At 40.2% G+C, this 288358-nt stretch overlaps 4 protein-coding genes and 1 non-coding gene across 18 annotated transcripts; 2 read left to right on the top strand and 3 right to left on the bottom strand.

The window, feature by feature from the left end:
• Window positions 1–42263: 42263 nt before the first annotated feature.
• Window positions 42264–55507, bottom strand: RGCC (regulator of cell cycle). Its single transcript, XM_067713971.1, has 5 exons — window positions 55267–55507; window positions 54536–54721; window positions 45772–45879; window positions 43937–43999; window positions 42264–42649 (listed from the first exon to the last, which is right to left on the bottom strand). The coding sequence occupies exons 1-5, from the start codon at window positions 55313–55315 to the stop codon at window positions 42642–42644; spliced, it is 414 nt and encodes a 137-aa protein (XP_067570072.1). The 5' UTR covers window positions 55316–55507; the 3' UTR covers window positions 42264–42641.
• Window positions 55508–73851: 18344 nt separating this feature from the next.
• Window positions 73852–151780, bottom strand: NAA16 (N-alpha-acetyltransferase 16, NatA auxiliary subunit). Of its 10 annotated transcripts, none has more exons than XM_067713160.1 (20): window positions 151463–151602; window positions 147617–147701; window positions 145911–146015; window positions 144312–144469; window positions 141382–141516; window positions 135598–135751; window positions 132797–132916; window positions 129960–130055; window positions 125088–125194; window positions 110417–110489; window positions 107883–108052; window positions 107387–107539; window positions 100384–100512; window positions 94251–94464; window positions 93228–93421; window positions 91927–92035; window positions 91414–91512; window positions 90928–91071; window positions 88721–88818; window positions 73852–76156 (listed from the first exon to the last, which is right to left on the bottom strand). In XM_067713160.1, exons 1-20 carry the CDS (start codon window positions 151514–151516, stop codon window positions 76118–76120), a joined length of 2436 nt encoding a protein of 811 aa, XP_067569261.1. In that variant the 5' UTR covers window positions 151517–151602; the 3' UTR covers window positions 73852–76117. The 10 variants fall into 10 exon arrangements, 7 of the variants coding, with proteins under 7 accessions (XP_067569261.1, XP_067569258.1, XP_067569260.1 ...); XM_067713157.1 differs by lacking the exon at window positions 73852–76156 and adding an exon at window positions 86230–87855; XM_067713159.1 differs by lacking the exons at window positions 73852–76156; window positions 147617–147701 and adding an exon at window positions 86230–87855 and having other exon boundaries at window positions 151463–151780.
• On the top strand, window positions 151475–220702 carry MTRF1 (mitochondrial translation release factor 1). 5 transcript variants are annotated; one of them, XM_067713165.1, is made up of 12 exons: window positions 151475–151610; window positions 170585–170742; window positions 172547–172636; window positions 173462–173887; window positions 178647–178738; window positions 180524–180605; window positions 181726–181833; window positions 191273–191445; window positions 207062–207179; window positions 212592–212728; window positions 215742–215840; window positions 220307–220702. In XM_067713165.1, the coding sequence occupies exons 4-12, from the start codon at window positions 173470–173472 to the stop codon at window positions 220445–220447; spliced, it is 1368 nt and encodes a 455-aa protein (XP_067569266.1). In that variant the 5' UTR covers window positions 151475–151610; window positions 170585–170742; window positions 172547–172636; window positions 173462–173469; the 3' UTR covers window positions 220448–220702. The 5 variants fall into 5 exon arrangements, with proteins under 5 accessions (XP_067569266.1, XP_067569268.1, XP_067569267.1 ...); XM_067713166.1 differs by lacking the exon at window positions 151475–151610 and adding an exon at window positions 169980–170510; XM_067713167.1 differs by lacking the exon at window positions 151475–151610 and having other exon boundaries at window positions 169978–170742; window positions 220307–220465.
• Window positions 185001–185107, bottom strand: LOC137211500 (U6 spliceosomal RNA). The gene has a single exon (XR_010937107.1). It is a non-coding gene; the product is annotated as a U6 spliceosomal RNA (small nuclear RNA).
• Window positions 220703–225439: 4737 nt separating the features above from the next.
• On the top strand, window positions 225440–232711 carry LOC137211028 (kelch repeat and BTB domain-containing protein 7). The gene has a single exon (XM_067713164.1). The coding sequence runs from the start codon at window positions 229066–229068 to the stop codon at window positions 231109–231111; it is 2046 nt and encodes a 681-aa protein (XP_067569265.1). The 5' UTR covers window positions 225440–229065; the 3' UTR covers window positions 231112–232711.
• The last annotated feature ends 55647 nt before the right edge of the window (window positions 232712–288358 follow it).

The following is a 288358-nucleotide window of genomic DNA, read 5'->3' as shown; positions in this document are numbered from 1 at the left end:
AACAAATAATGACAAAAGCGTTGGGTAAGTGGTAGCAGCCACAATGATAACCACTAATTATTAAGAACCCGTGGTGTGCTGGGCATATATAAGCTCACTTAATCCTCCCGATTCCTAATTTTACAGAGAGGACTAAGGAACTTGGCCAAGACCACTCAGGGGGTAAGTGGTAGAGCTGAGGTGACAGCATCAGAGATGCCCAAAGCCTGCTCCCCCAGAGGCAGCCCTCAGCTTACAGAGGCCCCGGGTGGCCCATCAGGAGCCTGTGGTAGAGACCCAGGAGCCCCTCTGGGGATCGGGCTGTTTGCAGAGCCCCGGCCTGATCTGCACGATCAGAGGCCGATCCTTTCAGGAGTTTAAGCCATGCCTTCGGGAGAGGCAAACACTGCTGACTCGGTTTCCGCCCTCCCGCTGCCCCAGACACGCTGGGGTTGTCTAAGCCCATCCTGCCGGGCTGGGTCCCGAGGGTCCAGAAAGTCACGTTGCCAGAAAGACCAGTCCTGACTAGATGCTTCCAAAATCGACTTAAGCAGGACTGTAACATGTATATAGCCAGTGCCCCAGGCCCTGGCCTTAGAGGAATGGAGGAAAGAGCTTGGACAGGGAGTCGAACAACCCAACCCTAGACCCCTCTCACCAGCTGCGTGAAGTTGATTAAGACACTTGCTGGGGCTTCCCTGGTGACGCAGTGGTTAAGAATCCGCCGGCCGGGGCTTCCCTGGTGGCGCAGTGGTTGAGAGTCCGCCTGCCGATGCAGGGGACACGGGTTCGTGCCCCGGTCCGGGAGAATCCCACAAGCCGCGGAGCGGCTGGGCCCGTGAGCCATGGCCGCTGGGCCTGTGCGTCCGGAGCCTGTGCTCCGCAACGGGAGAGGCCACAGCAGTGAGAGACCCGCGTACCGCAAAAAAACAAACAAACAAAAAAAGACACTTGCTGTCACTGGTCAAATGTTAGGGCTTGGGGGGACCCAAGGTCAGCTCCAAGGTTTCCAGCCTGGAGCACGTGCACTGTGAGCGCGACCAGGGACCCGGGGCGGGAGACTGAGTCAGAGGAAGTGCTAGTTGGATGCAGGTGGAGCTCTCCCAGCGAGAGCGTCTGCCCAGCCTGTGAGATGAGTGTGACTTGGGTGTACACGGGTGGAGTGAATGTTGAACAGAAGCTCCATCTGAACCCAAAAGGAGAAGGTCATCATTTGGTTTTGCTTATTAGACCAGTGAGATTAGGAGACAGTGACCCAACATCTCAAAAGAGCAACAATCCAGGGGTGAAACCAGAAAACAAAGTGCAACATATTAACCCAGGTCAGCAGCTGTAATGGGTCAGGAAAAGGGCAGGGGCGCTACCACTGTCAACAATCCCCGGACCCTGCGCCCCTCCCCAGGGAGAGCCAGGTAGCACCCGAGAACCTGTGGCTTGTGGTGCCGCCCCTCCTCCACTTCAAGATGGGGCTCAGAGGGGGGCCTTGGTTCATCGGAGACACTGGTGAGAACTTTTTTAAATTTCTCATCGTCTCCCGCTTTGCTTGACAGAAAAAACCAAACTGTAAACCATGACTTTCTGGCTCGTGAAGCCCCACGTGAGTCATCCCCGCAAACCACCTGAGAACCCAATCGCTGGGAGGATAGTCCCGTGGGCAGGAAGAGCTTCTCAATAATGAGAAAATCCAGAGGAAAAATATCCCCAGCATCTGGGCTCCATTGAGCAACCAGCCACTCTGGAGAGGCCAGCTGAGCACGATGCTCCCGGACCTGGGCTGGAGACAAGTGTCCAGGTCCCCCTCCACCACCTGCAGGGCCTGGAGCTCCAGCCGCTAGTGCTCTTCGGCCGACTCCCCAGTTCTGTCCTCCCACCTCTCCCTTTGTTCCCTAGAGCAGCCACCCTCGGTCACCCCCTAGATCCTGGGGACGCACCATAATGAGGATCCCTCCCAGGAGACTGACCCAGGAAAACCAGAGCTCAGGAGGGAGGCCAAGGCACGTCCTGGAAGCAGGCCAGCTGGGCAGGGTATCTCAGGGCCCCAGTCCCCGGAATGCAGCCTAGGAGGGCGGGCTCGCTTTCCAAGGAGCAAGGCTCCTTAGCCCTCCAGTTTTTCCTCCTGTGGGTCAGAGTGCAGCTGGAGGAGAGTCAGAGAAGCTTTCTCTAAAGCGGAACCCACGCAGGGTGGCCCGACTCTAATGGAAAAGCCACATGTGTGGAAAGTGTGTGTGTATCCACTTCTTTCCCTCCCTCTCCCTCCCTCCCTCCCTTCCTCTCTCTCTCTCTCTCCCTCCCCCCCCCACATACACACACACACACACACACACACACAGAGAAAAACCAGTTAAGAAACAAACAAGTCCTCATTCAACAGGCCTTTACTTAGGCAAAAACTACGCTGCGGCAGGAGGGGTTTTCTGTCCTTTCAAGGTTTTCTTCTGAAGACTCACCTCTGGTGGGAAAGGGGACATTTTAAAATTATGTTACATCAAAGTTGGGCCAAGAAAGAGTCACGTTCGCGAGAGAGAATGCGTTGGCCTGCCCGATCTCCGCTATGATGATGTAACCACCATCACCTTCCAGGCTGGGGGGCGGGGAACAGGTGGTCCAGGGTAGGACACTAGGCAGGAGTGGGTCACCCAGCACCTTGGGGGGTGGAGGGAGAGACAGAAAGGGACACCTCAGGAGAACAGGTATGGACCCAAGGCCAACAATGAAAAAATGTTCTTCAACCTCTTTGTTCTGTGTTATTTGGGTGACAGTCAGTCAGGTTCAGTCACAAGAGGAGACATGGGGAGGTCCAGTGGTTAAGACTCCACGCTTCCAATGCAGGGGACGCCGGATCGATCCCTGGTCGGGGAACTAAGATCCCGCATGCCACACAGCGTGGCAAAGAAAACAATAACAACAGCAACAGGAGACACGGAAGAGACTCGAGAAAACTATGTGCCCCAGAGCGGGGGTCATGGGGAAGCAGCAGTACCAGTCAGGAGGCAGCCAGGAGACAACAGGGCGAAGGGAGAGCTTAGGTTGTGGCCTTTACTGGGGTTTCTACAGGGAAGGCAAAGCAGGGCAGAATGAACAGCTGAGGACTGGCTAGTTGGAATCATGTCAGCAGGCTTGCATATAAACAATACAATCCCCTTGACTCTGAGTGTCTTTGTGATTAGCTCCAATAAAGAGTGGGCTCTTTCTGGAAGTGGGCGGCCCCCGAGGGGTAATGAGCTTGGCAGGGATAATGACCTTGGGCTGACCCACCTGAAATCACTGGTGGAACTCAAAACTGAACCAACACTGAACCAAGGCACCTGACCCAATGTCCTCCCTCCCACCTGTGCCTCATGTCTGGTGTTGGAGCCTTTATGAGGCTGGCTCAGTTACTCCAGACTGCGTCAAAATGTTATTTCAGGATCGTTGCTCTCCTCAGAGAGTGTGGCCAAGACATCGGTACCACCCCGCCCAAGGCTGGCCACATCTCACATTTCTGCGAGATTAGGAGAAGCTGGAGGAAGCCCTGACAGCGTGGAGAAGCCACCAATGCATCTGGTCTCCAGACCGTGGGAGGGGACCCAGTCCAACAGCAGTAATAAGGCAACAAGCCTGGAACTAAAAGCAAACAAGTGGGGGCCAGCAGGGCAGCACCCAGAGTGAACTCATTGATTCAATGCGTTCTCACCACAACCAGATAGGCACGGTCAAAGCTAGTCTGAGCCATCGCCCAGGATGACCTTCAGAGGAACTGAGCTGCGTTGGATGGAAAGCTGCCTGGTGACAAACCAGCCTCTCTTGCTGGTTGTCTCTGGGCCATCTTCACAACCACACCTGCCACCTGCCCGCTCACCTTAAGAGTGAGGAGGCCCCAAGGTGAAAGCCGAGGAATGTGCCCGCAGTGACAAACTTGCTCTACTGGACTCCGGAGCAGATCGTTTTTAACATCCCTCCATACGATGAAATTATTTGTGTTATAATAATGAAATGAATAAAAATGCCCAGAGAAAAAACAGCAGACAGTATTGAACTTTGCATATGTCATTTTGCCATTCTTAAATGAAAGGCGACTCACTGAATAGGAGAAAATATTTGCAAATCATATGTCTGATAAGGAGGTAATATCTGAAATATGTAAAGAACTCATACAACTCAATAGCAAAAAAAAAAAAAAAAACAATTCCATTTGGGGCAGAGGATCCGAATAGACATTTTTTCCAGAGAGAAGACATACAGATGGCCAACAGGTAATGAAAAACTGGTCGACATCACCAATCATCAGGGAAATGCAAATCAAAACCACAATGAGATATCACCTCACGCCTGTTAGAATGTCAGTCATCAAAAGGACAAGAGATAAATGTTGGTGAATATGTAGAGAAAAGGGAACTCTTGTGCACTGTTGGTGGGAATGTAAATTGGTACAGGCATTATGGGAAACAGTATGGAGTTTCTTCAAAAAAATTAAAAATAGAGCTACCATATGATCCAGCAATTCCACTTCTGGATATTTATCCAAAGGAAACAAAAACACTAACTCAAAAAGCTATATGCACCCCTATGTTCACTGCAGCGTAATTTACAATAGCTAAGACATGGAAACAACCTCAGTGTCCACCAACAGATGAATGGATAAAGAAAATGTGCTGTATATACATATATATATATATATCTACAGTGGAATATTGTTCATCCATTAAAAAGAATGAAATCTTTCCATTTGTGACAACATGGTTGGACCTCGAGGAGGACATTATGCTAAGTGAAATAAGTCAGACAGAGAAAGACAAAACCCATATGATCTCACTTTTATGTGGAATCTAAAAACAAAAACAAAAACACCCACCAAACACAAAGGTTCAAAGAACAGATTGGTGGTTACCAGAGGTGGAGCCTGGGGTGTGAGCAAAATGAGTGAAGGTGGTCAAAAAGTACAAATTTCTGGTTAGAAAATAAGTCATGGGGAGGAATGGTTGACTATGGTTATAATACTGTATTGCATATTTGAAAGTTGCTAAGGGTAAATCTTAAAGGTTCTCAACAAAGAGAAAAAAAATGTTTTAACCATGTGTGGTGACGGATGTTAACTAAACTTATTGTGGTGATCGTTTCCCAATATATACAAATATTGAATCATTACCTTGTACACCTGAAACATATAATGTTACATGTCAATTATACATCAATAACAATAAATTAATAAGTAAATTTTTAAACAATTTTCAATAAAAAGTAAAGCAAGTATTATAGTACAAAAATTTAAAGTCCTGGATTAACACTTTTAATTACACTAATGTATTTTTTAAGGTAGGGGCATGCATGAAGAAACACTTCTAAAAGAGTTCAGAAAATGACTCAAATCTGGACAGACAGAATTGAAGCAAATCAAGTTCACGTGCTATTGTTGTTTATTTCCAACCTCCTGTTTCAGCGCAAGAAGATGTAGTACCACAGGTGTTGAAATGGAATGCACCGAAAGCAAACTCCAACAATTCTGAATTGTCACGCTTACAAACTGACTTGAAACAAATCATGTGACTGACTCTGCAGGTATCCAGGGTGCCTGTGTCACTGGAAGGTTTCCAAATTAACTTCCGTGTAGAATGCAATGTCTATTAAATTTAAGAAATAAAAATGTGCACACTTAAAGCTTAGTTATGCATCATTCAAAGGTACCACTAACAGCCACAGTCGTTTAGAACTTAGACCAATAAACAATTTGTAGGAGAAAGAGTGCTTTATCATGGACATTGTTTAGAATTCTGGTGTATAATGATTTAAAAAAAGAGGTTAACCCAGTAGACAAACAGATCAATGGAACAGAATAGAAAACCTGTAAATAGACCCATGAATAGAGTCAGTGGATCTTTGACAAAGGAGCAAAGGAAATTCAATGGAGCAAAGGTAGTCTTTTCAACAAATGGTGCTGGAACAACTGGACATCCGCATGTTAAAAAAAAAAAAAAAGAATCTAGATGCAAACATTATACTCTTTACAAAAATTAAATCAAAATGGATCATAGACCTAAATGTAAAATGCAAAACTATAAAACTCTTAGAAGATAACATACAAGAAGACCTAGATGACCTTAGGTGTGGCAATGACTTTTTAGATATATTACCAAAGTACAATCCATGAAAGAAAGAATTGATAAGCTAGACTTCTTTAAAATGAAAAACTTCTGCTCTTTGAAAGACAAGGTCAAGAGAATAAGAAGACAAGCCACAGGCTGGGAGACAATATTGCATAAGACACATATGATAAATGACCGTTATTCCAAATATACAAAGAACACTTAAAACTCAACAATAGGAAAACAAACAACCTAATTGAAAAACAGGCCAAAGACTTTAACAGAAACCTCATTAACTATTACAAATGGCAAATATGCATGTGAAAAGATGCTCTGCATCATATGTCATCAGGGAAATTCAAATTAAAACGAGATACCACTACATACCAATTAGAATGGCCAAAATCCAGAATACTGACAATGCCAAATGCTGGTGAGGATGTGGAACAAACAAGAACTCTCATTCATTGTGGGTGGGAATTAAAAATGGTACAGCCATTCTGGAAGACAGTTTTGCTATTTCTTACAAAACTAAACACTCTTACCATACAATCCAGCAATTGTGGTCCCTGGTATTTCAAAGGAGTTGAAAACTGTGTCCACAAAAATGCCTGCACAAAGGTGTTTATAGCAACATTATTGGTAATCGCCAAGATTTGGAAGCAACCAGGATGTCCTTCAGTAGGTAAATGGATACACTGTAGTACAACCAGATATCCAGACAATGGAATATTATTCAGCACTAAAAAAAAAAAAAGAAAGCGCTATTAAGACAAAAAAGACATGGAGGAAACTTAAAAGCATATTACTAAGTGAAAAAATGCCCATCTGAAAAGGCAACATAGTGTATGATTCCAACTATAACTATATGACATTTTGGAAAAGGCAAAACTATGGGGACAGTAAAAACTCAGTTGTTGCCAGGGGCTGGGGGATAAATAAGTGGAACACAGAGGATTTTCAGGGCAGTGAAAATACTTTGTATGATGACATGATGGTGGATACAAGTCATTATACGTTTGTCCAAATCCATAGAATGTACAACACCAAGAGTGAACCCTAATGCAAACTATGGACTTTGGGTGATTATGATGTGTCAGTGTAGGTTCATCAGTCATGACGAATATACCACTCTGGTGGGAGATGATGCGGGAGGCTGTGTAGGTTGGGGATGTGGGGTAAATGGAAAATCCATACCTTCCTCTCAATTTGGCTGTGAACTTAAAACTATTCTAAAAATAAGAAAGTCAAGGAAGGAAGGGAGGGAGGGAGAGAGGGAGGAAAAAGGAAGGGAAGGGAAGAGAAGGGAAGGGATGGGAAGGGATGGGAGAGGAGGGCTCTTACTTATAGCAGAGTGTCAAGAGTTGACCAGTCAATATGTAGGGGGCACTGGAGTTGGAAAAGCATCATTTTCCAACCATCCTAGTAAACGTTGGATCAGGCAAGAGTCGTCAATATATACCAAAGTAAATTTTGATGAGGAACAAGATATTTGCGTGGGCTTAGTGCGTCTCCCCACAAACCCTGTGTTAGTTACAAGGAAAAGAAAAAAGAGGAAACAGTAACTCGATAGTGGAGAAATCAGACAGCACTTTAACAAAGGGATCAAAATTAACATCACCAGTGAGGGACACTGTGTGCTTCCGGATGTGATACTCTGAGGATGGTACCTAACCGAGGTTGTAGTCCAGTAGAGTATAAATAACCTGGATCTAATCATGAGAAAGCAGCAAATAAACCCCAAATGAAAAATGTGCTATTTTTTTAAAAAAAGGAGGAGGGGACAGTATTCTTCAAAAATATCAATGTCATAAAACACAAAGGAAGGCTACAGAAATATTTTAGATTAAAGGAGGCCAAAGAGACCTGACAATCAAATGTAATGTGACCCTAGACTAGATCTTGTACTGAAGGTAAAAAAAAAAAAAAAAAAAAAATGCCGTAAAGAACATTTTTCAAGTGACAAAATTGAAATGTGAATGGTGGTATTGTAGCAATGTTAAACTTACTGAGATTGATAACTGTGCTGTGGTTTTGTAAGAGAATACACTTCACCCCTTAAAAACATCGAAGGGGCCATGACGTACTAACTTTCCATCAAATGATTCAGAAAAAAAAATGTGTGTGTTTATGTGACACACACACATGCAGGTACATACATACAAATGATGTAACATGTTCACATTAGTGAATCTGGGTAAAGGAAATACAAGTGTTTTGATGCTATTTTTATTTTTGCAACCTTCCTATAAATTTGAAATTATCTCCAAATAAAAAGGTTTTTTTTTTTTAAATTGCAATTGAGTATACAAGTCTGGAGTTCCAAGGAGAGAATGGGACTAGAGACAAATACAGGAGCCATCAGGACATAGGTGGTGTTTAAAGGCATGAAAACAGATGAGAGCTACTGGAGGAGAACATCAAAGAGGAAGAGAAGGGCCAGGACCGTGACCAGGAAACACTGGTGTTCAGGAATCAGACAGAGAAAAAAGCAGAGGAAGAAGTGGGTGAAAGGAAACCAGAGGGGTGAGGTGTCATGGAAACCAAGAAAAGACAGTATTTCAAGAGGAAAGAGTGACTAACTGTGACAATTGTTGCTAAGGTTGTCTAAGATGTAAACAGAGATATGACCACTGGATTCAGCAAGATGGAGGTCACGGGAGACATTAATAAGAACAGTTTCAATGAAATCACGGTGAATGAGACCAGATTATAATGTTTCCAGGGTCAGTGCAAGGTAAAGAAATAGAGCAGCGTCAGAAGCTGTTGTAGTCAGTTCCTATCACTTCATGCCTTATAGGGGACAATTGTCATCTGTCTGGTCACTAAGGATCTGTATCTTCTATGCTTGTGCCCTGCACCCACCTTGTGAGGCAGAGTCCACTTCTCACTATAGAAACCCGAAGTACCAGAGGCTGGCTACTCCAGGTCCCTGCCAGGTAGACCAGGTAAGCGACCTGGGCTCTGTCACTTACAAGAAGAAGCTTGGAGAGCTCAGAATGTATCCTGGCAAAGGGCAATGGTGATCAAGCTGGTAAGACCTCCCGTTCCTACAGGCAACAGGGGCTCTGTTTCCAGTCAGCACCCAGAGGCCAGTATTGAGGTGGCAGTGAGCCCTACAGCAGAGCGAATGTGTCTACACCATTCGGGTCCTATGGAAGGAGTTGGGGTGTTCTACCTGGCCGTGAAGCTTCCAAACCAGGTGCCCCAATGCTGTTGGAATGCTACAAGCTGCCCCATGTCTTAATAAACTCTCTCTCTCTCTGCGTAATCAGTCAGGGCCAGTTTCTTTTGCTTGCCACTATGAACCACTGAAAGAGGATGTTGCATTTTCTTGGCGAAGGAGGGGATTCCGTTACGCTGTCTTGCCCAAATTCTGCCTCTCGAGGATATCTCAAGTATCCAGTGTCCTTGGCCAACAGTCACTGTGGACAGAATGGCCTCCCAGTGGTCCCCCTCTGAAGATATTCCTCAGCCCTGATACCTAAGACCTCCAGCGTCTCAAGACCTCATTACCACTGGAGTGAAATGCCCCAATGTGGATGTGTGTGCCTACCCCCCACTTTATCTTGGCTTTCTAAACACTCAGCTCTCGCCACCACCATCTCTTCTCCAGGGACTCCTCGGAGCCTGTGGTTTTCTAGCTCCTTCCCTGTTGAGTGTGGGAAAGGAGATAAGGGAAGAACACAAGGTTGAAATGCTTCCAGAGGCATCTCGTAGGTTTGTCTCTTATTAAGACTGGCTTGCTATTCTCTGCCTGAAATCAGACCATGCCTGTCATCACCCTGGGCTGACGCAGGATGAATCAGACCCTGTAGATCTAGGGAATCCTCAGTGGTCTCCCCAGCCACACATGGCACAGAACCCAAAGCAACTGAACAGAGCAGCCAGGATGGATTTCTAACCACGACACTGACAAATGCCAAAACCATGCACTGGCGCCACCTCCTCGGTCCACTGATTCTCCATATGGTGGGTCTTTTCCTTCACATATGACTGTGTCTGAGAAGCTCGACACCTTCCCAGAAGCCTCCCCACACTAATTGCACGTGTGGTCTCTGAGGGGGCCTCATGCTGCCTTTGGAGCTTGGGGGCAGTCAGCACCAGATGGCAGAAGCCTCTGCGCTTGCCCTGCTCCTGTGGGCATAGGATTCCCGGGGCAACATTCTCATCTTTTCCAAAGAACTCTTTTGTCACGTGCCTTATCCCATTGATATACTGCAACTTCCCTTGAGGTGGAGAGGGTATCGATTTTGTTATCCAGCTGGGAAAGGTGGGGCATAGAGAGAGCGGGAGGGATTTTCAGTGTGGCAGAACCATGCCCGATGCCAGTTCTGGTCTGTCCACATCCACTCTTGATGGCATCATCCACTGTGCCTAGCCTTTGGTGGATGAAGCCTCCCATTTCCTCCCTTTCTTATTCCTCTTGCAGCCATTAAATGAAGCATTCTTTGGAAGCACATCATTCCCTAGGGATTCACCAAAGCTAAGTTATGATTCCTAAAATCTGGACCAACAAAAAGATGGTGTAGCTTTGCCCCCAAGGAAAAGGGGCTTATTCTCTTTTTTTTCAACCCCAAACTCCCAGTCCATCCCTCCCTCACACACCCTCCCCCTTGGCAACCACTAGTCTGTTCTCTATGTCTGTGAGTCTGTTTCTGTTTCGTAGATAAGTTACATTCCACATATAAGTGATATCATATGGTATTTGTCGTTCTCTTTCTGACTTACTTCTCTTAATATGATCATCTCTAGTTGCATCCAAAAGTGACTTATTCTTCAAACCGGATTTGTGTTGCTCGGTTCATCATCTCCTGGGCCACTGATCTGTTTCCCCTGGTGGGACTGGTCTACTCCAAAGCTGGGACATCTTCCCACCCATGGGGCTGCCCTAAAGGAGGCTAGACAGAGGGTAGGGCTTGGGGAGTAGAGGTACGCTGGAGTCACCCATGAGGACAGAAAAACACTACCCAGGTGGAGCTGTGGGAGATGGTCACCCCAGACTCCCTCCACCTCCTCTCCTGGGGTTGGAGGTAAAGATGGGAGGTTCTGGAATGCTCTGGCCTCATTGTTTCTGACTCCACAAACGTCTCTTCCATGTCCCTTTCCCAATCACAAGCCATGGCATGTCAAAGCTGTAGGGCTCTGAGACTGTCCCCAATGCCTCATTTGGCAGTCAAGGTGACCTTGCTTCAGACATGTTGCAAAGACAGAGGCAGAAGGTCAAGCAGAGGCGTGTTCTGGGGTGTGACATGGAGAACATGCTTGGGACTCATACATGGGGCTCTTTGGCCCAGCCTGAAGCCCAGCATGTAGCATAAAGGAGAAAAATGGCTGGAAAACTCCCGAAAGCTGACTCTGCAATTCTTCTGTATTCTGCCCACCACAAACATAGCCGAGTGTCCGGAATGGATGAGAAACAGAGCAGCGGCCTCTTGGTTTTGGAGTCCAGCCGGGCACCTCAGTCTAAGAAATGGGTCTGCGTCCCGCTGCCTGCTGCCTGCTGAGAACCCAGGTCCTCGGTGATGCAATCACCTTGTTTAAATCAGAGCCCAGTCATGTGAGGAAAGACAGAGCCATGCTTTTGCAGATGAGGAAACTGAGGCCCAGAGAGATGGAATCGTTTGCTCAGGCTCACCTGCGGCTACTGATGAGCCTGTGCCTTACTCGCCTGTCCGATTTCCTCCAATACCAACCAGCTCCCGGAGGACGCTCGTGCTGGGGCCTTCGTACCTTCATCGCCTGGTTCACCCTCCCCATCCTGCAGTCCCCTGCTCTGTCCAGGGCCAGTACTCGCTGTAACTTTGTGGCTTTGCTGACGGCCAACTGCCCCCTACCTTGTCCTTCCTGTTTCGACAGCCGTGGCTGGATTTGCTGCCCACGGTCGGGCCCCCCTGGCTGCAGTTCACCTGCCGTCTCCCAAACCCCAGCCCAGATGAGAAGGAGGGGAAGGCGGGAGGAGTGGGATGGGGGGGGGGGGAAGAAGCAGAAGGAAGGGTCGCTTCCATGTCAGACGTCTGTGATGGGTCTAGCAGAGAGTGAAAGGACGTTGAGGACCCAGTGCGGGTCCTGGCGTCCCCAGCCCCAGTGACCTGCCTACCCTTGTCACTGGGAACTGTCACAGGCATGGGGTGTTCACTATACCTGGCCACTGAACCTTCCTTACTTGCTGCTCCCATTCAAGTGACCCAGCTGCTAACTAGGGGTCCTGGCAGAACCCTGTCCTGCAGATTTCAAAGCTCAGGGAGCTCGTGAGCACAGACCCAGGGTGACACTCTACAATCTGTGAGCCAGTGGCATTGGTCTCAAAGAAATGAGACCAATTGGTCTCTGAAATGCTTTTCCGCTCCACGGGTTTACTTTGCAAAGGAAGGTCCCAGGCAAAGACACTGACCTTTCTCTGCCACTTACTTTGAATTGCATTAAAATTGGGATATTTTCCCATTTTATTCACAGCCCATCTCAGAATGATAAACACCTCAAGAAAAACCAGTAGCTTTGGGAGCTTAACAGCAGGAACATTATAATTCAAAACATATGATTCTTTGTTCCCAAGGGAATCTGTTTTCAAGGATAAGTAGTAACTGATTTAATGTTAAAATAAATGCAAAATGAGTAACCGCACTGAAAGTCTGACATCACTGAACAAATGGGGAAAAGATTTTGTAAAATGTATTTATTTATTAAACATTAAACTCTAAGACTGCTACAACTTTGGGGTGGCAGCCCAGGTGTCTAAGGAATAAAAACTTGGATGAAATGACTCCCAAGGTAATTCACCTCACAGCATCTAGTGAGTCAAGGCAGAGCCCTCAGGCCACAGACTTGCTGAATGGCAGGTGCTGAGTGCTTGCCTTAATTGATTACGGACAGCCACTCCCCTAGAGCTCATTCATCCGCCATCCATTCAGAGATCACTTACTGAACTCTCCTCTGTCACATTCCCGTTTTAATTTTTTTCATAGCACTTGTCACTCTTTGAAATTATTTTTTGTCTATTTGTTCCTTTTTTTTTTTTTTTGGTCTGTCTCCCCCCTCGAATGTGAGCCCCACGAGAGCAGGGACTCTGTGGGCTCTTGTTAGCTGCAGACCCTCCAGAACCTGGAACGACGCCCGGCGTGAGTGGGAACAAAATACATGTGTTGTAGGTTAATGCCATCGTCATTAGCTTCCATCCTCACTGAAAGGCGGGTTGTGCTGGAGAGCTTGAGTTCAAACTCCAGCTCTGCTGCTAACTAGCTGCCTGGTAGGCAAGTGATTTAACCCTCCTGTGCCTCAGTTTCCCCATGTAACCACCAGAGTCTGATAATGGACCCTCTCTCCTCCCATCCATTGAGTTAACATATGTGAAGTACTCAGGATAGATTCTAGCATATAAATTGCTCAAGAAGCAGTAGTTATAATTATTGAGTCAGGGCCAAGCCCAGGCAAAACTGTTTGTCTCCAAATCGCATCCTCACCCTCACTGTTGCTGGTCTGGTCTCTTCTCATTTTCAGCCCCATCTGATGGAGGTGCCTGGCATTCTTAAATCCCCCCAGCTTCTGAGCGCCTCCCACTGCACACGAGCCCGGAGCACCTTCCAGGGCCATGCACCATGCTCTAGAATGAGCCTCCAGCTCCAACACTTCATTTCTCGACCTAACACTCTCCAACCCATTGCCTGGGAACCAAAAGATCTGGGCAACCAAGCTGCATCAAAGTGTGCTTACAAACCTGCTATCTCCCCTGACAAATAGTTCCTGGACAGATGGTAACTAGAATTACCGCGATGATCATTTTGTAACGTATAAACATATTGAATCATTGGACTTCCCTGGTGGCACAGTGGTTAAGAATCCGCCTGTCTATGCAGGGGACGCAGGTTCGAGCCCTGGTCTGGGAAGATCCCGCATGCCGCAGAGCAACTAAGCCTGTGCGCCACAACTACTGAGCCCACGTGGTGCAACTACTGAAGCCTGCACACCTAGAGCCTGTGCTCCACAAGAGAAGCCACCACAATGAGAAGCCTCTGCACCACAACGAAGAGTAGCCCCCGCTAGGCGCAACTAGAGAAAGCCCGTGCTCAGCAATGAAGACCCAATGCAGCCAAAAATAAATTAAAAAAAAAAAATTGAATCACTATGTGGTACACGTGAAACCAATATAATACTAAGTTAATTATACTTCAATTAAAAATGAAAAAACCAAGCTCACAGTTAGAGTGGTGGCCAGAGGCAGGGGGTGGGCAGTGAGAGAAATGGGTGAAGGGGGTCAAATGTACCAACTTCCAGTTATAAAATACATAAGTCCTGGGGAAGTCACGTACAGCATGATGACATATAGTTAATAATATTGTATTGCATATTTGAAAGTTGCTAAGAGAGTAGATCTTAAAAGTTTTCATCTCACGAAAAAGAATTTTCTGGTAACCGTGTAGTGACGGATGTTAACTAAACTTATTGTGATGATCATTTCAAAATGTGTACAACCATCAAATCACGTTGTACACCTGAAATGAATATAATGTTATATGTCAATTATATCTTAATTAAAATAGAGAGAAAGATAGATAATTTTTAAGAAAAAACATAGTCCCTGGACCCTCCCAAGTGGGCAGTGGAGTGAAAAGCTCAGCATAAGTAGGGTCAGCTGAAGGCCCAGCCCCGTGTCCTCAAGAGCTCCTTCCCCTGGGGACCTCTCCATAATGACCTCTGTCATCACACATGGCCTCAGAGGGGCTGGCTCAAGTGCAGGCACAGGACTGTCCCTGTTTCCCTACAAGACAGCGGAGGAAGGTTAGAACATCTATTGACTTTCCTAAGCCTGCAGGATGATTAGAGGACTTCCCTGGCGGTCCAGTGGTTAAGACTCTGCGCTTCCAGTGCTGTGGGCTTGGGTTTGATCCCTGGTCGGGGAACTAAGAACCCACATATCACATGCTGCATAACGCGACCAAAAAAAAGAAGAAGCTACCTCATACAGTGGTTGTGAGGATTAATTAAAAAAAAAAAAAAAAAAGACAATTAGTGTCTCCTTTCCTTCGTGCCACTTTAATGCTGCATCCTCAGCTGGGTAGGGGGATAAAGACCTTCCCTCCACCCTCTTACGTTCTGTACCTGGGCCTCAGAATTAAACTGACATAAGACAGATTGACAGGAGAAAAGCATACACATTTGATTTAATATTTTCACATGTACCTGGGAGTCTTCAAAAGGAAAGTAAAGACCTGAAGAAGACGTTCATCCCAAAAGCTTATATACCTTTTTACACAAAGAATGATAAATTGTGGGGTTGTGACGACATAGGAGCTTGGGTTTGGGGCAGTAAATTGTGGGGCAGTGACTAGGAAATATAAGGGGGAAAACTAATGAAAGATGAGTTGTTTTAGTGGGCTGGTTCGTACAGATCCATTTAGGCATTACCTCCTGGTCTCCAGTGGTAAGAATGTTCTCTGGTAAGGGGAGGGCACCTTTCTCAGGGGAAATTTTATGACCTGCTTTTAGGTGAAAGAGGGCCGTCAGGGAACCCTTCCTGCACCTGCTATTTCTCAAGTGTCCTCAGCTCAAAATAATCAAGATGCCAAAGCAGTATATTTGTGGTGACATGTTCTGACTCCCTTCAGCTGGAACACTCCTCCCTCTCTCCTTCTCCTGCCTACGTTCACTCACAGTCTGTGTCTTCAAATCTGTATAGATCCACTTCCTCCAGGAAGCCCTCCCTGACAGGACAAGTCTGGGCAGGATCCCCTTCTTATGCCTCCTGCCCAGGCTCCTACTCACGCAGCATCCTAGTCACCTGGTTCCCTGTCTGAACCCCCGAGAGCGGGGCCACAGCATCTTACCCATGTAAGATGCTCTCTCCATCACCAAGCACAGGGCCCAGCAGGGATCGAGTGTTGAGCTGTTAACCTAAAATGTATTTAAATACTCAGATGATGTGTTTCTTTGCTTCTGGTTGGAAATTCAGCCGCTAAATATTGCTTTAAAAATTGATTTCCGTGAAACATGAGAAAGTGAAGAACGTAAGGGGAAAACAGGAGGAATTTCCCCTCTGTCATGCTACCTGCAGCTCCCAGGCTCTGCCCACAGACTCTCCTCCACAGCCAGCTGCCGCCTGAGAGACTTCTAGGCGGTGGAAATAATCCACAGTGGGTTGGGCTGAACTGTTCCGGCTGGGGCAGGCGGCAACCACGTCCTCACACACTTGTCAGGCTGCGGTTTGGTGGGATGGTTCCTAGCCTTAAATTAAATATCTTCTTGGACAATGTGGGGATGAAGGACGGGTCCTCTCAGAGGAATTCCCCGCATCTCACTTGGCCACACGCGGTGCACCGGGATGCCAACCATTGGTAAACAGCTCGAGAAGGCCTTGCACTGTGTGGATACATGACAGATCCTGCCTCGTGCAGGGGTTGTCCTCACTTACTCTACTGGGGAGAAGCCAGCAACGTTCCCTGAAGAGAAAAGGAGAGAGAGAAGAGCTCCTTGAACTGTAGCCGTGAGAAGCCAGCATGCCTGAGTTAAATGTAGTCTGTCTGAGACCAGACAGAAAAAAAGTTAAATATATATGTATTTTTTAACATCTTTATTGGGGTGTAATTGCTTTACAATGGTGTGTCAGTTTCTGCTTTATAACAAAGTGAATCAGTTATACATATACATATGTTCCCATATCTCTTCCCTCTTGCGTCTCCCTCCCTCCCACCCTCCCTATCTCACCCCTCCAGGCTGTCACAAAGCACGGAGCTGATAAAGTATCTTTTTAATATATATTTTTAAAGGTGATCCATGCACATTGTGGAAAAAAAAAATCAAGTAGTACAAAATTTAGTGAGAAGAAATCTCTTTCCACATGGGATCTTCCAAGACTCTAGCCCCCTCTCGTTCCAGACTCTTTCAAATATGTCATCTCGTTTCATCTTCATTTTATATATTTTTAAATTTTTAAATGGACTTAAAAATTTTTTTTTCCTTTCAGTATTACTGAGATACAATTGGCATACAGCGCTGTATAGGTTTAAGGTGTACAGCATCATGACTTGACTTAACATACATGGTGAAATGATTATCACAGTAAGTTTAATGAACGTCCATCACCTCATATAGATATAAAATGAAAGAACTAGAAAAAAACCTCTTTTTTTCTTGGGATGAGAACTCTTAGGATTTACTCTCTTAACTTTCATGTATAATATACAGCAGTGTTAATTACGTTTCTCATTTGGACCTTACATCCCTCATACTTATTTATCTTATAATTGGAGGTTTGTACCTTTTGATTGTCTTCATCCAATTCCCCTTCCCCCCACCCCTCACCTTTGGTAACCACAAATCTGATCTATTTTTGTATGGGCTTGTTTGTTTTTGAAGTATTATTGACCATGTAAGTTCCTGTTACACAACTTAGTTTCAAATGAAATAGTTTCATCATTTCAAAAAATAGTTTCATCATTTCAAAATGATCACCACGAGTCTAGTTACAACATGTCACCATACAAAGATATTACATAGTTATTGACTGGACTATTTTTACTAAATGCTAATTTTATTTTATTTACATATTTAAAAATGAGTTAATTAAACAAATGATAAATAATAACAATGTTCATTCTCCTTGAAAAATATTAAAACATGATAAAGGTTTTAAAAATAAGACTGACAAAAGATTGAAATAAAATAGAAAACTAGCAAAACGCTAACAGTCAATGATGGGGCTCTAGGTGATTTTTTTTTTAAATTTCATACCTTTCTATTTTTACTAAAAATTCTACCATAAATAATATTGTTATATCATTTTAAAAATCACTTAAAAAAAAGACTTGGGGTATTTTTGACATACAATAAACTGCACACATTTTTGTGTACAATTTGATACATGTTGGCATGTATATACACCCGTGAAACCATCACCATAATCAAGATAAACAATATATCTTCTCTACCTCACACCATACACAAAAATTTACTCAAAATGTATCAAAGGCCTAAATGTAAAGCTAAAATTATATAAACACTTAGAAGAAAGAATAGATGTAAATCCTCATGACCTTGGATTAGGCAATTGTTTCCTAGATACGACGCCAAAAACACAAGCAACAAAAGAAAATAATAAATAAATTTCACCAAACTTTAAAGGTTTTGCACTTCAAAGAACACCATAAGAAAGTGAAAAGACCCACACAATGAGAGAAAATATTTGCAAATCATACATCTTAAGAGGAAATTGTATCCAGAATATACCAAGACCTTTCATATTTAAACAATAAAACAACCACCCAAATTTAAAATGAGCAAATTTGAAAAGACATTTCTCCAAAGAAGATACATAGATGGCCAATAAGCACATAAAAGTATGTTTTATATTATTAGTGAATAGGGAAATAAGATATCACTTTAGACCCACTAGTATGGCTATAAGAAAAAAAGACAATAACACCTGTTGGCAAGGATGTGGAGAAAATGGATAGTAAGTTGTAGCCACTTTTTTACCATCAAACAAAGCTGGTATGAACGTTTGTATACAAATCTCTCCTAGCAGTGTCTTTCAAAGAGTAAAACGTTTTTAATTTTGAAGGGGTCTGATTTATCCATTTTTTTTTTTTCTTTTAAGGATCTTGCTTTCAGTACTTTTTCTAAAAAATCTTTGATTTATCATGGAAATCTAAGAAATCAAAGATTAAAAAACCCTATGTTGGGACTTCCCTGGTGGTGCAGTGGTTAAGAATCCACCTGCAAAAAAAAAGAATCCACCTGCCGATGCAGGGGACACAGGTTCAATCCCTGGTCCGGGAAGATCCCACATGCCGCGGAGCAACTAAGCCCGTGCGCCACAACTACTGAATCTGCACTCCAGAGCCCGCAAGCCACAACCACTGAGCCCATGTGCCACAACTACTGAAGCCTGTGCACCCAGAGCCCGTGCTCCACAACAAAAGAAGCCACTGCAATGAGAAGCCCGCGCACCGCAACGAAGAGTAGCACTGGTTCACTAGCAGCTCTGGCTCAACTAGAGAAAGCCCACATGCAGCAACGAAGACCCAACGCAGCCAAACATAAATCAATAAATAAATTTATTTTTTAAAAAACAAAAAACCCTATGTTTTCTTCTAGGAGTTTTATAGTTTTACATTCAGGTCTTACTTTGTACACGTGGATATCCAATTGTTCCCACACCATTTGTTGGAAGGACTGTCTCTCTAATACTTTCAGCTGGCTCTTTTCCCACCCTCAGCTAGTTTCCTCACATACATGCTTCTGTATTCAATACTTCAGTACTCAGTGAAAGAACTAGAATTCTTTTTCTTTTCTTGCAACTAGACTTCTTTTTCCTTTTTTTTTTTTAACTTTTTGTTTTATATTGGAGGATAGTTGATTAACAATGTTGTGTTAGTTTCAGGTATACAGCAGAGTGATTCAGTTATACATATGCATGTATCTATTGTTTTTCAAAAGGTTGTTACAGAATGTTGAGCAAAGTTCCCAGTGCTATACAGTAGGTTCTTGCTGGTTATTCATTTTAAATAGAATTCTTCTTCTGTGCATTCTTCTCTCCTCTTGGTCTCCCCAAACTCTCAGATCCAACTCGTCAACTCAGGGAGACCAGCAGGCTCTGTCTCAATTCCCCTCCCTATGCTGCAGCCTGGAAACTCTCTTGAGACAGTAAACTGGAGCAATCGTAGGGCTCACCTTGTTTATTTGCCACATCTCAGGGATCACCCGTACTTCCTTGCCTGACCTGATTGCCAATATCTTAAACACCATTGTTTCATGTAATTTGTCTGTTTTCTGTTATTTCAGGCTCAAAAGAGAGTAATTCCTGTTGCTGTTACGGCATTTTGGCTAGAAGTGGCAGTTCAAGTGAGTTTTTTAAATTGACTGCTAGATTTTGAGAGTAAGTATAAGGAGGCCAATCTCCTCTGGAAGATCAATTTTCTAGTTAAGTTCCAAGTCTAGAAAGTTGGAGGGAAAGAGTCACTATAAGCATTGAAATTCACGTCACTCTCGCTTTCCAGGAACGTGGTACCATTTTGCAGAGAGAAGTTGTCCACGCTGGTGTATCTAAAGAATGTGGTAAAATTGCCTTCTCTGGAGGTTCTAAAACCTTCTAATGGTTCCTTTCCTTTCCCTTATCAAAACTCTATTCAAATTCCAAGAGAGAGTCATAGCTGTTAAGAGGACTAGCCGCTATAACCAAACCTCAGCCTAGCACCTGCAGTGTTTCCCTACGGGAATATAAATCTAAACGAAATAAATAACCAAATAATATACACACATAGAATAAATATGGATAAAATATACATTTTAAATAGTGCATCTGAGGCAATATCAGTGCCTGTTGCAATTCCATATCAGATATATTTTGCATTTGGTTTTTCAGTTCTTATTCTGTTTCCTCAGGCTCCCTTCTGCTCCTCGCTGGTCTCCTCTGCTTTCTTCCTGGTTCTTTCTTCTCTCCTGCTTAATCCTCAGAGAACCCTGGGTGCACTCACAGGAACGGACACACTCAACCTCAGCTCAGAGTTGCCAGACAGCTTTGGACTCCACCTTACCAGCCAAAACAAAACCCAAAGAAAATTAAAACTCACCTTTAATTAGATTGCTGGTGTTTTTACTTTTAATATACTAGCACATTCGCTGCTTATTTTAGCTCAGGTTGAAAAATCAACCTCTAGCAGAGAGAAGAAAGATTAATAGCCATTGTGGATGGCATATTGTGTGCCTGGTGTTACATAGAATGAGCAAGCGTCATGGTACGAAATCATAAACCGACCTCCCTTCATAACCATCCTATTGGGCTAGTTTTTCTCCTGTCCTGGCTGAAAACTCAGGCAGGTCTCAGGATTCTTCTGGCCGTCCAGTGAGAAATTAGAATGCCCAGTACCTTATAATAGTCAAAGCCCAACTTTTTCTAAAAGCCCAATGACTAGCCTTCCCCCACAGCTCAGCCTTACCGTAGGCAGAAAGCCTATAGCACAGAAGGGAGATATAATTACCTTTTCTCTTTTCCTCACCTTTTTTCCAATTTTACTCCACTTACTCATCCTTACCATTTTGCTAACCATCATTTCTGAGCCCTCCTGGGTCAGTGGGTGGGGAGACAGGGAGGAGGGAGAAGTGGGGCTTTAGAAGAAGGAAAGTTCCTCCTTGTCGGGTCCTGTCATGAGCTGACTTTGCTCCCTCTGGAAGGAGAAGGTGTTGAAAGCTGTCTTTGTCTCATGGGGTAGGCGTGGGTTCTTAGTACATGCCCCCTATCAGCGGGACTCTCTTGCAGTCCCCTTGACAAGAACATGTACATCCATCGTCTAGTTGATCTAGATGAAGAAAACACCCCAGATGGAGGGAACGGTGAGCACAAAGGTCCTGAAATGGGCGCACACGGTTCACGTCCAAGGAACAGAAGAGGCCCATTTGACTGAAGCACAGGGAGTAGGGGCATAAGCGGGAGGAGATGAGGGCAGAGGATAGCGGGGACTGGAGCGCGTGGGGCCTCCTAGACCAGGACCCTGACGGTGCTCTGGGTGGGGTGAAGGGGAAGTCACGAGTGTTGACGGGAGGAGTGACATGATCTACCTCTGGCTTTGAAAGGATCACTCAGCCCCTGTGTGGAGGATAGTTTTGGGAGAAAGGGAAAGTGGGAAAGACTGAACATTTGGAGATTAACTGGGAGGATTTGCAATAATCCAAGTGAGAACAGATGATGACCTGGACCAGAGTGGAAGTGCTGGAGGTAGTGGGAGGTGAATGGGGCATATTTTGAAGACTGAGTCAATATCATCCATGAAGATTGGATCAGGAATGTGAAAGAAAGAATAGAATCAAAGCTGACTCCAAAGTTTGGGCGTTAACAAGTGCAAGGAGGGGTTTGCCTGAGGAAGATGGCATATTTGAGATAAAGATGGAATCAGGAGTTTGTTTGGACAGATTAATTTGGAGATAATGTTAGATAGCCAATTGGCAAAGTCAAGCAGGCAGCTAGGGGCATGACTCTGGGATCTGCCTAGAGACATAAATCTTGGAATCATCAGCATATTAGATGTCATTTAAAGTCATGCAACTGAGTTGATCAAATGGGAATGAAAGTGAATAAAGAGAAGTCCAAGGGCTAAGCCGCAGGGCCTCCAACCTTCAGATACAGAGATACAGAGAAACAGCAAAGAGACTGAGAACAGCCATTAGGAGGAGAACCAGCAGTGTCCCAGAAGCCAGGATGAAGTAAGCCTTCAGGAATGGCCAATTGTTTCAAATGCTACCGAGATCAAGAAGTTGTGTTGACCACTGGCAACATGGGGGTCATTTGTGACCTTGGCAATGACAATTTTGGCAAAACAGTGAAGACTGATTTAAGTGTGGCCAAGAGAGAATGGGAGGAGAGGAAGCAGAGACAGTGAGTGAGACAAATCTTTTGAGGACCTTTGCTTTAAAGGAGAAAAGAGAGGTGGTAGCTGGAGGAAAACGTGGAGTGAATGGAGGTTTGGAGTTTGGTTGTGTTTGTTTTTCAGGTAGGAGACATTAGAACGTGTTTGTGCATGCTAATCGGAATACTGCAGGACAGAGTGGAGAGAATTGCCAGCATGAAGTGCTTAGGTGGTCAAGAAAGGAGTAGATCTAGTGAACCTCAAAGGGGCTGGTCCCATGATGGTCTAATTACAAGAAGGAGGGCAGAGTAAGCGGGCACCTATACAAGCAGGATGGTGGAGGGAGCATGTGGAAGTTCTATTCATTTTCCCAATGAAATACAGAGTGAGGTCACCAGCGGAGAGGGAGGAGGGAGGAAGAAAGAAGAGAAGGTGTGAAATAGCAGTTTAGGAGAAAGGAAAATAGAGTCAGATTGCGGGGCAAACCAAGGGCCCACTTGAGTTACTGCGTTAAGTGAAACCAGGCAGCAAGGGTGTGCGCGCTTCTCCAGTCTCTTCGGCGACCCCAGGGCAGACATGGAGTAGAGACATTGACTTCAAAGAAACGCAAATTAAGATAAAATGCCATTTTTTTCCTTTTTTGGCCATGCTGCACGCGCGCGGCGTGGCATGTGGGATCTTAGTTCCCCCACCAGGGATCGAACCCACGCCCCCTGTATTGGAAGCGCAGAGTCTTAACCACTGGACTGCCAGGGAAATCCCAAGACAAAATGCCATTTTTTAAAAATTCACTTTAACAGCCAAGATGTTTAAAGTATCCTCAAAGCATACTAGGGAAGAGTGAAATAAAAACTCTCACACATATCTGGCAAGAGTATAAATTGGTACAATTAACTTCAGAAATTATTCCCTGGCTCTTAAAAATACTCATTTTGCACTTCTAGGAATCTATTTTAAGAAGACAATAAAAACTAAAAACAAATGCGCACAAGGACATTTATGTAAGTATTATTTATACTTGGGAAAAATTGGAAATAATTAAATTACTAACATTAGGGGAGGAGTAACAAAAATAACAGGATAACCATCTATGAAATAGCAACATTCATTGAAATTGATGTTTACCAAGAGTCTTTAACAACATGAAAAAATCCTTAAGATATAAAGTTATGGCACTAAAAATAGTCAAGATAAAATGCATTTTTATGATTTTTTTTTTTTTTTTTTTTTTTTTTTTTTTTTGCGGTATGCGGACCTCTCACTGTTGTGGCCTCTCCCGTTGCGGAGCACAGGCTCCGGACGCGCAGGCTCAGCAGCCATGGCTCAGGGGCCCAGCTTCTCTGCGGCATGTGGGATCTTCCCAGACCGGGGCACGAACCTGTGTTCCCTGCATTGGCAGGCGGACTCTCAACCACTGCGCCACCAGGGAAGCCCCTAAAATGCATTTTTAAAAGTCACTGGGAAAACACCAAAATGTTCATTGTAATCACCTCTGAGTAGTAGGATTATAGCTGACTTTCATTTTCTTCATTATTGCTTTCTGCATTTTCCAAAATGGGTATTTCTGTCATAATCAGAACAAAAATGCTATGTTTAAAAATATGGTCCATCCTTAAAGGATTGGATGGATTTGAAGGCATTGGGGTCCTTTCTAGTCACGTGGTGTCCTCACAGTCTCACATTTCAAACTGTGCAAATTCCAGGTACATCCAAAGATTCCCTCCCAAGCAGTGTCAGTTTACCTCATCAGAGTTGAACATTCTAAAGCTTTAACCTGAAGATAAAATGTAATAATTCATTTACAATGAACTATTTATTCAAGGTATAATAACAGATTCTTGTTCTGGAATGATTAGTGTCTCCTAACTCTTTTTTCTCTAGACTTGCCTCAACCCTTCTCAGAAGTTGGAGATGGCCTTCTGGACTCAGGAACTTTAGACTCCAGCAGATATCCTAACTAAGGTTTGTAAAATTCTTTTTTTTTTAATTGAAATATAGTTGACTTACAATATTGCTTTAGTTTCAGGTGTACAGCAAAGTGATTCAGTTATATATTTTTTCATATTATTTTCTATTATAGGTTATTCAAATATATTGAATATAGTTCCCCGTGCCATACAGTAAATCCTTTTTGCTTATCTATTTTATATATATAGTAATTAGAACACTCCCTCACACCAGATAAAAAAATAAACTCAAAATGGTTTAAAGGAGACTTCCCTTGTGGTGCAGTGGTTAAGAATCCTCCTGCCAATGCAGGGGACACAGGTTCGATCCCTGGTCCAGGAAGTTCCCACATGCCACGGAGCAGCTAAACCTGTGAGCCACAACTACTGAGCCTGCACTTTAGAGCCCGCAACCCACAACTACTGAGCCTTCATGCCACAACTACTGAAGCCCGCACGCCTAGAGCCCGTGCTCTGCAACAGGAGAAGCCACCACAATGAGAAGCCCATGCACTGCAACAAGGAGTAACCCCAAGTCAACGCAACTAGAGAAAGCCTGCACACAGCAACAAAGACCCAACATAGCCCCCCGCAAAAAAAGATATATATTAAAAAAATTAGTTTAAAGACCTAAATACAAGACATGACACCATAAAACTACAAGAAAACATAGACAAAATATTTTCTGACATAAATCCTAGCAATATTTTCTTAGGTCAATCTCCCAAGGCAAAAGAAATACAATTCTTTTACTTATGAATATAACAAAGAAGTGCCTCAAAAGGAACTTCTACTCATGTATCAGTCAGCTATCACTACATAACAAACAACCGCAGAATTTCAACGGCATACAATAATAAGCATGCATTGCACTCATGCACTTGTGTGTATTGGCTGAAGCCAATATGATACCGGCTGAGCTTACTGGGCAGCTCTAAACCACAGGTTGAGACCAAATCTGCTCCATGTGGCTCTTATCCTCCTAGGACTAGTGGGCTAGCTTGGCATGTTCTCATGACAATGGCAAATGCATGAAAAAATAAGCCCAACCATGCAAGTCCATGTCAAGTCCTTGCTTGTAAGTCTGTTAACAATCCATTGGCTAAAACAAGTCACTTGGCAAGCACAAAGACAAGAACAAATAAACTCTGCCTCTCTAGTGGAAGGAACCACAGAGCCACACAGAAAAGGGTGTGAAATCAGGGAGAAGTGAAGAATGAGCCAATAAATCAATCTACTATAACCAGGAAAGAGAAAAACAGAGAAGATGCAAACATGAAAGGTGGAAACTAATTTAAAAAGAGTAAATTCTTCAGTCAAAATCTAATCATGGACAGTTTCTAGTCCTAGTTACTTTTACAACACCTCTGTTGAAACCCAACCCCCAAAGCCCCAATATTCAGTCCTTGAGCATTTCTCATCCCCATCTCCTCCAGAGGAGAGATGGGAGCCAGAGATACAGCATCAGTGGGTCAGCGGGTTAATGGACACCATCCTAGAGAAGAAATGCAAACCTTGGCTTTTCTCTATCCCAGGAGTATCAGACACTAAACCCTCTTCCAGCCCTGTAAGCCAGCCTCAAGGCCATCCAGTCTGTCCTGCACCCCAAAGCCCCATCACAGTGATGAGGAAACAGGTCTAGAGGATCATTTCTTCAATCTTTCCTTGAGGCTAAAGGCTGAAGCCCGAGCTACGTGCTATTAGGCTCCTTCTAAATGGGAGCTTTGGGGATTCTCTCATTACAAGGGGACAACCATTTATCTAAAACAGAAAAAGAAGCATAGCTTAATGCCATTAGAATATGCTTAATGAAAATTTCTCCTTCTCCCTCTCCCCCTCTCTCTCCCCCTCCCTCCTCCTCTCTTTCTCTTTCTTCCTTTCAAGCCCACTTCCAAAGCTGACCTGAATCTCCAGCAAAGGCTCTGAACCAATCCAACCACACAGCTTGGGGCCCAGAGAGGCACCATAGTAATGATTTGCATTCCCACGTTATACTCGCATCGCTCACAACAGTCAGCAGTTCTACATGCTGCTCTGAAACATGATTGTTAAGACAATTTGACTCCAGGTTCAGACAGACCTGCACGGACACCTGTCTCCTCTTCTCACCTACCATGTGACCTTAGGCAAATTGCTTAACCCCCACAGGTTCCTCATGGGTAGAATGGGGCCAATAACAGTGGCAAACTCATAGGACTATCGTGGATATGGTGAGATAAAATATGAAAGTGCTTAGAACAGTGCCTGCCACGTGGTCCACGCTCAGTCAAGTGCAGCTGTAATAACTTGATGTGGAAACCATAACCCTCCAGTGGGAAGACACTCAACCCTGGTGAACTCCGAGGAACAGGAACCCCAAATCGTGAATCTTGTGTCTTAAAATACTGGTTCCCATTGTGGAGGTAAAAGGACAGCATTTGGACCAATTTGGAGTTAACCACTCCTGGGTACTCAAATGTTACAACGGGGATTTTTGTGGTCTGAGCAATACATGCAAAAACGCAGGTGTCTGTGGCCAGTGAACTTAAACATGAAGCAACAGTCACCCAGCAACAAGCCAGGAACACCTGTTGGTGTCTGTTAGATGCCACCGCAGGGCACAAACCAGCTCTTTCCTCCTGCATCACTGGGTGGATCGACAAACTTTTTCATGTGACTGATTAAGACACTGGTTGTCATCACAACTTCACTTTTTTTTGTTGTTTGTTTTTGTGGGTTCTTTTTTTTTTTTGGTTTGGTTTGGTTGGTTTTTTTAAATTGAAATATAGTTGATTTACAATGTTGTGTTAGTTTCTGGTGTACAGCAAAGTGATTCAGTTTTACACACACACATATATACACACACATATATATATATCCTTTTTCAGATTCTTTGCCCTTATAGGTTATTATAAAATATTGAGTATAGTTTTCTGTGCTATACAGTAGGACCTTGTTGTTTTTCTGTTTTATATATAGTAGAGTGTATATGTTAATCCCAAACTCCTAATTTATTCCTCCACAACTTTACTTTCTAAATAAACTGTGTCTCCTTTTGGTAAATTCAATGTATTTCCTAGCACCCTTGATTCAGTTTGATAAAGATGTGTGGAGTGTTTGCACTGTGGCAGAGGCTGTGGGTATCTGAAATGGAGAAAGAATGAAAGTAGGCTTTTTTCGAGTTCTTGCTATGATTAAACAACCTTGTGGGTGTTTATGAATCCCCTGCTCTACTTCGTTTAAGGAGGGTAGATTCAGAGAAAGATCATTTGTGTGACTAGGAGTAAGAAGGTAAAACGGGAAATACTAATGCTTCGTGTAAGAAAAATGAAGCCATTTCCATGACCTAAAAAAACACAGGTGGATTCCTCACTCCCAGTGCGATGTTCCTGGTCAGCCTATGGCTTCCTTCCATGCAGTGATTCAGGCACCCAGGCTCCTTCCTTCTCGTGGACCTGTCATTCCTTATGGTCTCAAAGTCCCCTGCACCCTAACTGCAGAGGGAAAAGATCATGGAGAAAATCCACCCACTTCTTTTTTTTTTTTTTTTTTTTCTGGTAGGCGGGCCTCTCACTGTTGTGGCCTCTCCCGTTGAGGAGCACAGGCTCCGGACGCGCAGGTTCAGCAGCCATGGCTCACGGGCCCACTTCTTAAACACTCCCTCCCAGAAGCGACAGATTCATCCTATTCACATTCCACCGGCAAGAATTAATCACGTGGCCACTCCTGGGTGGGGAATCCTACCACACGGAATCCTCTTTCCTGTTGGGACAGCAATGATTCCCCAAAGCATAAACTTTTGGCAAGGAGCCAGCTACCCATGTGTATGCAGGTTCATACATTGCTATATTATTTGGCCTCTTTCCCCCACTCTGACGTGAGCTCCATAAGAGCAGGGATTTGTCTTTGTTCATTGTAGAATCCCCAGCTGGTGGTGATGCCGGAACTGAAACTTGGAGGAGTTGCCCAGGTGGAGAGGTCAGAGAAAGGCCATCCAAGGAGTGGATGGCACGTGAAAAGGCAGGAAGCATGAGGGCGTGGTGTGTTAGGAGAGCTGGATCTGCCTACTCTGGCCAGAGATAAGAGTGAGGTCTGGGCCAGGGCATAGCAGGAGCCTGAGTGCAGGGCCCGGAATGGGCAGGGCCCTGGCCTCAGGCTAAGGAGTTGAAATGTATCCTTAAGTACCACACAACTCAGAAATTCCACTCCTAGGTATAGACTCCCCCAAAAAAGGAAAGAAAAAAGAAAACTATGTCCACACAGAATGTTCATAATAGCCAAAAAGTAGAGACGACCAAAATGTCCCCCAATAAATGAATGGATAAACAAGATGTGGTAAATCAAAACAATGAAATAGTACTCAGCCATAAAAAGGAATGAAGGACTGATTCGTGCTACAACTTGGATGAACCTTGAAAACATTACCTAAGTGAAAGAAGCCAGACACAAAAGACCACATATTGTATGAGTCCATTTATATGAAATATGCAGAAAAGACAAATCCAAAGAGACAGAAATAGACTAGTGGTTGCCAGGGATTCAAAGGAAAGGGGAATGGGGCGTGAGGACTAATGGGTACAGGATTCCTTTGGGGGGAGATGACAGTGTTCTGGAATTAGATAGTGGTAATGGTTGCCCAACTCTGTGAATAGACTAAAGACAACAGAATCGTACTCTTTAAAAGGGTGGCCTCTATAGTACGTGAATTATATCTTAATAAAGCTGTTATTTTAAAAATCTATCCTTAGGACAATAAGAAGCCATGAAAGTTTCAAGCAGGTGATGATCACGTGGTCAAGGTATGACACTGGTGGTTATGTCGACAATGGATTGGAGAGGATGGAGAACAGAGCATGGAGCCTGGTCCTCCCAGTGAAATGTAACAAGCAACTGAACTAAGCCCCCAGAATTAACAGCCCCCAGGTGAGTTAACACTGGGTCAAAGGACAGAAAAAATGGAGAAAGCACAGAACCAGCTTTGCGGCTCTCCCCATAAAACCACATCTTCTAAGTTGTGCCGGCAAGACATGCACAGAGGGACTTCCCTGGCAGTCCAGTGGTCAGGACTCAGCGCTTTCACTGCCGTGAGCCTGGATTTGATCCCTGGTCGAGGAACTAAGATCCCCCAAGCTGCACACTGAGCGGCCAAAACAAAAAATGCTCAGAGCCCAAGAAGTACCAGGCATGCTTCTACTCCTTACATTTGAGGAGCTACTGGATCGCTATGCCACTCATGCTGCTGGCACAGGAATTCACCCCCCAGGCTGTTTGTCTTTTCAGCACCAAAACATGGAGCAAGTTTCCAAGGCTCTCACCCCTGACAATCTGTGTTGTGCAACTCTGGCTGCTGGCTCTGTGGTTGACATTGGTCATTTCTCTTTTAAAGTATTAATAAGTAAATGCACATATCGGAAAGCCATTTGCATATCCTTGGAATAGCAGGGAGTCATGTTTTGCGAATTGGTAGGTAAGTGATGCAGGCAACAAATTCAGTACCTGCCACGTTTGATGCCCTGCCTCACACCAAACTCTACAACTCAGGTGGGTTTCACAAACACCTACTGTGTGCCAGGGACCAAGTGATACAGAGTGGATAGGAAAATGATCTGTGTTCTTAGGAAGCTCATAGGCTGGTGGGAGAGAATGACTCTGAGGCAGATGGCTGTGAGTTTATGGAAGTGCGCTGATGGAGGGATGTGCGTGCATCTAGCCCGCGGGGTGGGGAGAAGTCATGGGAGGCTTCCTAGAGGAACACTTCCAGTCTTGGAGGACTCCACAATCTGTGGGCCCTGGGGCTGGCCTTGCATCCGTCAACTCATGGGGTAACTTCCTGGGTGGGAAAACTCAATGGGCACACAGAATAAAGGCGGTGGTGGGGGAGTGGGGGCGGGTGTTTCTGGGATTGTAAAAACAGACCAAACATGAAGACTTTTCAGGTAATATTCCAAGACTAGAGAACAGGAAAATCCAATCTATAGTTGCCTTTGGGAGTTTGTTGACTATGAAGGGCCCCAAGAGAGTGTCTTAGGCTGCTGAAAACGTTCTATATTTTGATTTGGGTGATGACTGGAGGAGACAGAGAGAAAGAGAGTCTTTAAGAATACACTGGGGCTTCCCTGGTGGCACAGAGGTTGAGAGTCCACCTGCCAATGCAGGGGACACGGGTTCGTGCCCCGGTCCGGGAAGATCCCATATGCCACGGAGCAGCTGGGCCCGTGAGCCATGGCCGCTGGGCCTGCGTGTCCGGAGCCTGTGCTCCACAAGGGGAGAAGCCACAACAGTGAGAGGCCCGCGTACTGTAAAAAAAAAAAAAAAAAAAAATACACTGAAGAACAAAATGAAACCTTTGACTACTACAATAACTAGACTTATTCGTTATATTTTTTAATAGCACAAAAATTATTTACCATGTAGTTACTATTTACAAGTGTTTTTTTTAATTGAAGTATAGTTGATTTACAATGTTGTGTTAGTTTCAGGTATATAGCAATATAGCAAAGTGATTCGGTTATATATATATATATATATGTGTGTGTATAAAATATATATTCTTTTTCAGATTCTTTTCCATTATGGTTTATCATAGGATATTGAATATACTTCCCTGTGCTACACAGTAGGACCTTGTTGTTTATCTATTTTATATATAATAGTGTGTATCTCTTAATCCCAAACTCCTAATTTATCCGTCCGCCGACCTCCGTGTGTTTTCATCTCTGTGATCTCATTTATTTCTCTGAATAAGCCTCAGCTTATTCAGGACACATATTTTATGCCAGAAACTTAAACTCCAATGCATTAAATAACTTGCTCAAAATCATCCAACCAGGAAGTAGCAGAGCCAGGATTTGAATTAATTCTCCTAGCTCGTAATTCAGCTATATTCCTGTTACCCAAGCTAGTTTAAAAACTGGGAGCTGTTAATGCCATGTTCTAACCACAGGTCGTGCCAAGAAGGTCCAAGAAACATCTCTTAGCTGCTTCTGACACGAACTCCTTTCAACTCAGTCCAGCCAAGCCTTGGTCCAGCCTGTACCAGGCACAAACCAGCACCTGGGGGACCTGGAGTGGGGGGCATCACCTACACCTTCCAACAGCTCATGGGCTAGTGGAGGAGACAGGTCGTGCACACCTGGTTATGGCCGAAGCAGAGTATGAAACAGGGGCTACGCTAGACACACAAAGGACCACGGGACGGCAAATGAGGCTGCCACGGTTTTCAGTTGGCATTAATTTCATACCCAGTAAATTTGAGTGTCTTGGGAACCAAGCTGGGCAGTTGCCAAGCTGGCTCCTGGAGAAGCTGGTTCTATGTACTTCTCCAGGTAATTCCTGTCCCCTCTTTTCCACATATTCTCTGGGCCTGGCCTGGGAAGCAAGGGGAGCCTGGAACTTCACTCATCAGCCCCTCCTCTGGAAGCCGCATGTTACCATAGCAACACTGACCTCGGTTCTGACATTGTCAGGCACCAGCTGGAAGGTTGGTGCAAACACTGGGTTTCACTGACAAGAGGCAAAGTCTCTGAAATCACTGCCTGATCAAAGTCCCAAGAAGGCCAACCTCTGACCCTTGAGGGGCAGGAGGCCAACTAACCCAGATTTTTCCCGAGGGCCAGCTGGTGTGATAGGAAGAACACGAGCTTAACCCAGGTGAACCTAGAAGTGGTCCAACTCTGCCGCTCTGTGCTGCCAGGACCTAAGCCTCAGTCCCTCATCTGCAGCCGGCCTCACGGAGCTGCCCTGAGAGTGTGATGAGAGCACCTTTGTCAAATGCCTCACGCGTGGTGCTCTTATAACTGGCACTGAATTCGAGCCATGAGGAGAAATTTCAGAGCATCTCTTTAAAAGTTCTGGCCAGGATTCACGCAATATCTCATTCACATACACATCCCTCTTTGAAGATTACTTCACACTCCTTAAATGCTAGACTTATCTATTTAAATCCCAGAACAGGATGTCTTCAACTTCGGAAACGCCAGGGTGACCTCAGAGGCCACTGTGCATCCCTGGAAAGGGTGCAGTTCATGTGACAGTCACCTCACTCCGTGGCACAGATGAGATGCAGCTGAAATGGTAACTTTAGGTGGCACCTGCCCTGCAGGCTCTGTGGACAGCCCAGCCACGCAAGTGGAATTCAGTTCCCTAAAGTAGAACAGCTCAGGAGGCCCGCAGGGAGGACCAGAGACCTGGGAGGGACAGACATGGGACAGGACAGAAAAGACTTAAGAGGTCAAGGACCCACCTTCATCCTTCACAAAGGGTCTTCCCTATACCCTTCAGACAAATGATACTCTATCCTTTAAAAATGAAAAAGTGTCAACCCCCCTGCCCACTCACTATCAGATTAGTGTGTCCAACTTAGCCAGGATCCCTGTCCCTCCTGGTGATATGGAAAGAGGTGACACCTTCAATTGCCATTCAGTCTTTTAGGGAAGCAGGACAATGGAAATGAGAGCTTGTGTTTCCCGACCCCTCCACCTCCCCTCAGACCATCCCCAGGTTCCCTGTGTCTCTCCTGGATCGTGGAGCCAACGAGAGATTCAGAAAACAACCATCTCGACTCAGCAAAGAAACCTGGACCAGGTGCCCATCATCTTAAGAGAGATAAAGTAGTGATTGTCTAGTGCAGAGTCTTAATGATCAGGAGAAAAAGCTAATCCAACCTTTCGGATATGTTAGTGTATCTATCTCTTTCTCTTCCTTGCGGGGAGGGCGAGGGGGGACAGTTTTGCCTTTAAAAATGGGACTTAATACAACATGAAAATAATCCTGGATATCAGGATGTGGCAGGATTGAAAGGCAGAATTCACACAAAGGAAGAGTGACTACTGTGGTAACTCAGATCACAAATTACAAACAGTTGTGTGCAGTCTAAAAACACCATTCAGCAGCTGGTCAAGGAGAAGCAATCTTTTCCCTTTCTCAAACGAGATTAAAAATTAGAGGAATCTAAAATATGGCACAGATGAACTTTTATGAAACAGAAACAGACTCACAGACACAGAGAATAGACTTGTGGTTGCCAAGGGGGAGAGGGGATGGGAAAGGGATGGATTGGGAATTTGGGGTTAGCAGATGCAAACTATTATATACAGAATGGATAAACAACAAGATCCTACTGTAGAGCACAGAGAACTATATTCAATATTCTATGATAAACCATAATGGAAAAGAATTCATATATATATATATATATATATATGTCTAACTGAATTACTTTGCTGTATAGCATAAGTTAACACAACATTGTAAATCAACTATATTTCAATTTTAAAAAATACAGGGATTTCCCTGGTGGCTCAGTGGTTAAGAATCCACCTGCCAATGCAGGGGACATGGGTTCGATCTCAGGTCCAGGAAGATCCCACATGCCACGGAGCAACTAAGCCTGTGTGCCACAACTACTGAGCCTGCGCTCTAGAGCCTGTGAGCCACAACTACTGAGCCCGTGTGCCACAACTACTGAAGCTGGCACCCCCTAGAGCCCGTGCTCTGAAACGAGAGAAGCCACCGCAATGAGAAGCCTGTGCACCGCAAGGAAGAGTAGCCCCCACTCGTCGCAACTAGAGAAAACCCACACACAGCAACGAAGACCCAATGCAGCCTAAATAAATAAATACATAAATGAAATATAAATAGATTTTAAAAAAATACAAAAGGATCCAGATGTCATTTTGCCATGTGCCCTGGTACCCATGGGGCCGTGGCGCTAACCTGTTTCATAACTTCTCTGAGGACCAGCTCCAAGCACAATGGGCTTCCTCAGATCAAGGTGACCTCTCTCCCAAATGTTTTCCTCAGCTGCTGCTTGCTGGCTCCCTTGCCTGCTAGCGTTACGCAACTTCTCTTATCTGCACGCGAGCAATTGATAAGTGAATGTCCTTCTGGACACAGCTAATCTCCCCATCAGCCCTCAATCACTTGAGATTATAATGGTTAATTATACTTCGGGTTTGGGGAGCTCATTTTCCCCGTGGTACATTCATGTCTCTGATTTCACCTTCCTGAAACGTTTTTGTCGGAGACACAATGTTTGGTCACTTAAAGCTTCAGCCACAGCATCAGTTTCCTTGTGTCTAAAATGAGGCAGCTAGGGACTTCTCTGGCGGTCCAGTGGTTAAGATTTCCCCTTCCAATGAGGGGGTGTGGGTTCCATTCGTGGTCGGGGAGCTAAGATCCCTCTATGCCTGGCGGCCAAAAAACGGAAACATAAAAACAGAAGCAATATTGTACCAAATTCAATAAAGACTTTAAAAATGGTCCACATCAAAAAATCTTTAAAAAAAATAAAAAATAAAATGAGGCACCTGGATTGGATGAGCTTTTTGTGTTTCAGCCCAAGGAAATGCTGCCCGTCGGGGCAGAGCTGGGACAGGGAATCAGATGCAGACCCCTCTTCTGTTTGGGAGACGTGCAGCCAACCCTCCTTCCAGAATGATCCTGAACTCTGCGTCCTTTTAAGTTTCCTTTCGTTTGAGTCTACACACCTACCAAAAACCTCACTGCGTAATTTATCCTGTTTCCCAAGTTCCTCTCTGTCTACCCGAGTTCTCCCAAGGACGTACTCCATACTCCTGTTTCCCTAGACAGGTAGCCCCTCACTCAGAATCCTTCCATAAGCCCGGTGACTCTGCTGCTCTCTTCACCACGCCGTGCCCTCCAGTTACCCTTGACAAGCGAGAGGTCACACTCTGGTCCTGCCCCTCCCAGACCTGTTCTTGGCAGGGCAGGGGCTTCCTTTGACTTAGACTCCACAACCAAGCCATGACTCTTTTGGTTCCAAAACAGTCTCTGGCCCTGAGCCCAGGACAGTAGGTCACAAGCCTCCTGGGAGCACGTGGAAATGGTCCCTTCCCATGCGATGCATGAAAACTCAATTACAGAGGTAATCCTGTTTTGAAATGTTGACAAGCAAGGACAAGCTCAGCAGAAGAAGGGCCACTCCAGCCCAACAGACAGACCAGGCTGTTACCAGCTCTACACCAGACCCTCTTGTGGCTCTGCCCCCTCCTCCAGGTCTCCAAAACCAGGGCCCACATCTTTGTCTCCTTCCGTCTGATTCATAACACACACATATGCATACACAGGCACACATATACATACAAGTGCACACACACAAGCACACATGCATACATCTACTCAAACACACCCATGGTGTGCTGACACCATGTTCTGTCACCAGGGGGCTCAGAAGACTTCTCTGACTTTAGAAGCCTTGAGTTCTAGGAAAAGGTAAATATTGTGTCAGGATCAGCCTAGCATCAGACATCTCCCTGGAGTGACAAGGAAGTCCACCTCTTCCCCTTACTGCCAGTCATGGTGACTGAAGTTCCACCATTAGAGATTCATTTCTTTTGACCTCAAAGGTCTCTCAGTCTTCAGAGCTCTCTTCTCCCCCAGCAAATTATAAGTAGCTGGGGAAAGGATTATTATGGGCCCCCAGCACCAGTCTTGGCCCTGGATTCATTTTTCAGTTGCTTTGGCAGGATGGGAGCAAGGCCCTAGAGAAGGGAAAGCAAAAAGACCTGCGAGAGGATGGTAGCCCAACGAGGGAGCAGAGGGAACCAGGTGAATGAGCACCCCAGACACAGTGTCATGCCCAGCCTGCCTAGGCTGTGGAAGAAGTGAGCCGTTTCAGTCATTCCGTCAACAAATATGAACTGAGAGCTTACTATGTGCCGGGCACCATGGCCAGCACTGGGGATACATGGCAAGCCAAACTAGAGATGGTCCTTGCGTTCGTGGAGCTTATGGTCCACTTGCAAGAGAGTGGGGAGAAATTAACCCAAAAAAATCACCCAAATGAACATGTCATTGCAAACCAAGATGAGCGCACTTAAAGAAGGTGCTACAAGAATAGCACCAAGGACCAACCTAGACTGGGGACCAGGAAGGCTTTCTGAGGAAGTGATGCTTAAGCTGCTCCTAAAGAAGCAGAATTAACCAGAAAAACAGAGAAGAGCAGGCAGTCCAGGGAGAGGGAATTGTGTGTGCAAAGGCCCTGTGGTGGAAAGGAACCACCCAATCCTGCCATTGTGCGTAATCCTTTACCCTTCAGTAAACTTTGAACTTGAAGGAAAATATTCCTTTCTAAAAATGTGTTTCCCTTTCCCCTTCCCCTTCCACTTACCCCTGCCCTTCAATCAATACAGAGTGACACAGAGAAAGGTGAGCTGGGCAGGAGAAAGCCTTAAAAAAACAAAAGCTGCAGACAGCAGCTATGACAGCTATTTCCCGTTTGGTGTCTCTCACCACAAACCTCCTTAGCCAAATAAATTAGCACAGGAAAACATTTTGGAGAAGGGTGTGGAAGAAACACATACTGAAAAGCCAAACATATGCCATCTGCTTTTCTGAGAAGAGCTGCAAGTCTGAGGTAGAGGCCAGAGCCCACTCAACTGTAGGGGCCAAAGAGACTCGTGGACATTTAGTCCTAGGTCTGTGTTTAACCTGGAGGAAGCTGAGGCCCAGAGAGGGGCCGGGATTCACTCACCGGCAGGGCTGAAGCTTGAAGTCCATCTCCTGGCCCTTTGTCCTGTGTTCTCTCCCTGCCTTACTCCCTCGGGGCCCATCAGACCAAACCTGTTGGTTTTCTTCACTCAGACAAGGAATAGTGGGGTTGGAACTGCCCTCTGTGACCACCGTAGGTGATGCTTAATTTTGCCTTGGGTGCAGGAGCCCAATGTCCTTGTGTTATGAGGTGGAGGAGGAAGAGGGCTAGATGCTTTACATCTATATTCGGTTTTCACAATGACCCTGGGAGATAAGGACTCACCTCCCCATTTTATAAATGAGGAAACAGAACGTCTGTACCCAAGATCAGCCAGATACAGGGCGGCAAGGTGGGATTTTTTTTTTTTTTTGCTTTGCGGTACGCAGGCCTCTCACTGCTGTGGCCTCTCCCGTTGCGGAGCACAGGCTCCGGACACGCAGGCTCAGTGGCCATGGCTCACGGGCCCAGCCGCTCCGCGGCATGTGGGATCTTCCCGGACCGGGGCACGAACCCATGTCCCCTGCACCGGCAGGCGGACTCTCAACCACTGCACCACCAGGGAACCCCAAGGTGGGATTTTAACCTGGTCTGGTTTGAAAGCCCATACTTTCATCCCATCCCAGAGGGGTATTTCTGTGGAGAATCCTCTTCAGGGTCCCCAAGCTCAGCTGGTTGTCAGTAAAGCCCCCATCACCACCTACTGCCCCTCAGCTCAGATGTGCCTTCTCACACTTGGGGCCGAGGTGCCGATACGGCCCGCCTCGGTCATAATTCCTCAAGAAGACATGCCGTTGGTTCCTCCGGCCCAGCCCAGAGGCTGGCTGGGGTGTGGATGTGTGAGTTGGCACTTGAGCCTCTCATTTTGGGTGTGTGTCATATTTTTGTTTTGCTTTAGCTCTCCCTCCCAGGAGTTTGAACAGAAAATTCCCAACTCAACAACATACTATTCACATCCTACCAGCCCTGCATGCTCAGAATCTGGTTTTGTTCTGTTCCAGAAAAGCCCACTGGCTGACACTCTCCAAGGAACAATCAAGCAATTTGCAAAGGCCATGCTGTGGGCACTCAGGTCTTGGAGGAGGTGGAGTTCAATAGACCTCACTGGGGTGAGATTACCTACAATGGCATTTCCCAAGGTGCATTCCAAGGAAGACTAATACGCTGTGGATTACCGGTATTTTTTCCAAACAAAAGAAAAAAAAAAGGCAGGATTTTTGGCTACAGGATTTCTCAAAGCCTTCAACATTCTGTGGCAGAGATGACTAGTTATCCTCCAATACCCATCCTCTTTGTCTTTCTTTAATAAGAGAAACCTCAAATTTTATTTTTATTATTTTTTAAACTTTATTTTTTATCTATTTATTTTTTTGGCTGTGCCACGCAGCTTGTGGAATCTTAGTTCCCTGACTAGGGATTGAACCCAGGCCCTCAGCAGTGAGAGCATGGAGTCCTAACCATTGGACTGCCAGGGAGTTCCCAGAACCATCAAATTTTGGTTGAGCACTTATCTGCCCAGCAAGAGACTTTTTCTCCCAGCCTCTCTTGCAGCTGGGAATGACCATCTGACTAAGATCTGGACAAGGGAATGTGAGCAGAAGTAATTTGTGTCCCCTCTAGTCATGTTGCTGAAAGAAATAAGCCTGTGCTTGACTTGCTTTTTCTCCTTTGTGTTGGCTGGGATGAAATGTGATGACAGGAGCAGGAGCAGCTGCTTTGCACCAGAGAGTCACTCAGCCATCCCTGTACTGCTCACCTCTGGGCTGTTAGTGAAAAAGAAACTCCCATCTTGTTTAAGCCACTATATTTGGGGTTCTCTGATCCATCACCTTAGACCGAACCCTACGTAATTTATGTACTAATGTGCACAATAAATCTCTAAGTGAAGTATATGCAGCACTTTTCAAGTACCTATGACCTTAATACCTAGTCTTCAAAACAGCTTAGGAATGTGCTCTTGAAATGCATCTTGGGAAACATGGAAAACACTCTTTTCAACATTCCCAGAACCCCAAGCTCTGACTCAGCCCACAGCCTGCTTGTCCCCAGTTACTCATCCAACAGAGGTTAGAGCACAAACTACCCTCCTCCCAACACTCTTCTAAAGGAATCCACTTCTTTTCTCCAAACCACTGACCTTCTCCTCACAACAGGCCACAAAGCTCCCTACCCTGCACATCTAACTTTGGGAGTTCAGGTTCCAGGAGACCATAAAGAAAGAGCTGGCAAATGAGGTAGATCCTCAAATCCTAAAGAGGCTACTAATAAAAAGGTATAGTGTCCCAGTGGAAAAAAAGGTTTATCCAAAGCAGATAAATGTTCCCAAGCGTGAACAAAAAACAGTTCCAGGTAATGGGAAAATTATGTTTAGAAAACAAGTCAAGGGCTTATTTGATGAAAAAAGATAATATTCCCACATCGTACTTAGTGGTGAAAGACTGATAGCTTTTCCTCTAAGATCAGAAATAAGACTAGGATGTGCCCTCTCACCACTTCTTTTCAGTATTGTACTGGAAGTTCTAGCCAGGGCAATGACGCAACAAAAAGAATTTAAAAGGCATTCAGATTGGAAAGGAAGTAAAACTATTTCCATTTGCAAACGGCATGATTTTGTATATAGAATTGGCCCCCACCACACACACACGCGCAAAACCCTATTAGAACTAATAAATAAGTATAGGAAGGTTGCAGGATACAAAATCAATATACAAAAATCAAGTGTACTTCTCTGTACACTAGCAAGGAACAATCTGAAAATAAAATTAAGAAAACAATTCCTTTTACAATAGTATCAAAAAGAATGCTTAGAAATAAATTTGACAAAGGAAGTGCAAGATTTACACACTGAAAACTACAAAACATAGTTGAAAGAAATTAAGAAGATACAAATAAACTAAAGGACATTTCATGTTCATGAATTGGAAAGAAGACATAATGTTGCTAAGATGGCAATACTTCCCAAACTGATACACAGATTTGACACAATTTCTATGAAAATCCCACTGCCTTTATTGCAGAAATTGGCAAACTCATCCTAAAATTTATCTGAAAATGTACGGAATTCAGAACAGCCAATATAATTGTGCAGAAAACAAAGGTGAAAGACTCACACTTTCTGATTTCAAAACTTACTGCAAAGCTATAGTTATCAAGACTGTGTGGTACAGGAATAAGGATAGACACATAAATCCCTGCAACAGAATTAAGAGTCCAGAAATAAACCCGTACACGTAGGGTCAACTGATTTTCAACAAAGGTGTCAATACAATTCAATGGGGAAAAAAAATAGTCTTTTCAACAAATACTGATATGACAACTGGATATTAACATGCAAAAGAATGGAGTTGGACCCCTACCTCACATCATACACAAAAATTAATTCAAAGTTGACCAAATACCTAAATGTAAGATTTGTATAATCTTATAGAACTTTTAAAAGAAAATATACAAGTAACTCTTCGTGACCTTTAATTAGGCAATGGTTAGATATGACACCAAAAGCACAGGTGGCAAAAGAGAAATAGATAAATTGGACTTCATCAAAAGTTAGTGCTTCAAAGGACGCTAACAAAAAAGTGAAAAGACAACCGACAAAATAGAAGAAAAATTTTCAAATCAGATGTCTGGTAAAGAACTTGTATACAGAATACATAGAAAACTCCTGCAACTCAACAATAAAAAAGACAACTTATTTAAAAATGGGCACAGGCTGTGAATAGACATTTCTCCAAAGAAGCTACACAAATGGCCGGTAAACACATAAATAGATGTTCAACATCATTAGTCATCAGGAAAATGCAAATCAAAACTGCAATAAGATACCACGTTACACCCACTAGGATGGTTATATTCAAAAAGATGAACAACAGCAAGTGTTACCAAGGGTGTGGAGAAATTGGAGCCCTCGTACATTGCTGGTGGGAATGTAAAATGGCGCAGCTGCTACGGAAAAGTTTGACAATTCCTCAAAACAGTTAAACATAGGGTTATCGTATGGCCTAGAAATTCCACTCCTAGTTATATACCAAGAGAAATTAAAACATATATCCACACAAAAATGTATACATGAATATTCATCAGAGCAATATTTGCTGGCCAAAAAGTAGAAACAACCCAAATGTCCCTCAACCAAGGAAAGGATAAACCGAATATGGTAGAGCCACACAGTGACTATTCAGTCATAAAAAGGAATGAAGTAAAAAGGAATGAATACAACATGGATGAACCTTGAAAACAGTATGCAAAGGGGAAGGATCCAGACACAAAAGACCACATGTTGTATGATTCCATTTATAAGAAATACTCAGAATAGACAAAACCATAGAGGCAGAGAATTAGATAGTGATGGTTGCACAACTCTGTGAATATAGGTACTCAAAACTACTGAATGGGGAATTCCCTGGCAGTCCAGTGGTTAGGACTCCACACTTTCACTGCCAAGGGTGCGGGTTCAATCCTGGTTCAGGGAACCAAGATCCTGTAAGCCACGTGGCGTGGCCAAAAAAATTTTTTTAATTTATTTTAATTAAAACTGCTGAAATGTACACTTCAAAACGATGAATGTTTGGGTATGTGAATTACATCTCAATAAAGAAAATATTTGGGTTCAACCCAAAAGCTTTCCCAGAAATTTGGGGAAAAGAAAAAGGCTAAAGAAAAGGTACTTTATTGAATAGTTGCACAATGCCCTGAAAAACAGATCAAATTAGTAGTTAGCTTTCGAAAATATAAATAAAATTATAAGTACTTATGCTTTGGATTTGTGTTCTACAGGAACATAAGGATTGGAGTTTTTTAATAACTTGATTCTGATTATCAAAGTAATGCCTGGTTATTTTAGATGTTTTAAGGATAGAAAAGCATAGCTAAGAAAAGTATGGACTCTCCTGTTTTTTATGCCTCTCCCCGTCCTCCACAGAAGGCAGGTGCGGGGTGGGGGGGGGGGGGTGGGTCACTGGCCTCTACAGGCGAAGCCCACTTTATGGGAGACCTTGCATCTGGACCCTCCGGCTCCACTGAAGCCACCTGGACATTAGCATAGAGGCCAGCACATCAAATCTTCCTCAGCACACGGATTTTATGAGAGCACCATCATTTATAAGTCCTCCAGCTGCCCCAACTTGCCCTGGATTTTGAGTACACCTGGTATTTCCCCTAATTGAAGGAAAGAACCCGTGACACCTAAGAAAGGAGGAGAATGGAGATAGAAGAGAAACCCAACTTTCATTAAAACTGCAACCCTCAAATTAAAATTTCCCACCAATCGTATGCCAGTGTTTCCCTTTAGAGCCCCGAATGAACTGCAAAGTAACACTTCCTCTCGTTTACCATCCTAGTGCCTAGTGCAATGCGGCAGCGCCCAGGGTCCATGTTAGAAGTCAAGCGGCGTGTTATTTCCACTTGAATACTAGCTGGATGGACATATATTGAAAGAAATCAAGAGAAAAAAAAAAAGGAAAGCTTACAAAAGACAGACTTCCAGTTCAAACTTTATTTGCATACAAAAATATATTATAATGGGAAAAGCATAGTACTGTCTCCAACTATATATAATTAATTACAAATATTTTCATAAAAGCACTTTAAATTACAGAAAAGCTATGTTTTAAGAGGAAATACAACATTAGCATGAGTCATCTGTTCTAATACGCTGCAAGCGGGTAAACAAAGTCAATTTCTAACTTGCCCAGAGATGAGCCCAAAGGCATTTTTAGGACAAGAATGAGAATGGCCTGGTGGTAGATGAGCAGCATCTCTGGCCCCTCCAGCAGCAAATTCTGTGGCTGATTTTATCAGGTCCTCAGAGCTCTCTGAAGCTTCTCCCTTACGATGAAAGGACCCAGAGCTTCTTGCTTCACATACCTGTCAACAGGAGACAGAGAAGGTGATCCACTCACAAAAGCCAACAATTCCTATGCTTAGCCAGAGCACACCTCTCAGACAGGCATCAAAGCACCAAACTTAATGGCAGCCTTCCCACGTAGTATATGTCTGATTAACTGGTATGACTGGTAACCTGCTGCAATTTCCATGAAGTCCACAGGCAGGTCACATGGATCTAATATAAACTGTGCTGCAATTACAATCATCTCTGTCAAAACAGTCTTCTGATGGAGGATGGTACAGCACATAAGAAAATGGGCAACAAAATCTTCCAGTAAACAGAAACTGCACAAGAACTTTCCACCTAATACTTAGGTCTGTCTGAAACCATGTTTAAGAACAGAGTTCTTTTTAAATAACCGGCTTTGGATCTATTTTTTCAGATTCTACCCAGCTATTTAGCAGAGTATAGCGTAAAATATTTCTTAAGGAAAATCAACTCTTTCATTGTAAAATGAAAGGGGCTAGGATGCAATTCTCCAGGCCTGTTCTGTGACCGAACAAGGCCCCCCAAGGGTAGAGTTGCTGAAACTGTCATCCGGGAAACTCTAGCTGATCCTTCCGGCTCTTGCAATCCTGTTCTTTGGAAATAGACTGGGTGGACTGATTCTCAGGGTCCCTTCTTCTAGGCGCCCCCGTAGCAGTTATGATCCAACATCCTCAGGTCTCAAAATGTTTGGTCACGGAAAATGGGGTGCCGTTAGTGTGACTGCCAGTGGGAAACAAGGTACTGCGTACTTAATCCAGGTCTTTTAGTAACTGGCGTGGGTCTTTGGTTTCAGGATCGCCCCAAGCCAATTCTCTCTTTGGAGACCCAACCCTCTAAAAGTCAGACCTCACCAGACCCCTGACCTAACTTGTGAAAGTTTCTCTGGCCCCTGAGATGGAACCCCCTGGCCTGTCAGTGTAATGCTTGACGGTCAACAGGCTGATTTTTTTTTCTGAAAAGCCTGGCAGGCCACCATGCTCGTAAGGCTCCAATCTTGCTCTAACTACTACTTTACTCTCCATTTCTCAGACAAAATGCCATTGTTTGCTGGTGGTCAGTTCTCACTGTTTGGAAAGGCACACGGTCTACTTCAATGTAAGCTTACCCTCAGAATTTCTTTCTGAGCCACTAGGGTCCTGTTTCTGAGCCTAACGAAGCCTTATGATGTAACTTCCTGCCCCAGGCAAGCTGGTAAACATTACAGCACTTTATCAGAGGTGCTGGTTGGGTTTTCTGTTTGATTTTTTTTTTTTTTTTACTACCAGGCATGTACTCACTTGCTAAGGTTCTGTCGAGATCAGCAATAAAGTCTTCTAGCTCTTTCGTGTCTCCTAGTTTGGCTGAAAAACAAGAGTTGGGGCTCAGTTTCCATATCCAAGAGAGCTGATGACTCCGACTTTTCCAGAATTATGTGACCCCATCTCTTTGTCTTCAGAGACTTTATTAAAGAGTGTCCTGTATCAACCCTAAGTGGCTGCTCCAGGGTTTACTTAGAGTCAACTCGGAAACTTATTCTGAAGATTAGCCTAAATGTTTCTTTCTGGTTTTTGTAGTTCATCACCCACCCCCATACCCCACCCCTATCCCAGCAACCTGGAAGAAGTATCTCCCTTCACTACCTTAAAAGTTGGGAGATGCGGGGAGACAGGGACAGGGAAGGAAGATTAAAAGTTTGAACTTTTTGATTGTGTAGGATTTGAGTTAGTCAAAATATTCGGGGAGCACGGCACTGTGTGGAATGGACACCCAGATTTCCTAATTCCTGCTAAACTTCTCCCCTGACGCAATTTTGTTCATGCTATCCCTCCAGGGCAATGCTTCAGCCCTCATGGTACCTCCAGGATGGAATGAACTAAGCACTACAGTTCCGTGTCAAAATGGTACAGAGAAGGCGACAGGAAGCTCCTGGGTCTAGACAGCCTCATCCCATCCAGGTGCCAGCACAGAGTAACAAGTCCTCATTATGATTTTGTTCCCTCTATATCCTGAGACATGTACTTCTTTCTGTGTATCTTACTTTTTTCTCTAGAGTTCATCATTCATGCCCTCTCTGAATGCACTACTGGATATTTTTATTAATTAGCCCCCGCTGGCCACAAATAGCTCATTGTTCTTAGCTCTTAAAGTCAATTTGCCACTAGGGCTTTCTTCTCCTCTTTAATTCCTACCTCTTGAGGATCAGGTAACAAATCTGGGCACATTTTAAGCCACTTTCTAGACTGTTCTGTCTCTCTCAATTCAATAGATCCATTACAGATGAAGGGCTGGACAACGGCAGAGTCCCCTGTGGCTGCTAACATTGTTATGTTGAGAAGAGAATTTTAAAATGTCCTTTTGAAAAAGGGGGAAATTCTGCCTTCATGCCAGAGGGAGAAAATGATGGAATCTTCATATTTCTTTTTAACTATGTTCCACTTTTATTGCATTCTGCAACTATTTTCAGCAAGTATAATGTTTCTTAAGGGAAAAAAACTGCTTTTGTTTTCAAAAGGGCAGTTGCCCAATATAAAAGAACATTCAGCTCTCTGGCTGGAGACACGTTACTAGTTCTAAAATATAAGAAACTGCTCATGCGTCTTTAAAAACCTTCTCGGCCTATTAATATCACAGTAGAGGCAGGATGGAGCTGCCATTCTGAATTATGTTAGATCATTACTTGTTTCTTAATGATGACCCCATTTAATTGCTAAATTGGTCATCTGAAAGCATTAGTTAAAGAGTTAATGCAAGAAAAAGAACCCAACTTTCTGCAAAGCCTAACTGCTGAGTTTCACATTCTAGAACCAGCCAGTCTTGGGAGGGCACTGTCATTTGACACTGTCTTGATGACACCACAAGACAGAAAGCAAAGTCTAGAGTCTAAACGTCTTTTCTCCCTGTGAATTTGGTTTCCTGCCCCCCAGTTATTTGATTTCACTTTCACGCTGATCAAAATCCTGAGAAATAACAAAATCCATTCCATGCTGTACTATACTAAGATACTAGTCTTCTCTATTTGTTTTGCACATTTGGGAAAGATTGGTTAGGGGGAAGGGGGAAGAAAGAAGAGGCTGAGAAGCAGGAGGAGGGAGGAAGGAAGCAAAAACACTCACAATCCAACTAATGAACTTACCTTTCCGAGGAGGGACAGCGGGAGAGAGCAGAGCTGGAGTGCTGTCTGTTGGAGAATTCAGTTTTTCATCACTGAAGCTGAAGCTATTCCTATAAAGTGAATCTGCACCTTTCAGGAAAGAGAATGTAACTCATTAGAAACGATTTTCAGTCTTATGGTCTATTGCCAACCAACAGTTTATCTCCCAAAGGAGCAAAGTTATAAAGAAAATAGGCTGGTTTCCAGATTTTATATTTATGCCCCCAAATGAGTTCAGGCAGGAGAGTGTGCCTGTATATGTGTGTGTGTGTCTTCAATCAGGCACACCAAAGGCCCTTGCTTCCCTAAAAAAAAGAAGCGGGTGACAGGATCATCATGACCAAACCAGCCTCCTTTGTGACAAACCGGAGCCCACTGCCCAGTGGGTGTCTAACTGACAGCTAAGCCAATGCTTGGCCGATGAGGGCGAGGGGCTTCCCTTGGGATTGAGACATAAGGAACCATCTTTCCTGAAAAATGTCCCTTCTGCCCTCTGAACCCCCTAAAATACAAAGATAAGGTTGGATCCCATGACTTGATAATCCTCCCTGCCTGCTCATGAGAGAGTCTTTGTCATGGTTTTCCTGAGCTCCTACATTCTGGGGATAAGCTAGAGGGTCAAAGATAAAGATTTCTTCTCCCACAGGTTGTCTATTACAGTTTGGGTGATTTGCTGCCTACATTGTCATACCCTCAAAGACCAGAGCAAGAGCAAGGCAAGGTCCCAGAAGCAGGGCTGAGCTGAGTTAAGGAAACCAGCCCAGCTACTAAGTATTCAGATGCCCTTGAGAAGATAATGTCTCTGGGCCTCAGTTTACCCATCCATAAAATGGGAAGCTGGACTAAATAATCCTTAAAGTCCCTTCCAGCTCTGAAGTTCTGAGATTCTATTTCTCTAAGTTCTGCCAAGGGGGAGGAAACCAACCCACGGCCAGCCAGCTGTGTGGCTGTGACAGAGAAAGGAACTGCTGGCTGAGCTGCACTAACTCAAAGGCTCAAAGGAAGACCCAGCGGCGGAAGCAGGATGTGGCCTCTGAGGTCACAAAGGAACAGCCTTCCCAGTTAAAACAAAACACAAAGCTAGGCACGGCTGTAGCAGAGATGAGTTCTGGGAAGGCTGTTCGGGTGAGAGAGGGTGGCTGAACCATGAGGACCTGGTCAGGCTCCCTGTCCTCCTTGGGATTCGCTCAGTTTCATCCAATCACCTCCAGCTCAGGAAGATGCAAAACCACCCTTCTTTGGTCCCCTTAACTCAAAATGAACAGGACTAAGTTACAAAAGACATGCCCAGGGCTTCCCTGGTGGCGCAGTGGTTGAGAGTTCGCCTGCCAATGCAGGGGACACGGGTTCGTGCCCCGGTCCGGGAGGATCCCACATGCCGCGGAGCGGCTGGGCCCGTGAGCCATGGCCGCTGAGCCTGCGCGTCCGGAGCCTGTGCTCCGCAACGGGAGAGGCCGCAACAGTGAGAGGCCCGCGTACCGCAAAAAAAAAAAAAGACATGCCCAGAATAAAAAAGGGTTTTCAGAAGCAAAGGTTTCTGGTCCTAGGAGAATTCCTCTTCATCCCTAAAGACTGCTCCAAGTTCCTGGAGCAGTTCCTGAGGCCTCCTTCTTGGTCCTCCCACTCTCCCCTGACCAGGTGGCCCCGGAGCCATCTTGTCTTCCTGGCCGACACACCCATCGCATTCAGTTTTCCAAACATGCCCAGCCCTCACAGTCGATTCTTCCTTCTTAGGTCCAGCCCGGGTCACCTAAAAGGACAACAACCCTTTTTCAAGGCTTTGATGATGAACACCTACTGAGATCTGAAACACCAAACCTTACCCTTACATTTCCCCAGAAATTACTTCCCAGAATAGTGGTCCTTTGAGAAGAACTGTGTGATCAACGAACTCTAAGAAACACCAAGCACCCCTGGAGAGTCCTCTGATGTAACCCCACTTTAATGTGCCGGAGGCATCTTGTGATAAAGAAACAGACTCAGGGACTTCCCTGGCGGTCCAGTGGTTAAGAATCCGCCTTCCAATGCAGGGGACGCAGGTTCGATCCCTGGTCGGGGAACTAAGATCCCACATGCTATGGGACAACTAAACCTGTGCGCTCTAGAGCCCGTGAGCCACAACGAAGAGACCAGGCGCCGCAACAAAAGATCCAGCATGCCGCAACTAAGACCCAACTCAGCCAAACAAATGAATAAATAAATATTAAAAAAGAAAAGAAAGAAAAGAAACCAGCTCAGCCCTATTTCCCTTGGTTTACTTGCCCTTGGGACACTTTTTCGGTGGCACCTCTATTAATATTTCTCAAGACGCTTGTACTCAGTGGAACTGAACATGGGAAGCCCTTCTGCTCGCTTGTCAGCTGGGCCGCCCTCTGCAGCAGTCTGGATTTTCTCAAGGGGAGGCCTTTTCCCTACGCACAGGAAAGTGGTCACGCCCATCGCAGACCTACCGCGTCTCATTACTGCTTGTCGCCACGTCAGAGTCAGGAGAATCGCCCCCAAATAGAACCCGAGAGACTTGCGGGGAAAAGATGAGGTAAGACTGAGGGGGCAGGAAAACCACAGAGGGCCCTGGGGAAGCAGGCCTCGTGCCCGGACTCGAGAGCCAGGAGAAAGGAGTATGAGGCCTCTGGAACGTCATCCTTGGCTCCAAAGGACACCTGAGAGCATCACCCCCAACCCTGGCCCAGAGTGCTGAACCCAGGACTCGCTGGCAGCACCCCTGGTCTCAGTCTCACCACCACACCCTGCACCGCAGGCCCTTCTCCTGACTTGGGACTTCACCTCTGTTCTGCCCCGACTCTCCATCAATTTTACGTCCATGTATACTCATCCCTTGGGAGGGGGCAAACACACACACCCACACACCCACACACACACACAATCTCAGCACCAGTTCACTGCTACACTTTGACGTCTCTCTATTCCCATGAGTTCCAGTGCACAGTCTGGGCCCAACCTGACTCCAGGCTCCAGAGTGTTCAACCATCAAAAGGAAATGAACCCCCAGCACCCCTGAGCCAAACTTCCCCACAGTTGAGTTCCACCCTGTGTTCATAACTGCTCTACACGTCATTCCCAAAAACAATGACCAGGACAACCGCAGGAGCTCCAGAAGCTGCCACCCTAGAGATGTGTGGCACCGAGGCCGTGTGAAAGCTGTGTGACCCTGTGCAAGTCACTTCATCTCAGAGCCTTAGTTTCTTCTCTTGCGAAAGGGGAATCAGTAAGCCAGGCGCTCCATGTGATACCTATGGTTTTCATTGCTTTTATTCTGTTTTCCCAACAAAATGGAGGAGGACACACTCAGGAGAAGAAAGGTCACCACAGAGAGTAAGAAGACTCAAGATTCTGGGGCCAGGCTTCTTCCACTTCTTCCGATAAATTCCTAAGAGAAAATTTATCTTCAGAGGTGTCCTAGAACAAACCTTCCAAGAACAAACCCACAGACACGGAAGTACCCCAAGCTCTAGACCTCTCTTTACCCTTTATCCAATAAAATTTCAGTCCACGGACTTACAGTGAACAAGATTTCATGCTAGGTGTATATTAAAAGGGAAGCAAAGCCTGACTTCCTGTTCTTTTCATTCCCCTAGAACTCTATTTCTTGAGTTCTAGAAATAACAGCTCATTAGTCTGATAAAGGACAGGAATGTGTCACAGGCTGATAGCATACTAATGTATTGCTGCCCCACCCAATATTAGGTGCTGCCATTAACAGGGGTTCAAGGGACACATAACACTGATGATTTGGGGAACCGCGGCAGGTGGCAAGACCAGATATTTTAGGGCCTTACAACATCTACTGCTATCAGCTCTAAAGCCCCATCAGAAATGTCCTCGGCCAGTCAAGTTGGTGCGCTGAAGCCAGGAACCGCGAATTCAGGGACCAAGTTTTCTAAGACATCATCAAAAGCAATGTGAACATATTAAATATGCAAACATCTAACTGCAGGAGCACCAGCAGAGCTTGGGAAACTCAGCTACAAAAACAGAGGCTTGTTTAAAAGGTAGACGTGCTTTTTTCGTTTGGGGGTGGAGAGAAAGGTAATTTGGGGTTGGCACCAGCGTGTGCTACTCCAGAGGAAAGGGAAACCACAGACAGTAACCCTGGCCCAGAGCTCCTGTAAATATAGAACAATCCCACACATTTCAGGCAAGCAAACCACAGTAATTAACTGAGAAAAAGAAAGCCTTGGACCTGTTTCCCTTTTGCCACAGGGAATGGTATGCGGGTGTTGGGGGAGGTGGGTTGAATCTCCCCCTCAAAATCTAAATTCCAACAGCCTCCCTGAAAGTGGGATGAAATAAGAAAACGTTTCTCAGTTTCAGCACTATCGCCCCCGCTTCCCTTCTGAGACTGCTCAGTCCCTCTAGATACCCCTCCAGGTGTCAGCCAGTGACACCTGTCACCTGCCTGGAATTCCTAACACACACGGGGACACCCTGAGGGCTCCTAACTCCTCAGTCTCTCCCGCCTTGAACAAGTTCAAGTTCTGGTCTCAGTGGCTCTTAGGCCAGATCAGCCAATAGGCTACCTGTCATGCATGCCCCCCGCCAGGGGCCATACAGTCCCCTCTCCCAGGGCCAAGCTAGAATAGTCGAGGCAAAGAAATACAGACGTTCTAGGTCCTGCACATGCTAAAGAAGCCAGTTCCTCATTCCCTACAATGGCCCTGCAAAATCATAATAGCCCCAGCATACGGAGTAGACTTCAGACATTTTCTGTTAAGTAGCAAAACACTTCCCCGCTCAAAGGAAAAAGGAAACTCCAATCCGTCAAAGATAGAAGTTTGCATCACCTTTTAAAGTTCCAGTTAATATTAGAAACTTCTTATAAAATCAATCGGTGGAATCATAAATTAACACATTGGTTAAAATTTAGTATCTGATGAGTTAAAATGTCATTAAACACATTTCAGAAGTCATGCTGTGCGCTTACGGTTTTGAAAATACTGAAAAAACAACAGATTTTTCAAAATACGTTCAAACCAAAGATGTGCACAATGCCTGAAGCACGTCTGAGTATCGCGTTTGAACCTCGCTGCCGTCCTAACTGTGCAGCCCTTTTACGCCAAAGTTGAAACTGCTCTCATGAAAGTGCCTGGTGTTACCTGTTGGAACCGAGATCTAGAAGAAAGAAACAAAAGGAACTATTTTCATCAACCCCCATTTGAATGCCACCCCTAATGTGAAGTTGTCTTGCCACTGTTATTTTGGTCCTCTTCACGTCTTAGAAGGATTCCCAGTACGTGGAAACAGGAAAGAGTATTTCCTTATTAAATATCCGTTCTTCTCTCCTATCTAAGTAACTTGCTTCTCTGGGTGAAAGAAGGAATGTCTACTTTTTCCTCCTTTGGATGCAAGCAAGCGAAATATTTTTTAATTGAAGTGTAGTTGATTTACAATATTGTATTAGTTTCAGGTATACAGCAAAGTGATTCATATATATATATATATATATATACACATACATACATATATTCCTTTTTTATTCTTTTCCATTATAGATTATTACAAGATACTGAATATAGCTCCCTGTGTTATATAATAAATCCTTGTTGTTTATCTATTTTATATATAGTAGTATGTATCTGTTAATCCCATACTCCTAATTTATCCCTCTCCCCACTTCCCCTTTGGTAAGCATAAGTTTGTTTTCTATGTCTGTGAGTCTGTTTCTGTTTTGTAAATAAGTTCGTTTGTACTACTTTTTAGATTCCACATATAAGTGATATCATATAATATTTGTCTTTCTCATCTTTTTTTTTTTTGTTTTGAGAGAAAAGGAAGGGTTCTTCAAAAACCAGGAATGCAGTAGGTACATCTTCAGAGTGATGGAGCTGTAAAAGGTAGAGTGAAAACCAAGGTCCCAAGGGTTTAGAGCTTCATACATAACATTTTCACACAAGACGCTGGCTCAAATGTCTCTGACCTATGTGACATAGCGTGACATGTGCATTTTATTATTTTCTTAAAAGCATCAAACAGAACAAATATTTTCTTCCTCATCATGAGCTTATGGATGTTTCTAACATCATCATTAAATAGCATTCTTTCCATTTCACAGCTAGAGAAAATGAGGCCCACTCCTCATGCAGGGCCCTAACAGAGCTCAGCCTGGGCTCCACAGACCCGGCCAGGTGACCACTGCCTTGAAGAGACACCTTCAAACACAACCACCATTGATAAGCAGGCACATGATCCCTGTCCAGTGAGACATCAAGTCTATCCCGGAGGACCTGGTTCACATACCAGCCAACCATCCATGGTGACAGAGCAAGGCCTTAGAGAGAGAGACAGCCCAACTGGTTCCACTATTTTATCAGAAAAAAGGAGACAACAGTGCCTACGTTCCAGGACTGTAGCAGAGATCATATGAGATAAGACATTTAAAGCAAAGCAAAGAGATCATTAATGGTTAGAGGTAATAAACAATAATAGTAATCATAGAAAGAGCCTGGCAAAAGAGAGCTGCTCCTCCACGCACCGCAACTACTGAAACCCACGCGCTGTAGGGCCCGCGTGCCGCAACTACTAAGCCTGTGCGCCTAGAGCTCGCGCTACGCAATAAGAGAAGCCACCGCAATGAGAAGCCCACGCACCGCAAGGAAGAGTAGACCCCGCTCGCCGCAACTAGAGAAAGCCTGCGTGCAGCGACGAAGACCCAATGCAGCCAAAAAATAAATTTAAAAAAAAAAGAGAGAGAGCTGCTCTTATTATGATCATCCTGGTGTGTCTCCCCTTTGGTGGGCTAAATTTCAGTAGGATCCACATCTCTCAAATATTCTCTTCCACAGAAAAGCATTAAACAGACAAATGAGTACAACAAATGTCTGTGATCCATTCTTAGCGGCAATTAAGACACATCTTATGCGTCCTTAAGAAATCACTATCTAGATACACACTGCTTCTGCCAGGACTATTTCTAACCTGCCTCATGGAGGCCAAACTACACAGTTATAGAAAAGACTAATGTCATCTGAGCCTTCTTTACACCCTCCCATTTACCTCTCTAACCACCAAACTAAGGGTTAGTTTAACAGTTAACAACAAAAGCAGAAAACAAAGTACACACACATACCCTAAGAAAAACTACAGACTATTCCAAATATCTCCCCCCAAACTGTTAAGAATGTGTTTCGAGTGCCTTTTCTTTGAGGCCTCTGAAAACAGATCCCAGATCTGAAACCCTACCCAGGGGGAGTTGCAATCACCCATGAATGGGTGAGCTCAGACCGTATTCTAGCCAAATGCAGCTGTGGTTTAGAAAGGAGCTGTTCTTTGCAAGACAGCGGCACCGGACAGACTGTGCCAGCTTTCTTTCCCACGGGGGAGAGAATTTGTACTTGATGAATAACTTGCTCCATGCCCCAGTAGAAGGAGACATATTTAAGTTTGGCTACAGACATGGAGACAAATTTCAAAATTTTTTAGACTTCTCTTTGAAATTGAAAATAAGCGGTCTGGTCATTAGCAACAAAGTCCAAACATACTGAACGGAAAATTAACAGCATACGATTCCATTCCCTTTCACCTCAAAAGCTGCAATTATTTCTAACGCTTGGGCAGGGCTGCCAAGAAAAGTCAAGCTGGAACTCAAGTTTCTGACTCAAAGCCTGAACTGGGTGGCGAGTGTCCTTTATTCCTTTTCAGAAGGACAGCTCATGTGTAAGCCTAGGACTGTATCTTTGCCCTGTAACAAGGGGGAGCTTCGGATTTCAAAAGAAGGGAATCACAAGGAAAGGTCATTGTTTTTATTTCCAGAGTCAAGGACAACAAAGGGAGTGACATTCACGCTTGTAGCCCATCTAGGGAATGAAGCCTTAAGAATTACCCAGAAATGTTTAAAATTCACTTTGAAAAATAGGAAGTAATCCAGGTTGGGTAAAACACCAGTCACATAATACTGAAAAGTCACCCGATTTGCCATTTGATGCCTGAAAAGGTATCCAAAATCCTATCGGGACATTCGAGTTCCTGGAAAAAATGGTCTCTCTTTGTAACAAGGTTGTTTAGGACAGAGAGACGCGGGGGGTAGTCGTCACTATGAGCAAAGTCACCAGAAAGCAGCTCTGGGCCCATCTGCTCTCTGCCCACCCCCAACTGGGTGGGGAGTCAGAGCCAGCCGTCCACGTGATGGACCTGCTTGAAGGATGAGGGACACTTTCTAAATACTTGAACTCAGCAGTGCCAGGGATTCTTTCAAACTTCGGGCAGTGTAGCAACAAGTCTGGGAGCTCAGGGCCAGAAGAAAGTGCAAGTGTTTCAAAAATCTAAGAACGGGAGCTTATGAAATCTTTCCTGGTTTCACAAATATGTCCATATTGTGCCCTCCCATGCGCCCCGACCCCATGCCTGTAGCACTTGCTCCACAGCCTCTGAAGATACGGCTGAGAGGGGAAAGAAGGGGAAAGGAGAGGAGGTCGGGGAGCCGCGGGAAGGCCTGGCTGGGGTCCCAGGAGTCCTACCGCTTCGACCCTCCTGCGTCCTGACACCTGCCGGAGGCAGGTAGACCAGCCTGCCCTCCAAGAGCCTTCCCGAGACCATCCTCAGAGGTTTTGCCCCCGCCGGGCCTGCAGCCCCGGAGAAGCCTAGAGTCCTAGAGACCGCGCTGAGCTTTGGGGCTATAACCCCGCCCGGCCCCGATAAGCAAGCTGAGCCCCGAGCCCAGAGCGCTCCTCCGCGGGCCGGGTACGGGGAGTCCCCAGGGCTCCGGCACCTTCCCCGGCGGGGCCACACTTACTCTCCGAGTCGCTGAAGCCGCTGCTGTCGCTGACACTGGCGCTGCTCCGCCGCTTCATGCGCTCCAGGTGCTCTTCGTAGTGGAAGTGGCGCTCGTGGAAGGGCGACGCGAAGTCGGCCAGCACCGCATCAAACTCGCACAGCGCGTCGCTCAGGTCCCCCGCGTCGGCCGAGTCCAAGGCCGGGGCTGGGGAGGGACGGCGGGCTCAGGTGAGGGTGGGGTGGGGCGGCCGTCCCACCCCGGGCCCGGCAGGGGCCGCACGGTTCCCAAGGATCGCTAACTAACGCTGACCGCGCGCTGGCCCGGGGACAGCCCGGCTGTCGCTGCCCGTTGCTCGCTGTTATCTTTTAATACTCACCACCACCCCCTGAAGTGCGCCTTGGTGTCGCGCCCGTTTTCGAGATAAAGAAAGTGAGCCTCGACCCGGGGAAGTTGCAGGCCAAAGGTCACGCATCTAAGTGACACAGCCGAACTCTTTCCCACGCGCTGTCGGGGGCTCTTCCCCGCGTTCGCTCCCCGGGGGCGCGTGTGAACCGGGTGGCGGTGGGAGGACTGAGTCAGGATGCGCCCGTGACGTGTCGGGCTCGGACCCCCAGCCCCGCGTGGGGAGGAGGCTGAACCCGCCCCGGGGCAGAGTCCCGACGGTGAGGCTGGGGGAGGGATGAAACGAGACGACGCGGGATTCCGCTTCTTTCGCGCAAGGCCCCGGCTTTAAGGAGACCCCCACTCACTTGCGGCCGCGGCGGCCGCGGGGCTGCCTTGCACGGCTGGCGGCTTCATGGGCGGGCTAGGCCCGGCGCGCGTTGGGGAGTCCTGCGAGGTCTGGGCGCGGGATCGTGCAGGCGCTCCCGCTGAGGCCGTCCGTCCCCTCTCCTCGTCCCGCTCTGCCTGTCCCCTAGTCCGGCTGCGCTCCCGCCGCGCAGCTGCCTGCGCCGTCCGCCCGCCAGATCTTTCCCGGGCCGCAGCCACCAGCAGTCCCAAGGTCTTATAGCCGCGGGCGGGGGCGGGCCGGGGCGGGGCCACGGGAGCCTGGCCGCCGGGTCTGTCCCTGTCGCCGCGCCAGAGACGCCCCTGTCCCCCAGGCACCGCCCTCGCCACGCGCCCGCTGGGGAACCGCAGTGACGCGGAGTCGCCGGAGCCCAGGTTACAGCCCCAAATATTTACCCGCCGCCTTCCCCGCGCGCCCTGACAACGCGCCCCACGAAAGTAGCTTTGGCGACACCAAGGCCCCAAAGGGTTTAGGGCTGGTGTTCGGCTGATTCCCGCCCTGTGCCCTGAAGCTCCACGAGCCTCAGTTTCCTCATCTGTGAAATGGAAATGCTGAGCCTCCTGGGTTTGTTGCGAAGAATAAAGTAGGCGAAAGCCGTGGAAGACCCAGACCCATATGGGAGCCGCAGAGGGAGTCTCCCGCGCGTCTCCTCCCCATTGCCCCCGAGGGACTTGAGGGTTGCGGGCGGACAGAGTAGAGAGGGTAGGGGGCCAGAGGGACAGAAGTCGGTGGAGTCCAGGAGTTGACGAACCTTCATTGTTCCCATCCCCGAGCCCCAGAGCCTGACTACGGTCCTGGGTGTTCACTGCAGCCCCGACTTTGTTCAGGAGAAGTTTAAGAGAACAAATTACTGCGTAGAGGGAGAGCCGCCTGGCAGGCGACGAGTCCTGACCGTGAAAGCCCTGCACGTTGCACTGCCCGATGCGGTAGCCACTTGCCACGGGTGGCTTCTTAAATGCAAAGCAACTAAAATAGAATAAAATGACAGTTTCAGTCCCTCAGTTGCACTAGACACATATCGAGTGCTCAACAACCATCCTCGCTCAGAGTGCTATTGGACGGCGCTCCCAGTGTCTCTGACCCACAAACCGGTCTCAGAGGGAAAGGAGGCATCTTACTGCGGTTATCAAGGGCCTCCTAGGGCAGGTCTTGGCATGCACCATTTCCAGGCCCACAGCAACCCTGAGAGGTAGAACTACTGCTTCTGTTCTACACAGGAGGAAACTGAGGCACAGAGAGGTTAGGTGATAAGCTAGTCACATAGTGATGGAAAGGCAGGTCTGACGGAAGCAACCTCAGTGCCCATCAACAGATGAATGGATAAAGAAGATGTGGCACACATATACAATGGAATATTACTCAGCCATAAAAAAGAATGAAATTGAGTTATTTGTAATGAGGTGGATGCACCTAGAGTCTGTCATACAGAGTGAAGCAAGTCTGAAAGAGAAAAACAAATACCATATGCGAACACACATATATGGAATCTAAAAATAAAATAGTTCTGATGAACCTAGGGCCAGGACAGGAATGAAGACGCAGAGTACAGAATGGACTTGAGGACATGGGGAGGGGGAAGGTTAAGCTGGGACGAAGTGAGAGAGTGGCATGGGACATATATACACTACCAAATGTAAAATAGATAGCTAGTGGGAAGCAGCTGCATAGCATAGGGAGATCAGCTCAGTGCTTTGTGACCACCTAGAGGGGTGGGATAGGGAGGGTGGGAAGGAGATGCAGGAGGGAGGAGATATGGGGATGTATGTATATGTATAGCTGATTCACATTGTTATACAGCAGAAACTAACACAATACTGTAAAGCAATTATACTCTAATAAAAATGTTAAAAAAAAAAAAAAAGGCAAGTCTGTATGGTTTCAGAGCCATTTTGGGCTTCACCACATCCTCCCTTTCTCCACAGTGTAAGGTGGAGAACTGAGCAGACAGGAGGAAGAGGTTCCAAATAAGAGTGCAGATAACCCAGGTCCTTGAAGCAACAGTCAAGGCACGTGCATCTTTTACTTCCTTTTCCCACCTCCCTTATTAAATTCTTTTTTCTCTCCTCGTGCTCTTTGACTTGCTGTGGTACCCACTGGGCATGCCCTGGGATAACGGAGCAGCAGCCGGTCTGTGAGCTGAGGCCAGGGGGCTACCTTCCAAATGAAGCTCTCCCTCTTTGGTCAGGCTGGGATGTAGGGTGGCGGACACCCCAGCCCAGCTCTTGCATGATGGCTCAGGGGCCCTCTCAGCTAAAGAATCAGTTAAGCTGATCTTCAAAAGAGCCTACAGAGCAGCCCCACTTTTTAACAGCCATGCCAATTTACTAAGAGAGTGACAGTGAAGATCACCTATTTCTACCAGGAGAAGTTGGTTGGTTGATGTCTTCTGCACCCCATTGTAAGGGAACTCCCTTGCCCAAGCGCTGGGGAGATGAATGGGCAGGGGCCTCAACTCAAAGTGTCACCACCTCTAGGACGGTGTCACTTCCATTATGGAGAACTACTGCTCCCTCTCTTTCCTAATTATAATATGAACGTACAGGAAAATATAGAGAATTCAGTAATAGCACTCTGTGTACCCACCAATGAGAACTAACACATGTTAATATTTGGTCATTTTTGCTTCAGATTTTTTTGAGATGTAACTTATATATGATATAGTATGCAAATCTTGAGTGCAGTTTGGTAAATTCCTACCTATAGATACACCTGTGTAATTACTATCCAGATCAAGATGTAGTATTTTGTCATCACCCCAGAAGGGTTCTCTATGCCATTTTGCAGTCAACAGCACCCCATAAGTAACCCCTATGGTAACCCCTGTTCTGAATTCTGTCACCAGGAATTACTTTTGCCGACTAAAACTCCTTAAAATCATACTGTATGTATTCTTTTCTATCTGGCTGCCTTTGTTTAACATAATGTCCAGGAGGTTCATCCACGTTGTTGCGGTATGAATCCGTCCTCCTGTTGGTGGAGATTTGAGTTGTGTTGCTGCCGTTGCTACCGTAATGTAGTGCAGCAAGGAGTATTCCTGCACATGTCTCCCAGTGTATAAGAGTAAGAGTCTCTAGGGTATATATCTAGAAGTAGAATAACCAAATGGTATGAGTATCTCTAGTCATTGGCTAGTATGAATAAAGCTGCCGTGTACAGCATGGACATTTCTTTTGGTGCACATAAATACTCACTTCTCTTGGGTTTATACCTAGAAGTGAGTTTCGGAATCACAGGATAGGCATCTGTTTAGCTTTTGAAGATACTGCCGAAGAGTTTTCTGAAGTGGTTGAATGAATCTACATTCCCGCCAGCAATGTAGAAGAACCCCAGTTGTTCCATATTTGTGTCAACACATGATACTGTTAGACTCACTCATTTTAGCCATACTGGTAACTGTGTACTAACATCTTACTGTGGGTTCTTTTTTCTTCTTCCTGTAGCTTTAATTCACATTTCCCTAATAAGTAATTAAATTGACCACCTTTTCATATGCTTCAAACATTTCTTAAGAGAAATAGGACAATGCAGAAAAAGTTGAAATCCCCTTTTTCATCCTTCCAAGTCCTATCTGCTCCCTCCCCAGAGAGGAGCATTACCATGAATTTGGTAAGTACCCTCCCAGTCCACGTTTTTGTACCTAAACTATATTTATATGTTCATATTAAAAAATATAGTATTACTTTGTATGGTTTTTAAATTTACATAACTAACGTGAACATGCTCTGTTTTCATTCAACTTTGTTTTTACATATGTTGGTACATACAGATCTAGTTTATTCAACTAGATCTAGTTTATTTATTTTTATCTGCCAAATAGAATTGTATTGAATGACTACAGAGTAATTTATTTATCCACTCTCAAGTTGATGGACACTTGGGTTGTTTCCAATCTTTCTCTCTCACAAACAATACTTAGCTAACATGCTCTTACCTATCTCTTAGTGTACACATGCGAGTCTACTTCTCTGTTCACCTTGAATCCTTTCCTAGAACCAGACGAAAGGCAAAAGTTAAACCCTCTGACCCTTGAGCCTTCTGGCTGGGTTCCATTTTCTATTCCAGGGCTTCCTGTGGTCCCCAGTCACCTGATCATAGTGATGACGATGGTAAGTAACCTCACCGTTCAGATGTGACCTTTTCCCTCACTGAGGAGGGCTGGGGAGCCTTGTCTTTCATGAACCCTGAACCTACATTAACCATAAAATCTTTACACTACAGTTTATACATATTTCAAGTTACAGAGGTCATTCATTCACACAGGTCTCCTTTGAGAAAAAAACTTGAGGTAGCTATAATTTTGAAACAGGAAATCAGAACTTCTTATATTTTTAAAGACCAGTTCTTTATCTTAATTGGCATCTCTTCCCCTTGTACACTGTTAACCACTGTCTCCTTAAAGTTTTTCTTGAATATCCATCTAATCACCTCACCATTTCTTCTCAGGGCCCTGTTGAATCCTCCTTTTTTTTTTTTTTTGCAGTACGCGGGCCTCTTACTGTTGTGGCCTCTCCCGTTGCGGAGCACAGGCTCCGGACGCGCAGGCTCAGCGGCCATGGCTCACGGGCCCAGCCGCTCTGAGGCATGTGGGATCTTCCCGGACCGGGGCACAAACCCGTGTCCCCTGCATCGGCAGGTGGACTCTCAACCACTGCGCCACCAGGGAAGTCCCTGAATCCTCCTCTTCATAATTAAAGAGACCTACAGGTCTCTCCTTGATCTTTTCTTCTCATCTATACTTTTGCCAGGCTATCTCATCCCTTCTCAAGATTGTAACTAACACTTCTAAGTTTTCAAATTTTTATTTCCAGATGAGATTTTTTTTTCTCCTTAAGTCTCCTATAGCCAATCATCAAAAACTCCTAGCATTCCTTTACAGACACTGTGCAGAAGAAACTTCTGTTTCCTAATATCAGCTCTCCCCTTCGGACCCATGGATTCTTGAAATAAAGACTGTATTTCCCAACCTCCCTTGCAGCTTGGAGTGGTCATGTGACTTGATTCTGGACCACAGGCTTTGAGCAGAGATATTCTATGCAAACCTCTAGAATGTAATCTCAAGGGAAGGGGGCAGTCACCCTCGTCCTTGCTTCTCCCTGATGGATAGAAGACAGACTTGCAGCTGGATTTCACAGCATGAGGTGGAAGCCATATATTGAGGATGGTGGCAAAAGGATAGAAGAATCCCAGATCCTGATGTCTTGATGCCTCCATACCAACCGAACCCTGGTGAGAGACCTACATGAGAGAAAAATAAAAGACAATGTCTGGGATAGGGAGGGTGGGAGGGAGATGCAAGAGGGAGGAGATACGGGGATATATGTATATGTATAGCTGATTCACTTTGATATACAGCAGAAACTAACACACCATTGTAAAGCAATTATACTCCAATAAAGATGTTAAAAAAAAAAAAAAGACAATGTCCATCTTGTGTAAGCCAGTATTGTGGGGATTTCTGACCCTTATAATTGAACCTCATCCTAACACCTAATACTTCACATGAATCTCACCAGAAATCCCTCAACTCTGGAGGTGTAAGAGATAGTCATTTCCTTATTGCTTAAGCAAGTTTGAGTTGTGTTTCATTAACTGTATTAGTTTTCTAGGTCAGCCGTAACAAAGTACCACAGACTGGGTGGTCAAAACAAAAGAAATTTATTCTCTCACAGTTCTGGAGGCTAGAAGTCCACAATCAAGGTGTCAGCAGGGTTGGTTCCTTCTGAAGGCTGTGAGGGAGAATCTGTTCCATGCCTCTCCCCTAGCTTCTGGTGGTTTGCTGGCAATATTTGGCTTTCTTTGGCTTGTAGGTACATCACCCTGATCTCTGCCTCCATCTTCACATGGCCTTTCCCCTGTATGTTTTTGTCTGTGTCTCTTCCCGTCTTCTGAGGACACCAGTCATATTAGATTAGGGGCCACCCTAATTCAGTATGACCTCATCTTAACTTGATTACATCTGTAAAGACCCTTTTTCCAAATAAGGTCACATTCACAGGTACAAGGGGTGAAGACTTAAACATATCGTTGGGGGAAGGGGGTGACCATTCAACTCACAACAGTGATATAAGCCAAAAATTGACCTATAGTAGTGAAAATCATCTTAAAGAAGAGAGTAACATTACACTACCTGATTTCAAGACTTCCTGTACCACTACATTTATTAAAACGGTGGTATTGGCCAAGGATTGGCAAATAGACCAATGGGACAGACAAGAGTTCAGAAATACATACACACATACTTGGTTAATTGATTTATGAGAAAGGTGTCAATGCAATTCAATGAGGAAATAAAAATCTTTTCAACAAGTGGTGCTGGAAGAACTAGATATCTGTACAGAAAAAAATTTACAATAACACCTACTATACACCCTACACAAAAAATTAACTTGCAATGGATCATAGACCTAAACATAAAAGCTAAATTTTCAAAGTTTCTAGAAGAAAACATAAGAGAATATCCTCAAGACTTGGATGTAGGGAAAGATTTTTGGATGGTATATAAAAAGCACTAATCATTTTTTTAACTGAGAAATCAGACTTCATCAAAATTTAAAATTTTTGTTCATCAGATGTTATTACAAAAAGAAAACTGCAAGCCCCAGCCTGAAAGAAAATGTGGAAATCCATATAATAGCACAGGATTTGTTTTTAGGACATAGAAAGATTATCTACAAACTAATAATAAAAAAACAACCAACCTAGGAAAAACAAAACATGGTCAAAACACTTGAACACACACCTCACAAAAGAAGATATAGGAATGACTAATAAACACATGAAAAATCAAACATGCAATTATCCTGTGATCTAGCAATTCTTCTACGTTTTTATCCAAGAAAAGTGAAAAACAATATAAGAATGAATTTTTATTCATAATAGCCAAACACTGGTAACAACCCAAATGTCCATAAACAGAAGAATAGACACACAACTGTGGTACAGTCATATACCAGAATACTGCTCAGCAAAGAAGCAACAAACTACTGACACAAGACAACATGGACGAATCTTAGGAATACGATGCTCGCCAAAGGATGCTGCAGCGGGTTGAATAACAGCCTCTCAAAGACATTCAACTCTAATCCCCGCAGCAACATTGCAGAAGGGAATGTTGATAATGGGGGAGGCTGTGTTTGTGTGAGGGCAGGAGGTATATGGAAAGTCTCTGTACTTTCCACACAATTTTGCTGTGAACCTAAAACTGCTCTTCAAAGTAAAGTCTATTAAAAAAAAAAAAACCGTAAATGAAGTCATGGCATAGAAAACAAGTGACCTTTCAAAGAAAGAAAAATACCTCCACGTGATTTTTTTTTACAGAGTTATCTCAATATAATCAACATACAATAAACTTCACAAATTCTGAATATACAATTTGAAAAGTTTTGACATCTGTTCATAAGATAGTGAATGTAGCCAACACCCACAAAGGTTTCCTCCTGCCCCATTGTCACCCCTCCAGCCCCATTCTCAGGCAACCATTAATCTGCTGTCTGTCACTATAGATTAGTTTGCATTTACTAGAATTTTAAATAAATGGAATCATACAGTATATACTCTCTTTCTGTAATTATTTTGAGATTCATCCATGTTGTTGTGGGTATCAATAGCTCACTCATTTTTACTGGTAAATAATATTCCATTGTATGGATATACCACAATTAGTTCATCTATTCACCAGTTGATGGACATTTGGGTCGGTTCTAGTTTTGACTATTACAAATAAAGCTGGTACACAAGTACGGGCAGATGGTTTTGTTTCTCTTGGATAAATACCTAAGAGTAGAAAGACTGGATCATATGGTAGGTGTGCTTTTAACTTTTAACTCCTGAAGAAAGAAAACACTTTAATGTGATTTTAAACCAAAACAACCCACTGTGAGTCTCAGGCAGAATCAAGACAGGAGTTTCCCTAGTGCCAGGTTCTAAGACTTTCTGCTGCCACCATCTGGGGAGCAAAAAGAGGAGAGAGCTGTCCCCAGAAGTCCACTCCCCGCACCAGGATCTTGTCCTGTTTTCTCTGCTCTCTCCTGCAATGTTGCCTCCACCCCATCATACCCACAGCCCCCAGCCATTCAAAAGCCATTTGCTTAACTTGATTACGGGTGAAGAATTGGAGTGGTTCAAGCCACAAATATAACTCAGTGGGAAAGAAGAACATGGGCTTAAAGCTACTCTCCAGCCCTTTGTAGCATCTTAATGTCACAGAGGAAAAAAGAACTTCTAATTCTGGAAATGAGCTAGCACTTTTTTGCACCCCAAACCACCTTGGCAAGTTGCAGAGGTGCTTTTTATTCCAGCGCCAGGCACAAGGTAAGTACTTAATTTTCATTTGAATGAATGAATGTCTACCACACACATTCCTCTAATTAGTCACAAAAGATACAGTTGGAGAGAAAAACAAGTATCGTATTTGTTCCACATAACGCATGTATGTGGAACCTAGAAAAATGGTACAGATGAACCGGTTTGCAGGGCAGAAGTTCAGACACAGATGTAGAGAACAAAGGCATGGACACCAAGGGGGGAAAGCCGCGGGGGGGTGGGGATGGTGGTGTGCTGAATTGGGCGATTGGGATTGACATGTATACACTGATGTGTATAAAATGGATGACTAATAACAACCTGCAGTATAAAAAAACAAACAAACTAAACTTTCTTTGGGTTATTTGTATGGAAATATGTTAATATAAATGTTTCAGACATTACATGAAATTTCTAAAAATCTTATATGTTCTGGTATAATGTTATAAGTCATAATTCTAGTTATTACTTTAAAATGTATATCTCAGAAATAACTAAATTTCCTTGTCAATTGCATTATTATGAACTTTCATCAAATCTTTAACTGTGTCATTTTTAAGTCTTTTGTCATTTACAGACAGTTCTGGGTGTACTCTGATGCTTTTGCCAAAATGTTCCTATAAAAGGGTTTCATCTTCAAGGAATTCATGGAAAAGACTCTGACAAGTACAGGTTTCTGGTAACTGACTATACGGCTGAACTGAATGAATAAGCATTTTCAGAACTCTAATGGAAAACTGGTGAATTCATAAAAGTGTTAACAAAAGATCAAGATAAAAAAAAATTAATTACGTGGGACTGAGTGAACTGATGAGGATGATTATAATTTTTGTGACTTTCTGTTTGAATAATAATAATAAAAAAAAGATACAGTTGGTTTCAGGCAAGAGCATGTAGTGAACTAGCGGTCAGAAGGCCTGGACTCTGGTGCTTGCCTTGCCATTAATCTACCTGTGTAGTAGGGGGAGGACATGGAACTTTTCTGAGCTTCGATTTCCTAAAATGTAAGATAAGAAAACAACCTGACTTCCTTAGCTTTGGGGACATTTAAATAAGATGACACATGCAAAAATCCTTTATAAAATGTCTACATTTACAAATTTATCTACAGATGTATTAGCAAATAAAAAGAGTTATACAATATGACTTTTTTTTACATTGTCTTCCAAGATCTCAAAGCTGCCTCATACATTTAGCTCTACTTTGTTAGGAAGTTAAGGAAGAACAGATTTTTGCCAAGCCTGGTACCAAGCAGTTGAGCCACAAAGAGTTGAATTGACTTTCCGAAGATCACCCAGGGAGTCATTTTTCCGGCAAACTCGAATCTGGCACTCCTTTCTGAGGACAAGTTCATCTCTTAATCTCCGGCTTTCCATCAGCACTTCTCTGTACTGCTGTAAACCTCTGACACTGCTAAATGTGGAGCTGGCTTAGTCAGTCTACCTGAAAGCAAATGCTAATTTCTCCATTGCACTATAGAGAATAATTAACTTGATTATTTTATAAGTGGTGTTAGTTAATCTTCTCAGATGAAGACCACCTAGCTCAGGACTCCCCTGGTGGTGCAGTGGTTAAGAATCCACCTGCCAATGCAGGGGACACGGGTTTGATCCCTGGTCCAGGAAGCTCCCACACGCTGTGGAGCAACTAAGCCTGTGCGCTACAACTACTGAGCTGCGTTCTGGGGCCCGCGAGCCACAACTACTGAAGCCATGTGCCACAACTACTGAAGCCCGCGCGCCTAGAGCCCATGCTCCGCAACGAGAAGCCAGCGCAATGAGAAGCCCACACACCGCAACAAAGCGTAGCCCCCGCTCGCCGCAACTAGAGAAAGCCCGCCGCAGCAGTGAAGACCCAATGCAGCCAAAAATAAATTAAAAAAAAAAACCACCTAGCTCAAATACATAGTCCAATATTTTAAAATTACAGTAAAACTAACAGTCTATTAATGCAAGAGATTATTTCCACCATTGTTAGGGGGAAATAAAAAAGACATACAGAGATCTAAAATTCAGAATGGGCCAAATCTTCATTTGACCTTTATTTGCCTCCAGCTTTACATTGCCCATCTCCACTACCCAGGGTTTAATTTGGATGAACATCTGATTTGGGTTGGGGTTAGGGGACATGACTGTAGATGTGAAGTGGTAAATCATGGCCATCTGAGGTCCTGACGGTGGATTCTCCATCTTCTACGTTCCACGACACTGTTTTGTGCATTCCAGTTGGATCACTTGACTTTTTCCTATGTTCTAACACAGATGCCCACATGAGTAGAAATGAATAAATGAAGAAACACAAACTTAGCAGAGACACCACCAGCATTGTACGTATGGAAAGAAGTAGAGAGAAGAACGCAAAATTCCCTTCTGAATAACACCTTTTACCAGACTCTCCTGGTAGAGAAAACTTTGAGATGACAATACTAATTGCAATGAAATATAAATAAGACAACGATAGGTTTTCAATAATAAAAAACAGACCAGCTACAGGGGTTCCCAGGGCGGTGAACATAACATACCTCGTGACCCCACCCTGTGGAGAGGACCTTACTATAAAGCTATCCTCTTCTCTCCCTGGATGATACTTTCATCCTCTTGAAATATTCTTCAAAAGGATGACCTTTTGAGAAGGAAATAAAGTCTAATTTTTTAAAAATTAAGAGTTTGGGTAACTTTGCATGAAAAAGAAACAAAGAAAGTAGGTTCTATGTTGTCAATTTTAGTGTCGTTGAAAATTTTAGTGTTCAATAAAACCTCATACTGTAAGTAAAGTAGAATCCAGTAACTTAATATGTTCCATGGGAAAAAAACATCAATGCGTGTACAGAACTTTTAAGTTCTCTCATTGAATGTGTCCCAACATCAGCAGCTGTTCTTTGGTTCATCCCCAAAACGTGAACATCACTAACAGTAGGAATTTGTTCTGTAATTTCACTAAATGGAAAAAGGACTCCTTGGAGAGAAGCTTATTGAATATCTTAGGGAAGGGGAAAAAAATCAGTCTGAATCTGGATGATCTTGTTTCCAGAGAGCAAAGATGCTTTTCAAAAACAGCTGCAGTCGAGTAACTCAGAGTGAGCTCCCACTTGGCATGTAATGACAATTTAAGTGTCATCATCTTCATATACAGTGTAAATCAGTGGTTCTCAAACTTGAGAGAGCATCAGAACCATCTGGAGGTGTTCAAACCCACATGGCTGGGCCCACCCCCAGAAATCTGTAACAGGGCCCAAGAATCTGCATTTCTAACAGATTTCCACATGAAACTGCTGCTGGTGGTCCAGAGACCACACTTTGAGAACCATTGGTATAAATTATCTTAGTTGAACTGGGTGATTCTGTGAGCATCTATGAGTTCATTATGATCCTCAAAAGAAAAAGTCAGTATTGGGCTTCCCTGGTGGCGCAGTGGTTAAGAAGCCGCCTGCCAATGCGGGGGACGCGGGTTCGTGCCCCGGTCCGGGAAGATCCCACATGCCGCGGAGCAGCTGGGCCCATGAGCCATGGCCGCTGAGCCTGCACGTCCGGAGCCTGTGCTCCGCAACGGGAGAGGCCACAGCAGTGAGAGGCCTGCGTAACGCAAAAAAAAAAAAAAAAAGAAAAAGTCAATATAAAATGTACAGATAGGCAGTTGTAAAAAAAATTAAATTTCTTAATATACATGGATATTTGTATCTTCCTTTTAAGTACATGTTGGTTTATAAAATTGGTTTATATAGTTCTTTTAAAATCTGTGAAGCAATGAATAGACATCCACAGGTACCAAAAGCAGGAAAAACTAAATAACATGATAGAAAGGAATCCAGTCCTCAGTCAGCACCACTAGAACACAATAACTAATCAAAATTCTTGTGTTCAAAGATGACAAACTAGCCAAATGGCCCAAAGAAGAGAATTAACTTGGTCCCTCATCATCTAGGGGGAAAAACCCTCTACATGCTCATTGTAATGAGATGTTCACACACTCATAGCTCAGTGATATATTTTCAATTAATATACCAAAGGAGGTTAATATATAATAATGGCAAGACAATGAGTTTGGCAATGTCAGCCATGTGGAACCCAAACCTACAACCTTTCCGAGGAAGATGTAAGTTTCATAAACTAAAATCTATGAGAAAGTAATAGACTTAAAATTCCCACTGATAAAACCAGGTGCAATTGAAGTATAAAAGGTATTTAAGTAAAGACTCAGGTTTATATTACCGTGGACTATAAAACCAAATTGAGGTATCCACCAAGGACCAATCAGTGGACAGTACACAAGACCTAATACTGTCTTGCTTTGTTTTTATCTTTAGAATCTGGTAAGGTTACTACAACCACAGAAAAATGCAGAAATAGAATCAGGTCAAATTACTGTTAACTCCAAGGGGATGTCCCTGAGGAGATATAAGAATAAAAGTAAGAATAAGAACAAAATAAGGATAAAATCCTGTAAACTGCACAAAGGCTGACGTGTGAAGGCTAGTAGCAGTTTTATTCATAATAGCCAAAATTTGGAAACTACCCAAATCCCCATTAGTAAGTGAATCAATAAGCAAATTGCAGCACATCCATACTATGAAATACTACTCAGCAAAAAAAAGGGAACGAAGTATTGATACATATTACAACACGAAAGAATCTCAAAAATATCATAAGCCAAAGAAGCACAGTAAGATCTTTTTTTTTTTTTAATGGCACGATCTTTGTGTTAGTGTATGTGGAGTAATTCTTTAGGTGTTTAAGACACTTATAAGGAGTTAGTTTATTGGACTGGTGACTGCATCAAATGTTTAGAAAATTTTGATAAGACAGTTTTCAGTCAATGTTGAAATGCATGGGGGAATTTAATTTGTCAAAATTCAATGTTTTAGTTTATTGGTTGTGGAAGTCATGTAAATACTCAAAAGGATATACATTTCAATGATTAAAGGAATGTTAATTGTTCAAAGTATGCATAAGAAGAATACATTGTTACATTAAATAAGGCATAATAGAAGGAAGTGGTCTTCGCTTGCACAAAAGCCTCTTACACATTCAATAATGCACCAGCATGCATCGTACAAACACCTCCAGTCTTGGTCAGCACGAGCACATGCATTTGGCAGAGTTCTCATCAGTGTGCGTAGATGATCCTGGGTTCTGTTTTTTCCACTTAATGACATTTCATATGTACGATATTAGCTATAGAAATAGCCCACAGGACTTCTCTGGTGGTGCAGTGGTTAAAAATCCGCCTGCCAATGCAGGGGACACGGGTTCGAGCCCTGGTCCAGGAAGATCCCACATGCCGTGGAGCAACTAAGCCAGTGCACCACAACTACCGAGCTTGCACTGTAGGGACTACCGAGCCCTCGTGCTGCAACTACTGAAGCCCACGCGCCTAGATGCCGTGCTCCGCAACAAGAGAAGCCACTGCAATGAGAAGCCCGCGCACCGCAACGAAGAGCAGCCCCCGTTCACCGCAACTAGAGAAAGTCCGCTCACAGCAACGAAGGTCCAACGCAGCCAAAAAAAAAAAGAAAAAGAAAAGAAATAGTCCACAACGTTGTTGTTTTTGAGATTCTGATAAGGCATCTGTGATATACCATAGTTTGCTGATCTTTTCCTCCATTGTTGGGGCTTAAGTTCAAAATCATTAAAAATTATAGTTACCAATCGTTTCTTTCTCGCCATGGTACGCTAGCAATACCCAGACCTGGCTCAGAATCCCAGCTCCACCTTATCAGCCATGTGACCTTGAGCAGACCACCTGACCTTTCTGATCCTTACTTATCCCAGGGTTTCCAAAAAGGATACAATAAGGCACACCTGCAGTTCCTGGCACATAGTATGTGCTCAGAAATGTTGAGCCCTGCAGGGGGCGACGGTTCTATCCCTGGTAGGGAAACTGAGATCAAAAAAGAGAAGAAAGAAAGAAAGAAAAGGAAAAGAAATGTTGAGCCCTAGATCTAACACGTATTTTCCTGATGTACATACACTTCAGAGTATCCAAGCCTTTCAATTTTAGTGTAACAATTATACCACTTTGGACCTGATATTCTTCATATTCTAGACATAATCTTCACTGTTTTTCTGGGGGTTTTTTGCGGTACGCGGACCTCCCCTGTCACGGAGCACAGGCTCCGGACGCGCAGGCTCAGTGGCCATGGCTCACGGGCCCAGCTGCTCCGCGACACGCGGGATCCTCCCGGACCGGGGCATGAGCCCGTGTCCCCCGCATCGGCAGGCGGACTCTCAACCACTGTGCCACCAGGGGAGCCCGCTTTTCTTTTTTGAGAGTTGATTTACACTTCCAGTTTTCATTCCTTCAATCCATTATATTCCTAAGTTTTGTTTGTTGTGTTTGTGTTTTTGCTCCTAGTTTTTCCATCTGCTACTCTGTCTGTAATCCATGGCCTTCAAATCATTTGTGCTGCATTTTCTCTTCTCCTGTTTGGTGTCTATCTTTTCAGTCTGCTTTCCTTAGGCATACATTGGTGTATATATTTTAAATAAGATCATACGTTATACCCTGTTTGTTACCAGTAATCGTATGATCAGTTTCCATGTCAAATATGTTTTCTCATTATTTTAATAGATGTGTTGGTAAATTGCAATTTAATCAATTCCTCATTTTTAACATTTATATTGTTTTTACTTTTTCACTTTTATAGGGGATGCTTTGATGAATATTCTAGTAGCTATATCTTTAGGCTCATCCATGATTGCTTCCATAGAATTAATTCATACATGTTAAATTGCTGGGTCAAAAAACACATAGAATTCTAGGTCTTTTAGTATGTATTTTCACATTATCTAGATAAAGATTATACACAATAAGGTTATAGCTTCCTGCAGAAAATCCAAGGCAATATTATCACATCGATTTCCTTTAGATACTTCCCTACAGATCAATCTTCAGAAATATCAATATTTTGAGCCATTTTCCTGAATAAAAAATTATAAATCAAGTATCATGAGCTCACATTTTTACAATCTGATACAAAAGAAGTAACTACTCTCTGGAATGTCACCTTTACTAAACCAGTGCTCTCTGAGAGCACCTTACAATGTAGTGCCTGTTTCATAAAAGCACATTCATTTGATTTTGAGATCAGTATGTGAGGGGGCCTGGGGGCATTCCCATAGTCTTTTGCGCTCTCATTCGCCCTAGCAATGCCGACTGAACACTTTGTTTTCAACCACAGGGTCTGGGCGCTCCATAGCTATACCATGCCTTTTAGATTAAATCTGATTTCTTCCTTCAAGTGGATGCTTTATTCTCATAGCCAACAGGTCACAGAGTTCAGAGAAAGAAGATCATGTTCTATAATGTTTATTAATGTCTTAAAACTATGTGCCTATCTATTCTGAGTCTGAAAGAAATCAAAGTTATTCTTACAGAAAGTCAGGTGCAGTGAATCAATCAACTAATTAATCATTGCTGAGTGCCAACAATGTGCAAGGCAGCAGAAGTCCTCCAACTCAGAGAATAAGCTTAAAATACATTGGTAAATATTCTTCTTTCATTTTGGTTGCTTTTTCTGGAATATTGGATGAATGTTTAAGTTTGCATTTTGTTTTTCTATATGTTATTTTTTCTTAGCCTGGAGGAAGACCATAGTAGCTAAGTTTTTAAAGTATCATATTTTTCCTCAAAAGATGCTTTTTAAATTGAGGAAATGGAGTGTCTTGCAATATGAATATTGGTTTTATGTGTTTCCTCTTCTGTGAAATGTCTTTTGCCTATTTTTCTATTGGGTTATTGTCCTTTGCTTATTGATTTGTAGAAGTTCTTAAAATATTCTTTTTTTTTTTTTTTTTTGCGGTACGCGGGCCTCTCACTGTTGTGGCCTCTCCCGTTGCCGAGCACAGGCTCTGGACGCGCAGGCTCAGCGGCCATGGCTCACGGGCCCAGTCGCTCCGCAGCATGTGGGATCTTCCTGGACCAGGGCACGAACGCGTGTCCTCTGCATCGGCAGGCGGACTCTCAACCACTGTGCCACCAGGGAAGTCCCTTAAAATATTCTTGATAGAGATTCTTTGTTATATATGATACATCTTCTCTATTTGTAGTTTACCTTTTCACCTTCTTTAACATGTCTTTTAATACTAGTTTTTAATTTCAATATAGTCAAAGTCATCACACTTACTTGATAATGGGCTTTTTTGGGTCCAGTGTTTAAGAAATCCTTCCCTACACTCCAGATCTAAAGATATTCACTCATATTTTTTTCCTGAAAGTTTTAAAGTTTTGCTTTTGATATTTGAATCCTTAATCCATCTGGAGTTGATTTGCATGTCTGATGTGAGATAGGAATCTGATTTATTTTTCATATGGATAATCATTTTTTTCCTGTTCCATTTATTGAATTCCTTATAAATAATCCAGGAAACGCAAATCAAGACCATAAAGAGAGATACCAATTTACATCCATTTAGTTGGCAAAAATTGAGAAGTCTGCCAGTACCAAGTGCTGAAGAGGATAGATCAATAGGATGGTGAGAGTATAAACTGTTACAACTGCTTTGGAAAACTGTCTGGCTTTATACTGCAAAGTTGAACATTCATACATCCTACAATGGACCCACATTCCATTCATAGGTATAAACCGAGGACGACTCCAGCAGGTATGCACTGGGAGAGAAAACCACTTATGAGAATGCTCATTAGAGCAAGAAATGTGAAAGCCTAAACTCCATTATCCAGGAGGCCAGATAAATAAATGCTGGTATAGTCAAACAATGAAATACTACACCGCAGTGAAGATGAATGAATCACTGCAAACCACAACTCTTAGTGATAGAAAACTAAATGGGAAAAAAAGCCCCAGAAGACTATATACAGCATAATATCCTTTTTATAAAAGTCAAGAAGAGTTGAAACTAATCATTAACTTCTTTGCGTGCATCTATGTGTGATAAAAAATAATTTAAATCGAGAATGAATAAAAATACAAGATTCAGAATTGTGGCTATACACGTGGAAGAGGCAGGGGGATGGGCCAGGACAGGGCACGGAGGAGGTGGAAGTTTTTGTCAGTGTGTTAGTTCGCTGACTTCATAGTGAGATCATGGGTGGTCGTTATATTATTTTATTTTATTTTTTTAAAGGTAACTTTCTAAAATTATTTATTTATGGCTGTGTTGGGTCTTCATTGCTGCCCGAGGGTTTTCTCTAGTTGCAGCGAGCGGGGGCTACTCTTCGTGGCAGAGCCCAGGTGGGCTCTAAGCTCATGGGCTTCAGTAGTTGTGGCACACAGGCTAAGTAGTTGTGGCTCGTGAGCTCTGGAGCGCAGGCTCAGTAGTTGTGGCGCATGAGCTTAGTTGCTCCGTGACATGTGGGATCTTCCCAGACCAGGGATCGAACCCGTGTCCCCTGCATTGGCAGGCGGATTCTTAACCACTGTGCCACCAGAGAAGTCCCGGTCGTTATATTATTAACAAATAAACACACAAATAGATAAAATAAAAGAGGGCCAAGCATGGACCAGTGATGAGAGTAGGAGAGAAAAACCAGCACAGAACCTTTGAGGAATGAGCTGGCCTAAGGTGTGAAGTGATGACACTCAAAACGAAGGTCTAAAAGCTGTTTGAGGGAATTCTCTGGTGGTCCAGTTGTTAGGACTCTGCCTTTCACTGCCAAGGGCCTGGGTTCAATCCCTGTTCGGGGAACCAGGATCCCACAAGCCGTGCTGCGCAGCCAGGAAAAAAAAAGGTATTTGATGTAAGTAACAGTTAAGTATTACTAAATCAAAACTCCTCACCTTAGTAATTTTTTCACTAGATCCTGATTAGGTATTAGTTTATATATGCAGGCTGCCTAAATTCCATGTCATTTCGGGTCTGTTTGGATCACAGTGAAAAAAATAAATTCTCTAGGGAGAGACTGGATAGAAAGAGAAGCAAGTTGACTAAGAAAACCTTCAGTTCTTCCAAGCACTCCCTGAGAACTTACAAAATCAGATGTTGGTGACAAGAAATAATAACAATACAAATAAAATGGAGTGCTGGGGTTATTTCAAAGCTGAGTCTCTGTAGATAAGAGCTTACTAAAGACAAATCAGAAAATGGGACATCAATTTATCAGCAGGATCTTTTTGTGCTTCAATTTCTTTAAATCTTAGTCTAAACGGGAGGTTACCCTACTGTTGTTCTAAAACTCCAACTCAACAAATATTTGTCGAGTTCCTAAAATATGTAGGCACTGTGCTTGGATCTAGGAATAAAACAATGAACAAAGAAGACAATAGCCATGGAGCTATTGATAAACAATGTTTAGCAAAATAAATACATTTCTGTTTTTATTTAAAGAACTGGATCATACATGATATCTTTCATGAAGCTTTACTTGTCTTTATCCAAAACATATCCAGTAGAATTGATGGCCCCTGTGTCCCCACTAGACCTCACAGCGCTTCCTTTATAGTATTCGTCATGCGGACTTACAATCATTTGCATACATGTCTGCAGTAGATGTCTGTTACTTGTATTCTGTCCAGGACCTTTTCGTCTCAGGAACTCCTTTCTCCACTTTCTAAGGCTGTCAGTTACATGCCTCCGCATCCCCAATCCGTGGGGAAGTACAAGATGCAGGCTGGCCACAGAGAGAAGGTGGGTCTGTGACCCAAGTAGAACCTTTTCTTGAGGATTTGGATCCTGGAAGAGAAGAATCTGTTTCTCCTCCTAAAATCACTAGTACTAATATGGATGCCTAGAGCTTTGCCTCCATGGGAAAATCTAAGAACACAGAGGAGAACAGAATTGTGAGATGGAGAGAGAGACTGAATCCTGATGACACTTTTAAAAAAATATTTATTTATTTATTTGGTTGTGCCGGGTCTTAGTTGCAGCAGGCGGGCTCCTTAGTTGTGGCCCACAGGCTCCTTAGTTGCGGCTTGGGGACTCCTTAGTTGCGGCATGCATGCAGGATCTAGTTCCCTGGCCAGGGATTGAACCCAGGCCCCCTGCATTGGGAGCATGGAGTCTTAACCACTGGACCACCAGGGAAGCCCCCTGATGATATTCTTTAAGCCTGAACCAGCAGTACCTGCAACCCATTATCCCAGTTAAAAGAACCAATATATTGGGCTTCCCTGGTGGCGCAGTGGTTGAGAATCCGCCTGCCGATGCAGGGGACACGGGTTCGTTCCCCAGTCTGTGAAGATCCCACATGCCGCGGAGCAGCTGGGCCTATGAGCCATGGCCGCTGAGCCTGCGCATCCGGAGCCTGTGTTCCGCAAGGGGAGAGGCCACAACAGTGAGAGGCCCGTGTACCGCAAAACAAAACAAAACAAAACACAAAGAACCAATATATTGACTTTTAACTTAAGCTCATTAGGTTAGTTTTTTGTCACTTAAAACTAGGAAATCCCAACCAATAATGTGTATGTCTCCTCCCAGACTGTCAGCTTCTAGGAGTACCTATGAGCAAGGGCCTAACTGGCACCTAAACTGACCTGGTGGCAATGGCTGACAGGCTGACACGGCAGGCAAATGCCTAGATAAAATTGTTCAGCGTCTAGAGCAGGTGTGTGTAACCCTAGGCCCATGAACTCCTAGTTGGATCCATGAGTGGATGTGTATATGTGGATTTTTCAGGTAAGAAAGTTAATACTGGTCATCCATCAGATGCTCAAAAGAATCCCAAACCCAGAAAGTTCAGGAACTCGCACTGTTTAAAGGCTGTGCCCCGCAAACTCAGCCTGGTTTCAGTGACAGCAGTCATCACATCTGGATACACGCAGCCAAGGGGAGAGAGAGCTTTGGTCGAACTTTCCTTCGAGTCTAGAGAATGCAAAAGCTTGCTGTATTCCAAGTGCTGTCATGCCATGTTTGTGTCGTTTGTACCTTTTTGTGTGTGAGGATGCTTTCTGGTCTGCTCTTCTAGATCCAGAGGGATATAGCTGGGAAATGTAAGGTAAGAAGAGAAATCCAACCCCCTTCGACCACAGCCCTCACTTCATATCACATAACTGACAGAACCCCTCCTGCACTCCCTCCCAATCCCGGGGATCCCTTGAGCACTGACCACACCTAATCCTGTTATTAATCTCTAGATCCATTCTTTTTCTTTTTATTGTGGGAAAATACACATAACATACAATTTACCATCCTAACCATGTTTAAGTGTACTGTTCAGCGGCGTTAAGTCCACTCACATTGTTGTGCTACCATCACTACCATCCATCCCCAGAACTTTTTCATCATCCCAAACTGAAACTCTGTGCCCATTAAACACTAACTCCCCAATCACCTCTCCCCCCAGCCCTAGGAAGCTCTATTCCACTTTCTGTCTCTATGAACTTGACTAATTTAGGTACCTCATATAAGTAAAATCATACAATATTTGTCCTTTTATGTCTGGCTTTTTTCACTTCACAGAATGTCCTCAAGGTTCAGCCATGGGGTAGCATCTAGCTTACATTCTGAGTCACCTGTGGACCACAGTGACCTAGCTTCCCAAACCTGCCTCTTCACGGCTGACACATAGGCTGGCTCTCAGAGAGCCGGACCGAATGCTGAGCCAGATGCTGTGAATCTTCACTTCCCCGGCACAAACGAGCCTCTCTCAGGGGCTTCCTGGGGAAAACAGATGGGAGAGATTATTATCCCAGGCCCATGAGGTCTCCAAGCATTGCCATAATCATTCATATGGATTTTCTTGATGTTTTTCTTTTTTTAGTGAGGTATAATTGGTCTATAACATTATATTAGTTTGTACAACATAATGTACAAACTCACAATTGTACAACATAATGATTCAACATGTGTATATATTGCAAAATGATCACCACGATAAGTCTAGTTAACATCTGCTACCATACAATGTTACAGATTTTATTTTCTTGTGATGAAAACTTTTAAGATCTACTCTCTTAACAGTTTTCATTGATGTTTTTCAAAGATAAAAGACTGTCTTTGTGGGGAATTCCCTGGCAGTCCAGTGGTTAGGACTCCAAGCTTCCAATGCAGGGGGCACGGGTTCAGGGAACTAAGATCCCGTGGGCGCAGCCAAAAAAAAAAAAAAAAGACTATCTTTGTGCACCAAATATGCACATGAATAGAAAAGCCTATCAGATCTTTCACTAGGAGAGGTTGGAGCAAGTTCTGGAGAATCTCTAGTGAGGAAGAGAGGGGATGCTAAGGAAGAATCAACCAGGACTGGTAGATAGTCGCAAAGCATCAGGTTTCTTCGTGGGAAAGCTGGGCTGGAGAACACAGTGGGACCTCCTTCTCCAAGCCCGCTTGACTGAGAGCAATCAGGCCTGTGGCTGTAGTGAGGATGTGACTCTCCTCCCGGAGGCCCTACAACAAACATGAAGGTTGGAAGCACAAGACCTGCTCCACCTGAATACAGGCAGGGAGCTCCAAGAGGGGACAGTCAACTGCTCATGCTGCATGAGTGACTTTGACTGGTCAACCCACCCTATTGAGGATCCTGATCGAACTTAGCCATCAATAAATCACTCTCCTATTAAGAAGCAGCCAGAAAAGGGATGAAGGGGGAGGCAGGAAGTGAAAGTATTGGGGATGGTCATTCCTCTCTGGGCGGAGGCAGGGATGAGGGGATAAGAGGAAAATAAATCCACCTTGCAAATTCCAGAAAAGCCAGCCTCACTGTGCCCGACAGCAACGGCCTTCAAACTGGGCATAGCAAAGTGAGTTGCTAGTTGATGAGCTCTCAGCAACTTTTAGGGAATTCATATTCAGATCCTCAACTTGAGTTTGTCTTCTTTCTTAAAATTGTTCTGCCAGGGCTTCCCTGGTGGCGCAGTGGTTGAGAGTCCGCCTGCCGATGCAGCGGACACGGGTTCGTGCCCCGGTCCGGGAAGATCCCACATGCCGCGGCGCGGCTAGGCCCGTGAGCCATGGCCGCTGAGCCTGCGCGTCCGGAGCCTGTGCTCCGCAACTGGAGAGGCCACAACAGTGAGAGACCCGCGTACTGCAAAAAAAAAAATTGTTCTGCCAGAGAAGCAGTGTGGTCAAACTATTACACTGGTGCTGTATTTCTACCTCCCTGTTCTCAATAGTGCTTCTCCCACGTAGGAAAAGTGTTAGGGTTAGGGTTAGGGTTGGGGTTAGGGTTGGGAACTCGATCTCTCGCTCATCTGAATCTTCCAATGGTGCATTGCCACTCGGTATAAAAATCTCCAGGCATCCAACAAAGGGCAATTTAAAATAGTGGTGTTGATGAGAAAATGAGTAACTCTAAAGGAACGTCTTAGGTTGGTATATTAGTTTCGCATGGTTGCCATAACAAGCATTTCCACAAACTTGGCGGCTTTTGCAAAAATAGAAATTTATTTGCTTACAGTTCTGGAGGCCAGATGTCCAAATTCAAGATGTCAGCCGGGACCAGCTCCCTCCTAAGGAAAAATCATCCTTCCTTGCCTCTTCCAGCTTTTGGTGGCTCCAGGCATTCCTTGGCTTGTGGCTGCATCCCTCAGTATCTGCCTCTGTCTTCATGTGGCCTTCTCTGTCTTTGTGTCTCCTCGTCTTTCTCTTATAAGGACACTTGTCTTCGGATTTAAGGCCCCTCTTCTGGGGTAGTCCAGCATGATCTCATTTTACAATTCTTAATTATATTTGCAAAGACTGTTTTTCCAAATAAGGCCATATTCACAGGTTACAGGAGTTAGGATGTATCCATATCCGTATCTTTTCGGGGGCCACAATTCAACCTACTGCAGCTGGGTTACCCCAGAAGCATTGCCAAGATCAAGACCTGAGTGCAAATTCTTTTTTAGGGAGGTGATCCCAGGAAGCGTCAGCAGGAGAGTGGGAAATGATTGACGGGGAAGAGAAGGAAGCCAATACAGAGTACCTTAATGAGTTACCATTGTGAGGAACAGGGGTTCACTTCCATAGAGAGCCCTGGGGAGATGGTGTAGAACACACCTCAGGGTTCTGAGTCAGGGAAGCTGTAGTATTCATGCTCAGAATCTCGTTTGTCATTGACTGAAGGCTGTCCCCAAGGGTATTAACTCCCTGATGCTTATCTCCTTGAACACTCAGGTAAAGTGAAAGCTTTCAAAGGATTATTCGTATATGTATTTGAATGCTTAGTGCATGTACTGAAATGCTAAGTGCCTCGGGGATGTGGGTGGGGTATTGATAGCATCTGCTACTGAGCAAGTCAGGTAGTTTTTATTTCATTGCTTCTATCAAAATTGAAGAAGGAGTTACTAGAGTTGTCCACCGACAGGTCATTTAAAATAATATTTAATGGAAGATCACTGAGTGATTTTTGGCATAAAACCGAGAAGAATTTCAAAAAATTGACTGACATTAGTATACAAATTACTTCCAGACTCCTCTGCACATTTATTTGAACAAAGTTAGTTACTATATATGGGGATTAAGTAGGAATATGTGATATTCATCAATATATAATATTTATCACATCAATTTATAATATTTATCACAATATATGTGATAAATATATTTATTTATCACATATATATTAATATATAATATTTAACACATGAATTAAAAGTTTAAAAGGCCAATAAAATTTTACTTTATGTTGTATACTTATGAAATTACATAGCGTACTTAACTTGTTTTTTTTTTTTTTTTTGCGGTACGTGGGCCTCCCACTGTTGTGGACTCTCCCGTTGCGGAGCACAGGCTCCGGACGCGCAGGCCCAGCGGCCATGGCTCACGGGCCCAGCCGCTCCACGGCATGTGGGATCTTCCTGGACCGGGGCACGAACCCGTGTCCCTTGCATCGGCAGGCGGACTCCCAACCACTGCGCCACCAGAGTAAGCCCCTTAAAACTTGTTTTTAATACACTTAAAACCCTATGGTCACTGCATATTTTAACATTTCAATTTACATAGGTATTTTTGTTTTGGAGAATTAAGGTGCTGTGATCAATAAAAAATGGACAATTTGGAATGGAAACATAGGTTTAAAGGGAAAAAAGAATGATGGAAAATGTCCTGCTGTTAATATAGTGCTTGTTCTTTTTTTTTTTAATGGATGATGGATGGATACATTTAAGGGATGAATTTAGATACTGCTGGATATGGGTAAAAGAGTGACATGATGATTTTATTCTAAAATGTAAGTATTGGGCTTCCCTGGTGGCTCAGTGGTTAAGAATCCACCTGCCAATTCAGGGCACATGGGTTCAAGCCCTGGTCCGGGAAGATCCCACATGCCGCCCTGAGCAACTAAGCCCGTGCGCCACAACTACTAAGCCTGCACTCTAAAGCGCGCGAGCCACAACTACTGAGCCCGCGCACCACAACAACTGAAGCCTGTGCGCCTAGAGCCTGTGCTCCGCAACAAGAGAAGCCACCGCAATGAGAAGCCCGCGCACCGCAACAAAGAGCAGTCCCCGCTCACCGCAACTAGAGAAAGCCCACACGCAGCAAGGAAGACCCAACACAGCCCAAAATAAATAAATAAAATAAATAATAATAAAATAAAATGTAAGTATTTATGGAACCCAGGAAATAACATCCTTTGCAATTCCATATGCTTACAATGAAAAATTTTAGAAGTCACTCTAAACTTCCTTTAGGAAACATTAACTAATCTCTAAATCTGAATCACAGATTCCTTGAAAAGAGGGTCTGATTGGCCCAATGTGTATCAGACACCTACCCCTGGTAGAATCAGTTGTGGTCAGTGAGGTGGGGTCACACAGACTTTCTGTCCACTCGGTAGGGGCTGTGAGGGGTTGGGTAGCATGTAGCTAGATGGTTCTCAGAGAAGAGGGTGGCACCCAAGAAAGCTTGACTACTTAATAAAGGTTTTTACTTAATATGCAAGTGAACCCCAGCAAACTGATTTTTACGCTGAATCCATTTTTTAAAATATATCTTTTGAGGGAATAGACGGTGGTCACTCAGAAATACATTGGCACCAACTCTCCAGAAAATCTCTAGGCACTGATTTTCAGAGACAGTTGAGGGTGCTGTCCATGCAGCCAGGCCCTACTAGCTCTGTTTGTCTCCATTGTAGGATGAGAAGTAGATCAGGCTCTTTGTTCATGGATGGAAACACTCAGAACATGAAATATCACATAAACCTCCCTCGTAACATAAATTTCCTTCCTTCTTCCAGGCAGTGGTCCAACATGTATTTTAGGTTCCTTCTTTAGCATCTGTCAGTGTCTCTACCTCTTATTTCATAAGTCAACCTATATTTTGCCCTTATATTTTTAATCAGGTTGAGTAATGCAGCTACTAGTTTAGACCAAAATTGGATTGATTTGCTTGTGACTATGAATAACACAACAGGGAATAAAAAGGAAACATGTACAGACAGTGTGTCTCTGGAGAGGTACATGAGATTCTCTGAGGAACCGGAGGCTCCAGGTCAGTGTTTCCCAGCATTTTGGACATTTCTGTACTCTCTTCATGAACTTCACTCTATCGCTTACTTGTACTTTTTTTAAAAAAATAGCTGTATTGAATTGCACACTCACCATTTAGAGTATACAATTCAGTGTTTTTTAGTATATTCACAGAGTTGTGCAACCATCACCATCGACTAATTTTAGAACATTTTCATCCTCCACAGAAGAAAGTCCAGACCCACTAGCATTATCTCCCCATTCCTCCCCCTCCACCGGCCCCTACCTGCAAGCACACTTCCCAGCCCTAAGAAACCATGAATTGATATGGCTCTATGGACCTGCCTATTCTGGACATTTCATGTATATGGAATCATATAATTTGTGGCTGGCTTTTTTCACTCATATAATGTTTTCAAGATTCATCCATGTTTTAGCATGAATTAGTACTTCAATCCTTTTTATTGTCAAATAATATTCCATTATATAGATATATCTCTGTATTAGTCAGGGTTCTCCAGAGAAACAGAATCAACAGGATGTGTGTATATGTATATAGAGATTTTAAACAATTTTTATTTTATATTGGACTATAATTGATTTACAATGGTGTGTTAGTTTCAGTATGTATACATACATCTATTCTTTTTCAAGTTCAAGTAAGAGGTATTTGTTGCTCCCAAAGTATTTCAAGTTTAAATTACTTTGTTCAACTGAAGACCCTGATGGGATGGATGATGAATAGATAGATTAATAAACAGATGGAGGGATGCATGGTCAAACTGCTGCTAAAATAAAGACTTGGTCTCCGGAGCCCTGGCCACAGCATCAGAGTGCACTTACCCGCCCAGTTCTAACGTACTAACCCTTGCTGATTCCATCTTTGATTTTCCTTCTAAAGCCAGATCTCTGTATCAAGACAGATAGACAAGATCCTTTTCTCTCCCCCTTCAATTTCATTTAGGCTCCTTCTGGGTCACTGACATCCCTGAAAAATGTGAAGTGGTGACCTCAAGATGAATGGCTCCAGGGCCTGTTACCAAATCCCCCAACAACCTATTTTCAAACAACAGGCTTAAATTATATCCTAAATGTGGGTGTTTGCTGTTATTTTTAAATTTTTATTTATTTTATTTATCTTTGGCTGCGTTGGGTCTTCGTCGCTGCACATGGGCTTTCTCTAATTGTGGTGAGCGGGGGCTACTCTTTGTTGCCATGCGCGGGCTTCTCACTGTGGTGGCTTCTCTTGTTGCAGAGCACGGGCTCTAGACATGCGGGCTTCAGTAGTTGTGGCATGTGGGCTCAGTAGTTGTGGCTCGCGGGCTCTAGAGCACAGGCTCAGTAGTTGTGGCGCACAGGCTTAGTTGCTCCGCGGCATGTGGGATCTTCCCAGATCAGGGATCGAACCCGTGTTCCCTGCATTGGCAGGCGGATTCTTAACCACTGCACAGGCAGGGAAGTCCCGTTGCTTTTGCCATTATTAAGATTTCCTGCTCTTCTTCCCCATCCTGACTGCTTTTCCTTTGGGAAATTAATAGAGGTCTTGCATGCACTCAATCACTGGTTGACCCCCCATTTGCTGAACTCCTATTGTGTGCTACTAAAAATTAGCAACACGGAACCTGCCATGGATTTTTTTTGTGGTTCTATGAGGATTTACTGTTAACACAATTGCTTATATGAGGATAGTGGGGTTTTCAAACTCTTTGGGGTACACTTTCCAGTGGCGTGCTGGAGCTGGCTCATCCAGGCTCCAAAGAGCCTACGGTGGCTTCTCTTCCCAACTTCCCAACTCTGTATTCAGGGATGCTAAACGGGCAGCTTGAAAACACCCGTAAGAGGAGTATTTGCACCACAACACCAGCACATTCTCCAAATCAGGGCTTTCTCCCCTCTCCCCCTCAAACTCAGAGCCATTTATTAAGCATCTTCCAGGACCCAACAGACTTTTTGCATGTATTACTCCATTTTCTCTCTACACTAGTCCTTAATGTAAACAATTTACTCACGAGAAAAGCCAAACAAAACCACTAACTGCAGGACATGACTGAGTGAAAGCTGCAGCCCAGTTCTTATGACTCCAAAGCAGGGGCTCTTCCCCCGACACCCCACACTCCCCCCTGCCACCTCCTCCCCAGCCACCCTCCCAACTGTAATTGGCTCTCCTTCTCTACTTCTCATCTTTTCCCTTCACTTTTGCCAACCAGATTTTAAGGACAAGAAATAACAAAACAGAAGATGAAGTGGAAACAAGGCAGGCTATGGCTTTCTAAAAATATAATTTTTTTAAAGTAAATAACAAAAGTAGCATATAACCTAGAGAGTAGCACTTGTTATAGGCTCCATTATTCATAAGGACCCTCACAGGCTAGCCTGGGGGGTTTCATAATATGTATTGAAAAGGGTGGATATGGGCAGTGGTAATAGTTACTCGAAAGACCAGTAGGGGTCTTCTCTGGTGGCACAGTGGTTAATAATCCACCTGCCAATGCAGGGGACATGGGTTCGAGCCCCGCTCCGGGAAGATCCTACATCCCACGGAGCAACTAAGCCCGTGTGCCACAACTTCTGAGCCTGTGCTCTAGAGCCCACGAGCCACAACTACTGAGCCCGTGCACAAATACTGAGCCTGCACGCCACAACTACTGAAGCCCACGCGCCTAGAGCCTGTGCTGCGCAACGAGAGAAGCCACAGCAATGAGAAGCCCATGCACCGCAAGAGTAGCCCCTGCTCACCGCAACTAGAGAAAGCCCGTGCACAGCAACGAAGACCCAACGCAGCCAAAAAAATTTAAAAAATAAATAAATAAATAAGACCAGTAGGATATTAGAAATGAAAAAAAGAATTATTAGCAATAGATTATTTATATTCCAAACAACAGAGACCATAGATAAAGGAGACCGGAAACTCAGAGCCTTGGGATTTTTAATCTCTCTCCGTATATCTCTGAATTTGGTTTCTTTCTCTTTTTTCATTATCTGAGTACCCAGGTGCTGTGAAAAATATGAAGATGACCTGTTAGAACCCGCAAGTTGAATTTTCCAGGCTGGTTCCAATTTTAAATAATTACGTATTGTATCAAAACCGTAAATTTGTTACCTAAAGTCATTGAATATTTATCTTTTCATAATCCTTTTCCTATAACCATTCACAATTTTTAATATGATTTATGAGGTTTAGCCTGGGTCTTTGGTTCAGGAAACACAGCCACTGTATTGGGGACAGTCCTGATCCAGGGCATTTGTGGACTGTTGGAAGAGCTGGCTGTAGTTTCCGATTCAAGTTGGGTGAGCTTTGAAGAAGCAATTTCTTCTTTGGGCTCAGAAGGCTCCAACAAACTACCTTGCAGAGGAATAAAAAAGAGATTCAAACATTTACTGAACTAAAGCAAACAGCTCCCATTTACAGACTGTTGCACAGCAGAGGCAGGCTATTACCGACAAGGTACAGTGGGGAAATGACTTGCCCAAAGTCATCCAGCTTGAAGAGCATCAACAACCAACTTGAAAGGCAATGCCCGTCTTCCTCCAAAACCTGTGTTCTTTCCTCAATGCCCTGGTCTCAGATCATGTGCTGGGAAGAGATCTGTGAAGAACTAGGAAGATGTTCCTAAATAAAGCAATGAATGGTCTCCCTGATCCTCCTGCTACTTCCCTCCAGCACAGCCACCCCATGGTCTGCAAACCCCTCACCTCCTATCTTATCAGCTCCCAGGACAGAGCGTCTCAACATCAAAATTAGTTCCTTAAAGGAAGCTTTAAAAAAATGTCCGACGGGCTTCCCTGGTGGCGCAGTGGTTGAGAGTCCGCCTGCCGATGCAGGTGACCCGGGTTCGTGCCCCGGTCCAGGAAGATCCTACATGCCGCTCAGCCATGGCCGCTGAGCCTGTGTGTCCGGAGCCTGTGCTCCGCAACAGGAGAGGCCACAACAGTGAGAGGCCCGAGTACCGCACACACACAAAAAAGACATGCCCAGAATAAAAAAGCCAAATTCTGAAGTTATCCCACTGTCACTTGAATCTTTGTCTTTTCCTATCTGTTCTGATAAACTTGGCAAGATCAACAAAGGACTTTTTGTGTTGAGACTAGAGGCTTCACTTAGTACTTGGTTCTCAGATGCCTCTCCTTTAGGTTTATCATTATTCTCTTTTAGCTTTCCAAAACTAAAAGTTGGGGGTAGGCTGGAGGTAGGGGATGGAGGGACATGATACAAAACCCTGCCTCTTATCTAAAAAAGATCCCTAGCACATCCCAGGTTTACAATGTTTATACTCAAAGTGGCATGGGAGTAGGTAGGAGAATAGATACAACCTCTATACACAGAGGAATATACTACTGGATCTCACTAATCCCAGTGTCACTCTTTATCCTGCCTTCTATACCTTAAACCTAACTTCTCACATCTCCACTGTACCCACCCTATATATTTCAGAAACTCCAAATGATCCGAATGAAATATTTTTTTTTATTTTTTTTATTTATTTTTTTATTTTTTTCTGCGTACGCGGGCCTCTCACTGTTGTGGCCTCTCCCGTTGCGGAACACAGGCTCCGGACGCTCAGGCTCAGCGGCCATGGCTCAGGGCCCAGCCGCTCCGCGGCATGTGGGATCCTCCCGGACCGGGGCACGAACCCGTGTCCCCTGCATCGGCAGGCGAACTCTCAACCACTGCACCACCAGGGAAGCCCTGAAATACTTTTTAAAGACTGCTGTTGAAAGCACAATTTCCACATTAATTATGATTAACTGGCATCTTTTATAGAAATGGCATCTTGCTAAAAGTAACATGACAAATTACATGTTTTCCAGGATATTCAGTAACAAGATAGCCTAGTTCTATTATTATTAAAACTCTGAAAAGAAGCCAAGCTGCTGTGGCACTAGAATATATTGGTAGTTGGTTATTTTTTTAAAATAAACTTGTAAAAACTAAGATAATTAAGTTTTTACTCCATCAAAGAAAAAACATTTTGCAAAAATATTGTGACAGGGCTTCTCTGGTGGCACAGTGGTTGAGAATCTGCCTGCCAATGCAGGGGACATGGGTTCGAGCCCTGGTCCGGGAAGATCCCACATGCCGCGGAGCAACTAGGCCTGTGAGCCATAGCCGCTGAGCCTGCGCATCTGGAGCTTGTGCTCTGCAACAAGAGAGGCCACGATAGTGAGAGACCCGCGCACCATGATGAAGAGTGGCCTTGGCTTGCCGCAACTAGAGAAAGCCCTCGCACAGAAACGAAGACCCAACACAGCCAAAAATAAATAAATAAATAATAATAAAGAAAATAAAGGAATTCCTTAAAAAAAATATTTTGATAGTGTGAAACAACACAAACACAAATAAGCAACTGTGTACAAAATAATTTATTATAGCATTACATAGGTTGGCATTATTTTACAGTAAGTTTTTTTCTCTCAACAATTATGAATCTAAATATTAGCTCAGAGTGAAGGAAAACCATTTTAATTAATTGTTTCTCTAAATAAAATCTCCCCTTTTGAATTTATATTTGCCTTTAAAAGGAAGTATTAATGTTACAGACATTTATACAGTTCTGAAAGAAACATATTCAATGATTCTATTACTGTTTTCTGTACAAGATAGAACAAAAGCTACTACCCCCCCCAAAAAATATTGCTCAACAATACTATATTTTAATAGTTAAACTAGCTCATAGTTTAAATTCTCATTTTGCTGATATAAAAATGTATTTAATAGTCAATGCATGGCTATAAGAGTAAGAATATCTCATTGTAATTTGTATTTTACCCTATTATGCTCCCTTGAAGCCCTCATGTACAAACTACTTGGTAACGCAAAGCAATTTAGCCAAGAAAGCATAACTCTTGCCTGGGCGTCTTTGAGACTGATCTAGATACGCAACCAATTTACCAGTGAACTTCCATGATTAAGAGGCAAACAGATCCCCATATTCTGAATCATCAATATAAAACTGGAGTACCCCTGTTCAACAGAAAATAGCATTTTCACGGCTATTAAAAAGGAAAACGGTAAATCACACAAAAAGTAAGGTGGACAAAAGGTCAAACTGAAGTAAATTTTAAATAAATATCTGTCAAAAGGAGTTCCATATCACTTCTGACATATAGTTAACACTTTAATATTGATATGCTTTAATAAAAAGCAAACAAACAATAACAAAACAAACCAATAAGGGATCAAAACATAAGATTCTGAAACGAAACCCAGATCTAAAAAAAATAATACAGCAGAGCTGTATGCAACTTAGGTTAATTAAGAAATTATAGTTATGATACGAAGTGACAGCACCAATCACAATGCTGATAATTCCAAAGTTTAAGAAAGCTGTACAAGTATATAACAGGCAATTTTAAGAGCTTTTAATGTAAATTGGCATAGATGGATAAAGAATAAAATAAGCTTACAGCATACTCCATTTAAAAATTCTATCCAATACAGTTGATCTTTGAACAAAAGCAAGAGTTAGGTGCACTGACCCTCCCTCCAAGCAGTCAAAAATCCACACTTAACATACAAGTGGCCCTCTGTATAAGCAGTCCTTCCCTATCTGAGGTTCTGCACCCCTGGATTCAACCAACTGAATATCGCATAGTACTGTAGTATCTCCTATTGAAAAAATCCACATATAAGTGGACCCTCGAAATTCAAACGCATGTTGTTCAAGGGTCAACTGTACTTCATTTCATATCTATGTTAACATACAAGCTGGAAAAGAAACCCTGATCTGAATTCAACTTTGAGTTTTACAGAAGTCAACTTTCTACGGGATTTCAAATTTCACTTGCCAAGACATCACAGTTAGCTGTGTGGTTTAGAGCTGCGCTATGACCGCCGACTTCGCTCCCAGCAGGCAGGAAAGCAGAAGTAAAAGGAAGCAGGTTATGACAGGCCATCCTGTATTCTTCATACTGAGAATTACAGTTCCCAAAGCTGCCATCAAGCAGTGCCTCAGAAACCTTTATTAAAGTCTATTTAAACAAGGGAAAAATAAAAATTATTTTTTAAAAAAACTCTGGTTAATAACTACTTTAATCAAAAGATGCAATTTGTTAATTAAGCAAGAGAAAACCAACAATGCCACACTCTAAAATAACTTCTTGCTATCTATAATAAGTAATCACCACAAAAAAAATAATATTTAAAAAATCAATTCTACAAAACCTTGAAAAAGCAATAAGGAACTTGCCTGCTGGTGCAGTGGTTAAGAATCCACCTGCCAATGCAGGGGACACAGGTTTGATCCCTGGTCCGGGAAGATCCCACATGCTGCAGAGCAACTAAGCCCATGCACCACAACTACTGAGCCCAAGCACCACAACTACTGAAGCCTGCGTGCTCTAGGGCCCATGCTCCGCAACAAGAGAAGCCACTGCAATGAGAAGCCTGCACACCACAATGAAGAGCAGCCCGCGCCCAGCAATGAAGACCCAACAGTCAAAAAAAAAAAAAAAAAAGGGGGGGGAGGGTGATAGAATTCTAATACTTAAAAAAAGTGAGTCTCTGAAACTGTGACCACTGAAAGTGTCCTTTATTAATAACAATAGTTCCCATTTACTGAGTGCTTATTATATGCCAAGCACTTCACAGTTTACTATTTCAGTTAACACCAACTCTGAGATAGACAGTATTTTCATCCTCACTTTATAAATGAGGAAAAGGAAGCTAAGAAAGGTAACTTGCCTAACATGACACAGCTCATAATTGGTAGAAGAGCTGAGATCCAAATCTACACATAACTCTGAAGGGCCACTCAAGAATTATGTTGTAAAGATATGTTCTGTTAGATCACTCAGTATCCACAATCTCTGGGAATCAGTGTGTGAAAACTCTTACCTTTACATTTTTATCTTTTATGGTTTCATCCAGTCTAGTGGCAATAGCAATTGCTTTCTCTTGCCTTGACTTGTCCAGAAAATACATCATTTTAGCACCTGAAATACCAAGACATTACAAAATGAGTGCATTCCTATGTCTTACATTTGAGTTGATTTATACTTATCAGTGACTTAAAACATGGTTCCAGAGACTTCCCTGGTGGCACAGTGGTTAAGAATCCACCTGCCAATGCAGGGGAGACGGGTTCGATCTCTGGTCGGGGAAGATCCCACATGCCGCGGAGCAACTAAGCCTGTGCGTCACAACTACCGAGCCTGCGCTCTAGAGCCCACGAGCCACAACTACTGAGCCCACGTGCCACAACTACTGAAGCCCGCACACCTAGAGCCCGTACTCCACAACAAGAGAAGCCACCGCAATGAGAAGCCCGTGCACTGCAACGAAGAGTAGCCCCCGCTCGCCGCAACTAGAGAAAGCCCACGCGCAGCAGTGAAGACCCAACACAGCAAAAATAAATAAATTAATTAATTTTTTTAAAAAAGAGAGCAGTGTGACAGACGGACAACAGGAAAATGTTTGCATATTCACGAAGAAAATAATTTTTAAAGCTGTTTTAAAGTAAAATCCAGTTTATATTCCCCCTATAAATTACATGGTCCATGTTCTATGCTCATTTTTCTATTGGGCTTTTATTAATTTATATTTCTATTGTTAATTTATAAGAGTAGTATGTATATTATCAGCTTTTAATTAGTTACATATCTAATGTATTTTTCCCACTTGGCCTTCTGACTTTATGGCTTTTTTTTTTTAATGTGGCAAAAATTATCTTTTCCTTAGAATTTCATATGATGTTTAGAAAGGCATGTCCCATTATTATAATAAAGAAATGTCTCCCTCCATTATTCTGTGTTCTTGAAGAGAAATTCTTATTTGCCCTTACTACCAAGAAGTGCTGCAGTTTTTCACAGGAATTAACTTTTTTTCCATAGATATCACAACCAAGCGGTATCCCTTTACAACAAGAAAGCTCAGGTTAAAATATTTAAAGTAGGAGCATAGTTAATTATATTATGTACTCCATTCATCTTGTCCCCAACTGCTTTTCCGCAATCTTTTTCCAGCTTCCATTTTGCCATCTTGTCATTTTATGAATTTGTATATGCTGCCTAAAATCCTTCCTGTAACAAGACAGGATACAGTAAATCCTCAAAACACAAAATACGGGGACTTCCCTGGCGGTCCAGTGGTTAAGACTCCACGCTTCCACTGCAGGGGGCGCGGGGAACTAAGATCCCACATGCATGCCATGAGGTGCGGCCAAAAAGTGAAAAAGAAAACAAACAAACCCACAAACACAAAATGCATACAGTAATAAAAAATACAAGAAAAAATAAGTGTCACATAACCTCAACATCCAAAGTCAACCATTAAAGCTTTGATGCTTCTTTTCAGCTTTTATGCCATGTGTATTTTTACATAGCTGAGATTATATGTTAATTCTGCATATATATTACAAAAGTACCCCTGTTATTACAAATCTTTTGAATAAATATTACTTTATATGACTACCTGTCATTTTATATGAACCTACCTACTACTGTTTTCCCTATTACTGGACATCATTAAATATGTTTCCAGTCTTTTCCCCATCCTTACACAGAGCATTCCAGTTAATATCTTTGCCCTTAAAGCTCTTTCTTTGCTTTGGATTATTTCTTTAAAATTATTTACACAAATATGTGTGACTACAGCAAAAGGCACAGTTGTAATGAAGCTCTTGGTAAGAATGACAAATTGTTTTCCTACATGGCCAGGGCAATTCACACCTGCAGCAGTAAAATACAAGAGTGCTTATATACCACATCTTTCCCATACTTTAGTCTCCTTTTCCCACACAAAAATAATCTTTCCTTTTAGGTGGTAGGTTAGGTTGTTTATTTGAGACTTTTCTTGTTTCTTTTGAGGAAGGCCTGTATCACTATGAACTTCCCTCTAAGAACTAAGCTTTTGCTGCATCCCACAGATTTTGTATGGTTGTGTTTAAAAATAATCTTTCCTAATTTGAAAGATCAAAATGGTATTGTGTTCATTTCTTTTTCTCTGATAGTTAGTGAGGTTGATAATCTTTCCAAACTTTTCTTTTTTCGTCACATTCTAACTTTTTCCCATAAACATTTTAACCCTGGGAACTAAATACGAACCTGAAAGTAGATGCTGAAGAGAGGTAGCATTATGTTTGAGAAAATCCTCATTAAAACTTTCCAAATCCTTGTTAACAAATATTTTCTGCATTTCTTGAGACAGAACTTTGCTCACAACGTCTGGAAGATTACTATGATTAGACACTATAAAAAGAGAACATGTGAAGTTTATAAAATTTTTGGTCTGTACTTTGAAACAAAATCAATTGAAATACATTTATATTTATTATTAAACTTGATATATTTTACATAATAAAAATAGTATTATTCCTTTGGAATATAAATACATTCTAGCTTAAAATGCACTAATTTCTAACATATCTTTGCTAGCATGTTCATTTTATAGATAAATCTCCATTTAAATACTATAAACATTATACTTTTTTTGCTTTACATTGTTACAAATCTCTTTAATGTCCAGCTTAATGGAAGACAGCTGAACTGTTATATTTACTTTTACATAAATATTACCTTTTTTATACTTACCAGATTTAGAAAATTTAATTAAACATTCATGTAACCATGGGTTATTCCTGTTGATGGCAAAAGCTCGTTTGACAGACTGCAGCATTAACAGAAACTTTCCTATGTCAGAAAAAATTACAAAAGTAACAGCATCAATATTTATGCTCACTTTTATCATTTTAGCCTCACTTAAAATCCAGTAACAAAGTGTTACCTTTCCTGTAACATTCAAAAGCAAAATTCAAAGCTGCCTTTGGTTATCAAAGATATTATTTTCTAAAGAAATGCTTGAAAAATCATGAAGGATTGATTCAGGTAAACAACTTGTATGACTATTCAAATTATTCATTTGATCATAATATTCTAATTTATTACTCAGTAAAGTTTTGAGCAGCAAAGGAAAAAGGAATTAAGAGCCTTTGTGGAAGGCTGAAATGAAACTCTAAGAAACAAAAATAGATCTAATTCACAAAGATTCTATTGAATATGGCCACCAATAAAATCAAGGATTAAAATCTGAATTCAAACTATTACCTTTTCTAAAATATATTTCAAATGCTAATAGATGAGTGTCAATGTTATCAGCAACAAGGTTCTTAAGAGGTATAAGAAACTTGATAGCTTCTTCTAATGGATTTTCTATCTATTTTGAAACAGAAAGAAAAATTATTGTATTTAAAAAGCAGTTACACAAGTCAAATTTCCCCCAAAATTTTATATTAATACATAGCTGAAGTAATTTAGACAGTTCTCTTCATATAACCAAGTAAGCAAGAAAAAATTTTAAAACTATCAACTATAAACAAATAGTCAATACTTTTCAAAAACAGAAATAGTTCTATTGCTTTTCTGATTATAAAATCAAGATAATTTTATAAAAATCAAAAAAAATACAGGAAATTATTCCACAGACTTGATGAAATGGTACTACAAGTACCATTATACTACAAGTACCATTATGCTACCAAGCCCCTTAGTGAATAAACCAGAAAGCTATTTCCCTAAATAGGAAATATTTCCCTAAATCTGGTTCCTAAGTAACTATTAACACTTTGAGAAAATCCTGGAGATAAGATGCTATTCTCTTTGCAGCTAAAACATTATCTAGCAAGGTATATGAAATGCTTCCATATTTAATTGTATTGCTGCTCTAACAAATTACCAAAAATTTACTGTATTAACACAAACTTATTATCCTGTAGTTCTGTAGGTTAAAAGTCCAACATGGGTCTCACTGGGCTTAAAATCAAAGTGTCAACAGGACTGCATTTCCTTTTGGAGGCTTTAAGGGAGAGTATGTTTCAATGCCTTTTTCCAGCTTCTCAAGGATGCCCACACCCTCTGGCTTGTGGCTCCCACCCCACCCCCTTCAAAGCAACAACAGAGGATTGAGTCCTTTTCCCACCACTCAGCCCTCCTCTCCTGCTTCCCTCCCCCACGTTTAAGGCCCCTGGTGATTAATTACATTGGGCTCTTAGCTGGATAATCTAGGCTACTCTCCCTATTTAAAGGCCAGCTAAGTTCAACCTTAAATTCCATCTGCCACCTTAATTCCCTTTGCCATGAAATATAACATGTTCACAGTTTCCAGGGATTAGAACACAGACACCTTTGGAGGGCCATTATTCTGCCTACCACAACTACAATTCTATCTATAATTTGCATTAGCCAAAATGTGCATATTATTACTCAAAAACAATTGATGACTATCATAATGATCTTGGCTAATACTACAAATAGCTTCTGATTTACAGATTTAAATAAATTATGTTTACGGTCAGAACAGAACGAAATAACATAAATTTTACCAAGTAAAGACAGTAAGTTCATCTCACCCTTTCTAATTTTTCAGGTATAAGTTCTTCTCTGAGACCACTGGTTTCTTCTTCTTCTTCATCCCGTTTTTTCTTTTGATTTTTTTGTTGACGTTCCCTTTCCACATGCTTTTTCTCTTCTTCTAATTTAGCCTTTTTTTGAGCTCTTCTCTGCTTGCTAAGCATTTTCTTCAATTCTTTGGCTGACAGGTTTTCTATAAATATCCAAATGAATGAAAATTCTGAGTCAATGTTTCCAATTTCCTCATATTCTTATTCAATACATACTATTAGTATAGTTTTTTGGGGGGCAACTATATAGAAGTTTTTAGAAAGTGTACTCCTAATGACTAGCTCAAACCTGGCACACAAAATGCAATAGCAAATGCTGCATCAACTAAAATTAACCAATTCTAGCCTGGTTCTGCTTCCTACACAATACATGGGTTTAGGCAAATCATCTTCTCTCAGGCTCAAGTCCCAAACTGTATAAAGTGGGGCTGATGACTATCCTCTTGGAATATGAATATATCAAGGATAAGTGCACATAAACACCCGTGATCTGATCAGAAATTTGCCTCCATGCTATTTCTCAAATATTCTTAGATATTAACATTTTAGTGAATAAAAGGCTCTATACAGATATTCTCATTGGTATTATTATTTTCAATCAAGTAGGTATTCGAAGTTGTACAAATATATATTTTTTCCCCTAAAAAGCTCAAAACTATCTTCAATTCCTATTTAAGAAAAAAAAAAAAAAAACAGCCCATAAACATTTCTATTTTTCCTGAATGGGCCCTACCAACGATAAAAATTAGAATGACTACAGGTCATTCCATTAGGGTAATTTAGAAGCATCAGTTACAGGACATCATCCTGTCGACTTTTTCTAAGTCTTCCCCCCACTTTTTTGGGTATTATCAGTTATCTAATGTTGTCTTCACATCCATCTGATAATATACTTTTTCATCGTTATGTTAATGATGTTCTGAAATTTTGTGTTCTTTTCAAATCTCTTTAAGCAAGTCCCTTTTCAGTTACCTGAATTTATTTCTTGTTGTTTGCTTTCATTGGTCAAGGGATTATCATACAATTTCAAATATATTTCAATAGCTGATCTAGCGGCCTTGAAATAGAAGGCATGTCTCCTGAGTATATCTTCTAATCTCAAAAGGTCAACGTAGGCACGAAGGGTCATCTTTCTCATGCAATAAGTATGGAAGTCAAATTGATCGTCGGTTATCTCAAAAAAATGCTTAAAAACAAAACCACAAAATTATCCCTTACGTTTATGTCAATAATGTCTACTTTTGAAAAGAAAATCATAAAAAGCCCGAAAGATAATGTAAGCAGTCACAATTTCACTTAGTTGCCCTCTCCAGTGTTTAACATATGAAGGACCTCAAGGTGTTCTTTGCATTAAACTTAAGTTTCTCTTCCTATGATCCATGCCCATTCTCTATACATTATGTTTTATTATGATACTCAATTTCTATGAAATAAGTCAGATGAAGGGAATTCCCTGTTGGTCCAGTTGTTAGAACTCAGCGCTTTCACTGCCAGTCCCGAATTCAACCCTGGTCAGGGAACTAAAGTCAGATGATCAGGTTATTTTTTAAACCTGGAAATTACAACATACTGATATTTTCGTTTTAATGAAATACTTCTCCTCAGTATTCCCCCCAAAATCAGCAACGCAGAGTTAAACTGAGCTGAACGGAGACTAAATATATATAGGTTCACACTGAATGTCTACAAATTAGATGGTTCTACTCAACCAAGAGCTCTTCAAGGACAAGCCTATCATATCCATCCCCACTACCTGGCACAGGGCCTAGCACAGTAGACATTCAATAAGCACAATATCTGCCAACTCAGGAGAGAAGCTGCTTATCATTCGTGTGACTTGTTAATTTCCTAGAGCCTCAATTATTTAACCTAAGTTAGGAATAAAGAAATATCAATATATACAGCTAATTTCATAAGGTTGCTAAGGGATCAAATAATTATTTTAAAGTTCATTCTGAACAGCAAACTGCTTTACAAAGGCAGAACATTATGGTTTTCTCTCACTCATTAAACTCCCATTTATCTACTTACATTCCATTTTAGCAAAAGTTCTTAATCTGGAGTCTACTTACAAACAAGCATAATAACATTTTCCTAAGGAGAGAGCTTGAGGCTTTCATCCAATTCTCAAAGGGTCCGTGGCCCAAAAAGGGTTAAGAACTAATCCCCTACACGGAAAAAAGACAACTAACCCTCTGACAAAACAATTTATACTTTTATTTTCTTCCCTACATGCATCTCTACCTCCATCTTCTTTCTTTTCCCCTATTTTAACTTCGCCAAAAATATATAGGAAAATGAATGATTCACTACACAAACACAGATCAAACTCTGCTACTACTTCATTTTCCCTCTGTCCTGGAGGCCTAGTAACTCACTGTGCAGAGAACACATTAGTAATTGTCCATATCATTTGATAATTTTAGTTATCTTGGTAATTAGAAATACACTATACACAGAATTACTGTAAGTACCTGAGACTTTAAGGGAAGAATACTAAGATAAAAAGAATAAAAGTATACATTGTGAAGGAAAGAAATGGGGAAGAAAAAAAATGAACATTTTAAATTAGTTTATATTTCCTAGTTCAAGAATCATGCTTTAATGTTATATTTGAAAGTTGCATTCCTCCCATTAATAAGACAAATAATAACATAAACTTTTTTTAAATCAAGGAATTACATAGTTGTTCACGGCTAATATAAATCAAGTTATATCTAGCACTATAATATCTTAAAATTCAATACAACTGACTGAGGACAAATGGCAGTGCCCAAGATCATGGCACACATAATGAGATGAAAGCATCTGAGAGATTACAGGAACTTTTTTTAAGGGTGAGAAACATTTATGTGTAAAAAGGCAGACACAAGTTTCAAGAGATATTCCTATAGCATTAGTAGACGTAGATTTAAGTCAAGTCTTAGAGGGAGCCATATGGAACCACAAACATTTAAGCCGCCTCTGTATCAGTAACAGCCCATAGGCCGCCTCTCTCCAGTTAATGTCTTCCATAAATAGGGTAACCAACTTAATCCCAGTTTGTCTGAGGCCTTCTCAGTTTTTCCACTGAAAGCCTGTGTCTCAGGAACCTGCTCAGGAATGGCATATTCCTACTTAAGAACAATTAAATAATCCTAGGTTGATTTTCTTTTTTAACTTTAATTTTGGAATAATTATAGGTAAAGGAAGTTGCAAAGATAGTGCAGAGATGTCCCATATACTCTTCCCTCAGTTTCCCCACAAGGTTATATCCTATAGTAACTATCAAAACAAAAACCTGACATTGGCTTAATGTGTGTGTATAGTTCCATGTGATTTTATCGTGTGTAGATTTGTGTAACCACCACCACAATCAAGATAAAGAACTAGTCCATTACCACAAAGATCTCCCTAGAACTACCCTGGGGTGATGTTTAAGTCTCCAAATTTATAAAACATAAAAATATACTAGATAACAAAAACAGGCAAATAGGTAAAGTTACCTTCCCTGCACTTCAGCCAAACATGAACATGATATGGTCACTTAGGTCACGCAGAAATTAGGCACCCTAATTTTAACATACAGCCTATGCCCTTAACTCACTTTCCCCCTCATCATGAACACTAGTTCTCTCTTTTGGGGGTGAGGGAAAATGCGGCGGGAATGCTGACAGGAATTGCTTAAGTTGTCAAAATTAGGCTTGTATCGAAGTAAGACAAGTCATCAAAAAATTAAGAAATGCTATTCACAGCTTAAAAGTATGGTTTTCTTTAGGAATTTCCTATTAGGCCTTCTCTTCTGACCCAGATTCTCCCACCCAGTACTTCTCAGAGTTGCTGCAGGAGACTAATAGGAGCTCATACATGGAAAGGCTACAAAAATCTCTGGACTTAAGAAATAATAATAACTAGACCAACTAGGGCAATAAGCAACTCTATTTTCTTTATAGAAAATCAGTTGTTATAAAAGCATGTGTCAGGACTTCCCTGGTGGCACAGTGGTTAGGAATCCACCGGCCAATGCAAGGAACATGACTGACTTCGATCTCCGGTCTGGGAAGATCCCACATGCCATGGAGCAACTAAGCCTGTGCGCCACAAGTACTGAGCCTGTGCTCTAGAGCCTGTGAGCCACAGCTACTGAGCCCACGCACCACAACTACTGAAGCCTGCGTGCCTAAAGCCTGTGCTCTGCAACAAGAGAAGACACCGCAATGAGAAGCCCACACATGGCAAACAAGAGTAGCCCCCATTCGCCACAATTAGAGAAAGTCCGCGTGGAGCAACGAAGACCCAATGCAGCCAAAAATAAATTAATTAAAATAAATAAATTTTTTAAAATAAATAAAAGCACATGTCAATTTGATAAAGATTAAGATGCACTAGAAGATAAATTTATGAACTTCCTATGGTTTTGATCTATCAGAAATCTTAGATCTTATCAAAAAGTTTTAGAAATATACATTGTTCCTATTTCAGATATAAATCAATACACTAAAATAATGAGAAACTAATCACCTGAAAAAAAAAGGAAAAGAAAGCTCAACTCTTGAAAGATAAAATAGTTAAAAATATTATTATGAACACAAGTTTACAGCCAATACTTTGAAGGTGGTCATTTTGTCTTGTCTTTAATAAAACAAGTTCTAAACATCAGATTGGGTCGGACTACATAATCTTTATATATAATCCTAAAATCCTATAAGTGGGGCAAGATGAAGGCAGAAGAGGTACTACAGTGGGCCATTCTAGAAATCTAATGTTTCAAATCCAATTAGTAAGAGCATACAGCAGTATGTCCTAAGCTGAAACTGCCTTCAGTGAAAGAACTCTTGAATGAATTCTTGAAGGGAGAAGGACTTAGCCCTTCTTGGAACTTATTTCTCTATTCAATGACCTTCTATTTAGAAGGTCAACTGCGAAATTTTATATCTGAAAGGTGCTCATTTCTTTACTAAAATAGTTAAAACCTAGGCACAAAAGTAACTCAAACAGATACCTATTATATCTTTGATTTCTGTAATTACTTGTAAATCCTTACAATTATATCAAGAATTTTCTTTTAGATTATATTAATTTTATTAGAAATTAATTTCAGAAGCATTAATCAGCAAACATTTAATCACCCTATTTGTACTATACACTAATGTTTTTACACATAACCACTAGAAGAGCTAAGTCTTATAATATTTACTTTTTAGTATAAATCATTCACCATAAAGACTAGCTTACAAGTGGAATATGAAGGACCTTTTCTTACTTATCTGCTTCTGGTTATATTTTCAAGCACCAACAGCAAACCCTGAAGACACTTTGTAAAGTTTCTAGCAATAACAGTTATATAACATGACCAGAGGGTGACGATTTCTACCATGTTTTCATCTCTGATAACCAATGGTTTCCTCTAATTTTTTTTCCTTCAAAAATGCTTTCTACCAGTCAAAACATATTTCTTGAACTGGAAGTACAGCTGACCCTTGAACACCACCACGTGGGCCCACCAATATGTGAATTGTTTTCAACAGTAAATACTACAGGACTACACAATCCACGGTTGGCTGCATCCACGGATACAGAACCACGGATACGCAGGCACCCCACATACGAAGAGGCAACGAGAAGGCACAGAGGGATTCTCAACCTCACACAGCACTGGCACCCCAACGCCCACTCTGGTCAAGGGTTCAACTGCAGTAGTTCAAAATCACTGAAAACTCAGGGGAATGAAACTTAGTAATGGAATAGCTAGCAATCATAGTCTAACAATCTTCAAAAAATATTAAAAAGAGTAAAGTAGTACAGTTACTAATGTTAGGAGGAATGGGACTAGAGCTGGAAAAGTTCAGGATGACCCCCAGGTGTTCAAATTTGACTTTCACAGAAAATCTGATAAATTTCTAATTATGGTCTCGCTGGAATTACTGGTCCATACGTGCCGAGTAGGCTGTTCACTCAGGAAACAATCTACCGCTCCCTGAGAATGTCCTGGTTAATAAAAATGTCTTTCCTTAGTAACAAGCAGAATGCTTTTAGAGTGACCATCGTCTAGGAGTGTCGAAGCAAGCTAGTGATCTAGGTTTTGTCACAGAATAAGAGCCTGATTTAAACTTAGAATGCTTGGATACTGCCTGAAAATATCATCCAAAGGCTTTATATTTTCCAAGAAGATGAGACGGATTTTCCCCAGCAATCCAGCCATCAAGCCCAGGCTTAAAAAGGAAAAAAACAAAACAAAACAAAGCAAAGCAAAAACTAAGCTATTTCTAAAAGGGCTCAGGTAGAATCCTAGTTCCAGTTCCCAACCAAAGCCACCCCCTAAGATTTAGCCTTCCTTTTGGGCAACCTCAGAAGTTTCACGTGGGAAAAAGGCCAAAGTGACTGCCAGAGTGCAGACATCAGGCTCACCTGACTACGACGCCTGTGGCTCTATACTGCGTCAGCTTGGGACAGTGCTGCAGAGTGACCCCCAGCTGAGGGCTGCTGAGGGCTGCCTCAGGGGTGCATTTGTGGCTCTTTTCCTCCTGTGGTCCATTTGGAAGGAGAGTGCTTCAGAGATGACAAAGAACAGGAAAACAAAAATTCACACACAAGGAAAAGAAAAGTCCCCTTACTAAGGCACATCACACACATAATCCTAGCAAGTAATAAAATAAGCTTGCAAACCAGCCACACATTGTGTACAAAGTGCTGAATGTGAGAACAAATATCCTGGGAAGACAAACTGGAGAGAGGCTGACTATAGAGCAGATCCTGACATAAAGAGGAGAGAGGTGGCCATCAGCTTGTACACCTTTCTAGGCTAGAGGTGAAAATCAATAATGGCCCGATTAGGGAACAGGAGTTTTGAGTATATGTTAATCATAGCAACAATAACTTACTAATCTTTTCCTTCTTCCTTCAGGCAAAAGTATGCAGACATGTCGAAATCATAACCATTTGAGGATCAAAAGAAAGCAATCATTTATTCACAACTTCTGAATGTCTGAAAGGCTAAAGATCAAGAATTTTTTCACAATGAAGTTTCCAAAGTAGTTATAAGAGGTAGATGATCCCATGCAGAGATCTACCTGCTTTTTTGGTCACCTTACAGGAGAAAAATAAAGCCAAAACTCTATTAACTTACCCTTTCTACTTCGTGGCATTTTTTCAAAGCATCCCCATATCTTCCCAAACGCTGATAAGCTGAAATGCATTCTGTTTGAAACCACATACATTGCATTTCGTTTAGATTTTCCATGGCAGATGTTCCTTCCTGAAATGGAAGCAGTCATAAATAAAGGAAGGAAACAAATAGAAGAGATCCTACAAATCCCATTTTCTCTTTTACAACTATGTCTACAAGGATTATTACGACAATAAATAGTATTAACAAATTGTATAACAAATATATCAATGTGCTTCCAAAAGGCTCCTATCAACTTAAAATCACATGTCTTATTTTCCAGCTCTGTTGAGATATTCAACAACCTACATAGAAAAGACTGCAGATTACTGAAGCTAAGTTTTAAACACCAAAGCTTTTACTCAATCTATTTAAGACAGTAATCCTAAGAAGCACTGCCTATCTTTTGTCTATTAAGCAAAAGCTACTTAATCTTTCCTTGCCAACTTAGGATCACTACTATTTACAACATCATTTTCAAATTGCTTACTAGTAGTTCCAAGCCTGCTTTTCAGTTTCCCAAGTCTCCTCCCTCCATGTCAGGCTATCAGTTGTCACTTCCTTTGTACCCATGTGTCTGCTTCTAACAGCATGCCAACTCTTTGCAGTGGGCTGACAAAACCAAATAATGGAATTTATTAAGAATATTTGTGGGGCTTCCCTGGTGGCGCAGTGGTTGAGAGTCCGCCTGCTGATGCAGGGGACATGAGTTCGTGCCCAGGTCTGGGAACATCCCACATGCCGCGGAGCGGCTGGGCCTGTGAGCCATGGCCGCTGAGCCTGCACGTCCAGAGCCTGTGCTCCGCAACGGGAGAGGCCGCAACAGTGAGAGGCCCGCATACCGCAAAAAAAAAAAAAAGAATATTTGTTAACTCAGGCTCAGTGTGTATTCTAGAAGAGTGTAAGACATAGAGTACCTAGTTTCAGTGCAGGGGCACTGGAGCTTTGTCACAATTTAGAACAGTTATTTAAAATATACTTTATGTGACCCCAGTAAAGACAGTAAAAATATGGGTACATTTATATAAGTTTAATATTCACTTCTCTTTCACACCCATTGTGAGTTATCAGTTCAATTTTCAGAATTCAAGTATAAAAACTAGTTATCTCTGGGTAAAGGAAATTATGGTGGTATTTTATGTCATCTTTAGGGCTGCATATATATTCCATTTTTTGATGACTACATATGTTTATAAGAAATCTACATCATTTTTCATTTCAAAACTTTACTAACTAGAACTTTCCAACTTGCCTCAGCAACTCTACAAACATTCTAAACTGTGAAAAATCTGCAAGACGGAAATATGAGCACTGTACTCACTTATTACCAAGCAGATATAAACTGATTATCAGAGTCATTAGCAATTCTCCTCCCCCAGTTCACTGTTATCCACCACACGTTAGGGACACGCCTGGCCAGTGAAGCAGTATGGATACACTAACAGGCTCTCCACACGGCACAGCAACTTGTCAAGAGTGGATGATCAGACATGATTACGAGGAGCAAGCTGAGCCCCCAACTTTGAGGACTACTCTCCTCGAACAGCCAACCTTTCCCCTTCTTTCTTCCCCTTCATTCTTCTGGGCCTTTTCAGACATATCCGAGTTGGCTGTGTGGGTGTTTTCTGTTTTTTATTTTTTTTAAACCACTGAATTTATTTAACTTAAGAAGTTTTATATACTCATTTCTAATTGTACTTTATTTCTAATCTAGCGTGGCCTTCCAGGTGGTACTTTTCTCTACAAGCATCACTGCTTTTACATCTACTCTTGGACTTTCTTCTAATTTCTAATCTTCAAAATTGTGACACAGTGGAAAGGGCACTGAAGAGTTTGAGCCCCGGTACTACTGACTATGTGACCAAAGATGATTCAAGTAACCTCTTCAGAGCCTTAATTACCTTGCTGTAAAATGTCATGTGATTTTACATGGGATTAGGTGCTATATGAACATAAACAGTACTACTATTTTCCTAATTTTTTCTCTAATACCCATCATCCTTTTTTTATTGATATAGCTAATGTACAATAATTTGTTATAGGTGTATAACAGTAATTCACAATTTTTAAAGGTTATACTCCATTTATACAGTTATAAAATATTAGCTACATTCCCTGTGTTGTACAATATATTCTTGTAGCTTATTTATTCTATACACAATAGTTTGTATCTCTTAATCCCTTACCCCCATCTTGCCCCTGTCCCCTTCTTTCCCGGCCCACTGGTAACCATTAATTTGTTCTCTATATCTGAGAGTCTGTTTCCTCTTTGTTATATTCGCTAGCTCTATTTTTTAGATTCCATATATAAGTGGTATCATACAGTATTTGTGTTTCTGTCTGACTTACTTCACTTAGCATAATACCCTCCAAGTCCATCCATGTTGTTGCAAATGGCAAAATTTCATTCTTTCTTATGGCTGAGTAGTATTCCATTGTATATACATATATACTGCATCTGCTTTGCCCATTCTTCTGTTGATGGACACTGGTTGCTTCCATATATTGGCAACTGTAAATAATGCTATGAACATTAGGGTGCATATATCTTTTCCAATCAGTGTTTTCATTTGTTTCTGGATTTATACCCAGGAGTGGAACTGCTGGGTCATATGGTATTTCTATTTTTTCTGAGAAACCTCCATACTGTTTTCCACACTGGCTGCACCAGTTTAGATTCCCACCAACAGTGTTCCCTTTTCTCCACATCCTCACCAACATTTATTTGTGGTCTCTTTGAGGTCAGCCATTATGACAGGTGTGAGGTGACACCTGACTGTGGTTTTAATTTGCGTTTCTCTGATGATTAACAACATTGAGCATCTCTTCATATGCCTGCTGGCCATCTGTACGTCTTCTTTGGAAAATGTCTATTCAAGTCTTCTGCCCATTTTTTCATCATGTTGTTTGTTTTTCTGACGTTGAGTTGTATGAGCTGTTTATTTTGGATATTAACCCCTTATGAGTCACATCATTAGCAAATCTTTCTTCCCATTCAGTAGGTTGCTTTTTCATTTTGTCGATGGTCTCCTTTGCTGTGAAAAAGCTTTTAAGTCTAATTAGGTACCATTTGTTTATTTTTGCTTTTATTTCCTTTGCTTTAGGAAACAGATTCAAAAAAATTGCTACGATTTATGTCAAAGAGTGCTCTGCCTATGTTTTCTTCTAGGAGTTTTATGGTTTCCAGTCTTACATTTAGATCTTCAATCCATCTTGAGTTTATTTTTGTATACGGTGTTAGAGAATGTTCCAATTTCATTCTTTTACATGTAGTTGTCCAGTTTCCCCAGCACTACTTACTGAAGAGACTGTCTTTTCTCCACTGTATATTATTGCCTCCTTTGTTGTAGATTAATTGACCGTAAGTGTGTGGGATTTCTTTCTGGGCTTTATTCTGTTCCACTGATCTATGTGTCTGTTTTTGTGCCAATACCATTCTGTTTTGATGACTGTAGCTTTGTAGTACAGTCTGAAGTCAGGGAGCTTGTTTTGGCTATTCAGGGTCTTTTGAGTTTCCATAAAAATTTTAAATTATCTGTTCTAGTTCTGTGAAAAAAATACCCTTGGTATTTTAATACCAAGGAACTGCACTGAATCTATAGATTGCCTTCAGTAGTATGGTCATTTTAACAATATTAATTCTTCCAATCCATGAACACAATATATCTTTCCATCTGTTTATGACCTCTTCAATTTCTTTCATCAGTGTCTTACAGTTTTCTGAGTACAAGTCTTTTACCTCCTTGGATAGGTTTATTCCTAAGTATTTTATTCTTTTTGATGTTATGGTAAATGGGATTGTTTCCTTAATTTCTCTTTCTGATAGTTTGTTGTTAGTGTATAGAAATGCAACAAATTTCTGTATATTAATTTTGTATCCAGCAACTCAATTCATTAATGGGCTTTAGCAGTTTTCTGGTGGTACACTTAGGATTTTCTATATATAGTTATCATGTCATCTGCAAACAGTTACAGTTTACTTTCTTTCTAAATTGGATTCCTTTTATTTCTTTTTCTTGTCTGATTGTTGTGGCTAGAACTTCCAATACTATGCTGAATAAAGGTGGCATCAGTGGGCATCCTTGTCTTGTTCCTGACCTTAGAGGAAATGCTTTCAGCTTTAGAAAGCATTCAGAAATGATTTAGAACATTACTGATGTTCTGTCTGGATGATCTGTCCATTGATATAAGTGGGGTATTAAAGTCCCCTACTATTACTGTGTTACTGTCATTTCTCCCTTTATGTCTATTAATATTTGCTTTATGTATTTAGGTGCTCCTATGTTGGGTACATGTATGTTTACGATTGTTATATCTTCTTCTTGGATTGACCCCTTGATCATTACCATCGTTCTTGCTAATACTCTGCACCACCACTACATCTGCCACTTTACAATTACTGTTGATCCTATGCCATATGAGTTTTAGAAATACTAGTTTGTATCCTACTACACAATTCTAAAACATGGGTTTTAAAGAGTCTACCTAGGGCTTCCCTGGTGGCGCAGTGGTTAAGAATCCACCTGCCAATGCAGGGGACATGGGTTTGATCCCTGGTTCAGGAAGATCCCACATGCCACTGAGCAACTAAGCCCATGCGCCACAACTACTGGGCCTGCGCTCTAGAGTCCGTGCGCCACAGCTACTAAAGCCCACGTGGCTAGAACCCGTTGCTCCACAACAAGAGAATCCACTGCAATGAGAAGCCCGCGCACTGCGACAAAGAGTAGCCCCTGCTCACCACAACCAGAGAAAGCCCACGTGCAGCAATGAAGACCCAACACAGCCAAAAATAAATTAAAAATTAAAAAAAAACAGCTCTTTTACGGTAAGAAACAACAAATGGTCCATAAGTAGTAGCTTTTAATGAAAAATTAAACCTATATGTGTACATGTACATCACATGCATAGACCATATGTTGTTTCTTTCTCATCATAAATATATACACAATACAGATATATGGTATACATATGTGAGATGTGTGTGCATGTGTGTGTTTGTGTGTGTATGAATGACATACCATTTGTCAATACCAAGTAATGTCAGTCTTAAATTTCTGGGTAATTTCATGGGTAAAAAATGATATATTGTTTTTTTTCCCTGATTATTAATGAAGGTATCTTTTGGCCATTCCATATTCTACTTCTGTGAACTAATTATTCATCTCCTTTGCCCATATTTGTATTGTCTCATCTTTTTCTTATTGAGTATTGTGTGTGTATGTGTATTTAATGTTTCTATGACATCATTCTTGCAAGTAGTTAAATTTTCACAATAAAACTTCAAGCTAGGGCTTCCCTGGTGGCGCAGCGGTTGAGAATCTGCCTGCTAACGCAGGGGACACCGATTCGAGCCCTGGTCCGGGAGGATCCCACATGCCGCGGAGCAGCTGGGCCCGTGAGCCACAACTACTGAGCCTGCGCTTTGCAACAAGAGGCCGCGATAGTGAGAGGTCCGCACACCGCGATGAAAGGTGGCCCCCGCTTGCCACAACTAGAGAGAGCCCTCGCACAGAAACGAAGACCCAACACAGCAAAAATAAAAATAAATAAAAAAGGCTGTGCTGAACTGTATGGAGGAGTTCAGGTTTTCTGAGCGTTAGCTGTCCTGGACTCCTTGTATGGTGCAAAAAAAAAAAAAAAAAAAAAAGTTCAAGCTATTCTGTGGCTTCTAAATTATAAGGGGTTTCCCTTAACATCCAGACACAACTAGACTCTAGTTAACATTTAAACAAGGTGGTACATTGGTGCTGTATCAGTGATACATTAACATCACAGAGCACAGTGGTAACTTATTTTCATCCTCAACAACTAACTTACAAATACCAGCACTAAAGCCCCCTACTTTGTATGTAATGCACTAGGAGATATAAATTATTTATTTTGAAGTATCTTAATTAAAACTTGGAAATCAAACTTGAAACATGGTTTTCTCATAATGCCTCTATGTTACATTCAATGTGTAACTATTTCAGCGAATTCTTTGGCTTTCTTTATAAATTCTTCTTATATGAGTTGGAAATATCTTCTCCAGTTCTATGGTTTGCCTTGTCATTTTGCTTATAATTATTTTTTGCTATACATTATCTTTAATTTTGATATAATCAAGTGTATCAATTTTACTCTTGTACCTTTATGTGTTTGGTGTCTTAAGAAATGTTTCCTACCTTGAGCCCTAAAGATAAACTTCTATACTTTCTTCCAGAAGTGTGAAAGGTTTGCTTTTAGATCTTTAATCCACCTGTAACTGATCTGTGTGCAGTGTAAGATAAGGATGTCATTTTATTTTTTTCAACACAAATAAATAATTATCCAAACAGTATCTTTTCATCTCTGATTTTTAAAGCACCTCTGATACATACCAAGTTTCCAAATATGTGTGAATAGTTTTCTATTCTGTTCCATTAGCCTCTTTATATTTTTAACCATAAACGTGTACTGTTTTTACAATATAACAGAAAGTCTGTGTAGAAAAGGATATGAAAGGATGGTGAAAGATGAAACAAAGGAATAAATGTTTAGCCTAACAATTTGAAAGAACTTAAATTCTTAATGTCACAGAGACCAGTAGTCCTCAGAAGTTAGTTCTACAGAGAAAGAACTCTATGAGCTATTACGAAGTTAAGACACTGTAACTGAGAAATTAAACAGCAGTCACAAATTACTAGTGAAACAAAAGAACAATAAATCAAATCTTGCATATGAGCACTGAAGTATGGCATAATGCTTATTTCTGTATAAAGGTATTTTGCTCCTGTTATTGCTTTTTAATCATCTCCCACCAGAAGCACACGCACATACATCAACCACAGTAAGAAAGCATACTTAGGATGTGAGCTAAACAAGATTAAAAAATAATAATAACAAAAGTGAATTCTTAGGAACTTCAGCAGTATACTTCACACATCACCACAGAACTTAACTTTAATTTTACTAACTCAGACAATTACACGCTATGTCCTACCCTTGTGAACTTGGAGCACATTTCCTCTGCTTCTTTTATCATATTTGCTCGAAGCATATACTTTGCACATTTGGAGTTGATGAATCTATCGGCTGTGTCTAAAGACTGAGCTTCATCCATCCACTTGGCAGCTTCTCTGAGATTACCTATATGCTTTAAGAAATGAAAGTATTAAAGAAATCACTGTTTATGATTAAGAGACTATGGGTACAATATAATGGAAAAAGTTCTTAAAGACAAATTAGAAATCTGTTACATTTCTGTCAAGTTTATCTAGAAGTCTTTAGATACATTACAATTCATATTTACTAAGAGCTGAATGAAACTATTCATACTGACTATACAACTATGTAACATAAAACTCCTTAGGATTATTAGAATATTAGGAATAGATTACCAGGGTGTCCTAAAAGTTATCTCTACACAGAAAGAACTCCAAGCGTTCTTAAAATGGCCAAATTCTTCAACTACTCAAAAAACATGACAAAGATTTTACCTTGTAAATTTTTGCTTTCATATAGAATAATTCTATTAGAGTTGGAGTACTAGCAATTGCAGCATTAATATAATCCAAAGCCAAAGAATACTGCCCAAGTTTATCAAAGTGCTGTGCCAGGAAATACTGAACCCAGAGTAGTGTCGTTGGGGGTTCTGTCTCCCCATTCTCTGCAATCAAACAAATATACATCATTACAGGGAATGAGGCAAAGTAGAGCAACTCACATACTTTCTTTCTCCCAATGCATACTGAAATTGACTATTACGATAAGCAGTACAAATCCAGCAAAAATGACCAAGTTCAACAGAAAGAGATATGACTTCATGTCGTAAAGTTCAAAAAGTAGCAGCCAAACAGAGAAACAAGATGCTGGTTTCATAGGCTTCTACCCATACCTCACTCCAAAGAAATAGTTTGGGGAAAAGAGGTAAATCAATCTAACTCTACGAATTCTCAGGCTGAGAGCATAAGGCAGCAGGTCCAGGAAAAGTCAAGGAAAATAGCTTGAAGAAAAGATGTCCCTAACTACCACTGCAAAATTTCCACAAAGGCAAGAATGGCCAGGGCTTACTTAGCATTGTAAGTAGGCCTCGACACTACATCAGGGAAACCCAAAATTGAAGGGTATTAGGAGGACACATTCCTGACAAGATGGTCACACAGAATCAGCGGAGCTCCATCTGGTTCCCCATTCTGTACACTCAAGCTACAGAAGAGTAGATAAAGAAATACCAAGCACTCAAAATGGATTTCGGAAGGGAAGACACACAGGTATAAAATGAGGTAGAAAGAGCAGAAAGGAGAATTTACTCATGCCACCTCAGAAAACACAGAAGGTCTCCTGGACTAGATGACCAAATGAAATGACAACAATGAAAACACACAGATTAGCATAAAATTAAAACACAAATAATAAACATAGGCAAAGAGCCAAGCATTTATCTTGCTCCTCTCATATAAACTATATTTCAGGGGAACCAAATATTTGATGAAGAAAAGTTCTTTACTTGGGATTGACAATATATACACTAATATGTATAAAATAGATAACTAATAAAAAAACACTTCTCTATAAGAATTCCAGCTAATAAATGCAGAAGGAATGATGATTAGAATGAAATAAGGGATGAAGGCAACGATTCTCAGTGGCTGCAAAAATCATTAGGCCAATGAAGAACTTTTAATGGGCAGATTAGGCTGACAAACATCAAAATCCTGATCAATCTTAATATCACAAAAAGAGAGACAACCAGAATGTTTTCTGCCTTCAGATGTGATATAACAGGAAGTACAAAGTGTCACGTATGAAGTATTCATACGGAACCTGAATCTAATCAAGCCTGTAAATCTAGGGGAATTGCCTGGCGGTCCAGGGGTTAGGACTCCACGTTTCCACTGCAGGGGCATGGGTTCAATCCCTGGTTGGGGAACTAAGATCTCACTCGCCACACGGCAAGGCCAAAAAAAAAAAAAAGTAGGTAAATCTAACTCGAACTTTGTAAGAAATATGGATGACAGCAAAATGTATTAAATGATACCATGAGAAGACAATCAGCCAACTTCAAAACATGGCACGTCCCACAAGACACGTGGCCTTTCAACAAACAGAAAAAAAGGGAAAGGAGTGGACAGTACTGCTCAAGATCAGAAGAATATCAGAGACATAACAATCAAATGTAAAGTGTGGACCTTAGCTGGATCCATATTCAAATAAACCAGTTATACAATTTTTTAAATAATTGGGAAAATTTGCATGCGGACTGGGTGTTAGATACTGTGGTATGAGAGTTAATTTTGTGTAAGACAGCACTGTGGCTACATCTTGTGTTTAAGTGTTTTAAACAGTTAGAGATGCATACTAAGGTACTGACAGGGGAAACAGTATGTTTGCTTTAAAAATACTCCAGGAAAAAGAAGTCGACAGAAGATACTTCAAATAATACTGGTGAAACACTGATAAAAGAAGGTAGGTGATGGGGACACGAGGGTTCATTATTTACTTCTGTGTCTGTTATTTTATTGTGAAATTTGTTTCAAACTAACAAGAACAAAAGGATGATAACAAATAAAAGATGCAAGAAGAAACCAAAGGTACCATTTGCATGACTGAAAGCATTCTAGAGTGTTTTCTAAATAAAGCTGCCTTGATTTACATATGCCCCTACAAACAGAAAAACAAAGAACCAAATTATACAGGATTTAAAGTAATATAAGAGTAGAAAGAACAAAGAAGTACGAATTCCCGAAAAATACATTTCAACATAACCTAACTACTTGATCTTGGTCAAGCTGCTCAACCTCTCAATTCTGTTTATTCATATTAAAATGGAGTTAACTCTCCCCTGACAAGATTAGGACGTTTTTAATTACTTAAGATTGCAAGTGTTCTTCTCATTTCATTCACTAATTCAAAAACTATTTAGGGAACAGCTATCATGTAGCACATACATAATAAACATAAGATAGTGTTAGTGACTGAAAATGGATTGAAATGAGTAATCAAATTTCAACTCAATCTAATTTAAACTTACCATAAGGGCTAAAAAAGTCACACGTTTTCAGAGAGGCTTCATAATTAGTAACAAGCTCCTGGATTATAGAAATCTGTTAAAGAAACATAGTTTTAAAATTTAAAAATATTTTATGCAGGTATTTTTATTTACTATGGATTAATTTAGATGTGGAAGCAATGTACAGCTTACTTCAGTACAATAAATTAACTATAAATTGGGGTGTCTGCTTTTCCCTACTCCCTGTGCTGGGGAAATTAGAAAAACAGAAAACGTACTGCTCTCTTTATCAATAGTAAAACAGAATCTCATTAATTTCTCATCTCAATAAATATCAATAGTTTCAGGTTTTGATGGACAAATCATCACTAGTTACCACACACTCTTCTTCTTTTTGGCCAAAGAACACACCTGTATAATATATTATTATTAACAATTTATTTGCCTTTTGCTTCCCATTGTTACAGGGTGAAGTTGTAAGCCATTATATATTCAGATTTTCTAAAATGTCACTCATTACAAAAAAGTCAAGTGAAATCATCTAAATTATACAGTGAGTTGATGGAAGAAGTTAAGTAAACTAACTAGATGTTTAAACTACCTTTGTTTTTAGTGATCATTTTGATAGATTTTCATTCCAATGCTGCACTTAGGTAGGACTGAAATATTATACACTACACTGTAAACATGCTATGCCCTGAAAGGGCAAAAGAAAAGTGGCATGAGTTAGAAGTGGCAGGGGAAAAAAGTAGCTTCTATGCATGGCTTGTTTTAAATGTCTGTTGATGTTACCTGTTCAAAATGAGTTAGAAAATATAACCACCTTATTTGTGAACTTCAGAAAAACAAGGGTCAAAAGTGAAGAGAAACCATTAAAACTTATAATAGTATGTGACCAATACAGTATTATTTTAAAACCATCCCACTGACAGCAGTCAAAAAAACCAAAAAGATCAAATTAAAACACTTCTCAGGCTTACATGATCTCTTTCTGACAAGAATGTTGCATTGTAGGGCATAATTCTCTTAGATAGAAGGGCAATAAGGAATAGGTGGGACAGCACACATTAAAAGTGGGGGAAAATATGTAAGTAACATATAAAAAACAGAACGTGAAAAGAAGTTACGCACATTATGACTTCACTAAAACATATATGTATAGATACATACTCATTGGAAATATGACCAAATGGATTAGGGTAGTAGAATATGAGGACACTCTTTTAAAACACAATAATGCTGTATTATTTTAATAAGATTTTTAAAGCAAAGGACTGTTTAAAAAGAATGGTTATTAAAATGTGAATAGACCTATAACTAGTAAGGAGATTCAACCAGAAATCAAAAACCTACCAGAGAACAAACATACGGATACCAAGGGGGGAAGGGGAAGTGGGATGAATTGGGAAACTGGGATTGACATATATACACTGCTATGTATAAAACAGATTAACTAAAGAGAACCTACTGTATAGCACAGGGAACTCTACTCAATGCTCTGTGGTGACCTAAATGGGAAGGAAATCCAAAAAAGAGGGGATAATGTATACATATAGCTGATTCACTTCACTGTACAGCAGAAACTAACACAACATTGTAAAGCAACTATACTCCAATAAAAATTAATTTAAAAAACAAACAAACAAAAAACCTACCAACAAAGAACAGCCCTAGGCCCAATGGCTTCAAAGGTGAATTCTACCCAACATTTTAAAAACTAATACCAAACTCTGCCAAAAAACCAAACAGAAGGGTACACTTCCAAACTCATTCTGAGGCCAGCATTACTCTCATACCAAAGCCAGACAAAAGCCAGACAAAAGCACCACAAGAAAAATACTGACCAACACCCCTAATGAATATGGATGCAAAATCCTCAACAAAATACTAGCAAACATGCCTCAGCAGCGTATTAAAAGGATTATACACCATGACCAAGAGGAATTTATTCCTGGAATGCAAGGATGGTTTAACATAAAAATTGATCAATATAACTTGCCACATCAACAAAATGAAGGAAAAATACCCACGTGATTATCTCAATTGCTGCAGAAAAAGTATGTGACAAAATTCACCACCCTTTCCTTATAAAAACATTCACCAAACTATGAATAGAAGGAAACTATCTCAATATAATGAATGCCAAATATGAAAAACCCACAATGAACATCATACTTAATGGTGAGAGACTGAAAACATTTCCACTATGATCAAGAACAAGGCAAGGATGACTGCTTTCATCACATCTATCATCATAGTACTGGAAGTTCTACTGCTGGAAGGCAAGAAAACCCTAATGATTTCACAGAAAAACTTGTTAGAATAAATGAACTCAGCAAAGCAGCAAGATACAAAAAGTCAGTACACAGAAATCAGCTTCACTTTTACACACACGAACAATCTGAAAAGGAAATTACTAAAGCAATTTCATTCACAACAGCATCAAAAAGAATAAAATACTTAGAAATTAACTTAACCAAGGAAGTGAAAAACTTGTAAAATGAAAACTATAAAACATTGCTGAAAAAAATTCAAGATGACACAAATAAATGGAAACACATCCCATATTCATGAATTGGAAAAATTAATATTATTAAAATATCAATACTACCCAAAGAGATCTATAAATTCAACATTCTCTCCATCAAAATCCAAATGCCTATTTTTTTTTGGCAGAAAAAGAAAAGCCCACCCTAAAATTAACATGGAATCTCAAAGAACCCCAAAGAGCCAAAACAATCTTAAAAAAGAACAAAACCAAGAGGACTCACTCCTGACTTCAAAACTTACTACAAAGTTACTGTAATCAAAACAGTGTGGTACTGGCTTAAAGACAGATGTAGAGACTAATGGAATAGAACAGAGAGTCCAGAAATAAACCCTCGCATATAAGGTCAAATGATTTTTGACAAGGGTGTCAAGACCAATCACTGGAGAAACAGAAGTCTTTTCAACAAATGGTATTGGGAAAACTGCATATCCACATGCAAAAGAATGCAGGTGAACCCTTACCTAATACCATGTACAAAAACTAACTCAAAATGAATCAAGGATCTAAATGTAAGACCTAAAACAATAAAACTCTTAAAAGAAAACATAGGACAAAAACTTCACAATATTAGATTTGGCAATGATTTCTTGGATGTGACACCAAAGGCACAGGTAACAAAAGAAAAAACTGACAAATTGGACTTCATAAAAATTTAAAAATTTGTACACCAAGATGCCATCCATAAAGAGGCAACCCACGGAATAGGAGAAAATATTTGCAAATCATGTATCTGATAAGAGGTTAATACCCAAAATATATGGAGAACTAAAATTCAACAACAAAAATCTAATTCAAAAATGTTTGATAAAACACTTGAATAAATATTTCTCCAAAGATATACAAATAGCCAGTAAGCACATGAAAAGATGTGCAACATCACTAGTCATTAAGGAAATGCAAATCAAAACTACAATGAGATGCCACCTCACACCCAGGAGGATGGCTACTTTAAAACAAAACAAAACAGAAAACAACTGTAGACAAGGATGTGAAAAAAATTGCAACCCTTGTGCACTGCTGGTGGAAAATGGTACAGCTGCTGTGGAAAACAATACAGCAGTTCCTCAAAAAGTTAAAAATACAACTACCAAATGATCCAGCAATTCCACTTCTGGCTATATATCCAAAAGAACTGAAAGCAGATCTCTAAGAAATATTTGTACATCCATGTTCATATCATTGTTCATAATAGTCAAAACGTGGAAGCAACCCAAGTGTCCATGGACGGAAGAATGGATGAGCAAATGTGGTATAGCCATACAATGGGATATTATTAAACTTTGAAACGGAAATTCTGAAATGTGCTACAACATGGACGTTACGCTAAGGGAAATAACCTAGTCACAGAAAGACAATTACTGTATGATTCCATATCAGCCTACTTAGAGTTGTCAAAATCATAAAGACATAAAGTATAATGGTTGTTGCCGGGGGCTAGAGGGAGGGAAAAACAGAAAGTTGTTGTTTAAAGGGTACAGAATTTCAGTTATACAAGATGAAAAGAGTTATGGGGATGGATGGTGGTGATGGGTGCACAAAAATGTGAATGTAGTTAATACCACTAAACCGTACACTTAAAAATGGTCAACATGGTAAACCTTATGTTAAGTGTATTTTGCTGTAATAAAACAACAACAACAAAAAGGTGGTTCTAAAAGTGCAATCCTCACCATCAATATCATAAATGTCAGCATTAGCATCATTAGTAGTTTGTTAGAGATGCAAATTTTTGACCAAACTCCAAATTTATAGAATCAGAAACTCTGAGTCTAGCAATGCTTTTAGCAAGCCGCCAGATAATTCTGACATACCCTAGAGTTTGAGAACTGATTTTTAAAAGTGCTGCAATAAGACTATTACTACAAAGCAAAATAAAAACCAATAGGCATTTTTAGGGACTTGCCTGGTGGTGCAGTGGTTAAGAATCCACCTCCCAACGCAGGGGACACAGGTTCGATCCCTGGTCCAGGAAGATCCCACATGCTGCGGAGCAACTACTGAGCCTGCGCTCTAAAGCCCACGAGCCACAACTACTGAGCCTGCGTGCCACAACTACTGAAGCCCACACACCTAGACCCCGTGCTCCGCAACAAGAGAAGCCACCGCAATGAGAAGCCCACGCACCGCAACGAAGAGTAGCCCCCACTCGCCGCAACTAGAGAACGCCTGTGTGCAGCAACGAAGACCCAACGCAACCAAAAATAAATAAATATTTTTTAAAAAGTAATAGGCATTTTTAACCCACCAGGATCAATCTCACTGAGAGTATGTGTAACTTAAAAAACGTTCAGTACTCAATTTATGGAAGGATATAGTTTTCCATGAACTTACACTGCCATCTACTGGCAGTTACTAAACCCACAGCTAGAGCTTTAAATAAGGGTGTACCTTTCCATCTCTATAGGGTGAAATAAATTTTTAAAATCAGTTTTAATCATTTTAAAAAGTACAACAAAATATATACTGAAGTTACACATAATTCTTCATAAAGGAGTATAAAATACTACTGAATAAAATAGAATCTCCAGCTTCAGAACTTCAAAACAAGATTTAATTGGGGAAATAAATCAAGGTAATGGAAAGTTCACATGAAATGTCCTAAATAAAAAAACTGCAGAGAACACTGTCCTTCCTGGTTTATTAGGCATATTTATTGAATCTAAAAAATGTATATTATAGTCATTCACTCAGTAATTAAGTGAACAATTCAATTTTCCAAACTTGTCTATGAAAGTTAGTCTAAGGAGTTTTACTAAGGTATAAAGGACCCATTTTACTTCAAGTTTACTTACCATTTATATTTCAATAATACTGTATAACTGTATATTCAATTATATAATTGTATACTGTATAACTATATTCAATTATACAATATAACTGTATATTCAACTCCTTTCTTGCAAAACAACATGTAATGGCTATTCTTGTTGAAAATAGCTATCTGCCGCTGCCAATTAAAATCAAGAAAGCCAATCCACTTGTTAGGTATCTAAGATCACAATAAAACTTTAAGCCTCAAAATAGCTTAAATTATACAGTCAAAATTTTTTATGAACTGAAAAAATTTCCAAGTTCAACCACCTTCTCCTGATTTAAATATTTTCTTCTAACAGTTGTAATTTGACCAGGATTGAAAAAGCTTTGTTTCTGCTAATAAAATCTAACCTGGGCAAATGTTGTGACTATTGTAGATAATTTCCTAAATTACTGCCCTTATCCAGCTTTTCTTATGTATGAGTTAAAAGAATTCTTTACTACCCTTAAAGACAAAGCCCTACAAACCATATCTGATACACAATTTTTCACAATATAAATACAGATCCCATTTAAAATGTTACTGTAACATGAAAGGCACTGAAACTGTCTTTTCAGACTTTTTTTTTAAACCCAAATGAGAAAACTAAGCACAACAGTTTATCAACAAGGACCAAAATTGTTGGATTAATTTCTAATAAATGTACAATTAACAGTGACAATTTTGGTTCCAAAGGAGCTAGCTAGAGATAAGTTGTCCGAGATCTATGACACTAAAATGAAACTAGGTAACTTCTTAAAGAGATGAGGTGTGATGGGTGGGGATGGTGAGAGAACGACCAGTTCTTGAAAACCCTCTCTGAACCAAGCACTTTACAAACTTTATCATTTAATTAAAGAACACAGCAACTCCTTAAGTATTATCTTCCCCAACTTTATGATCCAGAAACAGATTCAGATAGTTGCTCAAGCAAATGTGTGATGGAGTCAGGATTCCAAACCAGGCCTGATTCCAAAGCAATGCTCCTTTCCCTATACCAGTATTTCCCAAAGAGTGGTGCCCACGCTGGAACAAGAGATGATTACAGCTAATTCACCAACTGAAACTTTTTAAGTTAGATTTTAATTTTATGTGTTTTATAAAAATGATACTAGCACAAATCTGTGGTTTTTACGAAAAACAAAAAAGTAATCAAATTTACTGAAAAATATTTTTTAAATAACACTATAGGTGTTATGTAGATTTGGCAAAAATTGTGAAGGGGATTAATAAATGTCAGCAGACATTATAGTATACTGTGATACCTTCCTAGGTATTGGAATACCTAGGAAAAGTATTGGGTTGGCCAAAAAGTTTGTTCGGGTTTTTCTGTAAGATGTTATGGAAAAACCGAAAGAACTTTCTGGCCAAGCCAATACTTGCTTTTATTTTCTTCTCCCAAAATTTAACTGTTTTTAAACAAACAAAAAATGAATTCATGATCATTACAATTACCATTAACTGTTGATCAGCATGTCTGAAAAATACTAACTCTGATACTGTTACCACTGCAAATAATGCCTTCTGGAATTTTTAAAGATAGAACTGTTATTGACTCATTTTTTCCCTTTTCGTGAGAAATCCAGGATTCTCACAAAGAAACATTCTTAATGTAGTCCTTCTATTATTTAGAGCATCTAAGAAAAAAATTCCTTATATTGCCCTGAAATACAAATCAAACTCTTGCTTTCCTTGCCAATTATTCCCCTGTATCACCTTCTGAAACACCTAGTTTTCCAAAAGTATATATGAAATGAAGCATTTTTAGAATCATTTTGCTTTACTAGTAACTGTGAAGCCATTTTTACAATGATAACAGAATTCTAACATTTTTATAATGCTGTTTAGCTTCATTTTTTTCCTAACTTACCTTCACAATTACAGTTAGGTAGTAAACAGATACAAAACTCAAATTTTATACCTGCCTGAGTTAATTAAAAATAAAGAAAGAATCAAAGATACCTTACAGATAATATATTCCAGGATCAAAATCTAGTTTACCCACCACCTCCACCAACAAATTATAGTTGTTTCCCACTAACAACAGCCAAACAATTTAGTACTTCCCGTAGAAATACTCCAATGAAGTTCATGATGATTCTCTTTCTCCACTGAACAGGCCAAGTTTTTTGTAACTCTTTGGGTCTACAGTCACCAGTTTCTAAAGGGCACACAAACCTCTACATGTTCTTTAACTGAATGAGGATCTTGGAATATTTTCATAGTATGGGCAGATTTAACACAAAAAAAATGTCCTCTGGGAAACAGCCTACCTCCCCTTCCTGTGTATGGACAGCCATACACTTTTTGTTGAGACATCTATGCTTCATCCAGTCAGTCTCCTCAAGTACTCAATTTCCATGTTCTTACTCATATTCACTGCACCTGTGCACTGATGTCCAGCTTCAATGGAATCAAATGCACCTGTAACAACCCAGCAAACCTTGATGATTCACTGCCTTCACTCAATAGTCTGACATAGTGAATAGCTACAGAACAAAACTGCAAAGTCCTTTCCATTATAGGTGAAAATGGAAGTCCAGAATTAATTTCCACCTCTTATTTAGGGTCATTCTGGTTTCTTTTAAAACACTAAAACAATTTTTTTCAATGTATATACTGTAGCCTTGACAGTTGAACTAAAATTAAATAAAAACTGATTTTACTCAGTATCTTTCCGTGCAAATAGAGATCTTTATCCTTAGAAAAAACATTTTTCTCATCGATTAAAACTGCAAAGTAAAAAACAAAAATACAGAACACTAAGCACATATTAGGGAAAAAAAATGGAAAAAGATGAGCAAATTAAACCTAAAACCAGCATAAGTAAGGGTATAATAAAGATTAGATTTGGGAACCAATAAAATAGAAAAGAGGGGTGGGGAAATCAACAAATCCAAAACTTGGTCTTCGGAAAAGATTGACAAAAGTGCCAAACCTTTAGCTAGACTGACCAAGAAAAAAAGAAGACTCAAGTTATTAAAATTAAAAATTAAAGAAGAGACATTACTTACTACTGACTGGAAATAAAATGATTATAAAGGAATATGATGAACATATATGCCAATACTGGATAACTTAAATGGACAAATTTCTAGAAACACAAATTTCAGAAACCAAATAAGAAGAAATAGAAGATACAAATAAACCAATAACAAGTAAAGAGTTTCAACAGGTAATCGAAAACTACCCACAAAGAAAAGTCCAGGCCCAGATAGTTTCACTGGTAAATCCTACCAAATATTTAATACCAATACCAATCTTCACAAACTTTTCAAAAAAAAAAACAAAACAGGAGAGAACACTTCCCAACTCATTATAAGGCCATTATTACCCTGATATCAAAACCAGACAAAGACATCACAAGAAAACTACAGTCCAGTATCTGTTAGAAATATAGATGCAAAAATCCTTAATAAAATACCAGCAAATTGAACCTAGCAACATATATAAAGAATTATACAGCACAACCAAGTGGGTTTTATCCCACTAATGCAAGGTTGTTTAACATCTGAAAATCAATTAATGTCATATACAGTAACAACAGAATAAAAACAATAAACACATGATCATCTCAATAGACAAAAACCATTTGACTCAATCCAACACCCTTTCACAATAAAAATGCTCAACAAACTAGGAGTAGGAGGGAACTTCCTCAACATTATAAAGGGCATATACAAAAAAATCCATAGTTAACACAATATTTAATGGAGAAAGACTAGATGCTTTCCCACTGAGATCAAGAACAAAACAAAAATGTCAATGCTCATCATTTCTATTCAACACTGACTGGAGGTTCTAGACAGGGTAATTAGTCAAGAAAATGAATAAAAAGGATACAAACTGGAAAGGAAGAAATAAAACTTTCTATTTGCAGATGACAGAAATTCATTACACCAACTATAACAACTAATAAACAAGTTCATCAAGGTTACAGAATATAAGAACAATATACAAAAATCTACCGTATTTTATATACTAGCAATAAAAAAACCTGAAAACTAAATTTAAGAAAAATTCCAATCCAAAAAACACAAAAACACTAATCCAAAAAGATAGATGCACCCCTATGTTCACTGCAGGATTATTTACAATAGCCAAAATATGGAAACAACTTAGATGTCCATCAATGGATGAATGGATAAAGATGTGATGTATATATACAATGGACTATTTACTCAGCCATAATGAAGTCCTGCCATTTGCAACAACATGGATGGACCTCGACATTATGCTAAGTGAAATAAATCAGACAGAGACAAAAGTCACATGATTGCACTCATATGTGGAATCTTAAAAAAAATTAAAAAAAAAAAAAAAAACTTAAACACAAAAAACAGATTAGTGGTTACCAGAGGGGAAGGCGGTTACGGGGTGGGTGTGAAATGGATGAAGGCGGGGTGGGGGGGTCAACTGTATGGTGATGGATGGTAACTAGGCTTGTAGTGGTGAACAACTTATAGTGTAGACAGATGTCAAATTATAATTGGCCCTATATAAGTTTCAGGATGTACATCTAAAACTATATAATAAAAAAAGAGAAAATACTTCCATCTAGCATAGCATAAAAAAATAAAATACTTAGGAATAAATCTAACAAAAGATGTATAAGACTTATAAACTGAAAACTACAAAAAATTGTTGAAAGAAATTAAAGACAATCTAAATAAATGGAAAATTTCCAATGTTCATAGACTGAAAGACTTAATAGTGTTAAGATGGAAATACTTCCCAAAGTGATCTACAGATTCAATGCAATCCCTATAAAATCCCAGCTGGCTTCTTTGTAGAAGCTGAAAAATTGATCGTAAAATTCATATGGAAATAAAATAAATCTTTAATGGCCAAAAGAATATTAAAAAAAAAAAACTAGGAAGATTCACACTTCCTAATTTCAAAATTTACCCCAAAGCTACAGTAATCAAGACAGCATGATACTAGCCTCAGGACAGACATACAGATCAATGGAACAGAAATGAGAGTCCAGAAGTGAACCCTCACATTTATGATCACTTTACTTTCAACAAGGCTATCAAGACTTTCAATGGAAAAAAAAAAACAAATGGTGCTGGGAAACTGGACAAACACATGCAAATGAATGAAGCTGGGCTCCCACCTCACACCATATACAAAAATGAACGCAAAATGAATCAAAGACTTTAATATAAGAACCAAAAGCATAAAACTCTTAGAAGTAAATACGTGTAAATCTTCATGACCCCGAATTTGGAAATAGGTTTCTTATATACAACACAAAAGCACAAGCAACACAAGGGAAAAAAGATAAAATGGGCTTCATCAAGACACTTTTAAGAAAGTGGAAAGACAATCCACAAAAGGTAGAAAATATTTTCAAATCATATACCTGATAAGAAACTTGTACCTAGAATATATTTAAAAACTTACAACTAATAATGAAGAGACAAATAACCCAATTAAAAACTGGGAGAAGAACCTGAACTGACGTTTCTCCAGGGAAGATATACAAATGGCCAACAAGCACTTGAAATAATGCTCAAAATAATCAGTCATCAAGGAAATGCAAACGAAAACCACAAGGAGATAGACCACTTCACACCCTCTAGGATGGCCATAATCAAATATCATATAATAACAAGTGGATTGTTGGTGAGGATGTATAGAAATCAGAATCCTTATACACTACTTGTGGGAATGTAAAATGGTGAAGGTACTTTGGAAAAGAGTCTTGACAAGTTTTTGAAAAGTTTAAACATGGAGTTACCATTTGACCTAGCAATTCCATCCCGGGTATATGCACCCAAGAGAAATGAAAACATGTACATGCAAAAACTTGTACACAAATGTTCACAGCATTATTCATACCAAAAGGTACAAACAACCAAAATGTCCATCAACTGATAGATAAAATGTAGTATAGCCATACGACTGGACATTATTTGGACATAAAAGGCGATGAAGTACTCATGCTACCACACAGGTCAAAATATTTATGCTGAGAATAAGAAGCTAGAGAAAAAAAGGCCACATATTGTTTGATTCTGTTTGTATTAAATACCCAGAACAGGCAAATCCAGAAACAGAAAGTAGACTAGTGGCTGCCTGACTGGGCGAGTGCAGCGGGCAGATATGAATGGGGTTTCTTTTTCGGGTGATGAAAATTTTCTAAAATTACTGTGGTGACGGTTGCAAAACTCTGAATATACTAAAAATCAGTGAATTTGTAAACTTCAAATAGGTCAATTTTATTGTATGTGAACTGCATCTCAATAAAGCTATTAAGAAAACAACAAAGATACTGGGGGTAAGCTGCTGACGCTAAGTGGTAGAGGCCAAGGACACTGCCAAATATCCTGTGATGCACAGGACAGGCCCTAGAATTACGCAGCCCAACATGTTGGTGACGCAGTTCTTTGCTGTGGGGGGCTGTCCTGTGCACTGAAGAGTGTTCAGCAGCGTCCCCGGGCTCCACCCACATTAGGTATCAGTAGCACACCCACCAGGCTGACAACCAAAACATCTCCAGACATTGCAGAATGCCCCCTGGGGGACAAAATTCCCTCCCCCGCCCCACCTTGAGAAGCACTGCTCAAGAGGAAGAGGACTTTCCAAACTGCTTGTGAAACAATAGGTGAACTTCCACAATAGAAATAAAGATCAGCAAATCTGGTTACATTAAAATTTAGCTTCTTTATGTTTTAAAATAAAATCTCATTAGAAAAGCAAACATAAGAAAAGAAAATATTTAACACTGCCTAATGCTGGTGAGGGCACAGTGAGCCTTTCACACACTTTGGTAATGGCAATACAAATTGATGTTTAACAAGAATAACAAAATGTTCTTACCTTTTACCCATTAATTTATTCTGAGAATTTATGAGACAAAAATCCTAAGTAAAGCTATGTGTACAAAGATATACTTTTTTAACTGCAAAAACTTTGAAAATCAAAGTTCAGTTGGAGGTATGATTTTGATAAAAGACTATGCTGTCGTTAAAAAGAAGATATTGAAGACTACACAATAACACATTAATTGATTGTGAAATTGCTGGGGGGGGAAAAACTAAAATATTTATGGTCAAAATTCACAATTTAAAATGCTGGAGACATTTTTTAAATACTTTTTGACACTTGTACTATATCCTAAGCTAACTTCAAAAGATAATTTTATTTTCATGGTCCCTGACATGGATTATTTTTTAAGACTTGGAAGCTTACAAAACTATAATTGTTTATCAGCCTTAACCTCTTTGAAATCCTTCAAGAGTTAAAATGCAGCCCTTAGCTAAAAACAGGACTCACTGCTGATTAGAAATATGCAAATTTTAAAACGCCCTCTAGAGTAATCACAAATATGTGACCAAAATGATTTGAGAAGCATTTCCCATACTTGTACATTTCTTCTCACTGTACTAAGTTCTGACAACTTAAACTCAATTTTCTGCAGCTTAATTCAATTCTCAAAAACACATGGTAAACATTCCTGTTGCATGCTCAAAGATTAACACTAAAGAGATGTCAAAGGTTCACATATAGATGAATGTATTCTCACTGCCTTCTTTAAAACTGCAATTTCCAAGCTTTATAAAATAAAATACCAACAAGTGCTTAACACCTTTAAGATGGTAATTTTGGATCAATATTGGAGAGATTTTTTTTTTTAAGTCTATGCCTCTTATGAAAACTGAGAAAGCCAGTGAAAGCCCAGTGATACCTTAAGAGGAACAAATTCTGTAAGGAATTCTGTAAGGAACAAATTCTGTCTTCAGTACTTGCTGTAAGACAGTGTTACAAAAGCACTACTCTATTCTCATTCACATACATGTTCTTTATTATTTCCGACATTTTATCTCATCTTTCTTCTCTGTCACCCTTGCCTAAATGAGTAAGAGAAGAATTTTGGCAAATGCTAATTTAAATAACCTACAAAAATTACTGGTAGGCACTGCTACATGTTTTCATATGAATCAATCACTATCAAAAAAAATCAACAGAAAAAAATCAACTGCAGAAAAAAATTGATAACAGTACCATTGCAATCAAATAAAGCATACTACAGACATCAAATAATTGTTAGGTTTTGTTTGTTTGTTTGTTTGTTTTAATGTAAATGACACTTTTTACTATTCGGGTACTATAGGTCTCTTTCCCGAAGTGGGGATCTGCCCAATTGGCATGGAGACTGGGTGCACCAATGGTAGGAACAGAGTACAGAAGTTCTGTTAGCCATCCTCAGCCACTCCCCTCTAGATATTATCAGTTGTCCCTTTTAGTTTATGAAACCTGCTGCCAAAGGAAGAAAGTGTCAGTTATACCTAACACTGACTTTTTTCAATATTTTATTATTCACAATTATTACTAATTTACAAATAATTATGGGTCAAAACTAAATAAACATAAAGTGATATAGGTTTAACTAAAAATATTTTAGCATTTTTAATAAAATCTTTTCCTTATCCACTAGTAACTTTCAAAAACTGATTACAGAAATGAACACAAGATTTTAGACCTTAAGAAATAAGAAGCAATGCTTGGAAATAGAAGTATAATTATTTTCTATTAACTTTTAATTTTCTAATTAGCTCTCTAATATAAAACCAAGTCTATTTCCTAATTTTAAAAAGCAGAAAGTGATTCTCTTCATTTGAAAACTAGCTAAAACTACATTAAAATGTAGCCTATTAGTTAAAACTAACAGTGCCAAATGACATGTTACTGTTGCAGTAACAATTTTCCATGCTCTAACTTTATTTTATTTTATTTATTTATTTTTTTGTGTGATACGCGGGCCTCTCACTGTTGTGGCCTCTCCCGTTGCGAAGCACAGGCTCCGGACGCTCAGGCTCAGCGGCCACAGCTCACGGGCCCAGCCGCTCCGCGGCATGTGGGATCTTCCCGGACCGGGGCACGAACCCGTGTCCCCTGCATCGGCAGGCGGACTCTCAACCACTGCGCCACCAGGGAAGCCCCAAGCTCTAACTTTTAAAGCAAGCATAACGAATTTAAAAATCCGCAGTCATACCATAAAATAACAGATAATCATCAAATAGTTAGATATAGACCTCTGGTGACAATAGGTCAAACTTAAAATCCCACTACAAAAGTATACCCATTAAAAACAACAACCTTTATTTTAGTGCTTTTATAAACCCTTTACTCGGGAAATTTCAGATTGACATTTCCTTTGATACTACTTATAGTACATGCATACAATTTCAGTTCATCTATTATTAGACTAAGGTGCACACTATTATTAGAATAGAGAAAATGATTGAATCATAGCATATTATTTACATGGAAATCCTTCTGTAATAATTAAGTTAGTAAAAAAGACTACAGCAAATTGAATAAAGACCAAATTTTACCTTTTCTGTATTGTAATATAAAGATTTCAAAGTAGTAAACAAGGGTGGGCAGCCTTTACTGAAGTTAACCCTCAGGAACTTATCCATTAGTTCTCTAAATTTTTCACCTAGAAACAAAAGTGTACTTTGTTATACTTCGACTGATGCAAACAGTTCGCAAAATTATTTCATAAATAAAAATAAAACTCCTTCAGAAACAATGATTCCCCTATCCAATGTTTAAACCCCAAAAGTCAGTCAGCATTATTTGTTACCGCCAAAAAGCATAACACCAAATATCTCGGTTCGGTTGGCAAGTGTATTTTCCCTAGATGCAGATTCAAAGTATCTTCAAGGAACACTTCAAAAGATAGATAAACAAAATGACTGTGCAGCTTTGAGGAAAAGTAACGTACTATCTATTCTGAATACAGTCCCCATAGGAAGTACCTTTCCTAATCTCACTGACCAGCAGAGGCTCAATGCTACTATCTCAATCCTACATCTCAGAAGGCACTCTGCAAACTATATAAGGATTCTACTGTAACCAGCACTATATTTAAGTAGCAGTCAAAATATCTTTTTAAACGCTAACACGGTATTTACAAATGTTTTCCGAATCAACTAGTGATTTATTTCAACAGTCATTCATTCCACAATCATCTACCGAGCACCTACTATGTGCCAGGCATTGTTCCAGGTATCCAGGATATAGCCGTGATTAAAACAAAAAAATTGTTTTTAATTCTGCCCTCATGGAAATTATTAACATTCTAGTGGGTGAGATAGACAGTAAGTAAAATAACATCCATAAGACATCAGACAGAGCCCTGAGGCATGCTAACATTAGAATTAAATAAATACCCTATTTGTAACATCAAGTAAATAAATCTCCTATTATTGCTAAACCCTTACCAAAAAGTTTCAGTGTCACTTTTTAAAAGCAGAAAAAATTGAAAAAATTAATTTTAAATACAAAAGCTCTTTTTGACAATAAGGGTTAATATGTAAGGACATGGATTTGCCCACTCAAAAGAAAAAAAAAAGATACATATATGTCATGAATGTTTTAAGCTAAAGTAAGACTACTGAAATGACCTTTCTTAAGGTTTCTTTATGAATCACATTTCACCAAAATACTCAACAACCCAAGTGGTTATTGTTATTTGTTGTGACTGACACTACTGAACAAAACATGCATACTCAACACATTACAGATATCATAAATATTAAGAGGAGAAATTTAAATTTTATTGAGTGAAAATTTTATCTAATATAAAAACAGGATCAACATTTGTTACCTCAACTTACTACGAAGACTGTTTTCAGATGATCTCTAATCTTGATAACAGAGGAAGTGCTGGAAAGATTTGATCTCTAAAACTACTTTTGAATTTTAAGGAAGTAATCATGTATATTCAACCCAGTGTGGTATTTTGTGTTCCTTCGGTATACTTTGTATATAATCTTTTGAAAATCACAGATTATCAGGACTGCACAAAATTTCACTCTGGGTTAAATATACATCATTACTTCCTTAAAAATTAAAAAGTTTCAGAGATCAAATCTTTCCAGCACTTTCTCTGATATAAAGCAAAGGTTAACAGTATTGTGGCAGGCAGTCAGGGATGTGACACTGTCCACTAAAAGCCTCAATTTCTCCACTGTAAGATGACGGTAACACCACCAGCCTCAAGAGTACTCTTTCATGACTCACACAAGATGAAAAGTAAACAGCATAAGCACACAGTAACCACTCAATAAATGTCAATTATTTACACCTTGACATCTGATAGCTACTGCATTTCTATAGTTAAGAAAGTTTTCCACATTTGCTATCATCATCTACTGAGAAAACATGCATTTTATCTTCATGTCAGAGGCTACTCTGAACTCCTCTTCAACTTTCTCAATCTATTTAGATCATACTGGCAATTCTACTTAAAAGACAATGTACTCAGCTCTCAAGTATCCACTATATTACAAGCCTCTTCTCCCATTAAACTTTTATTTCAACTGTGCAGCTAGCTATGATAAAGAATGAGGAAGGTCTTCCATACCGATATAGGACTGAATTCCAGATACACAGTTAAGTGAAAAGGAAAACAAGGTGCAGAACAATCTATGTCACTTCTGTACAAAAGGTGGAGGAAAAAGGAAAACTATACATAAACCCTCAAACACATACTTTTGCTTGTATATGCACAATGTATTTCTGGAAGAGTTAAACCATCTACTAGTAACAATGGCTGTCTCTGGGGAAGTAAACTTGGTGGCCAGAGGACAGAGACACAGAAAAGACTTTTCAGTTAAAACCTGTTTTGCACCCTTTTATTCAGAACTGTATGAATGCACTGTCTAAACCAGAAGCCTACACAGCTACTCAACTGCTCAGTCACACACTATATCCCCAAATTACTTACTATTTACCCATCTCATAATTTTTTTCTTTACATATAAGAAAAACTTTCACAAAAATAAATAACCTCCCTTCTTCCTAACTATTTTAAAATAATTCTTTAGTACCCCCATAGTCTTTCCTTTAGGGGGAAAAAAAAGCTATCAATCATTATGTGCCTGACTCAGCCATAAAAAGGAACAAAATTGGGTCATTTGTAGAGACATGGATGGATCTAGAGACTGTCATACAGAGTGAAGTAAGTCAGAAAGAGAAAAACAAATATCATATATTAATGCATATATGTGGAACCTAGAAAAATGGTACAGATGAACCGGTTTGCAGGGCAGAAATAGAGACACAGATGTAGAGAACAAACATATGGACACCAAAGGGGGAAAGTGGGGAAGGGCTGGTGGTGGTGGGATGAACTGGGAGATTGGGATTGACATATATACACTAATATGTATAAAATGCATAACTGATAAGAACCTGCTGTATAAAAAAATAAAATTCTAAAATTAAAAAAAAAATCATTATGTGCCTGTTTAGCACTGCAGCTTGTAAAACAAGTTATCTGACTACAGAGATGCTATGCTAATTCTTCACTAGATGTAGTACAGATTCACCTAAAAACTGATATCCCAAAAAACACCGCTAAAATAATGAACATAAATAGCAAGATCAGACTGTATCTGATAGCCTGGGAATTTACTCTAAATAATGGTGCATGTTTTCACTACAAAAAAGAAATGATAATCATGTGACCTAATGGAGGTGTTAGCTAACACTACAGTGATAATAATATTGGAATATATAAATGTATCAATCAATACATCATACACCTTAAACTTACACATTGTATGTCAACTATATCTCAATAAAAAATACAAACAATCCAATGAAACAAAAATAAAATAGGAGCAAAATGGGATTAGCATTCTCGTTTAATACTCTGGATTATCTCCTTCCCTCTTTCTCCCTCCTTGGCCAGTGAAGACTAATAGATCACGATGAATTAAACTAGCTATTTTGAAAAGTACTGTTTTCACAGCACTTAATATTTCAGGCTGTTGGAGAATCTCCCCAGGACTTTGGCTGTTCACTAATCTGTAGGTAATAAACATTTTTATCTAAAAACCAGTAAGCCTTTTTCAAAACTTGCATTCTCAAGTTCCATCATGTTTCTCGAGAAAGATCTTATTGCCTTTGATAAAGCTAAGATACCTTTCTTATTACACATAAAAATACTTCTAAACACGCGAAAACACTTCATGAAGTATTCAGCTGTTGCACAGGTACAATTAAGTAGTTGCACAATTTTATATATGGTCCCCAGAGCTTTGTAAATACATGTATGTTAGAACCTCAAATGACGCTGACCTTGAAGCCCAAGCCGTCAATACCCCTCAACTGAGGCCTAGCTTGTACAAAGATCCTTTTAGCGTTTCAAAGACAATGTCCTAGAGGGTCCAGAATGATCCCACTTTTACCCAAATCACACTTTACATTCAAAAACTGGCTCCAGGTTATCTTTCAGTAAAAATATACTTCCTACCTTATACACAAAAGGCCACCTATGGTATGATTCCAATTATACAAAATGTCCAAAACCAGCAAGTCCACAGGTACAGAAAGTTAGGTTAGTGGTTGCCTGGTGCAGGGGTTGGGGGCTGGGAGTGACTGCTAATGGACATGAGTTTTCTTTTCGGAGTGACAAAAATTTCCTGAAACCAGGGAGTGATGATGGTTGTGCAACTCCCTGAGCACATTAAAACACTGAGTTGCACACTTTAAAAAGTGCATTTTATGGTATGTGAGTTATATTTCAACAGGCTGCTATTTTTTTTAAAAAGGAGATACAGAAATGTGAGCTCGAGCATCTTCCAGAAAACGCTTTTACTAGGGAAATGCTCCCCTCTGCACAGTACATCCCACCTTGCAAATTCACAACTCATATACTGAAAGTTCTAGGAAGTCCTGCAGAAGCCTGATTGTTGTATTTAACCAAAAGTTTCCCAAACTCATTTGAATGAAGAATATCTCAGTACACAGGCATCCTCCCCACCAAGCCTATTAACATCCACTGGGACTTAATGTTCCCTGGAAAACATTAGGAAATCTGCCTACTTCACAAAGCTGAAACAAAACAGGGAGGATCAGAATACTATTCATCATTTACATAAATGAAAGGCACTATTTATTTTTAAATAAATTTGTATCTACTGTCTAACCCAGTACACTTCTAAGAGGTATTTCATGTATTTTTAAAGTCAGTCAAATAAAAAGCTTTTAATTTCCATTAATCTTTTGATAAAAAGAAAATAACACAATTATTTAAACAACATATACATAACAAATAAATAACTGGTCACTCCCACCCCCAAGACTGGTGTAGATGTAAACTCTATTCCAGAAACAAGTTTTTAAAATGTGAATGGTGTTGAGTAATTTCAACAAGTATTATTAGTGTTACAAAAGATATCCTAAATTACCTGGGACAAGATTCAAAGGTAATCTTCTAGGTGAAATTGCTCTGGGGTGCTGCTTACTAATTTCTTCATAAATTTGAAGCCTCTCTTCTAAAGTGCCTATTATCAGTAAATATGCGTCAGATTCAAAGCATCAAAACTTTTATCTATGATAAAATGCTAATAAACTTTAAAAATTATGTTATAAATTAAAAATCACATTATCAATATTAAAGCTGCTCTCAATTTTTGTAAGAATGACATTAAAAACTCTGTGGCAATGAAATAATCATTAAATCACCATTTTAAACCCAAAGTCCAGAGAAAACCAAAATGTCACCACTCAAATCATATACACACAAGACAGACTCAAGATACACTGCACTTCTCTGATATTCCTGCATGCACAACCCATGAAAAAGAAAATGTTCCTTTATAATGTATCTTACATAAATCCTCTGACCCAATATAACCCACATAAACCCAACAAAAGTCTATAATGCCTATAGATAGGCTTAAAGAAGCAATAGTTTTAGGGTCATGAATGCAATATTTTAAAAGATGAACTCAGTTTCTAAGGAGGCTTGACACTTAAAATCTTCAATGAAACTCTATTACAAAGAACTCCATTAGTTCATGTCCCTGTCCAGGTGCCAAAAAAAAGAACCCCATTAGAACAGACTTTTAAAGTGTCAATTACTTCTCCCAAATATTATGATATAAAATATACTTATAACAGAAAGTTATATCTTCCCTGTCAAGACCAACCTAATTTTATAGTACTAAATACAGGATCTATATGTAAACTACATTAACAATCTGCAGAACCGGATCTGGGTCTAGTTTATTATTCTAAAATAATATCCAGCATAATTTACAAAGAGAAATTACATGCATTATTTTACATAAGCAATAAGATAACTTACAGCAGAATTTTTAAGAAAAAGCAAACCCATTTTTAAACTATAAGGTTCTAGGTGGATTTTAATTCGAACCACAGAAATATAATTATTATAAAAATAACCCTTGGTGCTAGCAATCAAGCCACCGTAAATGTAGTGTTCAGTATCAAGATTATAAACACAGCACTTTAAAAAGTAAAGTCCGATTTTGTTTAGACTCCTTCCTTCCCCCAGTAATACACTTTGGAGCTCCAATGTGGTTGAATTTTAAAAACTGGGATATGTGAAAAATTATTTTCACGTTCTGTTAATGATTTGGAGACTTCATGAACTATTAAGGACCCTTATACTAAAATCTACAAGAAGCCTATTGCATATTTTTAAAAAGCAGTTCTCATATTTATACCTAATCTTAGAGAATGAGACGAACTATGAGTATAAAAAACATTTTCCCACTAACCCAGATAAAACAAGTCTTATAAATGTAGTTACATTAAGACAAAAACCAAACCATTTCAATGCCCTATTTGAAGTCACAAGTTGGAGCTCCAGAACCTACCATGGGGGAGAAAAGGTCCTAAGGAACCTAAAAAAATAGTTTTATAATCAATATATTTTATAGTAAGCATGGATCCTGATATATGGAACATATTACGTTCATTTTACTAAAGCAGTTAAGTGATTAACATGCCAGTAACTGGTAGTTTAAAGAAAAATCAGTTATCTCACATTTCCAACCTTCAGACACAATGACTTTTGTCCTGTTTTTTTTTTAAAGACAGACTATTGATCTAATCAATATTTTAATTTTCATTACTTTCTTAAAAACAATTATTTAAGGAACTTTTTTTAATAATTTGTGATATAAAAATTTAAATACACACCGAAAACCTGGATTCATGTATACAAGTAATTAAGATACAACAAATAAATTTTTCTCATAGCTCTTCCTACTATAAATGAATATGGGTAGCTACCTACTTACCATACTTTTTAAATTTAAAAATTCTGCTGTTTCAACACCTTCGAGTTTCATAATTATTTCATATAAGTTTCATAATTATTTCAGCCATATATTTACTTACCCATGACTAAATATGATTTTAGCAATATTAAAGATATTTATTTATGAGAATATTAGGGAAAATTTAGAATAATATTCTAGATTTCTGAAAAGGGTCAAGGTTATCAAATTTCAAAAGACGATGTATACAATTTATTCTACACAAATTAGCCTAGTTTGAAAGTAAAAGAATAGTTTTTATGCCGATGCTATATACAACGTACTCTCAGCAACATTTCTTTGGCCCAATTCTTATTCTTAGAGATTGACAGTAACAGTCCTCTAATTCTTTAAAAATACTAAATAATTATGACATTTCCCAGAAAGGGAATGCCCATTTTCTTCCCCACCACTCTAGTTAGTGTAAATTGGTAACATTTTAATGGATCAAGAAACCTAAAATAATCTGTAAGCATTTATCACTTAAATATAAATATCTGAATTCATTTTCACTCCCATGTTTAACCTGTAATCTTCCTAAATGGAAACATGAATGCTAAAACTAAAAATATGCATCCTCAAATATTCTTACAACTTTATATTTTACTATACTTCAAACAGTAGCTAAGGGCTTCCCTGGTGGCACAGTGGTTGAGAATCCACCTGCCAACGCAAGGGAGACGGGTTCGATCTCTGGTCCGGGAAGATCCCACATGCCGCGGAGCAACTAAGCCCGTGCGACACAACTACTGAGCCTGCACTCCAGAGCCCGCGAGCCACAACTACTGAAGCCCGCACACCTAGAGTCCGTGCTGCGCAACAAGAGAAGCCCCTGCTCACCGCAACTAGAGAAAAAGCCCACACGCAGCAACGAAGACCCATCGCAGCCAAAAATAAATAATTAAAAAAAAAAAGAACACTAGCTAAGAGAAGGTAGGAGAAAAATCATTACATACTAAGTTGTAGAGCTTTTTCCAAGCCTTCATAGTAACACCAATTTTCTGCATTCCGATCAATCAAGTTTTTGAATACTTCGCTCGCTTCTTTTAATCGTCCCAATTTCAACAGCATTTCCCCTAAAATTAAGTTTAAATGTCACATTCATTTTGCTTAAACATTAAATACCTTTCTAATTCCAGAGATTTCACTAAGCATTATTAGTATAATAGATGTTTATGAAAGACAACGGTATGGTGCTTCCCTTTAGGGCTTGTTGCAGTTTAAATAACTAAACATAGATTAATTCACAGCTTGTCTTCAGAAATGAACCTTCACTTACACATTCTATTATACTAACATTCATTTTTGGCTCCCTCCCACACTGTATATATGATATTAACTTGTTAGTAAAAAATCTTTGCATTACGCACATTTTTGTACACCGTTTAAAGTAACTAAAGTTACCTTAGATATAGATTGGTAAATAATTCTAATGAAATATCCCTGCCTTCCTACTGCAAGATTTTTAATGTACTTTTCCTAATCAATTCTTATGTTAAACAATTCTCCATTCAATTCTCTTACTGTCCTTTCCAGGTCACTAAAACTGGAGAAGCTTAACTCACAAAACAATAACACTAAATACCACTTCGCAGCAAGAAGCTACACAAACCATGTTCACAGGGGGGTCACCTCTAAGACTCAATTTCTTTTACTAAGCCATACAAACTGCAAGTGGGTATGGGAAATGAGAATCTAAATTTCTCAGATAGGGACTTCCCTGGCGGTCCAGTGGTTAAGACTCCACACTTCCACTGCAGGGGGTGCGGGTTCAATCCCTTGTGGGGGAACTAAGATCCTGCAAGCTGCACGGCGCAGCCAAAATAAATAAATAACAAACTTTTCAGATAAAATGGAAAGCACACCTAATCAAGATAAAAGGGAGCATCTCAAAAAATATATCTCGACTTTCTATCCCTAAGCTTTCCCATTCCCTACAGAATCTGTTTCAAACAACCCTTTGAAATGTCTTCAGTCATACATACTATTTCAGCTTTCATCATCATCATATTACAGTGATTATTATATATATCATTTTACTATTTATTTTATTATACTGTATATTACTCAAGCTCTACAGTAAGACTAACTAGGTGTAACTACCAGTTTTACCACTTTCTAGCTTTGTGACTGAATAACTTACAAAACTTCCAATTTCCATTTCCTTACCTGCAAAGTATCAACTACATCAGTCTGTTTTTATGATAATCAACTGAAATAATGTACTTAAAACGGTCAGCACACTACTTGGTACAAAGTGAACACACATATACATTTACTAGTTAAAACCATAAACAGTACATTAAACTTAAACTATACTTGAATTCAAAAAATAATAAAAGGAGAAAAAAAGAACTATGATCGTGCCCCATTCCTCCACAAGAGTAGAGGATAGCAGTTAAAAGGATTCATGAAAAGACACGAAAGAACCTTAAATGCATATTGCTAAGTGAAAGAAGCCAATCTGAAAAGGCTACATACTGTATGCTTCCACCTCTAATACATTCTGTAAAAGGCACAACTATGGAGATAGTAAAAGGATTACTGGTTGCCAAGGGTTGGGGGCAAGGAGAAACAGGCAGAGCAGAGGATTTTTAGGGCAGTGAAACTACTCTGTATGATACTATAATGGTAGTATGTAAAATGTCATTATACATTTTTTAAAACCTAGAGGGTATACAACACCAAGAATGAACCCAAATATAAACTACAGGCTTGGGGGGATGGGGGGTGAGGGTAGGAGGAACTGTGCATGTGCAGGGACAGAGGGTATATAGGAAATCTTTGTACCTTCCACTCAGTTTTGCTGTGAACCTAGAACTGCTCTAAAAAATAAAGTCTATTTAAATTAAAAAAAAAAAAAGTAAAGGCTCTGAAGTCAGAAAGATATTTTTAGAAATTAACTCTACCTCCTGAAAGGCTGGGCAACTTGGGCAAGTCCTTAACCTCTCTTAGTTTCTTCAAATATAAAAAGGGACAATCAGTAATACCCATGTTAGAGGTGCTAAAAATTAAGTGAAATTAAGCAGTTTAAGCAGTTACCATACTGTGAAACACAGAAGAGTAAATAAACCTTAGCTAGTATTTTTAAGCTTTAGAAGTCCTGCAACTACATGAGATTTTAGTTTTAAACTAATTATTTATTTAGATGGACATTCTATTTAATATGGTATTGCTCAGGAAATGGGTAATTGATGAGCAAAGCTATGTATAAAAAAGAAAATTTGTTTGACTTTGTTGAAAAACATTCTTAACAAACTATTTCTCAGAATCCTGTCTTCTTAATTAGCCCATAATGAAAATAAATGAATCTTGCTTTCACGAGGATCCCAAGTGTCATTTACTCTTCTCATTTTACTATATATGGAGATAAATACTGGGGGAGGGGGTTGAATATGAAGGCAGTATAACATACTGCTTAAGAAAATGGAATCTGGAGTCAAAATCCCTGCACTCAAATCCAGCACTACCCAGATTACTTAGCTGTGTGACTCTGGGCAAGTCACTTACCTCTCTGTTCCTCAGTTCCTGATCTCTAAAATGGATGTAACAACTACATCATAGGGTTGTTATGAAGATTACATTAATTTTATTATTACACCATTACATTAATTAATAATGGCTTAATAATAAAGTGTTGAGAACATTGCCTGATACATAGTAAGTCTCATTTAAGTGTTCGGACATAATAAAGTATATAGGTTTTATTCTTTTCTTTAACTGAAGCCAATAAAAAAGAAAAAGCAGTTCAACTTACCTTTAATTTCTTCCACCAAAAGTTTATCACATATCTGTTTCTCATAAGTTTCTATATGTTCCAAAGATTCCTGAAATAGATCTGCCTCCCTCATCACTTGATTCTGGTACAGTATCAGTTCACTATATTCATAGTCTATTTTGTTGGGAGAAACCTGAAACAAATAACCAAATTATCTTACTTATATAATAATATAAAGCAGTTACAGATCTTTAATTTAATTGCTTTCTCAGGACAGTCATTCACACAGACTTTAAAAAGCAACCCACAAGCAGTTACAAATAGAAGAGTGATTAACAGCAAAGAAGATTAATATATTCTTTAAAACAAAAAAAGGAGTGGGGACTTCTGCCTACAGAAAAGTGAAGAGGTTAGCAAATCCTATTACCAAAGGAAAGTCTAACAATGATTAAAATCCTAAAGAATCTTCCAAAAAAAAACTACTAGAACCCATAAAGGAGTTCAGCAAGGTGACAGAATACAAGATCAATATATGAAAATCAATTATACTTCTATATACTAGGAACGAACAACCCAAAAATGAAAGTAAAATAATTTTCACAATAGCATCAAAACGAACAAAATATTCAGGAATAAATTTAAGAAACAAGACCCATATACCAAAGAATACTCAATCTTTTTTTGACTCTATATTTATTTTCCCCAAATTGATCTAAAAATTCAATGCAATCCCTATCAAACTCTCAGCAAGCTTTTAGAAACTGATAAGCTGATGCTAAAATTCAAATGGAAATAAAAGGAACCCTGCATGGACAAAAGAATCTTAAAAAGAAAAAGTAGGAAGACATGTACTTCAAATTTCAAACATCCTTTAAAATTACAGTAATCAAGACAGTGTGGTTGGTATTGGCATAAGGATACACATATAGATCAATGGAACAGAATACAAGGTTCAGAAATTAGCCCTTATAATCTGGTCAACTGATTTTCAACAGATGTGCCAAGACAATTCAACAGGGACAGGTTAGTCTTTACAACAAATGATGGTGGGACACATTTAATATCCATATGCAAAAACAGACACATACTTCATACCATTTACAAAAATTAAATCAAAATGGATCACAGACCTAAATGTGAGCATTAAAACAATAAAAGAAACCTTAGAGGAATAGGAGAAAATCTTTGTGACCCTTTGCATAAAAGAAAAAACAGGTAAATTGGACTTCAACAAAATTATAAACTTTCCTCTTCAAAAAACACCATTAATAACATAAAAATACAAGTTATAGACTAGGAGAAAATATTTGCAAATGATCTATCTGATAAGGAACTTGTATTGAGAATATTCAAGAAACTCTTACAACTCAGCTGTAAGACAAATAACCCAACTAAAAAATGGGCAAAAGAGTTGAACAGACATTTCATCAAAGAAGAAATATAAATGGCTAATAAGAACATGATAAAATGCTCAATAGCATTAGTTGTTAGAAAAATGCAGAGACACAACTAAAACAGTTACTACTACATATCCACTAAGATGGCTATCATCAAAAAATTGGACAGTAACAGGTGTGGGGATGGGTAGAAACTGGAATTCTCACACATTGCTAGTAGGAATGTAAAATGGTTCAGCCACGTAGGAAAACAACTGGGCAGTTTATTAAAAAGTTAAATATATACTTACCATATAACCAAGTAATTTCATTCCTAGGTATCTACCCAAAAGAAATAAAAACATATGTCCACACAAAAACTTATGCACAAATGTTCATAGCAGCATTATTCATAACAACTAAAACTAAAAACAATATATATGTCCACCAATTAATGAATGGATAAACAAAGTGTTATCCATAGACTACAGTGTATCCATATAATGAAACAGTATTCAGCATTAAAAGGAATGAACTACTAATACATGCTCTAACACAGGTGAATCTCAAAAGCATTATGAATAAAAGAATTTAGAGAGAAAACGCTGCATTTGATTGCCTTTATTCGAAGTTTCCAAAAAGGGCAAATCTATAGAGACAAAAAGCAGATCAGTGGTTGGCTGGGGATGAGTGGAAACCGACAAATGGGCACAAAAGAACTTTTGGGGGGGTGACGAAACATTCTAAAACTGGACTGTGGTAATGACTACATGACTATAAATTTACAAAAAAAAATCTTTGAGATGTACAACTGACATGGGTAAATTTTATGGCATGTATTATACCTCAAAAAAGCCTTGTATACCTCTTAATTATACTTATTATTACAAAAAATAAGAAAATTCCACACACCTAATTTTAACCATCAAATTGCAATAAGATTGTATTTAAAATGAAAGAGTGTTTATCAAACCCCAGTGAATATGGTACAGTACACCTTCCTATGGTAAGGACTTGATTCCTGGATAAAGACAAAGAACTAGTCTCAATAGAGAATTCTCTAGTTCGCAGTAAAAAGCTAAGAATCTAAGTAAACATGATGAACTTACCACACTCCCTTATGAGAATAAAAATAATAGAGGGTTTAAAAATATATTAACTTATGAAAATAGAACATATGAGATTTCAACAAACTTCTGGGAAACGGAAAGCAAATGAAGAATAAGGGATGAAGTAAAGCAGAAGTTAAAGCCTAGAGTAAAGCCTAGAGGAAATCTTTAGGGAGGGTGGCTATCTGCCCTGGAAATCACCAAACAGGGTCAGGATTCTGAAATGACAAGTAAACAGAGGGTGCAGGAATGAGAAATGGGGCTCAAGATTAAGGGATTAACTGAAAGGCTGACCCTGACCCCATTTCCATCAACTCAGCAGCCAAATCCTTGTTTAAAATATTACCCTGTAACCAGGCATCCATCCCACTCAAAGAGTCAAGAGCTCTTCTTCAAAGAAAGCAGACAGCCCCAGAGAACTGGATGCTAAGGTGGGGGCGGAGATATTCACTGCAGCATTATTCACAATAGTCAAGATATGGAAACAACCTAAGTGTCCATCAACAAATGAATGGATAAAGATGTGATATATATATACAACAGAATAATATTCAGCCATGAGAAACAAGGAATTCCTGCCATTTGCTGGCTTAGGACACAAAAGTGTAAGTATATTCCCTAATGTTATAAAGGTTACACTTAAAGAACCAGAAATATTCATATAACTATTATCAGGAGAATGGGGAAGAGACGGTGAGGTGACATAAAAGAACTATTTACTACTCTATTGTAGCAAAAACCGTAGAGAATGCCTAAAATACATATAAAAAAGTTGAACGTGCATTATTTAGACATATGGCGGGCTGTGTTCTTCCATGTCTTCTCTGAACTAGACTCTGGATAGCAAGGCAGGGACAGAAAGGTAGAAGAGGGGACTGTTACCATGTGTACTCTGTAATGAGAATTACTGGATAAATGAAAAGTGAAAAAAAGTTTACCACTGTAGCAGGTAAAATTAGTTTGGCTATCATTCCAAAAAACAATACCTTGCTTTTAGGGTAATGTGTCAAAAGAAAAAGTTTTCATCAAGAAAACACAAAGAGAATGATGTCAGGAAAACGGGCAGAGTACAGAAAGAACTCCAAAGCTTCACCTCTCCAAAAGAGCAAGGAAAGAACTGGCAACAACTGTCAGAATCACCTTTTTCAGAACTCTGGAAATTAACCAGAGGCTTACGGCACACCTGGGGAGCATTTACTGAAGAAAACAGCTAGATCTTGGTAAGACCAGTGAGTTTTGTGTCATTTTAACTTGCCCTAATCCTGTCCAGTGCTCTCCAGCTACAGAGTAGCCTTGAAAAATAAGCTTGTCTTCCCAGAGCAGCTTGACAGCCACCAGTGAGAACAATAAAGCTGGAGCTCTTTCCTCACTCCCAAAGACCTGTAATTAACCGACCTACCTGTGGGTTCACTGCAAGCCTCCAAGTACAAGCCTACCTCAGAGTTTGCCCAGAGCAAAAAAGCCTTGGGGGGAAGGGAAGGGCCAAAAGTGCTTATTAAAAGTGATTACAGGCATGTGTTTTACCTTTACAGTGCCTGAAACACGGCTAACAGTCAGGACAAACAACAGACTAAACAAAAACCTGAAAGTAAAAGCTGGGAAATGTGATGTCCACAGGGGCTTTGAAAAGTCACACACACATACAGAGTTACACACACGTTCAAGAAAGACCTGAGAAAGCCCTAAACTCTCACCTCTTGCTGACCTTGGGACTCTGACCTTTCACCTTGAGGCGAAAGCTAAGGTAGAGTTGTAAGCTGCCTGGCTGAGTGCTAAAGCATACATACACCAGCACACCCACAGAGAAATTTAACAAAACTACAAGTTGGTTCTTTGACAAGATTCACAAAATTGGCAAACCTTTAGCTGGAATGACCAAGAAAGAAAAAGAGAAGACTACTAAAATTGAGAATAAAAGGAGGGACATTACCACAAACCCTACAAAAATAAAAAGGATTATAAGGGACTATTATGAAAAGTTGTATGCCAACAAATTAGATTACCTAGATGAAATGGACCAATATTTATATAAGAACTAACACCATCTATCACAAACTCTTTCAAAAGAGGGAACACTTCCTAACTCATGCCATGAGGCCAGACACAGACATCAAAAGAAAAGTACAGATAATATCTCTTATTCCAATATCCCTCACTAATAATCAAAGAAACACAAATTAAAAGAATAATGAGGGAATTCCCTGGTGGTCCAGTGGTTAGGACTTGGAACTTTCACTGCTGAGGGCCCAGGTTCAATCGCTGGTCGGGGAACTAAGATCCCTGCAAGCCATGCAGCATAGTCAAAAAATAAATAAATAAATAAAAGTTAAAAAAAGAAAAATAATGAGATAAACTTCTTCACATCCAGAAGAATGGAAAAAATAATAAAGCTGACATCAAGTGTCAGTAAGGATATAGGCAAACAATAAGCATAAAACCTTGCTAGCGGGCATGTAAATTAGTACAGGTGCTTCAAATTAGTAAAACTAAACACACAGAGCCACAACTCTGCAATTCCAGTTTTAGGTATAAACTGAAGAGGAACTCACAAATGTGGCTAATGAAACAGCAGACAAGAATATTCACTGCAGCACTAATTTTTAATACAGACAAAGTACAGTAGATTAACTTTAGCTTATCTATATAACAGAACACCAAACAGCAGTTTAAAATGAATAAACCAGTCAACATGTATCAACATAGATATATCTCAAGAAATGTTGAATTTTAAAAACTACATGTCATTCATGTAAAATTTTAAATATACAAAATAATAGTTTGTAACTTTCATGGACTTAAAACATAATGTAAACATGACAAGAAATGATCTATACCAATTTCGGAATAGTGGCTACCTCTAGGGAGGGATGTGGGAAGACTTCAGCTGTTTCTGTAACATTTCTTTAAAAAATAATTAAATCTGGAGCAATTACGGCAAAATGTTAACATCTTTTTAATTTCTCTTGTGATACACAGTGTATTTTTTGTATTTTTCTATTTTACATATATATTAAAATGTATGTATTAACGTATTTATATAAAATATAAAGCAATATATATTAGAGAAACAATTCCCAGAGTCACAAAACTATTTTCATTTTCATGTATTCTTTACTTTATTCATTTGAATATTGCTGAAATTATAGTATACAAAAATCTTTATATTATTTATTTTGTATTAAGAATTCTTTGTTTTAACTTCTTCCAATTATTTCAAAAATTTTTCAAGTTCTTCCATAGGTCTGAAAGACTAACTCATGCTTGCGGGTGGAGGCAATATAGAAGTTAACTATTTTAGTTTGTGAAGGTAGAAGAAAATGTTAAAATGCTGTTCTTACTTGCTGAGTTTGTCTAAATTCTTCCAATAGTTTTAGTGCCATATCATAATCTTTCAGTAAGTGGTATGCAATAGCATATCCAATCCAGGATGCACGTTGTGTTGGGCGCAACTGAAGAAGCTGATATCTCGTCTCCTTTAAAAAAAAAAACAATTCTTTAAAATTTTTTTCACTTTCTTAAGTTTCTCTAAAATATAATTCATCACAGAGTTTTAAGAAAAAATACCTTTAATTCCTTTCTAATGAATTCAATGAACAAACATCTCTGAACAAACAGAAATACTTTTTATGTTCCTGATCTAAACTTAAGTTCCAGAATACCCTGTAATGTAATGTCCTTGGGGTCAATGGTTTTAGGTTGCCCTATAAAATTACCTTTATATAATGAGAATTTCTTCTGGTAACTAAACATCTCAGAAGAGAGACTAAGATAGCTTTTTATGAAACTAGAGTTTACTGTTTATAATATTGTTATATGAAATCACAACATATTTTACATTATTATAATAGGCCCCAGAGATAGGATGGACACAGCCAGGGAAAACACTCAAACATGTGACTGGACTTTTCTAGCAGAAACACCACTGCTGCTACTCTAAGACAGTTCAATATCTACGACATTAGTGAGAAAACACCAGAAATTCCACCATGGCTGCTCCAGAAGAATCAAGATGCCTTCAGACCAGCAGAAAATCTAACCTCCCTACACAGCTCCCACTTCTTCATAGCTCATATCCGCCTCCAACTTTTAGGCAAGTGCAACTTTGCTTGGCCGAACAGGGTCTCGTGAAGAACACTAGCTGCAACGAGTTTTGAAAATGTAATGTTTAGCTTCTGTGACTCTGTTGTTGGAATGGGTGCCGTCCATCCATGCTACATGCCACAAGGAGAACCATGATCAGATCTTTTTAAAAAAAGATACCTTCAACAAAACAACTTAGACAATATCACTCCTCTACATTCATGTGTAAATGTCTGCTCCTTTTAGGCATATGTCATTAAGCTCTACCACTGTATCACCCTTACTTTCACTGCTGCTTCTCTGTCACTCCCCCACTTCATTAAAGTCTGACTCAGCTTTCATCTCTCTACCAAATTCTGCCATTATTCTGGGCAAATGCAACACTGTGGATCACCTATCCAATAACCTATCTTCTTAGATCCACGATTTCCTCATCTACAATGATCTCCACCCCACTTCAGGGACCCACTTCCACCACCACACTCTAGACCTTACTGCCACCCAGAAATCATAAATTCAGATACTCACTCTCGCTACAGCTCCTATGCTGCCAACACTGTCACTCAGTGACCTTCCTGCCCTTGTTCTTGGACACCCCAGTACCTCTAGTTCCTTGAATCCTTAACTTCTAACCACCAGCTCTTTTATCTTCATTTATTTCACTACCCCTCCTAGCAACCAGTCTGTCACCATTACTAATTTCTTTATTTCTAAAGATAACTGATTTTAACTCTCACCAAACTTAGGCTGCTAAGTCCTAATGAAGAAAATTCACACAATCGTGATGAATGGTACCATTATTAAGCTCAGAGGAACCCTTGAAACTTCTGCAAAAATCTATGCAAAGACTTACATGGCAGTAGAAGGACAACAGTAAATGAAAAAAGACTTATCTAAACAGAACTATTAAGAGTTGGTAGCCTCCTTCACATGAGAAAGTGAGATAATTCCATTTTGGACATACTGGATTTAGGAAACTAAGTGGAGTAAGCACATGGAGATGCCCAGCAGAGTTGAAGGTAACAGTGCGAAAAGGCCTGGGACTACATTTATGGCAATCCTCACAATATTTTGTATTTTCTAAACCATAATGAAGAAAGCTAATTAATCTCCACATTTAGATTTTAATTATAAAAGCTCTGTTTACCAAATCTGTTAATATCAAGCCCACAAAGAATATAGTACAGCATTAGCACATAGGCGATATTCTAGCTTTTCAAAAAGCATTAAATGAGGGACCTCCCTGGTGGTGCAGTGGTTAAGAATCCGCTTGCCAATGCAAAGGACATGGGTTCAAACCGTGGTCCAGGAAGATCCCACACGTCACGGATCAACTAAGCCCACGAGCCACCCACAACTACTGAGCCTCTGCACCACAACTACTGAAGCTTGCGTGCTCTAGGGACTGCATGCCACAACTACTGAGCCCGCGTGCTACAACTACTGAAGCCTGCGTGCCACAACTACTGAAGCCCGCGTGCCTAGAGCCCACGCTCCACAACAAGAGAAGCCACCGCAATGAGAAGCCCGCGCACCGCAACAAAGAGTAGCCCCCGCTTGCCACAACTAGAGAAAGCCCACACAAAGCAACAAAGACCCAACGCAGCCAAAAAAATTTTTTTAATTAAGTAAAAAACCATAAAATGAATAAACTAGTTATCCTTTTTTGATGATCAAGTATGCACTTCCAGGGACTTCCCTGGTGGCACAGTGGTTAAGAATCCGCCTGCCAATTCAGGGGACACGGGTTCAATCCTTGGTCTAGGAAGATCCCACATGTCGCAAAGCAACCAAGCCAGTGCGCTACAACTACTGAGACCACGCACCACGACTACTGAAGCCCACGCGCTTAGAACCCATGTTCCACAAGAGAAGCCACCGCAATGAGAAGCCTGCACACTGCCAATGAAGAGAAGCCCCTGCTCGTCGCAACTAGAGAAAGCCTGCACACAGCAATGAAGACCCAATGCAGCCAAGAATAAATAAATAAATTAATTTTTTTAAAAAGTATGCAGTTCCACTAATATTATTGGAGGGAAGATCCAAAGTGACTTCTCCCTTCTACTACAGACTGTAATGAACAATCAAGTCTACATGATCTCGTCTTAAGTTCACCTCATTCTGAATTCACATGCTTTTAAATTATATCTATTATAAAAACATGTACATTTAAGACTAAAGTACTTACTCGATAACCTTCAAGGTCTCTCATTTGGATCTGTAACAGAGAGAGATCCCTCAAAATTTGCAGATTATCTTTATCTAATTTGAGGGCATTTCGGTAACACTTAATAGCTTCATCATACTTCTTATCAGAACGCTGCAAGAGTCCATATACATGCCAACCTATTAAGTTAAGGAAACAGACATTCACAGCTACTAGAATATACTATGCTACATGTCTAACAGAAAGCTTACCTTAGCAAAATGGTATTTTGTTTGGGACTTACTTCAGAATGATCTGGCCTCAGAGGGAGGGGGATAGTAAGCAGGTGACAAAATATGAAACCAGATCTGCCTTGATTGACAACTGTTAAATTACTGAAGCTAGGTGATAGGCGGATAGGGGTGCATTATTCTATTCTACTTGTGTACACGTCTGAAATTTTCCGTAATATATTTTTAAGTAACCTTAGAAAATTATTGGTAAAAATTCTTCATGTTGCCTATCCCCTCACTTTCCTATGCCAGCACCTCAACACTCACTTATTCTCAAACACTATGTAAGGAAACAGAATATGTATTATATAAAAATTGCAATTATCTTTTAAAACAAGTATATATTCAATCAATTATAAAACAACATGTAACCATCAATTAATTCACTAGTGATATTAAAGACCACAAAAATTAAGTCTTTATTTAATGTAAAGTCAAGTCTTAGGATATCTTGGAGCCAAAAAACTATCATACTTACATGCCCTCTCTCTTCGCTCTGGGGTAAGCACTGGGATAAAGAAATAAGTATTTAGTATTTTGAGAGAACCCTAAGCTAAATATGTAAAAACACCACTAAGACTACTGACGTTCAATACTGGCCAATAGCTAGATGATTTAAATGTTAAAAATTAAGGTACAAGGGTAATATGTGAAAAGGTTGTAAGTATATAAATAGGTAAAACAGAGATTAAAACAATTTCAACGATCCATCCCTAAAGAATATTTTTGTTTTTTTAACAAACTGGGATACTAGTCAATGAAAAATACGATTGTTAAGTACCCAGTGAAGTAACAGCTAAGTCCCTGTGCAACAGAAACCAAGCTGAAAATCAACATAATATTTAATACTAAATAAAATCTATTTTACATCAAGTTGCTTCTGAATTTTTCTCCTAAACTTTCTAAAGGAAAGTTTAAGGAACTTTTAAGGAACACAAGTTTTACTATACAGGTAAGTACTATACAGGTAAGTCATTATTTGGAATGAGGAAAGTATCACTCAGTTTATGGATATATAGGAAAAAAATGGGTTTTAAATCACATATAATTATTAGTCCTATTCTCTCACACTAGGCACAACTGCAGTAAATATACAGTGAATAGTAATTCTCTTTAAAATACTCTAATAAACAAAAAAAAATAAGAAGTAGGGAACAGATGAAACTAATATTAAAAATGTTGATAATTATTGAAACTTGAAAATGGGTACATAAAGTTCATTACATTCACTCTTCCATATAGTTTAAAATTTTTCATAGTGAAGTTTTTTTTAATTTGAGTTAGAAAAAACTCATAAATGGAAAATACATAAATGAAATTAAACTATTCAACTACTGCAAAAGGATACAGACATGACTCTTGACATCATTACGAAGTCCTTTACGAACAAATTCATACGCCTCTTCTTTTTTTCCTAAACAGTTCAATGTTAATCCTTTCATAGCCAAAGTCTCTGAAAAACATTTTTAACCTCTATTTACACATGAAAAATTCAAATTATTCTCTTAGCACCATTTTAATATCTGAGCTCTACCAATACTTACATTATTCATCCTTTTAATCCTATAGTTAGAAGAATTTCTCTCCAAATAAAAAAAGTAAAAGTATATTTATGTATCTGCTTAAAGCTTAGCCCAAGTCCTTTTCTGAAATTCCTCAGGCTGGGACTGAGTTGGTAAAATGCTTTCTGTCTTTCTGAAGACTCTATAAAGGAGGTTAAGATTATTCTGCTGAAAAAAGGTAACACAGCAGGGTCCTGAGTCCTGTTGAGTTAAGTCTACCGCAACAGACCTCAGCTTTCACCTGAGATCAAGCCTACTAAGAATCAAATCATCTGATTTATACCCCACAAAATCATTCAATCTACCTTAAAGAGATGTACAGAATTTAAAAATCACCTTACTCATTATTGGAACAGACTTCATTTTTGGCTGCAAGTTTATTCCAATGAATCCCACTTAGACTAATTAACATCAGTTTGCATTTGAAAAGCATGAGTGGCAACCCAAGAATATGTTGAAGGCAACCCAAGAATATGTTGAAGGTAGTTAATCAAAGATTGTTTAGAATGAAATAATTCTCTGAATAATCCACAACATGGGAATTAGACAAGAACAATGGTTTTCAAACTGATCTCTATGGACTATGGTTTTCAGAACGGGTGATCCAGCAGTCCAGGCCCCTATGACCAAACATCTTATTTTTTTATCTGTTTTTACATAATGAATTTCCCTACAAGCTCCCCTTTGGATAAGGGTTCCACTGCTAAACAGCTTGAAAACAAGCTTTAATTTCTAAAATTCTATGAAACTACTTCTTTCCATTTCCTTCAAAGAATGTTTTAAGTGTTATTAGAAAGCCGAGTAGGGTCAGTCTATTTTCCCAAAAAGATGGTCTCAATAATTACTCAAGTCTAATATTCAGAAACCCCAATCAGCTTTGCTCTGCTACAGGACCATAATTTACATGTCTAACCTGATCCATCCTTTTACCAAACACTGGTAACCAGCGAAAAAGGATGAGACAAGCAAATACAGACTTACTAACATCAGTGCTAGAAAAACAACCCAAGATAACACAATGGTAAATCAGTAGTATCTTATTTACATATGAAGGTTAGCAGATAGATAAAAAAAATACATCTACCAAAAAATAAAATGCATTTGATTGTATCTTCATACTACTTTGGTGTTGCAAATATTGTTCTAATTTTACACACGAGAAATCAAGGGATAAACTTAAATTCTATTCAAAGTAACAAATGAAATCAGGTCTATAAAAATACAGGTATATATGCCAATTACTCACCAATATATCAACCAATCATTTCTCATCTAAAAGTAAAGACTGTAAATACGCCTAAGCATAAAAGAAGTAATCTAGAATAAGAATGATATGAGGCATATCTGAAAACGTTAAACATTTATGCACTCTAATAGAGAACTACAAGGCCATGGAATCTGGGAAGTATTCTTCCCTCACAGTTGGGAATCCTATCCATCTGGTTTTAGAATTAGATTTCCCCAAAGTAATCTCTCATAGGTGAGATAATACCTCCATGTTCAGCAAATTTTGGATTTGAAAGAATCAACTTGCAAAACTTGAGGCCATTTTTGTATTGCTTCTGTTCATAACATTTCTGTAAAGAAATATGAACAAAAATTATTATATAAAATGAATACACATGTAGCAACTTTTCATTCCATTATATAAATTCTAAATTCAAGATCCAAAATTAGGTCTAAAACATACGTGATGGAAAGGTTTTGTATCAATTCGTATCAGTTATAACATGAAGTTTACTTCTGTAACCTGCTCCTTGCCAAACTATTCTGGTATCTGAGTATCTTTACTTTTATAGAAGATAAAGAAAAAAACACCTTAATTGTCAACCAACACACTGCTACAGCTTTCTTTTATTCAAAATCCAAAAGCAAAAACATATGTGATAACACAGAAAAATACTAGAAACTGCATTAAAAGTCTTTGCTACTTCAAGAATGGAACCAAGGCATACACACAAAAAAATACTGCTATTTACTGAGCAACTACCACGTGTCTGTACAAAACTTGCTATAACTCACAACTCCTTAAGGTAGGTGTCATGACCTCCACCTTACAGATGTAGAAACTGAAATTTAAAAGTCCATTAGATTAATTTACAAGTGGCTCAGCTTAGTTGCAAACTCTCCTCTGACTCCAAGACTATGGTCTTTCCATCACTTGTAGTCTAATACAAGTGTAAGCAAATCTCTTACACTTGTATTAGACTAGATTATTTAGGAATAAACCCTCTTTATTCCTCAATGCCACCAGCCAGGCTAAGTAATCACGCCTGCCTTCCACAGCCATTAACCACCAGAACACCGCATCTTTAACTCAATCTTTCACTTACGTGGTTACGGGTTTTCTTTTTAGTACTCAGCGTGCCAAGCTCATCCTCACCTCAGGGCCTCTGCACTTGTGTTCCTTCCACCCCCTGAAATGTTGTTCCTCCCCACATCTTCCCATGGCTGATTCCCTACGATCAAGTTTTACATATCATCTACCTGACAACTCTAACAATGCCAGCCTCTTACAGCACCCCCCAAAACACTCTATCATATTACTCTATTTTCTACGCGGCGCTATCACTTCCTGACATTCTTACTCATTTCTGTACTTATTTAGTGTCTATCTTCCCCACCATACTGTAAGCTCCTGAGAACAGGGATCTTGCCTACTTTAAACACTGCTGCATCCTCAGGTTCTAGACAAATAAGAACTGCTCAATACATAGTCAATATATACATTCAAGTTCAAAGCAAAACAGTACCAGCAAAGGAGGAGGAAGAGATTAATTCTTGCCAACAGGGGTGGGATATGGAGAGGAGAATTAGAAAAGTATTCACAGAAAAACATCTTTATATTAAGGCTTCCTGATTGCCTATGGGGAAGAGAACTTAGTGGCTGGGAAAGAGGATCGGAAAACCTGAATTTTGAACCATGCGAATATATTACGTATTCCAAAAATATTTGAAAAAAAACACAAACCAAAAAACAAGCAGAAGGAACTACTGGGGAAGAGGAAAAGAAGAGAAATATTATTTTTTTTCTGCCTTACCAAGTGATCTGGAAGTAATAATATCATACTACCAATAACAGTAATAGTAATAGTTAACACTTATTGGAAGCACTTACTATGTGTCAGGCACTGTTCTCATTTATTCCTTACTTAAATACCAGGAAAGCCTATGAGATGCACGTTATCTACATTTTAGATGGACAGACTGAGGCACAGTTACTGAGTTTACACAGCCAGTAAGTGTCAGAGCCACAATTCAAGCCCAGGTGGTCATCTCCAGTATCCGAGTACTCAGGTTAAAGAAAAGTCTTAAGTTCAGTAAGGAATATCTACTTAGTAGAAAAGATAGACTCTAGTTTCAACTTTGCTACTAACCAGACCAAGAACCTTAGATACTTAGTCATTTACCATCCCTGGGTTTGATTGTCTCATTTGTAAAAGAGGGCCTGCAATAGCTCCAAAATTCAACAAAACATAATGCTAACAGCCAATCTGGGGAATAAGATAGGCAGGTACAAGCCATGCAGAACATGTGATAAGCAACCTGGTGAATTTGGTATGGGTGTCTTTCAGTAAAATGATAATTTTTTAAAAATTACTGTTGGTGGCAAAGCATTTTGGTCCACCAACCAAACTTTAAAGAATAATTTTATTATAGACTTCTGTTTGCTATGGAATTTGTCATAGTAAAACATACTCACACTTATTGCAATTTGAGACAATCAAATCATTCACTTTTGCAGTATCCTCCTAAATTCATGTAACGTTATAATAAGCATTACATACCCAGATAAAAAATGTTTAGCATTTCCCAATTTATTTGGGGATAAAATTAACTCTGCAGTGGTCTTTACATTTTTTTATAACTAGAGTAATAATAAATCATATAATTGTTTTTCATTATGCTACTGATAACATGATTTGAACTAGAAAATATCCATACAGAGAGAAAATAAGTGTCTGTCATCTTTTAGGTATAATACCAAATGTCCTAAAATCCAACAATTTATATAATTTTTCATTAACATGTTTCAGTTTCCTTAGACCAAAAAAATAACAACAAAACACCCCACCCAAAAGGGGCAAAAAAGTTCACTTCTCCAATTCCACACTGCGAAAAATACAAGGGTATGAGAAAAATGAAAGTAAAATAAAGAAAAAATATATGCAAAGTCGAATGAAGCAATCTGCCACAATGCTTTAATTAGATTTATGTTTTTACACTCGTTTCTCATCATTTGCACAACACTGAGCACCATATAAAATTAAGACAAAATTTTCATCCCATATACTATGTAGCTTTTGTAACATTCTGAAAACTAAGTGTGACGTTTCTATTTGGTTTGAAACAGAACGGCTACTATGATTTTTTTTTATCTGCAATTACTTATACTTTATTTTATATATAATAAAGGTAAGCAACAGCTAATGGTCATATAACCAACACAAGCTCTGATTAATAAATTCACCCTTAAAATCTAAACGCTGGTTTTCAGATGAAAGACAATCAGTCTCCAGTGTCTATTGAGAAAAGCAAAGGCATGTTGCCCCTCCTCCCTGGAAAACCATTAAGGTACCAGGACTGTGACATATAACCCACAGAAAACTCCCCTCTCCACCCGGCAGCCGTCATCATTACGGGGCCATTATTCAGGTTTCTGCTCGGAATCAAAGTAAATGCACCCCTCAAGTGCAATACCAGCCAGTCCGCGCGGCTTTAACCACTTACAGGGCCTGTACGAGTTAAAAACAATCAGAGCTACGTTCGGCTTTTGAACTTAGAAATGCACTTCGAGTCACGTACTTCCCAAAGAGGCTTAGTACGACACACCAAAAATAGGCAAACTCTCTACCAAAGGGAGGATGAGTCTCCGGGGTTTTAGTTGCCCGTAACCGGTATAAATCGGATCCCACCCCATTACAGGATCGCTCCTGCTTTCAAAGGTGTCGAGGTGCGCTGTGCAATAGATTCCACATAAGGCAGTGAACGAACACCTGGACGCAGGGATGCTGGCAAAAGTAACTGGGGTGGACCGGGGGGAGGAGGTCGCGAGGCCGGCCGCCAGGCGCCGCAGAGGGCACGGGCCACTCCCGGCCGGCGCGCCCAGGCCCAGGGTGACTGCGGCGGGAAGATTCTGGAAGGAGCGGCCGCGGAGGGAGGGAGGAGAGCGGGGTGGCGGGCCCTGCGAGGCAGGGGTAGGGCCGTGCGGGTTCGCGCACAAACAAAGAACCCAGGGGGGCCGGGCCCAGCCGCGCAGGCGCCATCGCCGCCAGACAGCTCGCCGCGCCGGGCCCGGGGCTGCCAGGGGTGGGCGGCGCAGCCACTGGCCACTTACCAAGATGCGTTTGAAGAGGTTGCTCTCCTTTGGCGGCAGCTGCACGTTCGGCATCGCGGCTGGAGAGGAGGCTGGGTGCCCGCGCGCTCCGTTTCGCGGGATGGGCACCGGGACGAGCCGCGGCTAAGAGTCGTGCTGCGGGCGACGGGTCAGTTCATACTTGGGGCTGAGCAGCCTGGGCAGAGCTGCCGAGCAGGGCTGGCAATGGAAAAGGAAGCCGGTCTCGGTAGGATACCCTTCAGCCCCAGCCTTGCTTTGGGGTAAGCGGCGGCGGCTCCCGTACGGGGCAAGATGGCAGCTAGGACCCGCCCCGCCTCGAGCGAGGCGGCGTGCGCATGCGCAGGGCGCCCCGCGGCGAGGAACTGGGGCCCTGTGTAAGGCGGTCGCTTCTGTCACCTGCACCGAGGCTCCGGGTAGGGAGCTTGCACCGTAGCCGTTCGTAAGTCGCTGCCTTGTACTGTGCTTTGGTTGTTAGGCTTCTGGCCCAAGATAATGTTAGTTATATCAGAATCTGACTTTTTTGATTTCTCTCCAGTCAGGAATTTAAACAGTGCTGGACACAAAGTAAATTTCTTGATGTAGGACGAACTTGTTTTCCTTATTTTCTCCCTCGACTTGTCTTTAAGAGAAGCCTTTTCTCTCCAGGGCAGAGCAAAGAAGTATTGACAACGTACGTGAGGTCACTGGGCAGGACTTGAAAAGCGCTAATGTGAAAGCACGTTTGAAATGTCAGAGAAAAATATTCTCAGCAGTTTAGAACACCTAACATTGTCAGTGAGAATTACGGTGGTTTTATGGGGCGCCTGATTCCCCAGGTCTACCTACGCTTTCTCCTCAGGTGGTTCTCCTTTATACAAGCCCTATAATAATGAAAGAAAAAAGATTCAAACCCAGGATCTTCCAACTCTGGGGCGCTTTCTACCATACATAAAAGGCAGCATAGTGACAGAAATGTGTGAGTCTAGAAAGATCTGGACATACATTGTTGACAAGAATAGCCGTACATACGGTGTAGGTTTAATATTAAGGTATATGTAAATATTAGGTACATAAACTTATACATGTTCTGGATCTTCATTTGTGCATGGTTGTGAGACTACAGGGTAATTGATGCATAGTTGCATTTAATGGGCTATAATCAGAACTGGGTCGGGCTTACTTGATTTTTTTTCCCTGTAGCCTGAGTTGGTCGGAGATGGGAGAAAGTATCACCTCAGTCTTTTTTTTTTTTTTTTGGCCCCTCTGCAGGGTTTGCCAGATACTAGTTCCCCAGCCATGGATCAGACGCGCACCCTCAGCAGTGAAAGTGCAGAGTCCTAACCACTGGACTGCCAGGGAATTACCTCACTTTTAAAATAAGGAAGGGACTGTTATTAAAACGGGGGCGGTCCAGAAGGGCCTATGTGTTCTAGACAGAAACTAGGCTCCGCAAGCTATTAGAGAGGAAGTAGGCAAAGAGGGCTTCATGGGAAACGTGGCAGAGTGGCACCTGAGCTGGTGGTGGTCTCCTAGACCAGGGGTCCCCAACCCCCGGGCCACAGACCGGTAACAGTCCGTGGCCTATTAGGAACCCGGCTGCACAGCAGGAGGTGAGCGGCAGGTGAGTGAAGCTTCATCTGTGTTTATAGCCGGGCCTCATTGCTCCCATTACCGCCTGAGCTCCATCAGCGGCCGCATTAGATTCTTATAGGAGGGCAAACCCTACTGTGAACTACGCATGCGAGGGATCCAGGCTTCACTTTCCTTAATGAGAATCTGATGCCTGATGATCTGAGGTGGAGCTGAGGCAGTGATGCTAGCGCTGGGGAGCGGCTGCAAATACAGATTACCCTTAGCAGAGAGGTTTGGCTGCAGAGACCACAATAAATCAGTTGCTTGCAGACTCATATCAAAACCCTATCAGTGAGTGGCAATTAAGCTGCATCTTACAGAGTAGACTGGACATAAGCAGCACACTTCGGGTGTCACTATCTCCCATCACCCCCAGATGGGACCATCTAGTTGCAGGAAAACAAGCTCAGGGCTCCCACTGATTCTGCATTATGGTGAGTTGTATAATTATTTCATTATATATTACAATGTAATAATAATAGAAATAAAGTGCACAATAGATGTAATGCGCTTGAATCATCCCCAAACCATCCCCCCACCCCCTCAGCCCCTGGTCCATGGAAAAAATTGTCCTCCACCAAACTGGTCCCTAGTACCAAAAAGGCTGGGGACCGCTGTCCTAGACGAGCAGCAGGGACAGGGGAGTGCCTGCTCACAGCACCCTCCGACTCCACCACTCCTATAGTCCCTGCTCACTCTTTGCTCACATTACTGATTGCTGAAAATTTTTTGGCTCCCAGTTTATCTACATCCTCAGATGTAAAGGGTTCATTGTGGGAAGAGCAGAAGCTCCAGTGCTCCAGTCAGATTATCCCTTGATCCTCATAGGACATGGACTTTTCTGGAATGTACCTCAGCCAGCTCAAGCCACTCTGCCTCACCTCAATGCCGACTTCAAAATGACAAGTTGAAAAAAGAGTGCACGCACACCTCGTTTGTCTACAGTGGGATGCGGGGGGCGGGGGTGAAGGGAGAGGTGGGGAATTGAAAAGAATGCCAATATCGTACCTGGCAGTTGTCAGCCTGAACCTTAGAGTGTCTAAAAGACGTGATGCGCACACAGTGAGAAAGCCTGGATTAGCCCATGGCTGTAATTTTTTGTTTTTGTTTTTGTTGTTTTGTGCGGTACGCGGGCCTCTCACTGTTGTGGTCTCTCCCGTTGCGGAGCACAGGCTCCGGACGCGCAGGCTCAGCGGCCATGGCTCACGGGCGCAGCCGCTCCGCGTCATGTGGGATCCTCCCGGACCGGGGCACGAACCCGTGTCCCCTGCATCGGCAGGCGGACTCCCAACCACTGCGCCACCAGGGAAGCCCTATGGCTGTAATTTTATCACTGACTTCCTGTTTAGTCTGGAGCAAATCTTATTTCCACCTTTCAACAGAAAATGGGGTTATAATAACATTATGGTAATCTTGCACACCAGGGTTACGTGAATGTAATGCTTAGTCATTCCTAAACCCTTAGAAAAAAAAACAAATGCACTGTAAATCTGAACTCGTTGTCTCTCAGGAAGAATGCTGAAGCCCCACTGAGGGCCTCTACCCAGATGTTCTCTCCTGGTGCTTCAGGCGGGGTGGACCTCCTTTAGAATCATGCACATGGTAAAATAACAGTAGCAACCCCTGTGAAGACCTGAACAGTTCCTGGAGCACTTTTTACATACGGGATATGGGCTAGTGATTCTCCTGCAAAGTCTCGTAGAGCCAAGGAGAAAAGAATCTAGAAAAGGATGGTCTCCACCCCATATGCATAGCATATCTTAAAGCCAGCTGACAGGGTAAAATCAAGTCATTTGCTGCTATTCCCACCACCAAAGGGATGGAAAAGAGCTCATCAGATTGCGTAATGTTTCTGCTCACTTCTCCCTTCTGTGCTCTTGTTTCAGAAAAGAGGGTACTTCATTCCTCCCTGGGAGCTCTTGATCCCATCTCCTTTTGCTTTTCCTGAACTTTCATTCATCGGTTATTCCCCCCACTATTTGCATTTTCTCCCTCCTTATGTAGTTTATATTCTATGGGAGGAGGCGGAGAAAAAACACATAAAGAAACAAGATTATTCCAGACTGTGGGAGGTCCTGGGAAGGAAATAAAACAAGGTCATGTGAGGGCAATGGGGGTTGAGGAGAGAACAAATGTGTTTAAATACGCGAAATACTTCAGGTACTCAGGAATGATCTAGAACAGCTTCTGGAGACGTGATAACATGAACAGAGACCTAAAGGATGAGAAGAGAATTAACAAGATGAGAAACTGGAACATCACTTTCCAGTGAAAGGGAACCACGTGCATGATTAAAAGAGTCGGGAACTCTTTTAATGATTAAAAGATCAATCATTAAAACATGATTAAAAGAGTCACGTTAACATGATTAAAAGAACATGATTAAAAGAGTCAGGTTATGATTAAAAGAGTCAGGTTAAGAACTACAGGTTCAAGGAGGTGGCTGGGGGGTCATGCGGGGAGGAAGATGGTACAGTTCAGTTGAAACTGTAGCCCAGGTTGTCTTCGGTTTGTCATCTTAGGCAATGTGGTTTGGTTTGGTTTCATCCTAAACTCAGTGAGGGAACCATTGAAGCATTTGAAGCAGGAAAGTTTCATGATCTGATTTATTTTTTTAAAAGGTCACTCTGAAAGAGATAATGGGGTTTCTTCTAGGAAAGTGCAATTCTAATCTAATCCTTCTTAAGACTTGGCTTCTGCCTCTTTTGAAAATGTTCTCTGAAATCTCACCAATTCATTTGTTCAGTACTTAGTTATGGAGCACAATGTGACAGTCTTCTGACAAACAAAACTAGCTGCCCTTATGAAGCTCACATGTTAAGGATTGCCTAGTGGCCAAATCCAAAGATTTTTTTCAGTTCACAGTTTCCTTAATTTCTCTGTAGCATTTCACACAGTGGATCACCATCCTTGACTTTTTCTGCCTTCAGTCACCAAGCCCCAGCGGAATCCTGGGTTTCTGCCTGTCTCTCCTCCTAGTCATTCTCTGGGTCCTCCATCATCTCCTCCTCTTTCTTTATTTTTTTAAATTAATTTATTTTATTTATTTAGTTTTGGCTGTGTTGGGTCCTCGTTGCTGCACACAGGCTTTCTCTAGTTGTGGCGAGCGGGAGCTACTCTTCGTTGTGGTGCATGGACTTCTCATTGTGGTGGCTTGTCTTGTTGCGGAGCACGGCCTCTAGGTGCATGGGCTTCAATAGTTGTGGCACACGGGCTCAGTAGTCGTGGTTCGCAGGCTCTAGAGCGCGGGCTCAGTAGTTGTGGCACATGGGCTTAGTTGCTCTGCTGCATTTGGGATCTTCCCGGACCAGGGCTCAAACCCGTGTCCCCTGCATTGGGAGGCGGATTCTTAACCACTGTGCCAGCAGGGAAGCCCCTTCTCCTCTTTCTAAATGTTGGTTGTCTAGACAACTTGGCTTTCTCTTTCAACAGCAGCAATAAAACCTGTTCATCAAGCACCTGCTGCTCAGCAGCAAGATGAAATTAATAATTCTCCTGCCCCCATAGCCTCCACTATTAACACCAAGCAGATTACAAATCTGTCTCCAGTTTCAAACCCTCTTGATCTCTTAGCCTTCATGCCCACTTGTTTGTTAAATATTTCCACCTGGATGTCGCATAAACATTTTCTACTTGAACAGTAAAAATAAAACTTATTGAGGCTTCCCTGGTGGCACAGTGGTTAAGAATCTGCCTCCCAGTGCAGGGGACACGGGTTCGAGCCCTGGTCCAGGAAGATCCCACATGCCGCGGAGCAACTAAGCCCTGCGCTACAACTACTGAGCCTGCACTCTAGAGCCCGCCAGCCACAACTACTGGGCCCACATGCCACAACTACAGAAGACTGCGTGCCTAGAGCCTGTGCTCTGCAACAAGAGAAGCCACTGTAATGAGAAGCCCGCACACGGCAACAAATAGTAGCCCCTGCTCACTGCAACTAGAGAAAGCCCAAGCGCAGCAATGAAGAGCCAACTCAGCCAAACATAAATAAATTTATTTTAAAAATAAAAACAAAAAATAAAATAAAATAAAATAAAACTTATCATCTTTCCATCAAGCCAGCTCAAGTCCTGACTTTGTAACAGGGAAGAACCTTTGTATTCTATTGCAAGTTATTCACTAAAGGGATGTTGCCTATAAGCTTAAATTATACATAATAGCCCATCTCTGGGAGCCCTGCCTCCCAGGTAATGAGCATTATGCTAAAATACCTTTGTTTAGCTCACAGGAAGCATCCTAACTAGGCCCACCTGTGAATGACTGCAGGGAGGAAGAAATTAACACATCCCCTCTGGAGGCTGATGGGAACCAGGAAATGTTTGACTTTACTCCCTCCCCTTTATGTATAAAAGAAGCCTGAATTCTAACTCAGGCAAGATGGTTCTTTGGGACACGAGTCCACCATCTTCTCAGTCTGCCAGCTTTCCAAATAAAGTCACTATTCCTTGCCCCAACATCTGGTCTCTGATTTATTGGTCTGTCATGTGGCAAGCAGTATGAACTTGGACTAAGTAACAACTTCTCTATTATTGTTAATGACACCACTTCTGTAGTTAAAATTTTCTGATCAGTTTTGACTCCCCTTTATTATCCTCCACATTCAAGTTGCCTAGTCCTTTAAATTCTAGGTCTGTCACGTTTCTCCCTTTCCTCCTTGCCTTCCATTCCCACTCCAGCTTAACATTAAATACTGCAAAAACCTCATAATTGCAAAACCCAGTAACCTCATAACTCTTTCAGGCTCTCTCCCCACCATTTCATTATGCACATCGCTCTAGATTTGTCTTTTCTATCTAGACTCAGTGTATAAAAACTTTCAGTGACCACCCATTGTCTAGAACTCAGTCTATTCTCAGATTTTTCTTTCACTTTGCTCCCACAATTACCTTATATAGCAGCGGAACCAGTGGGTACATCAGGTCCAGTATTTTCTAAACTCCATACTTTCGCTCAACCTGATAGTTTTATGAGATTGTTCTCCCAATACCCTAATCTTTATCTTCGTAAGTTCTTCATCTCAAATGGCATGACTTTCATAAGATCTTCCCAAGTCTTCCCAGTAGATCTAATCTCTCTCTTCTCTGTATTTACGTAGCACTTTGTCCTTCTTTTATGCCTTTAGTCTTAGTGTGTTTTATGTTTTATAAATTGTAAATTGTTCGAAAACAGTGGTTCTCAACCTTGTCTGCACTTTTGTATCATCTAAGGAGCTTAAAAATCTACTGATGCCTGAGTCCTACCTCCATAAATTCTGATTCAATTGGGGTGGGGTGGAGGTGGGGCATTTCAGATCTTCCCAGATGGCTGTAATGTGCAACCAGAGTTGAGAACCACTGTTTCAAGGCATTTCATCAAAATCCAGGCTTAAACATGCCACCATTCCTCTTGAGGTTGAATTTAGATAAGGCACATAAACAAAAAAACCGTCACCACCAAGATTCAATTTGGAACCCTAGGCAAAAGCCGCGAATTGCAGATAGGACCACAGATAGTGAAAGTGACCTAGAATTAGCACCCTTCAAAGACTCTGGATCAGCGCAGAAACAACTTTACCCAAGAGTTCCCTCAAAACTCTCAACAGATTCACGCCCTCCAGTCCTCTCACTTCTGTTGTATTCTTGTTTGTCTGTCTCTCTGCTTTCTTTCCAAACTCGTCCTCCTACTGCTCCTTTCTATGCCACACCTTCCTGTTCGGCTTTATCCTCAACCCTTTCACTGAGCATTCTCTTCCTCCCTACCTTCATTGATATCCAGCCCTTCATCAGGGACATTGTCTCTCGTTTTGTATCTTCCTCTGCTTATATACCGTAGGAGTTCGTGAGGGAAAAATCAGCACTTTTTTCCCCATCCCACTGCCCCCCCCCCAAATCATAATACTTCACCTTCATTTAAGGACAGGATACTTGAGTCCATACTCACCAGCTTTGTTGTTCTCTTCTCCTTTTCCTCTTGGTCACTATCCTTCATTTGTTCATTTGCCAAGTGACAATAGTTGTCATTTCAACTTCACTCCTAGCGTCCATCTGCTATGATTCCAGTAACTATATGTATGATTTAAAACCCTAGCCTTGGATAAATAAACTGTGGTACATTTAGACAATGGAATATTATTTAGTACTAAAAAGAAATGAGCTATCAAGCCATGAAAGGACATCAAAGAATCTTAAATGTATATTACTAAGTGAAAGAAGCCAATCTGAAAAGGCTGCATACTGTATGATTCCAACTATATGACTTTCTAGGAAAGACAAAACTATGGAGACAGTAAAAAGATCAGTGATTGCCAAGGGTTAGGGGGAGGAAGAGATGACTAGGTGAAGCACAGAGGGTTTTTAGGGCAGTGAAAATATTCTGTATGATACTATAGTGGTGGCTACACATCATTATACACTTGTCAAAACCTATAGGGTATACAGCACCAAGAGTGAACCCTAATGTAAACTATGGACTGTGGGTGATAATGAGGTGTCAATGTAGGTTCATCAGTTGTAGCAAATGTATCGCTCTGGTGGGAGATATTGACAATGGAAGAGGCTATGCATATGTGGGGACAGGGGGTTTCCATAGGGGAAATCTCTGTACCTTCAGCTTAATTTTTCTGTGAACCTAAAACTGCTCTAAAAAATACAATCCATTTTTTAAAACATCCCTAGCCTTACAGTTCCTTGGTTTCATCTACAAAGACCTTCACCTTCTACACTATTTTAGCTACCCACTCCCATGGCCAAATTTAGAATCAGCAAGACCTGCCCCTCCTCTTAAATCATAAATTCTGGCAATCTACTACCTTATATTTTATTTTATTTCATTTCATTTCATTTTACCACGCCGCACAGCATGCGGCATTTCAGTTCCTGGACCAGGGATCGAACCTGTGCCCCCTGCAGTGGAAGTGCAGAGTCTTAAGCACTGGACCACCAGGGAAGTCCCTTAAATTATTTTTAAATGAGAAGAGATTTGCCAATATCCTTTTAACTCCAAGGAAACTTGTTTCAACAGGCATAACTCCCTGTTATTGAAGATGAGATGCCAGCTTCTGGGATTAGTAGCCTGGCAGGGTGACACTGAGAGAAGCGTTTTTGCCATTGCACTGAGGTTCCAGCTCCTGCCTCCAGCATGAGCCCAAGGGCTGTTGCTCTCATAGGGTTGTTCTGTATACATCTATCATTTCTAATGCTAGTGACTTCAATCAGATTCTTTGAGGGACAATTCATGTTCTAATGACAATCTCCTATCTTTTCTTCCACAAGCATTTGCTGATTCCTTAATAAGAGGCTTTCACTCTTCAAGATGCAGGGGATCACACTATTTTCTCCTTATCTGTTCACTCATTCAACCCTCATTTGTGGAATGCCCTTCAGCACCCATCACTTTTCTTCTTTCTTCCCCTCTCAGCAAAAACAGTGCCTTCTGGACTTCCCTGGTGGTCCAGTGGTTAAGAATCCACCTTCCAGTGCAGGGGACACGGGTTCAATCCCTGGTCTGGGAGCTAAGATCCCACAGGCAGTGGGGCAAGTAAGCCCGCGGGCTGCAACTACTGAGCCCACGCACCACAACTAGAGAGCCTGCACACTGCAACTACTGAGCCTGTGTGCTCTGGAGCCTGCACGCCACAACTAGAGAGAAGCCCGTGTGCCACAACTAGAGAGAAGCCCGCTCACCTCAGCGAAAGATCCCGCGTACTGCAACTAAGACCCAACGCAGCCGAAAATAAATGAATAAATATTAAAACAAAAAACAAAAACAACAGTGCCTTCTGGCCTTTGCAGAATTAATTCCTCCAACAGTGCTTAGGAGGGAATACATTTCTACCTTCTTTGGAGACTTTACTTCTCTCTCCTTATTCTCCCTTCTCAATTACAGTAATCATTTAATAATAACTGTTATTGGGGGGCTTCCCTGGTGGCGCGGTGGTTGAGGGTCTGCCTGCCGATGCAGGGGACACGGGTTCGTGCCCCAGTCCGGGAAGATCCCACGTGCCGCGGAGCGGCTGGGCCCATGAGTCATGGCCGCTGAGCCTGCGCGTCCGGAGCCTGTGCTCCGCAATGGGAGAGGCCACAACAGGGAGAGGCCCGCGTACCACACACACACACAAAAAATAATAATAATAATAACTGTTATTGAGCACATACCCTGTACCAGACACTATGTATAATTTGCTATTTCTTATTTAATCCTCATGAAAACACCATGAGAAAAATACTGTTATCCCCCTTTTACAAATGAGAACTGAAGCTTAAAAAAAGTAAATTTATACCCAATTATGAAACTAAGTAAGGGCCATCTCACCAAAGTTCATGCCTGTAGCTACTATGCTAAACTGCTTTTCATAGCATACTAATGAGTTTCCGTAGATCCTTAGCCAGCCTCATTCAGTTTATTTTTTGCATTAATTTCCAAGGGAAAAATCTGTATTAATGGGAATCTGCATTAATTTTCTATCAGTGCTGTAACAAATTGCCACAAATTATGTCTTAAAGCAACACAGATTTATTATCTCACAGTTCTGGACGTCAGAAGTCAGAAATGTGTCTGCAGGACCATGTTTCTTTTGGAGGCTCTAGGAGAGAATTTATTTCCTTGCTTTTACCAGCTTCTCCAGGCCACCTGCATTTCTGGGCTCATGGCTCTTTCTTCCATCTTCAAAACCAACAGCAAAGCATCTCCTCTACTCACTGACCTCTGCTTCCTCTTCACATCGTCTCTCTGACTCTAACTCTACTGCTTCTCTCTTATAAGGACCCTTGTGATCACACTGGGCCCAGGAAGATAATGCAGGATCGTCTCCCCATCTTAATATATTTAATCACATCTGCAAAATCTCTGTTTGCCATATAAGGTAACATAGACAGATCCGGGTGATTAGAGTGTTACACACATTCAGCCTACTACATGATCTTTGTAAACTACAAATCTAACGATGCTTTTTACAAAGTATTAATTAATTAATTTATTTTGGCTGCTCCGGGTCTTAGTTGCGGCACTTGGGGTCTTTGTTGTGGCCTGTTTGGTTGCAGCATGTGGACTTCTTATTTGTGGCAAGTGCAATCTTAGTTGTGGCATGCACGTGGGAGCTAGTTCTCAGACCAGGGATAGAACCCAGGCCCCCTGCATTGGGAGCTCAGAGTCTTACCCACTGGCCCACCAGGGAAGTCCCTAATGATGCTTATTGCTTAAATTTCTTCCATGGCTTCCAGGAGAAAGCTGAGCGTCTTTACCTGAGAATGTGAAGCCCTTTATGATCTAGTTCCTACCTATCTCTTGAAATTTCCCAGATTCTCAGTGTGTATCTGCGATGCCCTTCCTATCTGTGCCTAGCTCACTTCTACTTGTCCTTCGGAATTCAGATTAAGGGTCAGCTTCTCCCAGAAGCCATCCCTGTCCCTGACCTGGATATGGCTGCCTCTCCTCTACACTCTCGAAACACTCACTACTCACCTCTAATATAGTGCTCATCGTACCGTGTTGAAGTCACTAACTTACTCGTCTATTTCCTCCATTAGACTGAAGTCCCTCTGGATCAGACACCATGTCTTATTTAACTGTGCATTCCCTGTGTTTTACAGTTGTTGCTCAAAAATATCTTTGCTGAATTAATCATCTTCCTGTAGCACATAGCATAATATCTTATGTATAGTACAGAGTACAAAACAAAGTACAGAGTATAGTACAAAACAAAGTACAGAGTATAGTACAAAAACATATTTGCTAAATTGAGCTATAGTTGTTTTCACCTCCTCAGGAATAGGAAAGTAATATATCATCCTCTGCCAAAAAGATTCAGAATTGGGGACTTGTATCTTGCTCCCCAGAACTGTAAAATGAAGTGTGAATAATAAATTGCTAAGTATAATACAAGGAAAGATTCAGCAATATTACAAGAATTGTAATTGAGATTATATGAGCGCTTAAATGAAGGACTATGATAGGTGGATGAGCTGATCTATCAAAGACACTGACAGCTGGAATGGAGTCTGTTTTCCTCACCATTGAACCCCTAGCACTTAGCAGAGCGCTTGGCACATGGTAGATATTCAGTAAATACTGATTTGATGAAGATAATTTCAATGAATTGCACTCCAGGCAGAGGAATTAGTATTGTTAAGAAAAATTGGGAGACGCTGAAATAGGCAAAGAGATTATAAGACCTCCTGTTGAATTGTGTTTTTTCATTGTCTTTGAGCTATTTTACAACTCTTTTATGTTGTAGAAAACTGCTAACAATGTACATGATTCTTTTACTGAGATTGCCCTTTTTAAAAAAATTAATTAATTTATTTTTGGCTGCGTTGGGTCTTCATGGCTGCGGGGCAGGCTTTCTTTAGTTGCGGCGAGCGGGGGCTACTCTTCGTTGCAGTGCGCGGACTTCTCATTGCGGTGGCTTCTCTTGTTGCCTAGCACAGGCTATAGGCGCGTGGGCTTCAGTAGATGTGGCTCGCAGGCTTTAGAGCGCAGGCTAAGTAGTTGTGGCACTGGGGTTTAGTTGCTCCTCGGCATGTGGGATCTTCCCGGAACAGGGCTCAAACCCTTGTCCCCTGGATTGGCAGGCGGATTCTTAACCACTGCGCCACCAGAGAAGCCCTGCACATGATTCTTTTCCCTAGAAATGCAAATTTGTATAACTGAGATGCAAGTGGTTATGTCTTGCGTGTACTGACCAGTTTTTCATCTTTTAAACAAATTCATTTCAGCATTCCTTATGGTGTATTTATGTTTTCTCTTTAGATTTTGTTTAACAAATTATAACATCCCTCATTAATTAATAATTTTTAAAAAATTGACAGTTGTACATTTCATATTTATACAAAAGTTATAATCTTACCTTTAAAAATATCTTTTAGGGCTTCCCTGGTGGCGCAGTGGTTGAGAGTCCACCTGTTGATGCAGGGGACACGGGTGCGTGCCCCGGTCCGGGAAGATCCCACATGCCGCGGAGCAGCTGGGCCCGTGAGCCATGGCCGCTGAGCCTGTGCGTCCGGAGCCTGTGCTCCGCAGCGGGAGAGGCCACAACAGTGAGAGAGAGAGAGAGAGAGAGATTTTATATATATATATATATATATTTATATATAAATAAATATATATATATTTATATTTATATATATTTATATATATAAATATATATATTTATATATATATTTATATTTATATATATCTTTTAGCAATATGAACAAAAATGCCAAGGTTGAAGATGTGTTTTGGAAGAAATAAGGAGTTATCTGGTTGAGCTGAAACATGAGGACATGAGGTTCTTGGAGGATATCATGAGAGATGAAAAGAGGCTAGCTAGATTGGAGTCAGATCTTGGAGAGCTGGGAGGACGATGTGCAAGTTAATGAGAGGGTACGGGCAGCAGAATCAAGGTCACAGTGCAACCCAGCCTTTTTGGTTCAAATCCCTTTGGCCACTCTTCATCTGTCTGTTGGGCACAATCTTGAGCAAGTCACCTAGCCATGCTGTGCCTCAGCAATTCGTAGGGTTGTTGGGAAGATTGAGTGAGTTAGTTAAATGTTAAAAATTTAGAGCACTACCTGGTAAAGAATAAGTACTCAGTGAATGTTAACTACTATAATATTGTTACAGTTCACAGTCCTTTACCTGAAATACTTGGACCAGATGTTTTCAAACTTCAGGATGCTTTGGATTTAGAAAGGAAATGCATATACCGTACATTATAACACTTTCAGCGGGATCTGGAGCAGCAGCCTGTAATCTAACAAACAAATATTTCTTTTTTTAATTAAATCAAATTAAATTTTATTTTTTATTGAAGTATAGTTGATTTACAATGTTGTGTTAGTTTCAGGTGTACAGCAAAGTGATTCAGACATATATTCTTTTTCAGATTCTTTTCCCTTGTAGGTTATTAGAAAATATTGAATATAGTTTCCTGTGCTATACAATAGGTTCTTGTTGGTTATCTATTTTATATACAGTAGTGTGTACATGTTAATCCTAAATTCCTAGTTTATCCCTCCCCCCATGAATAAATATTTCTTCATTAAAAATACGAATATTTATTCTAAGTGGGATAAATACAGATATAAATAGCCTCACTTCAGTCTCAGTTGGTATACCTGCCAAACTGAGTTTGGGTTAGGGCAGGTTTGGCCATCAAATAAGTTACCAAAAGCCCTTCAGTTTTCAGAGATTTTCTGATATTTGCATTGAAAACAAGGTTTTTCAGAGCTTTGGGGATATGAGAATTGCTGTATTACTAAAGTAAAAAAAAAAAGATAAGATTGAAATAGAATTTGGAAATCCTGGATATTGTTCAGAAAGCAAAATTTTGAATTTGATCACCTCTCCACTTTGGCAAAGTTTTAATTTTTTCTTTTAAAAATTTCAAAGCAAGGGCAACAAATAGTTGATGAGGAAAAGTTTCTCTTTATAGAGATTCCAAATAATAAATGAAGTCAGGGGACTTCCCTCGTGGCGCAGTGGTTGACTCCACACTCCCAATGCAGGGAGCCCAGGTTTCATCCTTGGTCAGGGAACCAGATCCCACATGCATGCCGCAACTAAGAGTTCGCATGCCGCAACTAAGGAGCCTGCGAGCCGCGACTAAGTCCCGGCACAACCAAATAAATAAATAAATAAGTGAAGTCAGAATGATAAAATATCACCATTTTGCAACTTCTAATGGAATAATGGATCTAGGCAATCAAGAGCTTCTAGTATTTTAAAAAATCACAACTAAATATTTTGCATCTTCCTTTGTAAGTATCTAACCCACCTATGAATTAGTTTTGGAAAAAAAAAAAGTAAATATGACTCTGTTCAAGCTTCCAGACCAGTTTATAGGAAATACAGGAAACAAAGGAACATGATAAACACCACAACACGAGTCTAGAAAAATCTAGACTGTGTGAAACTCCTCAAGGCAAAAGATCTGGTCTCTTCAACAAATATATTGCAAATAAAAAAAATTAAAAAGAGGGGGGATCCTGTAGATTAAAACAAACCAAGTATTATATATAGAAACAAATTGCAATGTATGGACCTTATTTGAATCTTGATATGAACAAGTAAACTGCCTCCCCCCGCCAAAAAAGAAAAAGACAAAAAATCTGGCACAATCAGGGAAATTTAAATACTGACTAGATACTTGATAATATTAAGAAGCTATTTTTAATTTTTAGGAGTGATCATATATTTTAAAAGTCTTTATCTTCTGGAGATGTACACAAAAATATTTACAGACGAAGAGTTACGATGTCTTGTATTTGCTTCCAATTAATCCAGTGAGGATGAGAAGAGAGAGGGAGGAGGGAGGGTGAACACTAAGTTGATAATGTTGAGAATTCATGATGAGTGCACAGGGGTCATTTTACTGTTCTATTTTTGAACATGTTTGAAATTTTTCATAATAAAAAGGGAAAAAATAAAAAGATATATATCTACACACACAGAGAGTATAGATTACATTATATTCCTCAAGGGAAGATTTGTATCTAAGTTGGAAAGTACTTTAATGCTTATAAAGGGTATTTGAAGACTACTGTTAGTAGAAAAAGATGGGAAAACTAAACTCATTGAAATGAAAATTTGAAAATGTATAATTCAAAACTGAAGGAAATAATTTAAGAAAAATATTTAGCCTGAAATTTAGGATGAAAAATGGAAGAGGTGAAATTACCAAGAAGTTGTAGGAGACAACACTAAATGAGCTTGTTAACAAAGCTGACCTCAGCCTAGGCTAATACCAGTTTATGGGGTAAAAGATGAGTTTCCAGGATCTACCCTTTTATTATTATTATTAGAGTAAAAGAAATACATCGTAAGTTGACATTTCAAGACTCCTTGAACACCTCTTAACTCTGAAAATAACTTGCGATCTAGTTTCATTAATGCCAGCAGGTGGCGTGTTTGTTAGCTTTATTTTTTTCAAGCTCTGAAAAATTTGAGAGGCAGTATGAACATGTGAAATAAGAAATGCTCTTTTTTCATTCTTTATATTTCGCTTCTCTCGGGGAAAATAATTTATAAGGATACAAATAAAATAAACTCTGTTTTTCTACTTTTCCACCATATTGAGAGCTTGAATTTTGTAGTAAATTGCTACCTGCTTTCACTTTTTCTATAGTAAAATATATCTGATTCAAATCCCAAGCCATTGCCAGTCTCAAGATGGCATTGGTCAAGAGCTAAACTACCGGGAATCAGAAAGCCAGGTGTATCTTCACAGTGTGCTAAAAACAATGTGTTATGGCTTGTGTGCTGAGATTTTATGTTGCTTTCAGTGCCACTGAAAATTTCCCAGATAGGACCAAAGTTTCAACTTAGCCTGGAACAATCGCTACACTCACCCTTGTCTAGCTCCCCAAAGAATGTCCAGGGCTGAGGAAAGTCTGGTGCTATGCTTCTCTCGGGGTAAGCCCTAAGCAGACAGTTTACTGATGTGAAATCTCTGCTGAAGGACACAAATCGACTTCTTGTTAGTACTCTAGACGCGAGTGTCCTCAGAATCTTTAAAAGAATCCGGAGGTCTCTGAGAGGAAGTTAAGTGAAAATCCCCATTCCCTACCCCTTTGGGTTTGGGACTGATTTGCTCTAAATGGAGATGAAAATGACCCCACGTATTTTGTTGTGTTAGCATGCTCCAAGTTGGAGGAGGGGGACACAGGTCATTTAGTTTCTGACAAAGAGATACCAAATCGTCAGTGCCCATTACAAATTCATTCAACAAAGAAAGTATTCATAGTTGACTTTATTGTGAGAAATATTTCAGACATGTAGTGCTTGTTTCTAGTTCAATCAAAATGCTAATTCTTTTTCCCCCACTGAATCAACCTCTTTTATTACTATTTCTGGAAACTTTTATTCTGTAATATATCAGACTTCTTGCAAATAGAAGTTGTTTAACTTCATAGAACAATTTGAGAATAATAACTTCCATAAGGCTTTTCAATCAAACATGAAAGAATGTCTTTTTTCTTTTACAGCTTTCTTGTTTACAATACCCATCACAAAATTTCAAGAAATTCATAGTACTATGAAAAGGAAAATAGAGATTACCTATAATTCCACCAGATTTTTCTTTTTTTTTTTTTTTTTTGGCTGCAGTGCACGGCTTGTAGGATCTTAGTTCCCCGACCAGGGATTGAACCCAGGCCACAGCAGTGAAAGCACCAAGTCCTAACCACTGGACCACCAGGGAATTCCCTCTTCCAGACTTTTAAATATGCATCATATACTTTTTTAAAAAATCAATTAATTAATTATTTATTTTTGGCTGCGTTGGGTCTTCGTCGTTGCATGCGGGCTTTCTCTAGTTGTAGTGTGCAGGGGCTACTCTTCCTTGCTGTGCGTGGGCTTCTCATTGCAGTGGCTTCTCTTGTTGCGGAGCATGGGCTCTAGGCACGCGGGCTTCAGTAGTTGTGGCACGAGGGCTCAGTAGATGTGGCTTGTGAGCTTAGCTGCTCTGTGCAGTCTTCCCGGACCAGGGCTCCGACCCGTGTCCCCTGCATTGGCAGGTGGATTCTTAACCACTGCACCACCAGGGATGTCCCACATACGTTTTTTAAGTGAAATAGTTTGATGAATTTTTTAAACATTCTCTTTCACTTAATAATATATTGTGGACATCTTTGCATATTAATAAATATAATTATAACCACATTACTTTCTTTAAAAACACATGGAGGAGGAAGCAATATTTATAGTTTTTAGGGATTTTCTTTAAATTTAGAAATAACATTCATAAAGTGTATAACGTTTCATGTATATCTCAATAAATGTTTACATATGTAAATGTCTTTGCTTGGGCTGCCATAACAAAGTACCATACTGAGTGGCTTAAACAACAGCAATTTATTTCTCACAGTTTTGGAGGTTGGAAAGATCAAGGTGTTGGCAAGGTAGGTTTCATTCTGAGGCCTCTTCTCTTGGCTTGTATGTGGCTGCTATCTTGCTGTGTGCTCACCCCCTGACCTCTTTTCGCTTGTTGAGGGAAAGGGGGGGGCAGAAAGAGACTACACAAGCTCTCTGGTCTCTTCCTGTAAGGGCACTAGTCCTATCAGATTAGGGTTCCCTCTATATGACCTTATTTAACCTTAATCACCTTAAAGGCCCTATTTCCAGTGGGGTCATACTGGGGGTTAGCTTCAACATACTGAATTTGGGAGGGATTAGTCCATGGCACTAAAGCTTATTTTTTAAGAAGGAAGTTTTATATATATATCAAAATAAAGAATTAAAATATTTTGTTGGATCATTTAGGAGAATGATTTATGTGGGTACTTTGGTATTCGTGAGAGCAAAGATTTCTGTCTTTTTTGTTCATTGCTGAAGTCTCATGTCTAGAATAGTGATTAACACATAACTGGTGCTCAGTGTTTACTGCATGAAAGACTGAATGTTTTCTTTTCTTTTTTCTGGAGGAGGGAGGCAGTATCAGAGCTTAGGAGCCATAGATCATTAAGACAGATTGTCTTCATTGAATCTCAGCTCTATCACTTACTAGTTCTTTTACCTTGGACAAGTTACTTAAACTCTCTGTGCCTTAGTTTTCTCTTCTGCAAAATGGGTATTTTAGGGTTGTTGTAAAGATTAAATTAATTAATAAATAGGCTTAAGCCATTTAGAGTAGTAGCTAATATGTAGTTGGTAGAAGTAGATACCTTGAAATAGGCAATACGTGTTAGATATTTATATTTATGCCTAATTCTCCTTTTTATATATGTGGTCATAAACTAAGAAAATGTCTTGTGAAGTTGGTAATGTGGAATTCTTGTTGCCTCTGCTTTTCAGGAAGAAATACTAGGGCACAGAGGTCAAATGACATGTAAATGTGTATCCTACTTGAATATTCAAAGTAAGGCAATATATTTGCATTTTCCTGGAATTGTTTATTATTTAGGATTTTTAATGCTTTACTTAATTGATGGTTTACAAGCTACAAACTTAAATTGAGCCCCCAAATTGTGTTTATGTAAACAACAGCTATAAATTCACTAAGTTGTGGCTATATATAGTCTCTCATATTTTGGATCCTCCTTATGATTTAAAAAAATACAACTTTATAGTCTCAATTAGTCATTAGGTATCTTCTCAGGCAATGGAAGCTGAAAGTACAAGTATTAACATGCAGAATCCTGCACATTTTTGAATGATGAAAAGGGATCCTCATTTAAAAAAATCAGGAATCTCTGCTCTAGTGGCTCTATATACACGAAAATTCTTGTATATCTTGATCTCTTAATCAGAACTGTAGGGAATCTCCCTTTTGGGCTTGCCTGAAACTTTGACAACCAAAGCTCCACCTTTGGCCTAGGGGGTTGGAGGCTGGGCGTTCGTCCGAGATAAACTACAACTCCCAAGATTCCCGGGTGGGGAGCTCTTGGGAGTTGTGGTTCAGTGAACACTGCGGCACCAATGCCCCTGCACCTCCCCTCCCCCTTCCATCGCAACCTACACCCTGGGCTCAGAATCCGGATGAGTAAGTCGCCTGGTCATCTCTCTCGTGGGAATTTTTCTCGCTTTTCCATTTTTCTCTTTTGTTTCCTCTGTTAGCTTATTGTTAGGCACACGCAAGGACTACTCTTCTGGAGAAGAGTCGAGACGGAAGAGGCGGGATCAAGCTCTAAGCCGGAAGGGGTGAACCTGGCAATGAAAGTGATCCGGTGTCTGTCGGGCTGAAACGTAGTGGACCACAGAAGGTTCAGACCTCCGTAAGGAAACCTAACGTCCTTTCTGTCTTTTTTTTTTTTTTTTTTTTTAACGTGCTCACAGTTCACTTCTCTTTTCTGGTCTTAAAAGTCTATTTTCCTTCTCCAGCTTTTTTTTTTTTTTCCCCATGGTGTCTCCCTATGGGATCACTCCGTATACCGAGTTAGTGTGGCTTACACGTGATCCTCTCGTGCCGGCTTAGTGTCACTTCTGACTTGCCAAGGCTGAGAGTTGTCCCTAGAGTATCATTTTATTTTTAATTTTCATTTATTTTATTTATTTATTTTTGGCTGCGTTGGGTCTTCGTTGCTTCGCGCGGGCTTTCTCTAGTTGCAGCGAGCGGGGGCTACTCTTCGTTGCGGTGCGCGGGCTTCTTCTCATTGCGGTGGCTTCTCTCATTGCCGATCACGGACTCCAGGCGCGCAGGCTTCAGTAGTTGTGGCATGAGGGCTCAGTAGTTGTGGCTCACGGGCTTAGTTGCTCCACGGCATGTGGGATCTTCCCGGACCAGGGCTTGAACCCGCACCCCTGCATCGGCAGGCGGGCTCTCAACCACTGCGCCACCAGGGAAGCCCCTAGAGTATCATTTTAATCCTGTTACTGTCGGGGAGTGATGGAGAAGGCTTGCTATTCTCAGGTATAGATAAACCTAGCAGATGAATGTCTTGGGATTTACTTAACATTGAGGTTCATGACCTTGAGAGTTGCTTTTTCTACTATTTCTAAAATGGAAATTTAGCTAGAGGTGTTTTAACAAAAATCTTTTTGCCATTTTTTTTGTTACGTCCTTTTTCAAATAGACACACTTTCTGTGACTAGATGTTGTTTTAGACCAGGGTTCCTGGCCTCCTTAATCAATAGATATTGATCGGAGGCCAGACAAGAAATTCAGTCAAGGCTATATCGTGGCCCCTGCTGCAGCAGAGGGGAGTGAGCAGGTTCCTTACATGGGGTGAGGGTAGGGGTGTGTTCAGGGATCCAGCAGAGGGGTGGTTTAAGTGGTCTACCCATCCCCTTGGCTACGTTGTGTGCAGGGGGCATGCGCAGTACCCTGCTTTTGCTCCCCACTCTCTGCTTTTGCTGCCAGCTCTTCAGAGGTGCCAGTTGGGCTTTTTGGTCTCCTTTTATCTAGTTGTCCAGAATTTGCCCCAACTGCCCATGCACACAGTTATTTTTAGCCCATATTTGTTTCTTTGTATTTTGTTGCTTAAGGAAACATTTGTCCAGGTGCAAGCATTGCAGCACTGCAGCAAAGGGTCCCGGGTCCCAGCTTGTCTCAATGTGAAGACAGGCAGAAACTCCTGCTGGAGGACTGTAACATTTGTGGCTACTGTGCCTTTGTGTATGCTTCCCGCAGTCCTTTTCTCAATGTGATTCAGTATGTTAAATTTCCTTAGTACAACCCTGCAAACTGTGAATATTTTAGAGACTATTCTGAATATTTTATTTCCTAGGAGATAACAATATCCAAGTTAGCAGACTTACAATGATCAAATGAGCTAATATATGAATACACCTAACGTAGTAGAAACACTGGAGACAATAAAGGTTGATTCTGATCAATTTTGACCCTTATTTCAACTTTGAACCTCAGGATTTTAGGGGCAAAGTATTTTTCTTAGAACACTTTATCTTCTCTTTCTTACTCAGTAAAACCATTGTGTACATTTGTTAGCTCTTTTGATTATCTCTGTTAGAAGGAAGAACAGATAATTATTATTGTACATAACTAATTTCACCTAACATGTAATTTTTTAAAGTAATTTTTCTTCCTGATTGTAAAAGTAGTATGTGCTAAATGTATAGGAAACTTGGAAAACACGAAGAAGTAGAAAAAAAAAGGAAGCAAAAGGAATCCATCATCCCACAACTAGAGATCATCTTACTAACGTTTTGGTATGTTTTTAGTTTTCTTTTTTCAAAATAAAGCTCTTCCTCAACTTACGATGCAGTTATGTCCCCATAAACCCATGTATTCCATATACTGTAGACAAATTTGAAAACCTAATTGAGATTATATTGTTTTGATTCTGTTTTTTTCATTTAATATAATTATCATCATTGTCTTTTTTTTTTTTTACCAAACTTTCTACTTTCTTAGTCTGTTAATATGTAAATTTTCCGTCCTTTAGGATCTCAGCTAAAAGGGAAGCACCTTCGAAGAGTGATTGCATAGTTGGGAATGAAAAGCACTGGAGTCTGAACAGGCAAGCTGCATTCACCTCAGCTCTGCCTCTATCTGGCAGAATGAATAATTATGATTAAGTTACTTGACTTCCTTGGGCATCTGGATACCTAAGAATTAGACAAGGAAGTAGTGTTTCCTTCAAACTTTAAAAATCTATTAATATACGAACCATCTAAAGTTTGCATGATTATTTCATACTTGTCAAGAGCTTATTCACACACTCAATTTTAGATTCTGGGTACTTTCTAGAAAATAGCTGATTTAACCCATTCTATTGATATATTTATTAGTTACACTCCTACTCATTTGCCTTAGTTAATTATATATGTTGAATGGGTAGAAAACAGCACTACCTTCATTTATTTTGTTATATTCACAGATTTGAAGATTCGTTTTCTTTTTGTGGGTTATTGAATTTAGGGACTGTGTTTGGAGTTGGCTGAGGCAGTGAACTGAGCAAGATTTCTTGAGGCTCCTTCAGCTTTTATATCTGTGGAGTTGATATTTCTCAGATTGTGTTTATTTTGTTTCAGATGCTGAAATGAATCGTCACCTGTTTGCTTGGCTTTTTAGACATCCGTGTCTTAATGGTCACCACCAGTGCCATGTCCATCTCCATTCTCATCAACTTACACAGATACCTCTTGACACAAGGCTGTGGGTTTTTAGACGAAACAGGAATCACATTCTCCATTGTCTGTTAAGTGAGAATTGGTCCAGGAGATATTGTCATCAGGATACCAGGATGCTCTGGAAGCATAAAGGACTACAGAAATACATGGAGGACCTGAGTAAGGAGTACCAAACACTTGATCATTGTTTGCAGCATATCTCTGTGAGTGAAGGGGACCGGAGGTCCTTGAATCAACGGCATGCTGAGCTGGCTCCGCTTGCAGTCATTTACAAAGAAATTCAGGAGGCTGAACAAGCCATTGAAGAATTAGAATCAATGTGTAAAAGTAGGTAAAAGATGTGTGTGTACAAGTACAGGATTGATTTTCTAAGTTAAAGGTATATTGAACACAGTCTTTTAAAAAGCCTGCACATAGTAAGCCCTGCACTTAGAAAGGACAGGACTCTGTACTCTGGGTGTTTGAAGTATTTCAGCTGCTAAAGAGCAACTACTAAGAGACCGAGGTCCTTGTGGTACTTGCCAAGAAGCACTTAGGGTCTGGGAGACTAAATATTGACCTTTTCAGAATTTTTAATTTATTAATAGATCTTTATTGGGCACTGTCCTATGTGCTACATACCAGGGACACAAAAATACAATTCCTACCCCGTCAGAGGGCTTATATGGTATGGGTATTATTTCATCACCCCAAAAAGAAACCCTGCACCCTTTAGCCATCCCATGCCAATCCACCCGATCCCTGCCAGCCCTAGACAACCACTAATCTACTTTCTGTCTCTATACAGTTACTTATTTCAGGCATTTTATATAAATGGAATCATACAATATGTTATCCTATGTGACTGGCTTCTTTCACTTAGCATATGTTTATGGTTCATTTATGTTGTAGCATGTTTCTGTACTTCATTTCTTTTTATTGCTGAATTATGTCCCATTGTATAGATATACCACATTTTATTTATCCATTCATCAGTTGTTATTGAGTTTTTCCACTGTTTTGGTTATTATGAACAATGCTGTTATGAACATTTGTGTACAAGTTTTTGTGTAGACATATATTGCTAAGTTGTGTGGTAACTCCATGTTTAACCTTTTGAGGAACTGTCAGACTGGTTTTCCAAAGTGGCTGAACCATTTTACATTCCATCCTCAGTGTATGAGCGTTCTGGTGTTTCTACATCCTCTCCAACCCTTGTGATCCGCCCTTTCGATTCTAGCCTTCCTAGTGTGTGTGTAGTGGTATCTTACTGCGGTTTTGACTTGCATTTCCCTGATTAATGGTGTTGAGTGTCTTTTTATGTGCCTGTTGGCTGCTGTATATCACCTTTGCTTAAATGACTGTTTAGATCCTTTGCCCATTTTTTAATGGAGTTGTCTTTTTATTATTGAGTTGTAAGAGTTCTTTATATTACAGATACAAGTTCCTTATCAGATATATTATTTGCAAAAATTTTCTCCCATTCTGTGGGTTGTCCCTTGAAGCACCACAGTTTTTAATTTTGATGATGTTCAGTTTATCTCTTTTTTCTCTTTTTTGTGTTTTGGTGACATATCTAAGAAATTATTGCATAATCCAAGGTCACAAAAGTTCACATCTGAGTTTTCTTCCAAGGGTTTTATATTTTTAGTCCTTACATTTAGGTCATTGATCTATTTGAGTTAATTTTATATATAATGTGAGAGGTGTTAATTTTTAATTTTAGTATCTCTTAATATTTTATTGCCTTAACATTTTTTCTTTTATGAAAAATTTCCAAAATATACAGAAGTTGAGAGAAAAGTATAATGGACTAACCTGGGATTCAACATTTATCCAAATTTTTTTTTTTTTTTAAAGGACATGAGCCCTCTTTTTTTTTTTTTTTAATATTTATTTATTTATTTATTTGGTTGCACTGGGTCTTAGTTGTAGCATGCAAACTCTTAGTTGCGGCGTACATGTGGGGTCTAGTTCCCTGACCAGGGATCGAACCCGGGCCCCCTGCATTGGGAGCATGGAGTCCTATCCACTGCGCCACCAGGGAAGTCCCGATCCAAATTTTGCTATTGGCTTTTATTGTATTTTATTTTTAATATTTATTTATTTGGCTGCACCGGTCTTAGTTGCAGCACACCGCATCTTCAGTTGCAGCATGCGGGATCTAGTTTCGTGACCAGTGATGGAACCCAGGCCCCCTGCATTGGGAGCACAGAGTCTTAACCACTGGACCACCAGGAAAGTTCCTTGCTATTGGCTTTTAGTTTAATTTATAAACTTTCTTTTGTGCTCCATCCTGTTTCATTAAGCCTTAGAGATGTTAAGCAGCATCGAGGCCAGTCACAGCTATACCTGTAAAGTCCTGGATGTCCAAAGCCTTACCTTTTTCTGCCTCCTATTAGTGGTCTGCGAGTCTCTCACTTTTTTTTTGGCCATGAGGAATGCGGGATCTTAGTTCCCTGACCAGAGATTGAACATGTGCGCCCTGCAGTGGAAGTGCAGAGTCCTAACCACTGGACCGCCAGGGAATTCCCTCTCACCTCTTTTAATGAGGATTATTTTTTATTCTTTCGCATAATACCACTCAAATTTGTAATTAATTAGTTTGGGAAAGTTGCTTGCACATAATAGGAGCTTACTAAATGCTTTCCAAATTAAATTGACATAACCTCTTTCAGCCACGTTTGTATCATGTGTAATATTAGTAGATTGGATTAAAGTATTAGTAGTTTGCTTCTAAAGTTTCTTCTACAATTCTGCTATTTTATAATAATAGTGATAATAGCTACGTTTACTAAGTCTTAGTATGTGCCAGGCACTAAGGTAAGTATTTTGCAAATATCTCATTTGAAATGTTCACAGTGACCTTATAAGGTAGAAATTATTATTATATTCTCACTTTATAGATGAAGAAACTGAGAGGTTAAAATGCCAAAGGTCACTTAGCCAGTCAGGAGAGGAGCAGGAATTTGAACCCAATCAAGGAGACTCCACAGCCTCTGCTCTTATCCACTGCACAATGATTCAAAGTCCAATAGGGTCTACCTCTGTAATGTATCTTGCATGAGTCCTCTTCTATTCTTTCCACTAGTTTATATTTTCATTATATCCCAGTCCTAGATGATTACAATAAATTCCTAACTTGTAGTCTCACCTACAAGCTTTCCCAGCCTAAGTACAACCTTAATCATATTTCCCTCCTGCTCTGAATTTCCAGTAACTCCCATTGCCTATAAATATAGATTGCTTGGCTTGGCATTTAATAGTCTCTGGCGAGTGACCCCCACCTCTCTGTGTGGTATATTAATTCCCTTTGCGTATTCTCCCTTCCAACCAAAACAGACAATCTGCCATTCCCTGAATATACTCAGACCATCCCATGTCTATGTCTTTGCTCATGTTGTTAACCCACCAATTTCACCTTCTTAAAGTTCAGTCTGCTTACAAAGTATGGCTTGAATATCATCCTTTGGCTTCACTCCCCTCTGTAAAACAAGTATGATTGCCTTTCTCTGTTTTATATTCTGATCCATTATGTAATTGTCTTAACTTCAGTCCCTTTCCCTGTTTTTTTTTTTAAACGACATGAGCCCTCTTTTTTTTTTTTTAATATTTATTTATTTATTTATTTGGTTGCACTGGGTCTTAGTTGTAGCATGCAAACTCTTAGTTGCGGCATGCATGTGGGATCTAGTTCCCTGACCAGGGATCGAACCCAGGCCCCCTGCATTGGGAGCATGGAGTCCTATCCACTGTGCCACCAGGGAAGTACAGGGCCTGTGTCTTATTCATCTTTATTTCCTGCAGCACCAAACATAAGGTATAATAGACTCTTGAATCTGTTGGTACAGTGAAATTGAACTAGATTGGATCTTACAGTTCAGTAAATAATAAAAAGCCACAAAAATAATTTTATATGATTGCAGATCAGCAGGTTTTTCTGGTACCTCTGACCCGAGACTTATGTGCACAAGGTGAGGCCAGTAGCGATACTACAATTCTGCAACAGGTGATCCATAATTAGAATTGAGTTCAGATGGCACCTTATCTAGGAGCCTTCCTTAAGGGTTGAAGTCTGGGTTAGACCACCCTTTAGGCCTCGATGGCGCTGCCCACACCACGTATTGTAATCAAGTGAATGTGTCCACCTTTCCCACCAGACTGAGCCACTTTAGCCCTGAACCATGTTTTATTCATCCTTGTGTCCCCAGCAACTGGCAGAGTATTTAGCACAGAGTAAGTGTGAAATGTTGAAAGCAGGAATGAGGCATAGAATCCCGCCAGACCCCCATGACTTCCATGACTAGAAAAGAATTTTAAAGAGCCTTCTCTCCTTTATGAGTCTTCATTTCTATTTTCTTCTTTATTTTTAAGAATTAAAAATTTCTACCTCATCTAGCACACATCACCAGTGACAAATGGAATCTCTGAGCATCTAAAGCAATGGAGTCAAAGGTTATGGGATCCACCCTACTTGGCCACTATCTCATTGATAGCTTGTGTTATTAGAGCTCCATGATTTAACTTTCTGCTTTGAAATGATGTGAAAATGACTGTTCTTTCCATAAAGCAGAGGCTTGCAAGGATGTGTGGTTGTTTGACCCATGTGGTGTTTTTAAAAAATGTTTACTAAGTATGAACATTTCAAGAGGTTTCAGAATTTTAAAGAGGTCTTATTTCTGACTTCTCTTGAAAAAAAAAGAGGAGGTTCTAGCCATGCTACATTACTCACAGTGTGCTGGGTAATGGCTGCCAGCTTTAGACAAGAAATGGTCACCCCAGTTTACCCTGAAACTTAGCTTATTCGGGTTTACATTTAATTAGCCAGTCCCTTTTTAAACCTGTTTGATTTATCACTGATTTCTATAATTACTTACAGACATTCAAATCACCAGCTCGTTGGGGCAAGATCGTATTTGTCTTCACACTGAGTTTTTTGGACACACTTAGCAAATACTTTACATTCTCTAACTATTCTGTTCTTTTGTATAATCCCTTGCCTTCACAACTGAAATAAAACCTAGTAGGTAGAGATTAGATAGCTGTTTAAGAATTTCTTTGTAAGTATTTAAACATTTTTACCATTATTTCTGTCGATGGTTTGTAGGTCTAAATAAAGAAGATGAAAAGCAGTTACAAGAACTTGCTTTGGAAGAGAGGCAAACCATTCTTCAGAAAATCAACATGTTATACAGTGAGGTATGTTTTAAGAGGTAAACTAATCTCAGCAATGTTAATGTAAAGGAATACTATTCTTGCTAGACTATGTTTTGCTGCTCAAAGTATTTTCCAAACACCAGTTGATTAAGTCTTCTCTTATGATGATTGATAATATTGGGTTTAGTGCTGTCATTTACTACAGAATGAGATTGAAGAGATTGTGTTGGCAAGGAACGAAACCACCCCACCCCAGACAAAAGTATTCCAAAGCTGAATCTATTAAGTTACCAGACAAGGGAACACATGCTAGTGAAGAAATTTACTTCAACATGGAGTAGAGTCAGGGGGTTTTAAGTCTTAGGAAGAGGGAGTGGTACATGGTAACTGGGTTAATTAAGGATTGAAAATTTGCATTCAGGATAGAATGGAATGAATCTAAGGGCATAGAGACAGTGGGTTAATACAAGTCTTTAGTCCCTTCTAGCTCAATGGATGGTTTGTCTACAAGAAAATGAAAATACGGTGCTATGTACTATGTTCCCCTTTGTCATATTTGCCACCCTCCTACCTTCAGTCTTCCCTACCCTGGGAATCCAGTAGAGAGACATTTTTTTCCTTGAAGTATAGTTGATTTACAATGTTATGTTAGTTTCAGGTGTACAGCACAGTGATTCAGATATACATACATCTTCTTTGTCAGATTCTTTTCCCTTATAGGTTGTTACAGAATATTCAGTATAATTCCCTGTGCTATACAGTAGGTCCTTGTTGGTTATATATTTTATATATGGTAGTGGATGTATGTTAATCCCAAACCCCTTTTCCCTTTGGTAACCATATGTTTGTTTTCTATGTCTGTGAGTCTATTTCTGTTTTGTAAATAAGTTCATTTGTATCTTTTTTTTTTTAGATTTCACATACAAGCAGTATCATATGATATTTGTCTTTCTCTGTCTGGCTTGCTTCACTTAGTATGATAATCTCTAGAGGGACTTTTTGAGGATGAGGATGGAGGTATCAGTTATTGTTTTCACTGATTTAAACAGCTAGTCAAAAGCAGATGTAGGACGTCTGACTCTTAGTCTACTATTCTCTCCTGCAGGCTATATCATTTCTAGCAGAGATGGACTATTTCAAAAATTGTCGGTAGGGGGAATCATGACACATAGATACTTTCAGTTTGATTTGAAAGACCTTTTAGTAATAATAAAGTTGCTTCCCTTTTCTTCCTAAGAGGTAAGTTGGTTGCTTTCTTTATTAGAAAGCCCCTTTTTTTCTTGTCACACTGAGAAACTATTTGAGCCTTACCTCGGGAGTCCTCAATCTACTCTTTAAACAGCAACTCTGCTGAGAAGACAGGGCACGGCCTGGTGTCCGTCCGCTGTCATTTATTGTGGGAGAGAATATATAATCATATGTTAAAAGTCCTCATTTTCTCCAAATGAAGACTTTCAGAGCTTACTTCTTTCATTAGATGAAAGAAGCTACTGTTTAAGACTAATCAGAAGCAAAATTCGAAGAAAATTGAATGGAACACTGGCCTTTGATCTAAACTTTTGCATTTTAGAAAATTAAGATAATTTGATAGCATTGTAGAAAATATGCCAACAAGTAACTTCATTGTTAACATGAATCATCATTTATTTTAGGCCTAATTAGGTCTACTTATTAAAGCATTTTAGGACCAGACCTCTTTGAGATGCTCTATGATTTTGTTAATTACTGATTTTTTAGTATTTGGGGGTCTTTTATCTAAGTTCAAGGAATAGCAGTATGCCATGGAAAATATACACACTAATACTGATTTTTTTTTTTCTTTTTCAGCTTCTCCAGAGTCTAGTGCCAAAGGAGAAATATGACAAAAATGATGTTATTTTAGAGGTGACATCTGGAAGAACTACTGGAGGTCAATAAAATAATTTTATCGTAAATGATCTTAAAAAATACTTAAATGTTACCTTGATATGACACACTGTAACTTTAAAAGTCTGTTAAATGTGTTTCACTTCGGAAGTAGTCATTTCTCAACTCCTAAGGGGTTTTTACTTAAGGAGGACTCTCTAAGAAATTTGTGCTGATTTTTAAAAAATTTTTTATTGAAGTATAGTTGATTTACAATGCTGTGTTAGTTTCTGGTGTACAGCAGAGTGATTCAGTTATAAATGAATATTTTTTTCATATTCTTTTTATTTTGGTTTATTACAGGATATTGAATATTTTCTATCCTACTGTGCTATACAGTAGGACCTTGTTGTTTATCTATTTTATATGTAGTAGTTTGTATCTGCTAATCCCAAACTCCTAATTTATCCCTCCCCACCCCGTATTCCCTTTGGTAACCATAAGTTTGATTTCTATGTGTGTGAGTCTGTTTCTGTTTTGTAAATAAGTTCATTTGTGTCATATTTTAGATTCCACATGCAAGTGATATCATATGGTGCTTGTCTTTCTCTTTCTGACTTACTTCACTTAGTATGATAATCTCTAGGTCCATCCATGTTGCTGCAAATGCCATTATTTCATTCTTTTTTATAACTGAGTGGTATTCTATTGTATATATGTACCACATCTTTATCCATTCCTCTGTTGATGGACATTTAGGTTGCTTCCATGTTTTGGCTATTGTAAATAGTGCCGCTATGAACATTGGGGTGCATGTATCTTTTCTTATTAGAGTTTGCTTCAGATATATGCCCAAGAATGGGATTGCTGGGTCATATGGCAACTCTATTTTTAGTTTTTGAAGGAAACTCCGTACTGTTTTCCAGAGTGGCTGCACCAATTTACATTCCCACCAACAGTGCAGGAGGGTTCCCTTTTCTCCACACCCTCTCCAGCATTTATTGTTTGTAGACTTTTTGATGATGACCATTCTGAGCAGTGTGAGGTGATACCTCATTGTAGTTTTGATTTGCATTTCTCTAATAATTAGCAACGTTGGGCATCTTTTCGTGTGCCTACTGGCCATCTATATGTCTTCTTTGGAGAAATGTGTGCTGACTGAATATTTTTATATTTTCTCTTAGGTGATATCTGCCAACAATTTACCCGGGAAATATTTGATATGTATCAGAATTATTCAAGCTACAAACACTGGAAATTTGAACTTGTGAATTATACACCAGCTGATTATGGTAGGTGTGTTTGAGGATTTGTCCATAGATGATGCTGGAAGTTGTTTTTCTTCTGATATTGATTAGAACCATGTTGTCCCATTTTTTAAAACATTTGACCTATATCTACTAAATACTGTGACATGGGCTCATCAATCACAGTGGCTTACTATAGTAGAATTCTTACTATGGGAGAAGAGAGTGGGAGGGAAGGAAGTATCCTCCTAGGAAGGAGTATCTGAATTAGAGAAACTTTCCCTGTGGAGGGTTGATATATGCCTCGCCTGAAAAATCATTGCTCTGTTGTTCAAAGCCAAGATGTATTAAGGTTTTTACTCTGAAGTACTAATGATGTGTTGGAGGTTTATGGGAATGCAGAAGAAGTTAGTCATTTGTCTTTATTTTCAAGAAGCTCCCACCCTAGTTGGGCTGATAAAAACTTAGACAACATAAACAATAAGAACCAATGTGAGTCTTTAAACTTTTAAATACTCAAGTATGTTAAATCAGAACATCTGATAGTAATTCTTTTTTGTTCAATTCTCTTAATCCACCTGGAAGTTTTTGTCTGCTTGGTTACACAAAGATACACTATAGTAGACAGAGGGCCAATGAATAATAACCCACAAATTATCAATGTGGGGAAAGAGGATTCATGTAAGTTAAACAATCGAGGGAAATGAAAACAAGTATAGAGCATAAGTAAGGTTGTGCGTCATATGGATTTGAAATACAGGCAGTGGCTAGGAAAGGTGAAACAGGAGGGAAGCGGGCAGGGCGCAACCTTCGAAAGAATGACATAGCCTGAACACATGACATAAACTGATGAGAACCAAATGGGTCCAAGATGGTGGACAAGTCGACTTCCACTAGACCTTGAGCCTCAGTATATGCTCATTGTAATACATCAGCAAACTAAATGACACACTGACTGGCACCATGACAGTGCCAAGGCCAACCATAAGGATGAAAAATTGGGCGGTGGCCCAATTCCCGGAAATCCCCACCCCCTTCCCAAAATAGCTGGAATACTCCTCCCACTCATTAGCCTATGAAGTTACCCACCCCTTAAAAACTGACAACCCCATACCCTGGTGCTGCTCTCACCTCCTGAGATGGCCCACACTATATCTGTGGAGTGTGTCTCTCTCTAAATAAATCCACTTCTTACTATCACTTTGCCTCTCACTGAATTCTTTCTGTGATGAGACATCAAGAACCTGAGCTTCATTAAGTCCTAAAACCAGGTGTGTGATCTCAGTTGGAAGACTGTGGGTTTTGGCCGGGTTTGAGTCCTAGCCATGTGGGTTCAAGTCCCAATCAGGGTTTAGGCTGGGTTCGAGTCCCAGCACATGGATTCAAGTCCCAGTCTGAGGTACATGGTTTCAAAGGGAAGACCAACGAGAGCAGATGGAAGGACCAATTTGAGCAACAGCATGGTGGTGGGAAAGATCTTGCTGTGTGTGTAGAAGTGAGGAAGCCAATTAAACCAGAGGATATTTGTGATGAGAAGTGAGAGGAAATAGGTTCAAAAGAGTAGATTTTGAGCAGACGTTAAAGCGGGACAGGCCTTGATTGTTAGAGAGCTGTTGAAGATTTTGCTAATAAGAATATGATTTGATCAATATCTATTTTAAGGAGATTCTTTTTTTCTTTTTTTATTGAAGTATAGATGATTTACAATATGGTGTTAGTTTCAGGTGTACAGCACAGTGATTCAGTTATGTGTGTGTATGTATATATATATATTCCTTTTCAGATTCTTTTCCCTTATAGGTTATTACAGAATATTGAGCATAGTTCCCTATGCTATACAGTAAGTCCTTGTTGGTTATCTATTTTCTATATAGTAGTGTGTATATGTTAATCCCAACCTCCTAATTTATCCCTCCCCCCACTCTCCTTTCCCCTTTGGCAACCATAAGTTTGTTTTTAGAAGATTATTTTGACAGCAGTGTGAAAGATGGACTGAAGAGGCTAGATTTAAGGCAGATGGCAGAGAGGTTATTAGAGTAATCCAGGTATGACTAAGAGTTAGAACTGGGAGTGGGGACACATATGAGAGAACTTCAGGTGAAGAATGAGCAAAATTTGTAACTGACAAGAAGATCTATTGCTTGCCCACTATGTCCTGCGTGCAGTATGTGTCGTTTGATCTTCACAACCCTGGGTATTGTTAATCCCATTTTACAGATGAAGGTCTAGGCTCAGAGAGTAAGTAACTAATCCAAGATCACACAATAAGTGATGGCAGTCCTGGGATTAGATTTAAGTCTGTCTGATCCAGAACTACACTACATCCCATTAGTTTATTCTGATACAAAGGAGACGAGCCACAGGGATCTAATCTTTCTAGCTGGGAAGATTGTGATATTCATTCATGCCATTGAATGGAATAGAAATTGGAAGGCTGTCTCCATTTGGGCAGAACAGTGAAAGTTGTTTTTGAATTATTATGTGTGTTGTTATAGTGAGCGTTCCTTTAGAAATATCCAGTAAATGCTGAAGTCGTGTAGCCAGAGCTTTGGTGAGAGGATAGAATTGAGGAGAGCGATTTGATAGCTGTTAGCACAGAGATAATGTCTGATACTGAGAGAGAATAAGTGAGGGAGAGTTTATAGAGAGGGAATATTCAGGGTACCAAACGTTGGAGAATGGCCGTATTTAGAAAGATAAACTAGTTGGCAAAAGAAAAAGAGGGGTCAGAGAAGCAGGAAAAGGGATGAGAACAGTATAATATTTTGGAAGCAGGAGAGGAGAGAGTTTCAAGAATGTAATGAGAAACACCAGCATATGAAAGAGAGAATGTAATCGCTGAGACGTATATTTTGAATTCAACTTTCAATAATGAAAGGGAGATGAACTTAATAACAGGAAGAGAGATTCCGTTTCAGGTGCCCAGAGCAGCCCAAACAATGGTTGGGAAATATTTCTTTTAGTTACATTAACTCAGTAGCAAAATAAAATAAAGACATTTTAGAAAGTAAAAGAACTTTTATTTTATTTTGTTTTATTTTTTTATTGGAATATAGTGGATTTACAATGTTGTGTTAGTTTCAGGTGTACAGCAAAGTGAATCAGTTATACATACACATATATCCACTCCTTTTCATATTCTTTTCCCATATAGGCCATTACAGAATATTCAGTAGAGCTCCCTGTGCTATACAGTAGGTCCTTATTAGTTAAAAAATATGGGATGCTTCGCAAATTTGTGGGTCATCCTTGCGCAGGGGCCATGCTAATCTTCTCTGTAGCGTTCCAATTTTAGTATATGTGCTGCTGAAGTGAGCACAAAAAAAGGTCTTTGATTAAAAAAGAAAAAATTTTCAGGAATTCCCTGGTGGTCCAGTGGTTAGGACTTGTTGCTTTCACTGCCAGGGCCTGGGTTTGATCCCTGGTCAGCGAAGTAAGATCCTGCATGCTGCATGGCGCAGCCAGAAAATAAATAAGCTAGAGAAAGAGGAAAAGATACCTGCCCTATAAAGTATGTATATTAAATTATATGTATGGGCTTCGCTGATGGCACAGTGGTTAAGAATCCGCCTGCCAATGCAGGGGACACGGGTTCAAGCCCTGGTCCGGGAAGATCCCATGTACCACGGAGCAACTAAGCCTGTGTGCCACAACTACTGAGCCTGCGCTCTAGAGCCCTCAAGCTACAACTACTGAGCCCGTGTGCCACAACTACTGAAGCCCACGCACCTAGAACCCATGTTCCACAACAAGAGAAGCCACCGCAATGAGAAGCCCGCACACTGAGAAGAGTAACCCTCACTTGCCACAACTAGAGAAAGCCCGCACGCAGCAACAAAGACCCAACGCAGCCAAAAATAAATTAAAAAATAAATTTATAAGAAATTATATGTATATATATTTAATGTTTAATTGAAATAGAATCACAGAGATACAGCACTAACAGCTAAGATTGGAAAAAAATACATTTTCATGCAAAAATTCATATATCAAATGACTTAAAGTCTTGTAGTTTTGTGACATTGGGACAGATAGGGGAAATACTCAACCACTACATAAATAATCGAAACTAAATAATTACAAGATAGTCATTGTGGAAGCAATGGAGGGTGATGGCTCTTGATATGTAGTGTAGGTCTGACACTATTCTGTATTCCTGGTACCTAAGGAATTGAAATATTTTTCAAGTTAAAGGGAGTCTATGAAATATATTACATCATCTCTTCCAACAGATTAATGTTTATAAATATGTTTTGTTATTCTGTGCTCAACCATTGAATTCAGGGATAGGTCACTTAAAGTAATGTGGTGGTTAATTTTGTGTGTACAGAAGACATACATTTCACCATAACTCTGAGAAATAAATTTGTGAAGGGAGCCCTGGCATCCTTGAAGAGCTCTGTGATTGCTTTTCTCTGTAGCCCAGACCTTACAGTGGGAACTCTCTTGTTGTCTGGCCAAGGACCTCAAGCTGATGATCCAGTTTCTGGATCCAGCTGCCCAATTGCAGCCAGTAAAGAGGGCAGAAAAACAGGTTGAATCACTCCAAGAGTATGCAGTCAGCAAAACCAGACCATGGGGGACTTCCCTGGTGATTCAGTGGATAAGACTCCATGCTCCTAATGCAGGGGGCCTGGGTTCAATCCCTGGTCAGGGAACTAGATCCCACATGCATGCCACAGCGAAGATCCCACGTGCTGCAACTAAGACCCAGCACAGCCAAAATAGGTAAATAATGAATAAATATATTTTTTAAAAAAGAATTGTTTAAAAAATTAAACCTCTTCAGAAAGTGGGCATAGAGGGAACCTACCTCAATATAATAAAGGCCATGTACGACAAACCCACAGCAAACATCATTCTCAATGGTGAAAAACTGAAAGAATTTCCTCTAACATGAGGAACGAGACAAGGATGTCCACTCTCACCACTATTATTCAACATAGTTTTGGAAGTCCTAGCCACGGCGATCAGAGAAGAAAAAGAAATAAAAGGAATACAAATTGGAAAAGCAGAAGTAAAACTGTCACTGTTTGCAGATGACATGATACTATACATAGAGAATCCTAAAGATGCCGCTAGAAAACTACTAGAGCTAATCAATGAATTTGGGAAAGTTGCAGGGTACAAAATTAATGCAAAGAAATCTCTTGCATTCCTGTACACTAATGATGAAAAATCTGAAAGATAAATTATGGAAACACTCCCATTTACCATTGCAACAAAAAGAATAAAATACCTAGGAATAAACCTACCTAGGGAGCCAAAAGACCTGTATGCAGAAAACTATAAGACACTGATGAAAGAAATTAAAGATAATACCAACAGATGGAGAGATACACCATGTTCTTGAATTGGAAGAATCAATATTGTGAAAATGACTATACTACCCAAAGTAATCTACAGATTCAATGCAATCCATATCAAATTACCAATGGCATTTTTTTACGGAACTACAAAAAATCATCTTAAAATTTGTATGGAGACAAAAAAACCCCGAATAGCTGAAGCAGTCTTGAGGGAACAAAGCAGAGCTGGAGGAATCAGACTCTCTGACTTCAGACTATACTACAAAGCTACAGTAATCACGACAATATGGTACTGGCACAAAAACAGAAACATAGATCAATGGAACAAGGTAGAAAGCCCAGAGATAAACCCACGCACCCGTGGTCAACTAATCTATGACAAAGGAGGCAAGGATATACAATGGAGAAAAGACAGTCTCTTCAATACATGGTGCTGGGAAAACTGGACACCTACATGTAACAGAATGAAATTAGAACACTTCCTAACACCATACACAAAAATAAACTCAAAATGGATTCAAGACCTAAATGTAAGACCTAACATTATCAAACTCTTAGAGGAAAGCATAGGAAGAACACTCTTTGACATAAATCACAGCAAGATCTTTTTTGATCCACCTCCTAGAGTAATGGAAATAAAAACAAAAATAAACAAATGGGACCTAATGAAACTTCAAAGCTTTTGCACAGAAAAGGAAACCATAAACAAGACAAAAAGACAGCCCTCAGAATGGGAGAAAATATTTGCAAACAAATCAACGGACAAAGGATTAATCTCCAAAATATATAAACAGCTCATGCAGCTCAATATTAAACAAACAACCCAATCCAAAAATGGGCAGAAGACCTAAATAGACATTTCTCCAAAGAAGACATACAGATGGCCAAGAAGCACATGAAAAGCTGCTCAACATCACTATTAGAGAAATGCAAATCAAAACTACAATGAGATATCACCTCATACCAGTTAGAATGGGCTTATCAAAATCTACAAACAACAAATGCTGGAGAGGGTGTGGAGAAAAGGGAACCCTCTTGCACTGTTGGTGGGAATGTAAATTGATACAGCCACTATGGAGAACAGTATGGAGGTTCCTTAAAAAAATAAAAATAGAATTACCATATGATCCAGCAGTCCCACTACTGGGCATATACCCAGAGAAAACCATAATTCGAAAAGACACATGGACCCCAGTGTTCATTGCTGCACTATTTACAATAGCCGGGTCATGGAAGTAACCTAAATGCCCATCAACAGATGAATGGATAAAGAAGATGTGGTACATACAATGGAATATTACTCAGCCATAAAAAGGAACGAAATTGAGTCATTTGTTGAGACGTGGATGGATCTCGAGACTCATACAGAGTGAAGTAAGTCAGAAAGAGAAGAACAAATATTGTATATTAACGCATGTATGTGGAACCTAGAAAAATGATACAGATGAACTGGTTTGCAGGGCAGAAGTTGAGACACAGATGTAGAGAACAAACATATGGACACCAAGGGGGGAAAACTGCGGTGAGGTGGGGATGGTGGTGTGATGAACTGGGCGATTGGGATTGACATGTATACACTGATGTGTATAAAATTGATGACTAATAAGAACCTGCAGTATAAAAAAACAAAAAAACTAAAAAAACAACTAATACTAAACTTTCTTTGGGTTATTTGTATGGAAATATGTTAACATAAATGTTTCAGACATTACATGAAATTTCTAAAAATCTTATACGTTCTGGTGTAATGTTATAAGTCATAATTCTAGTTATTTAAAATGTATATCTCAGAAATAACTAAATTTCCTTGTCAATTGCATTATTATGAACTTTCATCAAATCTTTAACCGTGGTCATTTTTAAGTCTTTTGTCATTTACGGACAGTTCTGGGTGTACTCTGATGCTTTTGCCAAAATGTTCCTATAAAAGGGTTTCATTTTCAAGGAATTCATGGAAAAGACTCTGACAAGTACAGGTTTCTGGTAACTGACTATACTGCTGAACTGAATGAATAAGCATTTTCAGAACTCTAATGGAAAACTGATGAATTCATAAAAGTGCTAACAAAAGATCAAGATGAAAAAAAAATTAATTACATGGGACTGAGTGAACTGATAAGGATCATTATAATTTTTGTGACTTTCTGTTTGAATAAAAAAAAATATTCCACAAGGACTCAGAGGCAAAAAGTATACAAATCAATTATCACTGCAAAGTAAAGGAGCTGTTACAGTGGAGGATTACTGGACTGAATGTCAATATTATGACATAGTGTGAGTGTGTTTGGTAATTGCAGTCATTGTTGATTTTGTTGTGGTCATCCATTTACAATGCTTGGTGTCAGTTTATCTCTTGTAAGAAGAAAATACAGTGTGTGTGTGTGAAAAAAAAAAAAAGGTAAGCACTTACTAAAAAAAAACACCACATAGTCACTTTGCTATTATCAGACCCCCCCCCCAAAAATTCCTTAGTATAATCAAATATCCAGTGAGTGTTCACATTTCCCTGCTCATAAATTTTTTTGTATAGTTTTTGTTCAGACTGAAACCTAAGTAACTTCCTTACGTTGCAGTTGGTTGATATGTCTCTTAAATCTCTTGTAATCCACAGCTACCTCCTCAATTTTAATATTTTTCCTTGCAATTCATTTGTTAAGGGAACTAGATTATTTGTCCTATAGATCATCTGGATTTTTTTTTTTTTTTTTTTGCGGTACGTGGGCCTCTTACTGTTGTGGCCTCTCCCGTTGCGGAGCACAGGCTCCGGATGCGCAGGCTCAGCAGCCATGGCTCACGGGCCTAGCCGCTCTGTGGCATGTGGGATCTTCCCGGACCGGGGCACGAACCCCTGGCCCCTGAATCGGCAGGTGGACTCCCAACCACTGCGCCACCAGGGAAGCCCAGATCATCTGGATTTTGCTGATTGCATCCCTGTGGTAATATTTCACATGTTTTTATTGCCCTTCTATTTTCTGTAATTGCCCTTCTATTTTGCTAATTATAGTCAGAGACCAGAAAAAAAAATTAAAACTTAAAAAAAAATAATTTAAAAAAAGAACAGAACGTGGGAAATTTCTGTCTATCAATAGCCCTAGTTCCTCAACAGATAATATGAAGTAAACAAAAGAGATGGATGACGAACTTACAGACTGAGAGGTTTGAAAGACATATCAAAATTTTTAAATGGACAAGACTAAACTGTAAGAAACTAACACACCATTGTAAAGCAATTATACCCCAATAAAGATGTTACAAAATCTTAAAAAAAAAAAAGACTAAACTGTAGTAGCTAGGGCAGCACATTAGGTAATAAAATTATAATAAAGAAGGGAATAGAAGGATAATGGTTATTCATGAGAAGGGGAGGGAATTGTAACTAGGAAGGGGCATGTGAGAGGGCTTTGGGGGTGCCTGACAAAATTCTTTTTTTTTTTTTGTGGCTGTGCTGCGCGGCATGTGGGATCTTAATTCCCTGATCAGGGATCGAACCTGTGCCCCCTGCAGTGGAAGTGCTGAGTCTTAACCTCTGGACCGCCAAAGAAGTCCAACAAAGTTCTTTTTCTTGATCTTGAACTATACATTTCATTCATGTGGTTTCCCATGTATATTATTTTGTAATAAAAACATTTTTTAAAAACATAGTCAATAAGAAACTAGCTTAGGCATTAAGATTTTTTTGTGCTTATCTTCCCACTCCACAGATAAGCAAGAGATAAATTTCAATCGATTCTTGAGAACTTGAGAGAACCTATAGAATTATTCATCGTTATCAAATTACTATGTTACTGAACAGTCTTTTATATATGGCACCAAGTCAGCCTAGATTGCATGGTATAGTTCAATGTAGAAAACACCCCACTATTCTTTTTTTCTAATACTATTTTTGGAAAAGTGAAATTTGTTCATTTATATAAAACTTAGCAACAAAAAAAGTATAGAAAGTAAAATGAAAAACATGCTGTTATTCTATTCTCCAGAGGTAACCATAAATAATATTTTGGTATGTTTCCTTTTATATATTAATTCACTAACATTGGGAAAATATAGTTTTGTACCTACCTTATGTTCTCATGTCAGGCTCTATGCTCACATCCAGGCCTTACATTAAGGGCATCTAAGATCCTGATCCCTTTCAAAGTAGAATTCATTAATATTGCTGGAACATTTTTTCATAGGTGGGCTACATCATGCAGCCGCCCGAATTTCCGGTGACAATGTCTATAAGCATTTGAAGTATGAAGGTGGGATTCACCGAGTTCAGCGAATTCCTGAGGTGGGCCTGTCGTCAAGGATGCAGCGTATTCACACGGGAACGATGTCGGTTATTGTCCTCCCTCAACCAGATGAGGTAACCTCCTACCTAAACTCTATACCATTATCTATGAAGATCAACCAGAATTTTATTGTCTAGGAAAAAGTCCTGTGTGTTCTGTATACTCACAGAGTACTTCTGCACTCCAAATGTATGGAGTTCATTACCCCCCGACGAAGTACTTCTTCAGTTCTCTGTGGACAGCATGTGGTCGTCCTACAGTTCAACTCAGTTCTGACCCCATCTACCTGGAGATGGCGTCAGATCCTACAGGCTAGACTCAGTCCCACAAGAGAGCCTACCCTTCTGCTTCAGAGGCCAATCACAAGGCCTGGTTGTCTTCTGTGTTTCTGATCAACTGGTTATCCATCTGGATGTTCCCATGACCCCCTCCTTAGGTTAAATAATACTAAAGTGGCTTACAGAACTCAGGAAAACAGCTTACTTACTAGACTACTGGCTAATTACAAAAGATACAACTCAGGAATAAACAGATGGAAGAAGTGCATAGGACAAAGTATGTGGGAAGAGGTGCAGAGCTTCTGTACCCTCTCCAGGCTCGCTACCCTTCCAGCAGCTTCATGTGTTCATCAGCCCTGGCAGCTCTCTGAACCCTGTGCTTTGGGGATTTTTATGGAGGCTTCCATACATAGACATGTTTGGTTAAATCATCGGGCTTTGGGGATTCTGCTCCCTGGAGGTTGGGAGTGCAGTGGAGATGAAAGTTCCAACCCTCTAATCATGTGGTTGGTTCCCCTAGGATCAGCCCCTGTCCTGTGGTTATCTAGAGGCTTTCCAAATATCACCCCATTAACATAAACTCAAGTGTGGTTGAAAGGGGCTTAGGGTGAGAACTGGACAAATATATATTATTATAAATCACAATATCACAATTTATTTTTACAGCAATTTTTTTAACCAGGATCCCGTCAAATTTCACTTATTGCAGTTGGTTGTTATATCTCTTTAAGTCTGGAACCAGTCTCCCAACCTTTCTTTTTTTTTTTCTTTTAATGACATTGACTTTTTGAAGAGTCTAAACCATTTGCCTTACAGAATGTTCCACATCTGCATTCATCTGATTGTTTCCTCATAGTATTCTTTAAATTGTTCCTTTATGTCCTATGTTGTATTGAAAGTTATATTTAAATGTTCCATTCTATTCAGGTTATACATTTTGAGCAAGAATACTTTTCAGATGTAGTTATATTCATGTTGCAACTTATCAGAAGGCATAGAATATCATATTGTCCAACTCTTAGTGAGGACTGGTTTGAGCATTTATTTAAGATGGTGACCACAAAAATATCTCCATTATGAAAGTGTATTTTTCCCTTTGTAATTACTAAGCAATCTCTAGGGTAATATGTCCTATTCCCAACAACTTTTCTTCCATGGTTTTAACATCCATTAGTGATCTTTGCCTGAATTAGTTATTTAGTTTGGGATTGCAAAATGGTGATTTTCTAATTCTACCATTCCTTCTACATGTATTACCTGGCATTCTTTTCTGTAAGGAACATTCCTCCCCACTACCTTCTCTCCTCCTTTCTTCTTGCTCTCTTTCTTTTTTTGTTGTTTTTAACATCTTTATTAGAGTATAATTGCTTTACAATGGCGTGTCAGTTTCTGCTTTATAACAAAGTGAATCAGTTATACATATACATATGTCCCCATATCTCTTCCCTCTTGCATCTCCCTCCCTCCCACCCTCCCTATCCCACCCCTCCAGGTGGTCAGAAAGCAGCGAGCTGATCTCCCTGTGCTATGTGGCTGCTTCCCACTAGCGATCTATTTTACGTTTGGTAGTGTATATATGTCCGTGCCACTCTCTCACTTTGTCCCAGCTTACCCTTCCCCCTCCCCGTATCCTCAAGTCCATTCTCTAGTAGGTCTGCATCTTTATTCCTGTCTTGCCCCTAGGTTCTTCTATTTTCTTTTTTTTAGATTACATATATATGTGTTAGCATACACTATTTGTTTTTCTCTTTCTGACTTACTTTACTCTGTATGACAGACTCTAGGTCCATCCACCTCACTACAAATAACTCAGTTTCGTTCCTTTTTATGGCTGAGTAATATTCCATTCTATATATGTGCCACATCTTCTTTATCTATTCATCTGTTGATGGACACTTAGGTTGCTTCCATGTCCTGGCTATTGTAAATAGAGCTGCAGTGAACATTTTGGTACATGACTCTTTTTGAATTATGGTTTCCTCCGGGTATATGCCCAGTAGTGGGACTGCTGGGTCGTATGGTAGTTCTATTTTTAGTTTTTTAAGGAACCTCCATACTGTTCTCCATAGTGGCTGTATCAATTTACATTCCCACCAACAGTGCAAGAGGGTTCCCTTTTCTCCACACCCTCTCCAGCATTTATTGTTTGTATATTTTTTGATGATGACCATTCTGACCGGTGTGAGATGGTATCTCATTGTAGTTTTGATTTGCATTTCTCTAATATTTAGTGATGTTGAGCATTCTTTTCATGTGTTTGTTGGCAATCTGTATATCTTCTTTGGAGAAATGTCTGTTTAGGTCTTCTGCCCATTTTTGGATTGGGTTGTTTGTTTAATATTGAGCTGCATGAGCTGTTTATATATTTTGGAGATTAATCCTTTGTCCGTTGATTTGTTTGCAAATATTTTCTCCCATTCTGAGGGCTGTCTTTTTGTCTTGTTTATGGTTTCCTTTTCTGTGCAAAAGCTTTGAAGTTTCATTAGGTCCCATTTGTTTATTTTTGTTTTTATTTCCATTACTCTAGGAGGTGGATCAAAAAAGATCTTGCTGTGATTTATGTCAAAGAGTGTTCTTCCTATGCTTTCCTCTAAGAGTTTGATAATGTTAGGTCTTACATTTAGGTCTTGAATCCATTTTGAGTTTATTTTTGTGTATGGTGTTAGGAAGTGTTCTAATTTCATTCTGTTACATGTAGGTGTCCAGTTTTCCCAGCACCATGTATTGAAGAGGCTGTCTTTTCTCCATTGTATATCCTTGCCTCCTTTGTCATAGATTAGTTGACCATAGGTGCATGGGTTTATCTCTGGGCTTTCTACCTTGTTCCATTGATCTATGTTTCTGTTTTTGTGCCAGTACCATATTGTCGTGATTACTGTAGCTTTGTAGTATAGTCTGAAGTCAGGGAGTCTGATTCCTCAAGCTGCGTTTTTTTCCCTCAAGACTGCTTTGGCTATTTGGGGTCTTTTGTGTCTCCATGCAAATTTTGAGATGATTTGTTCTAGTTCTGTAAAAAATGCCATGGTAATTTGATAGCGATTGCATTGAATCTGTAGATTACTTTGGGTAGTATAGTCATATTCACAGTATTGATTCTTCCAATCGAAGCACATGGTATATCTCTCCATCAGTTGGTATCAACTTTAATTTCTTTCATCAGTGTCTTATAGTTTTCTGCATACAGGTCTTTTGGCTCCCTAGGTAGGTTTATTCCTAGGTATTTTATTTTTTTTGTTGCATTAGTAAATGGGAGTGTTTCCATAATTTCTCTTTCAGATTTTTCATCATTAGTGTACAGGAATGCAAGAGATTTCTGTGCATTAATTTTGTATCCTGCAACTTTCCCAAATTCATTGATTAGCCCTAGTAATTTTCTGGTGGCATCTTTAGGATTCTCTATGTATAGTATCATGTCATCTGCAAACAGTGACAGTTTTACATCTTCTTTACCAATTTGTATTCCTTTTATTTCTTTTTCTTCTCTGATTGCCATGGCTAGGACTTCCAAAACTATGTTGAATAATAGTGGTGAGAGTGGACATCCTTGTCTCGTTCCTCATCTTAGAGGAAATGCTTTCAGTTTTTCACCATTGAGAATGATGTTTGCTGTGGGTTTGTCATATATGGCCTTTATTATGTTGAGGTAGTTTCCCTCTATGCCCACTTTCTGGAGAGTTTTTATCATAAATGGGTGTTGAATTTTGTCGAAAGCTTTTTTGCATCTACTGAGTTGATCATATGGGGTTTTTTTGGGTTTTTTTGATCATATGGTTTTTATTCTTCAATTTGTTAGTATGGTGTATCACATTGACTGATTTGCATATATTGAAGAATCCTTGCATCCCTGGCAAAAATACCACTTGATCATGGTGTATGATCCTATGAGTGTGATGGTGGCCTCATAAAATGAGTTTGGGAGTGTTCCTTCCTCTGCAATTTTTTGGAAGAGTTTGAGAAGGATGGATGTTAGCTCTTCTCTAAATGTTTGATAGAATTCACCTGTGAAGCCATCTGGTCCTGGACATTTGTTTGTTGGAAGATTTTTAATCACAGTTTCAATTTCCTTACGTGTGATGGTCTGTTCATATTTTCTGTTTCTTCCTGGTTCAGTCTTGGAAGGTTATACCTTTCTAAGAATTTGTCCATTTCTTCCAGGTTGTCCCTTTTATTGGCATAGAGTTGCTTGTAGTAGTCTCTTAGGATGCTTTGTATTTCTGCGGTGTCTGTTTTAACTTCTCCTTTTTCATTTCTAATTTTATTGATTTGAGTCCTCTCCCTCTTTTTCTTGATGAGTCTGCCTAATGGTTTATCAATTTTGTTTATCTTCTCAAAGAACCAACTTTTAGTTTTATTGATCTTTCTTATTGTTTTCTTTGTTTCTATTTCATTTATTTCTGCTCTGATCTTTATGATTTCTTTACTTCTGCTAATTTTGGGTTTTGTTCTTCTTTCTCTAGTTCCTTTAGGTATAAGTTTAGATTGTTTACTTGAGATTTTTCTTGTTTCTTGAGGTAGGCATGTATAGCTATAAACTTCCCTCTTAGAACTGCTTTTGCTGCATCCCATAGGTTTTGGATCATCGTGTTTTCATTGTCATTTGTCTCTAGGTATTTTTTGATTTCCTCTTTGATTTCTTCAGTGATCTTTTGGTTATTTAGTAACGTATTGTTTAGCCTCCATGTGTTTGTGTTTTTTACATATTTTTGCCTGTAATTTATTTCTAATCTCATAGCGTTGTGGTCAGAAAAAATGCTTGATATGATTTCAATTTTCTTAAATTTACTGAGGCTTGATTTGTGACCCAAGATGTGATCTATCCTGGAGAATGTTCCGTGCGCACTTGAGAAGAAAGTGTAATCTGCTGTTTTTGGATGGAATGTCCTATAAATATCAATTAAATCTATCTGATCTATTGTGTCATTTAAAGCTTCTGTTTCCTTATTTATTTTAATTTTGGATGATCTGTCCATTGGTGTAATTGAGGTGTTAAAGTCCCCTGCTATTATTGTGTTACTGTCGATTTCCTCTTTTATAGCTGTTAGCAGTTGTCTTATGTATTGAGGTGCTCCTATGTTGGGTGCATATATATTTATAATTGTTATATCTTCTTCTTGGATTGATCCCTTGATTATTAGGTAGTGCCCTTCCTTGTCTCTTGTAACATTCTTTATTTTAAAGTCTACTTTATCTGATACAAGTATAGCTACTCCAGCTTACTTTTGATTTCCATTTGCATGGAATATCTTTTTCCATCCCCTCACTTTCAGTCTGTATGTGTCCCTAGGTCTGATGTGGGTCTCTTGTAGACAGCATATATATGGATCTTGTTTTTGTATCCATTCAGCACGCCTGTGTCTTTTGGTTGGAGCATTTAATCCATTCACATTTAAGGTAATTATCGATTTGTATGTTCCTATAATCATTTTCATAATTGTTTTGGGGTTTTTTTTTTTGGTAGGTCCTTTTCTTCTCTTGTGTTTCCCACTTAGAGAAGTTCCTTTAGCATTTGTTGGAGAGTTGGTTTGGTGGTGCTGAATTCTCTTAGCCTTTACTTGTCTGTAAAGCTTTTGATTTCTCCATCGAATCTAAATGAGGTTCTTGCCGGGTAGAGTAATCTTGGTTGTAGGTTCTTCCCTTTCATCACTTTAAGTATATCATGCCACTTCCTTCTGGCTTGTAGAGTTTCTGCTGAGATTTCAGCTGTTAACCTTATGGGAGTTCCCTTGTATGTTATTTTTCATTTTTCCCTTGCTGCTTTCGATAACTTTTCTTTGTTTTTAATTTTTGCCAATTTGATTACTATGTGTCTCGGTGTGTTTCTCCTTGGGTTTGTCCTGTATGGGACTCGCTGCACTTCCTGGACTTGGGTGGCTATTTCCTTTCCCATGTTCGGGAAGTTTTCGACTATAATCTCTTCAGATATTTTCTCTGGTCCTATCTCTCTCTCTTCTCCTTCTGGGACCCCTATAATGCGAACATTGTTGCGTTCAATGTTGTCCCAGAGGTCTCTTAGGCTGTCTTCATTTCTTTTCATTCTTTTTTCTTTATTCTGTACCGCAGCAGTAAATTCCACCATTCTGTCTTCCGGGTCACTTATCCGTTCTTCTGCCTCAGTTATTCTGCTATTGATTCCTTCTAGTGTAGTTTTCATTCCAGTTATTGTATTGTTCATCTCTGTTTGTTTGTTGTTTAATTCTTCTAGGTCTTTGTTAGACATTTCTTGCATCTTCTCGATTTGTGCCTCCATTCTTTTTCCGAGGTTCTGGATCATCTTCACTATCATTATTCTGAACTCTTTTTCTGGAAGGCTGTCTATCTCCACTTCATTTAGTTGTTTTTCTCAGGTTGTATCTTGTTCCTTCATCTGGTACATAGCCCTCTGCCTTTTCATCTTGTGTATCTTTCTGTGAATGTGGTTTTTGTTCCACAGGCTGTAGGATTGTAGTTCTACTTGCTTCTGCTCTCTGCCCTCTGGTAAATGAGGCTATATAAGAGGCTTGTTGGGAGGGACTGTTTCTTAAGGTAGGCTTGTATAGCTATAAACTTCCCTCTTAGAACTGCTTTTGCTGCATCCCATAGGTTTTGAGTCGTTGTGTTTTCATTGTCATTTGTTTCAAGGTATTTTCTGATTTCCTCTTTGATTTCTTCAGTGATCTCTTAGTTATTAAGTAGTGTGTTGTTTACCCTCCATGTGTTTGTATTTCTTACAGATTTTTTCCTGTAATTGATATCTAGTCTCATAGCGTTGTGGTCAGAAAAGATACTTGATATCATTTCAATTTTCTTAAATTTACCAAGGCTTGATTTGTGACCCAAGATATGATCTATCCTGGAGAATGTTCCATGAGCACTTGAGAAGAATGTGTATTCTGTTGTTTTTGGATGGAATGTTCTATGAATATCAATTACGTCCATCTTGTTTAATGTATCATTTAAAGCTTGTGTTTCCTTATTTATTTTCATTTTGGATGATCTGTCCATTGGTGAAAGTGGGGTGTTAAAGTCCCCTCCTATGATTGTGTTAGTGTCAATTTCCCCTTTTATGGCTGTTAGTATTTGCCTTATATATTGAGGTACTCCTATGTTGGGTGCATAAATACTTACAGTTGTTATATCTTCTTGGATTGATCCCTTGATCATTATGTAGTGTCCTTCTTTGTCTCTTGTAATAGTCTTTGTTTTAAAGTGTGTTTTGTCTGATATGAGAATTGGTACTCCAGCTTTCATTTGATTTCCATTTGCATGGAATATCTTTTTCCATCCCCTCACTTTCAGTCTGTATGTGTCCCTAGGTCTGAAGTGGGTCTCTTGTAGACAGCATATATATGGGTCTTGTTTTTGTATCCATTCAGCCAGTCTGTGTCTTTTGGTTGGAGCATTTAATCCATTTACATTTAAGGTAATTATCGATATGTATGTTCCTATTACCATTTTCTTAATTGTTTTAGATTTATTATTGTAGGTCTTTTCCTTCTCTTGTGTTTCCTGCCTAGAGAAGTTCCTTTAGCATTTGTTATAAAGCTCGTTTGGTGGTGCTGAATTCTCTTAGCCTTTGCTTTTCTGTAAAGCTTTGATTTCTCCGTCAAATCTAAATGACATCCTTGCTGGGTAGAGTAATCTTGGTTGTAGGTTTTTCTCTTTCATCACTTTAAATATGTCCTGCCACTCCCTTCTGGCTTGCAGGGATTATGGGGATTCCCTTATGTGTTACTTGTTTTTCCCTTGCTGCTTTTAATATTTGTTCTTTGTATTTAATTTTTGATAGTTTGATTAATATGTGTCTTGGCATATTTCTCCTTGGATTTATCCTGTACAGGACTCTCTGTGTTTCCTGGATGTACCTATTTCCTTTCCCATATTAGGGAAGTTTTCAATTATAATCTCTTCAAATATTTTCTCAGTCCCTTTCTTTTTCTCTTCTTCTTATGGGACCCCTATAATTCGAATATTGGTGCATTTATTGTTGTCCCAGAGGTCTCTGAGACTGTCAATACTTTTCATTCTTTCTTCTTTCTTCTGCTCTGCTGTAGTTATTTCCACTCTTTTATCTTCCAGGTCACTTATCCGTTCTTCTGCCTCTGTTATTCTGCTATTGATCCCTTGTAGAAAATTTTTAATTTCATTTATTGTGTTGTTCATCTCTGTTTGCTCTTTAGTTCTTCTAGGTCATTGTTAAACGTTTCTTGTATTTTCTCCATTCTATTTCCAAGATTTTGGATCATCTTTACTATCATTATTCTGAATTCTTTTTCAGGTAGACTGCCTATTTCCTCTTCACTTGTTAGGTCTGGTGGGTTTTTGCCTTGCTCCTTCATCTGCTGTGTGTTTCTCTGTCTTCTCATTTTGTTAAACTTACTGTGTTTGGGGTCTCCTTTCTGCAGGCTGCAGGTTCGTAGTTCCCTTTTTATTTTGGTATCTGTCCCCAGTGGCTAAGGTTGGTTCAGTGGGTTGTGTAGGCTTCCTGGTGGAGGGGACTAGTGCCTGTGTTCTGATGGATGAGGCTGGATCTTGTCTTTCTGGTGGGCAGGTCCATGTCTGGTGGTGTGTTTTGGGGTGTCTGTGGCTTTAATATGATTTTAGGCAGCATGTGTGCTAATGGATGGGGTTGTGTTCCTGTCTTGCTAGTTCTTTGTCATAGGGTGTCTTGCAGTGTAACTTGCTGGTCGTTGAATGGAGCTGGGTCTTGGCGTTGAGATGGAGATCTCTGGGAGAATTTTGCCATTCGATATTATGTGGAGCTGGGAGGTCTCTTGTGCACCAGTGTCCTGAACTTGGCTCTCCCACCTCAGTGGCACAGCCCTGATGCCTGGCTGGGGCACCAAGAGTCTGTCCTCCACACAGCTCAGAAAAAAAAGAAAGAAAGAAGATAAAATAAAGTAAAATAAAGTTATTAAAATAAAAATAATTTTTAAGAAAAAATATATTTTAAGTAATAAAAAAAACCGACAGACAGAACCCTAGGACAAACGGTAAAAGCAAAGCTATACAGACAAAATCACACACAGAAGCATACACATACACACTTACAAAAAGGGAAAAAGGGGAAAAAATATATATATATCGTTGCTCCCAAAGTCCACCTCCTCAATTTGGTATGATTCGTTGTCTATTCAGGTATTCCACAGATGCAGGGTACATGAAGTTGATTGTGGAGATTTAATCCGCTGCTCCTGAGGCTGCTGGGAGAGATTTCCCTTTCTCTTCTTTGTTCGCACAGCTCCCGGGATTCAGCTTTGGATTTGGACCCGCCTCTCCCTGTAGGTCGCCTGAGGGCGTCTGTTCCCCGCCCAGACAGGATGGGGTTAAAGGAGCAGCTGATTCGGGGTCTCTGGCTCACTCAGGCAAGGGGCGGGGTGGGGGAGGGAGGGGTTCGGATGTGGGGCGAGCCTGAGACGGCAGAGGCCAGCATGACGTTGCACCACCCTGAGGCGCGCCGTGTGTTCTCCTGGGGAAGGTGTCCCTGGATCACGGGACCCTGGCAGTGGCGGGCTGCACAGGCTCCCGGGAGGGGAGATGTGGACAGTGACCTGTGCTTGCACACAGGCTTCTTCGTGGCGGCAGCAGCAGCCTTAGCGTCTCATGCCCGTCTCTGGGGTCCGCACTGATAGCCGCGGCTCGCACCCGTCTCTGGAGCTCCTTTAAGCGGCGCTCTTAATCCCCTCTTCTCGCGCAGCAGGAAACAAGGGAGCAAGAAAAAGTCTCTTGCCTCTTTGGCAGCTCCAGACTTTTTCCCGGACTCCTTCCCGGCTAGCTGTTGCGCACTAGCCCCCTTCAGGCTCTGTTCACGCAGCCAACCTCAGTCCTCTCTGGGGGATCCGACCTCTGAAGCCCGAGCCTTAGCTCCCAGCCCCCACCCGTCCTGGCGGGTGAGCAGACAAGCCTCTCGGGCTGGTGAGTGCCTGTTGGCACCGATCCTCTGTGTGGGAATCTCTCCGCTTTGCCCTCTGCACCCCTGTTGCTGTGCTCTCCTCCTTGGCTCTGAAGCTTCCCCCCTCTGCCACCCACAGTCTCTGCCCGCGAAGGGGCTTCCTAGTGTGTGGAAACCTTTCCTCCTTCAGAGCTCCCTCCCACTGGTGCAGGTCCCGTCCCTATTCTTTGTCTGTTTTTTCTTTTTTCTTTTACGCTACCCAGGTACATGGGAAGTTTCTTGCCTTTTGGGAGGTCTGAGGTCATCTGCCAGCGTCAGTAGGTGTTCTGTAGGAGCTGTTCCACATGTAGATGTATTTCTGATGTATTTGTCGAGAGGAAGGTGATCTCTGTGTCTTACTCTTCTGCCATCTTGAAGCTCCTCCTCTCTTTCTCTTTTATTTTACCTCATTATAAACTCATATATTGAATTTCATATATTGACCTCATTATAGACCTATGGATTTTTTAAATTCAATGAGTTATAATCACTATTGTTTTTCTTTCTTATTAAATTGAGGTATAGTCGATTTACAATATTCTATTAGCTTCAGGTGTACAACATAGTGATTCACAATTTTTTTAAGTTTTATAGTTTTTATAAGATATTGGCTATGTTCCTTTGTGCTGTACAATATATCCTTGTGGCTCATTTATTTTATAAACGTACATTTACTGTATATCTTACTCCCCTACCTCTGTTCTTCCCCTCTCCCCTTCCCTCTCCCCACTGGTAACCACTGGTTTGTTCTGTGTATCTATGAGTCTATTTCTTTTTTGCTATATTCACTAGTTTGTTTTATTTTTTAGATTCCACATATAAGTGATATCATACAGTATTTGTCTTTGACTAATTTCACTAAGCACAGTACCCTCCACATACATCCATGTTATTGCAAATGGCAAAATTTCATTATTTTTTATGGCTGAGTAATATGCCATTGCATATATATACCACATCTTCTTTATCCATTCATCTGTTGATGGACACTTAGGTTGCTTCCATACCTTGGCAATTGTAAATAATGCTGCTGTGAACACCGTGGTGCATATATCTTTTCGAATTAATGTTTTCGTGTTTTTTTGGATATACACCCCAGGAATGGAATTGCTGGATTGTATGGTAGTTCTGTTTTTAGTTTTTTGAGGAGCCTCCATACTGTTTTCCACAGTGGCTGCACCAATTTACATTCCTAAAGTGTATAAGGGTTCCTATTTCTTCACATCCCCACTGATACTTGTTGTTTGTGGTCTTTCTGATGATACCCATTCTGACAGGTGTGAGGTGATATCTCACTGTGGTTTTGATATGAATTTCTCTGATGATTAGTGATGTTGAGTTTCTTGTCCTGTGCTTGTTGGCCATCTGAATGTCTTCTTTGGAAAAATGTCTGTTCACGTCTTCTGCCTATTTTTTGACTGGGTTGTTTGGTTTTTTTTAATGTTGAGTTACATGAGCTGTTTATATATTTTATATATTAACCCCTTATCATCATATCATTAGCAAGTATTTTCTCCCATTCAGTAGGTTGTCTTTTTGTTTACCTATTTTTTCCTATGCTGTGGAAAAGCATTTAAGTTTGATTAGGTCCCATTTGTTTATTTTTGTTTTTGTTTCTTTTAGGAGACATATCCAAAAAATACTGCTACAATTTATGTCAAAGAGTGTTCTGCCTATATTTTCTTCTAGGAGTTTTATGGTCTTACATTTAGATCTTAAATTCATTTTGAGTTTATTTTTGTATATGGAATGAGAAAATGTTCTAATTTCACTCCTTTACATGTAGCTGTCCAGTTTTCCCAGGACCACTTATTGAATAGGGTGTCTTTTCCCCATTGTATATTCTTGCCTCCTTTGTTGCACATTAATTGACCATAAGTGTTTGGGTTTACTTCTGGGCTCATTATTCTGTTTCATTGATCTGTGTATCTGTTTTTGTGCCAGTACCATACTGTTTTGATTACTGTAGCTTTGTGGTGCAATCTGAGGTTAGGGAGTGTGATAGCTCCAGCTCTGTTCTTCTTTCTCAAGATTGTTTCAGCTATTTGGGGTTTCTTGAGTTTCCACACAAATTTTAAAATTATTTGTTCTAGTTCTGTGAAAAATGCCATTGGTATTTTGATAGGGATTTCATTGAGTCTGTAGGTTGCCTTGGGTAGTATGGTCATTTTAACATAAAATTCTTCTAATCTATGAACACAGTATGTTTTTTCATCTGTATCATCTTCAGGTTCTTTCATCAGTGTCTTGTTGTTTTCTGAGTTACAGGTCTTTTACCTCCTTAGGTAGGTTTATTCCTAGGTATTCTATTCTTTTTGATGCTATTGTAAATGGGGTTGTTGTCTTAATTTCTCTTTCTGATAGTTTGTTGTTAGTATATAGAAATGCAACGTATTTATGTATATTAGTTTTGTATCCTACAACTTCACCAGATTCATTGATGAGCCCTAGAAGTTTTTTGGTGCTGTCTTTAGGATTTTCTATGTATATTATCATGTCATCTGCAAACAGTGACAGTTCTACTTCTTCCTTTTCTATTGGATTCCTTTTATTACTTTTTCTTGTGTGATTGCTGAGGCTGGGCAGTCGCTATTGTTTTTAATGTTCAAATTGTCCCATTTTGGCCCATAGTAGCCTTTTTAGGGTAGCCCCTTTTGAAATGACCCAATCAGTCTTTGAGTGCATACTTGCTTTCTGCTATAATAGACATCCCAGGCTACCTTGTACTCTCCTGCCTCAGACTTGGAGTCAGACCTGGTTCTTTTTAGTGGGGAATGTATCCAGAAATCAACGTATGGGTACTAGGTCTGCTCATTGTTACTAAAGTGTGCTTATTACATCAAGACTCTTCAGTGGATATAATTAGGAAATACATATGATTTTAAATCAAAGGTTCCTATTATTATTACTTCCAATTCAAATTTACAGGGAGTATCTTTCCTGCACCTTTTTGCATTTTGTTTTATATCTTTCCACTTGGAGTTAAAATCTCCTTTCTTAATAATTTTTAATATGTTTACTTTTTGCTTTATTATACTATATATAAAATAGTTTCAGAATTTTTCAGTAACCTACTTAGTAATGTTTAACATTTCTGTCCTTAGAATGTAACCCACCAAGAAAGCAGTCAGAGTAATATGTTCAAAGACCATCTGAAATAATGTTTTTCTGTGTGGTTATGTTATTATTATGGTAAATATTTTGATTCATTTGTTTCTGGTTGTATTTAATTTTTAAGATTTAATTTTTCTTTCCTCTTTTCTCTTTTATTTTTGGTGTTATCAGCATTTATGTGGTTCAGAAATCAAAACCATAGAGTTGTCTTGCTTCCATCCTTATTCCTTCCACCCCATTCTCACCTATCCCCTTGTTGTCTTCATATTCTTGAAAATTAAACTCATTTAGTGAAGCTTCATTCTCCTAAACAGGGCCTTATTCTCTTAATTGATATTTTAAATTCTTTGTATATTAATAAGTCACTGTTTCTATGTTCAGAATTCCCCAGAAGTTATTAGGTAGTTTCTATAACATTTGGGAGAACATGACATATAACATCAACATATTTGCTGTATAACTACTTAATATACTGTAACCACAAGAAATGGGAAATAACTCTTCATCTCTTTAGTGTTTATTGAAATTTTAAGCTAGCCAACACTGGCATATTTTAACAAAGCCTGTATAATCTTTGCACTGTGTAATCTTTTTCTTCACCATATAGTACTCATTTTAGAGGAAACAAAAGAACAACCAACTAAGTTGTATATTAGATTCTAACCTCAACCCTGTTATTAGTGTACTTTTCAAAGAGAATGGTCATACTTGCTGTCTGTCATTTGTTGAAATAAATGATAAATGTAGAAGAAAATGTTAGGTCTCCCCTCAAAAACAGCATATTTTGTATATATTTGTATATATATCTGTATATTCATATATAGATATGTATTTCTGTGCATTCGTGTGTGTGTGTGTATAAATATCAGAAAATTTCCTAAGGCTGTCATAACAAATTACCACAAGCTTAGTAACTTAAGACCACAGAAATGTATTCTCAGTTCTACAGGTGAGAAGTCCAAAATCAAGGTATTGGCAGGGCCATGCTCCCTCCAGAGGTTCTGGGGGAGAATCCTCCCTTGTCTTTTCCAGCTTCTGGTATCTCCATGTGTTCCTTGGCTCGTAGCTGTACAACTCCAATCTCTGGCTCCAAATTCACATGGTCTCCTCCTCTCTCTTCTCTAGGTGTCTTTCATAAGGACACTTGTCATTGGATTTAGGGCCTATCTGAATAATCCAGTATGATCTCATCTTAACTCAATTGTGTCTGCAAAGACCCTTTTCCCAAATAAGGTTCCGGTGGTTAGAATAGAACATATCTTTTGGGGTGCCTCCGTTCAGTCCATTAACAAGCACACACATACACACACAGTGGATTCTCATTTGCAGTAGTTATGTTCTACAAAGTCACAGTGAATACTGATTTAGTGAATACTGAACTATTTTCTCTAGGGAAAGTATATATACATATCTCACATAGATTATAATCCTAAATCCTAGAAACAACCTATCCTGGTAGATTCTATTTTCTTTATTTCACAAGAGAGAAAATGATGTTCAGAAGTGGTAAGTGACTTGTCTTGAGGCACGTCATTCACAGGTGCCAGCGTTGAAATTCAAACCCTGTCCACCTGGCCCCAGAGCCAGAGCTTCTTGCACTGCCCTGCCCTGCCCTGCCCCTCCTGTCCTCATCCTCTGTCATCTCTATAGGAGCTGAAACAAGAAAGCAGAGAGTCACCTTGTTGGACCTCAGCTGAGAACATGCATGTGTAGAGCAATTTGAATTTTTTGCTGCCCTGCATATGTCTGCAAATGACTGTGAAAGTGCTGCAATAATTGACTTGCGGGAACAAATAAATTCTAGCGAGTAGGTATATTTGCAAATACAGAATCAGGGAATAATGAGGATCAACTTTATATGTATGTATATATGTATTTTAAATATATTTTGTATCTAATGTAGCTTTGTGGGATGATAGATGATGAAACTTCTGAAAGATTACATAACTGAGTGATCTCATAGCATCATAAGTCAGTGTTAAAAATAGCATCCGTTGGAGACTTCCCTGGTGGTCCAGTGGTTCAAAATCTGCCTTCCAGTGCAGGGGACACAGGTTCAATCCCTGGTCGGGGAGCTGAGATCCCACATGCTGTGGGACAACTAAGCCCACGTGCCACAACTACTGAGCCTGCGCGCTCTGGAGCCCACGTGCCACAACTAGAGAGCCTGCAAGCCTCAACCAAGACCCGATGCAGCCAAATAAATAAATATTTTTTTAAAAAATAGCATCTGTTGGAATAGGGAGTTTAGGTTTAAGTTATTTCACCTCTTAGTCAAATGGCTATGACTTAACACAAAATAGTACAGTTTATTTGAAAGATTTGGGATCAATTTAGTATTAAAGTATTTGTTGAGTGTGGAATTTACTCATGCTGTACTTTTTGTTCTAGGTAGATGTGAAAGTGGACCCCAAGGATTTACGAATAGATACATTTCGAGCCAAAGGAGCAGGAGGGCAGCATGTTAATACAACTGATAGTGCTGTCAGACTTGTCCATGTCCCCACAGGTAAGCTAGTCCTTCTGCTTTTGTACTTTTAACTTTTCTTCACATCTTATAAAACTATTTGGCATTTAGAAAGAGTCTTATGTTGTGTCTGGTTCCTTGCACAAACCCTTTAAAGGTGACACTGGGGTCATGGGTCCGAGGTCCCCAAGGTGTTCATATTCCCTTCTGTTTGGAAAAGGAACCTCCTTGGCTGTGTCTATTTAAGAGTGAGGTTCTAAAAGCTGAGTGCATGGGTGCCACTTATCCACTAATAAATTTCAACTGAAGGGCAGTCAGGTGATTAATCAGCTTTTTTATTAGAGCTCTTCAGATGTCAGCATTTGTAGATCTTTTCTCTTGGGTAGTTTTTCTCCTAAGAAGGATCCTCCTCCAGGACACCTGAGAGTAAGGTCAAGGTCTCACCATTCAGTAAGCACACTTTTACTTAATCCTTTTTTATTCAGTTATATGCCTCACACTTGCCTTCCTTTGCACCTATTAGACTCAAGTCTGGAACTTTCCTTATTTAATTCTCTAAAGACTGTACCTCCTGCTTCCTGCAGATTGAGGGAGGGGACTTGAAGATCTCGTTGTTACATAGACTTTCTGTATCTAGTCCCCAAACTGTCAACCCTGATTTCTGGGGTGCCTCGTTAGTGCCTCAATGCCAGAGCCTGTCTGGCCCTCAGCAGGCAGATGGGCTTGGTTCTGGTCAGCATCTCCCTCGACAGGGGGTTCGACCTCACCTTCCTCCTCTCTGCTGAGTCATTTGCCATTCTTCCAGCCTCTTTTTCTTTTTTTTCTTTAATTAATTAATTAAATAAATAATTTTAAATGGAAGTATAGCTGATTAACAATGTTTTAGGTGTACAGCAATCCATCCACTTTGTCTTTATATTGTGTTTGGAGACTACACTCATCATCTCATTTTATTTCAGATGGAGTTTGTGTTCCTGTTCTTGTTGTTTCAGTGCAATTTATAAAAAAATGTTATTGAAGTATAGTTGATTTACAATGTGTTAATTTCTGCTGTACAGCAAAGTGACTCGTTTATAGATATATGCGTTCTTTTTTCGTATTCTTTTCCATTATGGCTTATCACAGGATATTGAATATAGTTCCCTGTACTATATAGTAGGACCTTGTTGTTTACCCATCCTGTATATACTAGTTTGCATCTGCTAATCCCACACTCGCCATCCTTCCCTCCTCCCACGCCACCACCCACTTGGCAACCACAGGTCTGTTCTCTATGTCTGTCAGTCTGTTTCTGTTTTGTAGATATGTTCATTTGTGTCTTTTTTTTTTTTTTGTAAATCACCTGGGCTTTCTTTTTTTATATATAAATCTATTTATCTTATTTATTTATTTTTGGCTGCGTTGGGTCTTGGTTGCTGTGTGCGGGCTTTCTCTAGTTGCGGCAAGCGGGGGCTACTCTTCGTTGCAGTGCGTGGGCTTCTCATTGCGGTGGCTTCTGTTGTTGCGGGCACGGGCTCTAGGCATGCGGGCTTCAGTAGTTGTGGTGCGCAGGCTCTAGAGCGCAGGCTCAGTAGTTGTGGTTCACGGGCTTAGTTGCTCCGTGGCATGTGGGATCTTCCCGGACCAGGACTCGAACCCGTGTCCCCTGTATTGGCAGGTGGATTCTTAACCACTGCGCCACCAGGGAAGCCCTGTGTCGTATTTTAGATTCCCCATATAAGTGATATCATATGGTATTTGTCTTTCTGTTTCTGACTTCACTTAGTATGATAATTTCTAGGTCCATCCATGTTGCTGCAAATGGCATTATTCCCTCTTTTTATGGCTGAGTAATATTCCATTGTATACATGCACCACATCTTCTTTATCCATTTATCTGTTGATGGACATTTAGGTTGTTTCCATGTCTTGGCTATTGTAAATAGTGCAAATAAACATAGGGTTGCATGGATCTTTTCGAATTATAGTTTTGTCTGGGTATATGCCCAGGAATGGGATTGCTGGGTCATATGACAACTCTATTTTTACTTTTCTGAGGAACCTCCATACTATTTTCCATAATGGCTATACCAACTTACATTCCCACCAACAATGTAGGAGGATTCCCTTTTTTCCACACATTCTCTGACATTTATTATTTTTAATGATGGCCATTCTGACCAGTGTGAGGTCGTTTTTGTAGTTTTGATTTTCATTTCTTTAATAGTTAGCAATGATGGGCATCTTTTCATTTGCCTATTGGCCATCTGTATGTCTTCTTTAGAGAAATGTCTGTTTAGATCTTCTGCCCATTTTTCGACTGGGTTGTTTGTTTTTTTGTTACTGAGTTGCATGAACTGTTTGTATATTTTGGAAATTAAGCCCTTGTCCGTCTCATCATTTACAAATATTTTCTCCCATTCTGAGGGTTGTCTTTTTGTCTTGTTTATGGTTTTCTTTGCTGTATAGACGCTTGTAAGTTTGATTAGGTCCCATTTGTTTATTTTTGCTTTTATTTCTATTGCCTTGGGAGACTGACCTAAAAAAACATTGGTAGGATTTATGTCAGAATGTTTTGCCTATGATCTCTTCTAGGAGTTTTATGCTGTCATGTCTTACATTTAAGTCTTTAAGCCATTTTGAGTTTATTTTTGTGGACGGTGAGAGGGTGTGTTCTAAAGTTGTTGGGTTTTTTTAATAGATTTATTTATTTATTTATTTATTTATGGCTGTGTTGGGTCTTCATTGCTGCGCACAGGCTTTCTTTAGTTGTGTCGAGTTGGGGCTACTCTTTTTTGTGGTGCGTGGGCTTCTCATTACGGTGGCTTCTCTTGTTGCAGAGCATTGGGCTCTAGGCATGCGGGCTTCAGTAGTTGTGTCTCACAGGCTCTAGAGAGCAGGCTCAGTAGTTGTGGCGCACGGGCTGAGTTGCTCCATGGCATGTGGGATCTTCCCGGACCAGGACTTGAACTCATGTCCCCTGCATTGGCAGGCAGATTCTCAACCACTGCGCCACCAGGGAAGCCCCTAAAGTTCTTTATTGACTTTCATTCCATAAGAAACTGTAAAAACCTAGAATTATATACATGAGCAAAATAACAGAAAACATCTAAAACAATCCCCAACAACCATTGTTGGTATATATCTTTGGTGTATATCCTTTCAGATTCTTTTCTATGCATATATAAATATATCCTTTCTCACCAAAAGTGAAGTTATAATGTTTGTAGCTTACCATAATTTACTTAAGAAATCCACAAGTTGTTGAATACTTAGTGTGTTTTACCTAAACCCTGTATTCTGTATTATAAACAGTAATAATTAGCTTAAGATGAATTAAAAATTAAAAACAAAGTAAAAGGTGACCAAATTTCTGAAAAAAATGAACTAAAATACTTTAAAACATTAGAGGATTATAAAACCACCCTGGGGACATCCCTGGTGGTCCAGTGGTTAAGAATCCGCCTTCCAATGCAAGGGACTCGGGTTCGATCCCTGGTTGGGGAACTAAGATCCCACAGGCTGTGGGGGCAACTAAGCCCACGCACCACAAATAGAGCGCCCACGTGCCTCAACTAGAGAGCCCACGTGCCGCAACTAAGACCCGATGCAGCCAAAAATAAATAAATAAGTGAATTTAAAAAGTAAAATAAAATAAAGGCTCCTTGAGAGCATAGATGGTGTCTTATTCAAAAAGAAAAAAAAAACATTACACCCTGGTCAGCCATAAATTACTAACTTTGCAAAAGTGACTGATGCTTATATTGCCAGACTACCTTGGGCCAATTTTTTACCCACTTAGATGTGGTTCTTGGACCTAAAGAGGACTTAAGTCTTATCCACAAACCTTTTTTTCAAAGCCCTTTTATAATTTTTTTTTAACAACTCCAGCACCTTGTTTCAACATACTCTACCCCTCCCCTCAGTCCTCTATTCCTGAGGGAGTATTTAACGATTAAATACTCCTCTACAGAAAATGTATTAAAATAGATAATGAAGTGGTTCCCTCAGGAATTACTGAGCTGGTGAGTAAGGAAAGGTCTGGCTTGAGCCACTGGATGAGAACAGTGCAGGTATATAGACAAAGTCAGTATGGGTCAGCTAATAAGAGGAATTTGGAACAGATCTCATGACTGTCTGGTTATCTTGAAATGGAAACTTTCATATTCCTTTGGGTGTTGAAAAAAAGGATTCCTGATTTAAGAGAGCTCCAGGCAAGTGCTTGGAAGACGTGAGCAAGCTGGTGCCCCAGCCCAAATGCATGGCTGCAATAGAGCAGTCAAGAAATAACATTGAACCAATAAGGGCGAAGCCTGCTTAAAGTCATTAGCAGGTGTGATTGTAGCTTATTTAGACAGGGTGAAAACATAGTTTGAAGAGTAGAATTTTATAGAACTTTTAAAAATCTCCAGCAAAATAGTTACTGCCTTATCGGTGCAACTGGCCTAAGCTAAGAGTGCTTTTGGTTTTTGTGATGCAGAAAGGAAAGTACCTTTCACCTCTAGTGTACCTGGGAGCAGGATTGGATATAGACCTTCAGAGTGGTAGCTGCAAAGTTAAGAACACAGCCTGAAGTCTCAAGAGTCACCATTTCGGGGCTAGATTTGGGCTGGTAACTGGGCTACACAGTGAGTCAAACCCACCCAAATCCAGAAGTCGACTAACCAAAACATGTGCAGTTAGATATGTTGATTAGCTAGATTTAGAACCAAGACAACTAAGAAACGTTCACTATAAACTCTTCCTTTTAAACAGTTTGGGTAGTTTCTTTTTATTGGTTTCTATATATAAAGTCTTTTTTTCTTTTTCCTGTTTTCTGTTATTATTATTATTTTTTTTTGGTTTTTTTTTTTTTTTTTTTTTTTTTTGCAGTACGTGGGCCTCTCACTGTTGTGGCCTCTCCCGTTGCGGAGCACAGGCTCCAGACGTGCAGGCCCAGCGGCCATGGCTCACGGGCCCAGCCGCTCCGCGGCATGTGGGATCTTCCCGGACCGGGGCACGAACCTGCGTCCCCTGCATCGGCAGGCGGACTCTCAACCACTGCGCCACCAGGGAAGCCCTCTGTTATTTTTTTACTTGAAGTATAGTCGATTTTTACAATATTGTATTAGTTTCAGGTGTACAACATAGTGATTCAATACCTTTACAGATTATATTCCCTTTAAAGTTATTACAAAATAATGGCTATATTTCCCTGTACTGTACAATATACCCTTCTCATCTGAAATACCTCATTTAGACATCAGAATCTAAAGAGCTATCTAAGCAATTACCATCATGACCCAGGAATAGTTTCTGGAGTGTGCTAAATCTAAAATGTTTTTCATCCTTTTCCTGATTAACCTTTCCCTCTTTAACATGTTCCTCAGTTCTATCTTTTTTATCAGTTTTATTGTGATATAATCGACACGTCATCTCTATTCTAATTTGATTTGTGGAGGCTCCAGTTTATCTCTGATCCCTGTTATTTTTCAGGACTTGTAGTAGAATGCCAACAAGAACGATCACAGATAAAAAATAAAGAAATAGCTTTGCGTGTGTTGAGAGCTAGACTCTACCAGCAGATTATTGAGAAAGACAAGTGTCAACAACAGAGTGTGAGAAAACTGCAGGTAAGATTTATTGAGTGAAATAACTTAATGCCTCTGTACAGAAAGCCATCATTTTATGCAGAAAATGGAGTAAATATTCTTAATAGAATGGAAATATCTTAGAGCACAGGAAAACATGCTCATTTGTAAATAGTAATAATTTAAGACTGACTGGTTATGGCTAAAGTTGGACATGCCAGTTTGGAAATAAGTAGAGGAGATATGTGTAAACTAAAAATTGTTTCCCAGTTGTTTCCCTCCAGTTTTAGATCATAATTGTCTTTAAAAGAAATTAGTGTAAAAGACAATTCTCTGGAAATTAAGAGATTTTTCAGATTTTTAATTTAAAAACCTATGCTTTTATTATTGTATAACTATTTTTTTTCCTACATTAAAAAAAAATTATTTTTTTGGTTGCACCAGGTCTTAGTTGCGGCAGGCAGGCTCCTTAGTTGCGGCAGGCAGGCTCCTTAGTTGTGGCATGCATGTGGGATCTAGTTCCCTGACCAGGGATCAAACCCAGGCCTCCTGCATTGGGAGCGTGGAGTCTTATCCACTGCGCCACCAGGGAAGTCCCTGTTATTGTATAACTTTATGTGGGATCAAAAATATATGGCACTGCAAAAAACTGGTAATACTGCTGCTTCTGATACAGTCTGGGAACCAGGAGTAGAAGAGAGATTAATTTTTTGCTATATACCCTTTTGTACTTTTTGAATTTTGTACTATATACATTTGTATTATTATTTATACAAATATATAAATAGATAAGTTTTAAGCAAAATGAATAAATGTCATTGTCTTAAGTAAACAAAGGGTTGTATGATTTTAAACTCTAAAAAGGTAAACTTTTTCTTTGAGAGAAATTGGAAGAGACAGTGGAACCCAGAAATAACTGTGCTTTTGTGTTATTTGCAGGTAGTTATACTACGGTAAATTTGGAAGATTTTTGCGGCCTGTTAGGAAAATTAATTGTATAAAACTAAACATTAATTATTCTTTTCACCTAGATGTCCTAGTCCTTCACACTTTTGCCCTTCTTGTTTCCCTTACCCACATTCTAACTTGCAAGTAGTAAAAGTGACAGGATAAATAATGTATTAAGCCTCTATCTGTGGTAATCGCAGCCTGTGGCACAGCATCAGTATACACGTTTGCAGACAGGAATGCTCATTTACAAAGCATTACTTCTTGGCAGCTAAGTGATAACATACACACTGTCAGCTCTGCCACATTTGATTTAATAAAAGACATCGGGTTTTACTTGCCGTTTGACATTTTGGCATCAGATGTTTCACACAGTAATTTTCAAAGTAAGTATTCAAGATCGGCCTTATGTAGATTGTGGGCATGTGTGTCGTCTTTAGTGGTCTGGTTTGAAAGGGCAGAAATGACCTCCGTGTCTCTCAATTAACTTGTCCATCTGTGTGAAATTTTTTAGTAGATATTTCTGACACTTAGGAGTTTTTCTTCAGCTAATATATACAGTAGCTTTTATATGGAAGGCATTATGCCAGGTTCTCAACCCTGGTTCCACTTACCACCTAGAGAGCTTTGTAGATGTCTAGGCCCCATCCCCAGAGATTCTGATATAATTGATCTGGGTGGGATCCTAGGCATAACTGTGGTGCCTTGGGATAGTAGTTTCCAAACCTGGCTGGTTGCAGAATGGATGGCCTGGGGACTGTTTTAAAAATACATAATCCATGATTCAGTATATCTTAGGTTAGGTTTTGGAATCTTTCATTTAAAAACATTCCCCTGGTGATCAGCCATACTTAGGACTTCAGTTTCATATTGTTTGCTTTAGAAAGTAAGTTATAGCAATCTTTTTCTTTTATCTTAAAAAGTGAAAGTGAGATACCTGTAACTTATATAATATTGTAGCAACTATGCTTCGATGAAAATAAATAATAAAATAAATTTTAAAATAAAAAGTGAAATAGATAACTAATAAGAACCTGCTGTATAAAAATAAATAAAATTCAAAAAAAGGTAAAAAAATAATAAAAAATAAAATAAAAAGTGAAAGTGAGTGAGAGAGGGTGTTGTGTGCATTGTATGTGGGGGGAGGGAGGGCAGATGAGCAGACTAAGAATACAAATAACCATAGGAAAAGGCAAACTGGTGTGCGGTGAAGAAGATTCCAAGTGCATGGGGTTTTGAAGGAGGAAGATAACATATTTCACATTGGGACCAGGAAAGACAGAGATGGTAGGAGAGTGTTAAGGAAGGGCACCCCTTGAGATGAGGTTTAAGCAGAGTTAACAGACTTGCACATAATTATGATATGGTATAATAAGTGGCATTATAGAGGTTCATATAATTTTCAGAAATAATGTTGAGAAAGTTGGCCATATTGTGAAGTACCTTGAATACTGAGTTGAGTTGTGTCTGCCTAGTAGACAGGAAGGAGCCAAAGAAGGAAATGTATCAGAAAGCTGGGCTTTAGGAAAGCTAAGCAGGGCACCACAATGTAAGCAGAGAAATGGAAGATTAATCAGGAGATTTTTACAGGAGTGTAATGGAAGTCATGAGCCCTTGAATGATAGACAGTAGAAATGGAAAGGGCAGGATAGAATAAAAGACCCTTGAAACCACTGGAATTGGGCAGTTAGAGAACGGGATGAGCTGAAGTTCCTTTCACGGTCTATATCACAGCCTGGCAGATAGTAAGCTACCATGAAATGTTTGTTAAAGTGTAGGATGTCAGGTTTCCTACTTAGATCAAAGGGAACATCATTGTAGGGTCATTTATAGAAACCAGCAGGAAGAACTGACTGAGGTAGAAAGATAATTTGGTTTTAAATATTTGGAGTTTGAGGTACCAAAGAGATGTTAATTCTTATAACTGAGCTTTACAGACCTGTAGTCTTAATAAGTTCTGCCCATTCTTATTCCTTGTCACTTTGTGTATATGGATTTAGAAAAGATTTAAACTGTTAAAATAGAAAAGTCATTTACAAGCACTGTTTCTGTTGTAATAAAAGTAATTATAAAGTTAAAATATGAATTGCTTTTTGTTATGACACAGGTGGGAACAAGAGCCCAGTCAGAGAGAATTCGGACATATAATTTCACCCAGGATAGAGTCACTGACCACAGGATAGCATATGAAGTTCGTAATATTAAGGTAATACGAATGAGTATGCTTTATGTGCCTTTGATTTTCAAAGAAAGTATAGTCGAATTCTAGAGAGTAATCTCTGAAATATCACCACGTAATTTAAAAGCATTGAGATAGATTATATTAGTACCCCAAATTTGTGAACATTTTTATTAGTTTGCTAGTAAGAAATATGGTCTTTATGCCAGTATGAAACAGCTATCTTTTAAATTCCAAATTCTTTGTTATGTAATCACAATGTTTTAATGTATTTTCAGTACATGTCTATCAGTTTTCTATTACCGACTACCAAATTACTGCAAATTTAGTGGCTTAAAGTAATGCCTATTTATTGTCTCACAGTTACTGTAGGTCAGAAAGCCAGGCACGACAGAGCTGAGTTCTCTGCTCTGGGTCTCCCAAAGCTGAAAGGGGCTGGCCAGGCTGCATGCTTTCCCAGAGCTTGGAGTCCTCTTCCAAGCTCAGGTGGTTGTCGGCAGTATTCCATTTCCTTGAGTTGTAGGAGCGAAGCCTCCATTTTCTTGCTGGTCGTCAGCTGGGTGCTGCTCTCAGCTCCCAAAGACTGACCACAGTTGCTTGCTGTCTAGTCCCCTTCGTGTGCCCTGTCCCATTGCATCTCTTACAGGAATGGCCTTTCTAAGGGCTCACCTGTTTAGGTCAGGCCTACCTGGATACTATTCCTTTTGATTAACTCAGAGTCAACTAATTAGCCATCTAATCACTGGAGTGATAGTCCAGCATATTCACAGCTCTGCCTGCACTTAAGGGAGGGAATTTTGCCAGGTGTGTACACCAGGGGCCATCTTAGAATTCTGCCTACCACAATGTGTGTCATTCTATTCAGGTGTTACAATGATTCTGTTGGGGAGGAAAAGACCCTGTCAGTTTGGTTTGAACATTCACCTAACTAAATCCCATGTCGTTGGGATCACTGACAGTCATACATTAATGATGAAGCACAGAAAAATTATTTTTCCTTCCATTGAAGGGGAAAGTGAACTGGTTCCCATAAAGACTGTGTGGATAAGGCAGAAGGCAGAAGGTTTTGATCCTTGTCCTTGGTGCTGTGTGATACCTCGGGCTTCTTTCACTTGATTCTGTCTCATTCTGTACACAAAAGTAAAGTCCTAGTTTTACAGAGGAAATGTCAGTGTTTTTAACATACTTAGAAATTTCTGTGTATCTTATGCCACTTCCTCTGTCTTTGCAGCAATTTAAAGCTGTCTTGCCTAAGAACATCATAGCCTTGTTGAAAAAGAAAATATTTAGTAGCTTCCCTTTCCTCAGGAAACACACAGTAATAACCAAACATGTTTGGCCATACTGTTCTAATTACACCATAGTCTTTCAGTTGTTTTTCTCGTAGTGGTGATGGTTTTCCATGAGACAGCCACATTCTCATGACCAGTAATACTTTTCAGAAGAGCACATAGGTGCTCAGCATAGTATTCAGTCATGAAACAGAGGCAGATTAACTGGCTTTTATAGTTATAAAATATCTGACGTTGGCCTAAATACTAACACGTTATTACTAACTAAACTAGCATGCCAGACTCAGAAAGAGTAAGGACAGTCATATCGGTATGCTGTACAAATCACTGATCAACTTATTGGAAAGAAAGAAAGTGCTCCATATTAGTGAAGGGAAAAAGTTTGAAAATGGTATAAAAAAATGTTGCAGTGAAACGTTAAAATCTGTATGCAGGACAGGAAAGAGACTAGTCAGACTGAATAATTTAGGAACTGAAGAGTTGCAGATGAGGCAGGAAAAGTGTTGAAGGCCTTAACTCCAGGGCAGCCACCACAGGACAGAATGGAAGGAGTGGAGAGGAAAGAAAGTGGGTGCCTGTGGGACTCTGCTCAGCTCTCCTCCCTTATTCTAGAACCTGGCCTTCTCCCTACTCTGTCAGTTTGGTTTGAACATTCACCTAACTAAATCCCATGTCGTCGGGATCACTGACAGTAATACGTTAATGACGTATTACATATTAATAACGTAATACCTGGCCTTCTCCCTACTGCGTCCACATAGTTCCTGACAGAGCTATGTTCCTACATGATCATGATTTTGACCCAAGACTGTAATTGATTTGTTGTGGGGGGGAAATCCAAACAAGCCCCAGTCAATGAGTTTCTCCCCAGGATTTTTAAACTAGAGACAAAGATGCTCATTCTCTTGGTGGATGAAGCTGAAATATGTAAAGCTTACAAGAGGTTAGAAGCCACATTTCCAGCCATGGGGAGAAAGCAGTCTTCAGTGAGAGAAGAATGAAGCTGATATATTGAAAGGAGCAAAAATGGGAGAACTGGATGCAAAGAATCCTGATGATATAAATCCCCACGTTCATTTATTCCTGAGGCCCAGCTTCATTCCCAGGGTGGTGGCAGCAGCCCTGTACATTCCTGCCCTTGGGTTCTCTGAGGTCACTCAGTATGCTTATTATGAATTCCCTTGTAGCTAATTTTACTTGTATTTGTGTTATGTAGATAATAAGCACAGACTACCATGTAATATATTGTTTTGTATTTTTATTCTGTTTCCCAAAGTTCTTGTGCAGATTCCTTAGCATCAGCCTATCTCCCGCCCTGTATTCCAGTTACACTGGAAATTTACCCTTGTCCTGGGCTTTCAATGTATTTTGTTGCCATACCTTTCTTCATATTCATTCTTTTGACTGAAATGCTCTGTTTGTCTCTATTTGGAGAAATACTATTCTCTTTTTAAGACCTAATTCAAATTTTTCTTCCTTTATTTTTTAATTTCTTGCACTGTATTAAGCTTATGTATTACCTAGGTGTCCCAGTAGATTGTGAGCTTCTGAAAGCTGGGAGCTACAGCTCCTTCATATATTTTTTAAAATTTTTGGCTGCATTGGGTCTTCATTGCTGTGCGTGGGCTTTCTCTAGCTGTGGCAAGCGGGGGCTACTCTTCATTGCTGTGCATGGGCTTCTCTTTGGAGTGGCTTCTTTTGTTGCAGAGCACAGGCCCTAGACACGCGGGCTTCAGTAGTTGTAGCATGCAGGCTCAGTAGTTGTGGCTCGTGGGCTCTAGAGCGCTGGCTCAGTAGTTGTGGTGCACGGGCTTAGTTGCTCTGCGGCATGTGGGATCTTCCTGGACCAGGGATAGAACCCGTATCCCCTGCATTGGCAGGTGGATTCTTAACCACTGCACCACCAGGGAAACCCCAGCTCCTTCATCTTTGATCTTTGTATCACTAGCACTCTGGTTAATCCAACTGAGCTCTAAATGTGATGTGATTACCAATAAGAGTAATAATCCTTTTAACATAACTTCCAGATGGTGAAGTCACATTGGCAATATCATAATAATTTGAGCTTACAGGCACACTAATTTTAAAAGCAATTTTCATATTATGTTCAAAGTGGTATAAATCTTAATTTTAAAATTTCATCATAGTGCTCTTGCTTTCTGTTTAATTTTAAAGTTTAATCGACATCTTACTATATGCTGGTGTTTTGTGGAATACAAAGATAGTAAGGCATATCTTTTCCCCTACAGTTTAATTTGAAAGAGAAATGTGTACACTTAACCTGAAATTTAACTTCAAGACCATTCAAGAAAGACTAAATATAAGATTAGTTCATGCCTACATCTAAACTTCAAATGTTCTATGTTCCAGATGCCAACATTAAAATATTTCTGTTAAGCCAATGTCTGGATTTTTAGCATTTCCAAAATAGGAGGCTGTGCTAATTCACTAATCCCAACAACTCTATTACACAGAACCTTTATAACACAAGAAAGGTACTTGAAGTCATTATTTTACTCGTTTCTCAGAGAGAAGCCTCAGGGAAGACTGCAGGGAAGTCTTAACTGAAACAGTTTCCACCCAATGGAATTATTTGGAGGTTAACATGAGAGAGGTTTTTTCCTCAATTTTTTATTTTGAAATGTTAAGCACGCATGTTTAAAGACTAGTCCATATATATATATACCCTATACCTAGATGCAACAGTTGTGAACATTTTGTTATGTTTGCCTTCTCTTTCTCCTCCACTTCCCTTTTCTCTCTATAGATACACCTGTGTTGCTACTGAAACATTGGAAAGCAAGTTGCAAACCTCAAGACACTTGTCCCCGAAATATTTCAGTATAAATATTTTTCAATTACACAGGACTTGTAGATATTAAAACCGCTGTATTTCTAATTTAAGAAAAAACAGAACTATTATAAACCACTTACGGATTAAATAATTTGAATTTGGATGGTTGGCTAATTTAAAAATGCTAATTTAAACAATTTAAGTAAGAGTTTAATTCCATTTACTCTTTTGGATTCACGCTTTACATAAAAAGGCAAAATTAACTAGGGATCCTCCCAAGTTAGCAATTGTGTTCATTATATTGTAGATTAGCAATCTTTTGTTGCTATTAAATAATAACTTTAAAGAAATGAAATAAATATATGCTTAATTCTTTGTTTTGTTTCTCCTTTATTTCTAGTAATCAGGTTTTCATAGTAACTCTCTTTCACCAGGAATTTTTATGTGGGGAGAAGTGCCTGGATCAGCTAATTCAGAGATTGCTTCAATCAGCGGATGAAGAAACCATTAATGAATTTTTGGATGAAAATCTTAAATCAGCAAAATAAATACTGATTTATAATTTATTATTATATAAATGAAATGGACCTATGTCAAGAAGCAGACCGAGGTAGGGAAATCTTTATGAAAGTTGATAAAGAGCAGCTAAAAATACATGGTACTCACAAAAACATTTTTTAATGAATCTAGTCACATTTCTTGACCTAAGTTTATTTTAGGTTTCCTGTAAAGTACAATCCAGCTCTTCAAGTAGAAACAAAGCATGCATTGTTGAAAAGAGAAATAAAGTATTGAGAATTGACTGTGTGATGTAGGACAGATCACTTGTTCTCTTTATATGCCTTTTCTTTTAACCATCTATAAATTAATTTAGACACATTTCACATCTGTTACTTCAGGACTTTGCCCGTGGTAAAATTTAGTGATATAAATTTAGAAACTTGTTTGTAAACTCCGATTTAAAGACAAAGTACTATTAATCATGTTAAAGTTAGGACTTAAACTGCTACTTTTATTTTTGATTTTTTTTTTTTTTTTTTTTTTGCGGTACGCAGGCCTCTCACTGTTGCGGCCTCTCCCGTTGCGGAGCACAGGCTCCGGACACGCAGGCTCAGCGGCCATGGCTTACGGGCCCAGCCGCTCCGTGGCATGTGGGATCTTCCCAGACCGGGGCATGAACCCGTGTCCCCTGCATCGGCAGGTGGACTCTCAACCACTGCACCACCAGGGAAGCCCTAACCTGCTACTTTTAAATAAAAAAGTAAATAAAAGTTGTGAAGAATATGAGTTGCTAACTGTGAGCATCTCTAGGATATAGATGGTAGAGCTCTTGGAGAGCTGAGTGAACTCTGTAGTGTACAAACTACAAGTCAATATTTAAAGCAGACTCTCTGCTTGGCTTCTATTTTCTAATTGTTCTTTGACTTAACAAGCATCAACAGATGTGGTGTAATATGAGTAATTCACTGAGGTCGTTTTTGTGCCGTGATATATAAAACCTAGTCCTTACCTTACAGAACTTCCAGCTGAGCAGGGAGCCAAAATATAAGTCCCCAACTCTAATTCAAAGTGGCATGTTGTATTTAGTAATTTTTCTCGGGAAGTTTCTTGAGTGAAAAAGAGAGCGGTTGTTATTTTAGATAGTTCCTCAGAGAGGAACTGTATGCCAGGAAAGGCTAATTAAAATAGAGTTTTGTTGTTTTTTTGTTTTTTTGTTTTTTTCGGTATGCAAGCCTCTCACTGTTGTGGCTTCTCCCGTTGCGGAGCACAGGCTTGGGACGCGCAGGCTCTGCGGCCATGGCTCACGGGCCCAGCCGCTCTGCGGCACGTGGGATCTTCCCGGACTGGGGCATGAACCCACGTCCCCTGCATCGGCAGGCGGACTCTCAACCACTGTGCCACCAGGGAAGCCCTAAAATAGAGTTTTAAGACCAATTGAATGATTTGGAGGTAAAGATGAGAGAAATTTTTTCCCAAATTTTTATTTTGAAAATTTTCAAGCACACAGAAAAGTTTTAAAAATAATTTTTAAGAAACAGTTCAATGAATATTTTATCATCTAGATTCAACCATTGTTAATATTTTGCCACATTAGCTTTTTTTATTTCTCTGTACACACACACACACACACACACACACACACACACACACACACACACACACAGAGTGGTTGCTGGACTATTTAAAAGTTAGTTGCAGATCTTATAACACTACTGAATGTTTCATCACATCCTAGGAAAAAGGACATTCTCATACAAAATTATAACTCCATTATCACACCGATTGTATATCAATAATAATTATATAATATGATCTAATAGCTATTACATATCAGAATTTCTTCAGTTATCCCCAAAATATCTTTTTTTTAGCTGTTTTTGTTTGTTTTATCCAATCCAGGATCCAACCAAGACTTACACATTACATTTGCCAGTATCTCTTTAGTTTTTGGATTAATCCCCCAAGTTTTTTTCCGTATGACATTGACCTTTTGAAGAGTCCCACAAGGTTGTTTTGTAGAATAGTCTACATTCTAAATTTGCCTGGCTTGCCCTTAATGTACTATAAAGTAAAATTATGTCTAAAGATTAATTAAATTCACATTAAACACATTTGGTAAGACTACTTCACAGGTGATGTTGTGATACTGTATCATATCAGGAAGTTCCACTATTAGTGATACTAAGTTTGAAAACTGTCAAATCTCTCCATTGTAATGGTACATGCTCTCCTTAATAATCAGTATGTAATCTGTGGGGTAGTACTTTAGCATCATATAAACATTTGATTTCTCATTGTGCAAGACAGCTTCTGAAATGACCCCAGTGACCCTGTTCCTGGCATTTCATGCACTTGTATAATCTCCCCTTGAATGTGGACCGGATTTATTGACTCTTTACTAACAAGTAGAATACAATAGAAGTGGTGGGATTGTCACTTTTGATATTAGGTTGTAAAAAGACTTGCTTCTGGCTCTGTCTCTTTTTTTTTTAATATAAATTTATTTATTTATTTATTTTTGGCTGCGTTGGGTCTTTGTTGCTGTGTGCGGGCTTTCTCTAGTTGCGGCGAGCAGGGGCTACTCTTCTTTGCAGTGTGTGGGCTTCTCATTGTGGTGGCTTCTCTTGTTGCCGAGGCTTCAGTAGTTGCGGCACGTGGGCTCAGTAGTTGTGCCTCGTGGGCTCTAGAGCGCAGGCTCAGTAGTTGTGGCGCACGGGCTTAGTTGCTCTGCGGCATGTGGGATCTTCCTGGGCCAGGGCTCGAACCCATGTCCCCTCCATTGGCAGGCAGATTCTCAACCACTGCGCCACCAGGGAAGTCCCTTAGCTGGAATTCTTTTTTTTTTTTTTCAATTTTTATTGCAATACAGTTGATTCACACTGTTGTGTTAGTTTCAGGTGTACAGCAAAGTGAATCAGTTATACATATCCATATATCCACTCTTTTTTTTTCTAGATTCCTTTCCCGTATAGGCCATTACAGAGTATTGAGTAGAGTTCAGCTGGCATTATTTAAAGAAAGCTTTCCTTTGTCTTCCCTCTCACTTTCTCTGAGTTGAGAGATAATTTAATCCTATTTGAATCAATATCATGATTCATGATTTCCCTAGGGGTAGGCATTCCCTCCCCCCGGCCCCCCCAATAATTGATGTCTTTGGAGAATCTGCTTTAATTTGAAAGAATGTTGAATAGGGAGTTTGAGTGTTAAAGTTAGAAACACAGAAACTGATTTTTGTTTTCAGGCATTTTATGTAACAGAAACGTTTATCCAAGGAAATGTAAATATTAAAACATTGTGTGAAACAAGGCAAAATGAAGATAGTCTAACTTAACGTATTTCCCAAACCTCTGTATTTATACAGATCATTTGGGAAACTTGCCGTAATACAGATTCTGATTTAGTAGGTCTGGAGCCTGTGATTCTGCATTTCCAGCAAGCTCCCAGGTGACGATGGATGATGATGAGCCGCAAACACCACTTGGAGTAGCAAGGATCTAGGACATCTGTTATTTAATTAATGAGTACTTTCTGTTGTTACACACTTTATTTTTGTACAGTGAGATTCAGTTAAACTCATAATCTTGCTTTATTCAGACAGACCTTTAGTCTCCTAAACTACAAAGATAAACTTGACATTTTTAACTTTAGTAGAAAAATATGAGGAATGAATATATAAGCCAAAGATAAATCAGGGTTCTTGTAAAAAATCTGGAAAGCCAAAGTTTATTGCCTCATATGCACAACACCTTTGGAATATTAAGGAGTAACAAACTTTATTTAAAAAATAAACCTTAGAGAGATTTTAAAATTGAATTTGAAATTGAGTCAAGGGACCTCGGATCACAAACTACTACAGTCAACTAAAAATTAAAAGAAAATATTTCTAAAATCATAGACTCTAGTATTGGGGGCAACAGTGATTAGGAAGACATGTGTTGGCAGGGGTGGAGCTTTTGGGATGCTGGTAATGTTCTATATCTGGACCTGAGTGGTAGTTACAAGGGTGTATTCATTTTGTGATAACTGCATTTACAATTGAGTTAACTGAGTTTTGTATGCAACTGACAATTGCATACACCCTTGTAACTGCCGGCCCATTCAAGAAGAGAACATTTCCACTGCCTCTGAAAGTTTCCTTGTGCTCCTTTCCAGTCAATCCAGTCATCTGCCAACTCCCCCTCCCCCAACAGTGGCAACCTCTATTACGATTTTTATTCACCATAGCTTATTTTACTGTTCTGGAACTTCACATCAATGGTCATACGGTATGTACTCCTGTATATCTGGCTTCTTTGTTCAAAAGTTTTGATACTCATTTACAATATTGCAGGTATCAAGGGTTGTTTTGCTTTTATTTCTAAGTAGTATCACACTGTATGAATATACCACAATTCATTTTATTCATTCTTCTATTGATGCACATTTGGATTATTCCCAGTTTCGGCTATTATGGGTAAAGCTACTATGAACATCCTTGCACAGGTCTTTTTGTAGACACGTTTTAATTTCCCTTGGGCAAATGCCTAGGAGTGAAATTGTTGGGCATTTAACATTCAAAGAAACTACCAAACAGTTTTTCAAAGTGGATATATCCATTTATAGTCATAGTATTAACATATGAGGTTTCCAATGGCTCCCTATCATCACCAACATCTAGTATTGTTGATCTTTTTAAGTTTTGCCATTTTCATGGGTATGCAGTGTTTTCTCATTGTGACTTAAATTTGCATTCATCTGATGATGAAGGACATGGAGCAGCTTTTCATATGTTTATGGGGTGTATGTATTACGAATATTTTTTCCTAGTCTCTGGCTTGCCTTTTTTTTTTTTTTTTTTTGCAGTACACGGGCCTCTGACTGTTGTGGCTTCTCCCGTTGCGGAGCACAGGCTCCAGACGCGCAGGCTCAGCGGCCATGGCTCACGGGCCCAGCCGCTCCGCGGCTTGTGGGATCTTCCCGGACCGGGGCACGAACTCGTTTCCCCTGCATCGCCAGGCGGACCCTCAACCACTGTACCACCAGGGAAGCCCTGGCTTGCCTTTTTATTTTGTTTTCACTGCTTTTTTGATGGGCAAAAGCTTGTAATCTTGTTGAAGTTCATTTTATCAATTTTTTTTAAAAGATTACTGGGTTTTTTTGTGGCCTAAGAAATCTGCCTACCTCAAAGTTACAGAGATAGGTTTATGTTTTCTTTTAGCAGGTTTATCATTTTCCCTTTTCTATTTAAGTTTTCAATTTAATATTAAGACCCATCTCAATTTAATTTTAGTTTATGGTATAAGGCAGGGGTCAAGATTGTTTTTTGTTTCACATTGTGATCCAGTTTTTCCAACACCATTTGTTGAGAAGACTTTCCTTTCGCCACTGAATTTCACTGATAACAATGCGGTGTTTCTAAATTTAAAAATTCAGTTCCTTGGGCCACTGGCCACATTTCAAGTACTCAAGAGCTACGGGCGGCTCTGGATATTGGATGAGTCAGGGCAGACATAAAATAGTTACAACATTGCACAAAGATTTGTGATAGCACTGTTCTAGAGCTTAGAGCACAGTACCACTAAATATTTTGGGTTCTGTGAACAGTAAACTAAACCAAATAACAAAGTATGGGCAGATATAAGGAAGGTAAAAATTAATCACTGAACTTATATTAAGTACCTAGAGTAGTCAAATTCAAAGAGACAGGAAGTAAAATGGTAGTTACCAGGGATTTGGGGGAGGAAGAAAGGAGAGTTATTATGAATGGGTACAGAGTTTCAGTTTTGCAACATATAAAGAGTTCTAGAGATGGGTGGTAGAGTGATGGTGGCAAACCAGTGTGAATATACTTAATGCCAAAGCAATGAACAATTTAAAAATTGTTAAAATGGTAACCTTTATGTTAAGTATATTTTATCAACTTAAAAATTGTTTTTATTGCTTTTCCCCCAGCTGGTGTTAGTGCAGGAGAGGAAGCAATCGGTGTTACTAATGACTTAATTGTCTCTGGTGTACCTGAAGGATACCCAATGAAGGTACAGAAGAGATTTTGGAGCCCAGAGCCCCACTTAGCTTAATGTCTCTATCTCGGAGTATTTCCATTAGACCCTCATCAGCTAATAAGAAAAGAGAGAAAAACAATTTGAGAGTTATTCTGCTATATGTTATATACCTACTCATGTAATAATATTAAAGATTTCATTCATTAGGTTATGGTAACACATGGCAAACTAGCAGCAGGAGCAGTCTGGGTTTTTTTGTTTTTTTTTGTTTTTTGGCTGCGTTGGGTCTTTGTTGCTGTGTGCAGGCTTTCTCTAGTTGCAGCGAGTGGGGACTACTCTTCATTGCAGTGTGCAGGCTTCTCATTGTGGTGGCTTCTCTTGTTGCGGAGCACAGGCTCTAGGTGCACGGGCTTCAGTAGTTGTGGCTCACGGGCTCTAGAGCACAGGATCAGTAGTTGTGGCGCACGGGCTTAGTTGCTCCGTGGCACGTGCTTTGCCACCAGGGAAGTCCCAGGAGCAGTCTGGTTTTTAAATAAAAGATCTCTAACTTAAAAAAATCTCTAAGCCCTTGATTTTGAATATTTAAATGTTGATCAGTACATATGTATATATATAAAACTTTTGTAAGGCATAAACTACTATATTATTTCAAGGAATGTTAGAGCATGTATGAATACCAAGTCTTGAGGATCTTGGGCTTTTGTACAATACAAGGTACGTTTGTTTAAATATTTAAATCTTGGGACTTCCCTGGTGGTCCAGTGGTTAAGAATCTGCCTTCCAATGCAGGGGACATGGGTTCGATCCCTGGTTGGTGAAATAAGATGCCACATGCTGCAGGGCAACTAAGCCTGCACACTGCAACTACTGAGCCCATGCACTCTGGAGCCCGAGCGCCACAACTAGAGAGAAAAGCCTGTGTGCTGCAACAAAAGATCCCGCGTGCCACATCTCAGACCTGATGCAGCCAGAAATAAAAATAAATAAATATTTGAAACAAAAAAACAAATATTTTAATTTAAAACTCTCATTAAAACGCCTTAATAAAGACAATTCCAGAATCTTCAACTGATTTGTGGAAATAAATGAAAGTAGTGTAATATTCCTATTAAGAAGTTATGAAAATAAGCTTGCTTCCCAGAAGATGAAGTGCTGATTTGGTGAGATGCCACCCTGTCTATGAATATGCCTGATTTGCATATTTAAGGCCATCTATAAATGCTGTTCTCTAAGACCTCATCTTTGTCTAAGACATCCTAATGAACCTACCTATTGTTTAGTAATGAAAATACTGTAATACACTTCAGGACTTCCCTGGTGGTGCAGTGGTTAAGGAAACGCCTGCGAATGCAGGGGACACAGATTTGAGCCCTGATCCGGGAAGATCCCACATGCCGCGGAGCAACTAAGCCCGTGCGCCAGAACTACTTAGCCTGCGCTCTAGAGCCCGTGTGCCACAACTACTGAAGCCCACGTGCAGCAACAAAAACCCAACACAGCCAATAAATAAATAAATTTATTTATTTATTTAAAAAAATTATCAACCTGCCAATTCAGGGGACCCCGGTTTGAGCCCTGGTCCAGGAAGATCCTACATGCCACAGGAGCAACTAAGCCTGTGCGCCACAACTACTGAGCCTGTGCTTTACAGCCTGTGAGCCACAACTATTGAGCCTGCATGCCTAGAGCCCGTGCTCTGCAACAGAAGCCACCACAACGAGAAGCCCACGCACTATAACAAAGAGTAGCCCCTGCTCGCGGCAACTAGAGAAAGCCCAGGTGCAGCAGTGAAGACCCAATGCAGCCAAAAATAAATAAATAATATTGTAATACACTTCAGAACCTTTGAAAAGAAGCAACATTAAACACTGGAAGTTTTCTTTGCAGAAATTGTTCATGGTTTCAACTAAGTGGGTGCCTCATTTTTCATAAATTCTAGAAGAAAAACCAACACTTATTGAATCTTTACATTTTAGGCACAGTGTAAGCACTTAATTATTCTAATCAACAAATATTTATTGAAGCGTTCTAGGTCCTTCGCAGTTTATCTCATTTCATCCTCACACAGTCCTATGAAATACTATTATCCCCATTTTGCAAAGAGGGAAAAGTTCTCAGAGAAAAGTTACACAACTAATGAATACTAAAATGGGGCTTCTACTGTGGAGTTCAAACCCACAGCTCTAAACCGTCAAATCCGGGAGAATAAACGCTTCCCAATTCTGTTAGTCAAAGCAGTCATCCCCCAGAAGCCTCGCGATATTACTCGAACTACTACTCCCAACGTGCAAAGCGGTTTCTGTGAAGCCGCCTAAGCGGCAGAGGCCGGAGGGCCTCGGCGTTTCTCGAGGCGCGGAAGGCAACCTGGGAGCCGTAGTTCTCCTGGACGCCTACCGGTATTGCCAGCGCGGCGGTGGCGGATCGCTCGGTTCCAGCCAGTAGGTACTGTGAGGGCGAGCTGAAGCGGAGAAAGGGCGCGGAACTGGAAACGGGTGAGTCAGGCACTGTCTGCGCGTTAAACAGAGGCGGCACCGCGGCGTAGGGTTGAGTTAAGTTAGCGCGGCCCCCGCGCAGTCTCTTTAGGGACACCGCGGTCTTAGCGTCAGCGAGCAGAGGGTGAGGAGGCGCCAGAGCCCGGTCCTTACACCCGTACTCGTCCTCAGCTCTCCGCCAGCATCTCCACCATGCAGTCCCGGGAAGAAGCTCCGCGCTCTCGCCGCCTCGCCAGTCCCCGCGGCGGAAGGCGGCCCAAGAGGCTTTCCAAGCCCTCGGTTTCGGCTTTTTTCACGGGCCCGGAGGAGCTGAAGGACACGGCCCATTCCGCAGCCCTGCTGGCCCAGCTCAAGTCCTTCTACGACGCGCGGCTGCTCTGTGATGTGACCATCGAGGTGGTCACGCCTGGCAGCGGGCCTGGCACGGGCCGCCTTTTTTCCTGCAACCGTAACGTGCTGGCTGCCGCGTGTCCCTACTTCAAGAGCATGTTCACCGGCGGCATGTACGAGAGTCACCAGACGAACGTGACCATGCACGATGTGGATGCCGAGTCCTTCGAGGTGCTGGTCGATTACTGCTACACGGGTCGTGTGTCATTAAGTGAGGCCAACGTGCAGCGCCTGTACGCCGCCTCCGACATGCTGCAGCTCGAGTATGTGCGTGAAGCCTGTGCCTCCTTCCTAGCCCGCCGCCTTGACCTGGCCAACTGCACGGCCATCCTCAAGTTCGCCGATGCCTTCGACCATCACAAGCTGCGATCACAGGCCCAGTCGTTTATAGCCCACAACTTCAAGCAGCTCAGCCGCATGGGTTCGATTCGGGAGGAGTCTCTGGCAGATCTGACCCTGGCCCAACTGCTGGCCGTCCTGCGCCTGGACAGTCTAGACGTCGAGAGTGAGCGGACAGTGTGCCACGTGGCGGTGCAGTGGTTGGAGGCGGCTCCCAAGGAGCGGGGTCCCAGCGCTGCAGAAGTCTTCAAGTGTGTCCGCTGGACACATTTCACCGACGAAGATCAGGATTACCTGGAAGGGCTGCTGACCAAGCCCATTGTGAGGAAATACTGTCTGGACCTTATCGAAGGAGCCCTGCAGATGCGGTATGGTGACATGTTGTACAAGTCTCTGGTGCCAAAGCCAGAGAGCAGCAGTGGCTGCAGCTCTCTTGTGTCCATGGCAGAAAATCCACCCCAGAGGCTGGGTATGTGTGCCAAGGAGATGGTGATCTTCTTTGGACATCCCAGAGATCCCTTTCTGTGCTATGACCCATACTCAGGGGACATTTACACAATGCCATCGCCTTTGACCAGCTTGGCTCACACTAAGACTGTCACCTCCTCAGCTGTCTGTGTCTCTCCAGACCATGACATCTATCTGGCCGCCCAGCCCAGGAAAGACCTCTGGGTGTATAAACCAGCCCAGAATATTTGGCAGCAGCTTGCTGACCGCCTGCTCTGCCGTGAGGGCATGGATGTGGCATACCTCAATGGCTACATTTACATTTTGGGTGGGCGAGACCCTATTACTGGAGTTAAATTAAAGGAAGTGGAATGCTACAGTGTTCAGAGGAACCAGTGGGCCTTAGTGGCTCCTGTACCGCATTCCTTCTATTCCTTTGAACTAATAGTGGTTCAGAACTATCTTTATGCTGTGAACAGTAAGCGCATGCTCTGCTACGATCCTAGCCATAATATGTGGCTGAACTGTGCTTCTCTTAAACGCAGTGACTTTCAGGAAGCCTGTGTCTTCAATGATGAGATCTATTGTATCTGTGACATCCCAGTCATGAAGGTGTATAACCCAGCCAGGGGAGAATGGAGGCGCATTAGTAATATTCCCCTGGACTCTGAGACCCACAACTATCAGATTGTTAATCATGGCCAAAAGTTGCTCCTCATCACTTCTACAACCCCACAATGGAAAAAAAACCGGGTGACTGTGTATGAATATGATACTAGGGAAGACCAGTGGATTAATATAGGTACCATGTTAGGTCTTTTGCAGTTTGACTCTGGGTTTATTTGCCTCTGTGCTCGTGTTTATCCTTCCTGCCTTGAACCTGGTCAGAGTTTCATCACTGAGGAAGATGATGCACGGAGTGAGTCTAGTACTGAATGGGACTTAGATGGATTCAGTGAACTGGACTCTGAGTCAGGAAGTTCAAGTTCTTTTTCTGATGATGAAGTCTGGGTACAGGTAGCACCGCAGCGAAATGCACAGGATCAGCAGGGTTCTTTGTAAATATTTTGAAATACTAAGATGTTTCTACTGCTATGGAATATATCTTAAAAAGATGTCCTTTTCTGGAAAAAAAAAATTGATTAGGGCTGCACATTTGGCTTAGAAAGGGTAATGTGTGAATTGCTAATGTCATGTTACAAAGTTTAAACAGTCCGTGAAATCAACTATATAATGATATACTGTGCAGAAAGTCCAGATTAAAGTATGCAAAACAATGAACCATATAATTGATTAGAATGCTTGGTGGTTTTCTTCTTTGTTCAAGTATTTGTTGCACCAGTGAATCGTTTTGATTAGTTACACTGTTTATATTTTGATTATCTAATTTAGTCTTGTTAGTTTTTAAATTCTATTTAGTGTTGTGAGGAAATTAGCTTTTTAATTTTTATATAGAAAATTGGACTAGAAATTGTTGGTAGGGTTTTGAAGGTTTATATCTTCCTTCAGAATAATGAAAGTAGTAGATTTCCCAAATTTTTCAAATAGTCAGTTTTTAGGATTCTAAGTTAATACAGTTTGTTAAAATTTGGTTTGGTGTTCTTCTCTTCTGCAAAGAAAAAAATTGGACATATATATTAAGGTTATTAAAGAGTGATTTCATTTTGATAATATGCAGAATGGTCTTAAGCACTCACAGAAAGTAAAAAAAAAAATCAGGATTCCACTGTTTTAAAAGAAATTTCATTTTTATTTTTGGAATATAAAATGTGTATTTGCTAAATATGACCATTTTTCTATCTTAAAAAAGACCCATTCTGGTAGCATCACCAACTATTTAGACCCTTCTAAACCAAAAGCAATAGGTAAGTTGCCATATTTTTTCATCTATATCTGATACATGCTTCGTTGAATCAGGGGAACAATTGTTTTTTTCACTGGACGTGTGATTGGGTAATGTAAATTTTTATCCGTTGGTCATGCCTTGTCTTAAAACGTTTATATGCTCTCCTACAATATTTTGGCTGTATAGTTTTGCTGTTTGTCTTAGAGGATTCTTTAGCAGGAAGTGACTTTTGTGAGTCGATACTGGTTTTGAAAATATGTATAAGCTAAAAACAGTGTTTTATTGAGATCAGTAGTAGTTATTGTGTCTATCAACTCTAAAATCCAGTGCCAGAAGAGAACTTTAAAACTTTAAGCTGTGTATAGAATTGTTTTATGTAGCGTTGAAATTTTCTGTCAGTTTTGTAAGTCACTGTAAATGATTATCAGCTTGAAGCTATTTTTGTATTAAAAGTTGGCAGTTAAAGAACATAAGTGGATGATAGCGTTTGGGGCCAATAGTGAAAGTATGTTTCCTCTAAAATACTTCCCTAAGCAGTGGTGTACATGGTTATTTTATTAGGTTATTTGTATCTGTCCTATATTTCTCTGTGAACCATGCTCCAGTCTGTTTTTTGTTTGTTTTGTATCACCATAATAAGAGAAGGTCTAGAAATAGAGACTAAATTGCACAAAATTGACATTGTTAAATACGAGAACATATAGGTGCTTACTTTTGAGGGTCTGTTAATACATATGGTTGTCACAATACATATACACGATAAATGGTGTATATATACAGATGCTTATGTTCTATAAATTTTTCTATACCCACTTAGTTTATCTTTTTGAATCTTTGTTCAGTAACATGCTAATTCCTCTTCTATGTTTATTCTGTAGTGACCAAATGCTAACATTTTTTCACACTGGCAGAGTACTGAGGTGTGAATTTTGAATAAGAAAAGGGAGGGAGAGAGAAAAGGGTTTAAAAAAGCCAAAAACACAAATAATGTTTTCTTAGCCATTTTGATTGGCCACCTGAAGAGTCCACAGGACATTTCTGTTCAGCATTATTTAGTGAAATAAGATTCTCACCCTAGCAGCATGTGTTCCTTCAAAACAGCAAACATGCTTTAGTTTTGTTTGTCCCATATCAGGGGTGTCAACAAGCGCTGCTCTTAACATGGAAAGCTGTATCTTAATAGTATTTTTCGACCGACTTTTCTTAATCAATAACTTCTTGTTGATAGCTTTTTGTTTTGTAAGGTCAAAATAGGACAATGCTGGTCTCAACCACATTATCCATCTACAGAATTAGGGTATGCAACCAGCTGATAAGAGACAGATTCTCTAATGTGTCATTCTCAACCTCTGAGTTAGGTATAAGCTAATTAGTAGGAAAATATTGGTTTACAAAGAGCTTTTCTTAGAAAGGATTTTGGTTTCATGATATGTTTGTGAATTAGGGAATAGATGTTAATTAACCTTTATTTTATAGATAAGTGATTTGTACATGGTTAGTTACAAATAAAACTGGCACTAGAACCCCAGGCCTTCTGACCTCTTAATTTAGTTTCTGCTAAATGTACAAAACCCTTGCTTACATAGTGAGTGACACAAGTAGCAGTGTTGAAATCCCTTCATCACAGGAAAGCGCCTTTGTCTCAGTTTTACAATTAATTGACACAGATTTTAGCAAATTCTCAATATAATGTCATTTGCAGGATTACTATTTATAAGACTTCGAATGATCTTATTTTTTGTCTCTGTCTGCCTGAAGTCTGAAAAGCTCAGAGAACCCAAATTATTTCAAATAATTTAAATATTCAAACAGTTAGCATTGGTATTTTCAAAAGTATAAAATATAAGACTAATTTAGCAAATAACTTAATTTGGGTTTAGGATTAAATTTAATGTCCTTCTATCTCCTCTAGTTGAGCAGTGTTGTTTTGTTTTGTTTTGTTTTTCTGTTTTGTACCTGGATCTTATTGAGAATCTGATGAAAGCTTTTGACCCATTCCCCAGAAAAATGTACATGTTTATGATTTCATAATTTCAAAGAAGTTATGACACTTCTGCAGCTCATCCACACACCCAGGGTAAGAACACTGTGACAGTCCCAAGAACACTTCAACAAAAAGGAATTAGCATTTTGCACAAGATATATTGCTCAAATGTTTGTAAGGGGGGAAGGGCATTGTTAAAATAGAGCTAAAGCAATCATATACATTTACCATCTGAAAGGGATGTGAATATTAATGGGTACCTCAGAACAAAGGCAAAGTTGACACTTGTGAATTTCAAATTTCCTCATGATGATTAACATAAGGACAGTTAAGTAAATGTAAGCGATTTAAAGTAATGGGTCAGGGCTTTCCTGGTGGCGCAGTGGTTAAGAATCCGCCTGCCAATGAGACATGGATTCGATCCCTGGTCCTGGAAGGTCCCACATGCCGCGGAGCAACTAAGCCCATGCGCTACAACTACTGAGCCTGCGCTCTAGAGCCCGCGAGCCACAACTACTGAGCCCACGTGCCACAACTACCGAAGCCCGCGCACCTAGAGCCCGTGCTCCGCAACAAGAGAAGCCACTGCAATGAGAAGCCCGCACACTGCAAGGAAGAGTAGCCCCTGCTTGCCACAACTAGAGAAAGCCTGCGACCAGGAACAAAGACCCAACGCAGCCAAAAATAAATAAATTTTTTTAAAGTGTATAAAATATGTTACTTTAAAAAAAATAATGGGTCAGATGAGCTAGTGTATATGAAAGCTTTGAAACTTGAGGTGTTATACATACATGTGATATGAATATTGTCTAGGAAGGCTGTGTATATATTAGGATTTAAAGTATATTATAGGTTCCAGGTGTTTCAAACTGTGGCCATCACAGATGTTCATTAGATATCTAAATTGCAAGATATCTAAATTGCAAGAGTTCTTTATCTCATAATGAGCAGGTGAACAGGTGCTTGGAAAAGGGCATCTACCCATAAGGAATCTATTTAAAATATAATTTAAAAATATAAATTTGCTACTCACTGCTCATTAAACTAGAAACCAGTGTTTTGCCTGATGTCATTTTCACCAATTTGTGCTGAAATGAGGAAAAAATATAAAACATAATGAATGAGTTGTAAACTAAAATTATTTAATTGAATTTGTTTTAATATTCATGAATTGGAAATATAAAAACTTTGCAGTTCTGTGTCAGTCCCTTAAACTTGAAAGTTTACTTGTCTTTTTTTTTTTTTTAATTTATTTTTGGCTGCGTTGGGTCTTCATTGCTGTGCGCGGGCTTTCTCTAGTTGCTGTGAGCAGGGGCTACTCTTCATTGCGGTGCACGGGCTTCTCACTGCGGTGGCTTCTCTTGTTGTGGAGCACGGGTTCTAGGCATGTGGGCTTCAGTAGTTGTGGATCACGGGCTCTAGAGCTCAGGCTCAGTAGTTGTGGCGCACGGACTTAGTTGCCCTGCGGCATGTGGGATCTTCCCGGACCAGGGCTCGAACTTGTGTCCCCTGCATTGGCAGATGGATTCTTAACCACTGCGCCACCAGGGAAGCCCTTGAAAGTTTACTTGTCTTTGAAATCCTAAAATCTGTTGCTTGCTTCTTAGCTGTTTTACTTTTCTCTGTCCTCTCCTCTGATCTCTCCCTTACCTGCTTAAAAATTTCAACATCTTTTCATCGTAACTTTAAAAGAATATTTATTGTAGCAAATATGATAGAGCAAGAAAGTATAGGAAGCAAAATTGTTTATAGAAAATATGGCTAACTAGCAATCCTAAGAGAATTAATTGATAGGGTATTTTTAGAACCATAGAGATTGTTAAATATATACAAACCAAATTTTTTTAACAAAACAAAGCAAAACACGATAGTGCTCGTAGAAGCTGCCAAGTTTTCAAGTACGAGATAGGCAGTACGTTTTATGCCCTCTTGTTGACTCTGGGCCATTTTGTCACCCAGATCCGTTCCATCAGCTGCTGTTCTTCATTTATTTAAGCCTGTGGACTCAACACCATCCAAGACACGGGGTGTAGGGAACAGTATTGTTGCATACCATTCCCCTCCATACCTGAGGCATATTTTCTCAGAAACCATGCTACTCTGTGGGCAGTCACCTCTCCGTGACAGAGTCAACCTTTTACATTCTCCTCCAAAGCAATTTTAGCTGCTTGTAAGTACCATGTCTTAATCAGGAATATAGCAGCGGCGCGGGGGCAAACTATCCCTTAATTCTGGGGAAACGAGCAAATAGCAATGGCTGTCACTTCAAGGCACAGCCCGATCCAGTCTTAATATCCTTATGGCTTTCTTTGTACAGAGAAGATACCACGGGGCAATGTTTTCCTCTCACTTCATACATTAGTTAGGATCTAGGTGTGGTGGTATGTACAGAGAGACCCTATAGTTGTTTTAATAAGATAGAAGTTTCTCATATAAAAGTCTAATCTGTTATGCAGACCCTGATCTAGGAAGTCACCTGAGACCCACGCTTTTCTGTTTTCCCATTCTGCTACCCTTAGGGTATTGTCCTGGTTCACGTGGCCCAAGCTGGTTCACCCTCATGTATATATTCCAGCCATGAGGAATGGAGAAAGGGAAAGGGGGGCGGGGGCATGACCCCTGTGAGCGAAGTTGTTCACATCACTTCTGGTCACATGACATTGGCCAGATCTTGACCTTATGTCCACACCTATATGTGTGCTTGAGAAAGGTAGTCTTTATTCTGGGTCAACATGTATCTTATTAAAATTCAAGGGTTCCTTCTTGTAGAATGCTGAGGAAGGGTATTGTGGTATGAATAGCAGTCTCTACTGTACCATCTGTCAGGCTAGATTTTTATCACATGGCAGCCAAAATGATTGCCAGGACTCCCCAGACCCACATCCTACCAGCTTAGAAACCCCAGGGGAAAGGCAGTATTTTCTGATATCTCTTGTAGATAATTCCTGGGCGACCTAGGACTCTGAATAACCAAATTGAGTCACTTGTAATAGATGAAGTTGGGAATGTGGAAATGTTGAGGAAGATAGACAAGTAAGGAAATTACCTCAATGAGGATTATAATTTCTACTGTGGCAGACTCTTCAAAGACAGTACAGTTCCAAAGGTGGGAATGTTCAGGTTACAGAGCGTATTTTGTTTTGACCTGATCCTAGGATGTGAGGGGAAACTTGGGATGAGAACAAGCTGGCAAAGCTCTTAAGCATCACATCTTGAAGTCACTGTATGTCACGCCCAAGGAGTTGACTTTTTTTTGCATAGAGTGTAAATTCGTTGAGAATTTTTAAGTAGGGACTTGACGTGATTGAATGTTTTGTTGAGACTCCTCTCCGTGCAAAACGGAGGGGGCAAGACCAGTTAAAGGAAGGCAGATGTAGTCCAGACTACTGCAGCCCTCAATGGGGGCAGTTGTTGTGGGCTTGATGAAGAAGGGACAGTTATAAGAGGGGTTAAAGAGATTGAGCTGGACCTATTACTGTATGTTTAGAGATGAGGGAGCTGGGAAAGGAAGTATGAAAGGAGTATGAGAAAGGAAGGACGACAGGCTATTTCCTAAGTTTTCTGCTTTCATATTGTGTGAGAGTACAAGCCGAACATCTATACCAAAGAGACCCTAAAATGTAAGACAGAAACTGGTTTCTCTCCATTCAGTCCAGAAGTGAGCTGTTAAGTGTTGGCAGGGCGATTCTGGCTCCATGAGGTTCTTCATGAGCCCAGGTTCCCTCACTGTTTTCCGCCAGCTCCTAATGAGTTGTCTTCATCCTCATGAACAAAGCACACTCACCAGGATTATATCTATGTTGCAGCCTGCAGGGTTGGGGAAAGAGGAAATGGAGAGCAAAAAATTCCTTTTTTAAGGACCTTTACACTACTTTTGCCATTTTTCCGCTGGGGAGAATTTAATCGTATCACCTCATCCAGCTGCATGTTTCGGAAATATTGTCATTAGATGCATAGTACGTGTCCAGCTAAAACTCAGGGTTTCTCTTACTAAACAGATTAATAAATGAATAGATTTTAATATAGATGTGCCCAGGCTTCCTGTATTCAAATGTAGACAGTTCACAACAACATGCGAACTTTATCACTCTGCTGGTCATTTCAGATCTCCCTAATCCTCCTTCTATAATAAATTCACAGCCAAAAGTTAAATTCCATGTAATGCTGAATAATGATTTTTCACAAACAAATGCATCCCTGAGTGCCTTTCACACACACACACACACACACACACACACACACACACTTGTCATATCCTTGCCATTAAGTTCTGTCTCGGTCCAAGTATTCCTAGAAATGACAGAAATTACGCCTCCAGAGTCAGGGTCCTCTCCCTAAGTGCCCAAGCTCTTTTCCAATCCTCTCTCCTCTGGGAACTCACCAGTGTAGCCCTCTTACTCGTCTCCCACTCCAACGACTCTCCCACTATTATTAAAAAAGAGGAAAAAGAATGAGTTTGAGAATACAGGAGTCAGATCAGATTTGGAGACACCAGTGGATGCATGTGGTATCCCATGGCCAACCTCTGACCCCAACTGCAACTAGGATGGACACCCTCAGGCCATGGTAATAGGCTACTTTACTTCGTTTTTCTGCCTCAGGGCTTCCTCTGAAGGATCCTGCAACCACAGGACAGGAGTTTGAGGGGACGTTAATGTCCCCAGGGTAGTCCTCATGTGGCAGAGGCTGGGAATTGGTAGATACATGCCTCAGAATCCCGACTTTAAGAAAGGGCCAATTCTGAAATGCATTCTGTATAGATCATCAGAAGGTCCCCTGCTGAACTGAACCCCAGTCTCCCACAGCAGTGATCAACTCAGTAACACATCTTCCCTGTGTCACTTTCAGGGTATGGTCAACCATGTCACACCACAGAATTTTGATTTGGCAGTTAGAAGGTCATTGGTGGTATTTTGCAAAGTTTCAATCTGAATCTTTGCCATTGGTGGTGTTTTGCAAAGAAGTTTCAATCTGAATCTTTGCCATTGGTGGTGTTTTGCAAAGAAGTTTCAATCTGAATCTTTGCCATTGGTGGTGTTTTGCAAAGAAGTTTCAATCTGAATCTTTGCTTGGAAGCAGAAGCCTGCCAAGAATGGATTAGAATGAGTGAGATGAAATTTAGCCACATGCCAAATATGGGTTTACCCTGCCTGTAGAGTGCACAGGCCGATTCAAGCCTCACAGCCTTTCGTGTAACATGACAACAAAAAAATTCATGTTTTTATAAAAACTATGTTGCCAAAATGGTGCATCTGAATCTAATTAAGCCTTTAGAACAAAATTCCAGTTTACAGGAAAGACAACGGCCAGAAGGGTGAGTTAATATCACCACGAAGATGCAATCAGCCAGATCCAGTCTGTGGGACATCCAACAGGACAGCTGACAATGGCAACAGCAATTTATCTTCCCTCACATGGTGAGATGTAAGAAAGTGGAAACAGCAAGCATGGGCTATTCTTTGGAAGGGAATGAGTAGTACCTAGTCAGGAAGAGAATACCTAGGTTGTGTTTTAGTTGCTCTAAGTCTTAAACACTTTACTAGGCTCAGGCAAAAAGCCATTATAAAGAATAACGAAGGGCCTGGGCTTAGAAGCTCAGAGGAAGGGAGGAGTTGGACCAAAGCACAGGTGGAACAGGTGCCAGGAACCTTCTTCCAAACTGGAGGAAGAAAGGGAGGCTTGTTATAAATGGAGATGAGTTTCTAAGAATGGCTTTAGACGTCAGGTAGCTTACACCTCTAAGCTTAATTCTATCTTTAAATTAGGATGCAAGGTTTTCTGCTGAAAGAAAGGGAGCAGCACGGGAAGAGGCTTGAGGAAAGCGTGAACTAACTGAGTGGTAAGCTTCAAGAGAGCGGGAGGGATGGGGCTATTTTTTCTCTCATAACACCAATCAAAGTGCCCTGAACAGAGCTGAAAACAAAATTTATAGTACTAAATATATAGATACATAACTAAAATTTAAAAAAATAATCCTTACATGGCTTGAATTTCTGTATATTGTTCTTGATCAGTAGCTGATTCTTGATTTTTTGTCAACTGGAATTATAGAATATGAGCCCATTTTTCTTATTTAAACCCAAAGAACTTTAACTATACCAAGGGTCATACTGCTAGTTGTTAGTAAAGCCAGAATTAGAACTGGGTTTCCTGTCTCTTAAATCAGGGTACTTTCTAGTATACCCTCTTGCCTCCCAAGTAGCATTAGTGACGAAGTTTATACCATTTTTCCAATGTGTACACCATCCAAACAGAGGACTTTGAAAGGAAAATCACTGTTGTTCTGCTTGAGATGTCTTTGGTCCTTTAGGCTTGCTCTGATGCGCCTTAGGGCACTGAATCTGGAATTTCTGCACACTTTACCAAGAACGCTGAATAAAGAGAGGCCCAGACCTAAAGCAAAGGCATCTTAGCACAATTGAGAAAGGAAATGAAAATTGGTTTTAATTCAAAATAAAACCCCAGAAAACCTCCAGTGATCAGATTAAAAGTTTTTAGATATTAAAAAATATGGTATTATTTTTAGTATTATGCTTGTATTTTAAATAGGATATTTAGTATTTACACTATTTATATTTTTACTGAGTGTTATATTTTGAACATTTCAGTTCAGATACAGTAATGTCAATCAGAGCATTGAGTTAATTTAATAAATATCAAATTCTTCTTATATTTAAATTCACAGTTATGATATTAAATATATCAAGGTAATAATAAGGTATACTTTCTCAAATACTACCTCTGTTCTGTGTACTCATGGAATACCGGTAGAATGACTGCTTGAGGAACGATAAAATAATCTCCAAGTTTGAATCATTTTGAATGGTACTGTACTACTAATTTAAAGACAGGCTCTGTCAGATTTTACTTCAAAATGCAGTCTAAATTTATCAAAGGTACGCATTTATTATCGTGAAGTTTTGTATTATAGCTGAAGTCAACCTCAAAGTTATATGCTATAATGCTTGAGATCTCTGAAATGTCAAGGATTCTTAATGTAGTCAGTTCCTGACTTACTAGGAACTCAGGTTCTTAATTTTTCCCATGTATATTTTATATACAGTAGTATGTATATGTCGATCCCAATCTCCCATTTATCCCTCCCCCCCTTCCCCCTTGGTAACCATAAGATTGTTTTCTACATCTTTAACTCTACTTCTGTTTTGTAAATAAGTTCATCTGTACCATTTTTTTTAGATTCTACATATAAGCAATATCATGTGATATTTGTCCTTCTCTGCCTGACTTAATTCACTCAGTATGACAATCTCTAGGTACATCCATGTTGCTACAAATGGTATTATTTAGTTCTTTTTTATGGATGAGTAATATTCCATTGTATATATGTACCACATCTTCTTTATCCATTCCTCTGTCGATTGACATTTGTTTTTATTAATTACAAAAAATTTTTTAAATTTATTTCTGTTTGCGTTGGGTCTTCGCTGCTACGCTTGGGCTTTCTCTAGTTGTGGCGAGTGGGGGCCACTCCTCGTTGCGGTGCGCGGGCTTCTCATTGCAGTAGCTTCTCTTGTTGCGGAGCATGGGCTCTTGGTGCGTGGGCTTCAGTAGTTGTAGCACACGAGCTCAGTAGTTGTGGCTCGCAGGCTCTAGAGCGCAGGATCAGCAGTTGTGGCGCACAGGCATAGTTGCTCCATGGCATGTGGGATCTTCCCGGACCAGGGCTCAAACCCGTGTCCCCTGCATTGGCAGGCGGATTCTTAACCACTGCGCCACCAGAGAAGCCCTCGATTGACATTTAGGTTGCTTCCATGTCCTAGTTATTGTAAATAGTGCTGCAATGAACAATGGGGTGCATGTATCCTTTCAAATTATGGTTTTCTCTGGGTGTATGCCCAGGAGTGGGATTGCTGGATTGTATGGTAGCTGTATGTTTAGTTTTTTAAGGAACCTCCATACTGTTCTCCATAGTGGCTGTACCAATTTACATTCCCACCAACAGTGTAGGAGGGTTGCCTTTCCTCCACACCCGCTCCAGCATTTATTGTTCATAGATGTTATGATGATGACCATTCTGATTGGTGTGAGGTGATACCTCATTGTAGTTTTGATTTTCATTTCTTGAATAATTAGTGATGTTGAGCATCTTTTCATGTGCTTCTTGGCCATCTCTATGTCTTCTTTGTAGAAATGTTTATTTAGATCTTCCACCCATTTTTTGAGTGGGTTGTTTGTTTTTTTGATATTGAGCTGCATGAGCTGTTTTGTATATTTTGGAGATTAATCCCTTGTTGGCTGCTTCATTTGCAAATATTTTCTCCCATTCTGAGGGTTGTCTTTTCATCTTGTCTATGGTTCCCTTTGCTGCACCAAAGCTTTTAAGTTTCATTAGGTCCCATTTCTTTATTTTTGTTTTTATTTTCATTACTCTAGAATTTGGGTCAAAAAATATCTTGCTATTATTTATTTCAAAGAGTGTTCTGCCTATGTTTTCCTCTAAGAGTTTTATAGTGTCTGCTCCTAAATTTAGGACTTTAATCCAATTTGAGTTTATCTTTGTGTACGGTGTTAGGGAGTGTTCTAATTTTATTCTTTTACATGTAGCTGTCCAGTTTTCCCAGCACCACTTATTGAAGAGACTGTCTTTTCTCCATTGTATATTCTTGCCTCCTTTGTCAAAGATAAAGAGACTGTATGTGCATGGGTTTATCTCTGGGCTTTCTATCCTGTTCCATTGATCTGTAGTTTTGTTTTTGTGCCAGTACCATACTGACTTGATTACTGTAACTTTGTAGTGTAGTCTGAAGTCAGGGAGCCTTATTCCTCCAGCTCCATTTTTCTTTCTTGAGATTGCTTTGGCTATTTGGTGTCTTTTGTGTTTCCATACAAATTATAAAATTTCTTGTTCTATTTCTGTGAAAAATGCCTTTGGTAATTTGATAGGGATTGCATTGAGCCTGTAGATTGCTTTGGGTAGTATAGTCATTTTCACAATATTGATTCTTCCAATCCAGCAGCATGGTATATCTCTCCATCTGTTTATGTTATCTTTGATTTCTTTTATCAGTGTTTTTTTGTTTGTTTTTTTTTTTTGTGGTACTTGGGCCTCTCACTGTTGTGGCCTCCCCCGTCGCAGAGCACAGGCTCTGGACGCGCAGGCTCAGCGGCCATGGCTCACGGGCCCAGCCACTCCGCGGCATGTGGGACCTTCCTGGACCGGGGCACGAACCCGTATCCCCTGCATCGGCAGGCAGACTCTCAACCACTGCACCACGAGGGAAGCCCTTTTTATCAGTGTTTTATAGTTTTCTGAGTACAGGTGTTTGCCTCCTTAGGTATGTTTATTCCTAGGTATTTTATTCTTTTTGTTGTGATGGTAAATGGGAGTGTTTCCTTAATTTCTCTTTCTGATCTTTCATTGTTAGGGTATAGGAATACAAGAGATTTCTGTGCATTAATTTTGTATCCTGCAAACTTACCAAATTCATTGATTAGTTCTAGTAGTTTTCTGGTGTCATCTTTAGGATTTTCTACCTATAGTATCATGTCATCAGCAAACAGTTACAATTTTACTTCTTTTCCAATTTGGATTCCTTTTATTTCTTTTGCTTCTCTGATTGCTGTGGCTAGGACTTCCAAAACTATGTTGAATAATAGTGGCGAGAGTGGACATCCTTGTTTTTTTTCTGATCTTAGAGGAAATGCTTTCAGTTTTTCACCATTGAGAATGATATTTGCTGTGGGTTTGTCATATATGGCTTTTATTATGTTGAGGTAGGTTCCCTCTGTGCCCACTTTCTGGAGAGTTTTTATCATAGATGGGTGTTGAATTTTGTCAGAAGTTTTTTCTGCATATATTGAGATGATCATATGGTTTTTATTCTTTAATTTGTTAATATGGTGTATCACATTGATTGATTTGCGTATTGAAGAATCCTTGTATCCCTGGGATAAATCCCACTTGATCATGGAGTATGATCCTTTTAATGTGTTGTTGGATTCTCTTTGCTAGTATTTTGTTGAGGATTTTTGTGTTTACGTTCATCAGTGATATTGGTCTATAAAATTTTCTTCTTTTCTGATATCTTTGTCTGGTTTTTGTATCAGGGTGATGGTGGCCTTGTAGAAAGGGTTTGGGAGTGTTCCTCCCTCTGCAATTTTTTGCAAGAGTTTGAGAAGGATAGGTGTTAACTCTTCTCTTAATGTTTGATAGAATTCACCTGTGAAACCATCTGGTCCTGGACTTTTGTTTGTTGGAAGATTTTTAATTACAGTTTCAATTTCATTACCTGTGATTGGTCTGTTTATGTTTTCTAATTCTTCCTGTTTCAACCTGGGAAAGTTGTACCTTTCCAAAAACTTGTCCATTTCTTCCAGGGTGTCCATTTTATTGGCATATAGTTGCTTGTAGTAGTGTCTTATGATCTTTTGTATTTCTTCAGTGTCAGTTGTAATCTCCTCTTTTTCATTTCTAATTTTATTGATTTGAGTCCTCTCCCTTTTTTTCTTGATGAGTCTGGCTAAAGGTTTATCAATTTTGTTTATCTTCTCAAAGAACCAACTTTTAGTTTTATTGATCTTTGCTATTGTTTTCTTTGTTTCTATTTCATTTATTTTTGCACTGATCTTTATGATTTCTTTTCTTCTACTAACTTTGGGGGTTTTTTTTGTTGTTGTTCTTCTTCTTCTTTCTCTAGTTGCTTCAGGTGTAAGGTTAGATTGTTTATTTGAGATTTTCTTGCTTTTTGAGGTGAGCTTGAATTGCTTTGAACTTCCCTCTTAGAAGTGCTTTTGCTAGGTCCCATAGGTTATGGATTATCATGTTTTCATTGTCATTTGTTTCTAGGTATTTTTAAATTTCTTCTTTGATTTCTTTCAGTGATCTCTTGGTTATTTAACAGCACAGTGTTTAGCCTCCATGTATTTGTGTTTTTACAGTTTTTTCCTATAATTGATTTCTAATCTCATAGCGTTGTGGTAGGAAAAGATGCTTGATACAATTTTAGTTTTCTTAAATTTTCCAAGGCTTGATTTGACCCAAGACGTGATCTATTCTGGAGAACATTCCGTGTGCACTTGAGAAGAAAGTGTATTCTTCCACTTTTGTGTGGAATGTCCTAAAAATAGCAATTAAGTCTATCTGGTCTATTGTGTCATTTAAAGCTTGTGTTTCCTTATTTATTTTTTGTCTGGATGATCTGTCTATTGGTATAAGTGTGGTGTGAAAGTCCCCCACTATTACTGTGTTACTGTCAATTTCCCCTTTTATGGCTGTTAGCATTTGCCTTGGGTATTGAGGTGCTCCTATGTTGGGTGCATAAATATTCATAATTGTTATGTTTTATTCTTGGATTGATCCCTTGATCATTATGTCGTGTCCTTCCTTATCTCTTGTAATAGTCTTTATTTTAAAGTCTATTTTATCTGATATGAGTATTGCTACTCCAGCTTTCTTGTGATTTCCATTTGCATGGAATCTCTTTTTCCATCCCCTCACTTTCAGTCTGTATGTTTCCCTAGGTCTAAAGAGGGTTTACTGTAGACAGCATATATAAAGGTCTTGTTGTTTGTTTTTTTCCCCCAAGTAACTACTTTATTTATTAATTTATCTTTTATAAATTTATTTCATTTATTTATTTTTGGCTGTGTTGGGTCTTTGTTACTGCACACGGCCTTTCTCTAGTTGCGGTGAGTGGGGGCTACTCTTCCTTGCGGTGCGCAGGCTTCTCATTGTGGTGGCTTCTCTTGTTGTGGAGCACAGGTTCTAGGCGCACGGGCTTCCATAGTTGTGGCATGCAGGCTCAGTAGTTGTGGTTTGTGGGCTCAGTAGTTGTGGCTCACGGGCTCTAGAGCACAGGCTCAGTAGTTGTGGCACACGGGCTGAGTTGCTCCGTGGCATGTGGGATCTTCCTGGACCAGGGCTCAAACCCATGTCCCCTGCATTGGCAGGTGGATTCTTAACCACTGTGCCACCAGGGAAGTCCCAAGGGCCTTGTTTTTTGTATCCATTCAGCCAGTCTCTGTCTTTTGGTTGGAGCATTTAATCCATTTACATTCAAGGTGATTATTGAAATATATGTTCCTTTTACCATTTTCTTGTTTTGGGTTTGTTTTTGTGGGTCTTTTTCTTCTCTTGTGTTTCCCATCTAGAGAAGTTCCTTTAGCATTTTTCATAAAGCTGGTTTCATGGTGCTGCATTCTCATAGCTTTTGCTTGTCTGTAAAGCTTTTGATTTCTTCATTGAATATGAATGAGATCCTTGCTGGGTAGAGTAATCTTGGCTGTAGGTTATTCCCTTTCATCACTTTATGTCCTGCCACTCCCTTCTGGCCTGCAGAGTTTCTGCTGAAAAATCTGCTGTTAACCCATGGGGATTCCCTTGTATGTTATTTGTTGCTTTTTCCTTGCTGCTTTCAATATTTTTTCTTTGTATTTAATTTTTGATAGTTTGATTATTATGTGTCTCGATGTGTTTTCTCTTTGTGTTTATCCTGTATGGGACTCTCTGCGCTTCATGGACTTGATTGACTATTTCCTTTCCCATGTTAGGGAAGTTTTTGACTATAATCTCTTCAAATGTTTTCTCAGACCCTTTTTTTCTCTTCTTCTGGGACCCCTATAATTCGAATGTTGGTGTGTTTAATGTTGTCCCAGTGGAGACTGTCCTCAGTTCTTTTCATTCTTTTTTCTTTATTCTGCTCCCTGGCAGTTATTTCCACCATTCTATCTTCCAGGTCACTTATCCGTTCTTCTTCCTCAGTTATTCTGCTATTGATTCTTTCTAGTGTATTTTTCATTTCAGTTATTGTGTTGTTCATCACTGTTTGGTTACTCTTTAGTTCTTGGTCCTTGTTAAACATTCCTTGTATTTTCTCAATCCATGCCTCCATTCTGTTTCCGAGATTTTGGATCATCTTTACTCTCATTACTCTGAATTCTTTTTCAGAGAGCTTGCCTATTTCCTCTTTATTTATTTGGTCTTCTAGGTTTTTACCTTGCTCCTTCATCTACAACATATTTTTTTGTCATTTCATTTTTTTCTTTTTTTTGATGGGTGGGCCTGTGTTCCTGTCTTACTCGTTGTTTGGCCTGAGGCGTCCAGCACTGGAGTCTGCAGGCAGTTGGGTAGAGCTGGGTCTTGGTGCTAAGATAAGGACCTCCGGGGGACCTCACTCCAATTAATATTCCCTGGGGTCTGAGGTTCTCTGTTAGTCCAGCGGTTTGGACTCAGCACATCCACCACAGGAGCTCAGGCCTGACCTCCGGCCTGGGAACCAAGATCCTGCAAGCCACTTGGTGCAGCAAAAAAAAAAGAAAGAAAGAAAGGAGCAGTACAATAACAAAGAATAAGAAGCAAAACAAAATTAGAAAGATAAGAAATATATTAGGAAATATAAAAATATAATTGAAACAGAGGCAACAACGTAAAACAAAACCACAACAGAAAAAATAAAAAAGAAAAATAAATAAAAACAAAGAATGGGGGAACAAGTCAAAAGGAGCAGAACAATAACATAGTCTAAAGAATAAAATAAAATTAGAGGGGGCTTCCCTGTTTGCGCAGTGGTTAAGAATCCACCTGCCAATGCAGGGGACATGGCTTCCAGCCCTGGTCTGGGAAGATCACATATGCCACAGAGTGACTAAGCCTGTGCACCACAGCTACTGAGCTTGAGGTCTAGAGCCTGTGAGTCACAACTACTGACCCTGTGTGCTGCAACTACTGAAGCCCATGTGCCCTGGAGCCCATGCTCTGCAACAAGAGAGACCACCGCAATGAGAGGCCCGCACACCGCAACAAGGAGTGGCCCCTGCTCACCACAACTGGAGAGAGCCCATGCGCAGCAATGAAGACCCAATGCAGCCAAAAATAAATTAATTAATTAAATATAATAGATAAATTTTAAAAAATAAATAAAATTAGGAAAATAAAATATATATTAGAAAAAATAAAAAAACAAATGAATCAACAGCAACAAGGTAAAATAGAACTCTGACCTAAAAGAAGAAGAAGAAAAAAAAAGGCCCTGGCTATGGGGGGTGAGCTTACGTGGGGGGTTTTAACGTAGGCAGGGGCGGGCTTTAGGGTTGGATGGACTTATGACCCCTACAGCTGGAAAAGGCCTTTGGGGAGGGACCTAGGCGGGGCAACATTCAATGTGGGGCGAGGCCTCTGCTTAGGACCTGCATGGAAGTGCAGAGGCTTGGCACCTGCAAGGAAGGGGAGAGGCATGCCATTTCTCAATAAGGAGACAACCTGTCAAAATTATGCATAAATAAAACCAGAACTAGAGGATCTCAGCCATTTACAGCCATTTAATTTCTTCTGTCTTTTTTGTAAAAGCCAGAGGGAAGAGGCAAGTGACAAGCAGTTCACACACAAAGACATGGGTGTTCTCGGGACTCCTGCCAACTCTACAGGATCTAAAGTAGTCGTTTGACAACTCAGCAAGGAATGGGTTTCAGGCCCTGAGGAAACCGAGCACATCAGAGGAATGGGTTCCCTGCCTCCAGCTGGGGTCCCAGCTAATCCTGCAGTCTTCCCAAGCAGGCAGCTCTGCTTTGAGGGCAGCCAACTAATGCTTGACAAAAGCCAGCTGGAGGGACTTCCCTGGTGGTGCAGTGGTTAAGAATTTGCCTGCCAGGACTTCCCTGGTGGTGCAGTGGTTAAGAATCCGCCTGCCAGGACTTCCCTGGTGGTGCAGTGGTTAAGAATCTGCCTGCCAATGCAAGGAACATGGGTTTGAGCCCTGGCCCGGGAAGATCCCATGTGTCGTGGAGCAACTAAGCCCGTGTGCCACAACTACTGAACCATCTCTCTAGAGCCCATGAGCCACAACTACTGAGCCCACATGCCACAACTACTGAAGCCTGCATGCCTAGAACCCATGCTCTGCAACAAGGGAAGCCACCACAATGAGAAGCCCGCGCACCACAATGAAGAGCAGCCCCCCTTTGGTGCAACTAGAGAAAGCCTGCACGTAGCAATAAAGACCCAATGCAGCCAAAAATAAAAATAAATTAATTAATTTTAAAAACAGAAAGAAAAAAAAGAATCAAGTTGGGCCCTTTCCTTACACCATATACAAAATGATTCTTGGAAGAAATACTATTTATAGGCATACCTCCGAGTTATTGTAGGTTCAGTTCCAGACCACCGCAATAAAGTGAATATCAAAATAAAAGCGAGTCACACGAATTAAAAAAGAAAAAAAAAGAATCCACCTGCCAGCACCGGGGACGTGGGTTTGATCCCTGGTCCGGGAAGATGTCACATGCTGCAGAGTGGCTGGTTCTGTGTGCCACAACTGAGCCTGCGCTCTAGAGCCCGCGAGCCACAACTCCTGAGCCCACATGCTGCAACTACCGAAGCCCGCGCCCCTAGAGCCCGTGCTTGTAACAAGAAGAGCCACCGCAATGAGAAGCCAGCGCACCACACTGAAGAATAGCCAGCCCCCCGGTTGCCTCAACCAGAGAGAAGCCCACGCAGCCCACGCACAGCAACAAAGACCTAACACAGACATAAATAAATAAATAAATTTATTTTTAGAAAAACAAACATTAGGGAAAAAAAAAAAAAATGGGGGGCCTCCAGAGTGTGGAGTTACGGAGTTTGGAGGTAAGGCCCTGGGTGAGTGTGTGTGGGTGGGGCTTAGGCCCAGTGCCTTGGAGGGGGTCTCGGGGTTTCCGAGTGTAGATGTGGGGCCCTGGGGCGGGGGGATGTAGGGGCGGGGCTTGGTCTCTGCGCGGCAGGAGGGAGGCTCCGAGGGCAGAGAATTAGGCCTATGAGCCCAACAGGCTCTCAGGTGCCTAAGTGGACAGGGAAAGCGCTGGCCCATTTCCCTTCCATTCCTTTGCTCCCCTCTCCCACCATCTCCCCCAGGGTCTCCCCCGTCGCCGCTGGACCCCTAACCGTGGGTGGGTCCTGCTGGCTGTAGGAACTCCTTCCCACGCCCAGCCGCCCCTCACGCGTGCCGGTCCTGGAGGTCTGGCCTTTATTTTTGCTCCCCCTTCCCTCCCTCCCACTCCCTCATGACCTGCACGTCTGGAGGGGGCCTTGGTGGGCAGAGCATCAGGCCCAGGATCTCAGCAGGCTCCTGGGGGGCCCAAGTGGGCAGGGGAAACGCTGGCCACGCTCCCTTTTGATCCTCTGCCCTCCCCGTGGTTCCCCAATTTCCCCCTCTGGGCATGGGATCTCTTCCTTTCCCCCAGCCTCCCCTCAGGGGCGCCGGTCCCGTCCTGCCTCCACTTCTCCGCCCGCTTCACTCCCCGAGACGCCGCACATCCTACCCAGTCACTGGGGGTTCCTTCTGTCCCCTTAGGTGTCCGTGGTCCTCCACCGGTGCCTGGTAGGTGCCCCAGTGCAGACACGTGAATTCTGCGTCCTCCTAGTCTGCCATCTTGACTCCACCCCCTCGAAAAAAAGCAAGTCACACGAATTAAAAAAAAAAATCTGCCTGCCAGTGCAGGGGGACATGTTCTGGCCTGCAGAGTTTCTGCTGAAAAATCAGCTGATAACCTTATGGGGATTCCCTTCTTTGTTATTTGTGGCTTTTCCCTTGCTGCTTTTAATATTTTTTCTTTGTATTTAATTTTTCTTAGTTTGATTATTATGTGTTTTGGTCTGTTTCTCCTTGGGTTTATCCTGTATGGGACTCTCTGTGCTTCCTGGACTTGGGTGGCTATTTCCTTTCCCATGTTAGGGAAGTTTTTGACTATAATCTCTTCAGATGTTTTCTCAGACCCTTTCTCTTTCTCTTCTTCTTCTGGGACCCCTATAATTCGAATGTCGGTGCATTTAATGTTGTCCCAGAGGTCTCCGAGATTGTCTTCACTTCTTTTCATTCTTTTTTCTTTATTCTGCTCCCTGATAGTTATTTCCACCATTCTATCTTCCAGTTCACTTATTCATTCGTCTGCTTCAGTTATTCTGCTATTGATTCTTTCTAGTGTATTTTTCATTTCAGTTATTGTGTTGTTCATCACTGTTTGTTTGTTCTTCAGTTCTTCTAGGTCCTTGTTAAACATTCCTTGTATTTTCTCAATCCATGCCTCCATTCTATTTCCAAGATTTTGGATCATCTTTACTATCATTACTCTGAATTCTTTTTCAGGTAGACTGCCTATTTCCTCTTCATTTATTTGGTCTTGTAGGTTTTTACCTCGCTCCTTTGTCTGTAACTTATTTTTTGTTGCCTCGTTTTTTTTTTTTTTTTTGAGGGGTGGGGCTGTGTTCCTGTCTTACTGGTTGTTTGGCCTGAGGCGTCCAGCACTGGAGTTTGCAGGCAGGTGGGTAGAGCTGGGTCTTGGAGCCGAGATAAGGACCTCTGGGGGACCTTACTCCAATTAATATTCTTGGGTCTGAGGTTCTCTGTTAGTCCAGTGGTTTGGACTCAGTGCTCCCACCACAGGAGCTTAGGACTGACCCCCAGCCTGGAAACAAAGATTCTGCAGGCTGCATGGCACAGCAAAAAAAAAAGAGCAGAACAATAACAAAGAATAAAAAAATACAATAAAATTAGAAAAGTAAAAAATACACTTAAAAAATTAAAATGTAAATGAAACAACAACAACAAGACAAAACAGAACCACTACAGCAAAAAAAAAGGGCGGGCCGGGGGGGGACCGGAAAAGGTCTTAGCTTAGGCAGGAGCAGGGCTTAGGTAGAGCGGGGCCTGAAGGGGCCTCGGAGGGTGGAAGTTCAGGCCTGTGGGACCCCAGCAGGCTCCCTGGGGCCCGAATGTGTGGGGGAAATGCTGGCTGCATTCCCTTCTAATGCTCCGATCCCCCAGAGATCTCTCCCTGTCCCCGCTGATTCCCTCGCCATGAATGGGCCCCTCCGAGTGTGGGAACCCCTCCTCTCCTCCAGCCACCCCTCAGGGTCACCAGTCCCCTCCCACCTCCACTTGTCCTCCCCTCTCCCTCCCCCACCATGTCCTACCCGGTTGCACGGGGGTTCCTCCCATCCCCATAGGTGTCCAAGGTCCCCCACCAGTGCCTGGTAGGTGCCTTATCTGTGAGGAGACGTGTACTCTGCATCCTCCTATTCCACTATCTTGACTCTGCCCCCCTGTATTTTCTTTTCTTTTTTTTTTTCTTTGCCTCGTGGCAGGCAGGATCTTAATTCCCCAACCAGGGATCAAACCCATGCCCCCTGTAGTTGAAGCCTGGAATATTAACCACTGGACCACCAGGGAAGTCCCAACAATACTGTATTTTAAACTTCAGAGTTGCTAAGAGACTCAATCTTAATTGTTATTACCACAAAAAAGAAATGATAATTATGGGATATGATAGGAGTGTTAGCTAACACTACAGTGGTAATCATATAGCACTATGTAAATATATCAAATCAACTATTTGTATACCTTAAACTTACACAATGTTATATTTCAATTATATCTTAAAACATAATAATAAAATGCTTCATTGGAGGAAATAGTGATATTATGTTGCATATGCAAGAGTAACAGTGGGGGCCAGAATAGGACAAAGTTCATCCTGTTTTTAATGTTCCACATTCTATTTTTTTTGTCCAAAATGGACACTCATTTGATAATGTCATTTTGAAGAGCTATCACAGAGCATTCCATAGACTCTTTGTAGAGACGTGTTTTGGGCCAAAGGTACTAAATTTGGTCAGCACTGGGAGCAGGCATTCTTGAAGGCCAATATTTGTTTTTATTTTCATTGTGACCTTTCTATACCTGAAAGGTATAGAATAAATTTTAGAAAGAATAGTAAATTAAATAAAATAAGATCTGTGGAGTCCAAGCTTCCATGGATGTCACTTACCCACAGATTTTTTTTTTTTGAAGGATGCATCTTAGTTCCCTGACCAGGGATCGAACCCACACCCTCAGCAGTGAAAGTACAGAGTCCTAACCACTGGACCACCAGGGAATTCCCTACCCATAGCCTTTTATAACTGAGGTAACTGTTAGTGTCTTTTTGATGAACACATAATATCTCTAAAACAAGAATTCCTCTAAATATGTCATTCCTCTAAATTCTTCTAAGTATGTATATTCCTCAAATCTTATAGTAGATACAACATTTTAAAAAATCAACATAGGTTGTATCCATTTTGCCTTGAATGTAAGTCTGACAAAATTAGGTTAAATTCTTTGGAATAGCATACTGCAGACATGTTTTAAGCAGTACCTTGACATTTTTTTCAGAATAGATAAGATTTTGAACGCCAGAATCCCCAATTTTTATTTACAGTAATATGAAGGATAAGGAATATGCTGTGTTCAGTTTTAACTAAGTTCCAGCACATCCAGAGAACCTCGATGAATCTTTGTCTTGTTCAGCTTATCCTAGGATTATTCATATCTATAATTTTTGAAACACCAATGAGACTACAATTTGATTTTTTTTAAATACCAGAAATACCATGTGCCATATTCTTTTTTTGCTTTAATTTTTTTAAATTTTGAGATAATTGTACATTCATATGCAGTTGTAAGTAATAATAGAGATCTCATAAACTTTTAACCTAGTGTCCCTCAGTGGTAACATCTTGTTTAGTTCTAGTCACAACCAAGAAATTAACATTGATACAAACCAGTTACATTCATATATTACCACTGTAAGCAGAAGGGCAGGGGATCCCTGGAGAAAGAGAACCAGGCATGGCTTTTTTTCACAGAAGAGAGGTTATGTTTGGCTTAAACCATCTTGTGATCTAAGCCTGGCCACAATGTTTGCCCTTGAACAGGTCTCAGTAATTAATGATCTTAAGGGGACAAAGGATGCAGAAACAAATGACTGTTATTAGGCAAGAGAAGTAACAATAGCAAAGATAATATATCTGTTGTGAAGACTCCCAGTTCTGTTTCAAGGGTAAAGATTAGCCTGGGGGGCTACCCTGGTGGCGCAGTGGTTAAGGATCCGCCTGCCAATGCAGGGGCACAGGTTCAAGCCCTGGTCCAGGAAGATCCCATATGCCCCAGAGCAACTAAGCCTGTGCGCCACAACTACTGAGCTGCACTCTAGAGCCCACAAGCCACGACTACTGAAGCCTGCGCACCTAGAGCCCGTGCTTCGCAATGAGAGAAGCCACCACAATGAGAAGCCTGCGCACCGCAATGAAGAGTAGCCCCTGCTTGCTGCCCTCACACAGCAACAAAGATCCAACTCAGCCAAAAATAAATAAAGTTAATTAAAAAAAAAAAAAAAGATTAGCCTGAAGTGCTCAACCACCAGATCAAGTGGAACCTAAGGGATGATGATGTTGACCTTTTCTGAACCTCAACTAAATTTCAATCAAGTAAACTTGTTGACTGCCCAAGTCCCTTCATGAATATGCATGTACCCCTAGCTTAAAAATTCCCTAATTTTGGGACTTCTCTGGTGGCACCATGGTTAAGAATCCACCTGCCAATGCAGGGGACATGGGTTCAAGCCCTGGTGCAGGAAGATCCCATGTGCCATGGAGCAGCTAATCCCATGGGCCACAACTACTGAGCCTGTGCTGTAGAGCCCACAAGCCACAACTACTGAGCCCACGCACCGCAACTACTGAAGCCCGCACACCTAGAGCCTGTGCTCCACAACAAGAGAAGCTACCACAGTGAGAAGCCTGCACACTGCAACACAGAGTAGTCCCTGCTTGCTGCAACTAAAGAAGGCCTGCATGCATCAACAAAGACCCAACGCAGCCAAAAATAAATAAATAAATTTAGTTTTAAAAAATTCCCCAATTTTGCTGTTCAGGGAGACACTGCTTTGGGAAGGATCCCCGGAATTCTCCTTCCTTGCTGCAAGTAATAATAAATCCTTCCTTCTGATGCCAAAAGCTCAGCCTCTGTGCCTGGGTGCCAAATTGAATCTCAGAGTTTTGGGTGAAGTAGAAAAGAAGAGCTTTATTGATTTGCCAAGCAAAGGGGGACACAGCAGACTTGTGCCCTCAAAACTGTGTGTCCCAACCCGGGGGCATTTAGTGAGGAGTTTTATAGCAGTGGTTCAAGGTTGGGGGTGTGGGTGGCTGATAAGGATGGGAGTGTGTACAGGGCCTGCATTCCTTTAATCTGGCCTCACGTGGTCTCCTGATGAGTTTCTGTGATTCTCAAGGTTAACAAGCTGTGATCTTCTCTCTGGAATGAAGACTGCTTCATCAAGTATAATAGTTGACATCTTCCATTTGCTCCCGGTTTTAGTTCTGCAGAAGAGCTCAAAGATATTGTTATATGTATCCCTTGGGACAGAACCAGGATCCTGTCCCAAGACTGCACTATTCTTGCTTGAATGCTCCTCCCTTTTCTCTGTATCCCCTCCCTTCCCTGATTAGCAACTATTTGAATCTGCCCTTTGGAGATCAGGGAAGGTCATGGAAGCTGAAGCCTATTCCCCACAAACAAGAAATGGGGACACAGAAAGGCTTCTGGACCCAGGAGCCCCACAAGGTCCTGCTTGGTTTCATTTCTCCTCATCTTTGGCTTGGTTGTGTCTTTTGGCTTGACAAACAGCAAGAGTTGAACCCAGTTTTCAGGTAGCACCACTTTTATATGCATACATTTGTGTCTGTATATTTAATTCCATGAAATTAGAGCACCAGTACAATTGAAGTATAAAACAGTTTTATCACAAATATCCCTTGTGCTGTGCTTTTATAACCACAGCCTTTTCCCTCCTCACTTCCCTAACCTTTTCCACCCAGAGACTGTAATCCATCTCCGTAATTTTTTTTAACTTAAAGAATGTTAGATAAATGGTATCATATAGTATGTAAACTTTTGAGGTCATTTTTTTTTTCAATCAGCATAATTCTCTTGAGATTTATGCAAGTTATCTTGTGTATCCGTGATTCACTTCAGGGTGTAGACATTCCAGATGGTTCAGTAACAACCCCCTCCCCACCCAAAAATCTGCTTCTCCATAAAAGCAATGAGAACACTAGCAAAAACTCTCAAAATAAACTTATTAGAACTCTGGAAGTCAAAGGCTTGAAACATTCCAAGAAGTGTTTATTCAAGAAAAACAACTGAATATTGGTAAGAACAGTAAGCCTTGTGATGTTTTACCATGCCCTCAACCCATCCCCCTGTTGGCTGAAGAAAAATGCACAACCTCAAAGTTTTGAGTTAAGTTTTATTTGGGAATCTTACTGAGGACTCTAGCCTGGGAGGCAGTGTCTCAGAGAGCTCTGAGGAACTGCTCCAAAGAGGTAAGGGAGGAGCCAGGATATATAGGAGGTTTTCTTGCTGGAAAAAAACATGTAGTTGAACATCAAAAGATTACTGCTAGTCAGAAAAAACATATCTCAAGTTAATGATTTTAGTGTTTTTCTCTGTATGGGAAGATGCAAGAGTCTGGGTTCATTGAAATTATTCCTTAGATATACATCTTAACTATCTAGGGCCAGCATCCAAAACACAGAATGTTTCCTGATTTTCTCTATCCTGAATTCCTGTCAGGGCACACTGTCAGTGGGCGACTGCAGTAGCTAATGGCCTGATCCTTGTAGAATTGGAACAGCAGGCAGCATTCTTTCTTTCATAAATTCAACCAAGGTTTGGGAGGAATTTGACTGCCAATTTATCCCACAGCGCTAGGAAGTCTCATTCCTAGATCAGATGAGGATTTCATTGATAGGCCACTCAATGTGCTATTTTTGGATTAGGCCCCATTGATAACCTAAAATTGTCTGGATCATCTATCATACCATTCTATTATGATCCCGGAAATGGTTTCCCTTGTTGTTCCTTCCGTATCTAGAGTTGCACTATTACAATTATTCTATATACTTAAATATGTGATCAGTTGCCTCAAAACGTTTAGCCATCATTAATTTTGTCAGGGGCCTGCTTATACATTGGGTAATGCAAGAGGCGACAATCTTATAAAACAGGATATAAGTAAGTAATATAGCTAGTAACAGTAATAAAGTCATAAGTAGGGATTCACGCCATGAGCTTCATGAACTAAACCAGCTCCCTAAAAGGTCACCAAGACTAGGAATAGGATCACTTAAGGCAGAAATACGATTTTTCCTGTGGGTCATTAAATGTGTTGTATTAGAGGATTCATCTGTATGGAAATGCAGCATTCGATTTGAATCATAGTACAGGTGCCTCCTTGAGACGTTATAAGGATATCGAGAGTCATGCAGTTTTGTAATACCACTTTTCTCATCATAGCAAACTCAGAATTCAGTAGGCTAAGAGCCTGATTACTGTCATTTAAGGGCTTTTGGGTGAATTCTGTTAAGGCTTCACTGTGGACCATTACATCTCCCAATCCTACTGAAGGGACAAAAATAGCTGCTAAATGGTCATATCAGTGGAATACAGGTCTCTTGGTCCATCAGGCTCATATTAATGGTAAATTTGCTGGAGTCATATCTAAATTGGCACACAAGTGACCTTGAGCCCAAGGGAATCCTGGGGGTACCCCTTCCTTTCTATCCTGGTGGAGGTCAGAGCCAAAGATTGGTCCTGCAAAACCATTGAGTTCCATTAGGTGCTACCCAGTATATTCCTAGTCACCTGACCCAATTTGTTCCATATCAATTACTATCTTTAAGGAAAATGATATATTGGCATTTTCTTTTTTATTTTTTTCTGATAAGAGATTTATATCTAGAATTTTTTATTTTTTTAATTAAATTTTTTTTTGAATTTTATTTATTTTTTATGCAGCAGTTTCTTATTAGTTATCCATTTTATACATATTAGTGTATATATGTCAATCCCAATCTCCCATTTCATCCCACCACCACCACCCGCTCCCCACCACTTTCCCCCCTTGGTGTCTGTATGTTTGTTCTCTACATCTGTGTCTCAACTTCTGCCCTGCAAACTGGTTCATCTGTATCATTTTTCTAGTTTCCACATATATGCGTTAATATATGATATTTGTTCTTCTCTTTCTGACTTACTTCACTCTGTATGACAGTCTTTAGATCCATCCACGTCTCTACAAATGACCCAGTTTCGTTCCTTTTTATGGCTGAGTAATATTCCATTCTATATATGTACCACATCTTCTTTATCCATTCGTCTGTTGATGGGCATTTAGGTTTGATTCCATGACCTGGCTATTGTAGATAGTGCTGCAATGAACATTGGGGTGCATGTATCTTTTTGAATTATGGTTTTCTCTGGGTATATGCCCAGTAGTGGGATTGCTGAGGCATATGGTAATTCTATTTTTAGTTTTTTAAGGAACCTCCATACTGTTCTCCATAGTGGCTGTATCAATTTACATTCCCACCAACAGTGCAAGAGGGTTCCCTTTTCTCCACACCCTCTCCAGCATTTGTTGTTTGTAGATTTTCTGATGATGCCCATTCTAACTGGTGTGAGGTGATTCCTCATTGTAGTTTTGATTTGCATTTCTCTAATAATTAGTGATGTTGATCAGCTTTTCATGTGCTTCTTGGCCATCTGTATGTCTTCTTTGGAGAAATGTCTATTTAGGTCTTCTGCCCATTTTTAGATTGGGTTGTTTGTTTTTTAAAATTGAGCTGCATGAGCTGTTTATATATTATGGATATTAATCCTTTGTCTGTTGATTTGTTTGCAAATATTTTCTCCCATTCTGAGGGTTGGCTTTTTGTCTTGTTTGTAGTTTCCTTTGCTTTGCAAAAGCTTTTAAGTTTCATTAGGTCCCATTTGTTTATTTTTGTTTTTATTTCCATTACTCTAGGAGGTGGATCAAAAAAAGATCTTGATGTGATTTATGTTAAAGAGTGTTCTGCCTATGTTTTCCTCTAAGTTTTATAGTGTCCGGTCTTATATTTACGTCTCTAATCCATTTTGAGTTTATTTTTGTGTATGGTGTTAGGGAGTGTTCTAATTTCATTCTTTTACATGTAGCTGTCCAGTTTTCCCAGCACCACTTATTGAAGAGATTGTCTTTTCTCCATTGCATATCCTTGCCTCCTTTGTCATAGATTAGTTGACCATAGGTGCGTGGGTTTATCTCTGGGCTTTCTATCCTGTTCCACTGATCTATATTTCTGTTTTTGTGCCAGTACCATATTGTCTTGATTACTGTAGCTTTGTAGTATAGTCTGAAGTCAGGGAGTCTCATTGCTCCAGCTCCGTTTTTTCCCATCAAGACTGCTTTGGCTATTCAGGGTCTTTTGTGTCTCCACACAAATTTTAAGATTTTTTGTTCTAGTTCTATAAAAAATTCCATTGGTAATTTGATAGGGATTGCATTGAATCCATAGATTGCTTTGGGTAGTATAGTCATTTTCACAATATTGATTCCTCCAATCCAAGAACATGGTATATCTCTCCATCTGTTTATGTCATCTTTAATTTCTTTCATCAGTGTCATAGTTTTCTGCATACAGGTCTTTTACCTCCTTAGGTAGGTTTATTCCTAGGTATTTTATTCTTTTTGTTGCAATGGTAAATGGGAGTATTTCCTTAATTTCTCTTTCAAATTTTTCATCATTAGTGTATAGGAATGCAAGAGTTTTCTCTGCATTAATTTTGTGTCCTGAAACTTTACCAAATTCATTGATTAGCTCTAGCAATTTTCTATTGGTATCTTTAGGATTCTCTATGTATAGTATCATGTCATCTGCAAACAGTGACAGTTCTACTTCTTTTCCAATTTGTATTCCTTTTATTTCTTTTTCTTCTCTGATTGCCATGGGTAGGGCTTCCAAAACTATGTTGAGTAATAATGGCGAGAGTGGACGTGCTTGTCTTTTTCCTGATCTTAGAGGAAATGATTTCAGTTTTTCACCATTGAGAATGATATTTACTGTGGGTTTGTCATATATGGCCTTTATTATGTTGAGGTAGGTTCCCTCTATGCCCATTTTCTGGAAAGTTTTTTTTTTTAAATCATAAATGGGTGTTGAATTTTGTCAAAAGCTTTTTCTGCATCTATTGAGGTGATCGTATGGTTTTTATGCAATTTGTTAATATGATGTATCACATTGATTAATTTGAGTATACTGAACAATCCTTGCATCCCTGGGATAAATCCCACTTGATCATGGTGTGTGATCCTTTTAATGTGTTGTTGGATTCTGTTTCCTAGTATTTTTGTTGAGGATTTTTGCATCTATATTCATCAGTGATATTGGTCTGTAATTTTCTTTTTTTGCAGCATCTTTGACTGGTTTTGGTATCAGGGTGATGGTGGCCTCATAGAATGAGTTTGGGAGTGTTCCTTCCTCTGCAATTTTTTGGAAGAGTTTGAGAAGGATGAGTGTTAGCTCTTCTCTAAATGTTTGATAAAATTCACGTGTGAAACCATCTGGTCCTGGACTTTTGTTTGTTGGAAGATTTTTAATCACAGTTTCAAGTTCATTACTTGTGATTGGTCTGTTCATATTTTCTGTTTCTTCCTGGTTCAGTCTTGGAAGGTTATACCTTTCTAAGAATTTGTCCATTTCTTCCAGGTTGTCCCTTTTATTGGCATAGGGTTGCTTGTAGTAGTCTCTTAGAATGCTTTGTATTTCTGCGGTGTCTGTTGTAACTTCTCCTTTTTCATTTCTAATTTTATTGATTTGAGTCCTCTCCCTCTTTTTCTTGTTGAGTCTGGCTAATGGTTTATCAATTTTGTTTATCTTCTCAAAGAATGAGATTTTAGTTTTATTTATCTTTGCTATTGCTTTCTTTGTTTCTATTTCAGTTATTTTTGCTCTGATCTTCATGATTTCTTTCCTTCTACTAACTTTGGGTTTTGTTTGTTCTTCTTTCTCTGGTTCCCTTACGTGTAAGGTTAAATTGTTCATTTGAGATTTTTCTTGTTTCTTGAGGTAGGATTGTATTGCTATAAACTTCCCTCTTAGAACTGCTTTTACTGCATCCCATAGGTTTTGGATTGTCATGTTTTCGTTGTAATTTGTCTCTAGGTATTTTTTGATTTCCTCTTTGATTTCTTCAGTGATCTCTTGGTTATTTGGTAACGTATTGTTTAGCCTCCATGTGTTTGTGTTTTTTATGTTTTTTCCCCTGTAATTGATTTCTAATCTCATAGCACTGTGGTCAGAAAAAATGCTTGATATGATTTCAATTTTCTTAAATTTACTGAGGCTTGATTTGTGACCCAAGATGTGGTCTATCCTGGAGAATGTTCTGTGTGCACTTGAGAAGAAAGTGTAATCTGCTGTTTTGGGATGTAATGTCTTATAAATATCAATTAAATCTATCTGGTCTAGCGTGTCATTTAGAGCTTGTGTTTCCTTATTTATTTTCTGTCTGAATGATTTGTCCATTGTTGTAAGTGAGGTGTTAAAGTCCCCCACTATTATTGTGTTACTGTCAATTTCCTCTTTTATAGCTGTTAGCAGTTGCCTTATGTATTGAGGTGCTCCTATGTTGGGTGCATATATATTTGTAATCGTTATATCTTCTTCTTGGGTTGATCCCTTCATCATTATGTAGTGTCCTTCCTTGTCTCTTGTAACATTCTTTATTTTAAAGTCTATTTTATCTGATATGAGGATTGCTAATCCAGCTTTCTTTTGGTTTCCATTTGCATGGAATATCTTTTTCCATCCCCTTACTTTCAGTCTGTATTTGTCCCTAGGTTTGAAGTGGGTCTCTTGTAGACAGCATATATGTGGGTCTTTTGTATCCATTCAGAGAACCTGTGTCTTTTGGTTGGAGCATTTAATCCATTCATGTGTAAGGTAATTATTGATATGTATATTCCTATTATCATTTTCTTAGTTTTTATGGATTTGTATTTGTAGGTCCTTTTCTTCTCTTGTGTTTCCCACTTAGAGAAATTCCTTTAGCATTTGTGGTAGAGCTGGTTTGGTGGTCCTGAATTCTCTTAGCTTTTGCTTGTCTGTAAAGCTTTTGATTTCTCCGTCGAATCTGAGTGAGATCCTTGCTGGGTAGCATAATCTTGGTTGTAGGTTCTTCCCTTTCATCACTCTAAGTATATCGTGCCACTGCCTTCTGGCTTGTAGAGTTTCTGCTGAGAAATCAGCTCTTAACCTTATGGGAGTTTCCTTGTATGTTATTTGTCATTTTTCCCTTGTTGCTTTCAATAATTTTTCTTTATTTTTAATTTTTGTCAATTTGATTACTATGTGTCTCGGTGAGTTTCTCCTTGGGTTTATCCTGCCTGGGCTCTCTGAACTTCCTGGACTTGGGTGGCTCTTTCCTTTCCCATGTTAGGGAAGTTTTTGGCTATAATCTCTTCAAATATTTTCTCAGGTCCTTTCTCTCTCCTTCCTCCTTCTGGGACCCCTGTAATGCGAATGTTGTTGCGTTTAATGTTGTCCCAGAGGTCTCTTAGTCTGTCTTCATTTCTTTTCATTCTTTTTTCTTTATTCTGTTCCATGGCAGTGAATTCCACCATTCTGTCTTCCAGGTCACTTATCCGTTCTTCTGCCTCAGTTATTCTGCTATTGATTCCTTCTAGTGTATTTTTCATTTCAGTTATTGTATTGTTCATCTCTGTTTGTTTGTTCTTTAATTCTTCTAGGTCTTTGTTAAACATTTCTTGCATCTTCTCGATCTTTGCCTCCATTCTTTTTCCAAGGTCCTGGATCATCTTCGCTATCTTTATTCTGAATTCTTTTTCTGGAAGGTTTCCTATCTCCACTTCATTTAGTTGTTTTTCCAGGGTTTTATCTTGTTCCTTCATCTGGTACATAGCCCTCTGCCTTTTCATCTTGTCTATCTTTCTGTGAATGTGGTTTTTGTTCCACAGGCTGCAGGCTTGTAGTTCTTCTTGCTTCTGCTGTTTGCTCTCTGGTGGATGAGGCAAGTTTCCTGATGGGAGGGGCTGGTGGTGGGTAGAGCTGGGAAACGCTCAGTAAAACTTTAATCTGCTTGTCTGCTGATGGGTGGAGCTGGGTTCCCTCTCTGTTGGTTGTTTGGCCTGAGGTGACCCAACACTGGAGCCTACCCGGCTCTTTGGTGGGGCTAATGGTGAACTCTGGGCGGGCTCACGCCAAGGAGTACTTCCCAGAACTTCTGCTGCCAGTTTCCTTGTCCCTTGGTGAGCCATAGCCACCTCCTGCCTCTTCAGGAGACCCTCCAACACTAGCAGGCAGGTCTGGTTCAGTCTCTTATGGGGTCTCTGCCCCTTCCTCTGGGTCCTGATGTGCACACTACTTTGTGTGTGCCCTCCAAGAGTGGAGTCTCTGTTTCCCCCAGTCCTGTCAAAATCCTGCAATCAAATTCTGATTCTCTAGGAATTCCTCCTCCCATTTTGGACGCCCAGGTTGGGAAGCCTGACGTGGAGCTCAGAACCTTCACTCCAGTGGGTTGACTTCTGTGGTATAAGTGTTCTCCAGTTTGTGAGTCACCCACCCAGCAGTTATGAGAATTGATTTTATTGTGATTGCGCCCCTCCTACCATCTCATTGTGGCTTCTCCTTTGTCTTTGGATGTGGGGTATCTTTTTTGGTGAGTTCCAGTGTCTTCCTGTCGATGATTGTTCAGCAGTTAGTTGTGATTCTGGTGCTCTCGCAAGAGGGAGTGAACATACGTCATTCTACTCTGCCTTCTTCAGCCAATCTGACATATTGGCATTTTCATAAGGCACCCAGCCTATTTTTCTAGTCTTTATTAGGTTGATTATCTTTAGTATGATTAAATTGTTCCCAACACAGGAGGCCCTTAAACTTAAATGACCACAATCTGGTGTTAGCCATATAAATCCATTCCATAACTGAGGGATGGTCCCTACTAATAATTGATAAGTTATATTTTTTAACTGAAATTTAGCTCACTGTTCTGATTGAGCTTGAGCAACTTTAAAGGAAAATTATTTATGGCCAGGGTCATAGCAAGTATGATTGACTGGCCAAGTGAGGGGCCCCATCTAGTAATGGCAACAGTGGCCCAGACATAACTATAACTTCTTTCTTCTAAAATAAATTTTCTAAGGGCCATCCAATCAGAACCTTGGAGAGGAGAATCCCACCAAAGTAAACCAGAAGTATTGGACATAGTTAATTGACAAGAAACCCATCAATTGGATTGATTTCTAAAATTTGCGTAGGACTGTGCCCATGACAGAACAACCTTTGATTTATGCTCAGAAGTCCAAGAAATTAAGGAAACATTATAAATAATCAAACAAGTCACGTCTGGCATTTGGGGATAGCTGTCAACTTCTTATGCCCTCATTTTGTCCTGGCATAGGTGTCTTTCTTTTCTTTTAGAACATCATTTTAATAGGAGTTTTAGGTCAGCAGTTCTCACTATAGACCAGTTTGGTGCAGGGGCCCTTTTTAAGTGGGAAATATGAATCCAAGTGTCACTTCCCTTCAGATTTGCTGTGCAGGAGCTAGTTAAAAGAACCTGATAAGGCCTTCCATCTAGATTAGAGAGAGTCTTTCAGTGGTGCCTTTTCCAGCATACACCGTCTCCTGGTTGTAGGTCATGGGGCATCTGATCTTCATTTAAAGATAGATTATTGTGATAAGCTTCAGAAGCCAGCTTAGGATGTCCTGTTAATAATTCAGTTAGACCCTTGCAATAATATAGCATATCTCCTTTCAGTAATACAGGTTCATATAATCCTTCATCCAGTCTCATTGCTCTCCACATGATAATCTCAAAAGGAGACAAATGGTATGTGCCAAAAGAAGTGGATCTGAAGTTGAGGAGGACCAATGGAAGGGCCTTAGGCCAGGGTAAGGAATAAGCATCCGTAATCTTAACCAACTGTGTTTCAACTGTGCCATTTGTTCTTTCTACTAACACAGAAGGTTGGCTGTGATAAGCATAACGGAAATGCTGCATAATCAAGCAAATCTTACAAATTTCTTTAACCATTTGTCCAGTAAAGTGAGTTCTCCTATAGCTGTGTAGTTCTGAGGGGATTCCCCAAGTAGGAATCACTCTTTCTAAATTCAATTTCCCTGCAGATTATGCTGTTGCCCTTCTGCATGGGAATGCCTCAACCCGGTGTGAAAATATACAAATCATAACAAGAACATACTGATAACCTCGAGAAGGAGGCATTTGTATAAAACCAATATGCCAAATTTCAAAGGGACTTGCAGGTCATGGAAAATTTCCTTGAGAACTGTGTAATGACTTCCTAGCGTTACATTTTGGACAAATGGTACATCTTTTTTTTTTGAATTTTATTTTATTTATTTTTTATACAGCAGGTTCTTCGTAGTTATCTATTTTATACTTATTAGTGTATACATGTCAATCCCAATCCCCCAATTCATCCCACCACCACCACCACCACCCCACCCCAGCCCACTTTCCCCGCTTGGTGTCCATATGTTTGTTCTCTATATCTGTGTCTCTGTTTCTGCCATGCAAACCGGTTCATCTGTACCATTTTTCTAGGTTCCACATATATGCGTTAATATATGATAACAAATGGTATATCTTTTTTTAAAATAAATTTATTTATTTTATTTTTGGCTGCGTTGGGTCTTCGTTGCTGCACGCAGTCTTTCTCTAGTTGCAGTGAGCAGGGGCTACTCTTCGTTGCAGTGTGCGGGCTTCTCATTGAGGTGGCTTCTCTCGTTGTGGAGCACAGGCTCTAGGTGCACAAGCTTCAGTAGTTGTGGCTCACGGGCTCTAGAGCACAGGCTCAGTAGTTATAGCGCACGGGTTAGTTGCTCCACGGCATGTGGGATCTTCCCGTACCAGGGCTCAAACCCGTGTCCCCTGCATTGGCTGGCGGATTCTTAACCACTGCACCACCAGGGAAGCCCACAAATGGTACATCTTGAATAGACCTTTCAAACTGTTGTAAAAGAAGGCTTCCAAAAATATTGTTTACCCCATAATATCATCTTATCTGGGTTCCAATGAGTTACCTTCAGCGAGTTGAGCTCCAAACAGAAGGATAGGCCTCCCATTTGGGCTGGGGTTGAATCTTCCTCCTTTTTGTGTCCAGGTGTCTTTCTGGCACCATTCCCTGAAATTTTAACAATATGTCAGTAAGTTCCGGGAGGCTGAAAATGACAACAAATAACAACCATTAGTTGGTTGTTTTTGTTTTGTAAAGCCACTGTCTTGGTAGCATGATCAGCTAGAGTTTCCTTTTGCATCTGCAGTGTCAGCCTCTGAATGATCCGATACCCTAATGACAGCAAGTGTGCTCAGAAGCAGATTTGCATCTAATAATTCTGCTACTTGTTTCCCAATTTTAATAGGCTGCCCTGAGGATGTTAAAAATCCCCTTTGTTTCAAAAACATGGCCAAATCATGTGCCACCCCAAAAGCATAGCAGCTATCTGTGTAAATATTACCAGGTTTTCCTTTTGCCAACTGGCAGGCTCTTGTTAGTGCTATTAATTTAGACTGTTGAGCAGCAAAGACATTATGCAAGTGTTTTCAAGGATATACACTGGAGAAACAGTGGCAAGGTCAGCCTGGTACTTTCCATGAGGTCCTCACAGATATGACCCATCGGTAAATAATATAAAATCAGGATTATCCATAGGGCTTTCTTGAAGCTCAGTCCTAGGAGATAAAAGATTGTCAGTTAAAACAAAACAATCATGCTTTTCATTATTGATGTCTGATTCTTCTGGGAGCAAAGTGGCTGGATTAAGTTTGTTATACCTGTGAAAAAGTTACGTTCAGTGAGAGCAAAACAATTTCATGAGAAGTTAATCAGCTTGCTGAATAATGTTGTGTGTGCTGAGCGTTTAATAAAGTTTCCATGGAGTGGGGAACAAAGATGGTGAGAAGGATGACTGATGACTATCTCTTCTGCGGTCTGACATAGCACAGATGTTGCTGTGATAGCCTGGAGACAAGAGGAAAGGCCCTTAGCTACCTAATCTAGCTGTTGGCTGTAATATCCTACTGGCTGCTGGGTTAATACTCCTGGTGTGACACTTTTGTTTTCATGTATAAAAAGAAAAAAAGGTAGGGAATTCCCAGGTGGTTCAGTGGTTAGGACTCGACACTTCAGTGCCAGGGCCCAGGTTCAATCCCTGGTCAGGGAACTAAGATCCCACAAGCCATGTGGCCAAAAAAAAAAAAGAAAAAAGAAAAGAGGTGAATCATAATTTGGATGCTCCAGGGCTGGGGCCTTTGCCAGGAGGTTTTAAAGGGTTGCCATGGCTTCAGAATGTTCTGTTTCCCAGCAGAGAGGTTCAGGTTGGTCTTTTTTTTATATATAAATTTATTTATTTATTTTTGGCTATGTTGGGTCTTCATTGCTGTGTGTGGGCTTTCTCTAGTTGCAGCGAGCGGGGACTACTCTTCATTGCGGTGTGCAGGCTTCTCACTGCGGTGGCTTTTTTTTTGTTTTTAATTTTTTATTTTTGGCTGTGTTGGGTCTTCATTGCTGTGCACGGGCTTTCTCCAGCTGTGGCGAGCGGGGACCACTCCTCGCCACGGTGCGTGGGCCTCTCACTGTGGTGGCCTCCCCTGCTGCAGAGCACGGGCTCTAGGTGCACAGGCTTCAGTAGCTGTGGCACGCGGGCTCCAGAGCGCAGGCTTAGTAGTTGTGGTGCACAGCCTTAGTTGCTCCGCGGCATGTGGGATCCTCCCGGACCAAGTCTCGAACCTGTGTGCCCTGTGTTGGCAGACGGACTCCCAACCACTGCGCCACCAGGGAAGCCCCGGTGGCTTTTTTTATTGCGGAGCACGGGCTCTAGGTGCAGGGGCTTCAGTAGCTGTGGCTCATGGGCTCTTAAGAGCGCAGGCTCAGCAGTTGTGGCGCATGGGCTTAGTTGCTCCATGGCATGTGGGATCTTCCTGGACCAGGGCTCGAACCTGTGTTCCCAGCATTGGCAGGCATATTCTTAACCACTGTGCCACCAGGGAAGTCCCCAGGTTGGTCTTGTTTAAGCAAACTATATGATGGTTGAACCACTAAGGAAAAATTTGGAATCCAGTTTCTGTAGTAGCCTGCAAGGCCTAGAAAGCCCCTTAATTGCCTTTTTGTCTTAGGGGTGGGAAACACCAAAATGCCTTTCATTCTATCTAGATCACTTAAAAGTCCTTCTTTAGAGATCATGTGTCCTGAATATTTCACATTAGCTTTACAAAATTGTAACTTTTTTCTTGGACACTTTATGTCCCTTTGTAGCTAGCTTCTGAAGCAAGCACAGGGTGTCTTGCTGACTATTTATCAAAGAATTTTTGAACACAACAACAAATCATCTACATATTGTATCAACAATCACTTATGTGGAAAAACTAGATATTCTAAGTCTGCTTTTAATATCTGGGAAAAGTAAGTGTGGCTTTCAGTATAGCCCTATGGCATCACAATCCATGTATATCGCTGCTCATTCCAAGTGAAGGCGAAGAGATATGGGTCATCAGAGTGTGCAGGGATACTAGAATGCACTGCAGAGGTCTATCCCAGAAAAGAACTCATTATTTTCAGGAATATAGAACAGTAAGGTGTGGAGATTTGGCACTACAGAATGGTGAGGGTTAATAATAGCATTGATAGAGCTCAAATCCTGTACAGATCTTCAACCTTTGCTATTCAGTGTTTTAACAGTCAAAATGGGAGTGTTACAAAGGCTGGTGCAAGGCACAATAAGACTTTTATTAATGTAAGCTGATATCAAAGATTTTATTCCTTCTCTGGCTTCCTGCCTCAATGGATATTGACAAACATTGGGCAGGGGGTTGTTCTGGTCTATGGTAATTTTAGTGGGTTATGTGGAATGTATTTTTCTAATGTCAGTAGGATTAATTGCCCGTAATCCTTGAGGTACTAAGCCCAGCAATTTTTCTTGTTCTGCATCACCCTCATCATGGGTCACAAATATTATATGATGAAGGAAATCTGATTAATCCTTCAGTTCTAAAAACATTCTCCCTTTAGGAGTAAAATAAATATGGGCTTCATGAGTTTCTGATAAACTCTCTACCGATCAGATGAATAGGGGCACTTTCTAGTAGGAAAAAGGAGTGTCTTCCTTTAATTTCTCCTAAGTGTCAATAAAATTCTAAAGGTAATGATTTAAGAGCCTTAATAGGTATGTTAGAGACCCCTACCGTGTGCATTGAAGTATTACTCCGAGGGAGGGAGGCTTTGATTTTGGTAGGGTTTAAAACTGAAAAGGTGGCCCCTGTATCCATGAGGGCTTTGTTCCTCGTATTTTCAAGGTAGTATTTTTACTATCCCAGGGTGTTAGAGAAAAGAAAAGGAAAGAATCCCACTGTTCCCCTGGAGCAGCCCTATTCTTGCTTAGCTTGGAATTCTGGTTTGAAATCCTGTTTTCCCCTGAAATCTTTCTGCATTTTTCTGCAGCTCCTTCTCTCATGACCAGATTTTCTACAGTAAAAGCAAATTCTATATTCCTTTGTCAGTCATGGATTGAACAGGGGTTTGTTAAACAGCGACTGACCTTGATTACTTAATTGGGACAATTGAAAGTTTATAGTCTTCATAGATGTATTTCTCTTCTTTTTAATGGTTTTGGAACATTGTTTGGCCACTGTGATAAGGGTGTTTGTATGTAATGCAGACCAACTTAAACCGTGCCTTTTAATTAGGCACGATTAGCCAATTTCTCATCTATGCCTTCTGAAACAGCAGAGTTAAGCAAAGGATCATTTTCGTGGTGAGAGAATGATTCAGGTGTCATGCCAGAATATTGTTTAAAAGTTTTCTTGAGCCCCTCATAATAATCCAGAATTTATTCATCTGGTCTTTGTTTATACTGCTGAATCTTTGTCCAGTCTACAGTTTTTGGGAAGAGCTCTGGGATAAATCCAAGCCATTTATGACCTAATTTCTTGCATTCAACTCAAGCCTATGGGCTATGCAAATCAGAATCTGTTAAGGGGTGTTTCCTTTCCGCTTTCTCCATCCATTCCTTTGCCTTACTTTCAGAAACTAAGAGCTGTATTCATTGATACAGTCTGAAAACCTGGACTCATAGGTTCAGGTGGTTAACTCAGATTCCTTAGCAAATCCCAATGGGTCTTGACTAGGACCAGGAAATTCCTTAACTAAAGCTCTAAGTTCTGCTCATGTCAAGGCTGTGTACCTAGACACCAAGGCTGGTTCACCTCTTCCTGTAATAGGTATCTCTTTAAAGGGGGCTATAATTACTTCTTTTTTTAAATTTTTATTTTATTGAAATATAGTTGATTTACTATAATTACTTCTGATTTTATGTCCTCCTTTACTGGGGGAGAGGAAGCAGCAGGTTGCAGAGGTGACAGAAGAGAGAAAGAAATAGCATCTGGGTCAGGCAGTCCAGATAAAAGAGGATATGAGGGAGTAGCAAAGGGAGAGGCAGGGTTAACACTAGTGATTTTATAAAATTCCAATATCATTTCAAGCCATTTTGTTGTTGTTGGTTTTCTGCAAAGAAGTTACTTTATCATTTCCTCTTTTAGAAGCCTCTAAATACCAATCAAAGTAAGCATTCCATTCAGCCTATTTAATCTTATGGCCATCTTTCTCTAGCTTCGCACACACACAAAAATTAATTTTAGAATGTCAGAGGAACCTCAATTTGGCCATTTTAGGTTGAGATCTCCTTTAGTATAGTTTCCTCAATTAACTAAGTATTTGCAAGTATAAATTCTATACGTATTGTTCATGAGCCTGGCTAGGGTGTTAGTTAGAGGTTGGCAATCTGTTTCTCCTTTTTCTTTGGTTCTGAAAGCTTTTTTTCCCATTCCAGGGCTGGTGTGCCAAGATAAAAGTGCTAGTGATTGTGTGATGGGCCAACATGCTGTTTGTGAGCTTAACTCCTCTAGGTGTCGCCCTAGAGTCATTTCAGCTCTTTTACGTGTCTCGGTTTCTCCCTCCAGCAGTCTAAAACTGACCTGGGTGCTCAGAACACTGAGTGGCCAGCTCTCATATGTAGTCCTGGGACAAGAAGTTTTTAAATTACATGAGTGAGTTTGCCTATGGGACTGCTACATGGTATGAGGACTTGCTTCCACCACTACTGAAAGTTTCTCAGTTGCCTAAGAAAGCCACTGCTGCCCAGAAGGAGATGTTTTCTTCTTCAGAGCTGGAAGCTCTTATGTGATATCTTGACTTTTATTCCAACAAACTCAAAGTAGCCAATTCAAGGAAAAGCAATAGGCCAGTCTCCTAGCTAATCACCCAGTCCAAACCCACCCAGTGTCTTTCAACTGAGTAAAATCATCCCAGTGTATTTTTTTTTTTTTGGCCGTGCTGTGTGGCCTTCAGGATCTTAGTTCCCCCCAACAGGGATCGAACCTGTGCCCCCTGCAGTGGAAGCTCGGAGTCCTAACCACTGGATCGCTAGGGCATTCCCTTTTTCTTTCTTTCTTTTTTTTTTTGCTTGGTTTTGTTTTGTTTTTCTTTTTTTGCCAGTGTCTTTCAATTGGGGTAACCCCCGTGTCTTTCAACTGAGCAAACTCTTCTGTGTTTCAAATGGGGTAACCCAGGTACCTCTTCCTGAAGCTAAGTTCAAGGAAAACCTATTCCTCACAGCAAGGAGTCTGTCCACCACAGAATAAAACTTAGGATCAGCAGCTAATAACGGGAGATCCAGCACCCAGGAGAGACTCACCTAAATTCTCCTGGACTCACCTAGGAGACAGGTGGGCACAGGGGACCTCTGCTGGTACCAAAGTTCCAGATCCTCATAGAGTTCGGGCAAAGGAGAGAAGTCTACTCTGGGTCCCTTCGCCATTGCCCAAACTATCTACTGAATAAAAACACACAACTTAAAAGTTGTAAGTTAAGTTTTATTCAGGGACCTTATTGAGGACTATAGCCCAGGAGGCAGTCTCTCAGATTGCTCTGAGGAACTGTTCCAAAGAGGGTCCAGGATATATATAGGGGTATTTTGCTGGACAAAAAAAAAAAAGCAAAACAAAACATGTAGTTGAAATTCAAAAGATGACTATGAATTAGGAAGAACAAATGTCTCAAGTTAATGCTTTTAGTGATTTTCCATGTATGGGAAGATGCAAGAATCTGGGTTCACTGAAATTATTCCATATATATATATGCATGTTAAGTATCTAGGGCCGTTTCCAAAGCACAGAATGCTTCCTATTTTTCTCCATCCTGAATTCCTCTCATGGCACAATGAGGTGTAGGTGACTTGGTGCGTGACTGCAGTGGCTAATTGGCTTGATCCTTGTAGAACAGGAATGGCAGGCAACATTCTTTGTTTACACCTCTCTCCCCAGCACCATGGGAGCCTGAAATTCAACAGCTTCACAACTACAGTAGTTGAGAAAAACAGTAGTTTAGCAGCCACTGTAGGGGACAAAATGGATTTGGAGCTCTCTAAAAGCCCTATCCCTAGAGGGTTGTCACTAGTTGACTTGTCTGATAGCTCACGGAAAAGCTCTGTTATCAGGACTTGTCTTCATTTGACCTATTTCAGAGTACACTCTGTGAAAACAGCTTGACATACACAGCATTTGTCAAAAAGAAAAACAAAATCAGTGGCACAACAAAAGAAAAAAATAGATAAATTGGATTTAAACAAAATTAAACTTTTTTTTTTTTTTTTTTTTGCGGTACGCGGGCCTCTCCCGTTGCGGAGCACAGGCTCCGGACGCGCAGGCTCAGCGGCCATGGCTCACGGGCCCAGCCGCTCCGCGGCATGTGGGATCCTCCCGGACTGGGGCACGAACCCACGTCCCCTGCATCGGCAGGCGGACTCCCAACCACTGCGCCACCAGGGAAGCCCCAAAATTAAACTTTTATGCTTCTTATGATAGCACCAATAAAATGAAAAGACAACACGTGCAAAGGGAGAAAATATGGGCAAATTTTATTTCTGATAAGGGGTTTGTGTCTAGAATATGTACAGAACTCATACAATTCAATAATGAAAATAAAAATAACCCAGTCGAAAATGGAAAAAGGATTTGTACTGATATGTCTCCAAAGAAGATATACGAATGGCCAACAAACACATGAAAAGATGCTCAACATCAATAGCCATTAGGGAAAAACTAATCAAAATCACAATGAGATACTACTTCACACCTGCTGGATTGCTATAATCAAAACCAAAGCAAAACAAAACAAAGTGGCCCGCTCATGCCCCACAGGTCTGGTGCCTCAGCGCCTTCTTGCTGGGACTTCCTCGCTGCAGGGGAGAGGCAGTGGTGCTCTAGCCAGCCTGGGAGGAACGGGCCCCACTAAAATGTCAGTGGCTGGAAAGAAGAAAAGACTCCTCCCTCCCTCCCTCCCTCCCTCCCTGTTTATAAATCTGTGATTTTCCCCATGAGGACCTTAAATAGCACCTCCAGGAGAGCAGATCTAACCATGTACCTCCTCAGCAAAGTCGCACCCCGGTCAGGAAATGCCTGGAGGCAGCACAGCGATTTGCAGTTTCTAGTTTCCGCAATGAAAGACCAGGGGTCCCTAATCCCGGGCGTGGACCTACACTGCTCTGCGGCCTGTTAGGAACCAGGCCACACAGCAGAAGGCGGGCGGCAGGCGAAGGAGGGAAGGTTCCTCTGCTGCTCTTCCTCGCTCCCCATTGCTCGCATTACTGACTAAACCATCCCCGCCCCGCCCACGTCCGTGGAAAAACTGTCTTCCACAAAACCGGTCCCTAGTGCCAAAAAGGTTGGGGACCGCTGGTGTAGGTGTCCAGAGTGCGCCCCTGAAGGGCAGAAAGAGAAGAGAGTGAAGGCCTAGAAAGATGAGACTATTGGAGCACACACGAGTTCAGTAACTTAACCAGTTCATGAAAGGAGAAGGTGGCAGTGGAGAGAAGGGTTGAACTCAGACAGAGTCCAGAACTATAATTATCATCACAGTGACAAATACTGGTGGCGGAGCCAACAACCAGAAGACACAATAGCAATCTTTGATGGATGCCTTGCCTTCAGCTGGAGTACTGTGTTTAGATGAAGATGACTGGCAGGTGAATTTGCAGTCCTAGCTCAAAAAAGTGTGTAGGCCTGAGGTAAGTCCTAGGCAACCTGGAAGTTTCTTATATGCCTGAGGAGTAGTCTTTGAATATACAACAGATTCTTACATAAAAGTGAAGGAGAGGACTTCCGGGAAGATGGCGGAAGAGTAAGACGCAGAGATCACGTTCCTCCCCACAGATACACCAGAAATACATCTACGCGTGGAACAACTCCTACAGAGCATCTACTGAACGCTGGCAGAAGACCTCAGACCTCCCAAAAGGCAAGAAACCCCCCACGTACCTGGGTAGGGCAAAAGAAAAAACTAAACAGAGACAAAAGGATAGGGACGGGTCCTGCACCAGCGGGAGAGAGCTGTGAAGGAGGAAAAGTGTCCACACACTAGGAAGCCCCTTCGCGGGTGGAGACTTCGGGAGGCGGAGTGGGGGAGCTTGGGAGCCGCGGAGGAGAGCACAGCAACAGGGGTGCGGAGGGCAAAGCGGGCAGATTCCAGCGCAGAGGATCGGGCCGACCGGAACTTGCCAGCCGAGAGGCTTGTCTGCTCGCCCGCCGGGGCGGGCGGGACTGGGAGCTGAGGCTGCGGCTTTTGTCGGAGCGCCGGGAGAGGACTGAGGTTGGCGGCGTGAACACAGCCTGCGGGGCGTTGGTGCACCGCGGCTGGCCGGGAGAGAGTCCGGGGAGAAGTCTGGAACTGCCGAAGAGGCAAGAGACTTTTACGTCCCTCTTTGTTTCCTGGTGCACGAGGAGAGGGGATTAAGAACGCTGCTTGAGAGAGCTCCAGGGACAGGCGCGAGCCGCGGCTAGGGGTGCGGAGCCCAGAGACGGACGTGGCTAGGGCCGCCCAGAGCGGCTAGGGCCGCTGCTGCCGCCGCCGGGAGGCCTGTGTGCGAACACAGGTCACTGGCCACGCGCCCTTCCGGGGAGCCTGTGCAGCCCGCCACTGCCGGGGTCCCGGGATCCAGGGACAACTCCCCCGGGAGAACGCACAGGCGCGCCTCAGGCTGCAACGTCTCGCCAGCCTCTGCCGCCGCAGGCCCGCCCCACACTCCGTGCCCCTCCCTACCCCCGGGCCTGAGTGAGCCAGAGCCTCCGAATCAGCGGCTCCTTTAACCCCGTCCTGTCTGAGCAAAGAACAGACGCCCTCCGGCGACCTACACGCACAGGCGGGGCTAAATCCAAAGCTGAGCCCCTGGGAGCTGTGAGAACAAAGAAGAGAAAGGGAAATCTCTCCCAGCAGCCTCAGAAGCAGCGGATTAAAGCTCCACAATCAACTTGATATACCCTGCATCTGTGGAATACCTGAATAGACAACCAATCATCCCAAATTAAGGAGCCCTGTGGATGAAAGGCTCTTGGGGCTGCAGCCAGGAGTCAGTGCTGTGCCTCTGAGGTGGGAGAGCCAACTTCAGGACACTGATCCACAAGAGACCTCCCAGCTGCACATAATATCAAACAGCAAAAATTTCCGAGAGATCTCCATCTCAACGCCAGCACCCAGCTTCACTCAACGACCAGCAAGCTACAGTGCTGGACATCCTATGCCAAATAACTAGCAAGACAGGAACACAACCCCACCCATTAGCAGAGAGGCGGCGCAAAATCATAATAAGTCTACAGACACCCCAAAACACACCACCAGACGTGGACCTGCACACCAGAAAGACAAGATCTAGCCTCATCCACCAGAACACAGGCACTAGTACCCTCCACCAGGAAGCCTACACAACCCACTGAACCAACCTAAGCCACTGGGGACAGACACAAAAAACAACAGGAACTACGAACCTTCAGCCTGCAAAAAAGGAGACCCCAAACACAGTAAGATAAGCAAAATGAAAAGACAGAAAAACACACCGCAGATGAAGGAGCAAGATAAAAACCCATCAGACCTAACAAATGAAGAGGAAATAGGCAGTCTACCTGAAAAAGAATTCAGAATAATGATAGTAAGGTTGATCCGAAATCTTGGAGATAGAATGGACAATAGAATGGACAAAATGCAAGAATCAGTTAACAAGGACCTAGAAGAACTAAAGATGAAACAAGCAACGATGAACAACACAATAAATGAAATTAAAAGTACTCTAGATGGGATCAATAGCAGAATAACTGAGGCAGAAGAACGGATAAGTGACCTGGAAGATAAAATAGTGGAAATAACTACTGCAGAGCAGAATAAAGAAAAAAGAATGAAAAGAACTGAGGACAGTCTCAGAGACCTCTGGGACAACATTAAACGTACCAACATTCGAATTATAGGGGTTCCAGAAGAAGAAGAGAAAAAGAAAGGGACTGAGAAAATATTTGAAGAGATTATAGTTGAAAACTTCCCTAATATGGGAAAGGAAATAGTTAATCAAGTCCAGGAAGCACAGAGAGTCCCATACAGGATAAATCCAAGGAGAAATACGCCAAGACACATATTAATCAAACTGTCAAAAATTAAATGCAAAGAAAACATATTAAAAGCAGCAAGGGAAAAACAACAAATAACACACAAGGGAATCCCCATAAGGTTAACAGCTGATCTTTCAGCAGAAACTCTGCAAGCCAGAAGGGAGTGGCAGGACATATTGAAAGTGTTGAAGGAGAAAAACCTGCAACCAAGATTACTCTACCCAGCAAGGATCTCATTCAGATTTGATGGATAAATTAAAACCTTTAGAGACAAGCAAAAGCTGAGAGAGTTCAGCACCACCAAACCAGCTCTACAACAACTGCTAAAGGAACTTCTCTAGGCAAGAAACACAAAAGAAGGAAAAGACCTACAATAACAAACCCAAAACAATTAAGAAAATGGGAATGGGAACACACATATCGATAATTACCTTAAATGTAAATGGACTAAATGCTCCCACCAAAAGACACAGATTGGCTGAATGGATACAAAAACAAGACCCATATATTTGCTGTCTACAAGAGACCCACTTCAGACCTAGAGACACATACAGACTGAAAGTAAGGGGATGGAAAAAGGTATTTCATGCAAATGGAAACCAAAAGAAAGCTGGAGTAGCAATTCTCATATCAGACAAAATAGACTTTAAAACAAAGACTATTAGAAGAGACAAAGAAGGACACTACATAATGATCAAGGGAGCGATCCAAGAGGAAGATATAACAATTGTAAATATTTATGCACCCAACATAGGTGCACCTCAATACATAAGGCAAATACTGACAACCATAAAAGGGGAAATCGACAGTAACACATTCATAGTAGGGGACTTTAACACCCCACTTTCACCAATGGACAGATCATCCAAAATGAAAATAAATAAGGAAACACAAGCTTTAAATGATACATTAAATGAGATGGAGTTAATTGATATTTATAGGACATTCCATCCAAAAACAACAGAATACACATTTTTCTCAAGTGCTCATGGAACATTCTCCAGGATAGATCATATCTTGGGTCACAAATCAAGCCTTGGTAAATTTAAGAAAATTGAAATTGTATCAAGTATCTTTTCCGACCACAACGCTATGAGACTCGATATCAATCACAGGAGAAGATCTGTAAAAAATACAAACACATGGAGGCTAAACAATACACTACTTAATAACGAAGTGATCACTGAAGAAATCAAAGGGGAAATCAAAAAATACCTAGAAACAAATGACAATGGAGACACGACGACTCAAAATCTATGGGATGCAGCAAAAGCAGTTCTAAGAGGGAAGTTTATAGCAATACAATCTTACCTTAAGAAACAGGAAACATCTCGAATAAACAACCTAACCTTGCACCTAAAGCAATTAGAGAAAGAAGAACAAAAAAACCCCAAAGTTAGCAGGAGGAAAGAAATCATAAAAATCAGATCAGAAATAAATGAAAAAGAAATGAAGGAAACGATAGCAAAGATCAATAAAACTAAAAGCTGGTTTTTTGAAAGGATAAACAAAATTGATAAACCATTAGCCAAACTCATCAAGAAAAAAAGGGAGAAGACTCAAATCAATAGAATTAGAAATGAAAAAGGAGAAGTAACGACTGACACTGCAGAAATACAAAAGATCATGAGAGATTACTACAAGCAACTCTATGCCAATAAAATGGACAACCTGGAAGAAATGGACAAATTCTTAGAAAGGCACAACCTGCCAAGACTGAATCAGGAAGAAATAGAAAATATGAACAGACCAATCACAAGCACTGAAATTGAAACTGTGATTAAAAATCTTCCAACAAGCAAAAGCCCAGGACCAGATGGCTTCACAGGCGAATTCTATCAAACATTTAGAGAAGAGCTATCACCTATCCTTCTCAGACTCTTCCAAAATATAGCAGAGGGAGGAACACTCCCCAACTCATTCTACGAGGCCACCATCACCCTGATACCAAAACCAGACAAGGATGTCACAAAGAAAGAAAACTACAGGCCAATATCACTGATGAACATAGATGCAAAGATCCTCAACAAAATACTAGCAAACAGAATCCAACAGCACATTAAACGGATCATACACCATGATCAAGTGGGGTTTATTCCAGGAATGCAAGGATTCTTCAATATACGCAAATCAATCAACGTGATACACCATATTAACAAATTGAAGGAGAAAAACCATATGATCATCTCAATAGATGCAGAGAAAGCTTTTGACAAAATTCAACACCCATTTATGATAAAAACCATGCAGAAAGTAGGCATAGAGGGAACTTTCCTCAACATAATAAAGGCCATATATGACAAACCCACAGCCAACATCGTCCTCAATGGTGAAAAACTGAAAGCATTTCCACTAAGATCAGGAACAAGACAAGGTTGCCCACTCTCACCACTCTTATTCAACATAGTTTTGGAAGTTTTAGCCACAGCAATCAGAGAAGAAAAGGAAATAAAAGGAATCCAAATCGGAAAAGAAGAAGTAAAGCTGTCACTGTTTGCAGATGACATGATACTATACATACAGAACCCTAAAGATGCTACCAGAAAACTACTAGAGCTAATCAATGAATTTGGTAAAGTAGCAGGATACAAAATTAATGCACAGAAATCTCTGGCATTCCTATACACTAAGGATGAAAAATCTGAAAGTGAAATCAAGAAAACACTCCCATTTACCATTGCAACAAAAAGAATAAAATACCTAGGAATAAACCTACCTAAGGAGACAAAAGACCTGTATGCAGAAAATTATAAGACACTGATGAAAGAAATTAAAAATGATACAAATAGATGGAGAGATATACCATGTTCTTGGATTGGAAGAATCAACATTGTGAAAATGACTCTACTACCCAAAGCAATCTACAGATTCAATGCAATCCCTATGAAACTACCACTGGCATTTTTCACAGAACTAGAACAAAAAATCTCACAATTTGTATGGAAACACAAAAGACCCCGAATAGCCAAAGCAATTTTGAGAACGAAAAATGGAGCTGGAGGAATCAGGCTTCCTGACTTCAGACTATACTACAAAGCTACAGTAATCACGACAGTATGGTACTGGCACAAAAACAGAAATATAGATCAATGGAACAGGATAGAAAGCCCAGAGATAAACCCACGCACATATGGTCACCTTATCTTTGACAAAGGAGGCAGAAATGTACAGTGGAGAAAGGACAGCCTATTCAGTAAGTGGTGCTGGGAAAACTGGACAGCTACATGTAAAAGTATGAGATTAGATCACTCCCTAACACCATACACAAAAATAAGCTCAAAATGGATTAAAGACCTAAATGTAAGGCCAGAAACTATCAAACTCTTAGAGGAAAACATAGGCAGAACACTCTATGACATAAATCACAGCAAGATCCTTTTTGACCCACCTCCTAGAGAAATGGAAATAAAAACAAAAGTAAACAAATGGGACCTAATGAAACTTAAAAGCTTTTGCGCAGCAAAGGAAACCATAAAGAAGACCAAAAGACAACCCTCAGAATGGGAGAAAATATTTGCAAATGAAGCAACTGACAAAGGATTAATTCCAAAATTTATAAGCAGCTCATGCAGCTTAATAACAAAAGAACAAACAACCCAATCCAAAAATGGGCAGAAGACCTAAATAGACATTTCTCCAAAGAAGATATACAGAGTGCCAACAAACACATGAAAGAATGCTCAACATCACTAATCATTAGAGAAATGCAAATCAAAACTACAATGAGATATCATCTCACACCAGTCAGAATGGCCATCATCAAAAAATCTAGAAACAATAAATGCTGGAGAGGGTGTGGAGAAAAGGGAACCCTCTTACACTGTTGGTGGGAATGTAAATTGATACAGCCACTGTGGAGAACAGTATGGAGGTTCCTTAAAAAGCTACAAATAGAACTACCATATGACCCAGCAATCCCACTACTGGGCATATACCCTGAGAAAACCATAATTCAAAAAGAGTCATGTACCAAAATGTTCATTGCAGCTCTATTTACAATAGCCCAGAGATGGAAACAACCTAAGTGTCCATCATCGGATGAATGGATAAAGAAGATGTGGCACATATATACAATGGAATATTACTCAGCCATAAAAAGAGACGAAATTGAGCTATTTGTAATGAGGTGGATAGACCTAGAGTCTGTCATACAGAGTGAAGTAAGTCAGAAAGAGAGAGACAAATACCGTATGCTAACACATATATATGGAATTTAAGAAAAAAAAAATGTCATGAAAAACCTAGGGGTGAAACAGGAATAAAGACACAGACTTACTAGAGAATGGACTTGAGGCTATGGGGAGGGGGAAGGGTAAACGGTGACAAAGCAATAAAGAGGCATGGACATGTATACACTACCAAACGTAAGGTAGATAGCTAGTGGGAAGCAGCCGCATAGGACAGGGAGATCAGCTCGGTGCTGTGTGACCGCCTGGAGGGGTGGGATAGGGAGGGTGGGAGGGAGGGTGACGCAAGCGGGAAGAGATATGGGAACATATGTATATATATAACTGATTCATTTTGTTGTGAAGCTGAAACTAACATACCATTGTAAAGCAATTATGCTCCAATAAAGATGTTTAAAAAAAAAAAAAAGGGAAGGAGAACTTGAAGGAAAGATGTTCTGGAAATCTAACAAATATGAATAAAAAAGACTGGAAATTTGTTAAATACATACATACACAAACTACAGCAACAACAAATGGAAAATAACAAGTGTTGGCAAGGATATGGAACAACTAAAACCCTCATTTCCTGCTGATGGGATGTAAAATGGTGCAGTTTCTTTGGAAGACAGTAAAAAAATTTAAACATAGAGTTACCATATATGACTCAACAATTCTACTTCTAGGTATACCCAAGAGAATTGAAAACATACTTCCAGAAAAAAATGAAACTGGTACACAAAAGTTCATAGCAGCATTATTCATAACTGACAAAAAGTAGAAAAAAATGCCCATTCACTGATAAATGAATGAAAAATGTTAATATCAATGCAGTGGAGTATTATTTGGCCATAAATAGGAACAGAGCTCTGATACATGCTACAACCTTGATGAACCTTGAAAACATTAAGCGAAAGAAGGGTAGATAGAGAAGGGCACATATTGTATGATTCCATTTGCATGAAACATCCAGAATAGTCAAATCCACAGAGACAGAAAGTAGATTAGTGGTTACCTGGGACTGGGGGACTGGGCATATGGAGGGTTAGGAGGAAATGGATAGTCACTGGTAATAGGTATGGCATTTCTTTGGGGGGTGATGAAAATATTTTGGAATTAGTCTTGATTGTTGTACAACTATCTAAATCATTTAGAAATCTAGTTTTTATATCATGACTGTAATAAAAAAGAAGTGAATTGTAAACTTTAAAAAGATGAACTTCATTATATGTGAATTTATATCTCAATAAAGTTATTTTAAAAAATACTTTATTTCCTTTTTATGGCTGAATAGTGTTTTAGAGGATATATGTACCATAGTTTGTTTAAACATTCACACATTGAAGGACATTCAGATTTATTTCCAGTTTTTGGCTATCATGAATAAAGCATGATTGCTTGATATGAAACAATACTCATTTTTAAAATACACAACTCATTTTCATGTTAAATCCACCCAATTTCAGGGAAATTCAAGCCAAAACAATAGCAATAATAATAATAATCAGTTAGCACATGTATTATTTTTCTTAATAAAGACTGAAATACTCCATTTTTTATTCCTTCACTTTACTAAAGCTCACATACCTTAAAAGTCAAGATTTATGATATATGCATGCTCTATATTAGAACAGCCATTCTCTGCTTTGTCCGGTATCAAGGCCCATTGTTTTATTTCTTATATGGCCTTTTCACATGCTGGAATTTTTAGTGGATTGACTTATTTACTCTTTATTTTCTGTCTCCCCGACTAGAATGTGCACTCCATTATAAGGGAGACCATGTCTCTCTTTTTCACCAGTTCCTAGCATATTGCCAGACATGGAGTCAGGATTCATGAAAGAAGAAATAAACGAATGTGTTTGGTGCTTATTTGCATTTATATGACAAACACCTGCATTTATAGATCACATCATTTAGTGAGTTATCTATCTGTGAGGGAGAGCTATTATTGCACCGTTTTTTTCTGGTTGCCATAGCAACCCACTGGCCTCCAGAGCTACAAGTTAATTCTGACGCACTTATTTTCCCAGAAGTCCCACAGCATTTTCAATTATGAGATAACGATGCTATTGTAAATCACATTTCTCATACTATAAAGGGGCATTATGGGGTTTTCACTTTATCTTTTATGAAAATGGCAGAGAATTACAAAGGAAACAAATCTGTTCAAACCGATAAATGCTAGGAAGAACAGAACAAAACAGTGTGACACACATCTCCACCCCTAATCCTTTCCTCCAAGTTCTCCACCTTTCCATAAGCATCTGTGAATTTGGTTTAGTTTTCTGTCCAAGTTGTTACAGAAGTTTTGAAAGGTAAATAGTACAAAATAAGCGCTAAAGAGTTCTGTTACAGCTTAAATATTTTCTCATTTTCTCCTGTTGCTTTTTGCTTAAAATGTCATGTGAAGGTAGTAAATGATAATAGTCTTACAAAAATTGAGTTCTGCTCTGAAAAGATCCACTGTAAGGTAATTCTCTATCCCTCTCTCCTCACATTTTAGGGACCGGAACTGAGAAAATTTTTATTAAACTGAGTTAGTCATCATAAAATGCTCATTATTTTCAGTTCAGTAAGATGGGATTTACCTGGCCCATTCAACCAGCCACAATTGTAGTTTTTAAAAGGCAGAGTCCGTTTTCTAATGGTGGATACCCTAAGGGGATTTTACAGGTATTTTATGCTATATTTTCTCTTCTGTAGGTTTTGGTCACATATATTGTACTAGGGAGAGTCAGGCACCACCCAGTTCCAAGTAGATTCTATAATAAATACTTCACTACACCCTTCCTCTGTGCAGTTCTAATATATAGGGTTGTAATACAAACAGTAAACAGTCTCATAACTTTATCTAAAAGAAGTGATGCTGCAATTAGCTTACCTACTGGGTTTTGACATTACAAAAGCAGTAGCTACTTCAATATATTATTGAAGCCATCTTCAGTACTGTATGATGAGGATATTGTCAGGAGAATAAAGAGAAAGATAAGGAGGGATAATATAGAGTTTAGTGTCAAGACTGCAGATTTTGGTAACTAAACCCCTGAGGTATTTTGATTTACTATTTGTAAGAACATCATTTTAGTCTTCTAGAAATCTCCATGCCTTTTAATTTTTTTTAAATAAGCACTGAATCCTACACAACATTTTAGTTCAGATGTCAAACCTTTGAAACAACTAAACCTAGATATCTGCCTATTGAGAAAAATTGAAAATTGTCTGCTCAAATGGCAGATTTTGTCAAGAAAGGATCAGATGTCCAGCCAGAAACATCTTTCAACGATTGTTTGGTAGAGTCACCGTATCCCAGGTCTAATTTTCTGCTTTAGAAGTTTGGGTATTCAGTTATTACTATACTTTGATGTGGTTGGGTTTGGGTACTGAATCAGATTAACCAAACCATCAAGAATCAAATGTACAGGGGACTTCCCTGGTGGCGCATTGGTTAAGAATCTGCCTGCCAATGCAGGGGACATGGGTTTGAGCCCCGGTCTGGGAAGATCCCACATGCTGCGGAGCAACTAAGCCTGTGCGCCACAACTACTGAGCCTGCACTCTAGAGCCCGTGAGCCACAACTACTGAGCCCGTGCACCGCAACTACCGAAGCCCACATGCCTAGAGGCCGTGCTCTGCAACAAAGAGAAGCCACCGCAATGAGAAGCCTGTGTACCACAATGAAGAGTAGCCCCTGCTCGCTGCAACTAGAGAAAGCCCGCATGCAGCAACAAAGACCCAACACAGCCAAAAGTAAATGATAAATAAATTAATTTAAAAGAAGAATCAAATGTACAAAAACCATAATACTGGTATATTAACTTACAATTAGAAAACACGGCTTTCACATAACTGGATAGATACTGATGATTTCTGACCAGCACATATTCTTTTCTTTTTAATAGTGAATGAAGGATGTTTATTCTTTTTCTCTTTTAAATTTTTATTGGCGTATAGTTGATTTACAATGTTGTGTTACTTTCTGCTTACAGCAAAGTGAATCAGTTATACATATACATATATCCACTCTTTTTTAGATTCTTTTCCCATATAGGACGTTACAGAGCTTTGAGTAGAGTTCCCTGTGCTATACAGTAGGTCCTTATTAGTTACCTATTTTATATACAGTAGTGTGTATATGTCAATCCCAATCTCCCAATTTATCCTTCCCCAACCCCTTACCCTCTGGTAACCATAAGTTTGTTTTCTACATCTGTAACTCTATTTCTGTTTTGTAGATAAGTTCATTTGTACCCTTTTTTAAGATTCTACGTGTAAGCAATATCACGATATTTGTCTTTCTCTGTCTGACTTACTTCACTCAGTATGACAATCTCTAGGTACATCCATGCTGCTGCAAATGGCATTATTTTGTTCTTTTTATTGGCTGAGTGATATTCCATTCTATATATGTACCACATCTTTCTTTGGTTTTTTTTTGTTGTTGTTTTTTTGTACCACATCTTCTTTATCCATTCCTCTGTTGATGGACATATAGGTTGCTCCCATGTCCTGGTTATTGTAAATAATGCTGCAATGAACATTGAGGTGCATGTATCTTTTCAAATTATGGTTTTCTCCAGATATATGCCCAGGAGTGGGATAGGTGGATCACATGGTACCTATATTTTTAGTTTTTTAAGGAACTTCCGTGCTGTTCTCCATAGTGGCCGCATCAATTTAAATTCCCACCAACAGTGTAGGAGGGTTCGCTTTTCTCTACACCCTCTCCAGCATTTATTATTTGTAGACTTTTTGATGATGGTCATTCTGACTGGTGTGAGGCGATAGCTCATTGTAGTTTTGATTTGCATTTCTCTAATAATTAGTGATGCTGAGCATCTTTTCAGGTGCTTTTTGGCCAGCTGTATGTCTTCTTTGGAGAAATGTCTATTTAGTCTTCCACTCACTTTTTGACTGGGTTGTTTGTTTTTTTGATATTGAGCTGCATGAGCTGTTTGTATATTCTGGAGATTAATCCCTTGTCAGTTGCTTTGTTTGCAAATATTTTCTCCCATTCTGTGGGTTGTCTCTTTGTTTTGTTTATAGTTCCCTTTGCTGTGCAAAAGCTTTTAAGTTTAATTAGGTCCCATTTGTTTACCTTTGTTTTTATTTTCATTACTCTAGGAGGTGGATTGAAAAAGGTCTTGCTGCAATTTATGTCAAAGAGTGTTCTGCCTATGTTTTCCTCTAAGAGTTTTCTGGTATCCGGACTTACATTTAGGTCTTTAACCCACCAAATGGACGGTTTCTTTGGATAGAGCTGGATCTATAATACCCATGATGGCATGGCTAAGTCTTTCCTAGGCTTCTGTACTGGTACTACTCCCCCATCCCTCTAGTTCCCATATACTTTGCTTTACCATTTTTCCTTCACTTCATTTGTATAGCTACATCATTTACTAAATCAGACTAATAGTAAAGTTGTGGAGTGGGACCTACTTTGCCTCTTTAAGATTACATATTTTCTCTGATTATTTTCTTTGCAATTTAAGTTTTTGTGGGGCATGTATACATATACCAATTTCCAATTTTTTGTGTGTTTTGGGGGTGGAGGAACCTGTGTGTTTTTTTGGCCTCTATGCACTACTAAGTCTTTAACCTATCATCAGCATATCATTAACCATGTATCAGTGATTTGGTCATCTTAGTATTATTAATTTTTGTGAAATGTTACTATGCAGAGGGCACAGGGAAGGACATCTTTTATGATTGTGTATATGATGAATTTCATAAATTTGGAGATGGATCAACTATGTAATTTTAGGTATAAGTTTACTGAAATATTGAACATAATCCATCCTGCTTTTCCCATGGTTGGAATATATAAATATTGAAGGATTAATTACTATGTTCAGCTCAACTTAAAGTGGAAAACCTAAAACACAATCTTGGTAGAAAAGTGTAAAGCAAAATTATTCTTTCTGTAGTAATGTAGTAATTGTACAAATTTGTGCAAAATTTATCTTCAGATATTTAGTCTCATTAAATGAAATAATATATGATAGCTTATGATAAAATGTTTAATATGAAGTAGATGATCAAAAATATTAATGCCTCATAATATTATGGAGAAAATTTTCAACATAAAATAACAGGTATCAGTCATACCAACAACCAAGAAAATCACAACTTGTATAAGAAAAGACAATCGACTGATTCACCACATATAAATCAGCTGTTAGAATTATCTCAGCGTTTAAAGCAGGCATCTAAAGAGTGCTCTAATAACATGCTATAAATTCTCTTGAAATAACTGAATATCAGAAAATATCAGTAAAGGAAATGAAGTTATTTTTTAAAGTGCAAATTATAAAGTTGGAAAATATCATAGCTACTCTACTGGGTGGGCCAAATAGTAGAGTGGAGATGACAGAGGATAGAATCAGTGTCCTTCAGGACATGTCAATAGAATTTACCCAGTCTGAAAAACAGAGAGGAAAATAGACTAGGAAAAAAATGAACAGGGCCTCAAGGGCCTGTGGGACAATAACAAAATATCTAACATCTGTATCATGAAAGTCCCATGAGGGGAGGAACAGAATGGAACTGAAAGAATATTGGAAGAAATAATTGCTGAAAACTTCCCAAATTTCTTAAAAGACACAAAACTACAGATTCAAGAATCTAAGCAAACCCCAAATGATAAAAACCTAAAGAAATCCCTTCTAAGATACACCATAATTAAGCTTCTTGAAACCAAAGACAAAGAAAAACCTTGAAAGAAGCCAGAGGAAAGTGACAAATTACCTGTAGGACAACATCAATTTGAATAACAGAAGATATCTCATCTAAAACCAGGGCGAGCAGAAGGAAGTGGCACAAAATTTGTGTGTGTGTGTGTGTGTGTGTGTGTGTGTGTGTGGTTTTTGTTTTTTGGAGTTTTTTTTGGGGGGGGATGTAAATAACAGAAATTTATTTTCTCAAGGTGGCAGCAAAATTGGTTTCTGGTGATACCCCTCTCCTTGACTTGGAGATGGTGACCTTCTGTGTCCTCACATGGTCTTTTTTTCTCTTCTGCTGTCTCTTCCTCTTCTTTTTGTTTTTAAATTGAAGTATAACTGACCTACAACACTGTTAGTTCCAGATGCACAGCATAGTGATTCAATATTTGTATACATCACAAAATGATCACCATGATAAGTCTAGTTATTATGTCATCATACAAAGTTATTACAATATTATTGATCATATTCCCTATGCTTTACATTTCACCCCCATTACTCACTTATCTCATGACTTCTCTATCTCTTCCCTTTGAGCCTTTGTGTGTCCTTACATCAGAAGAGTCTCTTATAGGCAGTATATAATTGGTTCTTATTTAGTTTTGTTTTGATCCTTTTGACTGGTGACTTCAATCCATTTACATTTAGAGTAATTGTTGATACCTAGGGATTTACTGATGCCATCTTATTAATTGCTTTTTGGGCCTTTTGTAATTCCATTGTTTCCTCCTCCCCTTGTTTTTGCCTATCTTTGTAAATTGGTGATTTTCCATGGTGGCATGCTCCGTTTCCTCCATCTTTTGTGAATCTACTCTAGGTTTTTGCTTTGTGGTTATCATAAGACTTCCATAAAACTTCTGATAGATAAAACAGTCTATTTTAAGCTGATAGAAAATTAAATTCAATCACATATAAAAGCTCCACACTTTTGCCCTGGCCTTTTATATTTTTGATGTTATACTTTACCACTTTTTTCAATTGTATATCCATTAAAAAATATAGTGGCTATAGTTATTTTATTACTCTGTTCCTTTAACCTTTATACTATAGTTAAGGGGTTAATACACCATCCTATTACAGAATTAGAGTTTTCTAAATATGGTTGTATATATAACTTTACCAGTGTGTTAGATACTTTTGTATGTTTTCATTTCACTAATTAGCATCTTTTCCTTTCTGCTTGAAGTACTCCATGTAGCATCTATTGCAAGGCAGGTCTGGTGGTGGTGAAGTCCCTCAGCTTTTGTATGTCCAGGAAAGTCTTCACTTCTCCTTCATAACTTTGATGGATAGAGTATTCTTGGCTGGCATTTTTTTTCCCATCAATATTTTGAATATGTCATTCCACTCTCTCTTGGCCTATACAGTTTTTCCTGAGAAATCTGCTGACTGACTAATGGGGTTCATTTTTAGGTTATGATCTTTTTTATCCTGGTTTCTTTTTAGAATTCTGTCACTATCTTTGATTTTTGACAGTTTCATTATAATGTGTCTTGGA

This window comes from Pseudorca crassidens, chromosome 18 (genome assembly GCF_039906515.1).
Source record: "Pseudorca crassidens isolate mPseCra1 chromosome 18, mPseCra1.hap1, whole genome shotgun sequence".
NCBI classification, from domain to species: domain Eukaryota; kingdom Metazoa; phylum Chordata; class Mammalia; order Artiodactyla; family Delphinidae; genus Pseudorca; species Pseudorca crassidens.
The sequence above is the reverse complement of the archived record's forward strand: the minus strand, read 5'-3'. Positions and strand labels throughout refer to the sequence as shown.

Excerpts from the sequence above, each read along its gene's own strand:
- NAA16 (XM_067713157.1), bottom strand. The coding sequence starts at position 151,516 with ATGCCGAACGTGCAGCTGCCGCCAAAGGAGAGCAACCTCTTCAAACGC. Across the intron at positions 144,470-145,910 it reads TGATGTCAAGAGTCATGTCT|GTTGGCATGTATATGGACTC; the intron begins GTATCCTTTTGC and ends TTAACTTAATAG. Across the intron at positions 125,195-129,959 it reads ACCTTTGAATCTTGTCCCAG|GTGAAAAATTTAGAGAACTA; the intron begins GTAATTTAGGAT and ends TTTTGTTTCTAG.
- MTRF1 (XM_067713165.1), top strand. The coding sequence starts at position 173,470 with ATGAATCGTCACCTGTTTGCTTGGCTTTTTAGACATCCGTGTCTTAAT. Across the intron at positions 191,446-207,061 it reads TCCTCCCTCAACCAGATGAG|GTAGATGTGAAAGTGGACCC; the intron begins GTAACCTCCTAC and ends TTTTTGTTCTAG. Across the intron at positions 207,180-212,591 it reads ACTTGTCCATGTCCCCACAG|GACTTGTAGTAGAATGCCAA; the intron begins GTAAGCTAGTCC and ends GTTATTTTTCAG.
- LOC137211028 (XM_067713164.1), top strand. The coding sequence starts at position 229,066 with ATGCAGTCCCGGGAAGAAGCTCCGCGCTCTCGCCGCCTCGCCAGTCCC.
- RGCC (XM_067713971.1), bottom strand. The coding sequence starts at position 55,315 with ATGAAGCCGCCAGCCGTGCAAGGCAGCCCCGCGGCCGCCGCGGCCGCA. Across the intron at positions 45,880-54,535 it reads CGGCTTCAGCGACTCGGAGA|GTGCAGATTCACTTTATAGG; the intron begins GTAAGTGTGGCC and ends CTTTCCTGAAAG. Across the intron at positions 44,000-45,771 it reads CGCTGTCCCTCCTCGGAAAG|CCAAACTAGGAGACACGAAA; the intron begins GTAAGTTCATTA and ends CTTGTTTTTCAG.